We start from the raw sequence: 288,358 nt of genomic DNA, 5'->3' as shown, positions 1-288,358 counted from the left end.
CAGTGAGAGGGAAGGGCGTGCCTTCCTGGGCTCACTGATTTTCTGGCGTATAAGACGAAAAATCTTGAAAATCATCTCAAAAGTTGGGGGGTCATCTTATACGCCCAGTCGTCTTATACGCTGGAAAATACGGTAGTTGTAATTTTGGGAAATCAATAAAAAATATATAAAAAAAACCCAAGAGTGTGTTAATGGCAAATCAATTTTTACTTATTGCAGATACTGATTCTCTGATATGTACAGGATTAAACATCAGTGAAAAATGGGTCTCTTTGCTATGGATTTAAGATATTTCTCAAAAGATTCTCTACCAGACCAAAGAACCTCTCTTGGAACTAATATTGAAGCAACTTCAAAAACTTTGCAATATATTATATAATCAGCTCAACCGATACTTACCATTTATAATAACATTCTGAATATTCATAAAGAGGATACTTTTAAGAAAATAGCACTCTCTTTGAGTATGCTGCTACATATCCAGATTTCCCAGGTGGACATGGAGTCAATGGAATATCTTTCCAAGTGACAGGAATGCCGGTAGGATCTTTATATTTAACACTTGCCTAATTCTATCAGTGCTGATTAAGATGGGGAGCTACTTGGCTATCTTTCAGACAAGCTTCTGCTGCTGCCTTTTGAATCTGGGTCCTCTGCCAAGCATATCTTTAATGGTAAAGGTACGGATAAGAAACTGGCTTCCATCCCAGAAAGGCTGACCTTGGGAAGGCAAAGCCCCTGCTTCAAGCTTGGATGAATTAACTCCTCCATGCTCTCCTACCAGGGAGTTAGAAACAGGTCAGAAACTCTTTTGCTCTGCTACCTAGGAATGAACAAGACCGCGTTCTTCAGAAATGAAAGGGCTTGCAGGAAAGAACTTGCCAATCTACTCTCCAATGACTGAACAGCTACTGTGACAGCAGACTTGAATTTACCTTCAGGCAAACATACATTATAATGATAATTGCACTACTTTCAATAACCTATTAAACACAGCATACGTCCTCCATAGGGACGTGGTGGCTCAGTGGGTTAGGACACTGAGCTTGTCGATCAGAAGGTCTAAGTGCTATTGCTATTGCTCAATGGTCTTCAGTTATGTATTTATAAGTAGTCTTTTAGATTATTTTCTGGAGGGGGAGGAGCCAAGATGGTGGACAGATAGCAAAGGCTGTAAAGAGCTCCTCCAAAAGTAAAAGCTTTTTATTAGTAGTCTTTTAGTTTAGAAGCTATTCAATCAAAATTCTTAAAGATTTTATTCCCAATTTAACTTCCAATGCCCTAATATTAATAGAATTAAGCTACCTTTCCTTTGGGGTCTTATTATCACTTTATCATCTTAGACTGTGGCTGAAGCAAGTCTACTGGGAAGCTTAGTTCATCTCAACTTACTGGATAGGTTCTTTTCCAACTTAAAAATGCAAATTAATAACAAACTGGCATATTGAGGTCTTACCTTGTCAGCATTACCTGCTTTGTGACTTGATAAAACCTTGACTGAACCAAAGAAGAGGATTTGGTTTCTAGATAGCCACAATGACAGAGCCAAAATCTCCTATCCTACTTATGGCACAATTATTCTTCCTACATACTGTATTTTTAAGGGATGCGGTGGCTCAATGGGTTAAGACGCTGAGCTTGTCGATCAGAAGGTCAGCAGTTTGGCAGGTCGAATCCCGAGTGCCGCATAATAGAGTGAGCGCCTCTTACTCGTCCCAGCTTCTGCCAACCTAGCAGTTCGAAAGCACGTAAAAATGCAAGTAGAAAAATAAGGACCACTACGGTGGGAAGGTAACAGTGCTCCGTGCGCCTTTGGTGTCTAGTCATGCCGACCACATGACCACAGAGACATCCTCGGACAAGCGCTGGCTCTTCGGCTTTGAAACAGAGATGAGCACTGGCCCCTAGAGTTAGAAACGACTAGCACGGATGTGCGGGGGAACCTTTACCTTTTATTACTGTATTTTTATAACATCTTATATGGTATTAATTGGAGACTATATTGCCTTGATTTGGGGCACCACTTATTAATGCAATAGGTTTAGCAGATATATAAGCATCCAATATGAAAGCCAAAAAATTTTCTGTTCAAACTCAGAGGTAGAATCTATCTGCCTATTAAAATGTCCATTGTACACCCACCAGAGATTTAATTTAATGCCTCCAATTGTTGGTAACTCTGATTGCCATTACTCTTCTCCTGCATGACCACTTTTCAAAAACCTATAAGAAGGCTTCAAAGATCTTATCAGCTTCATAGAAGCCACCTCCTTCTTCCCTTTTGCAATAAATTGTTAGCTGCTAATTTGCAATTTTAGAATGTCTTTTTATAGTTGTTGTATGTTGGTCTTTTACATAAGTGTTGATTTGCTGATCACTCTATTTTGTGATTCACAGGAGCAAATTCAAAAGCACATAAGCCCCTTACACTACATATCACTTTTTTCCCCTACCATCCATTTTAAACTTTGCATTTTTTGCTGTTGATCAACCAAGCACTTATTATTGCCTGAAAGCTATTCCATTAGTTCTGCTTCTGCTTTATCAAACAAATCACTGAATGCTACACTCGGTTCTGGAAAAGGCCCAACTAAAATGAAAAGAAGTGTCAACAGAGTTCACAATTTTTCAAAGACTATATCTGAGGAGGAAAAAGCTGTTCGCATGGAAGAAGTAAAGTACAGCTAAAAGTTTTAACTCTGCAAAGCATTGGCTTGAGATCTGGGATGTGACTAGAATAAAAGAAGATCTGGCACTAATAGATCCAAATTCTTTATGTAGATTACAATTTGTGGATGGTAGCAAAGGCTGATTTGATATGCTAATACAACCATTTTCCTACTAAGAAAAGATTTTTTTTTCCTGCTAAATAATCTCCTATGGAATGCAGGGGATAGGTTCTCTTATATTTGCAATCAGCATAGAAGTTGTTGAAAAACAAAGAAAAGATTTGGAAGTGTGGGTGATTTTAGTCAGTGCTTTAGAAAATCTTTGAAGATTAGCTTTTCCTTGTAGTGTTAGCTAGTTGGGAAGTTGGTACAGAAGGGTGATCACTGGTCAATATTATAAATGGGTACTGGCAATTAATTCTAGTTATTAATTATTCATTCTGTCTTGTTATGCTCTTGGCCGTATCCTTTTTTAGAGGGTTTCTTCTGATCTAGAACTCAAAAAAAGTTTTTATGTCAGCTAGAGGTGACAATTCTAGATTAATAAGGTGAAGACAGTGGGCATTGCACAGGACTTTTGTTTATTGATTTTACACACACACACACACACACACACACACACACACACACACACACACACACACATACACACACTGGCTCTGGAGAGGTGGGGAAATACTTTAAATTCAGGATTATTTGGGATTATGTAAAATCTTAAGGCAGCCTTTCCAGAAAGGCCAAAATTAAATATTAAAATAATGGCATGATTCTGGAGGGATAATACTGAAACACAGTGAAGCAACAACACAGAATTATTTGCAGCGCTTTTATTTGCCAGTTATTAGTGCAGTTGAAAATTACTAGGCAGGAAATAGCAATATTTTCTACATGGAGCCCTAAACACATTGTAGAAGACACTCCATTCATCTATGGTAATAAGAAATCATGAATCTGGTAACATCTTTTCCAACCAACTTTTTAAAATGCTTAAGCTTCTATAATGTAGCTCACTTCCTCAGATGCATAGAGTGGCTAGTTGAGAGAGAGGGACCAGCCCAAGGTCACCCTGTTGACTTTGTGCCTAAAATAGGACTAGAACTCATGGTCCCCTAGTTTCTAGCCTGATGCCTTCAGCATTGCACTAAACAAATGGAAACACAGATGTAAAAAGAGGACTTGGAACAATTTAAAAATCACGAAAAATATTATTTAAATGAAATAGTGCAACAAGAAGTAAGGACAACCCTCTGTAGGAATCTATAGACCACAGATATGAAAATCTTCAAGAAAAGGAGCACCTAGAGGTGGTCCAGATGTAGCAAGAGGAGGAAAGAGATGCATTAAAACTTGTATTGACCATGGCAGATCTCTATTAATTAGCTACTTGAACCATGAAAGTGTGACAGCATATTATTATGCTGTATTTTAAAACAAGATAGTTCCAACTTATGGAATTTAACCATTCTTATCTCCCAAATCAGTATTTAGATGAGTGGTCACTAGGGATGTGGACATTGGACATTTCCAAAATAAAACAAATGAAGCATGCTACCAAACAGCCACTCAACCTTCTTTAAGGAACCCATTAATGTTGAAATGGCCTAGAGAAAGCCAAGTTCTCTCCTGAAGACAAAGAGAAGGCAATGTGTTTGGTGAGGCATAAAAGGCTCACGGCAGGCATTAAAATAGTACAGAGAATGTAACTCTTCAATAATATGCAACACAAAGAAATGCAAGGGACTGCTTGCCTCAGGAGGAATGGCTGCAGAGACCTCGCTGTGCACTTGGTGACATGGAAACAGTTGTATTGCCCCAGGCTGTTGGGTCCATCATAGTTTGTAATTATTTTGTGCTATTCTTCCTCTACACTTTGGTGGTAATTCTGGTGTCGATTGCAAATAATGTCCTAGTAAGTTTTGTCCCTTTTCACCTTCCAGACACGCATGTCCCACCTCTGACATGGACATATTTTGAATAGTTGCCACAAGTGAAAGTCACAATATAGGCACTCCCTGACTTACAGCCACAATTAAGCCCAGAACAACAGTTCTAAGTCATTGTGGTCACAGGTCGAGGCACTCAGATGAAGTAGCTTTCTGGTATTTTTTGTGCTGGTCATTTAGTGAACGCCAAATGCCATGGTTGTTAAATAAGTGCTGAAGTCATTAAGTGAACCCATTCATTTGAAAGGAAGTTCAAATGAATGTGAGTTGTGGTCACATCACTGTGGAATGCCAAAAACCCAACCTGTTGACAAGTAGTGACATGATATTGAGAGGGCATAGTATGACATTTTTTATGGCTGAGGGTGCTATTTGGGGTTAGGATTAAAGCACCTGTTCCTTGGCTGTTGTAACTTTGAACATTTGTAAAATGACCAGTTGTTGTGTGAAGACTACCTGTAAACCTGGAAAATCTTGACTCAAATCCTCTATTATTCCTGAAGCTCACTGGGTGATCTTAAGCAAGGTGCCTTTTCTCATTCTAGCCTACCTTGATTAGTTGTTGAGAGAAAAGATGAGGCTATTTGTGCAGCCTTGACTTCTATACATACTATGCCTATCTCCATAGTGTCCATTTATAGACTTTAATGACATATATGCCATCACAGGCTGAATGGATAGGGACTGATATGAATATACATATTTTTTCATTGCTGAATCATTTTTGCAGATCTCTTACATCAAGATTCATGGCACAGATGTATGCATTCTTTCCAATAAGCTGTTACATGGCAATAAGGTAATTTAAGGGCACCAAGAGGAGAGAATCTGAAGATAACATTAGGGTGGAAACATACATATGCAAGAAAAAAACTCCTTGGAAGTGGGTTTGTAAACAGAGTGAATGTTATTTGGAGTTGATGTCACTTAGACATTAAGAAATCTTATTGGCTAGTCCTAATAATTAACTTGGCAGTTCTAATTTAAAATAATAAGATTCCATACCTTCTTCAGAGTTAACCCCAGGAACAAAATAGTATAGTACCCAACTGGGGATTACTGGAGAATGTGTAAATGGTACCTTATCTCTGTCTAGACAAGGTTGTTGAATTGAGATGAGGAGGGCAATTCTACTTCTAATGACAATGATAAATTAATGGGCTGCCATAAAGAAGAGGGGGTCAACTTGTTTTCCAAAGCACCAGAAGGTAAGACAAGAAGCAATGGATGGAAATTAACTAAGGAGAGAAGTAACATTGGAGTAAGGAGAAATTTTCTGACAGTGAGACAATCAATCAGTGGAATATCTTGCTTTCAGAAGTTGTGGGTACTTCATTGCTGAAGGCTTTTAAGAAAAGACTGGACATCCATATGTCTGAAAAGGTACAGGATCTCCTGCTAAAGCAGAGGGTTGGACTAGAAGACCCTTCCAACTCTGAGGATGTTCTGTGTTCTAAATCAAAGAAGAATAGGTAAATGTAAAGGTTCCCCTGCATATGCGTGCTAGTCGTTTCCAACTCTAGGGGCCGGTGCTCATCTCTGTTTCAAAGCCGAAGAGCCAGTGCTTGTCCGAGGACGTCTCCATGGTCATGTGGCTGGCATGACTAGACACCAAAGGCACACGGAGTGCTGTTACCTTCCCACCGTAGTGGTCCCTATTTTTCTACTTGCATTTTTACGTGCTTTCGAACTGCTAGGTTAGCAGAAGCTGGGATGAGTAACAGGTACTCACTCTGTTACGCGGCACTCGGGATTCAACCCGCCAAACTGCCGACCATCTGATCGACAAGCTCAGCGTCCTAACACACTGAGCCACCGTGTCCCTTCAAAGAAGAATACCAAACAATATATGCTAAAAGACTCTGTAAAGAGTTGGATTCAAAAGGAAAGATTATTTGAAATGAGTAAGGGTTCACACATGAACCCTGCTCCCATTTTCAGATTATTAGCTGCTTTCCCAACTAAGAAAACTAAGAAGAGCAGACCCAGAGGGCGTGTTGTTACTAGTCTTAGGTTAATGAATGTAATGATTAATGACTGATAATTCCCTAGTTATTACTGCATTCATAGAATCTTGAACCATACTTGTATGGCTATGGCAGGAGTTTTTCCAGGACTAGCATTTTGTAATTGAATGTGTGAATGGAGAAAGAGGGGAAGAAATGCCTAGCAAACAATCAGAGAAGACAGGCAGAGCCCCCAACAGCTTAACAGTCAAAGAAAGAAAGTTAGGAAAGTCCCACCCTAATGCATCAAGCAGTTAAAAGTGGCAGTGGGCAATTTGTGTCTTCAGATTTGCAAGATTCTGCTAATATAGCCTTACAATAAAGAAGAAGTAGTTCATCTAGACCTGTTTCCTGTCTAGTTTTACCTATGGGGGCTGACACATTCTGGGAGTCTTTAGTTCCAGATTTGAGGCTCTATCCAACAGCCTCAGTTAAAGAAATGACCAAGAAACAAGATCAAACATACTATACCAGAACCTTTAACTAGTCTATCTTGACATCCAACACTCAATACAATTATTTAATGTTGACAATCTTATAACCTAGAAAAGGAGATGAAATTTCTGGACATCAAAGCAATTCTCCACTGTCACCAGTAATGCAAATTTTATATATTTGTTTACTCATTTATTTATATAATTTAAATGCTGGCCATTTCACCATCAAAAGCAATTCTGATGGATTAAATTATACATATGAGCTTTAATTTGGGCCAATCTGGTATGTAACAGCAAATGAAAAGGCCCGCACAACACATTGAGAGATTGTCCAATGTGGAGAAGCAATAAAAACAAGATTTTACATTATTGCAACATTAGGCAATTTCTCCTTAAATGTTATATGATATCTACACAGAAGTAATAATAACAATAAGAGCTTTTCATACATTCCACAAAACCTCTAACTAGTTCATTGTAGTAGTATGGTAGAGGAATCTTGAGTTCTGCACTACATGAGTATCTGATTAGTAAGAGCTCTACCTTAAGTTACCCTTCTCACTCAAACAGCAGAGGAAAAACACATGAATGGTGCTTGTGAGTGACTCATTTGTACAGTGTTGCCCTTCCTTTGCCCTTCTTCTCTGGACAGTGGAAAAGACCCTTTCTTGGCCCAACTCCCTCCTGTTCAATGAGGAGCCAATTCTGAGCATAGCCACCTCGCTGATTATGATCTCTCATTCCAATTTCCCTCTTCTCTCCACTTGCTCCTTCTTGCCGGAGGGTCTGCAGGCCCCTTCTGGGAATGAGCTCCTACCTTGCCAGTCTCCTTACACTTTCTGCTAATGAGCTTGATATGGACAGAGATCTGATGAAGAAAGTGATAATGTTTCACTCTTTAATGGCTCTGTGCTTCAGTGCACCAGACGGCTGTATTATGGGATATGCTCAGGCATTTGCTCATTCAACCTGGGAAGGAGAGCATGAACTTGACTCCTACATCCACCCTCCCCGATTTGATCAAAGCATGAAACCCTCCAAAATGGTCCTGGAATCTGGAGTGGAAGTTCTGAAAATAAGTTCACTCTGTGGTGCCATGGGGCAAGATGTTAACATGGGCTTCAAAACCAACTCTGATCTAAAGCAAGAAAAACCCCACTAAAGACACTAATAAATATTAACTATTACATAAAATCAAGCTTTTTTAAAAAAAATGAGCTATCCTATCAGTGAAACAGCTCTAAACCCAGTCTTCTCACACCTATCCACCTGAGGTCTACAATACATATAATCAGTGCGTTTTTTGTAAAAGAAAAAGGTGCCGGAACTCACACATGTCATACAACCCGCCTTGCCTACCCTACAAGGTTCCATCCAAAAAAGGTGCCGGAACTCCGTTCTGGGCATTCTATGAGAAAAAAAGCCCTGCATAGAATCCTCTATTGAATGATGGCAAGCAAAACATCATTTTCCTCCCAAGTGCTGGGTCACTGTCCCCTAACTTTTCCCAATATTGCTACCAGATGAATCCATCAGATGCTGGCAAATTATACATATAACTGTGCAACAGTTGTAGTCTTCCTGCTGTCATAGTAATAAAACACCAGCAGAAAGAGTAAAATATAACAGTGAAAGCATAAACAAATTGAGCACAAGTTTATGCATTATGGAATATGTTGTGACCATGCATAAAGGCACAATGACATGTCATAACTGTACCTGTTCCATCTCTTCTCTTTTGGAGATGTGAACGTTGGTTTATGCTCATGTTTTATAAGTTTTACATGTTCATATTCAAATACTTAATAAAAGTACAATCATAAGCCTACATCTGAAATTAGGAATATATCTGCTTTTTCCTGGATATGTTCAACTTTTCACCTTGCAGTTATCGGTTGTTATGGGGGCAGTATTTTTTTTTGCGACACAGAGGATGAGTCTCTCTGCACAGTCAGAAAGATGGGGGTCTAATTTGTCTTCCTAGCAGGGAACATACAACAGAAGTGAGGGGAATGTTGCGTCTCTGTTACAGGACTTAGAACTGGGTTCCAAGTAGGCGTGCCAAGTTGCTGTATCTCCAATTTACAGAGATATATGAAGAGATCATTGGGGCCAAAAAGAAAAGCTTGGGAAGCTGTGATTTCCACGATGATGGCAAAGGTGAATGAGAACTTCCAACTTTCTTTCTTTTCTTTTTTTTACCACCAGAGGAAGAAATAATCAGAAAAATACTGGAATGCGCAGAGATGGACAGATTAACTATGAGATTGAAAGACAAAGAAGAAACAGAATATTATCAAACTTGGGATCTATTTTATCAATGGTTAGAGGAAAGAATGGATTAAGGAATTGAATTTGTATTAGCACTGTTATACTCAGACAGCATGTTGGTTGAAAAATTAATATATGTATATAAGAGAAAATTAATAAAATCTTTATATAAAAAGAGAACTTCCAACTTCCAACTCTTTTACTCTATGTTCTATGTTCTGATTAGCCAATAATAGCAGGAGAAATCCTGGAAGGCTCAAATTTAGCAGAGAAGGGAGCAAAAATATTTCCAGTGATTGCTTCCTAGTTCTACATATATAATAAAGAATTAATGCACTTTTCCCACAAGACCATTGTTTGGGTACCAATTAATTCACCCTCACTATTTTGATAATAATAATAATAATGATAATAATAATAATAATAATAATAATAATAATAATAATAGTAATAATAATAATAATAATAATAATAATAATAATAATAACAACAACAACAATAATAATAATAATAATAATAATAATAATAATAATAATAATAATAATAATAATAAGTAGTTGGAAGGGACCTTGGAGGTCATCTAGTCCAACCCCCTGCTAAGGCAGGAAACCCTATACCATTTCAGACAAATGGCTGTCCAGTCTCTTCTTAAAAACTTCCAGTGTTGGAGCATTCACCACTTCTGGAGGCAAGTTGTTCCACTGGTTAATTGTTCTAACTGTCAGGAAGTTTCTCCTTAGTTCAAGGTTGCTTCTCTCCTTGACTAGTTTCCATCCGTTGCTTCTTGTCCTCTCTTCAGGTGCTTTGGAGAATAGCTTGACTCCCTCTTCTTTGTGGTAGCCCCTGAGATATTGGAACACTGCTATCATGTCACCCCTCTGTTCCAGGGAGCCAGCAATTTTCAGTCTTTCTGGGATTTGAGAGACAAAATGTATGCTATTTAAGATGGAAAAAGGAGCCCATTATTATAAGAAACAACTTTCTCCAGAATGTCGTCTTTTCAGAAAGATCATATAGAGTAACACTTTCTGAGCTTCAAAAGATAATTAAATGAAAACAAATATGCCTGGTATTATTGTTAGATAATAGTTTAAAATTTAAATATACTTTCCCTAGTGAAATTATTGCAATGTTAAAAGCTTTCATACAAATTCTACCCTTGAAAACAACTGCATTTATTAAATTTGATATATTAAAAGCCAAACAATTTTCAGGGCCAAACAAGTACAAAGAACTTTGCCAGGACTATAGAATATGCATGTGCAGAAGTGTCTTTTAAAAGGAGGGGGTAGAACCCCAAAATCAGTATGGAATGCTGATCCCTTTTATTTATTGCTGACAGAAGAGCCAGTGGGATGGAAAGGGACATAGTCATATTCCACCCTGTTACCTATTTAGATAGAACATAGAATAACAGAGTTGGAAGGGGCCTTGGAGGTCTAGTCTCTTCTTAAAAGTCTCCAGTGATGAAGCACCCACAACTTCTGAAGGCAAGCCGTTCCACTGATTGATTGTTTTCATTGTCAGGAAATTTCTCCTTAGCTTTAGGTTGTTTCTCTCCTTGATTAGTTTCCATCTGTTGTTTCTTGTCTTGCTTTTGGGTGCTTTGGAAAATAGTTTGACGTCCTCTTCTTTGTGGCAGCTCCTCAAATATTGGAACATTGCTATCTGCATTGTATCACTGTATGAACTGTCTTCCTTGGCTTTTTCAGTTAAATAAATAGTTAGGAATATTTTCAGGATGACATTGAACTGGTTTATTAGTTTCATCTTGTTTATTACTTATAACTTTGCTCAAATATCCTTCCAGTCAAGCCTTGTCCATGGCCAATACTTGGTTGAATGTGCCTTAGATCCACACTGAACCTCTTGGGATTGTGATTCTTAGATAATCCCTCAACTGATAGCCAAATGCTGTCACTTTGAATTCTTTATCTCCCCTCTAGCCCTGTAAATTTGAAAACTTGCCTGGCTGTTCCTCAGCTAATAATAACATGCACAAATATAGGATATTAATTTCATTAACATTTTAGAAATTATTATCCTTCAGAGTGAGCATTATACATACTGTATATTTTGGTGCATCAGAACAGCAGCATACAATTAAGTAAATCTTAAGTAACCCTAATTTTCTGTTCAATTGTCCTTGAACCTGTCAGTTAATTAGCTACACTGGATTTCCTCTTAGTCTTCAGGTTTCAAAATCTTCTTTATCAATGCTGAAGAAAAAGCAGTGAAGGGTGGCTAAATGCTCTCTGGAGGGATAGTGTATTCTCAGTGCTTTTTTTGTAAAAGAAAAAGGTGCTGGAACTCACACATGTCACACATACCCTACAAGGTTCCATCCAAAAAAGGTGCCGGAACTCTGTTCTGAGTGTTCTATGAGAAAAAAAGCCCTGTGTATTCTTATGGACCATAACTCCCATAGCTTTGATCCTTGGGCATGCCAACTGGGGCTTATGGAAATTGTAATTCAGACGATATGGAAATTAGTTGCCTAACTCAATGTGCAACTTCTGTTATCTATTTTTTTAAATAATATTTTATTAGTTTTCTAATTTTACAATTAAACATTTAAAAAGCAGAGTGGTGACTGGGTAATCAATATTTGAATAACATACATAAATCTTTAGCACAAATCTCAAGTTACAACATCAGATATTTTCTCCCTTTTCCCCAACTTCTGTTATCTATTGATCAAGTCTAGAATCAGGTTGCTCATAAGATGCCATCATACAAGCAAGGATGTGCAAAGCCATGTTGGTAAATATTGCTGATCTCATTGAAATGGGTTTCCCTTTGGGGGGAAAATGTTACCTCAATTATTGCTTTGGGGGATAATTTTCAGCGGCATATTCAATCTCTCTGGGAAATGTTGCTGGACTTGCTTTTTTTCGTACTGGAAACACCTCATATGTTTTGCTCTCAGTATATGAACCCATCAAATTTGGGGCTAATGACTGGAAGTAATATGAAATTTCAAGAAGGAATGGTGTCCATTCCACTCATTGGGCTCCACATTTGTGAAAATGTGGCTTAGACATTTTTTCGTCAGAAGAAAGCTGAGCCCCACCAATGGTATCTGCACCATTGATGTCCAATCATTCCAACCAAAATGGTGTTCAGAAGAAATTAGTTTCCTTTGATGTCTTAGGTAATATTCTCATGTGCAGTTCAATTCAGAATAGAGCTGGAAGGGACCTTGGAGGTCATCTAGTCCAACCATCTGCTCAGGCAGAAAACCCTATACTATTTCAGATAGATGGTGATCCAATCTCTCCTTAAAAACTTCTGGGGTTGGAGCATTCATAATTTCTAGAGGCAGGTTGTTCCACCAATTAATTGTTCTAACTGTCAGGAAATTTCTCCTTAATTCTAGGTTGCTTCTCTCCTTGATTAGTTTCCATCTATTGTTTCTTGTCTTGCCCTCTGGTGTGTGTGTGTGTGAGAGAGAGAGGTGGGGGAGGGGAAGTTCCACAAATCTAAGGAACACTGCTTTCAACAAAATTGAGTGGTCTACAATGGTAGGTTTGTAATTGGTCATACTGGGGGTGGAGGAAGGTGGGTTGAGTAAAGTAGCTAGTGATGTACCTCAAGATAAAACCAGTGACATTAAAAGGGTTAGCATGGAAAATGCCTTTGGGTCAACCAAGGATGCTCAGGTGGAAAAAAAAAACAAACCACCCACTTTTATTACTGAGGCGAACATTGTTCGAGGTATAGAGTGTGTTTTGACCTTATCCACCTTTTTGTTTATAATGCTATCGGGAGAATATTTTTTTTCTGATTTACAGGTTATGGAACATAGCCAAAAGTATGCAAAGTGAGGCGAATGGCTGACACAGTACATATTTCTGGTTCCTATTCTGAACTAGCTGAACTTAAAAAACAAACTTTCCATCCATCCATGTACAAAATAATAGACATCCACACTGAGAAATCTCCCTTGACTCTGCAGTGCTGCTTGCTTTGTATTGAACATCTACTGTAGCTGCATGAAAGCCTAATCAACATAACTTTTTCTTCCCTTTAACAATGGCACAGAAGAAATAGCAATAGCACTTAGACTTATATACCAGTCCATGGTGCTTTACAGCCCTCTCTGGGCAATTTATTTATTTATTTATTTATTTTATTTATTTGTTTTTATATACCGCCCTTCTCCTGAGGGACTCGGGGCGGTGTACAGAGTAAGGTAGGTATACAGTTAAACAATAGTAAGAAACAATAGTAAAAAAACAAATGAAACCCCAAGAGCTATCAGGCCAGGCCGGACTGCTGGAACAGGTAATGTTAGCATATTCCCCCCAACAATCTGGTTCCTCATTTTACCAGCCTTGGATGGAAGGCTGAGTCAACCTTGAGCCGGTCAGAATCGAACTCCAGACTATGGGCAGAGTTAGCCTTCAATACTGTGTTCTTACCACTTGTCCCACCAGAAGTCCTTTTTTGCTTTAATAAGGGCTTTAATAAGGACTTTAATACATGCTATAGTAAGGGTCAGAGATATTTTTGGCATCCTGTACTTCTCTGTGAAGATTGTTATGTAGCATACTGAAGCATGCACTTAAGGAATAATCAATTAATTATAACAATACACAATTCAGCAAATTGTTCAAAAACAATTCATGTTCCTCTCAAAAGTGTGCTGTACTTGTATCACAGTATTTGTGTGAGAGAGGAAGAAGTTGATGATGTTGAGTATAAATCCATGAAATATCACTTTGTATGTATATGTGTATCATTTGCTTAATGGCATTCTGCTAATGGCTATGTACATTGCAATCTCTATTAGTTTTTAAACTAATTTCAAAGTTTACATAAGCTCAGAGAAATGAAAGAGAGGGGGATCAATCTATACTGTATTTTTGAATAATGTTTTGGATAAAATAGTTTCTGGCAAGAGAAGCCAATTTTCTAACAAATAATATTAAATTAATATTTAATTGTCTTGTCATACGTTTTGTAATAATTTTTGAATCTATTTGATATTAAAACATAAAACTGTATGCGTCTTTTTTATTCATAACTAGTCCCTATCTGATTTGTATGTATATATGTAATAAACATATAAAAATATGCAATAAATATTAAAAAGAGATAACTAAATTCATAATAACAATTTCTTATTTATGGATTAGTTATATCTTGTTCCTACCTGATTTTAATGTGTTGATGTATTATTAGACAAAAGGTAAAGGTAAAGTTTTCTCCTATCCAGTTGTGTCCAACTCGAGGGGACATGATTTGTTTCTTGGCCGAGGGAGCCAGCAATGTCCAAAAACATTTTCGTGGTCATGTGGCTACCATTGACATGTGGCCACAGCGTTGACTATACGTAAGGCTTGGTACCTATTTATCTACTTGCATTTGCATGCTTTCAAGTTGCTAGGTAGGTAGGAGCTAGGGCAAGGAATGGGAGCTCACCCAAAGAAATATAATCATGTGGCTTTTCTAAATCAATGTGTGGCTTACAAGGATCCTTATATGTGGTTTAGTGGTCCTTTTTTAATACCAGTGAACTAGAAAATCCTTGTGATTCTTTTCAACTCTATAATCTGGAGATTTTTCCCATTATTAGTCATAAGTATCAATAATGGCTTAATGGTTTATATAAAAACATAAACCATAGCTGTGGTACAAATGCATAATTTAATTCATATAGCTTAATTGGATATAGAAAATTGTTAATGCCCATTTTTCCCAACTGTATCTCTGCTTGTAATGGCTACCTAATACATAGAAACTGGCAAGTAAAGCTTCCCCTCCCCCCCACCTATTACTGCCAAGGAAGAACATAGGTCCAGTGCCAGAAAAAGAAAATGATAAAACAGGAATGATGGAGGGATATATATTTTTTCTTCCCTTCCTACTTCTGGTACCTATTACACAGCTATTTAGTATACAAAGTGAATCTAATGTTTCTCGACCTCAGCAACTTTAAGATGTATGGACATCAATGCTGGCTGGGGAATTCTGGGAATTGACATCCACGTATCTTAAAGATGCTGAGATAGAGAAACAGTGATCTAGATAATGTACATTTCCTAAGATCTATTGATAATTACTGCAATGTTTGGGAAAACGACATATCCCATTCTTTCTCTGTCAAGCCAGTCAAGGCCAACTAATTATTTGGAAAATGATTAAAAACAAAGCAGCAAAATTCCTTTGATGATTCCACTATGGCAAAAGTAGATAGATAGATAGATGGATAGATGATAGATAGATAGATAGATAGATACACAGATAGATATAGATGAATGAATAGCCCAGTTTATGTGTTTGATCACAGAAAACTACAGACAAAACTCAAATAATGGGTTCTCATTCTCTAACAATCCTTCTGCCCTCTCCCCCTCAAACACCCTGTTCGCATCCCACCCAGGCTCAAGGTTGACTCAGCCTTCCATCCTTCCAAGGTAGGTAAAATGAGGACCCAGATTGTTGGGGGCAATTAAGCTGGCTTTGTAATAATGCCGCTTGGGGTGTGTGTGAAAGCCCTAATAAGCAGGCATATACATAGAATGAAGGCTACTGCTAAGCTTGTAAGCCGCCCTGAGTCTTCGGAGAAGGACGGGATATAAATGGGATTTAAAAAAAAATATTCTCATGAGTTTTTGATGATTTTTCAGTAAAAAAAGCACACAACAACATGGAGTCCTTGATGCTCTCTGAGCTTGGTTGTTTGCTTGCACACATTTTGTTATCTGACTACGTAGTGCATCTTCTAGCAACTTTAATGCTAGAAGGAAGTGGAGTGTGTTCTCTCTTAGCTTGCCCGTCAGTGTTGGTCAGGGTGTTGTTTGCTTCTTGATTAGGTTGTCGTTTACTGCTTGATTGTTTGTCTGATGTTAATTCTGGTGCTAATCCCTGCTTCTCTGGGTGTTGAATTTGCTGGTTAGGAGGTAGTGCATATTACACTAGAGGGCAGCAGTACTTAGCAAGATGCATTGAAATAGTAGATGGCTAGGCATAATAGAACAGTGGTACATGATATTATTGCATTTTCCAGTCACTCCCTAAGGCTGTGATTTGCTCCCATAACAAAGCAGGGTCAAGTAGGGACACTTCTGTTAGAGGCAACTAGCAAAACTTTACATGCACGGGAGAAAACTGTAACAAGAAAGCAGCCATAAAATAGCAGCATCACCTCGATAGCCTTGATGAACTCAAAAAGATAAACAGAGTCGGAGCTACTTGTGAGTTGGAGAGGAAATCAAGACATTCCTATAAACTAGGCAGGGCAGCTGAAAAAGAAGCTCACAAGATAGGCTTCCATATGGCCAAGAAAACAACATTACATCTTCATGTACTTAGTTAGAATCAAACCTGATGCCAGTAGCTTGAGGAGAATGCAGAGACGAAAGTCTACAATATTTCCCCCACGTTTGATATGTGGAGCTCATAGCTGATATGTAGGTTAGAATTACAGGCATTAATTAGAAGTAGCAGATACTGTGAATAGATAGAGACAGACAGGCAGACAGACAGACAAACTCAGTTCCCAGAAAAATACATAGAAATTAGCAAGTAAAGTTCCCCGCTCCCACCACCTATTACTGCCAAGGAAGAACATAAGTCCAGTGCCAGAAAAAAACCTGATAAAACAGGAATGATGGTAAGATAAGATTTTTTTTCTTCTCTTCCCACTTCTGGTACTTGTTCCACAACTGTTTAGTATACTAAATGAATCTAGTGTTTCTCGACCTCACAACTTTAAGATGTATGGACATCAATGCTGGCTGGGGAATTCTGGGAATTGACTCCAAGTTAATATGGCTTCCAAGAAACCCTCTGCCATTTTCAGTCATTCAGCACAAAAGAGTAACACTTTTTTCTTCACAGAATTACAGGTACTCCTCAACTTACAACCACAACTGAGCCCCAAATTTCTGTTGCTAAGTGAAATAGCTGTTAAGTGAGTTTTCTGAGCCTTTCCTGCCACAGTTGTTAAGTGAATCACTGCAGTTGTTAAGTTAGTAACAGGGTTGTTAAGTGAATGTACTTCCTCATTGTCTTTGCTTGTCAGTCGGTCACAAAAGGGGATCACATGACCCCCGGGACACTTCCACCATCATAAATATATGCCAGTTGTTGAGCATCCCAGTTTTGATCACGTGACCATGGAGATGCTGCAATGGTCATAAGTGTGAAAAATGGTCAAAATTCATTTTATTCCGTGATGCTGTAACTTTGAATGGTAACTAAATGAATTGTTGTGAGTCAAGGACTACCTGCATGATATTTCTGTGCTTATTAATTAAAATCAAGGAAGACAAAGATCCTAAGAAAGAACTAATGAAGAATTTCAGAGAAGAAACAGAGAAGAACAAGAGGCAGTATTATGAGACTGAAAATGAAAATAGCAATGGGGAAAAAAAGAAAGGTTTCAAAAAAAAATCTGGGAAGAAGATTTTTAACTTTGAATCGATGTGCTATTTAATTAGCACTCGTCATTATTACATGGTGCAGGAATTAATGGAGTATCTATAGAAACATGGCTAGCAAAAGAAGAATCAGTGAGACTTTAATCAAAGTATGCCAGAAAGTGTGGGAAACGAAACAGTGGCTGTCAAAATACAATATATCAACCAAAGAAAGAAGACTTAAGAGCATTCAAATTATTGCACAATGGCCTTAATATTACATGCTGGCAAAATATTGATTAGAATCATCCAATGGAGGTTAGAATCCACAAAGAAAGTGGGGATGTGAGATATTTAAGGTATTTTTTTTTTAAAAAGCAGAGGAACAAGATATATTAGTGCTGATGGACACTAGATAATTGAGAAACCAAAGAAGTCATTACGTGCTTCATTGACTGCAGAAAGGGCTTTGAATGTGCTTAGGAAAATGGAACCTCCCGAACATCTCATTGATCACTTGTGAAGCCGATACACAAGACAGGATACCACAGGCTGGGTGGAACATGGCCATGGAGTGAGACAAGGTTGTCTGCTCTCTCATTCATTCAACTGTATGTTGAATTATTCTTATATTGAAGGAAACTGATTGGAAGAAGATAGATGTATTTTAAAATGGAGGAAGAAGCATAAAAACCCATGCTATGCCGTTGACATTGTTTTGATATCTGTAAACAATTTGCAAAGTCTAGTAATCAAAGTCAATGAACAACTACAAGTAAATATAAAGGACCAAACTAATGACAGTGAATCTAATAACCAGCCTTTGAATTGACAATAAGGTAGTGGATAACTTTTGCTTTTATGATTATCAGTACTAACTGAGAGCCAGTTTGGCATCAAGGCTAGAAACTGGGAGACCTGTGGTTTCTAGTCCTGTCTTAGACACGAAGCCAACTGGGTGATCTTGGGCCAGACCCTCTCTCTCACCCCTAGGAAGGAGGGAATGGCAAATAAGTTCTGAAAAACCTTGCACAGAAAGCTGCAGGTTCTTATCTGTTGCTCTGAGAATCATACAGGATTGAACGGAGGAAAAGAAAAGGGCTAGGAACTGGCAGTTAAGAAATACACTGCAGACTAGCATCTGAAAGAGTAGTAATAAAAGCCTTTGGAAAATACATTCATAGGTGATTATATGTCTATACCTGCAAAATCAGAATTATATAGGTAATTATTTTCCTGACATACTGTGGATGCAGAAGCTGAACTTTGAAAAAGCAGGATAGGAAGAATATTAGTATCTTCAAACTATAGTGTTGGAGAAGATTCTTCTGTATATTATGTATAGCTATCAAAACAAGTAAATGGATCAAAAAACAAAATAATCTAGTGCTCTTACTTGAGGCATGCATGACTAAGCCCAAAGTATCATATTTTGGAGACATGTTATGTGAAGACCCAGCTTTCTTGAGGCCAGTAATGCTGAGAAAGGTGGAAAGAAAGAGAAGAAGAGGATCCACGATGTGATAAATGGACTTGGTTACAGTGTTCATGAGAAGAACTAAATGGCCAGGTTGATGTCAGATCATCTTACAGAAAGTCTATCTATGTGGCTGGAATCAACATATCCCTCCCTCCCTCCATCCTATTATTGTATAATCAAGGTCTGAGTCAACATAGCCCAATCTGTTCGCTTCATCCCTTACTAGTGTGAGATGATTGTTCCAGTGTGGATTGGAGATCATAAAAAATGTAGTCAGCATCAAACTATGGGAGTTTATTGTATAATGCCCAAATTGAAACTGTAAGTTTTTATTTATTTATTTTAGAAAATTTATATAGCCATCTACTCATTCACAGCAACTCTAGGCAGCTTACAAACAGTAAAAATAGAAAATAAATAAAAATAAAAAAATAAAAAACAATCCCCCCCCATTTTTAAAAAGAGATTGGGCAGCCATTTGTCCAGAATAGTATAGGGTCTTCCTGCTTGTGCAGGGGGTTGTATTAGACTCCCAGTATTCTTGCTCTGAAGTTTAGTGAACAAATTATACTCTGGTAGTTGTGTGTTGTTGTTTTTCAAAAGCATGAAGAAATTCACTTATAAATCAGCCTCCTTCAAGCTGGTGTCCTTCAGCTATTGGGAGGTGCCCTCCAGATGTCCCAATTTGATAGCCATCTGGTGAGGAACATAGTTCTAACATTTTTGGAAGGCAACAAAAAACTACTTCCTTCGCAAACTCATTTTAAATTTAAACAGCTGACACAATGTGTTCCTTGATTCCATCTCCTCTTTCAGAGGTAGTTGAGTTTTTGCTGGTGGACAAATAACCCCAGTGGACCCATCTAGTGCACCAATTGGTCTTTTCAAGATAACACATTTTTGAAGGGAAGACAGATAATAGCATGTTGTGTGACATTCCTGGGATGTCAGTTCAGTATATTTGGATGCCCCAGGCTCTGGCTTCAATTTTGCATGCTCCATTTCTATAACTATTATGGTCTTTGCAGGAAATTACTTCTTTGGTGCTTTATAACCTAAACCTCATGCTGTTATTTTTGCATTTTGAAATGGACAAATCAATTACTTTAAATTATCTACTGCTGGAATAATGTTGTTGTTTATAGGAATTTTAGGAAAATGTAGGATAGGTATTTGTACATTGCTAAAAAAATAGGATGAGGATATAATGCAATTAAATGTGTACAAATATAATCAGCAGAAAGATGAACTGGAAATAGAGTATCTCAACATTGTAATTATGTCAGTCTGTCTTTTAGAAGTAATTCTAAAGAATGTCAGACATTTGCTGAAATAAATTTTTGGACAATGGAAATATAGATTATTCCTTACCTGTAAATATCTAGAGATAGTTTTCATTTGCTATCAAAAACCAGACCATGAGCTATTTAAGAAAGTGATGCATAAGAATACTCATATATTTCACTAATCTCCTACTGTATATCTATTTCATACAAAATGCCATAAGAAATTTACTCATTCATGTATCTTCCATTCAACAGCTTAAAAACCTGTTACTTTAAATTTCTCATTAATGTTTTGCTTTGCTCTTTGGAAAGTAATTTTGAATTCTCCCTGCATGCATTTGTTCCTATATGAGCTCAGTGAAATTATTAGACTCAGGAGAACAAAGAAAGACTGGAAGGAGTCAATGTTAAGCCTTGGTATCATATCTGAGCATAATATCAAAACATTTAAGAGAAAAGGACCTTGTTCGTTGGCTTTACATTCCTAATTTTCTCAGTTTAAATTATCAGATTATACTTTTGTTTTCTTAAATGACATAGAATCCTGTACATGACCAGGAACACTGATGGACTGAATGTAATAATATGTAGTAAAAAAGCTGTACCGTATATAGCTTACTTACCCTGTCAACATTCAGTCTTGCTTTGCTGACTTAATGGATGGTTCTTGGTGTTATCATTTTCTTTTATAATCTCTTGATTCTAGAGATCTCTTAATAAATGAACAATGGGTAGTAGGGTCTACTTGCCTTTGTGGAAAGTTCATAAGGTAAAGGTAAAGGTAAAGGTTCCCCCGCACATGCGTGCTAGTCGTTTCCGACTCTAGGGGCCGGTGCTCATCTCCGTTTCATAGCCGAAGAGCCAGCGTTTGTCCAAGGACGTCTCCGTGGTCATGTGGCCGGCATGACTAGACGCCAAAGGCACACGGAACGCTGTTACCTTCCCACCGTAGTGGTCCCTATTTTTCTACTTGCATTTTTACGTGCTTTCGAACTGCTAGGTGGGCAGAAGCTGGGACGAGTAACAGGCGCTCACTCTGTTACACGGCACTCGGGATTCGACCCGCCAAACTGCCGACCTTCTGATCGACAAGCTCAGTGTCCTAACCCACTGAGCCACCGCGTCCCTTCCGGAAAGTTCATAAATGGTCCTAAATGGGTGTTAGAGGGCAAGGTTTGGCTGCAGGAAGCCCTAGTTTGAATTTCTAGCATCTCTAATACAATTATGTGCTCTCTTAATTGTAGATTTGCTGCCAATATATATTGACTTGGCATACTGTTGTTAGATGGACTTATCCAAGTATTTTCTAGGCAAGGGAAGAACTGAATATAAAGTTTGTTTAAAGCACGAATCTAAGAGACACATGGTTTGTTAGCTTATCCATGTTTTGTTAGCTGATCCATCCCCTGCCTTATACCATCCCAGACAAATGATTGTCTAAGCTTGAAAACCTCCAACAATTGAGCAACCACAACTCTGGAAGTTTCCACTGATTAATTATTCTTACTGTCAGGAAATTCCTCCTTAGTTCCTCTAACAAGCTTCCACCCATTGCTTCTTGTCCTCTTCCCTCTGATTGCCCTTCAAGTACTGGAAGACTGTTACCATGTCTCCTCTGAGCCTTCTCAGCTAAACATACCTATTCCAGCCTAATAAAGAGAAGGCTCAGGGGAGACACGATAGCAGTCTTCCAGTACTTCTTGTGATTTGCCTTCATAGCTATACTGCACAAATACAGACAGTCCTTGACTTACGGCCATAATTGAGCCCAAAAATTCAGTTACTATGTTAGACAGTTAAGTGAGTTTTGCCCCATTCTTGCCACAGGTGTTAAGTGAATCACTGCAGTTAACTTAGTAACACAGTTATTAAGTGAATCTGGCTTCCCCATTGACTTTGCTTGTCAGAAGGTTGCAAAAGGTGATCACATGAACTCAGAACGCTGCAACTGTCATAAATTCGACCCATTTGCCAAGCATCTAAATTTAGATCACATGACCATGGGCATGCTGCAATGGTCATAAGTGTGAAATATAGTCGTAAGTCACTTTTTCAGTGCCATTGTAACTTCAAATGGTCACGAAATGAACTGTTGTAATTCGAGGACTGCCTGTCTCACCTTAGAATACATAGCATCAGAGATTTTTGATAGAAAAATGTAATAGCCCTGCAAATTTTAGACTTGAATGCATCTGTTTTTGCTTTGCAATAATACTGAGATTATTTAATGCATTATTTAATTTTAAATAAGTTTTGTTAAATACAGCTTAACCCTCAGGTTTTGAGATTCACTGTTTTTCAACTATTTTTCCTTACTGAACTGTTTATAAATAGTGCAAGAATTGATAGATGCAATCATTTTAATTTCAAGGTTAAATATTGTAATCATTTCTAAAAGAATATTTTTGGTACAAGCACATCATCAAAGGAGACAGAGGAGATGGAAAATGCACCACCTGTTCTGTACCAGCTTGCTACCGGCCCTGCAGCAAAAGCAGGGACAACCCCTTTACAAATGGCAAGAGGCTGGAATAAAGCCTGCCAAATTTATTCACATAAAACAGAGCAAGACAAGACACCAACCATGAAACAGGAGCTAAGAAACAGGAACTATCCAAGCGGTTGCCTTCAGCAAACCAGCCCTCCTACACATTTCCCTTAAATACAGTTCAGGGCGTGGCCTCTCTCTGCCTCCTTCCGAGGTGCCCCATTGCCTTCCTCTGTTTACTCCTGAATGACTGCCTCCTGCGTCGGGCGTCCTTGAACAGGGCCAGCTGTGGGTCATCTTCATCCACGCTGTCAGGCTCACACAGCTGGGTCTGTGTCGTGACCAGATGAGAGGGGCCTGGCTGGGGGCTCTCATCAAGCTGTCCAATCCCCTCAGCAAGCTCTTCAACACCCCCCTCCTCCTCCTCCTCTGAGTCGTCCGACCCAACTCCCGAACCCACAGGCTGACCCTGAATCACAACACCACCGTCTCTTGACAGCCTTTGTAATAAAGGACTATCCTTTGTTATGTAACGTATCTGGCCACGTAAAAATTTATCTCATCTGTCTTCATTCTTCTGGAATGATAAAGTAGTCATCTTTTTTAAAAAGGGGCCCATTCTTAGTTATAGAATATGTCTTTTACTGTTTGAGATTTTAAATCCTAACTCTAAAAATTGCTGGGAAAGATGCAAGGAAGGATAGGTAGATGACCCAGAACAAAGTGGATAGGCTCAATTGTAGTGGTGATGGGTGCATTGGAAGGACCCTTGAAAATTGGGAAGGATCCTTCTGGAGAAAATGTATCCAGGTGGTCACTACAAATAAACGCTATCTTGATGTCACATAAGGAGCCCTGGTGGTGCAGTGGTTAGAATCAGTATTACAGGCAAATTTTGCCCATAACCTGGAGTTCAATCCTGCCGGGGCTCAAGGTTGACTCAGCCTTATATCTTTCTGAAATTGGCAAAATAAGGACCCAAATTGTTGGAAGCAATAAGCAAATAATGCTGATCTTATAAACCATCCAGAGAGTGCTGTACTAAGGGACAGATATGAGTCTAAATGCTATTGCTATAATTTATCAACCCTATAAAAAGTTTTCATCTAAACTCAATTACAAGGATTGATGGAAGGATCAAAGATAAAAATATTTAGCAGCACTGATTCTCCTCTGTAGTTTCTTACCACAAAATGCTTATGGAATACAGTATTTGTCTTCATTTTGAATAAATACGAAATCGTCCCTAAGGCCAATTTTGGACCAAAAGTGTGATCTAATAAGTCTTTTCTTCCTATCTGCCCTTCTCAGACAAATGACTTAACAGAATTGCAGAATACCAAAGATCAGGTAAACAGGAGAAATGTCAGAACAAATAATAATTAAAGAATATGACAAATGGATTGTCAATTTTGATCATTGAAATGGCTAATGCAGTTTCTCATAATATTTCCCCAAAATAAAACAAAACCAAAACATATTTCAGAAACACAGCAAAAACTTCGTTAAACTGAATTCATAGTTTATAAAGGGCATAGTATTTATTAATCCATCCAAAATAGGAAACACGAAAGACTTCTGTGAAACATATACTTATGGCTCTTGCTATCCATTAGAGCAGGGGTGTCAAACTGCCAGCCCGCCAGCCAGATGCGTCATGCCAAAACCATGCCCACCTCATTGCTGGCAATGGAGAAAAAGTTGCAATACATCGCAACACATCACGAGATGTTGCGAGTTTGACACCCCTGCATCAGAGGAATTCATGATGTTTGAAGTACAAATGACAAAAGAATTCTAAAATCTACCTTAGGACTGACATGCTCAAAGCTTAATCCGCACAGCCCAGGGTCACTACATTGCTACATTTTCTGTTTTTGTTTTAATCTTGCAACATAATATGCATTTCACAGCAAATGATCATGTTTGTAAAGTGGTGGGCAGTGAAGCCTCATTGATTATGTGGATGGTCTTTGTAAGGAGCTTAAGGAAAGACTGAGCTCAAGAACCAAACACTGCTTTAGGCCCAATTGCAAATGTCTTGTTTTATTGCAGCTATACATTTCTAACTTGACAGAGTGTGTGCTATGGATGAAGACAGGATGAGACAGTATAAACAAAGTTTATACAAAGTTTAAACAAAGTCTCATAATAATGCAGAGTCGCATACTGGCAATGATTAAATTACACATAACATATAATAATGTTAATAGCTGCATATTAGGAATGGCTGAACCATCTCTGCTGTACTATTATAGCAAGAAAGTGCAATAGAGCAAGGCTTACCCATAATCTATAAGTCCTCAGGCAAAGAATTTTCAGCATAATATTGTACTTCAAATGTACATGACCTATCATTATATAGGAATTTTCCTTCAGTCTCCCCTAAATGAAACACATGTACTCTAAGCATACGCTTATAGTTCAATTTTTGCTGAGTGGGTTTTTAACAGAATAACAGAGTTGAAAGGGACCTGGGAGGCTTTCTAGTCCAACCCCCTACTTGATTCTGATTGTCTTATCATCTCCTTGCAATTTAAAACTATTAAAAGAAGGCCTGCAAGGCATCTTACATTCTCTTATTTATTTCAAAAAAAGTGTAATCTCAAATTTAACCAATCTACAATAAAAAGAAGAAAAAAATTAGGGAAAATCACAAAATACAAAACATGCAAATAGAAATAGAACAACTGTGACAAAAGAAAGCAAATATAGTGCCAAATATAGCAACAGGTGCCTTGGGTGCAATCACTTGAACACCACTGGCATTGAGAAAATCATCATCAGTCAATTGCAAAAGGCAACAGTGCTTGGAACAGTTTACACCCTGCGACAAGACCTTTAACACTATCAAATAACATGTGCCTATCCTAGGTCCTTGGAAAGGACTTGATAGGTGGATAAAAATGCCAAATCCAGTCTAAACATCTGGCTGACTGTGCAACAAATCATAATAATAGTAAGCATTACATGATCAATTTCTACAAAAGATCCAGGGGAAAATGGAAATTATAGATCTTATACTCAGTTTATGCAAGAAGATTGCACAAACTGATTATAAACAACAGTATAACATATTGACCAAAATGATTCACTGGAACATCCATAAAAACGATGTGTCAGTAGTAAAAAATCGGTAGGAACATACAGTATAGTTGAAAAAGTATTTGAGAATAAGCATGTTAAAATATTGTGGGATTTCTAAATACAAACTGCTAAAATCTTGGCTTGTAATACATCAAATTTAACCATGGTTGAAAAGAAGAAAGTGTGTATAATTGATGTGGCAAGAGATAGTAGACTAGAGATGACACAGAATTGGTGAAGATCACAAAGCATCAAGATCTGAACACTGAAGCTATAAGGTTATGGCATGAACCAGCTGTAGGTGGTTCCATCAGCACACTGGATGCCATACCAAAAAATGTCACTTAGAAAATCTGTGCACTGACAAACTTTATATCTGTCAGTTACAAAAGGCCACCGGGCTAGGATCTGCACATATACTGTGCCGATATATTATGGCATCCTAGGTTCTTGGGAATAACACAATGGAGATGAAGCCAATGTCAGTTAAAGAACTGGTGTTTTCACATCATTGTGTATATAATAATAATTTTGTAAATAGGCAAAGATTTTCTGCACTTTGACTACCCAGAATTTCCAGTTTTAGGTGAAACCACTCTAATTGGCTGTAAAATAAGGTTCAGTCAATAATTATTTGATCCTCCAGCCACATAATACTAACGATTCTTATTCTTATACAGAAGTACAGTAAGGTACTCTTGTACATTTTTGTCCTCTGTTCCAACAAAAGCAGCAGAAAAGAAAAGGCTGAAGATGAGACAGGGAAATGGAATGTTGACTGGAAAAGAAAAAAATAAAGGGAAAAAATGAGGCACGAGCAGACCTAAGTAGAAAGCAAAGAAAAGGGGAGAGAGAGAGAGAGAGAGAGAGAGAGAGAGAGAGAGAGAGAGAGAGAGAGAGAGAGAGAGAGAGAGAGAGAGAGAGAGAGAGAGAGAGAGAGAGAGAGAGAGAGAATACTTAGGTCCTTCAAAACGGGTTAAATTCACTTGGCAAGTTGACCATTATTAGCAACAACTTAGCTCAGGGGTCTTCAAACTCGGCCCTTTTATGACTCATGGACTTCAACTCCCAGAATTCCTCAGCCAGCATGCCTGGCTGAGAAATTCTGGGAGTTGAAGTCCATGAGTCATAAAAGGGCCGAGTTTGAAGACCCATGATTTAGCTTCTAATTTTCCAAGAGACCCAAACTTTGCAGCTGCCAAACCAAGAACTATTTCTATCTCTTGCTCATTCTTTATTTATCAACAGCATCTTCTGCTCTTATCAGGGAATATAAAATGATCCTCTTGATTCATAGGAAATTACCGGTATGTGAGAAAAACAAAATCTGTTCTCCGGTAAATGCAATAAACACTGTTCTGCTTTGGCCTGTTCCCTCAAGTTGCTTAACTGAGTACTTGAGTGGAGGATATGAAAATACTGGTTTATATCAATGGAAGGCAATTGATCCAGTGAATTAATCTCCAGAGGGCTGAGTAGAATCCCAAAGTAATCCCATCACGTACTTGATTAAACTAACCCCACCAACAGCAACATTATTGTAGAGTAGAGCAAATTCACTCTAGTGGTTAAGGCACCAGGCTAGAAAGTTGGAGATTGTGAATTCAAGTCCCAACCTAACCATGAAAGCCAGTTGGGATACGTTTACCATCTTGGGTTATTTCTAAAAATAGTAAAGGTGGAATATAAATAAATAGAAAAACAATGAATACCTGCAGTAGAAGATTGGGTTAAAAAATTAACTGAACATGCAGAAATCCAGTCTAGTCAGGGAGAGAGGAAGAGGTTGGCAATGCCAAGAACCTTTGTCAATGGACTTCTGTATAAAAGGTTATGAGATATGAAGCATTTCCTAAAGAAAGAGGGTGGGGAATCTGTGTTCAAAATGAGACTATTTTCTGAAATGCCTGAATCTCATAGTTAGTACAATCTTAGTGGAAATTCCCTTTCTACATGGCATCTCTTTCTTCCATATTCCTCAAAATATTTTGACCAGCATTCATTGTTTTAAATCAATTAATGGTCAATAAAGGTCTCTCACCCTATAGTTTCACTATTTAAATTGTAGGTGTAGCATTTACACATTGGATAACTTGTGATTGTTCAGATCAAAGATCTGACAATGCCCCCCAAAGACAGCAAGAATATACAGCTTATGTTCTTGGAGCCAGAAAGCCCAACTGGGAGGGTGAGGACTGCAAGCTTACAGTGCAGGAATTTATCTACTCACCTATCTGCCTCAGGTATTTATAAGGCAGATTTAACAATGAATGTTTCATGAACTTATCTACCTTTAAACCAGTGTTGTCTTAAGACTCTTTCTCTCCTCTATGATCAATAGGTACAGGGATTTATTTTTGTCAGAATCAGCACCCACATTCTTCTTTGCTGGCCCTACAGCACAGCTATATCAATGATGTTTAATGCTGTGCTTGGAATCAAAAAGTTAAAAAGACCACTAACATTAACATATAATGTCTGTCTGTCTGTCTGTCTGTCTGTCTGTATGCATATATGTATTTAATATCCAGCCTTTATTATTTTTACAAATAACTCAAGCCAGTGAACATATCCAACACACCCTCTTTCATGGCTAAGATGGGATTTGAACTTATGTTTTCCCACTTTCTAGTCTGAACCAGTAGACCAAACTAGACCAAACTGGCTCTTTTAATTTATATTTATATTTCATTTGGTATTTTGCTCTAGTGATTCTTCTGAAACCAAAATCTTTTCATAGCCTATCTCTCCATCTTGTAGAAAGACCACCACCCTGTCACTTTTTGTGTCCACTTATTGACAGGTAAACATAACGCGCCCTGGCAATTTATATTTCTGTTTTAATCCTATTTTTATGACATCTTTGAAGTTAGACTGTTGTTAAATTTCTGGTTTGATAGCTGAGCGAGATCTTTAGTGTTCGTTTTCCCACTGCATGCTGCATGACACAAAGATTTTCTGCACCGATTTCTGTAAGTGACATGCTTCACATCCATAGATCACAGCTGGAATGACCATGGTGTTCTCTGCAGAAATTCAGGTCAAAACATCCCAACACACAACTGTCTAATGTTTGCTTCTACATATCCAATAAATGGAGCCTCTCTAAGTCTTGTGGTAATCACACTTTCTCTTACTTTGAGGATGTTTGATCATAATATTCATTCAGAATTTGGCTTCATATAACTTTATTATTTTGTGTTCTGCCATCTGAGAAAGAAGTCTTTTCCATCTGTGTGAATTCTTCTAAGTATGTAACATCCAGTCTTCTCATCTCAAGACCAAATGTATTCAGATCCTTCAATATACTTTGTCTCCTTGAAGTCCCCTTCATGGCTTCTCCCAGACAAAATAGAATAGAATAGAATAGAATAGAATAGAATAGAATAGAATAGAATAGAATAGAATAGAATAGAATAGAATAGAATAGAATAGAATAGAATAGAATAGAAAACTTTATTGTCTCTTTGAATGTACACTAATTGGCATACATTAAAATGAAATTTTGTTGCATTCAACTCTCAAAGGGTCATCACCTCCGATATATACTACATAAATATGAGAAAAACAAACAAACAAATACAGAATACTGTATATGTTGCCTGAATACAGCTAAAGTGGGGTGCCTAAAACTGGAAGTGATATTGGGTGCAAAAATTGGTTGATGCAACCCAAAACTAAATTTGCCTTTTTTTTTGTAGTGGTCTCATATAGGGAACTCACATTTAGTTTATAATGAACTATAATTCCAAGGTCTGTCTCACAAGAACTGTTGTTAAGTCAGATATTCCTCAGTTTACACCAGCACGTTGGCATTTCCTATGTGAAAAACTCAGCCTTTTTATACATTCATTGTATTACTTTCAGCCCTTTTGTAATATAGAAATCTATTTCCAACCTACCTAAAATCAGTTTGGGAATGAATAGAGGTGCCTTTCAAAGCAATCGTTCCAAGAATGATAACCTACAATTCCCAGTATTGCCAGTTTCTGGCTGATTGGATGAAGGGGATGATAGTTTAACTTTTTAGAATATACCAGGCAAATGAGAGTTCCTCTCAGTTTTGTACAAATGCCTTTAGAATGTTTTTCCATATATCCATAGCCTTGTCTTATAGCATAGGAATAACTTTCAAAAGCCATCACTTGTGGAGGTGGTATAGGTTAAGAATGAGTGCATGAACGAATGAATGAAATCCCCATTCCTGTGATCAAAGATGTTTTGTGTTCTGCCAACAGTTTAATCCAGCACCTTAAATATCTTTTCCATCTGTGTGAATTCTTCTAAGTCTTTTCCATCTGTGTGAATTCTTCTAAGTATGTAACATCCAGTCTTCTCATCTCAAGACCAAATGTATTCAGATCCTTCAATATACTTTGTCTCCTTGAATATACTTCAATATACTTTGTCTCACTTGTGGAGGTGGTATAGGTTAAGAATGAGTGCATGAACGAATGAATGAAATCCCCATTCCTGTGATCAAAGATGTTTTGTGTTCTGCCAACAGTTTAATCCAGCACCTTAAATATCTTTTCCATCTGTGTGAATTCTTCTAAGTCTTTTCCATCTGTGTGAATTCTTCTAAGTATGTAACATCCAGTCTTCTCATCTCAAGACCAAATGTATTCAGATCCTTCAATATACTTTGTCTCCTTGAAGTCCCCTTCATGGCTTCTCCCAGACAAAATAGAATAGAATAGAATAGAATAGAATAGAATAGAATAGAATAGAATAGAATAGAATAGAATAGAATAGAATAGAATAGAATAGAATAGAATAGAATAGAATAGAAAACTTTATTGTCTCTTTGAATGTACACTAATTGGCATACATTAAAATGAAATTTTGTTGCATTCAACTCTCAAAGGGTCATCACCTCCGATATATACTACATAAATATGAGAAAAACAAACAAACAAATACAGAATACTGTATATGTTGCCTGAATACAGCTAAAGTGGGGTGCCTAAAACTGGAAGTGATATTGGGTGCAAAAATTGGTTGATGCAACCCAAAACTAAATTTGCCTTTTTTTTTGTAGTGGTCTCATATAGGGAACTCACATTTAGTTTATAATGAACTATAATTCCAAGGTCTGTCTCACAAGAACTGTTGTTAAGTCAGATATTCCTCAGTTTACACCAGCACGTTGGCATTTCCTATGTGAAAAACTCAGCCTTTTTATACATTCATTGTATTACTTTCAGCCCTTTTGTAATATAGAAATCTATTTCCAACCTACCTAAAATCAGTTTGGGAATGAATAGAGGTGCCTTTCAAAGCAATCGTTCCAAGAATGATAACCTACAATTCCCAGTATTGCCAGTTTCTGGCTGATTGGATGAAGGGGATGATAGTTTAACTTTTTAGAATATACCAGGCAAATGAGAGTTCCTCTCAGTTTTGTACAAATGCCTTTAGAATGTTTTTCCATATATCCATAGCCTTGTCTTATAGCATAGGAATAACTTTCAAAAGCCATCACTTGTGGAGGTGGTATAGGTTAAGAATGAGTGCATGAACGAATGAATGAAATCCCCATTCCTGTGATCAAAGATGTTTTGTGTTCTGCCAACAGTTTAATCCAGCACCTTAAATATCCTACCTCTGAATAGGTATACATGTGAATTGAGCTGTAAGATAATGAATGTGTTTAGACAGATCATAAGAGGATTTACAAAACAGAGTAGGTCCCAACTATGAGGATAAAAGGTAAAGGTAAAGGTTCCCCCGCACACGCGTGCTAGTCGTTTCCAACTCTAGGGGCCGGTGCTCATCTCCGTTTCAAAGCCGAAGAGCCAGCGCTTGTCCGAAGACGTCTCCGTGGTCATGTGGCCGGCATGACTAGATGCCAAAGGCGCATGGCACGCTGTTATCTTCACACCGTAGTGGTCCCTATTTTTCTACTTGCATTTTTTACGTGCTTTCAAACTGCTAGGTTGGCAGAAGCTGGGACGAGTAACAGGCGCTCAACTCTGTTACGTGGCACTCGGGATTCGACCCGCCAAACTGCCGACCTTCTGATCGACAAGCTCAGTGTCCTAACCCACTGAGCCACCACGTCCCTTTACTATGAGGATATTCCACTCTAAATTTCAGGAGCAAAACTGAGCGATTGGAGAAAATACAGGTGTAATAGCCTCAGAAAAAGCTGTTCTGCATACCTGGGCTGGGTTGCAAGAGTAGATGAGATGACAGACAATCAGGCAAATTCATAGCATAGTTTAGGCATATTTATTCAGAAGCAAATTCAATAGTCCCAGTGTCATTTTAATTCCATTGAACCATGGCTGTAGCATCCATATAATAAAGCTGCCTATTATAAAGAATTGTTCTATCAGGCTGGAAGGAGATCAGGAGTCCAGCCACACATGCAGTTCTAAGAAATGGCAGGTCTTAGAAGTGTTAGACAAGCCTAGGCTGTATGACTTCAAACTTTGCAGTTGGGAAATAGCAATCTTGAATTCTTTTCAACATGTAAAATAAAACAAAAACAAACTATTTCTAAAAGCAAAACCCCTAACAAATCAGAGAAAAAAATGTTGCAGCCTAACCCACTAATTTCTGCATTTCTTTTTCTAAGAGATTTTCAATATAGGGTAGCATTCAACATGCGGATAGTGCTGTATGATGCCAAAAGTCTTCATTCCAAGAATTTTTGCAGGCAAGGACTTACTACATCAGAAATAAATAATATTTCCTATGATTCAGGTGTTGTTTAATATGATTTTAGATAGAATGTGAAAACAAGTACGAACCAAAGAAAATGATTCAGCCTTGGAGTAAAGTAAGTAATAAAAAGTTATACTAAACATCTGTGTGTGCATGTGTGCATGTATCCATCATGCTATTCCCCTTTTGGCATATTGTATGAACATTGTGCAAAACAGAGAAAAGAAATAAGAAAGACTAAAGTTGTTTATGTGTGTGCCTATGAGAGAGAGAGAGAGAGAGAGAGAGAGAGAGAGGGGGGGGGGGAGGGAGGGAGGGAGGGGGAGATACAGACCTAGTTTATATCAGCCATATTCACCAAATTGATACTCAACACAGTATCTGCCCATAATACCTGGAGTATTATTGTAACACTGATAAAATGACTCTCACCTGTAAAAATATGAGCCATTAAATTTTACACTATCTGAACTTCCTGAATAGTTTTCAGGAACAGCCCAAAGAACTGTGCCTCGAATAGTTCAGTTTTAAAGGCCCTTCCATTATGGAATGTCTCTCCTGTAAATCAAATTTGCCCCAACCTTGTTAGCATTCCAGATTAAGATAAAATTTTCTTGGGGGCTTAACGTTGAAAAATCCCATTATTGTTTTGTATTAACTTCTTTTAAATGTTTTGCTGAATTTTAATTGATTATATTGATTACTGATTATTCTTTCATTATATTGCCAACAATCATATGATGGTAGTGATGCAAAAATTTAATTTAAAAAATCCAGTTTATGCATTCAGACCAGTTTTCTTCCATTCTATTACATTCTTCCCTTTCCTCTTCAACCTATCTCTTTTTCCTTTTTTCCCCTCTTCAGTTTAATTTAATTTGTGCTTGTCATCATTTATGCTTCTTATACTTCAGGTCACAGTCTTCACTATACTATGGTCATCATCAGATAGACCCATATACCAACTTCTGCTACTCATTGTGGCTTTGATCATCAAATCTTGCACGTTTTCTAAAGTGACAGGGACAGTGTAGCCTATATTACCACCCTTGATAATACAGGTCAAATCCTGACTATTACGCCACAAACTCAAAGTTCTTGTTTATCCCAAGCAGTATTCTATGCAAGCTAAGATTACCAATCTAGAGCTCGCCTTTCAAGCCATCATAAATTGCACACAACTTACCAACTAAGAGTGTACACAGGAGATGGGCATAGCCTGAAGACACACAAGCATGTACAATGTACTTTATTTATTTACAAGTTTCTAAATTTCTAACCATAGACATTATAAATTAAAATTTCTAAGGAAGCCTAGAGCCAGGTTCAACAAGTTAACTGCAAGAAAGCAAACAGTTTATTACTATTCATAGATTACAGAGATAGGAAACTGTGTTATGATGGAGGCTCAGAGCTGTTCTTTGTTGCTTCAGCTACCTGGAGAAAATAAGATTGTACAATGCAAACTTGAAAAAGAGGAATAGTTAGTGAAGAAGCAATTAATTAGGCAAAAGCGGGAAAACTACAAAGAACAGCCAGTGTTGTCTCCGACTCCTTCACCTTTGAGAAGGGATTGAAGGATGTTATGTAATTCAGGAGGGCAGAAACAGTATTAATTGTGTTAACTGCTGCAAAGAAGATTGGAACTTGCTTCTTTAAGTATTTCTTTTTCTGAATCTATGTTGTTCATTTGTGCTTTCCTATTTTATTTTTTGCTGAAACTTCCAACTTTGTAAAAACGTGTAAATTCAGTCCATACAGCGGATGATATTTTTTTGGGGGGGTCTAATGGTCTGGAGAAGGGTGTAAGCATATTATTGGTCCAAAGTAGTAGTTGCTCTTGGAAGGAGCCATGGGGATTGCTGTTGCATATGAAATTTGGCTCCCGTTTCTCAAGATAGATTCTTCCTGCAAGTTGTCTTTCTCTTTCCTGCAAGAAGTTGTCTTTCTCTCTTCCTTGCCACCCTTGTTCCCCTATTTCTCTTCCAGAAAGATTTGGACCCATGGAGGAGTCAGATGCCATAGCTGAAAATCACCCAAGCAGGTATCTATAGCTGGACTGTAAAAACCTCGATAGCCCAAAGATATGCAGACAACTTTGATAATCCTTGGGGTTTTAACAGCTCAGTTCAGCCTAATCTCTCCCCCCCCCCCCCCAACTCTGGAACCCAGCTGGAGAAAGTCAACCCCGCAGTCTGTGATAAGTGAGAAAGTTCTTCGTGGCTACGGTTACTAGATGTCCTCCAGGGCCTGCGAGGGGGCAGCCGGGTCACCTCTGCCATCTGCGATCCCCGGGAGCCAACGGACCAGGGCCACTCTGGGGAAGGAGGGGGAGGGGAACTGGGCGTCACGATTTGCCCCGCCTTCTCCGGCACCTGTCCCTATATTTCCCTCGGCCAGGATCGCTGCTAGGAGCGTGGCTCGGGCCAAGAGGGAAAAAGGAGCGAAGGGCTGGCGAGGGGACCCGGCGCACGGGATAAAACCGCTCTTTTGCGCGCAAGCCGCTCCTTTCTTTTCTCCCCGGGGAAGTCGCCCTCGCAGCTCGGGACAGCGCCATTCGTCTGAGCGAGTGGGCAAGGCAAGACGCTTTGGCGCCAGCTGTCTGTCTGGGGGGCGGCTGCTGCTGCTGCTGCTGCTGCTGCAGGCGCGCTGCCAACCGGGAGGTCGTGAGGAGAGCCATGGGGGTGCCCGTGCCAGGTGCGAACGGCCGCTTGGGCGCGGTGTGGAAGAGGCTGAGCCGCAGCTTACGACCCCTTGTTCCAACCAAGGGCGGGCGGCAGTGCTGGGACGAGATACACCTGCTGCATCTGAAAAGGTAAACGCGGGTTTCGGATTGGGCTGTTGCTGGTGGCCTTTGCGTCTCGGCAATCAGTCCTTTGCCGGCAAATGAACAGCTGGGCGGGATAGTTTACTTCAGGCTGCGGGATCCGATGCCTGCAGGCGCGCACGCGCCTCTTCTACTACTGATGAAGATTCAATCGCGCTATCGTCCTGCAGATGGAAAGCTAGCTTAGGGCAGGAGATAAGCGGTAAAACAAAAACAAACAAACAAAAAACCCTCCTTTCCCCCCCCTTGTAGGCTGGTTTGTTTCTTTGTTGCTCCAGAGTTTAGACAACCAAAGGGGAGCGCTCAGAAACCGCATCCCCTCTCTTTGCAAACTGTACGAGCCAGGATTCTGATTCTGATTCTGTTCTTCGATCTGGATAAGTCCTTCTCAGGCCCCGGTTGCTCTAGCACAAGAGGGCATAGTCGCATCCTTGAAGCTAGGTCATTTTTGCACCAAGGAAAATGATGAAGAGTCTTGTTGAATTGTTTGCAACAGCATGGATTTCTGCCACCTGGAAGAAGTTTTCTCCAAGTCTTGATTTTGCAGGATGTCTTCCTTCTCCTTGTGATGTGCTGGGGCTTCATCAGAAATCTTTTCATGGTACAAATACTTTAGGAGCAGTCTGATACACATCTATCTGGGAATAAGCCCCATTGAACTTAATAATGCTTATTTTGGGGTTGCCTTGGATTACAGTCACAGTATCAAAGAATCTGAACTGAATAACTGCTTAATGTTACCCCGGATCAGTTGCCTTAGATGACTTTCTTACTGTTGCTTATAAAAAATGAGCTCTGGACTGGTTTATCAACATTTTTATAAAACAAGTTTGTAATCACCAGAGTGACCCCTTTCTTCATGGTCAAAGCTTTATAGTGATGCCAGTGGTTGTCCATACAGAATTGGTAGACGTTCTGGATTTCAAAGTATTTATTGCATGTAATGTTTTTAAGGGTATCATAGGCACTTCATGAATGTTATTTACACTTTAAAAAGCAGCCCTAACCCAGGTACAGATCTCTTGTAGGGCTTGTCTTGCATAGTTCACAAACTTCAGTAAACTAATTTATGCAAAAGAATTTTGCGTGATTATGGTTTTTCACTTCCTTCTCAACTGATTACTGCGAATGCAAGGCAAGACCAGAGGATGGAGGAAATCCTATTTTGAATTAAATATGAATGAAATTGTTTGTACTTGATGGAATCGCCTCAGAAAGTAGATAAAATGCAGGTTTAAACTTCTTGTGAAAGTATCTTTAGAGTCACATCAGAAATTTCAATATGAATAAAACCAATTAAAAATCTACCTCAGCCATTCCAAACTTAGTGGTCCTTCATGGCCAACATCAGTTGAGAATTAGAAAAGAATGTTCTCACACAATTCAAAAACACAGTTTGGGGAATGCTGCTTCAAGCGCTTAGAAAAGCAATATATGACACAATATATCTGTTTAGAGATATGGTGGCCATTGCACCAGAGTGGTCATCTATGAGTACATAGGCTGCTGGGCTTTTTCATACAAAGTATTACTGAAGTGTTAGTATTTTACAGAAAGCATCCAAAGTAGGGATGCTCAGGCTTGGCCACTTTAAGACTTGTGGACTTCAACTCCTAGAATTCTGAGAGTTGAGGTCCACAAATCTTAAAGTGGCCAAGCTTGAAGACCCCTGATCTAAAGCATTTATTTCACTGAAAATTTCCATTTATCCTGTAGCTGGAATAGAATGATGTTGATTAGATTGTAAATATTGCCATGCTGAAAAAACTGTCATAAATTCAATATATAGGCAAGGGGACAACTGGTGGGAAAGTCAGGGAAGCTTACAACTATTTGAAATACTAGAGTTAGCACAGTGTAATGTTTTAGCTACAGTTTGGCTTTTGAAATAATTCCCATGGATTATAAAATCATTATTTTGGAATTGACTATTTTGTAATTAGTGAAAATTTAAATTTGCATTTCTTTTCAGGTGTAAAAATGTCTAGGCATAATAATCAGTTACGTAATAAATAAGGAGTTCATTACTTCATAGGAACTGCAAAGTTTATATTCCTGGCTTCAATGCAGTTAGGATTAACTGGCTGCCTAAGGCAGATTCAGAATTTAATTACTGAATTAGGGAAGTGCAAGCAAGGATATTCTTAATACCCTGATTCATAAGTTGCAGTATCAAGGGCCATGAATCCAATGCTGAAGGTCTTCTTTGCTTACAGGTTAATCTCTCTGAAATACTATATCATATTCAAAGACATATTGCATGTATTGTGTGTGTGTCTCAGTGTGTTTCTGCCAAATCCTATTCATATTACTGCTGGCCATTATTTTTGGTTGCTGTTCTACACAAGTATACTTCAAAACAATTTCATGTTTAGAATCTGGATATCATTGTATAATAAAATTCTTGGAGTTCTTTAAAACTGGTCTACTGCATACAAAGTAGAATGGATTTGCAAAATGCTAGACTTTAGACAACTATTAATTTGGCACTTCCACTCCTGCACTCCAAATTGTATTTCTTTATATAGAGTATAATAATAATAATAATAATAATAATAATAATAATAATAATAATAATAATAATAATAATAATAATAATAATAATAATAATAAAGTTGGAAGGGACCTTGGAGGTCATCTAGTCCAACCCCCTGCTCAGGCAGGAAACCTTATACCATTTCAGGCAAATGGCTGTCCAGTCTCTTCTTAAAAACCTCCAGTGTTGGAGCATTCACCACCTCTGGAGGCAGGTTGTTCCACTGGTTAATTGTTCTAACTGTCAGGAAGTTTCTCCTTAGTTCTAGGTTACTTCTCTCCTTGACTAGTTTTCATCCGTTGCTTCTTGTCCTGCTTTCAGGTGCTTTGGAGAATAGCTTGGCTCCCTCTTCTTTGTGGTAGCCCCTGAGATATTGGAACACTGCTATCATGTCACCCCCCCACCCTTCTCTTCATTAAACTACACATACCCAATTCCAGCAACTGTTCCCTATATGTTTTAGCCTCCAGCCCCCTAATCATCTTTGTTGCTCTTCTCTGTACCCTTTCTAGAGTCTCGACATCTTTTTTACATTGTGGTGACCAAAACTGGATGCAGTATACCATGTGTGGCCTTACCAAAGCATTGTAAAGTGGTATTAGTACTTCACTTGATCTTGATTCTATCCCTCTGTTAATGCAGCCTAGCCCTGTGTTGGCTTTTTTGGCAGCTGCAGCACACTGCTGGCTCATATTGAAGTGATTGTCTACTAAGACTCCGAGATCCCTCTCACAGTTACTACTATTGAGCAAGGTACCATCTATACTATACCTATGCATTTGATTTTTCCTGCCTAAATGTAGAACCTTACTTTTTCACCATTGAATTTCATTTTGTTAGATAGTGCCCAATGTTCGAGTCTGTCCAGATCCTTCTGTATCTTAAGCCTATCTTCTGGAGTATTGGCTATTCCTGCCAGCTTGGTGTCGTCTGCAAATTTGATGAGTTCCCCATCTATCCCCTCATCCAAATCATTGATGAAGATATTGAAGAGCACTGGGCCCAGAACAGAGCCCTGGGGCACCCCACTACACACTTCCTTCCATGTAGATGTGGTTCCATTGAGGACCACACACTGAGTACGGCCTGTCAGCCAGCTACAAATCCATCTGGTGGTAATGCTATCTAACCCACATTTTTCTATCTTATCAAATAGTAGGTTGTGATCTACTTTATCAAATGCCTTACTGAAGTCCAAGTAAATTATATCTACAGCATTCCTCTGGTCCACTAGTTTTGTCACTTGGTCAAAGAATGTAATAAGATTTGTCTGGCATGATCTGTTTTTGACAAACCCATGTTGACTTTTAGTGATGACTTTGTTTGCATCAAGGTGTTCGCTGATTTGTTGTTTGATTATCTTTTCCAGAATCTTCCCAGGTATTGAGGTCAGGCTGATAGGTCTGTAGTTTCCTGGATCTGTTTTTCCCCCTTTTTTGAAGATGGGAACTACATCAGCTCTCTTCCAGTCCTCTGGTAGTTCCCCAGTGCTCCAGGATCTTTGAAAAATATAGTTCAGTGGTTCTGAGATCACGTCTGCCAGTTCCTTGAGAACCTTGGGGTGTAATCCATCTGGTCCTGGTGATTTGAACTTGTCTAGGCTGGACAGGTGCTCACTTACGATTTTCTTGCCTATCTTAACTTGCGTTTCTATTCTGTTTTTTATGGCACTGGTTTTGGTAGGTTGGACTGTTTTTTCCCTTTGTGTAAAGACAGATGCAAAAAATGAATTAAATAGTTCTGCTTTCTCCCTATTGCTTGTCACCTTCTTGCCACTTTCACCCACTAATGGACCAATCATTTCCTTAACTTTTTTCTTATTTTTTATATGTTGAAAGAAGCATTTTTTGTTATTTTTGACTTTGGTCGCAAGCCTTATTTCATTTTGAGCCTTAGCTTTCCTCACTTCATCTTTGCAGGCACGGGCGATTTGCTGATATTCTGACTTAGTTATGTGCCCCTCTTTCCAATTCTTATACTTGTCCTTTTTATCTTTCAATTTATCAGAGAGTTCTTTATGCAGCCATGCTGGTTTCTTTTGAGAGCTGTTATTTTTCTTCTTTGTTGGTATTGTACTAGACTGGGCCTTTATTATCTCACTTTTCAAAATTTCCCAAGCTTCTTGAGTAGTTTTCCACTTTAGGATTCTCATCCATGGAATTCTTCCCATGGTCTCTCTAAGTTTATTGAAATTAGCTCTTTTAAATGAACTAATGCACTTCACCTGACCAAAGATATACAACTTGAATCAGTGTTCAGTATATACAGTACAGCTATATATACTGTAGTGTGCTGTGTGAATTGCATTATTTGAGTTTGGGATTAGCTGACTAATACAAGCCAAAGCCAAGAGTTATGCAGTTAACTGCACACTTGGGGCAATAAAATCATTACTTTCCTATAGAGGTAGACTACCTGGCCATACCCTGTATTTGAATTAGTTTACAGGATTTTGATATAGGAGGGTCCTTCATTTTAGATTTGACTGTGCCTTTTGTTTCCATTTGAATTGTTTACAAGGTTAATTGCAAGCATAGTCAACTGCTTTAATCTTTAAAGCTAGATTAGGCTGGAATTTGCCTAGAGAAAAAGAGAGGCTTTTATTTGTAATTCAGTAAATTCAGTCTGGCCTCCAGTGATAATTATTACAAGGAAGATAAAAACTGATGGCGCTTGAGGGAATAAGATTTAAACTTGTGAGTCTTAGTATATATTTACATTGTGTTTATATGGTAAAGCTGTTGAAAGTAATTATATTGCCCAATAGAAAACATTGTAGATTTGGAAATGATTATAATCCCATGTCTCTTTGAACTACCGTACTAATTCTCCTTTCCTTCTGAAAGATGTGGTGAGATCTGTGTAAAGCATATGGCTGCTGAAGTGCTACTTATGCTGTTATAATTATCATGAACATTTAGCCTAATTGATAAGACAAAGGCACGGGTTGGGATATTCCAAACAGGTGTCAAATATAAAAAGACTATAAGGTAGTACTCTTAGGACATCCCAATTAAATAATTCAATTTGTGGAGTCCTTGGTGAGGATTCTATAGTTCAAGCCTGAGCTACAGATATTCTGTTCTAATATAATGTGTGTTTCTCCCTAGTAAGATTTTGCAAACCTTCCGAACAAGGATATCTGGTAGGCGTCTTTGATCTAGGTCTTCTCAGCTTTTTTATTAGGAATAATTTCAGTCAAAAATATTATTAAATATTAACTATTCTATTTGTGATGAGATTCCAAAATTAGATTATTTTTACTCGAAATCTCATTTAAGGTGCAAATTCAGGCTTAACACCAGTTAGCCATGTCCTGATAATTAAATTAAAGGAGCCTTGGTGGAGCAGTGGGCTAATGCCTTCTTAAGTAACACCAGCTGCCTGCAATTAGTGCAGGTTCGCATCCCACCAGGCTCAAGGTTGACTCAGCCTTCCATCCTTCCGAGGTAGGTAAAGTGAGGACCCAGATTGTTGGGGGCAATAAGCTGACTTTGTAATAATGCTGCTTGGGGGGGGGGGGCAAAAGCCCTAATAAGCAGGCATATACATAGAATGAAGGCTATTGCTAAGCACATTGATTTGTGCTTTAGATTGTAAGCCGCCCTGAGTCTTCGGAGAAGGGCGGGATATAAATGGGATTAAAAATAAAAAAATAAAAAAATAAAATAAATGACCTGAGTACATCCTATGCCTTGTAGGATCAGATCAAAGTCCATTTAAACTAATGTTATGTGCAAGCAGTATATCAAAATAGCAAAAACTACATGACCTATACACTGTGCTGAGCTATATCTAAAACCAGGTTACATATACTGTATATCCCATTTACTCCTCATTCTGTGTATACCATTTTATGTTTTTTTCCCCTCTTTTGATTTGAAGAGTGTGAGCAATTATACTTGCTTAGACCTTACTAAGCTGTTGCCTTGTTTAGCAATCATTTCCAATCCTTGCATTTATGACCTTCTCAGGTCTGTAAAGCAAAGGAAAGCTGAAGTAAGATTGTAAGCACAGTTGCAGTTTCATTTAGCAACTGCTTCATTTAACAACCAAGTTGCCGATCCCAACTGTGATTGCTAAGCAAGCACTACCTATACAGAATAATTCTCTCAAATGTGACACTTCCAAATGTGTAGAGATAATAAACATTGGGAAATGCATCTCCAAATCATGAAAGGTGCCAGGTCAGGGAATTCAGATATAAAGTTCTAAAAAGTTCTTCTCGTGAATATGTCTGTGTCCAGAATGGAAGCAACTATAAGTTACTCAATTTCATATGCTGACATCCAAAATTATTTCTTTTCCTTTTCCCATCAACTAAGGCTATAAAAAAGAACATATATAATGATGTCATATTACTTAGGAGATGCTGCTACTGCAAGTTCATAGGAATTAACAGTGTTCTGTATAGGCCAGGGGTGTCAAACTGCCGGCCCGCAGGCCAGATGCATCACGCCAAAACCGTGCAAACCCCATTACCAGCAATGGGAAAAAAGTCATGATATGTTGCGACATGTCATGTGACATCATGAGTTTGACACCCGTGGTATAGGCATTTCAGTACAAGCCATATCACCACTAATGAATGCATAGTTTCAAATACTTGCATTTATATGATGTTGATATGATGATATTGGGTTTCAGTTATCCCATTTTTAAACAGATGTTTGTTACTTTAATACACAAAAATAGAAAAAAATCAAACTGGTATAAAAATAAAAAAACAAGCCGAAAACAACAAATACATGATATAATACATATAAAACAGCTCAAATTTTAAACATAGCAATAAACCACATAGAATAATGTTGATCAGTCTTTCCATTATGTCAGTACAGAGATCATTTATAATTGAAGAGCAATCGCATATCAGTCCAAAAGAATAAATCTGGAACTGCACTACCTATCCATAATAACAAAACAAACCCCCAATTTTCAGATTATAATTTAATAATACCTTGACCTCTTTCCAAAATAAATTAAGTTTAAACTTGTATTTCAAACCTTTTTTCCACTAAGGATTGAAGAAAATTCATGAGGTGTTTTTAGACTTGTCGATTGAAAGGCTCATAATAGCTAAAAAACAGTTAACACCCAATTTCCGAAAGTGATTAGAAAAGGAAGTATGTGAACCCAGTGTCCTTTCAAAGGCACTAACCATAGTTTGAGCAAGATGGCTATTCTTTTGACTCCTGGAGTTCTAGACCCTGTGGACAGAGGGCAACAGTCTCTTCACAAGGGGCAACTCTCTGGAGCACTTGTGGGTGATCTCAAGTCCTCTCCTTACCCAGAGAGGAATTACAAAGAGCTGGTTTACTTGCTGGTTGTTCATTCTACCTTTGTTGTCAAGTCCACTCTATGTGGAAGTATCTTCAGTTCACTATTTCTTTCCTGGAAGTCTACCTTTCTAAGCTTTCTCTGATGTACTCTGTAAACATGGAGGCAGGGGGGGAGGGGATTTATTTTTTTTGCTAAATTAATTCTATTTTGAGAGCTTAAAACATACTTAAGATTCTTTTAGATTCTTAGCCTTTGAATATGAGTATACACTATTCCAATTATTTATTTGAAAGATCTTGCAAATGACCAATCTTATTTTTCCCCCAGACAAGGTAATTAAAGTAGTAGAAGAGTTTCAGATGCAATCATTCTTCACATGTCTGGTTATGGATTGTCTCTGGGGAAGGGAAGAAGAATTCCAGCATCAAACAAGAACTATCCATAGTTTCTGTAATTAGTAACTCATCAGTGCAATTACTTTTATTTATTTGAGGTTTTATGGCTATTCTAAGTAGCTACCAATTCACTTTCACAGATGCTATTGAAATACTACAAGATAAGAATCTGTGGGGCCACCTTAGATATTTAGGGTTATTTCTAAGTGGCAAATTATGGCTAATAGGAATCTTGATAGTTTAATTTAAGAAGTCCTGTGACCTACCAAATTGCTAGCAGGAGTAGACAATGTGATACAAGGAGCTTGATGTTCCTTCCTGGCTTGCAATTTACATGTACTGAAAAGACATAATTGTTGACGAGTTCCTTAATTTTAGAACTATACAGCATAGTTTAGTATAGAATTCCAAATTGTACTATTTTTACATTCTGATCATCTCTGCATATGTTGTTAGAAAGACAGTTCTCAGAACTCCCAACTAGCATAATGACCTTGACAACTAGGGAATCATGGTTGTTGTATCTAGGCAACGTGTCTGGAAAGTACCTAGTTGGAAACATTTCAAAATTGGGTTTTGTTTTTTTTTAATGATAGGTTGGCAAAGAAATATTCAAATATCCTCTTAAGTTGTACAATCTAGGAATAGCTGCTCCCAGAATATAATATTCCCAATTGTGTAGTTCTGCTCTTAATAATATCTGGGAAGAAGACTTGTGGTGTACTATGACCATGTGGGGACCATGGCGAATAATGCACTCCACTTGACTGGCATCACTGGAACAGAGATGCTGTTCAGCAGGGTGCATACAAAATTTCCCTTCAAGTTACTGCTGAAAGCATGGTCTGCAAATCAAGGAATGTAGACGCCTTTCCCAGTGCGGTGTTGGTAATATTAACCAGGTACTAGAAGTAGCTTCTTTTTTTTCATAATGACAAAATTTTGATGACTGTACTGCAGTAACATCTTTACTGGCTTCAAAAAGCTGGTCTCTAACATTTTCCCCTGTTCTAAGAGCTACGTACGTTCCCTCAAAGGGGGTAGGAAATTTATATGTAGGGCAATTTGGTCCATTGTAACTAGGTGTGCAATGGAAAAAATAAAGTTTGGCAAGGTGTGATTTTTAAAGGCCTTCTAGTCTTTTAATTGCCCCACCAATGCAAACAGTGATGATAACAAAACAAGTAGTTGATATGTTTTAAGATCAAGTCCTTTTTTTCCACCTTCTCAATTCAGTTACCTCCTTCCCAGAGCTGAGAAGTCAACTAGCTGGCCTCTTGCCTAAGGCAGAACTAAAACACAGCTCCCAGTTTCTAGCCAGTGTCTTAACCTCTAAATTAAAATGATTGTACTTGCATACTACTGTTTTATAAATCCATTTCTGATCTGTAAGCTTTTGAAAGTTTCCCTCAAATTTTACAAGGTATTACTTGTTAAGAGTTTGAATATGTTATTGTTTCCATTTTTAATGAAAAAGAACAGAAAAACGAAGGGAAAAGGGAATCTCACTGTCTTTCTCTGTTACCTCTTTATATACATATAAAGCTACACTGGTTGTTCATAAATCTTTTGTAACATTCATTCTTCATTAATTGGGACTACGGTATCAATTTATCTTTTCAGTGTTAGAGTCAAGTCTCTTAGTGACAGGTAGAGGAAGGTGAAAGTTTTTATTTCTACTATTTTATTCAATTCAGACTTCTCCACTTTTCATAACTATTCCAGCAACCTAGAGATTATTATTGCCTTGAATACAAATTGTAAACTTTGATAGGATGTCTAGAAATGAACACCAGAGTGGGATCTATAGCCAAATCTGCCACAAAGGATAACGGGTCTAATATCTCTTTCAGTCCTCAAAAAGTTGATTGTTTGTCAGAGAGCCTCTATCCTATTCTAATACTTAAATTACTTTTCCCCAACATATTCTCTATCCATCAATATTTTAGGAAATGAGATTTTACAGAGGAAAAAGTTTATGGAGTCCTATATAAAGCATTCCTCTGAATGCATCTTTAGTGGGTCAATGACTGTCAATTCTTGTGAGTGCACTTGATGTTTCTTTTGTTTTCTTAAACTTGTTCACTTGACTTCTGACATGTGGAAATGTGTTTTTAATTGCTCCAGGAAGAACGTCACATTATATACTAAACACCTGATTTATATGTGATGCTATACAGTTTGTCTGGCCATATGCCAGAAAGTTAAACAGGAGAAGGCTCTTACTTGGGAGTGTGCAGAATAAATCTTTCTCTAAGAACATACTAAGGTGGAATATTCCAGCAATTAATGCCAAGTATATTGTAGATACTCTTTACTCTTCTTTTAATTTGCCCAGCTCTAGATAGCAATTCTAGTTTATTGTGGCTGAACTCAAAAAGCTAAACAAGTTTGGATTTTGACAGATGGGAAAGCAGGAAATGCCACTTCTGTAGGCCAGTTTGTACTAGATGGTTGTAGTGTTTAAGATGTTGGACCAGATTCAGTTCTATTCTGAACATCTCTAAACAATTTTATGTCAATCACTCTCTTGTATTCTAACCTACCTCAAAACGTGCAGTTGTAGGAATAAAATGAAAGGATATTCTTTATAAACTGCCTCCTGGGGAAAGGGTAGGATATGAATGTAGCAAATAAATGCATAAATTAAAAAGAAAGCATTCCAGTGGCAAAATACTTCTGCACTGGTTGTATTCAAGAAATCACCAGGAGTAAAAAAAGAAGTTACATGTTTTGATTCAGAGCCCCAGTTTCAAAAATGCTACTGTTGAAAGAAAAATCTTTATCAGGGTCCAGTCCAAGCCGGGAATAAACAAAATGGAGACTGCTTTAGAAAGAAGGTTATAGTTTATTGAAGAGCAGAGCCAGACAGAAATATGGCTCTGGGAAAGCTGACCACATGTTGCTGGGAGTGTTGGTTTTTTAATATCTTCTTGGGCTTTTGTGTTTGGAGTTGTTCTTCCTGTTCCTGTGGCATGAACTTTGACCTGAGGTTCAGTGTGCCTTTCTGGTATTCTAATGGTGGTGGGTTAATCCTGTTATGTCCCAAAGGTCATATCTTGCTTCTGTGGGGCTGTGGCTGATGACTATGTCCTGTGTTGGATTTTTTGGGTGAGCGGTTGTTGGTTCTAGGGATCTTTTGTCTTTCTATTCCTATCATTTCTAAGCTTCCTGGCTCCAATCTTTCTGAAAGGATTATCACATCTGCATTTCTACAGACCTGGCCTCTGCTTGGGGCAGAGAGACTTGGGGTGGTGGTGGTTTCTGCCTAAGATTTTCCATTATTCCTTTGGAGAAATATATTATGCCTTTTTAATATTCCCCAAAATATTTCTTTCTCGGGGGGGGGGAGGAGACTGACTTCCCACACTAACTTTCCTAAACAGTCTTTTAAACTTTTAAATGCAAGTATAAACTGCTTTTCAAATAAACAAATCCATTATTTAAATAATGTTCATCTCTTACCATTAAAATACAGTAGCAAACATGTTTCATTGTACCTCTGCAGTATTCATTCCTTTGAGGGTCTTAGCATAATGTTCAGGATGCAAATGGTCCTTGACCATTGCCAAGGTAAAGTAGGAGGTTTGTTTATTTGTTTATTTACTTTCCTTCTTAACCAGCCATTCTTAGAGGCTCTATGTGGCTAACTAAACAATTTAATAACACACCCTTCCAAATGCATGCAAAAGCAATCTATATAAATAAGTCATGAATGATGCATACTGTAAAGCAGCTTTCTACGGGGCCAACTAAAAGAGAATTTTTTTTACAATTTTCTGGAAAAACAGGAGAAATGAAATAGGCCAGAGTTCAGCAATGGATAAAGCTTGCCTCTGAGGCCCCGTCAGCTGATAATCTTGCCCAAATGGTACTTGTATTTGACTCTGTAAGATCTAGTTGGATTGGAGAGGAATGCCAGAAGAAGCAATTTCTCAAATAACCAGGACTGAAGCCATGATGACCAGCACCCTGAATCTCACTGGGAAGTCCATTGGTAACCAGTGGAGCTCCAAAAATATTGGAATCATCTAATTATATTGGTGCATACCCATCACTGTCTGGGCCACCACATTTTCTACCAGCTGCATACAGGAGAGAAATAAAAATGGAAGGAGCATAGGTAGCAAGCAAGAAGAAAGACAAAAAGGAGACCACTGAATAGACAATGAGACAGAGAAGAGAGATGGTCAATATGTATTGGGTATTGAGGCTGTGGCAGGTCTAACCCAAGCCCTGGCCCAGAAAATACTAGATGCAAAACCTGGAGAAGGTTCAGATCATTTAATATTGCCCCCTTTGGTTACTTATGGCTAAATGTAGGAGGTAGTCCCAAGGATACATGTGAATGAAATAATAACATTGCTCTGCCCAAGTGCCATTTCCCTTATGAGATCAGTGCCTTGTCACTGATTTTCTTGGCAGTCTGTTCCCCATTTAACTTTGTTCTAAATAAAACATTTCCTATTTTTGTGCTTACTTAATGTCATGGTTCCGACAGATGAAACTCTTCAAAGAACTTTGAGGCTTTGTTTACCTTAAAAAATCTTTTATTTGAGTAGCACAGCATCGGCACTAATATAGTCGAAGCCAAAAACTGAGTTCTTCTCCCTTGAGCACATAGTTTCAAAGCCCAATTCCCTCCTCCAATTAACAGTTATAAATCACATTCCCCAATTAGTTTGAAATGCAGGCTTCCCCTCCAGTTCTCCAGCCCACCAATTCTTATCATCTCTTATTTCAATAACCTTGGTTCTCACACTAGGTACAGTATTGTTACGTCTAGCTAAACTCTCATGCACATTCCTCCCCCCCCAGCATCATCTAACTCTGAGTCTAACTGTAAGAGTAAAACATAAGAAGAAAATGGTTGCATCTCTATCTGTTGACAATGCAAAAACATCCAATGTTAGCAGTGTTGACATTAAATACATAGGCATCACTCATAATCTATGCACAGAGGAGAGATTTCAGGAATGCGAAGCTGGATAATTCTCCAGAGAAGGAAGCCCTTACTGATAACAACCACCAGTAGCGAGTTGGCCTCTATAAACATAACCACAAGTGAAGCTGGTTTCAAGGACAGAATTAATATTTTGTCTTACTCTTGCCCAACCTGCTGTCATGTAGGAAATGTGTGAATGTTTTTAGTAGGCTTGGGTGAGGCAGTTTAAGTCTATCTTAACAAAGAACCTCATGTGGTGAATGCCACTCTTTATCAAGGCAAAGGGTTATAAGGCCTCATTTTGATTTTTCCCAAAGCTATTCTTGAGATGCTGTCTATCCATTTAAGAATCCATGATACAGATGTTTGATATAAGTGTTTCATTATTTATTTGTATCCAAAAAGTTAACCATGAACTTGTAGGGCTTTGCATATCCTTTCAAAATCACATCCAAGGAATGGAAGCCTATTTCATTTGTCAGGCTTTGTTTTCAATTATACTATGTAAAAACTGAATGTGTATATATATATATATATATATATATATATATATATATATATATATATGTATATGTATATGTATATGTATATGTATATGTATATGTATATGTATATGTATATGTATATGTATATGTATGTATGTGTTTTCGTAGATTCTCGCGGGTGTCTGTATGTGTAGGTCTAGAGTCTCGGGTTTCTTCCCGCGTTCCTTTCATCTTCAGAAAGTTGTGGCGACGTTTCGACAAAATCCCATCCGTCATCATCAGGCCGGAGTATTCCTCCTGCTGCTTTCAGATAAAAATGTGAAATTGGGTAAACACAGAAATCTGACAGAATTTTGATAGTTTGATTATTAATTTTGCTTTTTTTTGTCAGATTCCTCAAACATACAATACTTCCTGGTCATGCCTTTCCTATCTTTTCATTAAACTTCTGTTTGCTGTTGACACAGATTATTTTGATCCACAAGAGTAATTTTCTCATTGGACTTTTTTTTCTGCAGAATCTGGGAATCTCCTCTTCTCTTGGCTGCCAAGGACAACAACGTTCAGGGTCTCAGAAAATTAATCCAAGATGGTTCTTGTGACATTTATCAAAGAGGTAATTAAACCTATTCTGAAGAGAGAATTTTCTTGGACCATCAAGTGCTGCATTACTATTATATGCATTAATCTCTCCATTCTTTGATCCTCTGCAGTACATATGTGCAGATGTGTATACAGATGTGACTCTTCTTTCACATGTTGTTGTTACATGCTGGCTGGGGAATTCTGGGAGTTGAAGACTACAGGTCCTAAAGTTGCTTAGATTGAGAAACACTGCACTGGGGGTGCCCAAAACAGCCATCAAGAAATGTTCTGGTACAACATTTTTTGAAGCAGAACATTTCCAGATTACTTGAAACAGTCCATTCCAGGGTCGGAATGTTCTGTGACTTAACATTTTGCAATCCTTTAGTACACACCCAAGACTAGTGAACACCTAGGCACATGCCCTACTTCTGTTTTAGGCCTCTTTGCTAAGCTCTAAATTTTATATTAAAAGATATCCGTCAGTGAGGCAAGCCAAACTTTCTCTCCTTCCCTTTAATTTTAGAAAGGCAGACAATAGATAGATGTTTCTTAACTTACATATCTGTCAACCTGCAATGGGTCAAAATGATAGATTATAGTCCATAACACTCAATAAAGAAGCTTTTGTTCTGTAGCTGATCAATTCAGGTGTTGCAGTTGATAACAATATGTTTTTGTGTATCTTTCATGTGTATTGGACAGATATCTGAAACAACAAGCATGGCTTGTTTGTTAACTCATTCTTAAGTGATGATTGTGTTTTTATTATTCTGTGCAGGAGCGATTGGGGAGACGGCTCTCCATGTGGCCACCCTCTATGATTGCACAGAAGCTGCTGACTTTCTTCTGGAAGTGGCTCCAGAACTCATCAATGAGAAAATGACATCAGCACTTTATGAAGGTTATCATTATTAAGGAGTTGAGCTAGGATTTTTTTTTTTAAAAAAAACATACAAAATATATAAATTTATATCAATAGCAAATACTTATAGTTATTGAGATCTTATAGTTATTGAGATCTAAGCACGATGCCCAAATGACATATGATGCAATAGCACTTAGATTTATATACCGCTTCATAGTGTGGTATATAACGGGTTTTTATGTTGTGGATTGTTAATATTGTAAACCACCTGGAATCAGCTATGTGTCAGTTAGATGTGAGTTTATTAAACAAATTTTAAAAATTGTTTAATAAACACATAAATAAAGATTGTAATACATGTAACACTTGATTTAACCCTTGCTGTTGTTGTAAATATTCATGATCTCAACTCAGAAAACAGAATGAATGATAATAGGAACAAAATGTTTGAATAGCTATTATGTATAGTAAGAATGGGAATTTTTATCTTTTTTTCCTGAACTATTTACTGCCTGAGAAGCTAAAGCATCAAAGCTAAAATTTGCTGCTAAATCTTATGTTTTGTAGCAAAGCGTGACTGTATTAGGAAGTGGATTTTCTGTGGGAAGATGGTAAAGAAGGGAATGCTTAAAAAACCCTTAATTCTATCTGCAATCTCAGATGCAGTGAATTTAAAAGGGAGGGAATCCTAATAATAGGATTCACAGATGTCATTAATGACATATCTAGTTTAACTGGAGCTTTGGCTTTCATTTCAATCTGAATATTTGTTTGAACTCTGTCAGTTAGGAAAGTTTTGCAGAATATGAAAGATGTTCTTTTTAAATTCCCTGTTGAAAAACAAATCTAAAATAGTGGGTGGGTGGTTGCTTAACATTCCATAATTGAAAACAAGCCAATATTGAGTACAAAGAATGTCCTAATTTGGTTTTTTTTAAAAAAAAAAAATAATTGCAGGACAAACAGCACTCCACATTGCAGCAGTTAATCAAAATGTACATTTAGTGAAATGTCTGCTGAAGAAGAGGGCTCACATTTCTACGCCCCGAGCTACAGGACACTTCTTCAGGCGTAACTCCTCACATCGTTCTTATTTTGGTATGATTCCGTCTGTTGCTCCACAGGACAGAGATAGATTGATTAGTAGAAGAAAGTTAGTGCTCCACAGAGTTAACTCTACTCTTCAAAAGTTTTTTTCTATCCCTCCTGTTACTGCTGGGTCTGTCAGTTTAGTAAAGAAATCTTAGTAGACTGGTTTTACCTGTCTACAACTCCTCAAAGTTATGACAGCCTTGGAAGAAAAAAAACCTGACCCCCCTTAGTCACGTGGTTGTATTTCAGGCATTTGGCAACCAGGTTTCATTTATGATGAGTTGTAATATCGTGCAGTCACACAATCACTTTCTGTGACTTTTCCATTATCTAATGTCCATTGGATAAGCTAAATTTGGATTTACAACCACATGATTTTAATGACCATAGTGATTTGCTTTACGACCATCATAAACATGGTTGTAAAATTGAGCCTGGTCACATGGTGACTTGACGTACAACCAGAATATCTTACAACCAAAATTCCAACTCAAATTTGATAATTAGTTGAGGACAGCCTGTAATTAAAGAAGAGTCCTTGAAATAATATCTTAAATCCCATTACCATGCACACTAAAGTTAGTCTGGATCCAACCCATTATTTTATTTTTTAAGAAATAACAGTATATGTTGGTTTTGGATCATGTATGCAGTATATGTTGGTTTTGGATCATGTTTTAAGGAATGGCTTTCCTTAAAACACAGCTGCTGTCATAAGAAAAGTAAAGGATGAAAACTATTTAATGGAAACTGATTAATCAAGAGCAACTTATTCATTGATCCTCCAATATAAATGAAATCAGCTAAATAGGTAAAGGTAAAGGTTCCCCCACACATGCGTGCTAGTCGTTTCTAACTCTACAGGCCGGTGCTCATCTCCATTTCAAAGCCGAAGAGCCAGCGCTTGTCCGAGGACATCTCCGTGGTCATGTGGCCGGCATGACTAGACGCCAAAGGCGCACGGAACGCTGTTACCTTCCCACCGTAGTGGTCCCTATTTTTCTACTTGCATTTTTACGTGCTTTCGAACTGCTAGGTTGGCAGAAGCTGGGATGAGTAACAGGCGCTCACTCTGTTACGCGGCACTCAGGATTCAACCCGACAAACTGCCGACCTTCTGATCAACAAGCTCAGCATCCTAACCCACTGAACCCCAATTATGAGTCTCAGAAAAGTTTTTTTATTTATTTGTTTATTACTGAAGCTTTGTTTGAATTTTGTTTTCCCTCTCAAATTCTTCCATAGGGGAGCATGTTTTATCTTTTGCTGCCTGTGTGGGCAATGAGGAAATTGTTCGTCTATTAATTGAAAATGGAGCTGATATCAGGGCACAAGATTGTCTAGGTAAGATGGCCACAGTCAACTTCTAAAAACATGGATTGTTTTTGGTAGAAACAATAAGGAATTATACCTGGTTTGAATTTGGTAGACTACTGATTAATCAAACATTTACACTTATGTACAAGTATATGATACCGTAGCATTTAATTCATTTTTAATAGTTATCTTTTAAATTCTTAGGATTTTTTTAGTGTTTTATTTTTTCTTTCTGTAATACACCTCATTCAAACTGCTATATAACAAAGTATGTCTCAGTTCTCAGCCTCGCCAATAAATTATCTCACTGATTCAAAATGAATATATAAAGATGAAGAGCTAATAACATTTGAATAAGTCCTTCGGGAGAAGGGCGGTATATAAATAAAATTATTATTATTATTATAATGCTTGTGAAACATTACTAAGTTGGATTAATTCAGTATTAACCAACTGTGCAATTGTTTACAGTAAATGTAGTTCTCACATTGTTTCATCTCCAGGAAACACGGTTCTTCACATTCTAGTTCTTCAGCCGAACAAAACATTTGCATGTCAGATGTACAATCTCATCCTATCCTATGATAAAAAAGAAGGGAACTTGGAACCACTTGACTTGATTCCCAACAATGAAGGTCTTACTCCATTCAAACTGGCTGGAGTTGAGGGTAACACTGTGGTGAGCACATGGCCCAGTTGATCTCTATGGGAATATTTTGGGGGGAAAAGAATTTTAAGAATATAATTTGTTTATATATCTTGTTTTGTTCTCAGAAAAGTCCTAGACATTTACATTAGGCTCACTGACAATTTCCCATTCAATTAGACCAATTAGACCAAAAGCCAAATTCAGAAGTTAAGTCTTGGATTATTATAGATTATTGTTTTGTGCTGTAGCAGGCTCATGCCTTAGATCCTCCTTTTCTTCATATACAAAGCAACAACATTTAAAGTTCCATTTATGTTCTTCATGTTTTACCTAGGAATGGAAAAAGAATATACAAACCCAAGTCTCATATATATAATATCACAGTTGGTACTTGTTTAATAATAGTATTAGCAAATCCTATTCCTTCAGATCATTTTCTGGTGTAATTGTACTTCAAATTTATTTTTACTATGAACACCTCTTTCTTTTTATTAGAAATGTGATTTTTTTGGGGGGGCAGAGGTTCTTTGGGGTGTTTTGTTTCAAATCAGTCTTGACTCCTGGCAACAATGTGGACTAGGTCCATTCAGTTTTCTTGGCATAGTTTTTCAGAAATGATTTTGCTATTGCTTTGTTCTTGGGGATTAAAAAGAGACAGAATGACTGGCTCAAGGTTATACAATTGGCTTCATACCTAAAGCAATACTGAATTTTGTAGATCTAGAAATCAGACTCTTGGTTCTAGATCAGTGCCTTTAACTACTGGATAAAGTTTTGGATCCTAAAAGATAGTAGACTTTTAAACCATTCTGACTGTATTTCAGAATCTCTGCACTTTCATCCAATTCCAACATCCAGAGTTGAATTATTTTGAAACTCAATGCCATCTTTAATACATTCTAGTACTGAATCTTATCAGCAATCTGAGGTAAACAATCTTGTGCTCTTTTTCTTTTTCAGATGTTCCAGCATCTTATGCAAAAGCGTAAACATATAATGTGGTCTTTGGGGCCCATTACCTCCATTCTCTATGACCTTACAGAAATTGATTCCTGGGGTGAAAACCAATCTTTTCTAGAACTTGTTGTATCAACAAAGAAAAGAGAGGTACTATGGAGCTCAGATACTTTTAATCTTGGTAGAATGATGACTGTTTCTATTTATGGAAAAAGGAATTTGAATGTTCTGTTAGGATGTTCATATAAATTGCATTATCTATAAACCTTTTAGGGACACGGTGGCTCAGTGGGTTAAGACGCTGAGCTTGTCGATCAGAAGGTCGGCAGTTTGGCAGGTCGAATCCCGAGTGCCGCGTAACAGAGCGAGCGCCTGTTACTCGTCCCAGCTTCTGCCAACCTAGTAGTTTGAAAGCACGTAAAAATGCAAGTAGAAAAATAGGGACCACTACGGTGGGAAGGTAACAGCGTTCCGTGCATCTTTGGCGTCTAGTCATGCCGGCCACATGACCACGGAGACGTCCTTGGACAAGCGCTGGCTCTTCGGCTTTGAAACGGAGATGAGCACTGGCCCCTAGAGTCGGAAACGACTAGCACGCATGTGCGGGGGAACCTTTACCTTTACTTTTATGAACGTTTTATTCAGCTGATGAAGAAGCAAAGATTGCTGAGATTCTGGTAATAGAAATCACATCACAGACTTCAGGGATCAGATTAAGAGAACAGTCTTTCAATGCAAATTGTATACAACAGGTGGACAATTTGACTGAATAAGCTGAATCTCCTGTACTCCTGTTACATTTTTTCATTCAAATAAAGATTTAGAGTCTAGTCAAAATATTCATAGCATAAATCACCCATTTGAAAATTTGCTTCTTCTCTATTTACAGAATGTCATCTGATTTAACAATTTAGAAAATCCAACTATATCATTCTTTGATTTATAGAAAATAATTTGTTCCATGGGCTTCTATTTGTTTTCTATTTTTATTTTTCATTCATCTCTGAAAATGATTCCAGAAAGTTCAAAATTTCCTTCAAATTTGAATTGAATTTGAATTTATTAAATTTATATGCCGCCCTTCTCCCTAAGGACTCAGGGCGGCTCACAACAATAAAAGTTTTTTTTAAAAAAGCCATATAGTTAATTGTTTATACAGCAGCTTTCTTCCTGGAGCTGAAGGTGATATACACAGTGCTTCCTCTTCCAGTTTTTTTTTTCTTTCCAAAACAACCCTTTGACATAAGCTGAGCTGAAAAAGCCTCTTTCTAAATTTGGAAGCAGATTGCAGTAGTATTTAATGGATTTTGAGAAAGCTGTTTTCAAAGTCTCTGAAATGTTATTCCAAAAATAGAAAAATCTTCACAAGTCTTTATGGAAATTTAGATGGTGATGATATTTATATCCTGCCATTATTTTATAGTTTAGTTTGGTAATGTCTTTTGTTTGAATGTAAGGGCTGTCGCTCAGAGATAGATAATTTACTTTGAATTCAAAAGTTCCTGGTTTTAATTCCTGGTATGATGGAGATACCAATGAGAATCACTCCTGCCTCAAATCCGAGTAAGCCATTGTTGGCCAACTTTGTCACCTTGTAATTTTCATTCTACCTCTGGTTGTAAGTGATGAAAACAGATCAATTGTCCTGGAAAGATAAATTGTTTGCCTACTAAGACCTTGTTAACCTTATTGGATTTTGCATGTGCTATCTGGCTGTCATCATGTTAAATTTAATAACTTGTGTGCTTTATGGGAAGTTTTTTTTTACACAACTTACAGTCATCATTGACTTTATAACACCAATTTTCAACTTTACTTTTGTGAAAATTATATATGACATTTGACAGTTTTTGACTTCTTTGAATCATAAACATAATCAGAAAAAAGTGGCTGCATTTAGTTGAAATCATATTCACAGATGGCAGCACTCTAATGAGATAATGCACTTCAAATTATCTTCCTTTTTATATACTTTTTTATGCACTGAGGATCATTCCACATCTTAAAGAAATTTTAGTCTTTCTACTCTTCTGGCAATTTCAGTTTTAGGACTGATCATTGAGCGTCATTACAGGCCCCAGATACTATCCATTGATGAGTATAGCTCTACACTGGTTAGATTCATAGATTGCCATAAGCCTTGGTTTATTTCAACTACAGCTTACTGAAAAAAATCATTTCTTAGCTTATGTGTGAAGTTATCAACATATATTTTTAATATTTTGAAGAAAGCAGGCAAATTTATTAATTTGTGTGGTTAAAATAGAATCAGTTCACCCCTTCTTATATGAGGCAAATGATATACATTTTACAAGTGTAACTGAATTCAGTGAATGATATTTGTTTTATTGATCCATAGTTTAAAATGTAGTAAGTTAATCCTAACAAACTTTTATATATAATTTTTAAAGAAGTTTTTTGACAGAGTAAAAACAATGCACATTTAAAGTTCAACACGAGAGAAGTAAAAATAATCAAAAAGGAAAAAAGCAAAAAGAGATAGAAAAGAAGAAAAATAGAATAATAAAGAAGTGGATCCCAATCTTCTTAGCAGCAGTTAAAAGTACATTTGCTTTTTATCATCTCTCTCTAAAGATACATCAAAGTTAATTCTAAAATTCTAATTCAGAAAAAGGTGAATGATCCAATTAGTTTAATATTAGTATCAAACCAAATTCTCTACATGGGGCTTCCCTTGAAGACCACTCGGAGGCTCCAACTGGTACAGAATGCAGCCGCGAGAGTTGTCTTGGGAGTTTCCCGATACTCCCATGTTACACCTCTGCTCCGTGAGCTGCATTGGCTACCAGTTGTCTTCTGAGTGAGATTCAAGGTTTTGGTAATGGTTTTCAAGGCCCTACATGGCATGGGTCCGGAGTACCTCGGGGATCACCTGCTGCCAGCGTCAACTTCCCTCCGCCCTGTGCGTTCCCACAAAGAGGGCCTCCTCAGGGTGCCACCGGTCAGAGAATGTCAGCTGGTGGCCCCCAGGGGGAGGGCCTTCTCTGTGGGTGCCCCGGACTTATGGAATCAGTTGCCGGTTGAGCTCCGGACGGCGCCTGACCTTCGCTCCTTCCGACGCGATCTGAAGACCTATTTATTTGAACAAGCTGGCCTGGCCTGATGGGGGATGTGTTGGGGTTTTTATTGCGGGGTTTTTATACTATTATTTATTGTTTTAGCTTGGGCTCTGTTTAATTCTCTTTTAACTTTTGTATTTTGCATTTTATATGTGCCCTGTTCACCGCCCTGAGTCCTTCGGGAGAAGGGCGGTATACAAATATAAATAATAATAATAATAATAATAATAATAATAATAATAATAATAATAATAATAATAATAATAATAATAATAAATATGATTGACATATAATTCTAAGTCACAAGATGGCTTTCATTATCCATCCACTTAGCATTCTGATTATAATGGTGCATCGTACCTATAATTTGTGATTTCAAACTGTGATTAGAAAATATACCTTCAATTGGGCTTTCTGATTCTGTTTATTGGCCAGGAGCAAAACATGGCTTTGCAATTCAGGTTTCACTTCAAACTGTCATCAAATTTCATAGCCATGGTTAGGCATGATTCATAAAGTAAACAATTCCATATAAACAAATGATCTACCAGTTTTCCTTCCATGAATTCAGGAGATCTGGGTAATAAAAATAAGGGATCATAATAAGTAATCAATGATTGCAATATAGCAATGTCAGACTCTGGGCCCTACAATATTACCCATCTTGAATATCATATGAATTGAAATACAAATAGATAGACATTGCAAAACAAAAATAACAATAAATTCTGATTGGGAGGCAGGGACAGAGTGAGACTCGGTAAATAAATTATCTCCAAGCTTTTAAAATAAATGTGAGAGCTTGGAGGAATTTAACCATCTGGCCCCGGGCTGCCGAGATCACAATGTGGTATTTCAGCTACATAAAAAAAAGAGTTTTAAGTGTTGAGAATAACCAAATAAGGTAAATCCACCATCAATTAAATTCATGTCACACACACACACCTCCGCCACTCAAACCGTCCATGGTTAAAGGTCAGCAAACCGAGAAAGTCCAAGCACTGTAGATGCTTCACAGGCCATAAACCCATTAATTGGTATAAGCTTCCTACTGCCATCCATAATTCAATTTAGCTCTTGTATTCACACCTTTGGAAGCCAAGCATTTTAGAAAGATCTTATTTTGTTTAAAGCATGAAAAGAAGTTTTATTAGAAGTCTAATTTGTGCATTTGTCCATCATTCTATTTTAAAAGATGCTCATTGATTGCCAGTGGCTTGAGGACATGATTCAAAATATCTTTAAAACTTCATGACTTATTATGAACTTGCTGATCTCTTAAGATCTGCAGTATAGATGTGTAGTTTTCTCAGGAGCACATGAAAAGCTGTTTTCCCCACCCCACAACTGCTTTCCAATTAGGGAATACACTTTCTTTTGAAAGTTCAAATATCTTTATCCCATTTTTAATGTTATCTTCTTCTTTTTTCTTGTAATATTGCCTTGCAGTTCTTTGTGAAAGACAGTATATAAGCGCCCCCAATATATAAAATTAAGATAATTCATTAAGAATGTATTTTTAAGACATCACCAGTGGCAGATTTTTGAAACATGGGTCTTTAAGAGTTAATCCTCAGTTTTTCTTTCCGCTTCTTCCTTGCAGGCTCGTCGTATCCTAGACATTACTCCTGTGAAGGAACTAGTCAACCTGAAATGGAACACATATGGGCGTCCTTATTTCTGTTTCCTGGCTCTGTTTTATGTCCTCTATATGATTTGCTTCACCATGTGCTGTGTTTATAGACCACTGAAAAATCGCTCAGATAATCAAACGGACGAGCGGGATAACACCATCAGTGTGCAGAAAACACTGCAGGTATATTGGTGTATAACTACAGGTTTCTTTGTGAATCTAGGCAAATTGTATAACAACTGTCTTCAAAATGCAGCACAGAACAATCAACAAAGTTAAATAAATTTTTAAACTTTGCAAAAACACTTTCTGAAAATGCTCCAAGAGGCTGTGAAGAAAAAGGCTGCCACAATCCTGAGAACAGCTTAAAGATGAGGGGGAAAAAATTCACTGAATTTGCCAGCAAAGCTCTCGCTTTCACTAGCCTTTCTGGAACGAGTCATTCTCACCTGATTCAGAGACAAATAATTCAAATTTTTTAGATGGAAGATTGGAAAATAAAATATCTTTCTTGGTACTCAACTGTACCTCTTTAAGTCTGTAAATGGAAATTAGCATTTTATTTTATAACACTCTGCTAAAAACAGTAGCTAAGGAAAGATTCTACTCATGAATGAAGGCGAATATACATGTCCCAGGATAATATTGCAGGATCCAATCTGGATTGGTCACTGTGACCAGCTTCCAAGCTTTTGGACTGACCCAGATTGAATCCTGCAAAGGTTCTATTCTTGTTCTTTTACTGGAATACAGTATTTGGTTTCTATGTTCAGGAAAAAAAATGGGGGAGGGGAAATGCATGTTACTTGTGCAAGGCCATCTTTTGTTCATGTTTCCAATACAAAGATGATTGGGGGACTGGAGGCTAAAACATATAGGGAATGGTTGCTGGAATTGGGTATGTGTAGTTTAACGAAGAGAAGGGTGAGGGGTGACATGATAGCAGTGTTCCAATATCTCAGGGGCTGCCACAAAGAAGAGGGAGTCAAGCTATTCTCCAAAGCACCTGAAAGCAGGACAAGAAGCAATAGATGGAAACTAGTCAAGGAGAGAAGCAACCTAGAACTAAGGAGAAACTTCCTGACAGTTAGAACAATTAACCAGTGGAACAACCTGCCTCCAGAAGGGGGGAATGCTCCAACACTGGAAGATTTTAAGAGGAGACTGGACAGCCATTTGCCTGAAATGGTATAGGGTTTCCTGCCTGAGCAGGGGGTTAGACTAGATGACCTCCAAGGTCCCTTCCAACTTCTTCTTCTTCTTCTTCTTCTTCTTCTTCTTCTTCTTCTTCTTCTTCTTCTTCTTCTTCTTCTTCTTCTTCTTCTTCTTCTTCTTCTTCTTCTTCTTCTTATTATTATTATTATTATTATTATTATTATTATTATTATTATTATTACAGTTTCACTGTCAAGTCAATGCTGCCAAAAGCGAAATAATTACATTAAATTAAACTAAATAAATTAAACATCTTGATGACACCAGTTCTAGGTTTTTCAGATTTTTATCACTTCCTTAATTAGGATACTTTCCTGTTTTTAGGAATCATATCTGACATATGAGGATCAACTCAGGCTTGTGGGGGAGTTAATTACAGTGATAGGAGCCATGGCAATTTTACTCCTTGAGGTAAGGACAAAAGAAAAAAGTTCTAATAAACCGATCTTCATTAAAGTATACCAGTACAAGATATCTGCCATTTGAGAGACATTGTGTTTTGACAAAATCTACCTAAGCAATCATATGTTATCTGAAATAAATACAATTGTCTTGAAAAACATGATGCTACATATGCTATCTGTATTTCTGGCTTTCCTGTTGGGGGATCCAGAGTTAAATTTTGTTTTGGAAATAGTTAAAATAAGTAATTACAAATGAGCTGATTGTGGATGAATATAGCCAGTAATTGTTTGCAGGATCTGTATAAAAATAATTGATCAATATTATGTTTTGAATTCATTTCTTAAAATCACTGTCTTACTAAATTTTACAGGCTTAAGCCATCTTATATTTTAAATTGTACCCTTTTTGGAGCATTTTAACATCTTTTCAGCTTTTGCTTGTCTAATCACCAATATTGAAATATTTTTTGAATGTCTTTATTCTGCAAAATTACTGCTCTAGCACGAAGTGGTTTAGATCACTGACTTATCAAGGTGTTGCTGCCTAGTGAAAAGCAAGTGACATTTTTGCTTGCTGATAATGTATAGGTTTCCCCTTATAAAACCGTATCAGGTATTAACAGCATTGTTCTCATAATGGCTTGTTTCTCTCTATTTTTTCCTTCACTTGGGCACAAAATATGTTTGGAATTCTCTGTACTGTTGAGTCAATTTCTAGAGGTAGACTCAGCACATTGGTGATTTCAGTCCTCACTGAAGTGATTGTTGGTTACAAACTTTTGATATATATATCATTTTTATAGATTCCAGATATTCTAAGAGTTGGAGCCACAAAGTACTTTGGACAAACTATCCTGGGAGGACCTTTTCACATAATAATGTGAGACTCTACAGTTCCAAAACTCACAATACTCTTTTTTTCTTATATATACTTCGCCATTGTAACTTTCCTTTCACCATTTTTCTCTTCCATTTCTATCTACTTCAAATCTAGATTTCTTTCTTTGTAAATTTGTGTCTCTTAACATCTGTTTAAGTTCTGTCTGGAAAAGTTGTCTGCTGATTCTCAGGAGATTCTCCTGAGAAATTTGAAAACCCTCAGACGTTTCAACCTGAGAAATAAATATTGCATGCATTAAAATTGACAGCAAACAATTTTTTCGGGAGAAATGCCTTGTTCCAGCACAAGGGAATAAAGAGATTCTCCATTCTGTGAATGTGCACGAGCATGTATTTACATGTATTGTCTGCTCATGTATGTTTAGGGCTCACTTCTGTTTTCATTAATTTTAGGTTAATTAATTACTCATTCTCACTTAAATATATTTTTTCATTTCCAGCATTACATACGCCTGTATGATCCTGATAATCATGGTAATGCGCCTGACCAGCACAGAAGGAGAAGTGGTCCCCATGTCCTTTGCCCTGGTATTGGGCTGGTGCAACATCATGTACTTTGCACGAGGATTTCAAATGCTTGGGCCTTTCACCATCATGATACAAAAGGTAAGGAAAAAGCTAAAAACTGAAGTCAAACTGACAAAGAATTCCACAGGTATTCCTCAACTGAAAACCATAATTGGGCCTACAATTATGGTTGTAAGTTGATGCAGTCATAAATCAAGGCATTGCACGACTGAATCCAATTTTCCAATAGTTTGTGTGGTAGTTGTTAAGCAAATGTCACACTGATTAAACCAATTAGTTTTCCCCAGTGATTTTTTTTTTGGTCAGAAACTGGAAGTCAACAAACTGGCAAGAAATGTCACAAATTGCAGGCATGTAACTACGGAAGGCTGCAAGGCTGAGCTGGTTGCTAAGCACCCAAGTGCAATCACATGACTGCAAGGATGTGTGTGTGTGTGAGACTGTTGTAATTTCAAAAACGGTTTGTAAGTAGCTTTTGGGTGGGTCCAATTTTGAATAGTTCTTAAGTGACTGGTTGTGAGTTGAGAAGTACTTGAATTTCTCTCAGAAGTACATCTTTTCCAGTAACTGGAACTGAGAATTTAAAGGTCAGATAATAGTGGTTTGGGAAAAGTAGGAGTTGGGGAAAAGTTAGACATAATAATATTATTGTTTTATCTTTTCTACAGATGATATTTGGTGACCTTATACGTTTTTGTGGGCTAATGGCTGTTGTCATATTGGGCTTTGCCTCAGGTGAGCTCTAAAGCAAGATGTGAACTTCCAATATCATTCCAGTATTCTTTGACTATGCAGTCTGAGAATCTGTTTATAATGTCCTTATTATGGTATTCATCATTTCTCCAGTGGGGAAAAAATCTTTTTTCTCTATATTCCAAGGGTTTGCTTTTTTAAAAAAAAAATTGCACCCAATTGTAATAGCAATGGCTTTCATAAGAATCCTGGAATTTTATGGAATTTTAAAGCAAGAAATCAATATTAGCAAATAATGCAATCTAAAACATAAATTATTTGGTATTCATTGCTGAGTTTGTACTGCCATACAAATGGAGATGCTGGGCATATGTTCAGTGAATGTGATCAAGTACACTGGCTTAACAATAGTGAATAGTGTCTTCTTTGAACAAAATGCATTATAATTTGGAGGAAGGAGGCAATATGCTCCTAAATATTAGTGGAAGGAATGGAGGAATAAACAGCAGGAAAGATTGTTATCAGTCTTTTGGTAGCCATTGTTAAAAGGAAGTTCATCCAAAATGTATTATAATTTGGGGGCAATCTGCTCCTAAATATTAGTGGAAGCAATGGAGGAATAAATAGCAGAATAAATTGTTGTCAACTTTTAGAGGCCATTGTTAAAACTGAGAAGAACAGATCATTTGCTCTAATTTAGCATGATTCCTATGTTTGGGAATTCTATAGGAAATGTACTGAGGTTTCTTGTATAACAGAGTGTTCTGAAGATACAAAGTTTAAAAGCCATTTTAGATGATGGTTTACCCTGAGCCTTCTGTTATTCTGGCTTCTCCATATTTTTTTTAGAAAATATATTATTGTACATTGTTGCCTACTGAACACAGCTGATGATAGGTTTTGTTCCTTTTCATCCATATCTGTATTTGTATATCACATGTTTAAAATTGCCTGCTTTTGTGGAACTTCCGCAGCATTGAATATCAGTATCCAGTTATTCAGGTTATGGAAGAGAAGAAAAGAATTTACATGCCGGGCTAAGATTTTTCATGAGAATTAAGAGAGGCTATTAGTAAATAACTCATAGAGAGAATATCAGCAGAAAGTTAGATAAGGAATTAAGATTCTTGTGGCAAAGTGGTTGAAAGAAATAGTGTAAATTAAGGATGTCGTTATCTGGTTGTGTGTGTGTGTGTGTGTGTGTGTGTGTGTGTGTGTAAATGTATATGTAGCTGACTGTTCATTTTTGTTTCATGAACAGCTTTCTACATCATCTTTCAAACAGAAAATCCAAGCAATCTGGGAGAATTCTATAATTATCCCATGTCTCTCTACAGTACATTTGAGCTCTTCCTTACCATCATAGATGGACCGGCCAACTATGATGTGGATCTGCCCTTTGTGTTCTGTATGGTGTATGCTGCTTTTGCCATTATTGCTGCTTTGCTCATGCTCAACCTGCTCATTGCCATGATGGGTGACACTCACTGGCGAGTAGCCAGTGAACGGGATGAGCTTTGGAGAGCACAGGTGAGATTATAGTCATGTTCTTGCTGCTTTGGATGTGTCTGCGCTGGAAATCTAGACCACTTTACAACTGATTTCATTGCCATGGCTTCCAATGAAGTATTTCTGGGGTTTCATAATAATTAAGTAAACTAGTCTATGTTAAATAAAATTATAATACTGATATGCCCTTATGCTGTAAATTTTCTTCTGAATGCCACTACTATTAGCTGGGAGCTAATTTAATGTTAGGGACGCGGTGGCTCAGTGGGTTAGGACGCTGAGCTTGTTGATCAGAAGGTCAGCAGTTTGGCGGGTCGAATCCCGAGTGCCGCGTAGCAGAGTGAGCGCCTGCTACTCGTCCCAGCTTCTGCCAACCTAGCAGTTCGAAAGCACATAAAAATGCAAGTAGAAAAATAGGGACCACTATGGTGGGAAGGTAACAGCGTTCCGTGCGCCTTTGGCGTCTAGTCATGCCGGCCACATGACCACGGAGACATCCTCGGATGAGCGCTGGCTCTTCGGCTTTGAAACGGAGATGAGCACCGGCCCCTAGAGTTGGAAACGACTAGCACGCACGTGCGGGGGAACCTTTACCTTTACCTTTAATTTAATGTTAACTCTTCCTAAAGTAATTATATTCTCCACTATTGACAATAGACTCTACCATTATCACACTTAGTTAGAAGCAGCTGCTAAATTAATCTGTAATTCTAATTCATTCCAGTTCTTTTAATGAATTTTTTCAACATACAGACTTACAGATATGAATGAAAAATTTCAGGATTCAGATCTGCTGTGCATGGCCACACAAGAGGGAAGAAGAGACACTGTACTCATGTTTAAAGAACTGAGTCCAGAGACAATCTGAAGACCTCACAATTAGATTCTAGAATCAAGGCTGCATCCTATTTAAAACATTGAACTCATGACAAACATGGTAGAACTCATTTCTATGTAAACATGTTATATCACATTCAAATCCATTTCCCTTTTGCTTATATGTAATGTGCACTTTTAATAGATGAAAAGGCTTTTCAAATTGATCATAACAACACTATGTGAGATTATCTGTTGAATAGTTAAAGCTAAAACTAAGGTGCAACATTTTGAAAGATACTTAGAATAAGGAAACAACTGTGATTACTCCCCCATATCCTTTTTCTCATTCCAGCTGATGTAATAATGTTGTGTTCATTTTGTACTCTACAAACTGCAAATGCCACTTCATGAGGTAGCATGCTGTGTTAGCCAAATTCTTTTGTTACAGATTAATTAACTATCCAGAAAATAAGGTCTAATCTATCTCCACCCCATTAGTTTAAATATAGAGAATTATTTTACGTTAGAAAATCATTTGATTTCTTGGTCCGTGCATGAAAGGGGAGAAATTGTTTTGAGCTTGAGAAGATGAAACATTTTTTATAAGAATGTTCTATCTGTATGTTTGAGAGGGCTGTGTTCAAAAATCAGTAATCAGTTTGGGTGTTCCACCATAGGGAACCAAGGAACTCAAAGCAAGCTCTTCTACTCTGTATTTTTCATCCTTGGAACACATTTTAGATAGCATAGTAATTCATGCTGAATGTCTGTCATCAAGGCTACAGAAAAATTGGCCTCTTAATGCTAAAAAACAACACACCTCTCATAGCTCATAACAGAATCACCTGTTAAGCATGATTGTGCAGGCTGTGACCTTGCACAAACAGCCACAGAAATGATTTAAGAAAGGAAGCAAGAGCAATAGATTAATGTCAACACAGCCTATGAACAACATTAACAAAGGAAAAACATATTTCAGTGGGTAATGTACACACACATAGAGTACCTACCCAACGCACATGAGCAATGTATATATTTTGCCCTTGGTAACCCATTGTAACTCTCAACAATCAAGGCAACCTAATTTTTCAGTTTGGCAACCTGAAAACTCAATAGTACAGTAACACAGAGCACATGCTAAGACAAGCCAGTGCAATAACATTCTATTACCAACAATCACCCTTAGTTGCCCTATAGGATAACATGTACTGTAACTTAATCTCAGAACATTGCCTAACTAATTCTCCCTCACCCCTCCATTTTCCTCCTTAACCAATTCTAGGTAAAGACAACAGGGATACATCCTTTACTGCAGGGTCTTCAAACATGGCCCTTTTATGACTTGTGGACTTCTTTTTTTTATTAAAGAGTTTTACAGAAACAAGATTTTACAATATATCCCCAAATCCCCCCCACCCCAAACCACCCCACTTCCCCCTCCACTTCCCAGAGCTAAATACAGGATTATAGTTATAATAATCATATTCTAAATAAGAATTATCCATAATATACAATTAACCAAATTCATAATGTGCTTTAACTCCCCTTTAACATAGATACATACAAAGTACTAACACTAAGATAACAATATCCCTCTAAAATCTACTCATAAGTTAAATGGAACTTTTTAGTCCCATATTTATTCTGAATATAATCTATCCATCTCCTCCAAACTGAAATATATCTTTCCTGTGAATGATCTTTCAAATAAGCAGAAATCTTAGACATTTCTGTAAGATTCGCAACTTTAAACACCCATTCTTCTATAGTAGGCAAACTATCCTTCTTCATGACTTGTGGACTTCAACTCCCAGAATTCCTCAGCCAGCATGCCTGGCTGAGGAATTCTGGGAGTTGAAGTCCACAAGTCATAAAAGGGTCAGGTTTGAAGACCCCTGCTTTACTGTATTAGCTTACCAGACTTCTTGGTTTGGAGAATTTTTAAAAAGAAACTAACCAATCACAGAACACTCTGTCACTCGAGATGAAACTTCAATACACGCAGTATTTTGTTAGTTTGGAACACACAAAAGGATTAGGTTATGTTCAGGATGTTCTGTTGAGCTGAAATCTTCAGCTTGAAATCACATGCTTACAATCTGATTATGTCAGTGAGAATTCTTATACATGAAACTTTATTTTATTTACATTACTTGCTAGCTTGTGGTTTTAACTGAATACCATTATTTATTCAGTGCATGCAAAATTAAACAAATCTGAAGAACTGTTGATTTATATGAAATATATAAAGATAGAGCTACTGCAGTCTTTAAAACACAGCAAAAATAGAAAACTAATTCAAGCATAACCACATTTGCCACTGATTGTGAAGTGGAAGGAACCCCATTAGCCAAGTGCACCTGGCTCTACCTGCTGAGAAATGTATTGTGAGACAGAAGTAAGATTGTATTATGGGTATTTTCCCCTCAAAACTCAGCTTTCCTTTACAAAAGCTGAACTGTTTATATTCACATGAAGCCTCCACCACAGTTGAAAATTTGTTAATTTTTTAAAAAACAGTTTTATTCCCTATCAAATCAAAAGACTCTCAACACCATTAGCATTTAGTACAATTGAAGGATTAGTAAAATGCATTGTCTATTCATCTTAAAAATCCCATATGGGAGAGAGCTTTATAAACTTATGGGGATGTTATAACCATCTTCTTGTCCATGTCCCCTAACTCCAGCCCTCCCTAAAATATTCCCACAAGATAGGTGGATTTAATTCAGACAGAGCAGTGCCTGATAAGACAGAGCTACATAGACAAAGCTCTGTAGGTCATTATCAACATTTTGAACTGAGCACAGAGGCCACTTTAGGAGAGATGTTATTATGCAAGGATGGACTGCCTACCAAAAATCTTATTGCCACATTCTGGACCAGTTGTTGCCTCAGATTGACCCAGAGGTCAATCACCTAGCCAGGTGATGATCAAGACTCCCAAATAACACTTGAACCATCTTGAGTACTAGTTTATTTCTAACTGTGGCAGAACATTGCACTGTAAAATAGATAGTTGCTTTTGATTTTGTGTCTGGTCCCATTTGTATGATTTTTTTTTTTCATTTTAGTTCCATTTACAGAATTCTAATAAATTAAAACCTAATGTTATATTCGAACCATTTTCTATTTTTATTTTTGAATACAACAGTTTACCTGGTTTTGTGACAGGATTGAACAAATCTGTTTGCTTTCGTGCAGGTTGTTGCTACTACAGTCATGCTTGAACGGAAACTCCCGCGATGTCTTTGGCCTCGGTCTGGTATTTGTGGCCAGGAATATGGGTTAGGAGACAAGTGGTTTCTCAGGTGAACTACTTTTACCTAGTTGTATATTGCCTACCGGAATATTCTCCAGTATAGTTAATAAAATTAGTTAAAATCTGTCTAGTAGAGGACCATAAAAAGCTGTTTATACCAAGCAGATATAGAACACTAGCTTATTTAATTCAGGCTAGATTGATATCCAGCTTTTCAAACACAGGCTATTTGTGTTCTTATTTGAAAATATCAGTGACTGAATCTCAATCTGAAAATTATATTTTCTAACTAAGGACAGAATCTGAGGCTGGCACTCAAAAGTGAAATCAGAGAATAATAATACAAGCCAGGTCCAGTAATTCTATTATTGCTTTCTACTTTGCAGGATTCAAGTTGCCTAACTATTACAAAGCCCAGATTTACATGTCCTACAGCCAAGCGTACACCCATTCCCATGCTAGCAAAACTGGGTCCTAGGTTCAAACCAGCATTTTTGTGGCTCAAAACCTGAAGAGCTGTATAGTAAGAGAGCTAGTATTGATAGCATAGTATTGATAGCAGCAGAATCTGGAATCTGGCTCCAGAGTCTAATGCAGGAGTCTTCAAACTTGGACCTTTTATGACTTGTGGACTTCAACTCCCAGAAACTGTGGGAAGAAAGGTGGTAAAATGAAGCAAAACTCACTTAACAGACATTTTGGGCTCAATTATGGTTGTAAGCTGAGGACTACCTGTAGCAGGTCATAATGGGATGCGGTGGCTCAGTGGGTTAGGACTCTGAGCTTGTTGATCAGATGGTCGGCAGTTTGGCGGGTCGAATCCCGAGTGCCGCGTAATAGAGTGACCACCTGTTACTCGTCCCAGCTTCTGCCAACCTAGCAGTTCGAAAGCACATAAAAATGCAAGTAGAAAAATAGGGACCACTATGGTGGGAAGGTAACAGCGTTCCATGCGCCTTTGGCGTCTAGTCATGCCAGCCACATGACCACGGAGACATCCTCAGACAAGCACTGGCTCTTCGGCTTTGAAACAGAGATGAGCACTGGCCCCTAGAGTTGGAAACGACTAGCACGCATGTGCGGAGGCACCTTTACCTTTACCTTTTACCTTATGGTTGTAAGCTGAGGACTACCTGTAGCAGGTCATAATGGCATAATTTTCCCATATAGTATACTTTTGTCTGTGGTTGTTGTACTTCCAGTACATCTGCAGCCACAGCTCCTGAGTCCAATTGCCCACTTGTCAACATCTTGTCAATTCTGTTGTTGTTGTTGTTGTTAGTTGCGAAGTCGTGTCCGACCCATCGCAACCCTATGGACAATGTTCCTCCAGGCCTTCCTGTCCTTTACCATCTTCTGGAGTCCATCTAAGCTCACACCTACTGCTTCAATGATTCCATCCAGCCACCTCATTCTCCGTCGTCCCCTTCTTCTATTGCCCTCAATCTTTCCCAGCATTAGGCTCTTCTCCAGTGAGTCCTTCCTTCTCATTAGGTGGCCAAAGTATTTGAGTTTTAGCTTCAGAATCTGGCCTTCTAAAGAGCAGTCAGGGTTGATCTCCTCTAGGACTGACCGGTTTGATCGCCTTGCAGTCCAAGGAACTCGCAGGAGTCTTCTCCAGCACCATAGTTCAAAGGCTTCAATTCTTTGGCGCTCAGCCTTTCTTATGGTCCAGCTTTCACTGCCATACATTGCAACTGGGAAGACCATAGCCTTGACTATACGCACTTTTGTTGACAGGGTGATGTCTCTGCTTTTTAGTGTGCTGTCTAGATTTGTCATGGCTTTCCTCCCGAGGAGCAAGCGTCTTTTAATTTCTTGGCTACAGTCCCCATCTGCAGTGATCTTGGAGCCCAGGAAAATAAAATCTGTCACTACCTCCATTTCTTCCCCATCTATTTGCCAGGAATTGAGAGGGCCAGATGCCATGATCTTGGTTTTCTTAATGTTTAGTTTCAACCCAAGTTTTGCACTCTCCTTCTTCACCCGCAACAAGAGGCTCTTTAGTTCTTCTTCACTTTCTGCCATTAGAGTGGTATCATCTGCATATCTTAGGTTGTTGATGTTTCTTCCGGCAATCTTAATTCCAACTTTTGATTCATCTAGCCCTGCCTTTCTCATGATGCGCTCTGCATATAAGTTAAATAGGCAAGGCGACAGTATACAGCCTTGCCGGACTCCTTTCCCAATTTTGAACCAATCAGTGGTTCCGTGTCCAGTTCTCACTGTTGCTTCTTGGCCCGCATATAGATTTCTCAGGAGACAAATAAGATGGTCTGGTATGCCCATCTCTCTAAGGACTTGCCACAGTTTGTTATGATCCACACAATCAAAGGCTTTAGCATAGTCAATGAAGCAGAAGTAGATGTTTTTCTGGAACTCTCTAGCTTTCTCCATGATCCAGCGTATGTTAGCAATTTGATCTCTAGTTCCTCTGCCTCTTCGAAATCCTGCCTGTACTTCTGGTAGTTCTCGATCCACATACTGCTGGAGTCTAGCTTGTAGAATTTTAAGCATAACTTTACAAGCATGAGAAATGAGTGCAATGGTGCGATAGTTTGAACATTCTTTGGCACTGCCTTTCTTTGGAATTGGAATGTAAACTGATCTTTTCCAATCCTGTGGCCACTGTTGAGTTTTCCAAATTTGTTGGCAAATTGAGTGTAGCACTTTTACTGCATCGTCTTTTAAAATTTTGAATAGCTCAGCTGGAATACTGTCACCTCCACTAGCTTTGTTGTTGCTCAGCTTTTCTAAGGCCCACTTCACTTCACATTCTAGGATGTCTGGCTCGAGCTCAGTGACCACCTCATTGTGATTATCAGGGACATTAAGCTCATTCTTGTATAGTTCTTCTGTGTAATTTTGCCACCTCTTCTTAATCTCTTCTGCCTCTGTTAGGTCCCTGCCATTTTGGTCCTTTATCATGCCCATTTTTGCATGAAATGTTCCTTTCATCTCTCCAATTTTCTTGAAAAGATCTCTGGTCCTCCCTATTCTATTGTTTTCTTCTATTTCTTTGCATTGTTCATTTAAGAAGGCATTCTTATCTCTTCTAGCTATTCTTTGGAATTCTGCATTTAATTGGGCATATCTTTCTTTTTCTCCCCTTGTCAATTCTAACACTTGTCAATTCTAACATCTGATGCGGTCCTTGTTCGATAACAGAAAGCTAGGTTAGGTATTTCTTTAATGCAGGGGTCTTCAAACTTGGCCCTTTTATGACTTGTGGACTTTAACTCACAGAATTCCTCAGCCAGCTTGCCTGGCTGAGGAATTCTGGGAGTTGAAGTTCACAAATCATAAAAGGGCCAAGTTTGAAGACCCCTAGTCTAATGCTTGTTGGAGAGTTAGATTGATTAGTTCTGGCCTTGAATCTGTTGTTTTCATAACGAGGGATCTTGGCTAAACCTGACATGTTAGCTTTCTGATTTTTTTAGTAGTGGGTGGGAAGTGTGATGTTTGTCCTTTTAGGTTTTTCCCCCCATTACTTTCTGTTTTTATTTTATAACACAAGCCACCCAGAGTCATCTGGAATTGGATGGTCTCTAAAATGAATAAGTCTTTAAACTTATTTGCTCTCCTTTTCACAGGGTGGAAGAGCGTCTGGATGTCAGCAAGCACAAGATGTTACGCTATGCAGAGGCATTTAGAAACCAAGACAAGGAGGATTTTGATAAGTTTTCTGGGAAACGATACCAACCTCAGCATTTCCAATTCAAGAAAGAAACATCACCATCGGTCTCACGAAGCACCACTCTAAGTAGCTTCCACCGTGGTTGGCAAATCCTGCGGAACAACACCTTCAGCCACCTTCGTGGGGAAGTAAATCATGCTTTGGAAGAAGAGATTTATCACATCTGATAGGCCTCTTGAGTGACTGGTCACATTACTGGTGCTTTGTGCTGCTTCACAAATTCTTCCAGTAGCTGGTGGGATCTGGGGGCAGTGATGTCAGGATTCAGGATGACTTCAGTCTTTTTAAGTTCCTCTTTTCCCTTGTTCTCTGAAGGACAAAACTGCAGAAAATGTAGATTAGAACAAGAAAAAAGATAAACTCCACAAGTCAGCTAACTTCGAGCATTCCAGAAGCTCTTTAAGAGGTTGAGCCTCAGTTTATTGCTTTTCCGTTGTTCCACCAAAAGGAAGAAAGTTACTGTTTTTTGATACAGGACTCCAATGCATTTTAAGTGAAATAGGCGAGATGGAATTTTATCCCAGGTATAATTCTTGCAGTCGATATGATAGGATTTCTTTTCTTGGCTGAATTGAATTCTCCTCATGTTTCCCTTGGGGAGAGAGAGGAATAGGGAAAAGGTTTACAAACTTAATTGTATATAATATACAGCTGCCTCTGTTTATTCTTGATGGCTTGGAATCAAGCCTGTTACTTCTCTTGGACCTGTTTGACTGCTATTACACAGCACCAGAATTTTGCTTAGAGCAAATCTAAAGATAAAACCCTAATTAACTAAAACCTAACTTTAAGTCTAACTTAGTAGGTGAACTTCCCAAAAGTATTGAATTTCCCTAAGAATGCATCAAGATTTACTTAAAGTAAAATATGAAAGTAATACTGAAAGTTTTTGCTCAGCTAAAAAATAACTGCAGCTAAGTTGAGTGAAATGTTTCAGAGGGCTTTTCGCAGTCTACTTCCAAAGTGATGGTTCAGAGATGGCCTTCCCTACAGATCCCTCTTGAAAAGAAGATCTTTCCAGATATAAAGTGAAGCAAAGCAGGTGCTTCTTTAATTTATCTCTAGCTTTCTTAGCACTTCAAGCTTTACTCCAGAAGGAAAAAGCCAAGATTTCATCACTTAAAGCCAAGTAATAACTTACTGCCTTCCCAGCAGCTGAGTGGAAAGTTACTCCAATTCCTTTGTAGCAGGAGCAAGAGGGAAGGTTGTAGCTGCTCGTATTTGCCTTTGGATTGCCCTCCTATATTGACCTGAACCATGTAGCATTAAAGACTGATGCAGATAGTTTTGGGGCATTGGCAGACTGATTCCTTCTTGATCTATCATTACACAAATTTGGCTGTGGCCTTCAAGGATGAGTTGGCTTGATTCTCATTCCATAACAAAAATGCATTTTCTATGCACACAGTGGCTCAGTGGGTTAGGACGCTGAGCTTGTCGATCAGACGGTCGGCAGTTTGGCGGGTCGAATCCCAAGTGCCATGTAACAGAGTGAGCGCCTGTTACTCGTCCCAGCTTCTGCCAACCTAGCAGTTTGAAAGCATGTAAAAATGCAAGTAGAAAAATAGGGACCACTATGGTGGGAAGGTAACAGCGTTCCATGCATCTTTGGCATCTAGTCATGCCTGCCACATGACCATGGAGACATCCTCAGACAAGCGCTGAGTCCTCGGCTTTGAAACGGAGATGAGCACCGGCCCCTAGAGTTGTAAACAACTAGTATGCATGTGCAGGGGAACCTTTACCTTTACCTTATGCACAGATATATCTGGCAACTTGTGAGTTTCCAGCTGTATTTTTAAGATTTGTCAAAGTGATGATCTTGCCCTTGGTTGAGCATGAGAAAAGAAAGTTATGGGTGCGTTCTCAGATATTCCTTCGGGGCAATAAAGAGACCAATTAAATGTTGGGTTGGGCGGGTGCCACTTAAATTGTTTTCAAACCCAGAAGATGCCACTCTGCCCCTTCTGAACCCCTTTGAACTCTGAACTGACAGACTTGGGGTAAGAGAAGGATTTCTAAAAGAGAAAAGGGGAGGAACTTTTTTATCCAAGGATGAAGTTCAGAAGATACCTCTTCAAGTTGAAGTTGGAGATTTGTCAAATCACTGTGATGAACTGAACTAGTCTTTATTAGTTATGGTTATATGTATTTCCTTGATAGATTTTTGCACTATATGTCTGTGAAAATACAATTTGCACATGTATAAAACTGATCTATAATGCTTTATGGAGTTTAAAAAGTAATTTCATTTCATGTCTTAATATTCTGATTTCATATTCTGTCAAATGAAGTATTTATTGGTTAAAGAAATTCCTTAGGGGTTAGTAGATATTAATTTCTCTAGCTGGCATAGATCTTAAAGTTTCTCCAAATTTGGACAAGGACTTGAATTAGATTGGACATTGATTTGGACAAGAAAAAATTGGACAAGCACTGAAGATGTTATCAAGGGTGCTAATAAAACGACTATAAAACAATAAAATAAAGCAAACAAACAACCAAGCTCAGAGACCACCAACGACTGCATGATTGGACAAGGACCTGACCATGGCTCACTTCATCTATGATGTAATTAATGGGATACCAAGATATTTGGGGCAGTGGCATTGGTCTTTTTTCCTGGACTCTGCCAGGAAATTGTGTTTTAGAGTATTCATTCATTAAAATATAATCTTGCTGCCTAACAGGAATAGGATACGTAGTTTCAGCTTGGTCTTCTCTCTAACATGCAGTCTTTGGGGAATACAAGATTTTATCAGTGGTGATTTTTTTTTACTAAGGCAGCAATCAAGTCAAAAGTAACATAATCCAGAAAAAAACAGCACATTGAGCTGAGATCTTAATACAGAATCCTATTGATGTCCAATGTATTGCAAATTTGGGTCAGCTTTGAGTTAAATTTCCGGCTTCCATTTTTAATATGGAAATATGATTTATTAATGAAGCATGCAGAAAGATATGTATATTATATAAATCACATTCTAAATCTCTTGAAGCTTATCAAGATTTGCCTTAGAGGAACTGAATGTTGTTTCAACCAGCCCTAGCACTTAAGGGAGATGAAGCGGCTCCCAACCTTTTCTATACCCCACACCCTAGAACACTTCTGATATATTCTCGCACCCCTTGCAAAAGTTCAAAATAACGGCAACGAATTATGCACATACACTATAATTTTGAAAACCCAAATTTTTGCACCCCCCTGGAATCTCATCTCACACCCCTGGTGGGCAACTCCTAATCTAAAGGGATCCCATTGTTAATCCCTTTTGCTCACAGCGGTTTAATCATACATCTATAGAAAAGGTTGGGAACCACTGCTATAGAGACAATGACCACATATCCTTTGTTATAAAGGACAGCCATTTATTTTAGAAAGCTGTCCTTTAGATTTATTTATTTTTCAATAACTCACTTTTATCCTTTATTTTGGTCATTTAACTTATGTGGCACAAATGGTACCACTTAATGCAGTTTTTCATATTCATGTGAAAAATATGGACATTGAATTTACTTTTAAAAAATAAATTTGTATATATTGTTTCTTATTTAGGCATCTTTATTAAAATATGCATTTTTGTAAAGGTTTTACTCTTGAATTAAAGCAAAATTCTAAACCTAAAAAATTGTAATTTATGAATTTCTTTATTTGTCTCTTTTTCAAGTTTGTCCTTTATTTTTTCAAGAAAATATGGTCACTGTACATACAGAACATTAGATCGAACAGTTTTTCTCACTTTGGATTAACTAATTTATATAAATACTCTTTCTTCCTTCCTCGCTGTCTAAATAGGTTGTAAGAGCCTGCCATTTCTATTTTATCAGAAATATATCCCCTTTTTGCTTAAAGGTTTATTTTAAGAATAACATGCATTTATCCAAGACAGGGGGTCTTCAAACTCAGCCCTTTTATGACTTGTGGGTTTCAACTACCAGAATTTCTCAGCCAGGCATGCTGGGAGTCATAAAAGGGCCATGTTTTAAGACCCCTGATCCAAGACAACAAATATAGTAATACAGGAAATAGGTAGATATGTTCAAGAAGGTTCAATAGATTTATTCTGAATATTTGCATTTTGTGAAACATGGACAACAAACACCAAAGATAATTTGATTTTTTTAAAAAATCCTTTTAATCAAATATTGTTGTTTTCTGGATATTGTTTATGCACATACTTTAGGATTACCCCACTAAGATGGATTTGAAAACTTTCCAGTTAAGACTCCTGAGTACTACTGAATGAAATGACAATGTACCAAAGTTTTATTTTTATTTTTATTATTTTTTTTTTAAAAAATGTGTGTCCTCTATGCAGGTTACACATACTGTATGTAAATGCCGATTTTCTTAAAGTCTACTGTTAATAGCTTTTACACATTATAGATAGAATCATAGAGCTGGAAGGTTACTCAGAGGTCTTAAAGGCCAACCCCTTGCTCAGGGCGGGAGCTTTATACATTCCAATCAAATGGTTGTCCAGTCTATTTTTGAAAACCTCCAGTGGTGGAGCACCCACAACCCAGGAGGCATTGATTGATTGTTCTCGCTGTCAGAAGTTCTCCTTTAGGCTGGATTTCTCTTTAACCAGGTTCCACCGATTACTTCTGGTCTTGCCTTCAGGTGCCTTTGAGAATAAATCAATCCCCTCTTCTTTGTGACAGCCCTTCAAGACAATTACCATGCCCCCCCCCACCAATCCTTCTCTTTGATAGGCTAAGCATACCTAGGTTCCTCAACTGTTTGTCATACGATTTGGCTTCCAAACCCTTTATCAACTTTGTTGCTCTTTGCACACTTTCCAGAGGCCCAACATCTTTTTTGAATCATAGAAACCAGAACTGTATGCAGTATTCTAAGTGTGGTCTTACCACCACAGTGTAACACTTCTCATTGTCTTGACTCTGTCCTTCGGTTGATGCAGCCTAGGACTGCATTGGCTTTTTGAAGCTTGCAGCACACTGCTGGCTCACTAGGTGATCCACTAAGACACCTAGATCCCTCTAACAATTATGACTGTTGAGCTAGGTACTGCCAGTTCCATATATATGCATTTGTTTTTTCTGTCTAAGTGCAGGACCTTACTTTTCTCACCACTGAACTGCATCTTGTTGGATAGGGTCCAGTGTGCATGTTTATCAAGATCCTTCTGAATCTTGAGTCTATCTTCCAAGGTGTTAGCAATTTCCCCCACCCCCAGCTTCTGCAAATTTGATGAGTTCCCCTTCTATCACTTCATATAGATCATTTATGAAGATTTTGAAGAGTACTGAGCCCAAGACTGATCCTTGAGGTACCCCTCTGCATGCTTCCCTCCATTAGATGTAGCTCTATTGAGGACCACCCACTGAGTGCAGAAGATCAGCCAATTGTGAATCAGTCTGATGGTAGTATTCTCTACTCCACATTATTCTATCTTATCAAGAAGTAGGTTGTGGTCTATTTTGTCAAATGCCTTGCTGAAATCCAAGTATACTATGTCCACAGCATTTTGCTGATCCATTCATTTTGTCAAAAAATGGTAATAAGGCTTGGCTGGTATGATCTGTTTTTAACAAGCCATGGCTTCTAGTAATCACCTTGTTTGTTTCTAGGTTCTAACCAATCCTCCACTTGATTATCCTATCCAGGATTTTCCCAGGTATTGATGTCAAGGTGATTGGCCTATAATTTCCATGATCCATTTTCCAGCTTTTTGTAGATTGGAACCACAGCAACATTTTTCCAGTCCTTTGCTATTTCCCTTGTGCTATATGAGCTTTGACAGATTATGTTCAGTGGTTTCAAAATTGCACATATGTGTGTGTGTGTGTGTATGTAAATTTTTTTTGGATTGCTAACAAAGAGTTAAAGGGAGACTAATATGGCCATTTCAAACTCATTTGTTCTCATCAGTTAGCCATACCCTTCTGAGATTCAAACCTGGGCTGATTGCACATAATCTCAGAAGGGTATGGCTAACTGATCAGAACAAATGAGTTTGAAATGGCCATATTAGTCTCCCTTTAACTCTTTGTTAGCAATCCAAAAAAAAAATACACAAATATGAGCTGTCACTGTTGTGACTACAACCTGTGGATGGCCTTGGGTTAGGCTGAAACAGGAAATAAGATTTGCCCCGTGTTTGGGGCCTAGCAAGGCATATATATATTGCTCAAAAAAATAAAGGGAACACAAGATAAGACATCCTACTATTAAATAGGGTACATTGTGTTGTTTAAGTGTTCCATATATATATATATATATATATATATATATATATATATATATATATATATATATATATATATATATATATATATATATATATATATATTATTCAAATTGCTAATAAAGAATTTAGGGAGGCAATTTGAATAATTTACACAAATAATGAGTTGTCATAAGTTGTGACTATATCCTGTGGATAGCCTTGGGTTAGGCCAAAACAGGAAAGAAAGATTTAATTAGCAAGGTAATTTTTTGGATTGCTAACAAAGAATTAAAGGGAGACTGATATGGCCATTTCATATATACAGGTGAAACTCAAAAAATTAGAATATTGTGCAAAAGTTCATTTATTTCAGTAATGCAACTTAAAAGGGGAAACTAATATATGAGATAGACTCATTACATGCAAAGCAAGATAGTTCAAGCCGTGATTTGCCATAATTGTGATGATTATGGCGTACAGCTCATGAAAACCCCAAATCCACAATCTCAGAAAATTAGAATATTGTGAAAAGGTGCAATATTCTAGGCTCAAAGTGTCCCACTCTAATCAGCTAATTAAGCCATAACACCTGCAAAGGGTTCCTGAGCCTTTAAATGGTCTCTCAGTCTGGTTCAGTAGGAATCACTATCATGGGGAAGAGTGCTGACCTGACAGTTGTGCAGAAAACCATCATTGACACCCTCCATAAGGAGGGAAAGCCTCAAAAGATAATTGCAAAAGAAGTTGGATGTTCCCAAAGTGCTGTATCAAGGCAACTTTTGCATCTCATTTGGAAACCAAGGACCCAGAGTCTGGAGGAAGAATGGAGAGGCACACACTGCAAGATGCTTGACATCCAGTGTGAAGTTTCCACAGTCTGTGTTGATTTGGGGAGCCATGTCATCTGCTGGTGTTGGTCCACTGTGCTTCATTAAGTCCAGGGTCAACGCAGCCGTCTAGCAGGAGATTTTGGAGCACTTCATGCCTCCTTCCGCAGACGAGCTTTATGGGGATGCTGACTTCATTTTCCAGCAGGACTTGGCACCTGCCCACACTGCCAAAAGCACCAAAACCTGGTTCAATGACCGTGGGATTACTGTGCTTGATTGGCCAGCAAACTCGCCTGACCTGAACCCCATAGAGAATCTATGGGGCATTGCCAAGAGAAAGATGAGAGACATGAGACCGAACAATGCAGAAGAGCTGAAGGCCACTATTGAAGCATCCTGGTCTTCCATAACACCTCAGCAGTGCCACAGGCTGATAGCTTCCATGCCATGCTGCATTGAGGCAGTAATTGCTGCAAAAGGGGCCCAAACCAAGTACTGAGTACATATGCATGCTTATACTTTTCAGAGATCCAATATTGTTCTATGTACACTCCTTGTTTTATTGATTGCATGTAATATTCTAATTTTCTGAGATTGTGGATTTGGGGTTTTCATGAGCTGTACACCATAATCATCACAATTATGACAAATCACAGCTTGAACTATCCTGCTTTGCATGTAATGAGTCTATCTCATATATTAGTTTCCCCTTTTAAGTTGCATTACTGAAATAAATGAACTTTTGCACGATATTCTGATTTTTTGAGTTTCACCTGTATATATATATATATTCTGTAAAAGACTGACTGTTCATCGGTCTTCAGAAGAGTTATGTTTGGCTGTTAAAATTCTCCAGATGGCATGTGAGACTGTGAGAAAGCTGGTTCTTCAAGTCACACCATTAAAGTTATATATACTCAGCAGAAAAACAATTGCATCACAAAGAAAACATTGGATGAAGAGCTGAGATTTAACGTGAGGTTTGTATTAAAAATGTATGTATTGTTAAAAAAATATGATGTAACATATATACAAATAGATAGCTATTTCTAAAGAACTTAAATCCACTGGGAGTTTTCATTTGTTATTAGTGGCACTCAGAATACGCCCTAGCTTAGTTGTAAAGTTCAATTTATTGAAGATTTTGAAATGCCCTGTGGCAACATAGTCGCTAACTCATTAGGAATTATATTTTTGAAACTATATTACATGTGAAATTTTAACATGATTGTTGTAACTTTGTAATTTAGACAGCAACATTTTGTAGTATAAAATTGTAAATTTATTTTTATTGAATCTCAAATTTTATTAAATGCTTTTAGTAAAGTGTAAAAAATTCTACATTAATATGATACAAGAGCAAGAAAGTGCAACCTTAAACAAAATGAACTCATAAAAAACCATTGACAAATTAAAACAATTGTTTGTACGTTTATTAGCTTAATTCACCCTGTACCTCTAGAATGCTTCTGATATATTCTCGCACCCCTTACAAAAGTTCGAAATAACAGTGCAATGTCGCGTGGTTGAACGGAGAGACGGACACTTGAGCTGGGTAGTATTTCTTTATTGAGTCAGAAATGAAGCTGGAGCAAAGGGGTTACCTGGCGTCTCTTTATACCTGCCCAGGTGAATGGTGACCAATAGATTTAAACCTGGGCTTCCCGCCAGTGCAGGTGGCCAATGGATTTAAACCCTGGCTTCCCGCCAGAGCTGACCATGCCCTGGGGCTGTCAACGACTCACTCTATTCAGGCTTTCCCGCCAAAGCGGTTATAGCCTGGAGCTGTCCAGCCCCCTGCTGTGCTGACATTTCCGTGTATGCTTTAAAGGCATACACTACACCCCTTCCCCCATAGTGAGGAATTACCCTCTGTCATTCTGTCTCCATAACTATATACACTTATTTACACTATACACAAATTTTACATATACAAGAGTTTACAATGTTATCCCTCGGTTGCTACTCCACCCCCCTAAGAACGCACATAGTCCGCGAGGTAGCTTGGAGCCTTGTGTGGCCTGCTTGATCTTCTTGGGACTGGTTCACCTGTTGGCGTGGTGCTATGTCTAGGCTCTCTTCCTTGTTGTGAATGTTGTGGTGGATTGTGGTGTGTGTGTGTGTGTGTTGCGGTGCCCGGGTTTTGTGTTCTGCTGGGTTCTGGTGACTGCCTGGTTTCTCTGTCCGTCTCCTGCCTGGGGTGGGGTTGCCACTGTGCCCCTCTGGTAACCCTCCTGGGTGTTTGCGTTTGCGTTTGTGTTGGCTCTTCCTCCTCCACCCCCAGTGTGTCCTCTATAACCCTTTCGGGGCACTTTTCCTCAGCTGATCCAGGTGCCTTTTCCAAAGGAGTCCCCCCTCCACCCTTACTCTGTAGGAAAGGGGTCCTGTTTGCTCTAATATCTCCCCTGGTACCCATGGGTGACCTGTGCTATAGTTCCTAGCCCAGATGGGGTCTCCTGTGTTAAAGCTTGTTTTGATGTTGGGGGTCCCGGCGTCTGCTGCTACCCTGTCTGGGTGAAGCCTGTCTAATGTTGTTATGAGGCGTCTGCCCCATCTTAGTTCCGCTGGACTTTTGCCTGTGGCGGTGCAGGGTGTTGCATGTTGGTGTAGGAGAAATGTGGCTAGTCTTTGCTTCCAATTCCCCTGTACTATGCGCTTGAGAGCATCCTTTGTTGTCCGCACGAATCATTCTGCCAATCCGTTACTGGCAGGGTGGAAGGGAGCCGAGGTGGCGTGCCTAATCCCCAAGGTCCTCAGGAACACCTGGAAATCCGAGGAGGTAAATTGTGTTCCATTATCTGACATGATTACATCAGGCAACCCGTGTGTAGCAAACATCCCCCTCAATGCTTGAATGGTTCCTGCTGAGGTCATGTTGCCCACAGGCACCACCTCCAGCCATTTGGAATGGCTGTCTACTGCTACCAGAAATGTGTGACCTTGGAATGGGCCTGCATAGTCTATATGCACCCTGGACCATGGTGAGTATGTTTCCTCCCACTTGTGGACTGGTGCATGTGGTTGTTCTGGCCGTGTCCTCTGGCATGTGTAACACCCCGCTACTAGTTCTTCTATCTCCTTGTCCAACCCTGGCCACCACAGGTAGCTCCTTGCCAGGGCCTTCATTCTTACTATTCCTGGGTGGCCTTCGTGTAACGACTGGAGGACTCTTTCTCTGAGCCTCGTGGGAATGATGACTCTACTTCCCCACAAGAGGCATCCCTTGTGTGTGGACAGTTCATGCCTTCTGGAGAAGTAAGCAATGAACTCTTGCCCTGGTGATTTGTCCTGCCACCCACTGCCCACCCATGATTGTACCCTGCTCAGAACCTTGTCCTTGGGGGTCTCTGTGGCTATGTCCCTTGCGTTGAGGGGGCATTCTGGCAGTTCCTGTATTGCCAGTATTTGGACAGCCGGTGCTGGGTCCGGCTCAGTATCCCTTAGGGGAAGTCTGCTGAGGCCATCGGCGTGCCCCATCTCTTTGCCCGGCCTGTGTACCAGTTTGCATGAGTATGCAGACAGGAATATGGACCAGCGTAACATCCGGGGTGACAGGATCTGTGGTGTCTGCTTCTCTGTTGTAAATAACCCTAATAATGGCTTGTGGTCCGTATAAATTAGGAATTCCCTACCATAAAGGTAGTCATGAAATTTCTTTACTCCTGCAACCACTGCCAGTGCCTCCTTGTCTATCTGGGCATAATTTCACTCTGTAGCTGACAGGGTCCTGGAGTAGTAGGCGATGGGGGCCTGAGTTCCATCCTCCCTTAAATGGCTGAGAACTGCCCCAATCCCATAAGGGGATGCATCGCAAGCAAGGCAGATTGGTTGGTCCTCCCTGAAGTGGGTGACTGTGGCATTGCCTGCTAACAGGTTTTTCAGTGTTTTGAATGCGTTGGCATGTTTGTCAGTCCAGTCCCAGGATGATTGCTTGTCTAGCAACCTGTGTAGGGGTTCTGCAATTGTTGCCTTGTGTGGCAGGAATGCGTGATAAAAATTGAGGAGGCCCAGGAATGCCTGCAACTCAGATTTGTTTTTGGGGGTTGGGGCTTTGTTGATTGCCCTGACTTTGGATGCAGATGGGTGGATGCCTTGAGCATCAATCCTGAACCCCAGGAACTCTGTCTCAGTTACCCCAATCTTGCATTTCTCCCTTTTGAGTTTCAACCCTGAACCCCTGAACCTCTCAAGCACTGCCTTTAATCAGGCTGCCAGAATGTCCTCGGAGCTGGCTGCAATCAGGACGTCGTCGAAATAAGGGCAAACCCCTGGTATTCCCTTGAGGGTCCTTTCCATCACTTCCTGGAATATTCCAGGAGCCACGCTGACCCCGAACTGCAACCGGTCTACCCGGAACGCCCCTTTGTGTGTGATTATTGTTTGTGCTTTAGCAGCCTCTGGGTCTACCGGCAGCTGCTGATAAGCTTGGGCAAGATCCAGTTTAGCGAACACCGACCCGCCTTGCAGGGACGCAAGAATGCTGTTTACCGCAGGAACTGGGTATGAATGAGCGCTCAGAGCCTGGTTGATTGTCCCCTTATAGTCGGCGCAAATTCTAATTTCGCCGTTTGCCTTGAGCGGTGTTACGATGGGGGTTTCCCATTCCGCTCCATCGACTGGCGTTAGCACCCCCTGGTCTACCAGCTTATCCAATTCCCGCTCTATCTTATGTTTTAGCGCAAACGGAACCCTCCTAGCCTTCATTCTTATGGGTTGCACCTGGGGGTCTAACTTAAATGAGATTGGGGGACCTGTGTACCTTCCCAGCTGCCCGTCGAACACGTCCGCAAAATCCTTGCAGACAGCTTCAAGGGAAAGGCAGCTCCGCATCTGGTGAATCCCCGTGATTCCGATGCCCAGCGCGTTGAACCACCCTAACCCCACGAGGCTGGTCCGCTGGCCCTCGACAACCAGTACACTTAATTTGCCCTCGAACCCCTTGTACTGAACCCTCACCAACGCCTCCCCCCGGACGTTAATGGGTGAATTTTGAAAATCAGAGAGGGTCAGTCTGGATGGCCTCAAGGGAACCCGTTGGCCGCTCCACTTGCAAATCTCCTTAAACATCCTGGCGGAGATGATGGACACGGCTGACCCTGAGTCCAGCTCCATCGTGCAGGGGACCCCTTGCAGCTTCACCCTCAGTTTTATTTTTGGGGTTAGTGCCGCAGGGGCCCCTGTTAGAAAAACGTCCGGCCGTCCCGCCGTGTGGCTGACCGTCAGTCCTGGCAACCGCTCCCTGGTACCTGTAGCGAACTGGAACTCTGCCTCCACCTCGTGTAGGCTATCCCACTGCTTGCTCCTGCAGACCGCCGCGATGTGCCCGGTTTTCCCGCATGCCCAACACTTCGCCAACTTGAAATGGCAGGTAGACCGGGGATGCTGTCCTCCGCAGCTGGCGCAACGGGTAGCCTGGGAGCTGTTTGCGCCGCAGCCAGAACACTGGGTAGACCGGGGTTGTCTGCAGCCGCTGTGCTGGGTAGACCGGGGGCCGCAACCGCAATGCTGGGTAGACCGGGGCCAATTCGCGTTGTAGCTGTGGAGTTGGGTAGACCGGGGCCCGTTCACTCCGCACCTGCACTCCTGGCCTCTTGCGTCCGCCATGGCTGGTCTCGGCTCCCTCACGTTGTCTCGGTTGGAGGTGATGGGTCGCTGTTGTCGGTGGATGGTGTCCACTTCCAACTCTGCCCCGTCTGCATCGCTGCAACCGCTCAACTGGTGGATGGATCCGCCTTCCATCGCGTCGGACTCCTCGGCCGTGTCCCAGGCTAGGAATTCTTCTTGGACATCCCTCAGGGTCAGCTTCTGCTTTGCAAAAATTTTCTGGCGCAGCTTCCTGTCCCTCAACCCGCAGACGATCCAATCCCGCAGTCAGATCTCTAAATTCTCAAAATTACAGAGGCGAGCTGCCTGCCTCAGGGCTGCCATGTATTGTTTGGCGGACTCACCCGGCCGCTGGTCCCGCTTCTCGAAACGATACCGCCAGGCGATCTCAGACGTCTCGGGCTTGAAGTGCTCGGTCAGTTTTGCCAGCAACTCGTTGTACCCGACCGAGTGGATGTCATCGGGAGCGCAGAGACCGACCGCCAGCTGGTACGTTTCCGTGCTGCAGCTGCAGAGCAGCGCCGCCGCTCTCTGCCGGTCATCTTTCACCCCGTTTGCCCGTAGGTAGCACTCAAGCTGCCCCACGAAGGCTTCCCACTCCTCTGGGCGGTTGCTATGGAAAAGGGGATACTGACCCAGTTGTGCCATTCCGCCGTCTCGGTCGTCCTGCATCTTGGTCCGGGGCTGCTGATTGGATTCTGTCCGCGGCTAGCGTTGTCTGGTGCAGGATCCCATCCTCGTCGCCAGTGCAATGTCGCGTGGTTGAACGGAGAGACGGACACTTGAGCTGGGTAGTATTTCTTTATTGAGTCAGAAATGAAGCTGGAGCAAAGGGGTTACCTGGCGTCTCTTTATACCTGCCCAGGTGAATGGTGACCAATAGATTTAAACCTGGGCTTCCCGCCAGAGCTGACCATGTCCTGGGGCTGTCAACGACTCGCCCTATTCAGGCTTTCCCGCCAAAGCGGTTCTAGCCTGGAGCTGTCCAGCCCCCTGCTGTGCTGACATTTCCGTGTATGCTTTAAAGGCATACACTACAAACAGCAACAAATTATGCATAGACACTATAATTTTGTAAACCAAAGTTTTGGCACCCCCTGGAATATCATATCACATCCCAGGTTGGGAACCCCTGATCTATAGGCGTCATGCCAGAAAAAAATGAAGTGAGGTAGGAGCGTCTTATCCACAATTATTGAAAATGTAGATTCCAGCCAATCTGGGTCCTGGGAAGTTCTGCTGAAGTTCTTTTCTCTTCATTGTTCCGTATTTGTTACTTTGCATGAACATTAAGGAAGGCTTTAGTTTCGATGGTTCCTAGAATGGTAGCCAAAAAAAGAGCAATTCTTTAATTTGGCCCAAGAACTCCAATCCCACAGTATTCTAACCATCCTTAATTGCTAAATATTTTCCTTTGGGCTGAAAGACTGCTTTCCTTTCATTGCATACAATGAATGCAAATACGTTTGACAGTTCTAAATAAGCCACATTACATTGTATCTCGAGGCACGGAAGACAGTTACAGAGATATAGGCTCCAGCAGTCCCTCATTCCTGCCTAACTTCCTTGCAGCCATGCAGCCGTGCTATGATTTGTTTTTTTTTTTCCCCAGAGACTGGTGAAAAGATGGGAATGAAAATTAAATGTTGTATTTCTCCTTCCAATATTGGCCTCTCGAATTTGGGAGAAGATCTAGTCTTTCTGTAGAGCCATTAAGAGCCATTAATCTATTGCAACAAAGCTTTATGAAACTTTTAAAAATTAAAGTTTAAAAATTTAAAGTATTATTTCTTATACCTTATTATTTGTTATACCTTTCTTGGTCTTGCACAGCCCATGAAAACTGAAGTCATAATAAACTGATAATTTGTTAAGATGCCAGAAGATTCTCTCAATCAGTTTTACATTACAGTTTCTCAACATTTGTTTGAGGTGAAGAAGAAAATTATGTGAAAGAGGAGAAGGAAGTTTTCCCACTAGACTACCTGGGCTTGCATGTTTATTGCTGCAACAAAATCATAGCAGAATCATATTAAATCACACCTAATTGAGGTGGCAGCAACTTAACCTTCTCCTAGGATTTTCCCAGCTGACGTCTGTTCCATCTTTATTGTATGAGATGGATAGGTTGTTTACTTTTTATGTTAAGACATATTATCATCTTGTGAATGATAGCAATTACTGAATTAACTTGCCTTTGTGGGTAATTTAGAGCCATTTATGTTGTAGGTAATTTAGCATCACTGTCATCAACTCTGCTGCTCTCATACAAATATCTACAGGCTTTGGTTGATTCTACATTTTGTCATCATTTAGACCTGATGACTTTGGGATCCATTTCAGCTTCACAGAATCAGTCAGAATAATGCTCAGATTCTAATAGGTCAAGTCAAAATGCATGTGCATTTTGCAAATTCCTACCTCTTCACCCCTTGGGATCTGTTCACAGATTAATGCTTATTATTTGATGTCTACATGGACTATTATTCACATATTGGTTTATGAGTTGAATGTTGAGAATGTTGAGAATTTTATTTAGCTAGATATATTTTTACTTGCCTTCCTCATAAGAGCTCATGCAGCATTATGCTTTCCTCCATTGCATCTTTACTACTGTATATCCCATTGAGGTAAATTAGTTTGTCCAAGGTAAACTTTATGACTAAGAAAGAATTTGAATCTTGGTCTCACAGGAGTAGCAGCAAGGTCCAGGTAATAAAAGGAAGTTATTCTCTGTAGATTTATTTATGTAAAGTAGTTGTATAAATCCTTGGAAACAGGGAATAATAAATCTCAACAGCTTGCAAAGCAACATGGTGTTATATAATAGTAAATGCTATGTAGTGAATGTCATGGATAAATATGAATCAAATATGAAATCTGTTGCCCCACCATAACCATAAAGACAGTTTCCAGCTCTCCTTAGCACTCCTTTCTCACTGCTGCTGTGCCCTTGTGTGCTACTGGTTTTGACAATGCAGCCCAGCTTCTGGCACTTTCCTCCAGTCACATGAGATGGTATCCATCATCACACTATTGCTGGTTATTTTTTATTGCTGCCTTTCCCTAAAGCTACTGTGAGTTTGTTGAGCCATAACTGGTGGTGGGATTCAGCCGGTTCACACCACTTTGGCAAAACCAGTAGCTAATTTTTTATTGCCCAGAATGGACTTCTGGAAGCGGCATCCACACAGAGAACCGGTTCACATATTTGAATCCCATCACTGGCTATAACACTAAGTGGCTTGGCGGTCCCCTCTCCCTTTCTAGTTTCTACCAAGCCAGTCTGAAAGTAAGAGAGGCTTACTTTTCCCCATCTTGCTGTGGGAGTTCAGTCTTAATTAAATTCTTCCTTTATCAGTTTGTATCTTCATAAGGGTGATGGCCAAATCTGGCTCTAGGCTCGTGCCTTGGCATGCAGAATGCAATGAAACAGACTGAGACAGGAAGATCATTTTATTAAAATTTATTCAGAACATTCCGATAAAAAGCATAAAATAATAAAATAGCTAAGACATCAAAGAAAATTACAAAAGAAAAGTTGATTGGACAGGATAAAAACATCCCCCCCTTTGCAAAGGAAATCAGTTACACGAAGTTAAACATGTTACATATAATAACAAAATAACACAGATGAATAATTTATTCATTTATTTGTTTATAAAATGTATATAGCTGCCTACTTGCCCACAGTGACTCTAAGCAGCTTATAAACAATAAAAACCCAGTATAGAAAAAAAATTCTCCCTTCCCCGAAGGGTCCCTGCTCTAAATATTTCTCCTTCCATGCTGGAAGGTGAATCCAGCTTGCATGCTGGATTAACTGCTTTCAATAATGTACTCATTGCCATATATACTTCCCCCATCTACTCTCTCTTCTGGACATCTCCTGAGCATTCAGAAGCTTAACTTTGGGGCGCTGTTTCAGAGCCTCTCCTCTCCTCTCCTCTCCTCTCCTCTCCTCTCCTCTCCTCTCCTCTCCTCTCCTCTCCTCTCCTCTCCTCTCCTCTCCTCTCCTCTCCTCTCCTCTCCTCTCTCCCTGCTCTTTCCCCTTCTCTCCTCCTCTCCTCTCCTCTCCTCTCCTCTCCTCTCAGCTTTCTTCCAGCTCCTTTTCCTCAGTGGCCACCTCCATTGTACCATGTGTGGGCTTCTGAGGTCACAACCAACCTCTCCCCCCGAAAAAAATCCTAGCAATCCCATGTCCTTATTTGAAACTTACTGGCTTCACTTCTTAACTTCTAGAAAAGTAAATATACGTGTAACATAAATACACATTTATGAGAGAGATGGAAACAGATGGATTAAACAACCATTACTATCCTTTCAGGGAACGCAGTGGCTCAGTGGGTTAGGACGCTGAGCTTGTCGATCAGAAGGTCGGCAGTTTGGCAGGTCGAATCCCGAGTGCCGCGTAACAGAGTGAGCACCTGTTACTCATCCCAGCTTCTGCCAACCTAGCAGTTCGAAAGCACGTAAAAATGCAAGTAGAAAAATAGTGGGAAGGTAACAGCGTTCCATGCGCCTTTGGTGTCTAGTCATGCCGGCCACATGACCACGGAGATGTCCTCAGACAAGCGCTGGCTCTTCGGCTTTGAAACGGAGATGAGCACCAGCCCCTAGAGTCAGAAATGACTAGCATGCATGTGCAGGGGAACCTTTACCTTTACCTTTTGCTATCCTTTCACACCAACATTCTCATCATTCAGTTTCAAGAACTTCCCCAGAGTTCAGTCGGGAATGTTTTTAGCTGGCGCTGAAATGCAGATAACACAGCATTACAGCTGAAGTGTAAGCTCAAATTTCAGTAGAAAATAAAAATGTGAAGCCTTGACTTTTAACAACATGAAGCCCTTAGTTTCACTAGATCTTGCATAAGTATTGGGCTGATAGCCCTGCTTGCTCAACATGGCAAACCCTCCTCTGTGTTGCATTTCAATCTCCCTAACACCAATTTTCCTTCATGCATGCAAATAATAACAACAACAGCAACATTAGAACTTTTATTTATCCAGCTGACATTCAAAGGAAGGCCACTGTCCATGAAGAGGAAAAAGAAATGTGCTGGTCTCTTTTCAGAGTCTGCATTTGGGAATCCCCACAGAATTTGTGTGTCATTCAGAAATCTCCTGTTTTATGGGGAACTCATTTCCCAATAACGGAAGGAGTGCCATTTTGTTGTGACACTGTTTATTCTATGACTCTCCCCATGGAATCTGGGGAAACTAGACCAATTCTTATTGTTTATATTAAGGTCTGAAATGCCTAAAATGCAGTAAGGATTAAGTGGCTTTTTAACAAAAGTTCCTTGTTCAATGGTTTATAATTTACCAAGGAAAGAATGCAAAGGGAGAACAGAAATGCAAGGTAATTTAGGTAACAAAACACAAACTTTTGCTCACTTGCTTTTAGGATATACCAAGATTCAGAGTCCTTTGTATGATGGAAAAGGAGAACATGATAGAGAACTAGTAGAGTGTAATGATAAAAGAGCTCAATAATGTTTGGGAAGATTCATGTTCTAACTGGATGACTTTGAATGACTCCCTTTCTCTCAGTCTAACATTCCCCAAAGAATTAGCATGATTATACCATTGACAAGAAGTATTATGCCTGCATATAAAAAGGCAACCAGTCAACCAAGATCAATCAAACCAATCAACCAAAATCATTTGAAGTTCATCAAAGTGTGGAATCCTTTGCTCTAGGAGACATACTCTATCTTATATTTTACATCAGTGGCAGATTTAATATCACAGTTTTAAAATAGCTGTAGATACTAGCTATTTTTAATACATTCTATCCTGTATTGAGGGCATGCTAATCATTGTGCAGAAAACACAGATTATGTCCAGAAATGGAGCACCTAAATGATAAGACTGACCTGGTTATAGTATAATGGATGGAAAAATAAAGTCAGATCACATTTTAAGATGACAGTATGATTTATGATCTTTCCCAAAGAACTTAGAAGCAAACTGCATTTTTATTCTCTTCTTTCCTAATCTAAATGGTCTTGTTTTCCTTGACTTCTGAATCCTTTACAAGAGACTTGGCAAACATTGTAAATGCAAATAAATTAACAAAAAAGCCACCCAAGCCAGCTGAGTCTGTTATTAAATAGTCCTTTCTGTTTAAGGTAATGGAGTGCAAACCTATCTTCTAGGCATCCTGGATCCTTAAGGGCAACAGGGGTAAGGTGTAACTTACTTGCCTCTCCCCAACTGCAGGCGATCCACCCCCAATAAACCCTGGAAAGTTCCCATCTCTGCACCCAATGCCCTTTGGGCTGTTCTGTTTACAGTTCTGGCCTCAGGCATTCGGGACAACTGACCTCCCAAGATTCACGTTTTAAAGACTAGAACGGTTTCCATGTGTAACAGTACACTAAAATATTAATTTAATTTAATTTAATTTATTATCATTTCTATACCGCCCTTCTCCCGAAGGACTCAGGGCAAGAATAAAACACAGGGCAAGAATAAAACACAGAAATTTACAAAAATTAAAAGATAATTAAATGCATGCCCGATTAAAATACAATTGATACATAGTAAAAACCCCAATAAGAATGATAAAAAAACCCACCAATCCCCCCTCAGGCCAGGCCGGCTTGCTCGAACAAGTATGTTTTCAGATCGCGGCGAAAGGAGCGCAGATCGGGCGCCGTCCGGAGCTCAACCGGTAACTGGTTCCATAGCTCCGGGGTGCCCACAGAGAAGGATCTCTCTGTGGGCGCCGTCTGAAAGGAAAATTACAATAATTTTATGTCATTATATCCAACAAAAAGCTGCAAAATTGCAGCCCGGGGACTCCTGATTTCCAGTTAGCCAATATTCTGTTGATCTCAGTAGCAAACATTGTTTTGCCAGATGTTATTGGTTCTGAAATAACTAGTTATTAACCAAATACTTGGTTCTGAAATAGCAAATTATTTACCAAATAACCAATAAACAAATTCCATGTTATGGCAGGCTTTTCCTATAATCTACCAGGCCTATCCAGCAGTGTTCCCAGGCTCAACCTAGCAATTGAGTATTTCTGAATTCCTAACCTGGTAGGACTTATTGTAATAGTCAAACTCCAGGACTGCTAGATGGAGACACATACATGAATAGGGCTGAATTCTTCCTCACTTTATGACAACTGTTGCTGTTTTAGTTGGAGTTTCTTCTGGTCATAAAGCCAGAGAACAACTTGTATTCAATTTGAGGGTGGGGGAAATATGGTCCAGAAAAGATTTAAACATCTCCAAATCATGACAATATGTTGTTGTTTTCATTGTTGCTGTTGTTGTTGATGCTGCAGATTTAAAGCATTTGGGGTTTAGCAAGAGGGATTCAATACCAATTCAATTTATTCTGCATGAAGTATAGTTCCTTGACAAACAAACTCTACTGAAGAGGAAGAACCAAGTGGTTTATCTTTAACATTAATTAAAAGAGTATGAGTCCCACGTCATCTTGTATTTGTTCACTTTTAAACCACTTGCTTCAAGTTGCATAGAGTTTATTGAACAATAATCCCTGCAATGACAACCAGTTTGTTCACTGCACATCATGACCCTGTCTTCATAACTAGTAAAGTATTTACAGACTATTTCTGTCTCAGTGTGGCATGAATCCAATTTTGGTCAATGTGATTAGCTTGAATGAGAAAAGGTTAAGAACAATTCTTCTAAAAGCATACTCACTGTGGTTTTGATCTGATAGTAGTAGATCACACTGGCTGAGGAATTCTGGGAGTTGAAGTCCACAAGTCATAAAAGGGCAAAGTTTGAAGACCCCTGTAGTAGACACTGGGCTTTTAGATATGTGCAAATATACTTGCTAGTACGAATAACTGAAAAGTCAGTGATGTATATGTGAGTGACACTAACAGGGCTTTTTTTCTCATAGAATGCTCAGAACGGAGTTCTGGCACCTTTTTTGGATGGAACCTTGTAGGGTAGGCAGTTGGCCCGATCAATTTGAATTAAGTCTCAGGAAGTCATGGTGCTCTTGCACATTTGCATAATATTAGAGTTGGGCCTTTGTTTTACTAAAAAGTCAGATAGAGTAAGGAAGGCTAAAAGGACACAGCTTTTTTTTCCCAATCAAAATAACGAGTGGTATTTGCTTCTCAAATAAATTGTGTATTTTTTCTGGCACATTCATTTGGCAAGTTTGTATATGACACAAAAAATCCTTAAAATGAATTGATCATGCTCAGGAACACCTCAATGAAGTTATGTCATTAAATGGTTGTTACAGACTTATGCAGATAGTTTCCAGATACCAACTGGATTTTTTGTTCCTAAATGAGTGAGCATCCTTGAATTGTCCCTCTTTCCTTCAAACTGTACTGCTGGTCCTGAAAATGCAGGTAATTGGACCAGGGTCCATTGCCAGAGGCAATGCCCAATTAAGTCCACTGGACTCAAGAAACTCTTTGAGCAAATCTCCTTAATTGATGCACAACTTTTTTGTAGTTTTTCACAGGAAACAAACAAAGTGCTGCAATTGGTTACTTGTTAATGTGCAGGTGTACTTAACTAGCACGCACGTGCGGGGGAACCTTTACCTTTACCTTTACTTAATTAATGCCATCCCCAATGTCTGAGGTAATTTCCTTACCCTCCCAGTTCCCCGCCTTAAGCCATGGAAATACCTCACAAGGATGTGTATTTTAGGGTGCTAATGAGCTTTTTTGGGCAAGGGGGACTGACCTAGATCACAGGGGGATGGTCTTGAGGCTTTTCCCTGAATGTGGCAGAATGTGACACCTTGTGCTGCTTTTGATATTTTGAGCTTAACCCCTGCTGATGTTTCCCCATTTTGGGGACCACTCATGACACTGTGACAGAGTTGCCAGGACCTCATCTTCCTAGTTTATTTTCCTCCTTCAGTACTTTGAAGGAATCTCATTTCTAGTGAGAAACAAAAGCATACTGAAAATTTCTATGAAAATTTCAAAGTTGGGAAAGAGAGCAGTAGATTCAAAAACGCATTCCAAAAATAATTAATGGTCAGTACAGAATACAGTAACTAGAATTTTAACAAGAATGTTCTGTTCCAATCCTATCAACACAAGTCAGTCTACAAAAATGTTAGTCAGTGTCTTTTTGTTGCTGGGCTCAATTCAAAGTCCTTCTTTTGGCTTTCAGATTTCTAATTCTGGGACATATTTAATTCAAAAGCTTCTTTTTCTGCTGTATTATCTTAGCTGGTCTGCTAAGATCCTTCCTTATTGAGGTCTCCTTGTGAAGGGAAAGCTAATTTCTTGGTCTCAAGAAGAAACTACCAATTTATAAAAATGTATTTTCATGCATGCCTTAAGGTATTTTTAACTGCTGACTTGCTGCTTGTTTGCATTTTCATACATATAGTGTTTGTTTTGGAATCTATTTTGCCTCTGCAGGAAGGGATAAGAAGGTAGAAACTGTGCAGCTTACAATGTTTAAAATAGAAATTAAAACTGGACTAGTGCTTCAGTGTTGTTGCCAGCAGGCAAACATTTCTTCTTTCATGAAGGATTACTCCATTTACGTATTTACTTATTCATTCATTAATTCATTTGACTTATACAGCCACCTTTCTCACATGACACTACAATTATTTTGTTGGTGGTTTAGATCTTAAGAGATGTTCCTCCTAGAACTCTTTTGAGTGCTCTGATACAGAAAATCACAGTTGACACTCCCCTTTTAAAGATGTTTGAGTGTGAATGTGTGTATACGTGAAAAAGCCACAATTATCTCTTTTGGACTTAGATTAATTTCTCAGTTGAAAGTGACCAAGGTCCTTGTAAAGACTGGATTTTTCCAGAAATACTGAAAATAAATCCTGGTTGGTGGGCCTTCCTATTTACTGCCATTAATAACTCATTATTGCAATCAAAGAGTACCTTAATTCTATCACTTTCCCAATATACAAAAAAGTGATGGACCAAATTCAGCTATCACCCAGTTAATTGTGTGTTGATAATTAGCAAACTGCATGATAAATTTTTATATCATAAACATTTAGACTTGATGTTTCCAAAGTATACCTGAAAAAACAAGCAGGTTTTAGATCAGGATACTCCACCGTAGTTCAATGTGTAATTGAACATTTAGACAAAAAATGTTCTAGCCCTATCAAAGGGATCCTTTATGACATTTGTATTGATTTAAGGACAGTCTTCGACACAATTCTTTAGGAGAGACTATGGAGGAAATTAGCTGTATCCATTGATACAGCTTGGATTGAACAAAAATCATCAAAATGCAATAATGCAGATTAAAGGCAATTGAAGTGGTGATTTAACCACACACATCCCTATCCTTAGAGAAATTAAACATTCTAGTTTGAGCATTCTTGTTCCCTTGCTATTAAACTTTTGTATAAATAACATCACTATGGAGCTTTTTAAACAAGAATTCTATCCTCCATACTTGCCTGCCAGCCTATTTCAATCCTCTCGTGCACAATATCACCATATTATCTATAATCCAAGTGGCCTTATCCTGCTTCCTCAAAATTCAACTTTTCCTTCTACAGGCAAAGATATAAGCCTCCCATGCAGCAATTGTATATGTGTCTGTTCAGATGCAGAGATTAAGTCTGCAATCCAACTACTGTTACATTGCCCATTGGATCACACATAACAGCCAGCACTTATAAATCTGAATATCAGAAATTTTAGTTGTCCTAACCGTAATTACGAAATTACACTCTTCCTTCTGCAAAATCTAACATGGACAACTACTCTAAACATAGTCAAATTTCTAGCAATAGCTATGACGTACAGAAGTTGATTAATTTCCTTCTTATTTTAAATTTTGTACTTATGTTTTATTGTCTAAATCAGGGGTGTCAAACTGCTGGCCCACGGGACAGATGCGTCATGCGGAAGCCATGCCCACCCCATTGCAGGCAATGGCAAAACTGTCCCGATACGTTGCGTGACGTCATGTGACGTTGCAAGTTTGACATATCTGGTCTAAATAATTAGATGCAGTTTTGGAAGAAGCCAATATTCATTCCAACATTTGTTTAAGTGGGTTAAATGTGTCTAGTGAGCAGGATAGTCCCTTGTTCTCCTGCCCTGGATACACCATAGTACATTCACATATTCACAACTTGTTACACATTTGTAACAAGCTAAAACCAATGCACTTTGATTCCCTTTTCACACTTTTGCATCACAAATGAAAAACTTTGGAGAAAAGCTTTGGGCAATATTTACCTAATTTTAGCTCCAAGTCTAGAGAAAAACAGAGGAACAGAAATTTTAACAGCATCAGCTCCTCATTAGAAAATCTGCTAAACATACAGGAACCAATTCCGTTGGATACTTGGGAGGTAATCTGGGTCAGAAATGTTAAATTTACTCAGGCTCAAAATTGAAGAGAAAATTTTTTAAAAATGTTTTATAGATGGCATTTGGATCCCAAAAGGTTGTCTAATATGTATCCTAAACTACAGTCTAAATGCTGGAGATGTGGTAGTTTAGATGCTACTTATTTTCATATATGGTGGACTTGCAGAAATATAAAAGCTTTTTGGATTAAAATTTGGTGGAACATTCAAAAGATTTTTAAGAGAAAGATAAAGTTTTCTCCACAATTGTTTTTATTGGGTATTGTTGTAGATTGTGATACCAAAGAAATCAATTTGATGTTGAACTTGATAACAGCAGCACGGTTACTGGTGGGACAATATTGGAAGAAGGATAGTTTGCCTACTATAGAAGAATGGGTACTTAAGGTATCGAATCTTGCAGAAATATCTAAGATTTCTGCTTATTTGAAGGATTATTCGCAAGAAAGATATATTTCAGTTTGGAGGAGATGGATAGATTATATTCAGAATAAATATGGGACTAAAAAGTTCCATTTAGCTTATGAGTAGATTTTAGATTTTTATTAATTTTAGTATTAGTATTGATTATATTTTTGTTTAAGTTATTATTATTATGTTTTTATGTATCAATGTTAAAGGGGAGTTAAAGCACATTATGAATTTGGTTAATTTTATAATGCATAATTTTAGTTAGAATATGATTATTATATTTATGACCCTGTATTCAGCTCTGGGAAGTGGGGGGGAAGGGGGGGTGGTTTGGGGCGGGTGGGTTTTGGGGATGTTTTGTAAAAAAATTTTTTTGTAAAACTCTTTAATAAAAAAAAAAGAAAATCTGCTAATGTACAGTTTATGGTGCCCTTATAGGAGAGGTCCCCAACCTTTTGGGCACCAGGGACTGGTTCCGTGGAGAGAGGCTTTTCTGTGGACCAGAGGGGGCATGGTTTTGCATGCTGCCTGTATCCCATGGATGTGGCTTTGCTTGTTCATGCAAACCAGTTACTGGCATGGTGTGGCTCGATACTGGTCCATGGACCAGTGGGGACCCCTGCCTTATATGAATGTTTCTTTGCTTTCACTTGACTTTGCTTGGACCTTTCCAAATAGCCAAATGTTTTAAAGGCATAAAAAAGGAAGCAATGATGATGATGACAATGACAACAATGATTGGAAAAAGTGATGATCCTAAATATTGTGAATGTGTACTAATGAAGACCATACATTGCAACTTGGATCCTGAGATTAGGTGAGATAAGAATCTTACGTTTGGTTTTAAAAGCTAGAGGCAGGTTAAAGAGAGCAATGCTCAATTGTATGTTTCACCCATAACATCTCTTTAATGGTGTTATTCTCTAGAATAAACCTGGAAAAAGTTGCTGGCCAGTTAACAAGGTGATTCATATTATAAATCAATTCCATGAATGTTAAAGATTAAAGAGAGAAGTTAACTCTTCAGAAGCATTCTATTTGTGTTAAAGATCAAGATTATATTTTGTCTAACATTGTACTTTATTCTATGGGGAAAAAGGTGTCCTTGTTCTTTCCAAAAGTGAAAGAACAAGAATTCACTATAACAATAAAGAGAAGTGTAAACATATGTGATTTTCTTTAAAAAAAAGAAGAAGCAAGTAGCAAAAGTGGTACTACATTGATAATTTAGCTTATAAAAATATAGTACAGTATTGGTATTTCATGTACTACTTCAAAGCAAAAATAAATAAATGCAAATTAAAAGAATATTATTTGCTTTAAAGAGGAAAAAGAATTTGCTCCTGCTAGAGTTTTCCCAGTTCATTTTCAGAGAGTTTTTCAATCATTTAATTCTGCAGCTCTGTGGATGCTAAAACTTTGCATTGATTTCATGTGACAGTCTTGCCAGGATCTAAATGTGACCTACATATTAGGAACAAAGGCCACTGTACAGGGAACTTAAAAAATATATGATTCCTCCTGGCATCATTAATTTCTTTTGTCAGTTTCTTGGAAATGGGCAAGAAGGATGCACTATTGAGGTGGACTGGATTGTTTCAAAAATGTTTACTTGTGATTTGAAGACAGATTCTTAGCCCCTTCTAAGCAGACTTAATGGGCACTTTCAGGCAACCAGCTTTGCTGTTCATAAAATCCTATGAAATCTATTCAGAACTGTTCCTTTTGTTCTGCCTATTTCAGTTTCTTTTAGATATTGAGTTGCCCCAAGGTTTGGGCATATGCTGGGATCCATCAGCAAACCAGTGCTTGTCTTTTTTGGTGAACAGCCAAATGCATACAACTCTGGCTGTCTTGATTCACTTAATCGCTAAACTTTAAAATTAAAAGTGGAACCTATTTCTGGCTTCTGGGCTCACCAGCATGGCAGACTCCATTCTATACTTTGAATCCATCATTTGGGTAGCTAAACTTTCACTTCCAGTGTCCTGGTCATGCAAAAGAGAAATATTATCACCTCCACAGCAACAGCCATTTCGGCAAAACCGAGTTTCTACTTTCTGGAGGAAAAGTCAGGATTGTGTTCTGCTTTGTCACAATGGCATGGGAGCATGGTATCATCTGTAAGATGGTGCCATCTGTTTTGTCAGACATTCACACACATGCACACACACCCCATTCTGGAAGAGCCCAGTGAGATTCAAGCAAAATATAAGAAAAAAAATAGGTTCAGTTAATTGGAGAAGGAACAAATGCCTACATGTCATGGTTCCAACAGACAGAGATGAATAAAGTAGAACTCGGAGGCTTGCAAATTCCTCAAAGAATATGTTTATTAGTTACAATGTATCGGCACAGTTAAGAGTGAAACCAAGTCTGGATACACAAGTAACAATTTTTCAATACAAAGTTAAATGTCCCACCCATAAAATTATGCAAGCAACTACATTCCCCAATATGATTATTTGGTGGCCTTTTTATGAAACGCTCAGTCCCTAGTCTCGGGAGCAGCAGATGACCTTGGTTCCCATGGGACAAAAGATTATTTGACTAACAAAGCACCTGGGCAACCCCCCTCCCTCTGTTCTATGTGGCAACCTAGAATGAGAAGGAAAATGGCTGCAGCCATGCTCATTTGTAGAGTTGACATACGTACACTAACATTTACAATGTGTGATACTGCAAACATAATGGAATTTAGGAGTAAAACAAAGTACCTTATATCTTAATTCTAGGTAATTTTTATACAGTAATAAAACAACTGTTTTAAGAAATGCTTGCAGTTATATTATAATTGAGGAGGATACTTACCCATCTCTAACTGTTGTGCTGAATCACTTCCTAGCAGTCATTGCCTCTCCACAATCTGTATTATGTATGTGTTACTCTCTTCTCTTCTCTTCTCTTCTCTTCTCTTCTCTTCTCTTCTCTTCTCTTCTCTTCTCTTCTCTTCTCTTCTCTTCTCTTCTCTTCTCTTCTCTTCTCTTCTCTTCTCTTCTTCCAAACAGAGGATGCTTCCCCCAACAGGTACCCTTATCCCAGATCATCTCCATGCCTGTGGGATCACAATCTATTGGTAGCTAAGCTAATTGTATTTTGGCTTGACTTTACTGTACAAAAAAATTACTATAGTCCACTGGTAATGCTGGAGTTTCACAGATCTTTGGCACAAGCTATTTCCCCACTGGTAGGAAGTCCTATCACCTGGCTTTGGGGTTCACCTCAAGACCTTTGAAAGGATTTCCTGGCCAGTCTCATTTAATGGGGAACGATGTTCCATAGGGCAGGTTCCATGGCAGAAGAGGCCTGTTTCCTGAGAACCACTGAATGTAATTATTTGGCAGAAGGGAAGAAGTATCCAAAGCATATTTCTTCTGATAGAGCTTAATGGACAGGAAGAGGTAATCAGGAAGAGGCAATGCCTCAAATAATTCGGCTCCATGAAGAGGTTTAAATGTCATGACCAGCACCTTGAATTGTCACCAAAAGTAAACTGGTAACCAATTCAGCTACAGAGCAGAAATGTAACATGTGCTGCTCTAGGGGTACATATATTGCCCATGTCACTGCATTAAGTACCAGCTGGAGCTTCTGAATATTTTTCAAGAGCAGCCTCATGTAGAACACATTACAGTAGTCCTCCTGGGAGGTGACCAGGAGATGAATAACTGTGTGCAACAGAAAGCTGTGCAAAGGGCCTCATAGCCATGACTGCCACCTGCTCTTTGATCAGCAGTCATGAGTCTAGGAGGGCCCCCAAAGATCCTTGAGCAAAGAAGGATATTCCAATGGTATATAAATCTGAATTCTACATTTTCGTACCAAGTTAATAAAGGGGCTTCTGGTTCCGGACTTTCGGTGCTCCCAGACGTGTGAGGGAAACGCTCCTCATGTCGCCTGGATTTCTTCATCCGGGGGCCCCTGTAAAGGGGTCGAAAGTCACCCTGGAGGGGCGATGAGCAGGGGAGAGGTCTCTCCAGTCAGTGGTAGAAGGGTGGCAGCCCTCCCATTGGCTTGGAGCTACTCTCCGAACTGAAGAAGAAAGGATTGGCCACTCCCATGGCCCATCATTTAGCCGTTTCCTGCTGAAGCCAAAAGCACAACAAAGCACTTGAAAGCAGTTGAAAACTGGGTGAAAATTGCCTTCTTGTTTTCCTGATTGTCTACTTTCCCTGTCAAAAGCTTCTTGAATTTGCTTCCCCCTGCGAGGAGAGAGGGAAGGGATTTTTTCCCCCACCCTCCTTAAGAGTGGCCTTTGTCTACATTGGGAGAGAAAAGACATAGCCTTCTACTAACCGTATATACTTGAGTATAAGCCCACTCGAGTATAAGCCGAGACCCCCAATTTCACCCCCAAAAACTGGGAAAAGTTGTTGACTCGAGTATAAGCCGATCCGCCGTTCTGCAAGCCTCCGCCGCCGGCGGAGGCTGGATCCGCGCTCTGCAAGCCTCTGCCGCCAGCAGAGGCTTGATCCGCCATTTTGCAAGCCTGAATACACAGGAATACCCTGTGTGGCCGCGGCTCTCGGGGAAGCCCTGGCTGTCCGCTTCCTCGCTCCACGCTGCCATTCGGGGCCCGCGCGTTCCCCGGGCAAATCGCGGCGCCCAGCAGGCGAGGAAACACGCCCGCTCCAGTCGCCCCCCCTTCCCTCAGGAGACGCAAAGCAAGTGACCGCCCGGAGCTTACCGAGGACTTGCGCGCGGCCGAGGCTTCGGTGCTTCCAGGATCGCGCGCACCTCTCCCAAGCCGCCGCCGTCCGGAGACCTGCCGAAGTTTGGGGAGGTTTGGGGAGGTGCGCGCGCACCTCCCCAAACCTCCCCAAACGTCGGCAGGTCTCCGGACCTCCGCGCCCTGCCTGCCTGCTTCTTTCCGCTGCGGAAAGAAGCAGGCAGGCAGGGCGCGGAGGAACGGAGACCTGCCGACGTTTGGGGAGGTTTGGGCGCCTCCCCAAACCTCCCCAAACGTCGGCAGGTCTCCGTTCCTCCGCGCAGACCTGCCGACGTTTGGGGAGGTTTGGGCGCCTCCCCAAACCTCCCCAAACGTCGGCAGGTCTCCGTTCCTCCTGCCGACGTTTGGGGAGGTTTGGGCGCCTCCCCAAACCTCCCCAGGTCTCCGTTCCTCCGCACAGACCTGCCGACGTTTGGGGAGGCGCCCAAACCTCCCCAAATGGTACATTTGGCATATTTGATTTGATTTGATTTGACTTGATTAAATTTATATGCCGCCCTTCTCCCTGAGGACTCAGGGCGGCTCACAACAATGAAAATTAAAAAACATAGAGTAAAAAATTTAAAAGAGAATTAAACAATAAATGCAAAATATGAGACAATTTAACCCAGTAAAAAGCCTACCGTATATACTTGAGTATAAGCCGACTCGAGTATAAGCCGAGACCCCCAATTTCACCCCCCAAAACTGGGAAAAGTTGTTGACTCGAGTATAAGCCGATCCGCCGTTCTGCAAGCCTCCGCCGCCGGCGGAGGCTGGATCCACGCTCTGCAAGCCTCTGCCGCCAGCAGAGGCTCGATCCGCCATTTTGCAAGCCTGAATACACAGGAATACCCTGTGTGGCCGCGGCTCTCGGGGAAGCCCTGGCTGTCCGCTTCCTCGCTCCACGCTGCCATTCGGGGCCCGCGCGTTCCCCGGGCAAATCGCGGCGCCCAGCAGGCGAGGAAACACGCCCGCTCCAGTCGCCCCCCCTTCCCTCAGGAGACGCGAAGCAAGTGACCGCCCGGAGCTTATCGAGGACTTGCGCGCGGCCGAGGCTTCGGTGCTTCCAGGATCGCGCGCACCTCTCCCAAGCCGCCGCCATCCGGAGACCTGCCGAAGTTTGGGGAGGTTTGGGGAGGTGCGCGCGCACCTCCCCAAACCTCCCCAAACGTCGGCAGGTCTCCGTTCCTCCGCGCAGACCTGCCGACGTTTGGGGAAGTTTGGGCGCCTCCCCAAACCTCCCCAGGTCTCCGTTCCTCCGCGCAGACCTGCCGACGTTTGGGGAGGTTTGGGCGCCTCCCCAAACCTCCCCAGGTCTCCGTTCCTCCTGCCGACGTTTGGGGAGGTTTGGGCGCCTCCCCAAACCTCCCCAGGTCTCCGTTCCTCCGCGCAGACCTGCCGACGTTTGGGGAGGTTTGGGCGCCTCCCCAAACGTCGGCAGGTCTCCGTTCCTCCTGCCGACGTTTGGGGAGGTTTGGGCACCTCCCCAAACCTCCCCAGGTCTCCGTTCCTCCGCGCAGACCTGCCGACGTTCGGGGAGGTTTGGGCGCCTCCCCAAACCTCCCCAGGTCTCCGTTCCTCCTGCCGACGTTTGGGGAGGTTTGGGCGCCTCCCCAAACCTCCCCAGGTCTCCGTTCCTCCGCGCAGACCTGCCGACGTTTGGGGAGGTTTGGGAGCCTCCCCAAACCTCCCCAGGTCTCCGTTCCTCCTGCCGACGTTTGGGGAGGTTTGGGCGCCTCCCCAAACCTCCCCAGGTCTCCGTTCCTCCGCGCAGACCTGCCGACGTTTGGGGAGGTTTGGGCGCCTCCCCAAACCTCCCCAAACGTCGGCAGGTCTCCGTTCCTCCTGCCGACGTTTGGGGAGGTTTGGGCACCTCCCCAAACCTCCCCAGGTCTCCGTTCCTCCGCGCAGACCTGCCGACGTTTGGGGAGGTTTGGGCGCCTCCCCAAACCTCCCCAGGTCTACGTTCCTCCTGCCAACGTTTGGGGAGGTTTGGGCGCCTCCCCAAACCTCCCCAGGTCTCCGTTCCTCCGCGCAGACCTGCCGACGTTTGGGGAGGTTTGGGCGCCTCCCCAAACGTCGGCAGGTCTCCGTTCCTCCTGCCGACGTTTGGGGAGGTTTGGGCACCTCCCCAAACCTCCCCAGGTCTCCGTTCCTCCGCGCAGACCTGCCGACGTTCGGGGAGGTTTGGGCGCCTCCCCAAACCTCCCCAGGTCTCCGTTCCTCCTGCCGACGTTTGGGGAGGTTTGGGCGCCTCCCCAAACCTCCCCAGGTCTCCGTTCCTCCGCGCAGACCTGCCGACGTTTGGGGAGGTTTGGGCGCCTCCCCAAACCTCCCCAGGTCTCCGTTCCTCCTGCCGACGTTTGGGGAGGTTTGGGCGCCTCCCCAAACCTCCCCAGGTCTCCGTTCCTCCGCGCAGACCTGCCGACGTTTGGGGAGGTTTGGGCGCCTCCCCAAACCTCCCCAAACGTCGGCAGGTCTCCGTTCCTCCTGCCGACGTTTGGGGAGGTTTGGGCACCTCCCCAAACCTCCCCAGGTCTCTGTTCCTCCGCGCAGACCTGCCGACGTTTGGGGAGGTTTGGGCGCCTCCCCAAACCTCCCCAAACGTCGGCAGGTCTCCGTTCCTCCTGCCGACGTTTGGGGAGGTTTGGGCACCTCCCCAAACCTCCCCAGGTCTCTGTTCCTCTGCGCAGACCTGCCGACGTTTGGGGAGGTTTGGGCGCCTCCCCAAACCTCCCCAGGTCTCCGTTCCTCCGCGCAGACCTGCCGACGTTTGGGGAGGCGCCCAAACCTCCCCAAACGTCGGCAGGAGGAACGGAGACCTGCCGACGTTTGGGGAGGCGCCCAAACCTCCCCAAACGTCGGCAGGAGGAACGGAGACCTGCCGACGTTTGGGGAGGTTTGGGGAGGCGCCCAAACCTCCCCAAACGTCGGCAGGTCTGCGCGGAGGAACGGAGACCTGGGGAGGTTTGGGGAGGCGCCCAAACCTCCCCAAACGTCGGCAGGAGGAACGGAGACCTGCCGACGTTTGGGGAGGTTTGGGGAGGCGCCCAAACCTCCCCAAACGTCGGCAGGTCTGCGCGGAGGAACGGAGACATGGGGAGGTTTGGGGAGGCGCCCAAACCTCCCCAAACGTCGGCAGGAGGAACGGAGACCTGGGGAGGTTTGGGGAGGCGCCCAAACCTCCCCAAACGTCGGCAGGTCTGCGCGGAGGAACGGAGACCTGGGGAGGTTTGGGGAGGTGCCCAAACCTCCCCAAACGTCGGCAGGTCTGCGCGGAGGAACGGAGACCTGGGGAGGTTTGGGGAGGCGCCCAAACCTCCCCAAACGTCGGCAGGAGGAACGGAGACCTGGGGAGGTTTGGGGAGGCGCCCAAACCTCCCCAAACGTCGGCAGGTCTGCGCGGAGGAACGGAGACCTGGGGAGGTTTGGGGAGGCGCCCAAACCTCCCCAAACGTCGGCAGGTCTGCGCGGAGGAACGGAGACCTGGGGAGGCGCCCAAACCTCCCCAAACGTCGGCAAGAGGAACGGAGACCTGGGGAGGTTTGGGGAGGCGCCCAAACCTCCCCAAACGTCGGCAGGTCTGCGCGGAGGAACGGAGACCTGGGGAGGTTTGGGGAGGTGCCCAAACCTCCCCAAACGTCGGCAGGAGGAACGGAGACCTGCCGACGTTTGGGGAGGTTTGGGGAGGCGCCCAAACCTCCCCAAACGTCGGCAGGTCTGTGCGGAGGAACGGAGACCTGGGGAGGTTTGGGGAGGCGCCCAAACCTCCCCAAACGTCGGCAGGAGGAACGGAGACCTGCCGACGTTTGGGGAGGTTTGGGGAGGCGCCCAAACCTCCCCAAACGTCGGCAGGTCTGCGCGGAGGAACGGAGACCTGGGGAGGTTTGGGGAGGTGCCCAAACCTCCCCAAACGTCGGCAGGAGGAACGGAGACCTGCCGACATTTGGGGAGGTTTGGGGAGGCGCCCAAACCTCCCCAAACGTCGGCAGGTCTGCGCGGAGGAACGGAGACCTGGGGAGGTTTGGGGAGGCGCCCAAACCTCCCCAAACGTCGGCAGGAGGAACGGAGACCTGCCGACGTTTGGGGAGGTTTGGGGAGACGCCCAAACCTCCCCAAACGTCGGCAGGTCTGCGCGGAGGAACGGAGACCTGGGGAGGCGCCCAAACCTCCCCAAACGTCGGCAAGAGGAACGGAGACCTGGGGAGGTTTGGGGAGGCACCCAAACCTCCCCAAACGTCGGCAGGTCTGCGCGGAGGAACGGAGACCTGGGGAGGTTTGGGGAGGTGCCCAAACCTCCCCAAACGTCGGCAGGAGGAACGGAGACCTGCCGACGTTTGGGGAGGTTTGGGGAGGCGCCCAAACCTCCCCAAACGTCGGCAGGTCTGTGCGGAGGAACGGAGACCTGGGGAGGTTTGGGGAGGCGCCCAAACCTCCCCAAACGTCGGCAGGAGGAACGGAGACCTGCCGACGTTTGGGGAGGTTTGGGGAGGCGCCCAAACCTCCCCAAACGTCGGCAGGTCTGCGCGGAGGAACGGAGACCTGGGGAGGTTTGGGGAGGTGCCCAAACCTCCCCAAACGTCGGCAGGAGGAACGGAGACCTGCCGACGTTTGGGGAGGTTTGGGGAGGCGCCCAAACCTCCCCAAACGTCGGCAGGTCTGCGCGGAGGAACGGAGACCTGGGGAGGTTTGGGGAGGCGCCCAAACCTCCCCAAACGTCGGCAGGTCTGTGCGGAGGAACGGAGACCTGGGGAGGTTTGGGGAGGCGCCCAAACCTCCCCAAACGTCGGCAGGAGGAACGGAGACCTGCCGACGTTTGGGGAGGTTTGGGGAGACGCCCAAACCTCCCCAAACGTCGGCAGGTCTGCGCGGAGGAACGGAGACCTGGGTAGGCGCCCAAACCTCCCCAAACGTCGGCAAGAGGAACGGAGACCTGGGGAGGTTTGGGTAGGCGCCCAAACCTCCCCAAACATCGGCAGGTCTGCGCGGAGGAACGGAGACCTGGGGAGGTTTGGGGAGGTGCCCAAACCTCCCCAAACGTCGGCAGGAGGAACGGAGACCTGCCGACGTTTGGGGAGGTTTGGGGAGGCACCCAAACCTCCCCAAACGTCATCAGGAGGAATGGAGACCTGCCGACGTTTGGGGAGGTTTGGGGAGGCGCCCAAACCTCCCCAAACGTCGTCAGGAGGAACGGAGACCTGGCGACGTTTGGGGAGGTTTGGGGAGGCGCCCAAACCTCCCCAAACTTCGGCAGGTCTCTGTTCCTCCGCGCCCTGCCTGCCTGCTTCTTTCCGCTGCGGAAAGAAGCAGGCAGGCAGGGCGCGGAGGAACGGAGACCTGCCGACGTTTGGGGAGGTTTGGGGAGGTGCGCGTGCACCTCCCCAAACCTCCCCAAACTTCGGCAGGTCTCGGACGGCGGTGGCTTGGGAGAGGTGCGCGTGATCCCGGAAGCACCAAAGCCTCGGCCGCGCACAAGTCCTCGGTAAGTTTTTTTGTTGACTGGAGTATAAGCCGAAGCGGAATTTTTCAGCCCAAAAAGTGGGCTGAAAAATTCGGCTTATACTCAAGTATATACGGTAATTAAAAAACGTAGTCAGTCCAGGCCCGCTTGTTGGAACAACCAGGTCTTCAGGTCACGGCGGAAGGACCGAAGGTCATAGCTAGGCTATGACATAGCCTAGTTATGGGGGCACCAAAAAGCTGCTAGTATAGTTGGGGTGTGATGGGATAAGGGTCTTACAATTGAGAGACATTGTAAAGACATTTTACTGTGCTCATTTTTTTCCAGACATGGCATAAACTCAAGCACTTGTGTCATAAAACTAGTAAAGGACCCAGATTGTTGGGGGCAATAAGCTGACTTTGTAAAAAAAATGCTGCTTGGGGGGGGAAAGCCCTAATAAGCAGGCATATACATAGAATGAAGGCTATTGGTAAGCACATTGATTTGTGCTTCTTAGATTGTAAGCCGCCCTGAGTCTTCAGAGAAGGGCGGGATATAAATGGGATTAAAAAAAACAGAGAGAAAACATGCACACACACGCATGTGCGTGCATGCACACGCACACACACACACATGCACGCACACCTTTATAATCTAAACACAGTGGCATAAGAATCAATGGGTCAATTTATGTAATCAGTAGAGAAAGAGAAAGACATGATAGATGTTGTAATTCAGGGTCAGCCTGTGGGTTCGGCAGTTGGGTTGGACGACTCAGAGGAGGAGGGGGGTGTTGAAGAGCTTGCTGAGGGGGTTGGAGAGCTTGCTGATGAGAGCCCTCAGCCAGGCCCCTCCCACCTGGTCACGACGCAGACCCAGCTGTGTGAGTCTGATAGTGTGGATGAAGATGACCCACAGCTGGCCCTGTTCAAGGACGCCCAACGCAGGAGGCAGTCAATCAGGAGTAAACAGAGGAAGGCAATGGGGCACCTCAGAAGGAGGCATAGAGAAGCCACGCCCTGAACTGTTTATAAGGGAAATGCGTGGGAGGGCTGGTTTGCTGAAGGCAACCACTTGAATAGCTCCTGTTTCATGGTTCGTGTCTTGTTCTGTTTGCTTTTGTATCCATAAATTTGGCAGGCTTAGTTCCAGCCTCTTGCCTTCTTGTAAAAGGGGTTGTCCCTGCCTTTTCTGCAGGGCCGGTAGCAGGCTGGTACAGAACAATAGATTTATTTCATTTCTAAAACCATCCATGTCAGCAAATGACTCTGGGCAGATCACAATTCAGAAACGTATATTACAATTAAAGTCTTAAAACATTTTAAAGCAATAAAAACAGTAAAAAACATTAAACACTAAAAAATTTAAAATATCTAATTTGAGCATATGCCAAACAAAACAAAAAAGATGATAGATAGATAGATAGATAGATAGATAGATAGATAGATAGATAGATAATGAGTGATACCTTTTTTGGTAGAATTCACTTGAAGTCTTATGGAATGGGATGCAACCAACATGTTGAAATAAATTCACTCTAAATTGAAGAGTACAATAGTCAGAAGAATATTTATTTCTTAGTGCCCTCTGAACAAGAGATCTTGCATGATTCAGCCCTGCCTATTTGCCTCTGGAAATCTAGTCTGTCCCATTTGATTTGACTTAGCATTTGAACTGGCTTTCAATGTATTGAAGCATTCTAAAATTTCAAACAGCTTATCATTGGTGTAAATTGGTGTAAATGTAGATTATTTATAGCAGCACAGTATCTCTACTACACTCTTACAGTATATTATGCTTTTCCTAAAACCATTGAGTTCAACTCAATAGTTTATGATGCTCTGGTTCCTTCAAAAACCATTGTTTCTCTCTTCCTTGTATCACAGTTTTCCTCAAAACATACATCATCCATTGATTGACTGATTGATTGATTTCCTGCATGACTCCCTGCAGTTTTCTTGTCTACATTTTCAGAAATGGTTTACCATTTCCTTCTACCTAGGGCTGAGAGAGAAGGGCTGGCTTCATTCCTAGAGTAGAAGTAGAACTGTTGGTCTTCCAGTTTCTAACCTTGCATCTTTAATCACTTCTGTATACTGATATATATTTACAGTAGATAATTCAAGATTAAAAACACAACTGAATGTATATTTCTTATATATGAGAAGCCATCAACTGCTAAAATTTACTGCTTAATTTGTCATGCACTTTTATATAGTTTATTCCTCCTCAAACCTTTGGCCTTACTGACTCAGAATTCTGGGAAAGTAGACCTATTCATTTAAAGAATAGCAGATTGGAGAAATGCTGTCCTAGATCATTTGAGTAGTAGTTCATTAACCTTCTAGAAATGAACAGATATTCCTGAATACCTAGATGTCACCTATTTACTATGCTTTGAGCCCTTTTGAGCTGGATTAACAGTTTAGCAGTATACCAATAGTTGCTGGAATTCTCCCCTTATTTATTCAACACAGATATGGAATTATATATCGAGGTAATTTGGACTGGAAATAGAAATAGAAGAATGTGGCTTTAAAAGCTGGAGAGACATCAATATTTGCACAATGCTTACATCATGTTACTCTGATAGGTAAAAATTCAAATCTTCTGCAAACTTTAGATCAGTGTTTCTCAACCTTAGCAAATTTAAGATGTATGGACTTCAACTTCCAGAATTTCCCAGCCAGCCATACTGGCTAGGGAATCCTGGGAGTTGAAATCCACACATTTTAAACTTGAGAAACATTAGTCCAGAAAATGAAAGGGCACAGTAAAAAAACCTGTGGATCACACTTTGGCTTGATTGGGAAATAAAATGGTTCTGCAACATAGAATATAATTATTATTATTATAGTGGTACCTTGATACTCATTGTTAATTTTGTTCCGGGAGGTGCATTGAGTACCAAAAATGATAATTTAATGAGTCACAAGGCAGTGGACACACACACGTTCCAGCTTGTGTACTGAGTACCAAATAAACAATGAGTACTGGGACAAAATTTTCATGTCAAAATGCATTGAGTACCAAATTGGATGAGTTTCAAAGCATTTGAGTACCAAGGTACCACTGTATTCCTGTTCTTTCCCATCATGCTTGCCAATAACCATGCATAGAGGAAAAGACAAGAGCCTGAGGAGAACAATTTTCTCTGCCAAGCTCTTTCATCTGAACAGAAGAGGGTGAATAATTTAATGATACAATCTCCACTCTGTGTAGTGGAAAGATCATTCTTTGAGGAAGCCCTACATGGACCTTTGGCTGAGTTTATAATTATGCAGTAAAAAGGCAGTAGTAAAAATGAAATAACTGACATATAACTATCAAACCAACAGAGGGAGTTGAACATAAAGAATTTTACAGAAAAAAGTAATCACACTGACATTTCATTATGTTTTTACTTAAGATCATGACGTGAAGTGCTAGAACAGTTGCATGAGGTTCTAAGACAGAACAAGAATGCTGTGGAAAAAAATAATCAAAGAATCAGAGGAGTTTCTTTCCCACATATTAAGGACTCTGGCAGGTAATATTTTTGAGTATTAGAAGAGTCCTGTGTTTAGATGCTACTTTACGCGACTATGCAAGCTGAAGAGGCTCTTTTACTTAACATGAATTATCGGTTTTCAAAATCAATTCTTATTTTGTGATAAAGTGTTATTTTTAGAAACAAGTACTAGTCATAGAGTTTTGTACAAGATTTATCTGCATAGTGCTCTACATTTGAATTGATCTTAGTAAGCTACAGATAGACAGGAGCTAAGACAAAGGGATAAACAGAAGCATCTGTGTTCACTTCCTCTCTCCCAGGAAAGGGAAAACGAAAACCGTTTGTGGACATGGCCTCATTTTCACTCTTCAAAACTGAGCCAGCCTTGTAATGGCCCATGATTATGCTGGTGACAATTGTTTCAGGAAGTTCAGATAAGTCAAGCACAGCAGCATTCGATACAGCTGGCCAGAAAGGTCTGCCAAAATGTGTCTCCAGTCACATGGACTATGGTGGCTTAACAATTGTGGGGATCACAGAAAGCCAGCTAGGACTCTAGGAACAGGATTGGGAGAAGTTTCCACAATGGGAAAAAGCCCACTATCAAGCTTAACAAACCTCCAGAATTATGGTTTGAGTTGGACACAGGTAAGCCAGAAGAAAATTGTATCAGCTGTTCATTAATTAGCATCAGGGCTTTTTTTCTCATAGAATGCTCAGAACAGCGTTCCGGCACCTTTTTTTTTTTTGCAAAAAACAAAAAACAAAAACAAAAACAAAAAAACCCTCTGTCTGAAAGCCTATTGCAGGGCTAGGCAATCTTGGCCCTTTTTTATGACTCATGGACTTCAACTCCCAGAAATCTTGAGCCAGCCATGCTGAGGGGAAAGGGAGAGGTTTTCAAGCTGAGCCATGCTGGCTCAGGAATTCTGGGAGTTGAAGTCCTTGAGTCATAAAAGAGCCTGCCTTACAGGAGAACATTAAAGTTATTTACAGGGTTACTCCTTTGGGAACTAAACTTTTAGAATCTAAAACAGCTAATTAAGAAAAGCCAACAGTTCATATTTGATTGTCTTTATTCTGCAAATTTGAAATGCTGAGAACAAGGAGCAAAGCCCATGACTGCACCCAAATCCCTTCACCCTGCTTCAAGGGAGGGGATGGGAAGGGACAAGAATTTAGCAATCTGAAGAGAGTAAACTGATGTAAACATTCATTTTTACACCATTTCTCCTTTGAGCTATTGAAAGAGCATCATAAATCTGTCAAATTAATGATTTCTTACATTGCAGGAGGAGAGCCTTGTTAGTTTATGGTAACCAAAAAGCAGGAGTCTGGTAGCACCTTTTCCAACTAAACATTTTATTCAAAGGTGCATGTTTTCTTTCCAAATTATGAAAGTGATGAAGTGAGCTGCACCTTGATTGATTGATTTGATTTGATTTCCACCCACTCACTTCAAAATTTATGACTTTTAATAAAATGTTCTAGTAAGATAAAGTGCTTCTGGACTCTCCCTCACAGTAGTTGCAATACCGGAAGCAGAAAGAAAGGTAAGAATGAAGCAACTTTTTAAAAAAGACCTCAACCCTAGTTCTATAGGTTTGTAACTAAATTGTGGCTCAGCTAGGGAAAAAAAAATCAAACAACTCCACTCTCTAACACTGATGATTCAATAGAAACACGGAGGTCCAGAGCTGCTTTAGGCACAGAATATGGAAGTTCTCCATATGTGGAAAAAACAACAAATTGGGAAGTTTCAAAAAATCTCTGAGTCAGGATTCCTGAAAATGAAGGCCTCCAGATGTGTTGGATTTCATTTCCCATAATTTCACTTCCCATAATTCCTACCCAGTCCTCCATATAATGCTAGCTGGCATTATATGAGTTGAGGTCCAATACATCTGAAGGGCACCATGTTGAAGAAAGCAGGGACTATCTGTCTTTTGGAAGTAATGGTTAGGTGTAGTGGACTTCAGCTATTAGCTGCTGGTGTTTAAGCCTGGTGTTTTAGATAGTTTACTTCACTGTGGAGGAAAGACATTTAAAATGATCTCCACCTTTGCAGTTCTTAGGTCAATCTTTCATTTAACTGCCCTTGTTTTTGAGAGGGCTAAAGCCAAAGCAATCCAGCAGAAGTTAGATGCAGACCACTAGAAAGATGAATGTACCTTGTTCATAGGAAGGGACTAGTAGGAGAATACTTTTATTTAATTTACAGTGGCCCATGTACCACATCGAAGAGTTTTCTGCTTAGCTTGGCAGGTCTGGTAAGGATCTTAACTAATTCATGATTTGTCCATGTAGAGTTTAAGAAACAATAGTCTTGCTAAGTATTATGGGAAATGATCACAAATCACACCTCAATTACTATCACAAAGATTGCTAAATTCTTTTCTATTACCATCTGTGCTCTCAAATGGTGATTACATTTTTGTAGGTAATTTGTACAGGTAATCCTTGCCTTACGACCCTTCATCCAGGACTGTCCAAAGTTGCAGTGGTGCTGAAAAAATAAATTTTTACCAGTCCTCAAAGTTCTGGCTTTGATCATATCTCATGGGCACATGATTACAATCTAGGTCCTCGGGTGCCCTACTTGCAATTTCAACATCATAGCAGCCACCTTACATGATTGCCATTTGCAATCTTCCCTACTGTTTTCTCACAAGCAAGTCAATGGGAAAGCTGCCAAGGAAGGTCCCAAATTGCTCCAGTAAGTCATTCCTGCTACTTTTGCTACTGAGGAGCTACTGCAGAGTATGAACTCAGACTCCATAGCACCCCCATCTGCCTGTCCACAGTGGTGTGCACCTACCCAGAGAAGTTTCATCTCATGTCCCCTGCTGCCCTGTATGCTCTCTAGCATATACCCTCAGCGTCCTTTGCACTCCTTACATGGGACTCCTGCCTTTTCCAGTTTAATATCCTGCACATCCTAGGGCTATTGTCGTATCACTGGGGACTGCTTCGATTTCTGTTTATAAGTGATGTGGTCACATGACGTTGTAGCACATTACTTAGCAAGAGCAATCCTGGTCCTATTTGCCACCATAACCCAAGGACTACTGATTTGAATTACATGTTGATGTTAGGATAGTATTTTATTTTATTCTGTATTGTACTAAGCCTCAGGTTTATTTAAACATAGAGACACATTACATAACATGTGTAAGCCTTCAGCTATTTTCTTTCAAAAGATACTAGGTAAAATTATCAAGAAAAGCATAAACTCAGATTTGCAACATCAATCCAATTGCTCAGTAGAAGGCAATTCTGTTCCACATCTTGTAGTACTCTGACCACAAGAGCTTTGAGATGATTAATAGCACTTGAAACTATGAGTTATGGAATGACATTTATAAAAACCTACTTGTCTACTTTCATGTAGGTTTTTACCATTTCCCAGGTGCCATGTGCCCCTAGAGAGACTTTATACTGCCACTATTAAATGTCTGTGTTGTGATTCAGGGTCAGCCTGTGGGTTCGGCAGTTGGGTCGGACGACTCAGAGGAGGAGGGGGGTGTTGAAGAGCTTGCTGAGGGGATTGGAGAGCTTGCTTATGAGAGCCCTCAGCCAGGCCCCTCCCACCTGGTCACGACGGAGACCCAGCTGTGTGAGCCTGACAGCGTGGATGAAGATGACCCACAGCTGGCCCTGTTCAAGGACGCCCGACGCAGGAAGCAGTCAATCAGGAGTAAACAGAGGAAGGCAATGGGGCACCTCGGAAGGAGGCAGAGAGAAGCCACGCCCTGAACTGTATATAAGGGGAATGTGTGGAGGGCTGGTTTGCTGAAGGCAACCGCTTGAGTAATTCCTGTTTCATAGCTCCTGTTTCATGGTTGGTGTCTTGTTTTGCTCTGTTTTATGTTAATAAATTTGGCAGGCTTTATTCCAGCCTCTTGCCATTTGTAAAGGGGTTGTCCCTGCTTTTTCTGCAGGGCCGGTAGCAGGCTGGTACAGAACAGTCTGGCTCATCCTCCGTTTTATTTATTTATTCAATTTCTACATCCGCCCAGAACTCCAAGGCAAAAAGTTTCCTTAAATAATATATTTATTTGGCTACATAGTATTGGCATGATCAAAAGTGAACGAAGAATGAAGTTCCCCCCTAAGGTTACAATGTTACAAAGTTGAACTCTTCTCCTTTTCCCTAGGTTACTTTGGCATTAATTAATTTTTAAACTGCATCCATTATTATACATTTGTATCTTTCTCTTCAAATTTTTGCTCAAGACCCAAGTTTCTGGTCCTTCTGTGTAATTAAAAATGGACAAGTGCTGGCTCTTCGGCTTTGAAACGGAGATGAGCACCGGCCCCTAGAGTCAGAAACGACTAGCACACATGTGCGGGGGAACCTTTACCTTTTTACCTTTAGCCTACTATCATTTTTCTCTTTGGGTCTATACTTTCTGATCTATAAATCCTATGAGACAGGGATCTATATTATTCTTGTATCAATCATCATGAATTGAAATCCAGTGGGAAAGAAAGGTTAGAACTTAATTTAATGGCAGTCAATTGATCAATTGTCAGTTAATACGCAATAAATCCAGTATATCTAATACGTAAATAAAGAATGAAACCACAACTGAACAAGCAAGAAAGAGTGAGCATGCCAATTTAACCAGCTGTTGATATGCAAAATTAGCAACTGCATTGATAAACTATTAAAAAACAGGTAAAACTCATCAGGGCTAGATGAATCAAAAGTTGGAATTAAGATTGCCGGAAGAAATATCAACAACCTAAGATGCAGATGATACCACTCTAATGGCAGAAAGTGAAGAAGAACTAAAGAGCCTCGTGTTGCGGGTAAAGAAGGGGAGTGCAAAAGTTGGCTTGAAACTTAACATTAAGAAAACCAAGATCATGGCATCCGGCCCTCTCAATTCCTGGCAAATAGATGGGGAAGAAATGGAGGTAGTGACAGATTTTATTTTCCTGGGCTCCAAGATCACTGCAGATGGAGACTGCAGCCAAGAAATTAAAAGACGCTTGCTCCTGGGGAGGAAAGCCATGGCAAATCTAGACAGCACACTAAAAATCAGAGACATCACCCTGTCAACAAAAGTGTGTATAGTTAAGGCTATGGTCTTCCCAGTTGCAATGTATGGCAGTGAAAGTTGGACCATAAAAAAGGCTGAGCGCCAAAGAATTGAGGCCTTTGAACTCTGGTGCTGGAGAAGACTCCTGCGAGTCCCTTGGACTGCAAGACGATCAAACCGGTCAGTCCTAGAGGAGATCAACCCTGACTGCTCTTTAGAAGGCCAGATCCTGAAGCTAAAACTCAAATACTTTGGCCACCTGATGAGAAGGAAGGACTCAATGGAGAAGAGCCTAATGCTGGGAAAGATTGAGGGCAAGAGAAGAAGGGGACGACAGAGAATGAGGTGGCTGGATGGAGTCACTGAAGCAGTAGGCGTGAGCTTAAATGGACTCCAGCAGATGGTAGAGGACAGGAAGGCCTGGAGGAACGTTGTCCATAGGGTCGCGATGGGTCGGACACGACTTCGCAGCTAACAACAACAAAAACTCATCCAGCCTGCCTGGCATTTTTAATTAAAATAGACATAATACAAATATAATAGAGTGAAAGCACAGGTATGTGACCTACATCCCCTCTTCACTTAGTTTCTGAAGACAGAATGCTGCTGGAGAACCAAAGATAAGGCATTTCAGTCAGTGGTGGGATTCAAATATGTGAACAACTGGTTCTCTTATGGATGCCACTTCCAGACGTCCATTCTGGGCCTGGGCAACAAAAAATTAGCTACTGGTTCTGCCGAAGTGATGTGAACCAGCTGAATCCCACCACTGATTTCAGTACTCCTCAGTAAAAGGTCTTCAACTGTTCATAGATATGACATTTAAAAGCTAACAGGCAGGGCTGAGCCTTGTCTGGTCATCCGTAAATCTAAGCTCTGTGTTTCAGTCTTGGTGCTGGAAAACCAATCTCCTATTTTCAAAATCCAAGATTACTAAGGAAAGGATGGAGAGCACACCCATTAATCTGCAAGTTTCTTCCACACATCCTCTTCAGAGGGACTGGAAACAGCCAGATAGTATTAAAGATGCCATAATCTCAGGGAAGAATATTAAGCTTCAAGCGAAGTGGTTAGAGCCCAGCCCTGCCTGAGATGAAAGTGAAACCGTCCTGAAATGCAAAAACTGCATTCAGTATAGGGCACGGGACCACAAAAGGAATCACTAGGAAACTGATTGAACTGTTTCTAATGGATCATGCAATGTATCATGACTCCCCAGATGTGGGCTCCACTCACTTTTATTATGGATACCAAATGTTTCTTTCCAGTAAAACTGGCAACCACTTCTCTGGATTCTTTCAGTAGCACGTTTGGGGTAGACCATCTGTGTTTCAGATACATGGAAAAGAATCCTCAAGTATTTCAAGTATGGTCTGCTCTGCCTGTGATCCATTTGTGAACCATCTATGTTTTACCGGTCTCTTTGTGAAAATTGACTTTTATCTATTGCAATGAATGCACTTGGTTTACTCTTCACAATACTTGGCAAGGGTTTGCAATATCTCCTCAAATGAATCTGGATCACTGGGAGTATTACTGTGGTAATTTACATATCAAGGCATTATCAATTAATAAGTATGTGTGTGAACTGTTTACCACAGAGTGGTTATGCATGCTTGCCTATGTCTTATCTATCTTGGTTTAGAATCAAACTATTGACTGTGATAATTACATCTAATTCACACTGAAACATTACAGAACAATTACCTGAGAATATTTACTTGTTTTACAGTGTTTAAAGCTGTAGAGAAAGAACGGGAATGCTGTAGCTTTCCCAAAATTGCTGAATTACTACTCCAGCAGTCCCAACCACTTTGGACAATGTTGAGAGAAGATGGCAGCGATAGATGATCAACAGCTAGATCATCTGCAAAAATATAATTATCCCTTTTCATAACAACATAGTTCAACATCTTTTTCAACAATAATAATTTTATTTTGGCAGACTGCTATTTGTTACAGAGCTCATAATTTGATATGACATTACAATCTTTTGCAGGAAATAAGAGGAGCGGGATTCCCCTTCTCACTTAATGCAGAAAGAGTATATCTGAAGCCAATGTGAAATGAGGAAGCAGTTGGAAAATGATTATCTTTGTTGGGACACTCAGATCAAGAGAGGAGTTTCTCAACCCATGAGATAATTTTCTTCCGGGATTATGAGAAGGCAAATGTTCAAAGATGTGCAATTGTGGACAGGAAGATAATGATCAACGAACGTTTACAGTAAGGGGTGTTATACCAACTTGACTGTAGAGATTTCAAAGCACAGTCTTGTCCTGGGAAGCATTTTAACCTAATTATTTAAGTATGCAAACAAGATAGGCTAATTGAATTTCGCCATCAGGGAGATTAGAGCCAGGTGCCTGATCTGTACTGCACAAGGCCACACCTGTAATACTGCATCCAGTTTTGATCATCACATTACAGAAATGATGTTGAGACACTGGAAAAAGTGCAGAGAACAACTAAGATGTTCAAAGGCCTGGAGACAAAAACATATGAAGAATGGTTGCAGGAACTGGGTATATGGCTAGTCTAGAAAAAAAAGGACTGGGGGGGGGAACATGATAGCAGTGTTCCAGTATCTGAGGGTCTGACACAAAGAGGAAGAAGTCAACTTATTTTCCAAGACACCAGAAGGCAAGACAAGAAACAATGGATGGAAACTCATAAAGGAGAGAAGCAACCTGGAATTAAGGACAAACTTCCTAACAGTGAGAACAATTAATCAGTGGAAAGGCTTGCCTTCAGAAGTTGTAGGTGCTTCATCACTGCAAGTTTTTAAGAAGAGACTGGACAGCCACTTGTCTGAAATGACATAGAGTCTCCTGCTTGAGCAGGGGGTTGAATTAGAAGACCTCCAAGGTCCCTTCCAGCTCTATTCTGATTATATTAAAGAAAGGAAAGAGGAGGAAGGAGAACAGATTGGAGGCCTGCCACATTACCTTGTTTGCTCCCATTTCTCCCTCCCCCCCCAATTTTTTTTGGTCCATTTGCATCCATCTGGCCTTCAGTGAGGAGCAAGCAAAGCAACTGCCACAATCTGTGAAGAGCAAAATAACTATCAGATCAAAAGAAGGAGAATGCTTGACTAATTATGTGCCGTTGCAACAATGTCAACACTTGCCAAACACAAATTAGTATTTCTTCAGGAGAATCTCTCCTCAACTTGGTCCTTCAGATCTTCCAGCGGTGGACCCATTGCCACTTTAATTGTCCATCTACTTTGCTGCTGCTCAGCCTTTTCTTCTCTTTCCTTCCACTTTCCCCAACATTGTAGACTTGTCCAGTAGAGCTATGTCTTTGCATAATGTTTCCAAAATAGAATAATTTGAGTTCTCTTGAGTGACAATTTTGGGTTGATCCATTTGTTTGTTTTCTTGGCTGCCCAAGGTATTCTCAAGAATCTTCTCCAATAGCAAAATTCAATGGTTAAAAAAAATCCAACCCAAATTAACTATAGGTATCCCTTGATTTATAGCCATTTGTTTAGTCACCAGTTGAAGTTACAACACTGAAAAAAGTGTTTACAAGCAGTCCTTGCATCCCTGTGGTCATGTGATCAAAATTCAGATGCTTGGCATTTATTTACAATAGATGCAGCATCCTGGGTCATGTGATCACCATTTGTGACCTGATGCACAAGTTAATAGAGGAAGTTAACTTCAGAGGTCAGATTCACTTAAGGATCTTTGTGGGAAGAGATAGTGCTCTTTGGAATTTGACAATGGTTATATGATATAAGTAGTGTATCTTGCTGGTTTATAAAAGGTGGCTTGACTGATTAGAGAAAGTCTGGGTAGAGCAGATTGGTCCTGTTGGTCTTTGATGCTTTGTTTGAATGCACGGAGTGCAAACTCATTAAAATGCCTCCTTGGAAAAGTTGAGATGTTGTAGTATGTTATGAAATTTTCCAGGTCCATACTCATTTGTATTGTCCTCCTAAAGGAAAGAACTCAAACCAGTCAGAAAGAAACAGTAATTTCAGCCAATGGGCTATGACACAGGTTTGTGTACCTATTTTGACTTTAGCAAGATTCTGTGACTTTCTGAAATTTCAGGAGCAATAAGAGTTCATATGATGTCAACCAAGTAACTATAGGTAGAAATTAAGGATAGTGCATGCTAAAGCTAAGATTTGTACATGCTGTCAGATAACCTTCCATATGGTGAATATTATGCATCTTGGTAACCTGGGAAGAGCAAAGTAACTTGGGCGGGGTTGTGTGTGTTCCTATATCCTGATGTGCATTCTATCTCTATGTTTTGATTGTTTTAAAAAATGAAGTCACAATAAGATATATTTGTCAAAGGCACCTGTGAGCATATGAAAACAGAAATAGCTCTCCCTATGTTCAGATGGATTATCATCTAGGTCAAGATTTCTCAACCTTAGCCACTTTAAGATATGTGGACTTCCCCAAGCTGGCTGAGGAATTAAAGATGCTGAAGTTGAGAAATACTGATCTAGGTGAATGATTACAGGACTGTAGTTTAGGTCCTCACTTATGGAAGAATTTTAAAGAAATTTACCCATAAATTGGGGGTGGGGGTGGGATTATCACTATTGCTTGTGCAGGGAACGTACAAATAAAGTCACTATCACAAGTACTTTGAACTATCCCCATAAGCACTAGGGCAGCTGTTCTGGCAACAGAATCAAGTGATTCCTGTACCTACCTAGCCATTAATGTAATCTTATGCACATAGTAAAGGGCAGGATTCATGCTGTTCTTTTATCAGAGAGGGTTGGCCTAAGGCGATATGACTTGCTTTTCCATTGATCTTTTCAGTACTGTACATTTGGCTTGGGAAACATTTTTTTCATAGACGTAGTATGTAAGAATGTATGTGTGTGTGTATTTATATTCTGTGAATATACAGTATGCGTATATATATATATATATATATATATATATATATATATATATATATATATAGTATGTGTTTCCTTAGTTTTTCCATTAGTTAATAAAGTCAATGTAAAATAAAAAATAATGGTATCTTTGAGCTAAGCTTGTCTCTTTGTGAATATCCCTGTAGTTTTCTTGGGTTGCCATTGCTGCCTTCTCTCTGTGTGTGCCTTTTAATTGTTCAATCTCCCCCCCCCCCCCAGTTCTGGACTTCCCTGATATTCCCCTATCCACAGTGGATATAGAAAGTCTACACACCTCTATTAAAATACCAGGTTTTAGAGATGTAAAAAGAACTCAGACCAAGATAAATCAGTTCAGAATTTTTTCCCCTCTTTTAATATAACATATAAGCTGTACAATTCAAGTGAAAAACAAACTGAACTCATCTAGAGGGGAAAATAACAAAAAACTAGAATAAAGTGACTGTGTAAGTGTGCACATCCTTTTATAATTAGGGATGTGGCTGGGTTCAGAATTAACCAATCACATTCCCACATTTTACCAGGGATGCATAGACTTTTTGATATCCATTGTAGTTCAAGCAGGCCAGCTAGCTGCTACCACCTTTTGAGGCATGAAGTTTGTAAAATAAAAGTCTCTTTAGTGATCTTTCACTGCACATAATTCATCTCTCCCCTCAGTACAGGATGATGGTTTTCTGGAGGTTGGGGGAGGGATAGGAGCAGTGTTATTTCTCATGGTTAGCGCTGCTCATCCAGGCAGATGCCTAAATGGAAGCTCCAGATATCCTTATAGGTCACCATATTCCTCCTTGTTTTCTTGGGTAATGCTTCATTTTTCTGCTTTCTACATGGAGAGAACTGCCAGATTGCTTGTGGATTCTGTTCCAGGAGTCCTGGGTGTTTTGATGGTGGCATGCGGTGATTTGGTGCTGCAACCTCTAATCAGGCTGTAATTAGGGAGTGGTGGAACAAGGGCTGCTCTGGTGCTTCTCTCAGTGTTAGGAGAATGGCATGCAATCTCCATGACCTGTGGAACCACATTCATGCACCATACAGTCCCAGGTATATTACAACATCCTCCGAATCCGATTTTCCACTTATTAATTCTGCAAGCTCGCACGAGTAGTTTTGCTGCCTTTGAGGAACGTCATGAATAAGGACTTAGGCATTCATTTGTTTAGTTTTGCTATTTAAATTTGAATTTGAAGTTTGAGAGTAGCATAAACTGTGACTCTTTGACCACTTGCTTCTTCAGCTTCAGACCATGGGAACCTGTAATTTGGTTTTGTATTCCGAGAGATGGCAATCTGTAGTAGGCTGTGAGGATAAACTTGGAAGACAGGAGTAAGTGCCTCAGCAGGGATATTTCAGCCCACAGAATTATTTATTTATTTATTTATTTATTTAATTTGTATACCGCCCTTCTCCCTAGGGACTCAGGGCGGTGAACAGGGCAATACATAAAAACTAGATACAAAAATTAAAATTATTAAAACATGATTAAACAATGCCCATAAATTAATACAAATTTAAAATTAAAGTCATTTCCCACCCCGTCCCATCAGGCCAGGCCAGCTTGTTTAAAGAGATAAGTTTTAAGATCGCGCCGGAAGGAGCGGAGATCGGGCGCCATCCGGAGCTCAACCGGAAGATGGTTCCATAAATCCGGTGCACCCACACAGAACGCTCTCCCCCTGGGGGCCACCAGTCGGCATTCTTTGACCGGTGGCACCCTGAGGAGGCCCTCTCTGTGGGAGCGTACTGGGCGGAGGGAAGTTGACGCCGGCTGCAGGTGCTCCCCAAGGTATTCTGGACCCATGCCATGAAGGGCTTTGTAGGTCATTACCAACACCTTGAACCTCACCCGGAAGACAACCGGCAACCAATGCAGCTCGCGGAGTAAAGGTGTGACATGGGAGTATCGGGAGACTCCCAGTACAACTCTCGCGGCTGCATTCTGTACCAGTTGGAGCCTCCGAGTGGTCTTCAAGGGTAGCCCCATGTAGAGAGCGTTGCAGTAATCAAGATGAGAGGTCACGAGCGCATGAGTGACCGTACGCAAGGCATCCCGGTCTAGATAGGGCCGCAACTGGCGCACCAGGCGAACCTGGGCGAAGGCCCCCCTAGTCACAGCTACAATATGGTCTTCTAAGGAGAGTTGTGAATCTAGGAGGACTCCCAAGTTGCGAGCCCTATCTACAGGAGATAATGACTCACCCCCCATAATGAGGGGTGGGATATCCTGAATATCCCGAGATGCCGGTACGCACAGCCACCCAGTCTTGTCAGGGTTGAGTCGAAGCCTGTTCCTCCCCATCCAGACCCGGACCGCCTCCAGGCACCGGGACATCACGTCGAGGGCATCACTGGGGTGGTTTGGGGTCGAAATGAAAAGTTGGGTATCATCAGCATACTGATGATACCCAACTCCAAAACCACGAATGATCTCACCCAGCGGTTTCATGTAGATGTTGAACAGGAGAGGTGAGAGGACCGACCCCTGAGGGACTCCACAAGCGAGAGGCCTCGCGGTCGACCTCTGCCCCCCTGCCAACACTGACTGCGAGCGTCCCAGGAGATAGGAGGAGAACCACTGAAGAACCGTGCCTCCCACTCCCAATCCCCTGAGACGCCGCAGCAGGATACCATGGTCGATGGTATCGAAAGCCGCTGAGAGGTCTAATAGGACTAGAACAGAGGAATATCCCCTGTCCCGGGCCCTCCAGAGATCATTCACCAGTGCGACCAATGCCGTCTCCGTGCTGTACCCGGGCCTGAAGCCCGATTGGTACGGGTCTAGATAATCCGCTTCATCCAGGACCAGAGGGAGCTGATGCGCCACCACACTCTCAACAACCTTCGCAAGAAAGCGAAGGTTGGAGACCAGACGAAAGTTATTCAAAACAGCCGGGTCCAAGGCAGGCTTCTTGAGGAGAGGTCTCACCACCGCCTCTTTCAAGGCGGCGGGGAAACTACCCTCACTCAGAGAGGCAGATATAACCGCCTGGAACCAGCCTTGTGTCCCCTCCCGGGCTGCATAAACCAGCCAGGAAGGGCACGGGTCCAATAAACATGTGGTGGAGCTCAGCCTCCCCATGATCCTGTCCACTTCCTCCGGAGTCACAGGATCGAACTCCTCCCAGGTGACATTGACAAGACCGCTCGTGTCCTGATCGTCCGATACTGCCCAGTCGGCGTCCAAACCGGTCCGAATCCGAGCGATTTTGTCCAACAGATGTTGACTAAATTCCTCGGCACGCCCCTGCAAGGGTTCCCCACTCACCTCCTGATTAAGGAGGGAGCGGGTCACCCTAAACAGGGCGGCCGGGCGATTATCTGCGGACGCGATGAGGGCAGCGAAGTAGTTAGATCTCGCTACCCTCATCGCTGCGAGATAAGACCTAATATGGGTTCTTAGTCGCAATCGGTCGGATTCAGATCGGCTGGACCTCCAAACGCTCTCTAGGCCCCGTCTCCGACGCTTCATCTCCCGGAGCTCCGTGGAGAACCATGGAGCCCATTGGGATCTGCGCCGGGTCAGGGGCCGCAAGGGTGGAATGGGGGTGGAAAGCATCTGAGAAGGGACACTCCCTAGTTCTTGAAAAGTAAAGACAAGGGAGGGGAAAAGTACTTTCAAAACTCAGTCACTGCTACCTTATAATAAAGATAGTGTTAGTACTCAGTATTTTGGTTTTTGTCTGGAGTATCTTCATAAGGCTTATCAATTGGTTTTGTAAAGGGAAGAAGAAATAACCTTGCAGAACAGGAAGAAGAGTCAAAGACAATAATAAGATAAAAGAAATCTGAATCTGGGGAAGAAATGTAATTTGAGAAAGTAAACATGACCCTCCCTAGTTCTTAGGAAGACAAAGGGTGGTGGTGGGGATTGCATACATGCTTGCAAGATTCTGCTATTGTAATCCTATAATAAAAGTAGTATTAGTTTACATGTTTTTGATTTCCAGGTTTGGTCTACTTTGAAGGGCTGCCAGACGTGAGCAGCTACCCAAAGATTCCACCATCAGATAACTGTTAGTTACTACTCATCATATGTTTTCTGTTTAATAATCTAAAGACTGGATTACTGAAACCCAAGAGAGAACATTCTTTACCCCAAAGCTGAGCTTTCTACATCATCATCATTATTTTAGACTATCTACCAGACTGCTTTGTTCTTCTCCTTTTCCTTTCATTTAGATATATATACACTGTATTATTATGTTTGCAGTTGTCTAATTTTTTTGCTTCAAATGTATGAGGCTTTACAAATATTTTATTGAATGTTGTTGAAGTTGTCATCATTACTTTTTTAACTGATTTGACTTACTCTAACTAGTTTTTTTAAGGGAAGCCCAATCTAAGATTATTTCTAACAATGCAAATGCAGGTGAGTAATTGTGCCTTTGTGTTTGTGTGTGTGTGTGTGTGTGTGTGTGTGTGTTGTGTGTGTGTGTGTGTGAAAGAGAGAGACAGAGATAGAGAGACAGAGTATAAATAGCAAAACAGTTCTAGGGCATAGGTGTGATGTTCATTTTCATCTAGAATTCTGAAAAGTGATGACTGTCTAAACAGCTTGATCATAACAAAATAAATAAAAATTGAAAATTCAATAAAAAAATTGAATTCACTTATGCTTTGGACTTACATTTGCAGTGAGTTAATATCTGTTATTTTTAAGTGAGCTCATTCATACAGTTTCTGGATTTTCAGTAGTCAGTGTTGAACCATTCAGATTTCCTCATGAATTTCATGCAATTTTAAAATTCTCTCAGCTAGTGAGAGCCCAATAAGTGTCCTGTTAATCAAGGAATAATTCCACAATTTATGGAGCACTTTGGTTGATTTTCCAAGCATAGGAACATCCTTCTTGACAAAAAAAAAGAAGGTGATCTCTTTAACAAATGGAGGTAGAAATGAAATATGAAATTTGTTATATAATCATAGATGCAGCCCTGGAAGTTGGCTTGAGTATCTGCAGAATTTTCCCCAAATTAAATTAGTAGATAGTGCATTTTGTTCACAATAAAGAGAAAAAGTTCATCTCCAGCTTCTGCCAGGCATTTGCTTTTTACTACCATTATTGAAAAACTTAAACATGTTTTAAGGCTGAAGAAGCCAGAATGGTCAATATCTTTCTAATTGTCTATGGACATTCTCAGTCATCCAAGTCATGGTTGTCCCAAAGAGGCAACTAGACTTTCTTTGTTTTTGCTTGAAGAGATTTTGCTTCTCTTCCAAGAAGGTTCTTTAGTTCACTGAAGTTCAGTTTACTGAACTGAAAATGCTTCTTGGATGAGAAGTGAAACATCTTCAAGGAAAAAAACAAAGTCTACTTGCCTTTTGAAAAAGCACCTTTTTCAAAGGACTATCTTTCTGTTTATTCTGCTTCAGAAAATGCATGGCTATAAATTGTACACATTAGAACTTTTAGCACTATTGATGAGGGATGGAGAAGCTGGTAGGGAAGCTCCTGGTAGTAGAATCCATGGGCAAAGGATGAGAGCAGGGATTTGTGTGAGGGTTGGTGGGAAGTAATTGTGTCCAGCGAGTGTTGGGGAAAATTGTTTTAGAGTTGGCCGATGAAGAATGCTAACATATTTGATTGCCAACTGCTTTAAATTACTCCCATTTCAGTAGAAACATTAACTGGCTCTTAGTTTCTTACTTGGCTGAAAAAATGTGATTGATAAATTTTGTGGAGAATGGCAAGAGCTGATCCCTTTAATTTTATCTGTGAATGTATTGGAAACTACTCATATTCCATGAAGCTAATTCTGGCTCAAAACACTGTCCAGCATGTTGTCTAAACAAAGAAAAGACATCACTATAATAAACCTGCATTGAGTCCTAATAATCTCAAAACTATAACTGTGATTTTCCATATAGTACACATACAACATCATTCCAGAAAAAAAATAATGTTGGGTTCTTTTAAGGAATGAGATACATTACTAGGATTAGGAATTAGAGACATAGAAAGAGAGAAAGACAAAGAATGACTTCTTTTCCAAGTGTGTGTTAAATTGGTTCCAAAAAAGATTTGAATATATCTGTAGAAGTCAGAATTCAATTATTCAATGCTTGAATTTTGGTTGGGTGCCTTTTTGGCAGTTTCATACTATTATAATTTCCATAGTTTAATTCAGATAAACTTAGGAAGTTTTGTTTAGTGGTCATTAAATTGATGGTTGACAACCAGTTTCATGTTATGGTTAGGGTCCTGGACCAGAAACTGGGAAACCATGAAATCCAGGCATAAAAAATGGCTGAGTGACTTTGAGCCCCTCCTTCTTTCTCAGCCCAACTCACCTCATGGGTGAGTTGTTGTGAGACTCTTGTTGTGGAGGACAGAACAGGCAGAGGCATTATGTAATCCTCCTTGAGATGTATAAATAAGGTAAGACATTAATAAAAAAACCCCAAATATATCCTGCTCTGCATCCAGCAAGATTAATGTTCTTGTTCCAGAATATTTCCCAGTTTGAACTCTCTGTATTTGAATATGTAGTCTACTGATTTTTAAAGAACTCAGTTTGAAGGAAGTATATTGAATTAAACATAGGGATTTTTTTCCCCATGTTAAACAATTAGGTCTTCAGCATTCCTCAGGTTTACAGATTAATAAGAATCAGTTCTTTGACCCACATATCAAATATCACCAGACTTATGAAAAAGACTTCCTTTGCACCCTCTGTTTGAACATCTAGCCCAACAACCCAGGGATCTATTGAAACAATGTTGCAGCATGAGAAAATAAGCATGCTCAAAATGAGATGCAAACTACATTAAAATTAATTCAAGAATCAATACAAAAAAATCATGAAGAGACAAAAAGTAACTTTGATAAATTAAATGAGCAAATCTCAGACATAAAGACACAATTTGAAGTCCACCATCAAATGATTGTTAAAAATGAACAAAGAATTCAGAAAGTGGAAAATAAATCAGATGATATTGACAAAAAATGGAAATACTAATACAAGAAAATGAAAAATTAGAACAAGCAAATAAAAAACTAGAGGGAATGGTGGCAATCTTAGAAATGGAGAAAGTGGAACACTAATTAAGATTTTAAAATATTCCTGAAGACAGAGAAGAAAATATAGCAGTTGTGATTATTGATCTCCTGACAGAGGCTTTGAAAGCAGACAGAGCAGAGATGCAAATGGAGATATATGAAATATTTCAAATGAATTCAAGCTATGCAAGGAAATACAAACTACCCAGAGAAGTGCATGTAACATTTATAAAGAAAACAACAAGAGATGAAATACTGAGAAAAGTTAGAGATGAGCCATTACAATACAAAAATAAAGAAATTGTGGTCTTAAAGCAGCTACCCAAGAGAGTAAGAGATACTCGAAGACAGTATCATTTCTTAACTACAAAGCTGATTGCAAAAGGCATAAATTCCAGATAGTTAATGCCAGAAGGTATTTTAATCAACTGAAATACTGTAATACAAGATACCGATTGGATTCAGTTTGGAAACCAGAAGATTTTGATGAAATAAAAATCTTAGAAGAAGGAGTGCAACATCGACAAGAGGAGAGAAAAGACCAGAACCAAATAGAAGAAGCAACTGAAGAAGTAATTATGCAAACAGGAGAATAGAAAGCAAAATCTGATGAAGAGAGTGAAGGAACTGCCAGAGGACAGAGGACCATGAGATCAACTAGACCTAAATATAAATAATTGAAATGGAAAAAGAAACAGATTTTTTTCAGTGAATATAAATGGACTAAACTCCCCATAAAAAAGAAGCAAAATTTTTAGAAAACTACAGAAATTAAATATAGATCTAAGATGGCAGCACCTGGAATGGCTGTGGCTGCATTGGCTCTTGAAGGAGGCCGAGGAGGAGAGGTCCCAGGGCTTATGGAGTGAAGGAACTGGATGAGGCTCTCGGCAGGCCCAGAGGAAGAGAGAGAGGCTTTTGGAGGAGTTGGTGGTGGCGGCAGTGTATATCGGAGGTGGTGATCCTTTGAAAGCTGTATGCAACGAAATTTCATTTTGATGTATGCTGATTGGTGTACATTCAAAGTGACAATAAAATTGTTGTAAATATAATTTGTTTGCAAGAGACACATATAAAAAACAATATTATAAGCTGTTGGAATACCCCAAAATTGGGAAACTTTATCATGCATCAGCACAGCAGAAAAAAAGAGGTATTGCTGTATATATTACAGAGACAATAGATTCTAAATGATTTATTCAGATGAAGAAGGAAGAATTGTGAAATATAGAAATATACTTACATCAAAAACAAACATTGTTAGTAATAATTTAATAATAACCTGGAGGGATTCTATCAAAATCTCCATAGAAAAATAATAGAAATGGAGTACAAAAATATTTGTTTAGTAGGAGACTTTAATGAGATAGTGGATGGGACATTAGACTATAAAAGTAGAAAAAGTGGAAAAACTGGAAGAAGATTACCTAAGACATTTTTTTAATATGATAGGAGAAATTGGAGTACAAGACGTTTGGAGGGAAATTAATCCAGGAAAATTACAATATACATTTTATTCAGTCAAATATCCTGGTCCAGAATCGATATGATCTGGATGACATCTGAACTGAGGATAAATATGCAGGAAATCGAGATAGAACCAGGTATATGGGCAGATCACAACCCTTTAAAAGTGATGTGGAGAGGAATACAAAAAGGCACAAAGCAAGGATGTCCATTATCTCCATTGTTATTTATTTTCACTCTGGAAGTTTTAAATAGAACTATTAGACAAGATATAGAAATTAAAGGACTATAAATAAAAGGTGAAACATATTATTTTTTTATTATTTAGATTTATATACCGCCCTTTCCCGAAGGACTCAGGGCGGTTTACAGGATATTTAAAAGAAAATCAATACAAAAGTTAAAACAATTAAAAAAGATTAAATGAAACCCTGAGAGAAAATAAAAACCCCAGTTAAAATTAAAAATTAAAAATTCTTAGCCTGGACCAGAGAGCACGAAGAGCCAGGTCTTCAGGTCCCGGCGGAATGAACGGAGATCGGGGGCAGTCCTAAGCTCCGTGGGCAGCTGGTTCCAAAGGGCAGGCATGCCCACTGAGAAGGCCCTACCCCTGGGTGTTACCCACCGGCAATCTTTAACCAGCGGCACCCTGAGAAGACCCTCCCTGTGGGAGCGCACTGGACGAAGGGAGCTTGATGCTGGCAGCAGGTGTTCCCTCAGATATCCCGGACCCTCGCCATTTAGGGCTTTATAGGTCATCACCAGCACCTTGAATCTCGCCCGAAGGGTGACCTCTGCCCTCTCGTCAACACCGACTGCGAGCGGCCCAGGAGATAGGAGGAGAACCACCGCAAAACAGTGCCTCCCACTCCCAACCCCCTGAGACGCCGCAGTAGAATACCATGGTCGATGGTATCGAAAGCCGCTGAGAGATCTAGTAGGACTAGGACAGAGGAACAACCCCCGTCCCAAGCCCGCCAGAGATCATTCACCAGCGCGACCAATGCCGTCTCCGTGCTGTGCCCAGGCCTGAAACCCAATTGGTACAGGTCCAGATAATCAGTTTCATCCAGGAACAGAGGAAGCTGATGCACCACCACACTCTCAAGAACCTTCGCCAGAAAGCAAAGGTTGGAGACCGGACGATAGTTATTTAAAACAGCCGGGTCCAGGGCACGCTTCTTGAGAAGGGGTCTCACCACTGCCTCCTTCAGGGAGGCGGGGAAGACACCCTCCTTCAAGGAAGCAGTTATTACTGCCTGGAACCAGCCTCGTGTCTCCTCCCGAGCTGCATAAACCAGCCAGGAGGGGCACGGGTCCAACAAACAAGTGGTGGAGCTCAGCCTCCTCCTCATCCTGTCCACATCATCAGGGGAAACAGGATCGAACTCAGTCCAGATAACATGCTCAAGACCGTCCGATTCCTCCACGTCAGACTCCGTCCAGTCAGAGTCCAAACCGGCCCGGATCTGAGCGATTTTGTCCGTCAGATGATGACTCCTCGGCCTGCCCCTGCAAGGGATCCTCCCTCACCTCCTGGTTAAGAAGGGAGCGAGTCACCCTAAACAGGGTGGCTGGGCGATTATCTGAGGACACGATGAGGGCAGCGAAGTAATTAGCCTTTGTCGTCCTCATCGCCGCAAGATAAGATCTTATAAAGATTCTTAACTGCAATCGGTCAGATTCAGATCGGGTGGATCTCCAACAGCTCTCTAGACCCCATCTCCGACGCTTCATCTCCCGGAGCTCCACAGAAAACCATGGAGCCCAACGGGATCTGCGCCAGGTCATGGGTCGCAAGGGTACAACACAGTCGAGTGCCTCAGCGGCCGCCCTATCCCAGGCATCAACCAAGGCATCAACTGGGCTGTGAGTGAGGGCGATGGGTATAGACCCAAGCGCCCTCTGGAACTGTTCCGGGTCCATTAGGCACCTGGGGCAGAACCACCTGGTTGGTTCCGCAGCCCAGCAGTGGGGGGTAGCATAATGGAAGACCAGCAGCAGGAGATAATGGTTGGACCATGACAGGGGAACAATGACCGGTGAACCCCCTCCCAGGTCATCCAACCACTGTCCGGACAGGAACACCAGGTCGAGAGTATGACCCCCCACATGAGTCAGGCCCTGAATTACCTGGGTCAGGCCCATGGCTGTCATGGAAGCCATGAACTCCCGAGCCAACTCAGACGACCCTCCCAGTGAAGGCAGGTTGAAGTCACCCAGCACCATAAGCCTGGGGAACTCCATCGCCAACCCTGAGAGGGTGTCGAGCAGCTCGGGCAGGGCTGTTGCCACACAGCTGGGCGCCAGGTATGTAAGCAACAACCCCATCTGAACCCGAGGGCCACATCTCAGGAGGAGGGTCTCACTCCCGCCAGTCTGGACAATGGTGGTCTCCCGCGGACATAAAGTCTTTCTGATAACCACCGCCACCCCTCCACCCCTACCCTGAGCCTGCAGCCGGTTTAGCACACAGAAACCTGGAGGGCATAATTCAGTCAGAAGGATCCCTCCCTCCAAGCCCACCCAAGTTTCCGTAATGCACGCCAGATCCGTGCATTCCTCCTCGATCAAGTCACGAACGAGGGGAGCCTTGTTAACAACGGATCTGGCGTTAAAATAAACCAGCCTAAGCTCAGGGACCTGATCACCCTCACCCCCGGGCGAGAGGGTGCTAACCGGAGGGTCGGAGCGCGCCACCACTCGAAGACAGCGGGGCGCGATCCCAGATGTTGATATGGCCCTCCGTGCAACCACTTGCCGCCATTCCCTATCGTCGTGGGGATTTGAAGCCCCACCCCAGCACACACAGAACCAGCAGTCTCCACCCCCAACCCTATCTCGCCGGGACCCTTCATAGACCCAGACTGAGTACCAATTAAAAATTCCCTCCCCACCCTACTGTCCCTCCCTTTCCCTAACCCTTTAAAATACCTAGCTAAAAAATGCTGATGATTTGGTATTTATCTTAGAAGAACCTTTGGAGATAATTCCTAAACTATTGGGAAAGATAGAACAATATGGAGAAATGACAGGACTGAAAATAAACAGAGAAAAAACCAAAGTAATGGTTAATAACCTTACAGATAAACAACAACAAAAAAAACAAATGTCAGAAAAACAGAATTGCAGATAGTTAAAAAGAGAATGTATTTAACAGCAAGATGTTCAATGATAAAAGAAAATAATTATACAAAACTATTGAATCAAATAAGACTGGATCTGGAAAAATGGAAAAACTTGCAATTGTCAATATTAAAAAGAATTGCTACAGTGAAAATGAACATACTACTGAAAATCTTATTATTATTCCAAACAATACCTATAAAACTTGATAAACAATTCTTTGAAGACTTAAATTTACTAATCTTGAAATTTATTTGGCAAGCAAAGAAAGCTAGAATTAAAATGAAAATGTTACAAGATGCCAAGGAAAATGGAGGCCTTGGTCTACCAGAGTGGATTTTATATTATCAAGCATCTGTATTAACATGGGTAAAAGAATGGATAACACTTAGAAATAAAAGGCTGTTATATCTGGAGGGGCATGATTTACAATTGGGGTGGCATGCTTTTTTATGTGACAGGAAAAAATATGTTTATGGAAAAGTCCATAAATATTTCCAAGATCATTATATAAGAAATGCATTATTAACAACATGGGGAAAAATAAAATGTAAAATATACTTTAAAATTCCAGGGTCGTTGTCAACAATGGAAGCATTTGTACACCCAAATTTAGTGAACTTTGAAAAAATCTGGACATATAGAGATATTCTAAACTCTGAAGGAAATTTAAAATCTAAACAAGAAATGGAAAATCAGGGTATCAATTTATCATGGTGGGCACATTTGGAAATGCAAGCTAGATATGATGTTAAACTCTATGGATTTTATAAGGAACAAACTGTTTGATAAGACATTGTTAACTTCTGATGAGAAACTAATTAAGAAAATGTATAATTTTCTATTAACTTTGAAAATGGAAAGCGAGAAAGTTAAAGAAATAATGATAAGATGGGCAAAAAAAATTGGATATAATATAGAATTAGAAAAATGGCAAAATCTATGGGAAAGAAACTTCCTACAAAGAAAATTTATATAAAATGTTCTATAGATGGCACTTGCCACCAGCAAGACTAGCAAATGTTTAAAAACATGTCAGATAGATGTTGGAAATGTAAACATAAGTCAGGCATTTATTACTGTGTTTGGTGGACATGTGACAAAGTAAAGAGTTATTGGAAAAAGATACATACCTGGCTAGAAAAGATATTGAGAGAACATGTAGATTTTAAACCCGAACTTTTTTATTAGGTATAATGCCAGAAAAGATTTTTAAGGAACTTATTTTGAAGGAAGTATATTGAATTAAACTTAGGGATTTTTCCCCCATGTTAAACAATTAGGTCTTCAGCATTACTCAGGTTAAAGATTAATAAGAATCAATTCTTTGACCCACACATAGTTGCCCTTTGGGCCACTAGAGTTATAATAGAAGCCTTTAGTTTGCTAATCAGAGGCACCTTTCTTGCTATGCTTTATATACAGCTATGTATTTCAGACCAATCATTCCTATTGTTGTATTAGCCAAAAAAGTCCCCCTGACATCATGGAGAGAGATTGTTGATAGCGTGTAATCATCATTCCAGTAAGTCCTGAAACAGTGTCTATGTTGCCCCTGTGCCATTTTTGTTATGAAATGAAAAAGTCCACAGCCCTGAATCCTTCATGCTCTTTCATTGGCAGAGTCTGAATACAAGATCAAGTGAATGACAGGTGGGAAAGATTTGAAGGAATGTGCAACATGGGGACCATTTGTTCTCCCATAGTCCTCTGCCTCACTTCCCTGCATGTATACATGGAGGTAGAAGAGAGACTAAGAGTCATTTTGGGGTAGTGGTTCAAGGCATCCAGCTAGAAAAACTGGGAGACTGAATTCTAGTCTTCGGCATGAAGCCAGCTGAGTCACCTTTGGCCAGTCACCCTCTCCCAGCCTTAGGAAAGAGGCAAGAGCAAACCACTTCTGAAAAACCTTGTCAAGAAAAATGCAGGGAGTAATCCAGGCAATCTCAATGATTGGACATGGTTGAATGGAAGGGGAAAAAAAGAAAAGAAGTGAGACTAAAGAAATATTGTAAATCTCTGTTGGGTAGTCACATCCTAAGTGATTGTTTTAAGGCCATATAGTCAGCACTGGGGATGATGTGTTTCAAACTTAACACAACTTGAAAATGTGTAGACATCAACTCCAGAATTGAAGTTTCACACATTTTCAAGTTGCCAAGTTTGAAAAACACTGGAATAAGGCATCAGTCTTTTTCAAAAAGAACCCAGAAGACTTCCTACATGTCAACAGACATTTCAGAAGGAGAAAACTTCTTTCCTTCATTTTTATTGCTGCATTTATATCTAGCTTTTTCTTTCCATCAGATTCTCATCAATAGCCCTGTGACATGGGTCAAGCCATGTGAAAGTGACAGGCCGAATGGCACTCTGTGAGCTCCTTGGTTGAGAATGAGAATGATCCTCCTGGCTTGAGCTCAACAACTTAATCACTATTTGCACTGGTTCTTTAATTCTCTTTTGCACTACACTGTTGCATATACAACTAGATTGTGCACAATACCTAATGAATATTTGCATTATGCCCCAACCAAATGCAAATCCCACTTAGATGATTCAGCACAGAAAAGTTATTTCATTGATGTCTCGAAAAGTGGATATCAGCAAGTACTCAAAAATATCCAAAGGAACTGCCTAAATCATCTTTGACTGTATCAAAGTAGAGAATGAATTCAAACATATTACTTGAGTAAGCTTCCTAAGAATCTTTATATCACACACACAAATGCACACAACAACAACAATAACAACAACAACCAGAGGAATTAAAATACAGCCAGCAGTGTAGCACCCATCTCTAAATCTGTTAAAATTACTCTTGGGATCCAGTGACAGTTCCAATTTAAATCAAGTTATCGAAAAATGAGGCAGGGCATCAAACTCACATATTAGTAAAATGAGATTAAGATTAGTTATTTCTGGCTTTTATATAACATATCTGCACATAAATTGAAACTTAAATTCTGCTTCTCCTCCTGCCATGTCTTTCATATTTTCAGCATTCCTAATGGTTCAGTCAAGGGATTCTAAAGGAAATCAAATAAAGAGAAAATGCACAATTAGATATACTTGTGATTTAAGGAGCGAACAAAATACCTCAGTTCAAAATATGTAACATTTTGACTCACTTCAGAAACATTAAAAAACATAACTGCAAAAGATTTGTATAATCTGAAGAGAAACATTTTTTTTAATACTGAATATTTTATACTTTTTAGCTTTTAAAATTACTAATTGTTTGTACCCTACCCTTTTAATGCTGGTCTGTGACTGTAATGAAGATTTTTGATCTCATCATGTTAACTGTCTTCTCAACATCCAAAGAAACAATGCCTGCTAAATTCTGTTTTAAGTTAAGTCAATTACATTAGGCAACAATTTAATATTAAAACATAAATTATAAACCTACCTGATGTAGGAGATGAACAGGCAGAGCTTGAAGTTGGGATCAAATGTGTCATCAGTTTGGAATCTTTATGCAGCCATGAGAGACCTAAGTCTAGCCAGTCCCCCTTGTGAATTCTGTTAAATCTGATTTACTGCCAATTTGCCTTGACCATTAAGAGATCAGATTATTGTGTATAGGTGGCACGTAATATAATTTTAGCACTTTGAACTCAATTCCTGCTCCTGGTTACTTGCCCCAGACACCTCAGTGCACAACAGTTGAAAAGAATGGATGATATATGAGGAATACCAAATGTCTTATTGGGTTGGAAGGAGCTACAATATTGAGCACATTGAAACTTGGTGGTAGGACCCTATTTGAAAAAGCTTGAAAGTTTACATTTATTTAGATGATAGGTTTATAATTTAAAATGACAGGTCTATAATTAAAAAAACATGGTACAAAACTCACCATGGTTGCAAAGAACAATGAGATTAGCCTACTTGTTGTTGTTGTTAGTTGCGAAGTCGTGTCCGACCCATCGCGACCCTATGGACAACGTTCCTCCAGGCCTTCCTGTCCTCCACCATCCTCCGGAGTCCATTCAAGCTCACACCCACTGCTTCAGTGACTCCATCCAGCCACCTCATTCTCTGTCGTCCCCTTCTTCTATTGCCCTCAATCTTTCCCAGCATTAGGCTCTTCTCCAGTGAGTCCTTCCTTCTCATTAGGTGGCCAAAGTATTTGAGTTTTAGCTTCAGGATCTGGCCTTCTAAAGAGCAGTCAGGGTTGATCTCCTCTAGGACTGACCGGTTTGATCGCCTTGCAGTCCAAGGGACTCGCAGGAGTCTTCTCCAACACCAGAGTTCAAAGGCTTCAATTCTTTGGCGTTCAGCCTTTCTTATGGTCCAGCTTTCACTGCCATAGATTGCAACTGGGAAGACCATAGCCTTGACTATACGCACTTTTGTTGACAGGGTGATGTCTCTGCTTTTTAGTGTGCTGTCTAGATTTGCCATGGCTTTCCTCCCCAGGAGCAAGCGTCTTTTAATTTCTTGGCTACAGTCCCCATCTGCAGTGATCTTGGAGCCCAGGAAAATAAAATCTGTCACTACCTCCATTTCTTCCCCATCTATTTGCCAGGAATTGAGAGGGCCAGATGCCATGATCTTGGTTTTCTTAATGTTTAGTTTCAACCCAAGTTTTGCACTCTCCTTCTTCACTCGCAACAAGAGGCTCTTTAGTTAAAGAGCCTACTTAAAAGTAGGGTATAAATGTCTGATAGAGAAAAACTTAAATTGTATACTTCTGATTAAATAGGAGAAAGACTCCAATATACTTTTCCTACCAATCAACTGAAAAACCTCCGTGGTTTCAAACTTAACACAGAATTTCATAAATTTAATTTCTTGAAGAAGAAATATGGGGTTAAGTAACTGAGCCTGTGTTAATTGTGATAGATTCATGTTATTAAAAAAATAAAATTTGTTAGTTGTTGAGAAGAAAGTTGGAATAATGCACTTTGGAGTGTAATTTAAAAAATTTGTCCAATCCCAGTTTATTAGAAAGAATATCCACCAGGGACCTGAATAAATTTGTACACTGCACTATTAAATTCAAGGGGCCTTACACCTGCACAATAAAAATAACTTAATTTGGACATATTTCATTTTATAATTTCATTTCAAGTATCTCTGTTTACATTTCTATGGCTTTATATTTAGGAGCAAAATCAGAGATGCTGATACTTTGTTTATGACCAATTACTTATGATACTGAAGATCAATAAAAAATGGAACAGGTCATCTGTTAGAGGACACATACGTGTAACCACGGCTAAGTAGAGTCAATATTCATATAATGTGTTTATTAGAAACAACAATATTATTGTTAATTTAGATGTTCAAAATGTTATATAGATATGTCATCTCCAATATACAAATGACAAACCTATCTGCCTAAGGCACTGAAGGTCCCATTTCTTTTCATATTCTTAAATTTTAATTTTGTTTTTATATTTTTCATAATATTCTCTATTTCAAAGTGTCATTAAATATACTCAAAGCAACTTTACATCACTTATAAGACAGAGATATCAGTGCTCTTGACAGAGGGCCAATTTTTGTAAAGGTGTAAAAAACCTTAGGAAAAAAAAAAAGTTCTCCCACAGAGATATCTTTTTTGAATGCAGAGAAGCCTGTTTTGCCTTGTGCAAACACGAGTAGAAATCAAAGCAACCCCAAATATTATTAAACTGCTATGCCTAGAATCCATGGGAAATATGGTCAGTGGTGAGGAATGTTGAGAATTGTAGTAGCAATAGGGATGAACTGCTAGGTTCCTAGAACTCTCTGAATTTGGTTGTCTTCTTGTAGATGTTTAACATGATGATGCTTCCTAGCCTGGTAATGAAAAATCTGCAAATACCAAGAACCCAACCATATCTGGAGGGCTTCTGCCAGCCTACAGCCAAGTGCAACTAATCACTTCAGCAAAAACTACATACCAGTGTTTCTGAATGTCAGGTCTACTATATAAACTGGGAGCTGTAATCTAAGATGTTTAGAAGACCTGGCTTGGGAAAAGCTAGAATAGACTATATGTTTTGTATTATTAGTTCAGTCATGTCTTTTTCTGATTTCTGTTATTGCATCATCATGGGAGTGTCAGCTGAATACCTGCCAACATATTAGGATAAAAATAGAGATGTGCTTATGCAATGCAAGTACACAATGCAGCATGGAAAAGAGCTTTTAAACTCCTCTGTCTAACATATATTTTATTTCTCAAACTCTAGAGAGGCAATAAATGCAGTGCAATATTTGGCACCATGTGGGCAATCTTTCCAAGCCCAAGTTGAGATATATGTCTAAATAATGAATAGAATTGTCTCATAATTTGCTAATGGATGTACTGTATATAATGCAGGCACAGGCAAGACCATAAATTTTCCTACCATTTGTATAGCAGCTTCAGCACACCATTGTTCTTATCCACTTCTTATGATATCTACTCATAAATATGAGCTCTGAGCCATATGATATTTCAAACCGAGAGATGAATCAGAGATTTTTTTTCTATAATGAGTTTTGGATATCTGAAAAAAATTATTTTTACTGAAACTATCACTCACAGCAGATTGTTAAAATACTGTATAATTGGAAAAAAAAATATAATTTGTCATCTAATTATAAAATAATCTGAACTATCTTTTTTGTTTCTTATGAACTGGATCAAGAGCTCATTGGTCATTAGGAAGATTTTAAACTCTTGACTTTACACATCTCTCTGAGGCTTGTCAATATCTACACTATGCAATATCTCTATGTTATTAATCCAAACATAGGTAAAGGTAAAGGTTCCCCCGCACATGCGTGCTAGTCATTTCCGACTCTAGGGGCCAGTGCTCATCTCCGTTTCAAAGCCGAAGAGCCAGCACTTGTCCAAGGACATCTCCGTGGTCATGTGGCCGGCATGACTAGACACTGAAGGCGCACGGAACACTGTTACCTTCCTACCATAGTGGTCCCTATTTTTCTACTTGCATTTTTACGTGCTTTCGAACTGCTAGGTTGACAGAAGCTGGGACGAGTAACAGGTGCTCACTCTGTTACGCGGCACTTGGGATTTGACCCGCCAAACTGCCGACCTTCTGATCGACAAGCTCAGCGTCCTAACCCACTGAGCCACTGCGTCCAAACATGGGATAGTGCAAATTCGTAGGCAAATGTTTCATTAAAAGATTATTTTACTTTCCAGACAATTGAGCAAATCTCTCCCCTTCTGTACTTTATGAGGAACCAAGTTTCATTTCACAATGTTTTGCTCAAAATTCTCTTTTCCCAGATTATAGATTGACTATGTGCCATCATTACTGAAGTACGTTTGGAATGGTGGTTAAGGTATCTGGCTAGAAACAGGGAGATTGTGAGTTCCAATCCCATTTTACAGTGTGGGTGACCTTGGGCCGGTCATATCCTCTCAGCCCTAGGAAAGAGACAAGGGCAAAATCACTCCAGAATTCTTGCCACGAAAATTGCAGGGACTTCTCCAGGCAATCACCATGAGTCAACATTGACTCAAAGGCACAAACGAAGGTGCCGTCAAGTTGTTATTTCATTGATTCTTAGCAACCACACTGATAGATTTTCTCCATCACAATCTATTCCTACCCTGGTTTTTCAGGTCTTCCAATGGCACACCCATTAAGTGTTTGAAAATAATATTACTTGCATCCACTATCTGACTGGATGATGATTAAATAGATCTATTTAGTTTTTTAGATATATACATTATCTTCAAAATTATATTCAATTAAATGCTGTGCAAAACATTTTTGCACTTGCCTTATTTGAAGACCATTATCATATTCCAAAACCACTGAGAGCCTTACAGTAGAGATCTCAAAGCTGTCTGCAGCATATGCAGAAGCATCATAATTGCAAATGAACTGGCATTTTATTTATTTACTTATCAAATTTGTATGGCCACCTAGCTCACAAAAACTGACTCTGGACAGTGTACAACACTATTTAAAAAAAAATCAATAAATTTGTTGCGTAGTGAGTTCTTGAGAGCAGGAAGGATGCCAAGACGATGAGTACAGCATAGCAGCTCTTTATTAGGTGAAGGGACTGTACTGGGGGAATAGGAGTTACCTGCGCCCTTTATATACCTGGCCAGGTACACATCCAACCAATCAGGGTGAACCTCTGTTTCCCGCCAAAAGCTGATCCCGGCCACAACAGTTTTGGTTCAGTGCCACCTGGTGGTATCAGTTATGCCAGTGCTCAAGATGTTCCCTTAAGCCCAATACATAACACCCCTTCCCCCTTTAAGCTCAAACAATCCTCTTAAAGGAAAAGGTGGAAGAATCAGGATCAGAAAAAGGAAAGAAGGCGAGGTTGTCAGAATACAAGCTAACTTGAGGGCTAATCCACATGAAGCCCCATTTCCATCTGTCCTGTTTGCCATCGTTCACTCCCTAGAGACTAAAATGGACAATGTGAAATTTGAGCGGGCCCTGAACAAGGAGTATATATCGGAGGTGGTGACCCTTTGAGAGCTGTATGCAACGAAATTTCATTTTGATGTATGCCGATTGGTGTACATTCAAAGTGACAATAAAGTTATCATCATCATCATGTAAAGATTGTAGGACTCTATCCCTCAGTGTGTCTGGTATGATGACCCTACTACGCCACAACAGGCATCCTTTATGGGCAGACAATTCATGTCTCCTTACGAAGTATGCCTGGAATTCCAAGCCTGGACTCCTATCTTGCCACCATGTGAATACCCAAGACTGGACCCTGCTCAGGATTTTATCTGATGCTGTCTCAGTCGCTATGTCACTTGCATGGAGAGGGCATTCCGGTAGCTCTTGGATTACTAGTATCTGTGCAGCAGGTGCTGGATCTGGTTCAGTGGTTGCTAGGGATAGTCTACTTAACCCATCCGCATGGCCCATTTCTTTCCCTGGTTTGTGAACCAGCTTAAAGTTGTATGCTGATAAGAATATGGACCACCTAAGCATCCTAGGGGAGAGAATTTGGGGGGCTTGTTTGTCCGTGGTGAATAACCCTAATAGCGGTTTATGGTCTGTGAATATTGTGAATTCCCTACCATACAGGTAGTCATGGAACTTTTTGACCCCAGCCACTATTGCCAGGGCTTCCTTGTCTATCTGGGCGTAGTTCCTCTCTGCCCCTGACAAGGTTCTGGAGTAGTATGCGATGGGCACCTGTTCCCCGTTTCCCTCTAGATGGCTTAGTACTGCACCCACTCCATAGGGTGAAGCATCGCAAGCAATGCTGATGGGCTTTGTTTCAATGAAGTGGGTGACTGTAGACTTGTTTGAAAGTAGGGCCTTTAAGGTTTTGAAACTTTTTCCATGGACATTGGTCCAGCTCCATACAGTTTTCTTATCTAGGAGCCTGTGCAAAGGCTCAGCTGTTGCTGCTTTGTGGGGTAGGAAGGAATGGTAAAAGTTTAGCAGCCCAAGGAAGGCTTGCAGTTCAGCCTTGTTCTTGGGAGTGGGGGCCATCTTAATTGCCCTCACTTTGGATTCTGCAGGGTGGATCCCACTGGCATCTATTTTAAACCCCAAAAATTCTGTAAATGCAACCCCAATGCTGCATTTGTCCCTTTTTAATTTGAGACCTGCAGAATGAAACCTACTTAAAACTGCCCTCAGACTGTCTGCCAGCACTTCTTCTGTGTCCCCTGCAATGAGGACATCATCAAAATAAGGGCATACCCCTTGGATGCCCTTAAGAGTCCGCTCCATTACCTCCTGGAAGATTCCTGGTGCTACACTGACACCAAATTGCAGACAGTTAACCCTGAAGTCTCCCTTGTGCGTTACTATTGTTTGTGCTTCTGCTGTCTCCCTGGTAACCGGCAGCTGCTGGTATGCCTGCGCAAGATCTAGCTTAGCAAAGATGGCGCCGCCTTGGAGGGAATCAAGAACGTGGCTGACCGTTGGGACCGGGTAAGTGTGCTGGTTAAGGGCCTGATTTAATGTACACTTATAGTCAGTGCAGATCCTGACCTCCCCGTGAGTTTTGAGGGGGGTGACTATAGGGGTCTCCCACTCTCCCCCTTCTACCGGCTGCAGGACCCCTTGTTTGACTAGTTTGTCTAGCTCTCTCTCTATCTTGTGTTTGAGAGCAAAGGGAACTCTCCAGGGTTTAATCCTAATGGGCAGGATGCTGGGATTTAATTTAAAGGAGATGGGGGCCCCGGTGTACCTGCCTATATTGTTATCAAATATGTCTGCAAACTCTTTGCAGACGGATTCTATGCTATTCCCCTGGGTCCTGTGGATGCCTGATATTACTATGCCTAGTGCCTCAAACCAATCTAGCCCGACTAGACTAGTTCTCTGGCCCTCAACTACAATAATATCCAAGTGCCCTTGAAACCTCTTAAACTGCACTGAAAGGGTGGCCTTCCCCTTGATTTTTACTGGGGCGTTTTGGAAATTGGTGAGGAAAATGTTGGAGGGCCTCAATTTGACCCACTGCTTGCTCCGGCCACAAATAAGTTTAAAAGCCTCATACAAGATGACTGAGACTACAGAGCCGGAGTCAAGCTCCATTTTACAAGGAATGCCCTGTAAATGGACATCCAATTTAAATTTGGGTTTAAGTGGCTGGCGGGCCCTGGTTCAGCAGATGGCCCTCCAGCTTTCGAAAAACCCTATGCTGGTCGGTTTCTGGGCCCCGGTACCTTTCCGCGACGCATCTTCCAGCTGTAGCTCATGGAGGCCCTCTCGGAAATGGCTACGGCAGACCACTGTGATGTGGCCTGGTTTTCTTCAGGCTCGACATATGGCCAACCGGAACATGCAGTTTGTCCGTGCGTGGTCTCCGCCGCAGCCTGCGCATTTTGGGAAGGGAACTGCTTTCTGCTGGTTCTCCCAGCTTCCTCATTGACGCTCTCATTGTTCCATCCTCCTCCGAACCTGGTCAATGCCGGTCTCCTCTGCTTCTCCGCTTCCGCCATATGCAGCATCTTCAAGGTGGATGGATCCTCCTGGGCTGGGTCGGGGGGTCTGGACCACTTGTCCCGCACCACTGGCCACCTCATTGGCCAAGATCTCGTCCTGAGCATCTTGGAGGGTTAAGTTGGGCCTTGTGAACAGCCTCTGTTACAGGCGCTTGTCGCGTAGGCCGCACACGAGCCGGTCGCGCAGCCTCTCATCCAGATTGGAGAACTTGCAGAGGTGGGCAGCCTGCCGCAAGGCCACAATGAACTCTGATGCCGATTTGCCTGGCAGTTGGACCCTCTGGTCGAACTGGAACCGCCAGGCCAGCTCGGACATTCGTGGCTTGAAATGCCCATTCAGCTTCTCGGTGAGGTCTCAGAATGAGATGGTCTCGATCAGCATTGGTGAGCACAGGCTTACGGCCAAGTCGTAAATGGCAGGCCCACTTATGCAAAGCAGAGTTGCTGCTTTCAGGCCATCTTTGGTGATCTGGTTCGCCCGGAGGAAATTTTTGACCTGTCCCAGGTGAGAGTCCCACCATTCAGGGTGATGGATGTCGAATTCTCGGGGCTATCCGATCCATGCCATCTCTGCGTCCGGTTCCCATGAATCCTGCTCCACCGATGTGGCCGCTAGCGTGGTGACTAGCCGGTCGTCGGGGGGGGGGAAAGATGCCTCTTTCCTCCAGCAAGCGATGCCGTCCCCTAGTGACTTTCAGCTCTTAAGGTGAAGCAGAATCCCACCTTCGTCGCCACTGTTGCGTAGTGGGTTTTTGAGAGCATGAAGGATGCCGAGACGATGAGTACAGCATAGCAGCTCTTTATTAGGTGAAGGGACTGTACTGGGGGGAATAGGGGTTACCTACGCCCTTTATATACCTGGCCAGGTACACATCCAACCAATCAGGGTGAACCTCTGTTTCCCGCCGAAAGCTGATCCTGGCCACAACAGTTTCGGTTCAGCGCCACCTGGTGGTATCAGTTATGCCAGTTCTCAAGGTGTTCCCTTAAGCCCAATACATAACAAAATATGTAAAACATAGTGAAAACTATTAAAACATTTGCTAATTGTAGTTCTCCCTGTAGTTACAGTTAATTATAGTTCTCCTCCACACTGGTATGTAGTGAAATTAAAACTTGGGATATTTGGAACTTCTTTGATGCTGGAAAGTGATATCAAATAAGATCACATGTGAATTGTGATGATTTGGTGGGTTTCTTGGCCTGGTTAGTCCTCGAAAGAAAGACCAAAAGAAATTTTTGAGGGATGTAGAAGAAAAACATATTGGAGGAAAGTAATGGCAAACTGTTTTTTTTTCCTCTAAAAGATTCTGAACTTGAACATTCCTTTATAGCCATCAGGAGCTGAGCTTTAATCTAGACAGTCTTCATCATTTTTTAAATTGTTAACTTGAAAAATGGAGTCTATAAACATTTAATACATAGCAACAAACATGTGCCTTCACCTATTGCTCATATTACTCACCTGTTAAGTTCTGGGAGTTGGCCTGTAAATTATTCGAGTAAACTGAAATTGCAAAACTATTTTGGCATGGAATTTTTGCTTAAAAAAATTACTGTGTGTCCTGCACATCAGTTGAAGACGTTCTGCTTCTTTCTTACCAATAGAATAGAATAGAATAGAATAGAATAGAATAGAATAGAATAGAATAGAATAGAATAGAATAGAATAGAATAGAATAGAATAGAATAGAATAGAATAGAATAGAATAGGAAGGGATCTTGGAGGTCATCTAGTCCAGCCCGCTGCACAAGTAGGAGAACCTATACCATCTCAGACAAATGACTGCCTAGCCTCTTCTTAAAAATCTCCAGAGATGGAGTACCCATGATTTCTGGAGGCAAGCTCTTCCACTGGTTATTTATGCTCACTGTCAGGAAGTTTCTCCTTAATTCCAGGTTGCTTCTCTCTTTGTTCAGTTTCCAACCATTGTTTGTTGTTCTGCCTTCTGGTGCTTTGGAGAATAATTTGACCCCCCTCTTCTTTGTGGCAGCCCCTCAAATACTGGAACACTGCTATCATGTCTCCCCTATTTTTTCTTTCCTTTAGACTAGCCAAACCCAAGTCCTGCAGCCGTTCTTCATATGCTTTAGTCTCCAGGCCTTTGATCATCTTAGTTCCTCTTCTCTGAATTTTTTCCAAACTCTCAACATCTTTTTTGTGATATGGTGACCAAAATTGGCTGCAGTATTCCAGGTGTGGTCTTACTAGAGTTTTATAAAGCAGTACCAATACCTCATGTGATCTTGATTCTATGCCTCTATTTATACAACCCAGGATTGTATTAGCTTTTTTGACTGCTGCTGCACACTGCTGGCTCATAGTCAAGTGATCATCCACTAGGACTCCAAGGTCTATTGAAATTTTGCTAGGCTATTTGAGATGACTCTCAATTGAATACATTTTTTCTCTGCTTCAAAAGCTGATGGAGTTGGAATTGCAAGGTTGTGAGAGGAACTTGCTGACTGCTGGCAGGGAGATTGCAGAGTGATGGCACCAATTTTATGTAGGTTTTGAATCTTCTGGAATATGCTGGTAATTGCTTGGCAACTTAAAAGCAACAGCACTGATAAAAGAGAACTTCTCTAGTCCAGCATTCAGCATCCCAATAGTTGCTATCATGCCTCTGGAAAATTCACAAAGAAACCAGGATGAAGATTCCTGTTCTCAGCAGAGTACCAAACAAGTGGGGATAGAATGCTTCAGACAATGGAAGTTCTTAATCAAGAAAGCCATTACTCACAAGTTGTCAAATAAAGTTATATGCTAATTGCATCACCTCCTTGGGTTGTTAATTTAAGAGGTAAATTCTGAAGAGAAGGAATCCAATCTAAGCCTACTGACCATTAATTTTAGCTACAGCACCCTGTGGTTTACTCTCACAAAATGTTCCTCCAGAAAGGGTTTGAGTTTCATATCCCAATCCTATCTATATTCAGAAGAAATTTTCTTCTGATTGCAGCTGACAACATATTATGAACTGGGATTATGGGATTTATTGGATTTTTTTTCTAAAAAATATTTTATATGAATTGAGTAAAGGCAGAAATGTTTAGGGAGGGAGAGAAAGGATAGTAATTTGCTTGAAATACCTCTGTCAATCAAGATACAGTATTCTGTTTCAATCAAGAAACATTTCAGGGCCAAGAAAGATTTGCTTTATAATCCAAAATATGAAATATGACATAATTGTATTCCAAAGTATTTCTCCATTCATTTTTCAGTGATGCAACTGTGCCAGATGTATTTTTGAGATGCACCATGCTGACACGTAGAGGTGGGATATCCTGAGCAAAGTTAAACATTTGATTTTAATTGAATTGACATCCTCTGGCTAGAGACAGAATGTAATGGTCTGATCGTTTTTCTGCCAACGACTATTTAAGAGAGCCTGTCTTCAACTTTAGCATCTTTGTTCTTTGAGCTCAAACTAATATTTGATAGACAGTCTTAGGACATAATTCCAGATTTTGTAGTTAAACAATAGCTTAATCTGCAAACCTGCCAAGAGGGCCGAGACCCCAAATCAGTTATCACAAATTTTGAAGAGATGGCAACTGGTGTTCATTCAGCTCAAACTGTATGATTCATTTTGTATATCAGTTACTGTCTCTATTATCATCTGTCTGTCTGTCTGTCTGTCTGTCTGTCTGTCTGTCTGTCTGTCTGTCTGTCTGTCTATCTATCTATCCATCTATCTATCTATCTATCTATCTATCTATCTATCTATCTATCTATCTATCTATCTATCTATCATCTATCTCCAGTGATGGGATTCAAATATGTGAACAACCGATTCTCTGTGTGGATGGCGCTTCCGGAAGTCCATTCTTCTCTATTTCAAGGGTACAACTCCAAAAAATGCTCTGGTTGGTTTATAATACTTTAAAGAATGCAGAGTTTAAAGAAGCATGACTGTCTGCATAAGTAACATTTTTTAAAAAATGACAGGGACTCCATAGACATTCTAACTCCAGGCCAAGGAAGAATAGGGCTGTGTGTTTCTCTGCTGGTATGCTGTTCAAGTGGGAGGGGCCACAACATTTTAAAAGGGAATTAAAGGTATAAAGCACACACGAAATCTGCCTAGAATGTTATCCAAATCATCTTGTGTTTACCAGTGAGATGAAGAATGCTTATCTTGATCCATTAATGTCATTTGGTTTCATGACTGATTAAGATTTCACCCTAAGTTATCAAAATGAAAATTAATTATGTACAAAGCTCTGAACCTGTTTTAGAACTTGGAAGTGAGGGGCAGATTGGTTTTTTTTTTAATATGTTCCATTTTTGTTCCATTTTTAAAATGGAATTAGCAATATTTAGTTGAACTTAAGTTGCAACTGAGTTTGGTTTTGATTTTAATGCAAACTAAATTCAGCAACCTGGAGTCGGTTTGTGATTAAAGTGGTATACAAACTATCAGATAAATAAGCCAAGTTATTCTGGATTCAATTTTTTTGAAATGTTGTAATGTGATCTCTATGGGAAGAATGTTCCCACTCAAACTAAAGACTGACTACAAGTAATCTTAGTTTAGCAACCACAGTTGGGACCATCAACTCAGTAAAGAAAAGCAGGTGCTAAATGAAACCTTGACTGTGCTTATGATTTTACATATCTTTGCCTCCCTATTCAACCTATACCCATTCACCCTATCATATCCAGAGATATGGGTGGCACTAATCTCCTCCATATATGTAAAGGGAAATTGTCTTCTACTCATAACCTCACTTACATATTTGTGTAAGTCATTTCTTATGGTTTTATTGCTCTGGGAGAAGAGAAAATGAAAAGAAAAAAAACACACCACACCCACAATTGTCACTTTTAGATCTCCTGCTTTCTTTGGTTAACAACTGGGTTAACAACAAATTGCTTCTGGGTAAAGAAGGCAAAAAGCTGTTTCTGTCTGTTGAACTATATAATTTATTATGTTTGTAAATTGTCCATAGCAGTTGAAAGGGTTTATTGTGAGGATAGAAGAGCTGTGGAGTGGCCTGGCTGGTGAACATCTCTGCCTTTGGTTTTCTATGGCACTCCTGCTGCAACCTGGTTGGCACTGAGCAAGGAGGATCCAGTGCAAGAAGAAGTAAACAGTTGCTGTACATTACTCCCTCCCTATGGGGACTCAATGACCTTTATATTTTAGGTTTTATTGGATCAGGTGATTTTCTGGTTATTTCTAAATTGCTTTCACACAAAAGGCATAAAGAACACAAGGGTGGATGCCCTCTCCCTGATCCGGAAAAACAGCCTGTTGGGAAGGCAGAGCAAGCAATAGAAGCTGAGGAATTGATTTCCCAAATTAATTTGTTTGATTTGCATCAGCTGAACAAAAGCCAACGGGGGTAGGATGGAGGTACATTTCATTGCCCCTTTTATTCATTTATTTCTTCCTGCCTGCACAGTATCCAGGCTAGAAAGCAGGATACTGTGAGTTCTACTCCTGCTTTAAGAAGAAAGTCAGCTGGCTGAACATGGGCAAGCTACTTCTGAAAACTTACCAAGACAACTGCAGGGACTTGTCCAGGCAGATGTCAGGAGTCCACACTGACCTGAAGGCACACACAAACATTGCTAGGGTCAGTGGGCTTTCCTTCAATTCTACTAGGGGAATGCAAGAGATAGTGGAAACCTTGGGAAACCATGGATTCAAGATTCTCCCAACACGTCAACAGGACACCTCTTTTCCGTGTTCTTCAGTATTAGTAAAGCACTAGTGACAATGGACATTTCTTCAGTCTTTTGGAAAATATTTAAAGGACTGGTCCCCCTTTACAATCCTAGCTAGGTAACAAAATGAAACCAATTGTGATCCCATCTGGTTAGCACCTGGTTGGGAATCCACCAAGAAGTATCTAGGCTACAAACTAGGTTGCAAATTGAAAAGAACAACAGAGCAGGCAAATCACTTTCATAGTATTGCCAGGAACACTAGATGGACATGTCCATCAGGCTCAGGAACTGAGCTCCAGTATTTATCACATGAAGGCAAGTCCTTCCCTCGATCTGAAAAATCTATGGACCTGATATATAAAATTATAACTATAGCTTTTTATAAGGAGGGGATTTTGATCTTCAGCAATGTGAAGCCTGACAAAAGATAAGAGATAATCCTCACAATATGGAATCTAAGCTATTTTCAATATATATTATGTGCCATATTTGTTTGCCAGCAATAAAACTTCAGACTGCAGCATCAGTTAAGCAAACACATAAATTTTATGAAAGATTTAAAAGAAATTGCAATGGTTTTTTATGGTGGTTTCTCAACATCCCTTTAATGACAACAGAGATATTTATAATTTAAGAAATAATATTAATGTAGCTCAAAACATAATCTTTTTCTCTTTTTTCCTAACCCATAGGTAACTATTTATATATATATATAAAGAAGAACCTTTAACAACCTTGAAATTCTGTTGGCCAACAGACTATAGGAAGTCAAAGATGTTATGGCTAAACATGAGCCACCGATCTATCCAAAGATGTACTTGAGCTTCCAATGTTTTACAATGTTTTTCTTTCAATTTGGAGCCTGACTCATCCTCCCAATTTTTCCAAGAGAAAACATTGTGTTGAGGATAAAATATTATTGGAAGTCCTGATTGCCAACTACAGAACATTGGCATGTGTTGTAAAAATATATTTAATTTTATATTTGACAACAGACTGTTTGAAATGCATCTGACAGCATTTGATATATTTCTGTGCATTTTGACAACTATATTTGACGCATGCTAAAACCATTTGTGAAGGTGTGTCAAAATAAGCACTTGAGTGTAGGAACAATTTTAACATTTTGCTATATATATTTAATTTCAATGGCATCAGTTTACAATCAAAAAATAAACTTAAGATTTGGGGTGAATAATCAGTATTTTCAAGGCTAGAATTTAAAGGTTTGGACTTGTTGCTGCTGTTGTCAGCCTCAAAAAGCAGCTGCTACTTTGGTGTTGCGTTGCCTATTCAGGAAGTTTTCTCTCCAATCTGAATCACACTTATTTGGTCACAGAATGTCAGCTGTACCCAAATCCAGTTCCAGGAAGCACTGTCCCCATTATTACCTAACCTTATTTATTGGTTTGTTTACTTAGAGTTTATATCCCACCTTTCCATTGAAAAATTGGTGTCAATCAAACTTAGTTCTGTTATGTTGCTATTTGATATCTTCTTTCTTATGCAATTTCTGGCTGATTGAGGTGAACCATTTGGTTTATCCTCATGAAAGAAGGAAACAAGCATGGGAATTTGAAGAAAAACAAACACAGGCACAGTTGGTAGGGAAGAAAACATAGTTCAATATATTAAAGGTTTTTTTTGAGAACTATATATTTTAACACTCTGGCACAGCATTGTTTTGATCTGGATAACTGAAACAGACAAACTGAGTGTAGTTTTAATTTTAGCATAATTAATTATTAATTATAAAAATATGTACCGGTACTTGTACCAAAGAAAGTTGGGAGTCATTCTTTTTCTATTTACCTTACTTTTTTTCTTCTCTGTACTTTTTCTCTTTCCTCTTTTTTTTAAACCCATCTTTCCCTGTTTGTCTATCTCTTAACTTTGTACTTTTAAAAAAAATCAATAAAATTATAAGCCAAATAAATCTCAGCTCATAATATCGACTGTTTTCTTTTTAGATTGGCGGAGCAGTGATTTAAACAGCTGGTTGCTTGCTTGAGGTTAGGCTTTGCCATCTGCTGGAATTAGAATCATATATTTTGCATACTTTTTCAGGATGAAACATTCATTTTGAGTGAGAGACGTTTGGCAAGAGTGATCCCCCCCCCCTCTCTCTCTCCAGGTTTTCTAGAAGGATTTTTCCTGATGTAGTACTTGCTGCCTGCTAAGAATGTTCCCTCTAAGTGATGCTCTTACGTGTTTCCTTTCCATGCACTTTACAGGAAAATTGAGGATTTTTGTAGGTTTTATAGCTTCTGTACATCACTGGAAATATTTTTCTCCTCCCCACCCCCGAAATGGCCTTATCCAGTATTAAGTCCATCCTATGATCTTTTTATTTCTGAAGTCTGTATTAAATCATCAATTTAAAACCTAACACAGTTAAATGCATACATTTAATTTAAAGACATGTTGCATTGTGGAGATCATAATCCTAAAATTTTTAGCGCTGTTCATTTTCCGCTAAAATTTTTAGCGCTGTTCATTTTCATTCATTTTTCCATTCATTTTTGCTCCCACCGCCATTTTTCTCTTGTTTGTTTTTCTTCTTTCCTTTAAAACCTGTGACTATGCAAAAGTTATTTATTTAGAGATGGTCTGCATGAGTATGTGTTTCTATACTGCCCAGCTCCCAAGAATCATTAAACTATCCCAAAGAAAATCCCAGCATGACTCAGTAAAAATCAGGATGTCTAGCTGCTTCAGAATAAGAAATTAGAAAGAGAATAAAAAATGGCAGCCCAACTTTGTCATAAAATCCAAAGGGACAAAATATAAAACTGAAATAATCCAATGGAGCCACTTTCCAAAAGCCTATTCGAACAAAATCATATTGAGAATCTTTTAGAAAACCAGAGAAGATGCCAGGCATATGCCTGGAGGCAGCGTATTCCACCACATTGAAGCTGTCACTGCTAAGAATTATTTTTGTACAAGTATTCAAGATACCGTATAAATTCAGTGCCTTCTGATTTGTGAACTTTAAAGAAAGGCAGGAAAGGCATGGCACTTGCTCCCCTGAAGGGTAGAAAAAACAATCTGAAAGATCTGAAGTCCCCCTATGGCAAAAAAAGGGAAATATCTATGAATACTGTATATTCTATGCATAGCAGAGCATTTTTCAAACAGTTTCTTTAATAATACTGATCGTCTTCAGCCTCTTCAAACTCTTAGTTCAGGGACATACAGGAAGTCCTCAACTTATGACCACAATTGAGCCCAAAATTTCTGTTATTAAGTGAGACATTTGTTAAGTGAATTTTGCCCCATTTTATGACTTTTCTTGCCACAATTGTTAAGTGAATCACTGCAGTTGTTAAATTAGTAACATGGCTGTTAAGTGAATCTGGCTTCTCCATTTGCTTACCAGAAGGTCGCAAAAGGTGAGCACAGACCCCAGGATACTGGAAATGACATAAATACGAGTTGGTTGCCCAGAGTCTGCAGTTTGATCACATGACCATGGGGAATGCTGCAACAGTTGTAAGTACGAAAACCGGTCATAAGTCACTTTTTCCAGTGTCCTTGTATCTTCAAACGGTCACTAACGGTTGTAAGTTGAGGACTACCTGTATGGGTGTTAGTCAGAAATCAAGGAATACATGTGTGTTTCACGTTACAAGTTAATCATAACCATATTCACCTTTTAAGTGGGAAAACCTGTTTCTGAAGGAATCATTTCAAAGATGGAATTTTATTTTTTAGAAGCAGTGTCTGCACATGAGAGCCAGTGTGCCATAGTAAGTTAAAATGTTGGACTAAAATCCAGGAGATCATGAGTTCTAATCCTCCCTTAAGGAATAAAGCCTGTTGAATGACTTTGGCACGAAATCTCTTTCTCTCCATGTCTGTCTCTGTCTTTGTCTCTCTCTCTCTTTCTCTCTCCTTCTCTCTCTCTCTCTCTGTCTCTCTCTCCCTAACCCACCTCACAGGGTTGCTGTTGTGGGAGAAATGTGTGTGTGGGGGAGAAGCATTATGTACGCCACTTTGAGTTGCAGAAAATAAAGATAGGGTGTAAATGTAACAATAAATATGGAAAATAAATGTGCACATTGAATTCTCAATAATTACTGATTGATAGATTTCATTTAGGCAACACCCAACTCCAGAATGGCTCTGGGTGGCTCACAATGCACCAAACAAGCTTAAAAAATAACAAGCTAGATTAAAAAAACACAAGATGATGAATCCAGTTAACAACAGAAAATCATACACAAACACACAAAACAAGGAACGCCAGCAACTCTAACCCCAAACTTGAGAGAACAGCCAGGTTTTATTTTAAGACCAACACAAATACATATTTTTATGGCTTAACAAAGACTTTCAATGGAGGGAAAAGGTCACTATATCCCTGCTGTTTTTCTGTTTCAGAAGGCTTTTGAGGGCCAAGTAGTAGCCATCCTCATATGTAACAATATGACTCGGCCTTGAGCTGGAAATGGGTTAACAGATTCTGTCAGGATTGTGGGCTGCTGAAGGTGGTTCAAGAAATCTTACATAATGAAGGATCCTGACACAAAAGCTTCTTAGGTTGTCTTTCAACTTATCATGGAACAGCCAAATGCTCAAGAGTCTGTGAAGAAAAAAGCGGCCATGTTTATGGAGATTAGCTACATTCCCAGGTACAAATACTTCAAGGAGAAGGCAAACTTTCCTTCCCTTATTCTCTGCATGAGTCACCTGAAATGCCACCATTGAAAAATCACCTTGGTTAAAAAAAAAAAGTCCCATAAAAATCATGAACCTCTCAAGAAAACAAGCTGCCTTGTTTTTTATTCCTGCCAAGTAAAAACAACTATGTGTCAGCTAGAAATTCAGCAGGTTTAGTGTTTCTTATAAATGTTTTATGCTAAGCAGGTGAGCTGCTCACCAGAATATCCTTGTTGTTCTTCGTTTGTAGCCTTTTCTCTCCAGTACCAATATTGTTATGAGTTGTATAATAGTTTTCACACTCATCTTAAATCAAAACACAAGGCGAGTCTTTATTGACCACAGCAATTCTGAAAGTCCCAATGGCTGAAGTCAGCTGATGCCATGAGCAAATGAAGTCCCACCTCAATTTATGTTGGCTTTTCCTATAAAAATGGTGCCATTAATGCCTGCAGTGTCAATTCATTTCCAAGTGGCAACATTTACCTGGCTGGCTTTGAACTTTCAATCCAAAATCGGAAGGGATACATACATCACTCCTCTTTCTGTGATGACAGGATTAGTGGGATTCCTCTGGACTTGGAGAATAAGAAGGGTTGGTCAGAGCTTGGATGGGACTTTCAGGGCTGAAAACCAGATGTACAATACCGACACCAGGAGTAGAATTTGTGGCTTGTGAGAGATTGCACTTTGACCACAATTCTTATAATCCTTTTTTGGGGGGAGGGGGTGCCCTCACGTCATTGTTGACTCCTGGTAGTTTATTGAGAAATAGTTTGCCCTTGTCTTTTTCCTTGGGCTGAGAGGAAGTGGCTGGCCCAAGCCCACCCAGCTGGCTTTGTGCCTAAGGCAGGACTAAAACTCACAGTTTTGCAGTTTCTAGCCTGATGTCTTAATCACTACTTATCCAAATGGCTGTTTTAAATGTTGCAGGATCCAATCTGGGTCAGTCACTGGGACCAGAGGTTTAGTCTTCTAAACTTTTCGGACCCATCACACATCAGAAGGTGTGATGAGCAAGAAGTACCCTGAGGATGGGCTCCTGCATAAGTCCAAAAGCTCGGAAGGCTAAACCCTCCAGTCCCTGTGATTGACCCAGATTGGATCCGGCAACATTATCCTGCTATGGGTATATTTGCTTTTTCTTAATGATCTTTACAACATAGAAAACGTGGCTTCGTGGAGATACCTCCCTTACTTGAATACAAGTAATTTAAAAAGTGGTATTCTAGCCTACCTGAGAGGGCTACTCACTATATAATGAAAAATAATTCTGCTGACCACATGGTTTCTGAAAGGAAGGGGATACCTTCTAGCTAGGCCTGGGCATAAGGGTGGGTTTATCAACTCGAACGGGTCTACTTGCCAGGCAGGAGTCCATGTAACAAAACACAATTGAAAGGGATAATCAAGGAGACCTGGAAAAAGAAATCCCACAGCTCAAAAAACACTTTCGTCCCAAACCACTTTCCGAGTCTCTTTTAAAAGCCAACAAAAAAAAACCTTCTGCCGTGCCGGGGCGGGTCTGCCTGCCTTTCTCCTCCTCCTCTCCGTTCCTCCCCGACAGGTTGTCCCTCCGATCCTGTTCCTGGGACTCCGCCAGCTACCGGCCTCGCTCAGCAGCCAGATGTTGCAACCGCCACCCCCTCCACCCCACCGCTTCGGACTCTGTCGGCGGCCGACTCATCCGTCTCCGGACCAGACTGGAGCTGGCCTCCAGCAGCCGGGCAGAGGGGAGGAGGACGACGAAGACGAAGGAGAGAAAGAGGAGGAGGAAGACGCCGACGACTAGAACCGTCCCTTCGGGGATGCGCTGCTGAGACTGAGCCAGCCCGGCGATGGGGATGCTGCTGCCCGGAGAGCGCGGCTTTTTCCCGGGACTCTGGGCTGCGCTCCTTCGCAGAATACGCGGGGAGAAATCCTGGGCCAGAAAACTTGACGAAACCAACCTGTTGCAACAGAAGAGGTGGGTCCAACCTAGGACATTTCAGATCCCGAAGGGAGGTCGGGGAGGGAGACGCACCGCGAGTTACCCAGCTTAATAGGAAAAGAGAGTTCCTAGGTGCGTCTGCAGAGAGAAGGTCGGGAAACTCATCCAGCAAGGGTGTCTGTGTGTGTGTGTGTGTGTGTGTGTGTGTGTGTGTGTGTGTGTGTGTGTGTGTGCGTACGCGCGCACAATTTGTAGTAGCTTCTTCTTTGGTTTTAGGAGAAAGGACCAGCTACGTATCCGAGTTATACCTGGAAGGGGGGGAAAACCCACTTTTAAATCCTTTCCCCCCCCCCATTGGGAGCAGGGTAAATACTTGGGCAGAGGAGAAGCTGTAACCAGATCCCAGCAAGTCCAGCTTGAGTGCACCTGCTGCCTGAAAGGCAGACAAGGCTGTATTCTGTGCCACAGGCACCCAAGCACACAGTTGGAGCCTCTTTTCTGAACTCTGTGGTGGGACACAGAGAGAAGAGGGCAGTCACAAGAGTGTGGAAAAGAAAAAAGTCTTTCTTTCTATGTTTTGTGCGTTGTTCACAGTCTCGGCTTATCAGGACAGAATATGTTGATGACCCAATTTAATCACAGCTTCTTAAGGGTTTTTCTTCTCTTCGAAGCTGCCATGTGGGAATTAATTACCGTGTGGCAATGCTGCTAAGCCTGTGTGGCGTACATTTGTCATGCTTCTGAGCAAAAAAGAGTTAGAAGCATTGATACATCTCAGATTTGGGAGAGGACATGGCTTAACCAGTGGTTGAAGGCAGGCCCTTTGGAGAAATTCTCTAAGAAAAGGACCATCTTTTCCAGATTTGTTTGTTTGCTTGCATTTGTGGCTCACGTTGGAGGAACAAGTGGTACCTGTGATTGGGAAGGCTTTTGCCAACTTAATCTTGCATGCCAGTTGTGTTCTTGTGTGGACTGAGAGGCCTTAGTCAACTCCCAAATAGATTACTGCAATGTGCTACATGGGACTGCCCTTGGAGAACATCCAGAAAGTCCAAAACATGGTGGCTGGGTAACTTATGGATGCACCCTGGTATACTCCACTATTCACGTGCTGCACCTGCTCCTAGTGTGCTTCCAGATGGAATTCAAGGTGCTGGTTGTCACCTATAAAGCCCCTCATACCACTGAGCTATTCCTGGGACAGTCAGTTTCCCCAGAATTTCTACCTAAAGAATGATCAGATAAGAAAGGCATAGCCCACAGCTGTATAATGGGAAGAGAAAGAAACTCAGAAAAGGACCTCCCTAACTTATCAGGCTGTAAAAGAGGCAGTGAGAGATTTGTACTGTTAGACTTGCAAGACTATATTATTGCAAGATAAAATACTGTAGAATTAGCTCATCTGGTCATTTTCCTGTCTGTTCTACCTGGAAAGGCCAACACTGACTTTGTAAAGCAGGATTGAGCCTGATGAATATTTGGATTGGAACCCACTGGAGAATTCCATGACTGTGGGTAAGACTGGAAAATAAGGATATTCTGGAAGAGGGCAATGATAAAGGTTGAAGGTTGTAAAGGTTAAAAAAGGTAAAGATTTCCCTATCAGATGCGTCTGACTGTAAGGCACAGTGCTCATCTTCATTTCTTGGTCGAGGACCCAGTGTTGTCCAAAGAGAATTTCTGTGGTCATGTGGCCAGCATGGCTATATGTGAAAGGCACTGTTGTGATTCAGGGTCAGCCTGTGGGTTTGGCAGTTGAGTCGGACGACTCAGAGGAGGAGGAGGAGGGGGGTGTTGAAGAGCTTGCTGAGGGGGTTGGACAGCTTGATGAGAGCCCTCAGCCAGGCCCCTCTCACCTGGTCACGACGCAGACCCAGCTGTGTGAGCCTGACAGCGTGGATGAAGATGACCCACAGCTGGCCCTGTTCAAGGACACCCAATGCAGGAGGCAGTCAATCAGGAGTAAACAGAGGAAGGCAATGGGGCTCCTCGGAAGGAGGCAGAGAGAAGCCACGCCCTGAACTGTATAAAGGGGAATGCGTGGGAGGGCTGGTTTGCTGAAGGCAACCGCTTGAAAAGCTCCTGTTTCTTGGTTTGTGTCTTGTTCTATTTGTTTTTCTATCAATAAATTTGGCAGGCGTAATTCCAGCCTCTTGCCTTCTTGTAAAAGGGGTTGTCCCTGCTTTTTCTGCAGGGCCGGTAGCAGGCTGGTACAGAAGAGGCACATGGAACTCTGTTACCTTCCCAACTAAGTGGTACCTATTAATCTACTCGCATCTACATGCTTTCAAACGGCTTGGTGGGCAAACTACCTCCATAGAATTCCATGAAATCTGCATGGATGAGTTTTTCTTTGCCTTTCCTTTAAATGGACCCTCAGGAGGATGCATAATGAAATACAGGATTGAACATCTTTCTTGATTGGCTTCATAGTCATTAATGAAGATGCAGAATGTGGCTTTGAGATATTACACCACTGCACTTTATTTGGGATATGGTAGCAAATGAGGAGGAAGAATGGATTAAGGGGCATTTTTCTACAAACCTGTTGGTGTAAATCAAAATACATATTGTGGGCTTTTTGATGTTTAAATGTGTCTAGCTTTGCAGAACACTACTAGAATCTGCCAGTGGTCTCAAATGGAACCATATTGTTTATCCTATCTGAACTGGTACTTATATTTGGTCCAGACTAGGACTGTCAAAGTGATGCAGACTGATGAGATCATCAATTTGGGGGTGATATAAGTATGAAGAGCTTTTAGTCTCTCAGAGTGAATTCAGAGTCAAGTGAGACGCAGGGAGTATCATAAACAATGATTGCTGAACATTTACTTTGATTGCCTACTCAAAGAATGTGACAGACACATTTAGTGAAGCATGCAAACCTGCATTTTGCATTTCCTGAGTTGGATGAGGAGAGCACATCTTTCTCCTTCTGTCCTGGCCACTTTTTAATCGAGAGCATTTTAACAAACTGCATCACTGTTTGGTTTGGTGGTAGCAGTGCTTCAGATACCATACAGACAGTGGTAAGGACAGCTGAGAAGATTATAAGAAGTGCACTTCCCATTATTCAGGATACTGCTTATAAGCACTATGTGCTTAGCATTGTTAGAGACCCCACAGACCCACTTCACATTCTGTTTCTGTTGTTCCCTCTGGGTGGAGGTTTTAAAGTATTTATAGCAGAACTACTAGATTCTGTAACAGCTTTGTTCCTAATGCCATACATCTTGTAAATTCTCAGGATTCTTTTCCCCCCACCATGTATACGTATAGATTAAAATTAGACTGTGATCTTTTTCTGTGTCATATATGTGAGTATATACATAATGGTATTTTTTTGAGAGCTGAATGCAATGAAATTTCATTTTAATGTATGCTGATTAGTCTACATTTAAAGTGACAATAAAGTATTTTATTATTCTATTCTGTTCTGTTCTGTTCTGTTCTGTTCTATACATCATAATATATTTTGGGGCAGCACTTTGTTTTGTACAATGTTTGGAATACACCCTCTTAAAAATAATACAAGGAGTCTTGAGAATTGATACTAGGTTGTTTTCCATCATTTACCATTGAGAATTCCCTTCTTTTTTATTTTTAATGCCATCATATTATGATGTAAGCTGTCTTTCTTTAACCTCCTTTCATTTCTCTGTTGCTTGCAATGGATGCCAGGATCCAAATTAATACTGCCATGGATTCTGTTCCGTAGGGACAGATGGGGAAAGCAGATTGGTTACTTTATTGCAATTTATGATTTTCTATTTGTACCATGATTAATAAGGAACAGAGCAAGAGCTTTCTTGATGTTTTTGTTTTGCATGAACCATAAGATATCAGTGCTTTAACGGTGAAAACAAGTTAGATGTTTCTAATCACCTATTTCCATTTCTTATATTATAGTCTGCCAAGGAACCACATCTTCTCATTTCCTCCAAAATACTGAATGAAATATTTCCTGCCCCACTAAGCTACATGTTCTTGCCTCTGGAAACAAAACACCTTTCATTAAATAGTCATGGGAACATCCCTCAATTATTTATCATTGCTCTATGATAGCCTGTGGTGCATCCATTCATTCCAAGCATGGTTTCAGGTAGGCGGAGAAGCAGTTGCACACACTTCAGTGAGAGTAACTGAAGTGATGAGGCGTGGAGAGACAGCACGGAAGAAAGACTGAAACAGAATCTCTGTAAGGAGAGTTGCGTTTCTGATATCTTGTGGGGCACTGCAAGGATGTGAAGAAATGAATAATAGACTGCACAGGGAAGGGACACAGCCTGGTTGCACAACCATTTTGATCTGTCAGATGATCCATCACATGAGGAGTGGGCCTATTGCTCACTCTTGGAGTACTTTTCCTCCACTTGAGAACATGAAGTATCCTAAGGCCTACTTAAACATTTTTATTCGGTCCATGCTTTCTACTTATAACTTTTGTGTTTCTTCCTTCCTAAGAGAAAGTTACATTGGCTTGGGGATTCTTCCATTCATTGGCTTGCCAAACTGTTTAAGCTGAAAAGCCATGGATGCTCCAAAATCACTCTTTGACTTTTACTTTGAACCCAGATGATTCTCGTCCTGTTCCCACTGCCATGTAGGCTGGCATATAGATTCAGTATTTTATCCTTAGGTAAAGGTAAAGGTTCCCCCGCACACGCGTGCTAGTCATTTCCAACTCTAGGGGCCGGTGCTCATCTCCGTTTCAAAGCCGAAGAGCCAGCGCTTGTCTGAGGACGTCTCCGTGGTCATGTGGCCGGCATGACTAGACGCCAAAGGCGCACGGAACGCTGTTACCTTCCCACCGTAGTGGTCCCTATTTTTCTACTTGCATTTTTACGTGCTTTCGAACTGCTAGGTTGGCAGAAGCTGGGACGAGTAACAGACGCTCACTCTGTTACGCAGCACTCGGGATTCGACCTGCCAAACTGCCGACCTTCTGATCGACAAGCTCAGCGTCCTAACCCACTGAGCCACCGCGTCCCTTTTATTTTATCCTTAGCATCCTTTTAAAGTCAAGATTTGGGTGCAGTTGCTCTGCTTCATTGCTAAAGCCCTCTAACACAGGGCTCCCAAACTTGGCAACTTTAAGACTTGTGGACTTCAACGCACAGAATTCCTCAGCTAGCACAGTTGGCTTTCTGGAAGTTAAAGTCAACAAATCTTAAAGCTGCCAAGTATGGAGACCCCTGCTCTAGCATAGTCTGATGCCCTCAAACTGTGTGGGATTTTAGTTCCCACACTTTCAGCCCAGTTTAGCTGGATTATCATTTTAATTAATCATGCTGACTATAAACTATGGAAGTTAGAGTCCAAATATCTCTAAAAGGAATCATGCTGAAGAAGCCCGCTCTGGGAGAAACTTGTTCCATTAGGTTATATGAGGCTAAAAATGTGGACAATGATACAAGCATACATTTAGAATGGAAGGTGTTACCTTTTGTTTTTAATCATTAATGAGCTCATAAATAAGATGATGGCTTGGAATGAGAATATCTTTCGAATATTGTATTGTGACATTACAATAATAATACTCCTACTCAAAGTTATGGAAGAGTTTAGTTTCACTAACACCCAGAAATATGTTATTATCTGTTATTATCAACCCATGATGGATTAAAGTATCAGAAAGGAAATATGGCAAGGCAAGACCAGGTCTTGCTAAATAATTTTCAACTGCTGCCAATATTCTTTACTGGTAATTTTTGCCTCTACAGGAATATAAATCAAATGTTTCTCAAGTAAACAATAGATGATGTGTGCCTTAGCCTGAATTCCTATTATATAAGGCTTCTAAAGATAGTCATTTAACAACTGCCTCATACAAAAACAGTTCAAAGTTGCAACAGTAATGAAAAAGTAACTTTTTGACCAAGTTGTGCACTTTTTACCTTCACATGTCTGTAAAGCAAAGGAAAGCTAGAATAAGATACTAAGCACAGGCATGGTTTCAGTCAGTGATTGTTTCGGTTAATGACTAAGTTGCTGGTCCCAATTTTGGTTGCTAAGCAAGGACTGTATGTAGTTTCAGGTCTCATGTGGCAATTATTTATTATTGCTATTAGTATATTTATTTAAGTATTTATAGACTTACCACATCTTTGTGGCTCTAGGTAGGATACAGAAAAGTCAAATCAAAATATCAATTAAATATAAATTTATTGTATATTGTGAATACTCAATAAAACCATTAAATTAATAGCATCAGTAGGATATCACATATATTTCCAGCATAAGCCTGTTTTCTTTCATCTGTTTTTGAAATGGTGATGAATGGAGATATATGTTGGTGATGTTAATGTAAAGCATCAATAAACAATTTATAAATATTATCAGAGGCACCCATACAGTAAATAAAGCAAGAGCCAAGTGCTTGCTGACATGAAAATGCTTTTGCCTGTTTTAAAAATGCTGGCAGGAGCCATGCATATCTCTGGGGGAGGGACTGGAAGATATTCTATTAAGGGGGAACCAATCTAGAAAAGGATCGCATCCTGCACTTCTGGTTTTGCGCAGTAGTGACTGGTCATGGGCTTGCAGATTCTCCGCACCCCCGCAGCTAATTTTGCCCTGCCAGGGGATCCTAAATGGGTCTAAGTCGCCCCAGAGAGGCAACAAAGAAAGAAGGGGGCTCCAGTGATTCTGGAACGGTGGCGGCCTTCTAACCCTAGAGAAGAAAGGCTGGCCGTATTGCATCGACCAGCCCAAGCTACTTGCAACCGAAGTCCAAAAGCCCTAACCAGCACAGCTGTGAACAGCGTGCTTGAAACTGGGTGAGGAATTTGATCTTCTCTTTTCTATTCTACATTTAATTTCCTGGCAAAGATCACCAAGAAGCAAAATACCTCCGAAAGAGGATATTTTGGGGAAAGAGGAAATCAACTGAAACTATTATGTGGATTATGGATTATAGAAATCAATTGTTAGTGATTGTTTTACAAATGTAACCCAGACAACACACTGTTCACCAATTATTAAGTGATTTATGTTTTTTTAAAAATCAATAACATATATTTAAAAAAAATAGAAAAGGACCACATCCTGTACATTTTAAAGGGATAGAGAACCAGCAACAAGGCCTCTCTCATTGACCAAGCTGGATGGACAGATTCAACCCTAGCAAGGAATTGACTGATGTAACCCAATCCTAGATCATAAAAGGTTGGTGATAGACAATCCCTCAAATTGGATCTGGAAGCTCTCTGCTATCGAAGCAATGACTTATATCATTTTATTCTTGCCTGTAGTCTATTCCATCAAGCATGTTGTCTTTGCACTTTGTACAAGTTGCAGCTTCTGGGTTATTGCAAAAGGTATCTCAATTCAGAGCACATTATGGCAGTCAAACTAAATGATGCTAGCCTCCGATGTGAGGTATTTTAACTATGAAATACAAGCTCACCAGTCCAAGAATGGGTATGTATCACATGCAACAACTGCTTAGTTAATTACCTATTTCCTTAATTTCACTTCCTATAGTTTTATATTTTACTTCCCTTGGATCTCTCCTTTTACTATTCCCTTTACCCCATTAACAGCAGCCACATAGATAAAACTCAAACATTTTATTTTGTTCGAGGTGCCACCAGATTAGTTTATTATTTTTGCTGAAGGCTTCCCTGTTGGGAACTAAGGAACTCATTGTTCCTTAGAGGGTAGCCTTTAAGTATTTGTGAATCTTTAGAGGTACCTCAGTAGTGGTTCCTTTTATGGTGGGTTTAATGTGTAGTGCAGTGTAGTGTAGTGTAGTGTAGAGACATCTCCCTGTCAACAAAAGTGCGTATAGTCAAGGCTATGGTCTTCCCAGTTGCAATGTATGGCTGTGACTGGACTGCAAGGCGATCAAACCGGTCAGTCTTAGAGGAGATCAACCCTGACTGCTCTTTAGAAGGCCAGATCCTGAAGCTAAAACTCAAATACTTTGGCCACCTAATGAGAAGGAAGGACTCACTGGAGAGGAGCCTAATGCTGGGAAAGGTTGAGGGCAAGAGAAGAAGGGGACGACAGAGAATGAGGTGGCTGGATGGAGACACTGAAGCAGTAGGCGTGAGCCTAGATGGACTCCAGAAGATGGTAGAGAACAGGAAGGCCTGGAGGAATGTTGTCCATAGGGTCGCGATGGGTCGGACACGACTTCGCAGCTAACAACAACAAATGTGTAGTGCAAGATTCTGGTTGGGTGTGAGTAGAATTTTCCTTTTTGTGCATAAGGTAATGTGCATGTTCCTTCACACTTCCACACTTCTTACACTCAAGAGCACTTGGGAATAAGATTTTTGAATCACACGCTTTGAGAGTTGTCTCATTTTCCTAACAGGTGTTCCTTTCTTACATATACCAATGGTACAAATGGGGCAAATTTTATGTGCTCCACTTTTGAAGCCCCACAAAATTCTGAGAAAAAGGCAGGATGTTTCCATAATCAAAACTTCCGAGACTCAAAATAATTAAAAGGAAATCATGTCATATTCGCCTACCATTTATCTTGAACTCGGTATAAGTCGATCTCTGGTTATCCCATAATGATTTGTATCTACGTGCAGAGATCTAGACAGCCAGTAGGCTGGAATTGGAATCACAAAGTGGCTTTCTTGGGTGGGGGGAGGATTTGTATAGTAGGTGTCGGGGCTTTTGCTGTAACAAAGGGTGTGATCGGCTCTTCCGGACCTGCAGGAATTTAGTTCAGCAGCTTTGGGATGTTCCACTCTTCTGCTTTGAACAGGAGCCAGGAAGCAAAGCCTCTGGGCTCCTCTTAAATCTTCCAATGGACAAAAGGGTGAGTCACACCAGCCAGGAGAAGCTGTGGCCACGTCCCTGATGGAAAACTGGATCTAGCTAATATTTAAGCGAAGGGACGTGGTGGCTCAGTGGGTTAGGACGCTGAGCTTGCAGATCAGAAGGTCGGCAGTTTGGCGGGTTGAATCCCGAGTGCCGCGTAACAGAGTGAGCGCCTGTTACTCGTCCCAGCTTCTGCCAACCTAGCAGTTCGAAAGCACGTAAAAATGCAAGTAGAAAAATAGGGACCACTACAGTGGGAAGGTAACAGTGTTCCGTGCGCCTTTGGCATCTAGTCATGCCGGCCACATGACCATGGAGACGTCCTCGGACAAGCGCTGGCTCTTCGGCTTTGAAACGGAGATGAGCACCGGCCCCTAGAGTCGGAAACGACTAGCACGCATGTGCAGGGGAACCTTTACCTTTACCTAATATTTAAGCTATTCCTAGGTAAGTCTAAGTCCACCATCTAGGATGTGATGCTTACAGCTGACAGTATTTAAGTATTTGAGGGACTGTCACAAAGATGAAGGGAGCAAACTATTTACCAAAGCACATGAAGGCAAGACGAGAAGCAATGGATGGAATCTAAATAAAGAGAGAAGCAACCTTGAGGATTAAGGAGAAACTTCCTAACTGAGAACAATTAACTAGTGGAATAGCTTGCCTTCAGAAGTTGTGGGTGCTTCATCACTGGAGGTTTTTAAGAAACAACTGGACAGCCACTTATTTGAAACGGTATAGGGTCTCCTGCATGAGCAAGGGGTTGGACTAGAAGACCTCCAAGGTCCCTTCCAACTTTATTCTAGTTGATTGAAACTTTGCAGTCAGTTATGAACTTTCCCCTTCCCCCCTCCAAAAAAGAGAGCCATTGTGTGAAACCTGCTGTTATGTGTTTTAATATTGTTGTTGTTGTTGTTAGTTGCGAAGTCGTGTCCGACCCATCGCGACCCTATGGACAATGTTCCTCCTGGCCTTTCTGTCCTCTACCATCTTCTGGAGTCCATTTAAGCTCACGCCTACTGCTTCAGTGACTCCATCCAGCCACCTCATTCTCTGTCGTCCCATTCTTCTCTTGCCCTCAATCTTTCCCAGCATTAGGCTCTTCTCCAATGAGTCCTTCCTTCTCATTAGGTGGCCAAAGTATTTCAGTTTCAACTTCAGGATCTGGCCTTCTAAAGAGCAGTTAAGGTTGATCTCCTCTAGGACTGACCAGTTTAATCGCCTTGCAGTCCAAGGGACTCGCAGGAGTCTTCTCCAGCACTATAGTTCAAAGGCCTCAATTCTTTGGCGCTCAGCCTTTCTTATGGTCCAACTTTCACTGCCATACATTGCAACTAGGAAGACCATAGCCTTGACTATACACACTTTTGTTGGCAGGGTTATGTCTCTGATTTTTAGTGTGCTGTCTAGATTTGCCATGGCTGTCCCCCCCAGGAGCAAGCATCTTTTAATTTCTTGGCTGCAGTCCCTGTCTGCAGTGATCTTGGAGCCCAGGAAAATAAAATCTGTCACTACTTACATTTCTTCCCCATCTATTTGCCAGGAATTGAGAGGGCCAGATGCCATGGTCTTGGTTTTCTTAATGTAAAGTTTCAACCCAACTTTTGCACTCTCCTTCTTCACCCGCATCAAGAGGCTCTTTAGTTCCTCTTCACTTTCTGCCATTAGAGTGGTATCATCTGCATATCTTAGGTTGTTGATATTTCTCCCTGCAATCTTAATTCCAACTTTTGATTCATCTAGCCCTGCCTTTCTCATGATGTGCTCTGCATATAAGTTAAATAGGCAGGGTGACAGTATACAGCCTTGCCAGACTCCTTTCCCAATTTTGAACCAATCAGTGGTTCTGTGTCCAGTTCTCACTGTTGCTTCTTGACCCACATGTAGGTTTCTCAAGAGACAAATAAGATGGTCTGGTACTCCCATATCTCTAAGAACTTGCCACAGTTTGTTGTGATCCACACAATCAAATGCTTTAGCATAGTCAATGAAGCAGAAGTAGATGTTTTTCTGAAACTCTCTAGCTTTCTCCATGATCCAGCATATGTTGGCAATTTGATCTCTAGTTCCTCTGCCTCTTTGAAATCCTGCCTGTACTTCTGGTAGTTCTCGATCTACATACTGTTGAAATCTAGCTTGTAGGATTTTAAGCATAACTTTACTAGCATGTGAAATGAGTGCAATGGTGCGATAGTTTGAACTTTCTTTGGCACTGCCTTTCTTTGAAATTGGAATGTAAACTGATCTTTTCCAATCCTGTGGCTACTGTTGTGTTTTCCAAATTTGCTGGCAAATTGAGTATAGCACTTTTACTGCATTGGTGTTTTAATATTGGTTTTGGCCGATTGTGTAATCTGGCTCAGGAAGTGAATCAATCCTGTTTTCTCCAGTATGACAGGCTCTGGCTTCTTTCTGCTGAGATGATATTATGCAAAATGGAATATTACTACATGATGGACTGACATCATTTGTTCAGATATCTCAGCCAAACCTGTGTTTTCCTCTTCTCTTGCTTTCCTTCAGATGATACTTTGTGGTGATAGGTAAATTAATTATTACAGGCTATTGTTTACTTTCCTGCCAAACTGGAACACCATTGGCCATCTGGTCCTTAATGGTGATTATTCTCCAAGTGGGGCTATAAATGAGACAAGAGGCAGGCATCAGGAGGTTTAGAGAGATGTGAAGTTTGCAAAAGTAGTATTTAAAAGCATCACAGACCTCCTTCTCTTCCCGCAAGCAAACAAGTGAGAACTATCATTTGTAACCCCTTCATGGATTACTGCTTTGTCGTGGTGAAGGGGCTTGCATAATTCAATGAAGCTATGAGCTATGCCGTGCAGGGCCACCCAAGACGGAAAGGTCATAGCAGAGTTCTGACAAAACGTGATCCACTGGAGAAGGAAATGGCAACCCACTCCAGTATCTTTGCCATGAAAACCCTATGGACAGTACCAAAAGGCAAAACGATATGATGCTGGAAGATGAGCCCCTCAGGTCGGAAGGCGTCCAATATACTACTGGGGAAGAGCAGAGGGCTAGTACTAGTAGTGCCAGAAAGAATGAAGCGACTAGGCCAAAGCCGAAAGGACGCTCAGCTGTGGATGTGTCTGTTGGTGAAAGGAAAGTCCGATGCTGTAAAGATTTTTTCTCCATAGGAACCTGGAATGTAAGATCCATGAATCAAGGAAAGCTGGACGTGGTCAAACAAGAGATGACAAGACTAAACATTGACATCTTAGGTATCAGCGAACTAAAATGGACAGGAATGGGTGAATTTAATTCAGATGACCATCAGGTATAATACTGTGGGCAATAATCCCTCAGAAGAAATGGAGTAGCCTTCATAGTCAATAAAAGAGTAGGAAAAGCAATACTGGGATACAACCCTCAAAATGACAGATTGATCTCAGTTCGAATCCAAGGCAAACCATTCAATATGACAGTAGTCCAAGTCTATGCCCCAACCACTGGTGCTGAAGAGGATGAAATTGACCGGTTCTATGAAGCCCTACAGCACCTTATAGAACTAACATCAAAAAATGATGTACTTATCATCATGGGGGATTGGAATGCTAAAGTAGGAAGCCAAAAGATAAGGGTTAGAGGAATCAAAAGTTGGAATTAAGATTGCTGGAAGAAATATCAACAACCTAAGATATGCAGTTGATACCATTCTAATGGCAGAAAGTGAAGAAGAACTAAAGAGCCTCTTGTTGCGGGTGAAGAAGGAGAGTGCAAAACTTGGGTTGAAACTTAACATTGAGAAAACCAAGATCATGGCATCTGGCCCTCTCAATTCCTGGCAAATAGATGGGGAAGAAATGGAGGTAGTGACAGATTTTATTTTCCTGGGCTCCAAGATCACTGCAGATGGGGACTGTAGCCAAGAAATTAAAAGACGCTTGCTCCTCGGGAGGAAAGCCATAGCAAATCTAGACAGCACACTAAAAAGCAGAGACATCACCCTGTCAACAAAAGTGTGTATAGTTAAGGCTATGGTCTTCCCAGTTGCAATGTATGACAGTGAAAGTTGGACCATAAGAAAGGCTGAGCGCCAAAGAATTGAGGCCTTTGAACTGTGGTGCTGGAGAAGACTCCTGCGAGTCCCTTGGACTGCAAGGCGATCAAACCGGTCAGTCCTAGAGGAGATCAACCCTGACTGCTCTTTAGAAGGCCAGATCATGAAGCTAAAACTCAAATACTTTGGCCACCTAATGAGAAGGAAGGACTCACTGGAGAAGAGCCTAATGCTGGGAAAGATTGAGGGCAATAGAAGAAGGGGACGACAGAGAATGAGGTGGATGGATGGAGTCACTGAAGCAGTAGGCGTGAGCTTAAATGGACTCCAGAAGATGGTAGAGGACAGGAAGGCCAGGAGGAATGTTGTCCATAGGGTCGCGATGGGTCGGACACGACTTCGCAACTAACAACAACAAAATCATTTGTAATGGGCAGGGAGTGAGCTGGCTATTGAGAGAAGTGTAACTCTAACGGCAGAGTAGAACTTAATGGCATATCAAGGAAAAGGAGGTAGCTGAATCCTGATAGGAAAACTCTACTTCTGCAACATTTTGTTGAGTTATCCTTATTACTGTTAGGTGGAAAGTTATGCTATGGTTGCTTGGAAACCTTGCAGTGGATCTATAAAGCTCACAAGGAATGCTTGTGAGCTTTATAGATCCTCCAAGAGGTTTTCAAGCAACCATAATATAACTTTCCACCTAACAGTAATAAGGATAACCTGGAATGGTTGTGAGCTTTATAGAATGCTTCCATGTATTCTTTGATTTATAGATGAGGCTATATCAGTGGTGGGATTCAGCCAATTTGCACCACTTTGGCAGAACCGGTAGCTAATTTTTTGTTGCCCAGAATGGACTTCCGGAAGCGGCATCCACAGAGAGAACAGGTTGTTCACATATTGGAATCCCACTGTTGTGTAGCCAGTTCTTTGCAGGCAATAGACGAGATGGAAGGTTGCAAACAGGAACGTGCTTTATTGAGGCAAACGGGAACAGAACTGAAACAATGGCTGCTGCACAGCTACTTATATGTTTGGCCACTAGGTGGTGGCCACTAGGTTTAAAGGAACCCATTCCCACCCCAAATCAACCAATGATCTTCTTGGAGACAGCAAGTCTGGCTTAGTCATTGACCGTTACACAGACACACCATTGAGCAACCTTTAAGCAGCATTCAAACAGACACGTGAAACAGTACAAGTAAAAATCCCAATACATTACGCCCACCACTGGGCTATATTCATGGTCTCCTCAATTTGTGGAGAATGGTCAGATGTCTCTTCTGTATCTTCACTGCCAGTCTACTGTGTGGGGAGCAAAAGACAAGTTTTTATAAAGCAATAAACAGAAGTACTGGAAAGAGAATCAGTGGCCCTACCACTTTTCCACCATTAATTTTAATCATAGCCCCCTCCAGCATCAGGGACCCAAGACATTGATTTTGCAGGAATACAATTCTTGAGAATAAAACATATTGTCCTTTTCTGACCCCATGTTTTGTATTTTACATCTGACTCTAAGCCAGAATTGTAAATGATTCTGATTGATTCATGCCACATTCTTGCTTAACACTGCTTAGCAGCAGAAATGACTGAATTGTCTTCTCCATCTTGCACACACTTCCCTTCCCCCAGGACATCTACAGGTCAACAGAGTAGGGACAGGTAGGCTAAATGAACCAGAAATGAACCAGAAAACAAAAGCAGTATGCTGAAAGTGGAACTCTAGATTGGTCATTATGAAATATGCCAGGAATGGACAGCAGTAACAAAACCTGACCTCAGACTTCAATTTTGTAAAGAAATGGCAAGCTAGGAGAACCACTGGCAGGAGGAAATGTATGTACGCACAAGACCTGAGAAAACATAGCTTGTTTTTTCCTTTGCCAAGTGACCCATAGCTGAGATCCTTCCAAGTAATGTGGAGTGAAACACTTTGATTCAAACCTGCACAACATTTCTTATGTCCTTAATAAAATCTACACTACAGTCTACACTCAAGAACATATCGAAGTGCCATCCAACCCACCACCAGAGGGTGCAGCCTGACAGACCAGCCTCCAAATACTTAAAATGCATAAAAGTGAAGCAGCTCAAGGATTAGCCCAAAACTCTGGCCCCACTTGACAGGTTAAGTAAAAAAAACTCAAGGGCCAGCAAAACCTCCCAGTAAATATTTCTGTACATCAGTGTGGATGTTATGCCACCATGAGGCAAGGAGATGTGAGAATGAGCAGTCATCCAGTAGTAGCCTGGAGGGATTCTGGAAGGAGCAACTTCCACCTTGCATGCCTCACTTGTCAAGGGCAAATACTTGGTCCAGGCATCATTGCTGAAAGTGTTTGCCGAAGGCAAAGCAGGACTTCCCTTTCTTTTCAGTCAATAGGCTATAAAAGCAATGAGAATTTGTATATACCTAAATATTCTGGGAAGATTTATAGAAAAGGGGCAGCTTGTAACAAATTTATATATATATAAATATATATATAAAGAACGAAGCTGAAGCCACCAGCCTGAGGATGACGGATGAGATTTCGTCGAAACGTTGCTCTTATACCTTCAATTCTACGTGGGGAAAAAACCTGAATGACCAAAGATCTACATATATATATATATATATATATATATATATATATATATATATATATATATATATTTAAGTATTTGTCAAGGCTTTTTGAATGGACCTTTTGAATGGACAAATACTTAAACATACATTTGCCTTGCCTTCCAGCTAATAAAAGAGAGAAAGAACCCGTGGCTCAGGAAGTTAAAACACTGCCTGATATATAATCAGCCCAGGTTTGAATCTCAGATAAAGGGTATGACTAACTGATGAGAACATAAAGAGTTCAAATGATCATCTTAGCCTCCCAAATTCTTTATTAGCAATTTGAATAATTTGCATATATATATATATATATATATATATATATATATATATATATATATATATATATATATATATATATATATATAAGTTTGGGGAGAGGATCAAACCAACTGTAATTTCTTGGCTTTGTACAGTTCCTTAATGAACACCACTTAGAAGAAGTGTTTCCTGTTTGTCCCAAGATAAGTTAGGACAGACTGCACTATGTCTAAAACTTTCCAGCATGTTCATGATAGGTGGGGGGCATTTTGAACCATGGTAATGGCCATTATGAGGCAAGAGAAAGCAGACTTATTGCAAAGCAGACTCTTGGTTCACCTAGTTACCAATTGTCTATTTGAAATGGTGTTTTCTCATTTTGCAGGAAGATGCTGAAAATCAAACCTAGAGCTTTCCTAGGCAAAAAAGTGACTTCTGGTGATTTGCCGTAAAGGGCTGGTTGGGGAAATAGTGTAAAGCAATCAAATCAAGAGGTCCAAAGGCACTAGGGCAGAACGTTATGTGTTTTATCCTGAGTTATGTATGGCATTTAATGGCTTTGTAAACATGATGGACCATTCAGGTTACCAAGGCTTAATTGGGATTTTAAACCCAAATTGTACCACAGGGTATGCTTGCCAAATCTATACCCTTTTTTGTTTGCTGTTGCTAGCTTTGGCTTGTGGACTTAAACCTAAAGGCTGCCTAAATGTGAATTCTACAAACCTGAAAAGCAGGGAGGCCAGTCATGTTTTTAAAACCAAATTTCATGTGCAACTAGCTGTTACACTTGCTTTTTTTTTCTTCCTTTGCAAAGAAAACAAGGCAGAAGGGCTGGCTAAGGAATGTGGTGTTCTCCATGTCATTTCTCAATAGCATTTACAGACTGTTGACACAACAGCCGTTCAACTATGAATTGTTCAGAAGGAGTTGTGTTTTTATCTCTTGCTGTCATCTTTTAGCTTTGATAAAAATCTAAAGTTTAATTATAGTGCTCAAACAGCCCAAAGCCAAAGTATTTTACAGATCAAACATTGCCCCTGGGGAAAGTACTCAAACTTAATGACCTGACACAGCTTGAATATTGAATGCAGACTTAGAATAAAGGTGTGGAGGGAAAGAAGCTATATTTATATACTGTGTATACCACTATGTGTAACACTGCTGTTTATTGGTGAGGTTAAGGTGATAGTGCATTCCTGTCCCTGCATGAGATGTTTGGTCTCTTGAAATAGTTTCTGTGTTCAAGAAAACCTCCCATTCCATACATGTGGATGTTCATGCTTGCATAGAACAGATTGGATATTTAGATTAGATTATATTAGATGTTTCATCCTGTCTTTATTATACTTATAGATAATTCAAGCCTGCAACCATACCTAATACTTTCCCTATTTTCCCCGCAACAACAACCCTGTGAGGTGAGTTGGGTTGAGAGAGAGTGACTGGACCAAAGTCACCCAGCTGGCTTTCATGCCTAAGGCAGGACTAGAATTTATAGTCTCCTGGTTTCTAGTCTGGTGACTTAACAACTAGACCAAACTGGTTGTCTTTGCAAGTCTCCTCCTGGAAATGTAGCCAGTGCTTATTGAGATGTAAAGAAACAAAACTCACTTCAAGTCTAACAAACTTATTATCATGTAAGCTTTTCAGAGCCAATGCATAGATTATGAGGTAAATGAAGCATCAACAGGCATAATGAAGCATCAACAGGCATCTTAACATCTGCAGCACCTATAAATGGCACTATTCATCTTATGGCACTATTTATATTATCTTCCAAAATACAAGAAGGCAAAAAAAAAGCAAGCCACCCCATGTTCTTATGGAACATTTATAAATTTGCCCATTTCAGATATTTTCCATCTATGCAAGGGCATAGTGGTGTAACATTTTTGAAAACTTTTAAACTATAGAAGCAAAATGTTGCTTTAGTTTTTTGCTGGGGTAGAAGGTTCTGGGCAGGATAAGAAAATGGAAAGATACTCATTTATCATATAAAGCTTAATAAAACTTTACTAAATGTCACGTATAACTTAATAGAGATTTTTTTCAAAATGGGTGCCCCCTGTATCCCCCATGACTTGCTCTGACTCTAACAAAGCACGGCACATAGAGGGAAAAGGGAATGGCCTTGAAGGACAGAAGAGGGAAGACCAAGGCTATGGTCAGGTAAAAGGGGCTTGAGGTTGGACCAAGGAAGGAACATGAGTAAACATCTCAGATAAGATCCTCCCCTTTCACTTCACACAAATATAAACAGTGGGAGGGGAAGAGACATGTAGACTTGTAAGATTCTGTTAAAGCTGCTACAGTATATGTACTTATGATTTAAATGGCAGAGTGTTCTTAGCGTGTTCTACCTTACAGGGGCTGATACAGTATTAGTAACTATCACTTGGATGGGCATCTCGTAAGAGAAGGACAATTGACAGGCTGTTGTGGCAATAATGTGAATTTACATCAGTTGCTTAGTAGGAATGGCAGAAATGACATAATTCACGTCAGCGGTGTGATGCTATTGAAACTTGTGATATTACTGCGGCTTGTAAATGGGTGCTGTGATCAGTCGATTACTGTCTTTAATGGGCTTTGACAAATCTGGAGCCCACCAAATGCTAATATCTTACCCACTGGAACCTTCATGAACCATTGCAGAACCTTACTATCTTTACATTGAACACCTATGTATCTTCTTTTTTAAAAGTTTAGTGGAGTAATATGGGGACAAACTATATATGATCTGAAATCTTGACAACTTCTGAACTTCAAGTTTTCTTTTCCTTTTGCTATAAGCAGCCAAAACAGACCTGATACAAATTAGTGCCACATCTTGATGCTATGTTTATTCCATGCACAAGTTCAAATGCCCATTCCATTGCTACACTAACTTCTAAATATCCAAGGAATGAAATCTGGAAAAGCATTCATTCCTATGCAAAATGTTATTAAGGATTGCAAAGGAAGTTGATACCAAGCAGGTATCAATTCAGTTGCTTCTGAATTAAACCTATACAGTAGAAGAAAGTCAGAATATAGGAATGTTTATAATATGGTATTTTTTGACATATTTTCCTGGGCCCCAAGATCACTGCAGATGGGGACTGTAGCCAAGAAATTAAAAGACGCTTGCTCCTCAGGAGGAAAGCAATGACAAATCTACACAGCACACTAAAAATCAGAGACATCACCCTGTCAACAAAAGTGCGTATAGTCAAGGCTATGGTCTTCCCAGTTGCAATGTATGGCAGTGAAAGTTGGACCATAAGAAAGGCTGAGTGCCAAAGAATTGAGGCCTTTGAACTCTGGTGCTGGATAAGACTCCTGCGAGTCCCCTGGACTGCGAGGCGATCAAACCGGTCAGTCTTAGAGGAGATCACCCCCGACTGCTCTTTAGAAGGCCAGATCATGAAGTTGAAGCTCAAATACTTTGGCCACCTAATGAGAAGGAAGGACTCACTGGAGAAGAGCCTAATGCTGGGAAAGATTGAGGGCAATAGAAGAAGGGGACGACAGAGAATGAGGTGACTGGATGGAGTCACTGAAGCTGTAGGCATGAGCTTAAATGGACTCCAGAAGATGGTAGAGGACAGGAAGGCCTGGAGGAACATTGTCTATGGGGTCATTATGGGTTGGACACGACTTCGCAGCAACAACAACAACAATTTTTTTGACAAACAGAGCTATACTTTAATGGGTATTCCTTTCTTTTCAAGCTGCCATTAATATTTTTAGGCAATCTTTATGATTGGAACAGATAAAGTAGGATAGGAAAAGTTGTATATTTATGGAAACATTGCCTCATTCTCATATTTATGACAGTGAACTTATTTTTACTCTTTTTTCTTTATAACTTCTCATGGAATTACTGTCAGATCAGAAAAATGAATAAAGAAGAAGTGGCAGAACATCCCAGAGAAGAAATTATTTATTTGGAGGTTCAACTGTTATGAGGGACGCGGTGGCTCAGTGGGTTAGGACGCTGAGCTTGTCGATCAGAATGTCGGCAGTTTGGCAGGTCGAATCCCGAGTGCCGCGTAGCAGAGTGAGCGCCTGTTACTCGTCCCAACTTCTGCCAACCTAGCAGTTCGAAAGCACATAAAAATGCAAGTAGAAAAATAGGGACCACTACGGTGGGAAGGTAACAGCGTGTTGTGACTCAGGGCCAGCCGGTGGGTCCGACAGCCGGGTCCGATGTATCGGAGGACTCAGATGTGGGGGAGGAGGGAAACGAACCGGCTGATGATGATTTGGAGGCTTTGCAGAGTCCTCAGCCGGGGACCTCTTCTCAGCTGTGTGAGCCCGAGAGTGCGGAGGATGATGACCCACAGCTGGCCCTGTTCAAGGACGCCCAACGTAGGAGGCAGACGAGCAGGGACAAACAAAGAAAGACTATGGGACTCCTCGGGAGGAGGCACAGGGAGACCACGCCCTGAGCTCTCTATAAAAGAAGTGTTTGGGGAGGGGCTAGTTGCTGAAAGCAACTTTTTCGTTTGAGAAGTCAAGCTCTTGTGTTTTGTTATCTGCGTCATTAAACCTTGGCAGAAGCCTTTTAGCCTTGGACGCTTTCCAGACTCGTCTCTTAATTAGGGGTTGGGAGAAGAGGGCTGGTTCAGAACAGTTTGCTTTCAGCCACTCACCCCTTAATACTACGATGGAGCAGCTTCTTGCCGAGAATGCCCAGCTCAACCAGCAACTCACCTTGCTGGCCACTCAGGTGGCACAACTGCAGGCTCAGGTACATGCTGCCCCCCCACCCAGGAGGAAATGTCAGTTAGCTATGCCGGATAAGTTTGCTGGTAAACCAGAACTGTTTCCTGCCTTCCTGGGACAATGCCAGCTTTATATCAGCGTGAGAGCAGCTGATTTCCCCACTGACCGTGATAAGGTGGGATTCGTGTTGAGCCTTCTGTCGGGAGATGCAGCTCGTTGGGGCACGCCTCTGTTGGCACAGCCTAGCCCTTTGTTGGATAACTTTGGGGGGTTTTGTGACCATATGCGCCTCATGTACGAGGACCCGATTAAGGCGCAGACCGCCACCCGACGTCTGAAAGCTTTGAGGCAGGGTCAGCGCCCCCTACAGGCCTATATCAGCGATTTCCGGCTGCTTAGCCAGGATTCCGCCTGGAATGAGGCTGCGCTCGTGGATGCCTTTCAGGATGGCTTGTCAGAGGAGATGTTGGATGAGCTGGCCCGCGTGGACATTCCCTCAGATCTGAATGGGCTGATCCATCTTTGTCTGCGGATCGATGCCCGGCTGCAGCAGCGTAAGAGTCGCCGTGCCACCCCACAGACCCCTGCCGCCCCTGTTGTGCGTGAGCCCCCAGTCCAGAGGGAGGAGCCAATGGAGCTGGGTGCCGCCAGGTCCCGTCTATCGGTGACGGAAATGGACAGACGACGATCGGAGGGGTTGTGTTTTTACTGTGGGGACCCTGGACATTTGGCTGCTTCTTGCCCAAAGAAGCGTCAGCGGGCGTCAGTGACCAAGCCAGCTCCGAGAAAGTCCCCTGCTTTGCTATCGGGAAACGGTCCGAGCCCGATCTAGACGGTGTGAAAGATCGGGCGACCCACAACGATCACGCCGAGCGACGCCGTTCCGACGGTGCCTGTGAATCTCCACGGCATTTGATTTTGGAGGCACGACTGATCCTTCCTGGCATGCCAGAGGGGATTCCGGTCCATGCCTTAATTGACTCTGGGGCTACCACTAACTTTATGGATTCGGCCTTTGTGGCCAAATGGGCTGTTCCCCAGTGTCCGGTGGATCCGCCCATGCTTGTGGAGACCATCGATGGTCGAGTGCTCCTGTCCGGGCCTATCACGGCCGCCACGCAACCCGTGTGTATGGCCATCAGTACCCATGTGGAGGCCATTCAGTTTTACGTCACTTCGGATCTGCACTTCCCCGTGGTCTTGGGACTGGCGTGGCTCCGGGCGCATGATCCACAGATCTATTGGTCTCAGAACTTGGTCACCTTCCCAAGTTTGCAGTGCGTGGACCACACCCGCCATATCTGTGCCGGCCAGGTGGAGGGTTCCTCAGGGGTTTCCTTGCCTCCCGTACTGTCCGACTTTGCTGACGTGTTCAGCGAGTCAGAGGCGGACCAATTACCCCCGCACAGGCCCTACGACTGCTCCATTGACCTAGTCCCTGATGCGCCTCTCCCAGTGGGGCGTTTGTACTCCATGTCGGAGCCCGAGTTGGCCGCATTGCGGGACTTCCTGACAAAGAACTTGGCTCGTGGATTCATCCGGCCCTCGTCCTCGCCAGTGTCTGCGCCCGTGCTCTTCGTCAAAAAGAAGTCGGGCGAGTTACGGCTTTGCTGTGACTACCGGAAACTCAACGCTATCACGGTGCGTAACCGCTACCCGCTGCCCCTCATCCCCGAGCTCTTGGACCGACTCCGGGAGGCTAAGATCTTCACGAAACTGGACCTGCGTGGAGCTTACAACCTCGTCAGGGTTCGGCCGGGTGATGAGTGGAAGACAGCGTTTGGTACTCGCTATGGACATTTCGAGTACACGGTGATGCCGTTTGGCCTGACCAACGCCCCCGCTGTGTTTCAGCATTTTATGAACGACATCTTTCGGGATCTGTTGGACCAGTTTGTTGTGATTTACCTGGACGACATCCTGATTTACTCCCCGTCGCGTGAAGCGCATCATCAGCATCTCCGTCAGGTCCTGCAGCGCCTCCGGAAACATCGGCTGTTTGCCAAGTTGGAGAAGTGCCAGTTCTACCAGGTGACCATTGATTTCTTGGGCCACCGCATTTCTCCCGAGGGCATCGCCATGGATCCAAGTAAAGTTGAGTCGTTGCAGAGTTGGCAACCCCCGCGTCGCGTGAAGGATGTTCAGCGACTTCTTGGATTTGCCAACTACTATCGGACATTCATCCCTGGCTTTGCTGCCTTGACAGCCCCCCTCACCCGGCTCCTGCAGAAGAAGACTCGGTTCCAGTGGAACGCCCCCGAACAACAGGCGTTCCAAGCTTTGAAGGACGCCTTCATGAAGGAGCCCATCTTGAAGCATCCTGACCCGCAACGGCCGTTTGTCGTGGAGGCGGACGCCTCCGACATTGCCATTGGGGCCGTGTTACTCCAGGCAGCGACGCCCAACGGTACCCTTTTCCCTTGCGCGTATCACTCTCGGAAATTGAATCCCTCGGAGCGCAACTATACCATCTGGGAGAAGGAGCTGCTGGCCATCAAGGCGGCGTTCGAGGCTTGGAGGCATCATCTGGAGGGGGCGCGGCATCAAATCGAGGTCCGGACGGACCACAAGAATCTGGAAAGTCTGCAGACCGTTCGGAATTTGAACCAACGCCAGATCCGGTGGTCCCTCTTCTTTGCGAGGTTTGACTTTCGGGTGCGGTACATACCAAGCGGGCACAACCAGAGAGCGGATGCTCTGTCCAGGAAGCCCGAGTACACCCGAGTGGAAGACAAGCTTCCGCCCAGGACAGTGATCCCCGTCGAGTCTTTCGCTGCGGTGCGGGAGCCGGTGGATATACGGGCTCGGATCCGGGAGGCGCAGCAGCAGGAGGCGTGGGTGGCTCAGCGGAAGGAAGAGGTGGGGCCAGATTCGCCTTGGTCGGTCACGGATGGACTCCTGTATTATCGTGACCGGCTCTATGTTCCAGGAGGGCCACTCAGGGGACTCGTCCTCAGCCAATGTCATGATAACCCGGCTGCGGGGCATTTTGGCCTGTTCAAGACTCTGAACCTGGTCTCCCGTACTTTCTGGTGGCCCCGAGTCCGACACGATGTCCAGTCTTATGTCACCTCCTGCGTCCCATGCAGGCAGGCCAAGTCAGCGACAGGGGCCCCGCCTGGTTTACTGCAGCCTTTGCCAACGCCCAAGAGACCCTGGGGGGCTGTGTCCATGGACTTTCTGACGGATCTACCCCCATCCTCTGGCTTCACGACAGTGTTTGTGGTGGTGGACATGTTGACCAAGATGGCGCACTTCATCCCCTGTCGCGGCTTACCGTCAGCTCGCGCCACTAGTCGCATGTTCATCCAACAGGTGTTCCGGCTGCACGGCCTTCCCGACAGGGTCGTCTCCGATAGGGGGGCCCAGTTTACAGCCCGCTTCTGGCAGGAGTTGATGCGGGCGTTGGACATTAAGGTTTGCCTCTCGTCCGCGCATCATCCTCAGACCGACGGGGGTACCGAGAAGGTCATCGGCATCTTAGAGCAGTATCTGCGCTGCTATGTTAACCTGCAGCAGGACAACTGGGTGGACTATTTGGCCATAGCCGAGTTTGCCTTTAATAACTCGCAACACACCTCCACGCAGATGACACCGTTCTTGGCCAACGTGGGTTATCACCCCAGGTTCTTCCCTCTTTCTCCCGTGGACTCACCGGAGCCGGCAGCGAACGAATTCATGGCGGAGTTACAGGCGATCCATCGGTTGGTGCGACGGCAGCTGGAGAAGGCCAAGGCCGACTACAAGAGGTTCGCCGATCGGTCGAGAAGGGATACGCCTCCACTATCGGTGGGGGATCGGGTCTGGCTGTCCACCAGGAACCTACCATCCACTCGGCCGGCGAGGAAGCTGGACCACCGTTACCTTGGACCGTTCCCAGTCGAGGCCGTCATCAACCCGGTCGCCTATCGTTTAACTCTGCCACGTTCCCTGCGCGTGCACCCCGTCTTCCATCGGTCCTTGTTGGTCCCCGAACAACCGGCCTGTCCACTTCGCCAAGCGGAACCTCCCCCATCAGGAACTCGTGATGGAGGCAGCACCCCCGAGTACGAGGTCGCCAGCATCAGGGATTCCCGCTGGCTGAAAGGTCGCTTCCAGTACCTGATCGAGTGGAAAGGGTACGGGCCGGAGGACTTCACATGGGAAGACGCGACCGCCGTTCATGCCCCTGCGTTGGTGACTGCTTTTCACGAACAGTTCCCATCCCGACCGCATCCGGATCGGCAGACCCGAGGGAAGGGCCCTGCGGTGCGGGATAGTGTTGTGACTCAGGGCCAGCCGGTGGGTCCGACAGCCGGGTCCGATGTATCGGAGGACTCAGATGTGGGGGAGGAGGGAAACGAACCGGCTGATGATGATTTGGAGGCTTTGCAGAGTCCTCAGCCGGGGACCTCTTCTCAGCTGTGTGAGCCCGAGAGTGCGGAGGATGATGACCCACAGCTGGCCCTGTTCAAGGACGCCCGACGTAGGAGGCAGACGAGCAGGGACAAACAAAGAAAGACTATGGGACTCCTCGGGAGGAGGCACAGGGAGACCACGCCCTGAGCTCTCTATAAAAGAAGTGTTTGGGGAGGGGCTAGTTGCTGAAAGCAACTTTTTCGTTTGAGAAGTCAAGCTCTTGTGTTTTGTTATCTGCGTCATTAAACCTTGGCAGAAGCCTTTTAGCCTTGGACGCTTTCCAGACTCGTCTCTTAATTAGGGGTTGGGAGAAGAGGGCTGGTTCAGAACACAGCGTTCCGTGAGCCTTTGACATCTAGTCATGCCGGCCACATGACCACGGAGACGTCCTCGGACAAGCGCTGACTCTTCGGCTTTGAAACAGAGATGAGCACTGGCCCCTAGAGTTGGAAACGACTAGCACGTATGTGCGGGGGAACCTTTACCTTTTTTCAACTGTTACAAATCAAACCAGAGAGGAGAAAGACAAGAATAGCTTCAGATCAAAACTCATTGTCTGAATATCTGAAAAATGACCAATGTAATCATCAGTTTGGCGGGTCGAATCCCGAGTGTCGCGTAACAGAGTGAGCGCCTGTTACTTTGTCCCAGCTTCTGCCAACCTAGCAGTTCGAAAGCAGGTAAAAGTGCAAGTAGAAAAATAGGGACCACTCTGGTGGGAAGGTAACAGCGTTCCGTGCGCCTTTGGCGTCTAGTCATGCCGACCACATGACCACGGAGACGTCCTCGGACAAGCGCTGGCTCTTCGGCTTTGAAACGGAGATGAGCACCGGCCCCTAGAGTCGGAAATGACTAGCACGCATGTGCGGGGGAACCTTTACCTTTTACCTTAATCATCTTTAGCTGTGTAACCATCAGGGTGGTTTATATATGACAACTACCAGACATCCAGCAGTTATATTGGGCAATATATGAGGAGCTGGTCCCCATAAAGAAAATCCATGCCCTCTTGAGATGATAAATAATGAATTAAAATGGATTTCCATCTTAATTCATTATTTATTCTCTACAGGGGGCATGGATTTCTTTCTTTGAACACCCCCTCATCTTAATTCCCCACTTAAATTCCATTTAAAGGAATTTAAGTGGGGAATTAAGATGGATTTCCATCTTAATTCCCCATTTAAATTCCTTTAAATGAAATTTAAGTGGGGAATTAGGATGAGGGGGTGTTCAAAGAAAGAAATCAAAATAATGCCTCACCTAAACCAGCCACATGATGTAGCTGCCCCAACTTGCATTGCAGGAAAAAAAAGTTGAAGTTCAGAAGAAGTTGTCAATTTACTCCTTTCAGTGGTATTCAACCCTTTTAGGACCCAATGGCCACCACTCATTTATGTAAAGGAACCGCCCAGCAATTTGGATATCCATTTTTATCCAAACAGAGATGTAACCAACAAAGATGATTGGAGGGCTGGAGGCTAAAATGTATGTATAAAGAACTGTTACAGGAATTAGATTTGTCTGGTCTAATGAAAAGTAGGATCATTAGAGTGTTAGCAGTCTTCCAATATCTGAGGGGCTGCCACAAAGAAGAGGAGGCCACACTATTTTCCAAAGCATCAGAAGGCAAGACAGGAAACAATGGAAACTAATCAAGGAGAGAACTAAGGACAAATTTCTTGACAGTGAGAACAATCAACCAGTGAAACAGCTTGCCTTCAGAAGTTGTGGGTGCTCCATTACCGGAGACTTTTAAAAAGAGACTGGACAGCCATTTGCCTGAAATGGTATAGGGTCTCTTGCTTGAGCAGTGGATTGGACTAGAAGACCCTTTCAAATCTGTTATTCTGTTTTTCTGTTAACCATGCTTCATTTTGCTCTGAGTATAAAGACAGGGATCTGCCATTGGATTAAATTCACTCTTCCTATGAGAAGTCAACTATTGTGTAGTGGGTTCAGGACCGCATGGAATATACCAGGCAGATGAGTACAGCAAACAGCTCTTTGTTGTGGGAAGGACTGTACTGAACAAAGGGGGTTACCTGTACCCCTTATATACCTTGCCAGGTATGGTCTCGGCCAATCCATTCATCTAAATCTCCCGCCAAAGCTAACTAGCCAATCCGGTTATGGTACAGCACCACCTGGTGGTATTTACTGAGCTGCTGCTTAGACCCCATACATAACATCAACTATTCCCTTCTCTTTACCTAGCAAAGAAGAGAGCAAGATAATATAAGCAAAGAAGGTAATAAGCAAAATAAGAATGGAAAAAAGGAGGTGCTGAGTTGTATTTTGTGTGATTACTTACTAAACTGTTGTTGTTTCAGATGTATAAAGAAGGGGTTTTTCCCCCTCTGGTAAGATCTGGCATTTCTACAGCAGTTTTAAATTATCAAATCATTGCACAGAAGTCCCAGAAGTCTTAAAATTGAGAAGGTTGGACATCCCTGCTATATGGCTTGTTTCTGAAGTGGAAACAGAGTAAAGAGAGTAAAGAAAACTGAAACGTATGGCTACCGTTTGGCCTGAGGACTATCTAGTAAGTTCAAAGCTGAGGTGAGGGTTGTTGAATCCAAACGTTTATCTTAGCTCTGAGTGTACTATGTTCCTCACACAGGTTAATGAAATAATTTGGATATATATGGAAATTGTAGCCATTCTGTAATTCCAGGATATCTGAGGATACCAGGCTAAGACTTTATGCAGTACTAAATCATTGCCACATATACAAAGTGCAATGTCGCGTGGTTGAACGGAGAGACAGACACTTGAGCTGGGTATTGATTCTTTATTGAGGCAGAAAATGAAGCTGGGGCAAAGGCCTGGCGTCTCTTTATACCTGCCTAGGTTAATGGTGACCAATAGATTTAAACCTGGGCTTCCCGCCAGTGCAGGTGGCCAATGGATTTAAACCCTGGCTTCCCGCCAGAGCTGACCATGCCCTGGGGCTGTCAACGACTCGCTCTATTCAGGCTTTCCCGCCAAAAGCGGTTATAGCCTGGAGCTGTCCAGCCCCCTGCTGTGCTGACATTTCTGTGTATGCTTTAAGGGCATACACAACACCCCTTCCCCCATAGTGAGGAATTACCCCCTGTCATTCTGTCTCCATAACTATATACACTTAGTTACACTATACACAAAATTTACATATACAAGATTTTACAATTGTTATTCCTTGGTTGCTTTTCCACCCCTCTAAGAATGCACATAGTCCGCGAGGTAGCTTGGAGCCTTGTGTGGCCTGCTTGATCTTCTTGGGACTGGTTCCCCTGGTGGTGTGGCGCTATGTCTGGGCTCTCTTCCTTGTTGTGAATGTTGTGGTGGATTGTGGTGTGTGTGTGTGTGTTGCGGTGCCTGGGTTTTGTGTTCTGCTGGGTTCTGGTGACTGCCTGGTTTCTCTGTCAGTCTCCTGCCTGGGGTGGGGTTGCCACTGTGCCCCTCTGGTAGCCCTCCTGGGTGTCTGTGTCTGTGTTTGTGTTGGCTCTTCCTCCTCCGCCCCCAGTGTGTCCTCTATCACCCTTTCAGGAGCCCTTTTCCTCAGCTGATCCAGGTGCCTTTTCCAAAGGAGTCCCCCCTCCACCCTTACTCTGTAGGAAAGGGGTCCTGTTTGTTCTAATACCTCCTCTGGCACCCATGGGTGACCTGTGCTATAGTTCCTAGCCCAGATGGGGTCTCCTGTGTTGAAGCTTCTTTTGAAGTTGGGGGTCCCGGCGTCTGCTGCTACCATGTCTGAGTGAAGCCTGTCCAATGTTGTTATGAGGCGTCTGCCCCATCTGAGTTCCGCTGGACTTTTGCCTGTGGCGGTGCAGGGTGTTGCATGTTGGTGTAGGAGGAATGTGGCTAGTCTTTGTTTCCAATTTCCCTGTACCATGCGCTTGAGGGCATCCTTTGTTGTCCGCATGAATCGTTCTGCCAATCCGTTACTGGCAGGGTGGAAGGGAGCCGAGGTGGTGTGCCTAATCCCCAAGGTCCTCAGGAACACCTGGAAATCTGAGGAGGTAAATTGTGTTCCATTATCTGACACGATTACATCAGGCAGACCATGTGTAGCAAACATCCCCCTCAATGCTTGAATGGTTCCTGCTGAGGTCATGTTGCCCACAGGCACCAACTCCAGCCATTTGGAATGACTGTCTACTGCAACCAGAAATTTGTGGCCCTGGAATGGGCCTGCATAGTCTATATGCACTCTGGACCATGGTGAGTGTGTCTCCTCCCACTTGTGGACTGGTGCGTGTGGTTGTTCTGGCCATGTCCTCTGGCATGTGTAACAACCTGCTACTAGTCCTTCTATTTCCTTGTCTAATCCTGGCCACCACAGGTAGCTCCTTGCCAGGGCCTTCATCCTTACTATCCCTGGGTGGCCTTTGTGTAATGACTGGAGAACTCTTTCTCTGAGCCTCATGGGGATGATGACTCTACTTCCCCACAATAGGCATCCCTTGTGTGTGGACAGTTCATGCCTTCTGGAGAAGTAAGCAGTGAACTCTTGCCCTGGTGATTTGTCCTGCCACCCACTGCTCACCCATGATTGAACCCTGCTCAGAACCTTGTCCTTGGGGGTCTCTGTGGCTATGTCCCTTGCGTTGAGGGGGCATTCTGGCAGTTCCTGTATTGCCAGTATTTGGACAGCCGGTGCTGGGTCTGGCTCAGTGTCCCTTAGGGGAAGCCTGCTGAGGCCATCGGTGTGCCCCATCTCTTTGCCCGGCCTGTGTACCAATTTGCATGAGTAAGCGGACAGGAATATGGACCAGCGTAACATCCGGGGTGACAGGATCTGTGGTGTCTGCTTCTCTGTTGTAAATAACCCTAACAATGGCTTATGGTCTGTATAGATCAGGAATTCCCTACCATAAAGGTAGTCATGAAATTTCTTTACCCCAGCAACCACTGCCAGTGCCTCCTTGTCTATCCGGGCATAGTTCCGCTCTGCAGCTGACAGGGTCCTGGAGTAATAGGCGATGGGGGCCTGAGTTCCATCCTCTCTTAAATGGCTGAGAACTGCCCCGATCCCAGAAGGGGATGCATCGCAAGCAAGGCAGACTGGCTGATCCTCCCTGAAGTGGGTGACTGTGGCATTGCCTGCTAACAGGTTCTTCAATGTTTTGAATGTGTTAGCGTGTGTATCAGTCCAGTTCCAGGATGCTTGCTTGTCCAGCAACCTGTGTAGGGGTTCTGCAATTGTGGCCTTGTGTGGCAGGAATGCATGGTAAAAGTTGAGGAGGCCCAGGAATGCCTGCAACTCAGACTTGTTTTGGGGAGTGGGGGCTTCCTTGATGGCCCTGACTTTGGATGCCGATGGGTGGATGCCTTGAGCATCAATCCTGAACCCCAGGAACTCTGTCTCAGTTACCCCAATTTTGCACTTCTCCCTTTTGAGTTTTAACCCTGCACCCCTGAACCTCTCAAGTACTGCCTTCAATCGGGCTGCCAGGACGTCCTCGGAGCTGGCTGCGATCAGGACGTCATCAAAATAGGGGCAAACCCCTGGTATTCCCTTGAGGGTCCTTTCCATCACCTCCTGGAATATTCCAGGAGCCACGCTGACCCCAAACTGCAACCGGTCTACCCGGAACACCCCTTTGTGTGTAATGATTGTTTGTGCTCTAGCAGCCCCTGGGTCTACCGGCAGCTGCTGATAAGCTTGGGCGAGATCCAGTTTAGCGAACACCAACCCACCTTGCAGGGACGCCAAGATGCTGCTTACCGCGGGGACCGGGTAGCAATGGGCACTCAAAGCTCGGTTAATGGTCCCCTTATAGTTGGCGCAAATTCTAATTTCGCCGTTTGCCTTGAGCGGTGTTACAATGGTGGTTTCCCATTCCACTCCATCGACTGGCGTTAGCACCCCCTGGTCTACCAGCTTATCCAATTCCCGCTCTATCTTGTGTTTTAGCACGAACGGAACCCTCCTGGCTTTCATTCTAATGGGCTGCACCTGGGGGTCTAACTTAAATGAAATTGGGGGACCCGTGTACCTTCCCAGCTGCCCGTCGAACACGTCCGCAAAATCCTTGCAGACTGCTTCAAGGGAAAGGCAGCTCCGCGTCTGGTGAATCCCTGTGATTCTGATGCCCAGCGCGTTGAACCACCCTAACCCTACGAGGCTGGTCCGCTGGCCTTCGATGACCAGCACACTCAATTTGCCCTCAAACCCTTTGTACTGAACCCTCACCAACACCTCCCCCCGGACGTTAATGGGCGAATTTTGAAAGTCAGAGAGGGTCAGTCTGGATGGCCTCAAGGGAACCCATTGGCCGCTCTGTTTGCAAATCTCCTTAAACGTTCTGGCAGAGATGATGGACACGGCTGACCCTGAGTCCAGTTCTATTGTGCAGGGGACCCCTTGCAGCTTCACCCTCAATTTTATTTTCGGGGTTAGCGCCGCTGGGGCCCCTGTTAAATGAACGTTCGGCCGTCCCGCCGTGTGGCTGACCATCTGTCCCGGCAACCGCTCCCCGGTACCTGTAGTGAACTGGAACTCTGCCTCCACCTCATGCAGGCTATCCCGCTGCCTGCTCCTGCAGACCACTGCGATGTGTCCGGTTTTTCCGCAAGCCCGACACTTGGCCGACTTAAAACAGCAGGTAGACCGGGGATGCTGTCCTCCGCAGCTGGCGCAATGGGTAGACCGGGAGCTGTTCGTGCTGCAGCCAGAACACTGGGTAGACCGGGGTTGTCCGCAGCCACTGTGCTGGGTAGACCGGGGGCCGCAACCGCAATGTTGGGTAGACCGGGGCCGATTCGCACTGTAGCCGTGGAGTTGGGTAGACCGGGGGCCGTTCGCTCCGCACCTGCACTCTTGGCATCTTGCGTCCGCCGCGGCTGGTCTTGGCTCCCTCACGTTGTCTCGGTTGGAGGTGACTGGTCGCTGCTGTCGGTTGATGGCGTCCACTTCCAATTCTGCCCTGTCCACATCGCCGCAACCGCTCAACAGGTGGATGGACTCACCTTCCCTCGCGTCGGACTCCTCAGCCGCATCCCAGGCTAGGAATTCCTCCTGGATGTCCCTCAGGGTCAGTTTCTGTTTAGCAAAAAATTTTCTGGTGCAGCGTCCTGTCCCTCAGCCCGCAGACGATCCGGTCCCACTGCCGGATCTCTAAATTCTCAAAATTGCAGAGGCGAGCTGCCTGCCTCAGGGCAGCCATGTATTGCTTGGCAGACTCACCTGGCCACTGGTCCCGCTTCTCGAAACGATATCACCAGGCGATCTCGGACGTCTTGGGCTTGAAATGCTCAGTCAGTTTTCCAGCAACTCGTTGTAACCGACGGAGTGGATGTCATCGGGTGCGCAGAGACCGACCACCAGCTGGTAGGTTTCCGTGCCGCAGCTGCAGAGTAGCGCCGCCGCTCTCTGCCGGTCATCCTTCACCCCGTTCGCCCGTAGGTAGCACTCGAGCTGCCCCACGAACGCTTCCCACTCCTCCGGGCGGTTGCTATGGAAAAGGGGATACTGACCCAGTTGTGCCATTCTGCCATCTCGGTCGTCCTGTATCTGGATCCGGGGCTACCGATTGGATTCCGTCCGCGGCTAGCGTTGTCCGGTGCAGGATCCCACCTTCGTCGCCAGTGCAATATCGCGTGGTTGAATGGAGAGACGGACACTTGAGCTGGGTATTGATTCTTTATTTAGGCAGAAAATGAAGCTGGGGCAAAGGCCTGGCGTCTCTTTGTACCTGCCCAGGTTAATGGTGACCAATAGATTTAAACCTGGGCTTCCCGCCAGTGCAGGTGGCCAATGGATTTAAACCCTGGCTTCCCGCCAGAGCTGACCATGCCCTGGGGCTGTCAACGACTCACTCTATTCAGGCTTTCCCGCCAAAAGCGGTTATAGCCTGGAGCTGTCCAGCCCCCTGCTGTGCTGACATTTCTGTGTATGCTTTAAGGGCATACACTACACAAAGGATTTTAAATACTCAGGTGTTTTATTTGGGCTCCAGCTCATCTGGATCCTTAAAGATGTTATATTGTCATTTACTTCCAGTTCTCCTGAGGAAAAGATATCATTGCTTTAGGATGCTTTAGGACACTTTTGATCAAAGTGATTTCAAGGCATTCTTGCAGTATCTAGATCACAGGGCATAGTCTAACAGGAAGATAAGTGTACATTCAAAATACACTGTGAGAATGTAGGAGACCAGGAAAGCAAATAGGGAATTAAGTGCTAAGTAATGTCATGATAAGGGATGCGGTGGCTCAGTGGGTTAGGACGCTGAGCTTGTCGATCAGAAGGTCGGCAGTTTGGCAGGTCGAATCCCGAGTGCCGCGTAACAGAGTGAGCACCTGTTACTCGTCCCAGCTTCTGCCAATCTAGCAGTTCGAAAGCACGTAAAAAATGCAAGTAGAAAAATAGGGACCACTACGGTGGGAAGGTAACAGCGTTCCGTGCGCCTTTGGCGTCTAGTCACGCTGGCCACATGACCACGGAGACGTCCTCCGACAAGCATTGGATCTTCGGCTTTGAAACGGAGATGAGCACCAGCCCCTAGAGTTGGAAACTTTACCTTTACCTTTAATGTCATGATACATAGATCTTGAATGATTGCTTGGTGTTGAATGATAAAACACAAACATGGATGCTGACATTTTTAAAGAGACTGTTCTCTTCCTCCTCCAAAATCTTTTGAATAACAGAATACAGAATAACAAAATAACAATAGAATAATAGAATGGGAAGAGACCTTGGAGATCTAGCCCAACCCCCTCCTCAAGCAGGAAACCCTATACTATGGGTGGGCAATTATGGCAACTTTAGGACTTGTGGACTTCAACTCCCAGAATTCTTGAGCCAGCATGGAATTCTGGGTATTGAAGTTAATAGGTCATAAAGTTGTCATAGTTGCCCATCCCTTCCCTATGTCACTCCAGACAAATGGCTGTCCGATCTCTTGCCCCAGAACATGGATTTCAAGAGGATACCTCAACAAAACTTAAAACACCAGCACAATGAACAAACAACTCCAATGATTATCACAGGAGGAAAGCAGTGAAGTCTCCAGATTCCTGTATCATGCAGTAAATCTACAATGTGTGTTTTAGAGTGAGCTGTCTGACATTCAATTCATTTTTGTTAGAGAACAATAAAAAAAAAACAATGATAAAGCTGTCATGGCAATAAAGGTTAAGTTCAACTTTCAAATAAATCTTTAAAGCATGTCTATGGGACTTTCTCAGCTGGCCTCATGTGATTCTATTTATTATTTATTGGAATACTTAATTACTTTAGGTATTTATCAGAAAACATAATTATTGGTTATGCTTTGAGCTAAAGTACTGACGTGTCCTTTATTAACAATATATACCAGTAGGTGGCAGCATGTAGCTGACCCTGGTGGATCTCATAAAAGTTACCAGAGTCAGGCCTGTTTAATAATTGTAATGGAGAACTCTAGGGGATATCAGGATTGGAGGCTAAAAAGGGGAAAAAAATCTTGGAAAAATTCAGTGGGAGACTGTTTCTGCGCTGCTATCATGTGTCCTTGAAGGCACCAGGAGTCAAGTTCAGAATGAAAGGGATGTTATTTTTGATGTATCTGAGAACTTCACAAGGGAATGGTTTGAAGTGCCTAAATAAGTAATTAATCTATCTATCTATCTATCATCTATCTATCTGTGTGTGTGTGTGTGTGTGTGTGTGTGTGTGTGTCAAATGTTAACTATTTAGATTACCTTGCTAGGCCCCAAACATGGGGCAAATCTTTATTTCCTGTTTTCAGCCTATCTTGAAGGCCATCAAACAGGCTGTAGTCACACCAGACAGTTCATATATTTGTGTAAATTACTAACAAAGAATTAAGAGAGACTGAAATGCATTTCTAACTCATTAGTTTTCATCAGTCAGCCATACCCTTCTGAGATTCGAACCTGGGCTGTTTGCACATTAGGCAGTGTATTTACCTCTTGAGCCACAGGATCTCTCATATATATATATATATATATATATATATATATAGGCTATGAGGAGTAGGTTGCACGGTTTAATACAGGGCTAGTTTTGCTGTTTAATTGCGGTGCTTTTGGAGGTGAGGGTAAAGCCTCAAATGGTGAGCTGCCATGTTTCCCAACACTTACTCTGTTTAAACAGTGCTGTCAATGGGAGCCAACATCTTTCATGTCTGCAAATCGTCCCTGCCTGGGTTTAAAATAGAAGCTAGGGGAAATGTTGAAAAACAAGTCCTTCAGCTTTAAAACCAATACCACTGGGGAAGAGCTATGATATTGCAGAAATTGGCAGAAATATAACTCAGTTGTGCATGGTAACTAAAATCATAGACACGTGCACATGTGCAAACACACACATGCACATGCACATGCACAAATCCCAACAGAAACGTGTTAAGGAGAGAAATGGAGGAAGAGTTAGAGTCATGTAAATAAACTGGATGTTGCAATGGAACAAGATGCTAGACTGTTATTCAATAGACGGTTGAATAACTGAAACTGGCATAATACAATGAAAGCAACGTCTTACATTCTGGGTCACACTTTTGCTTGCTAGTAATAATAAGAGCCCCCAAAAGAAAGGAAACAAGCTGCACAATTTGAAGGCTGCTGTGATTTGAGATTCTGTATACTTTAAGTCTGTTCAGTCCTGGTTTGTTCTTTTGAGCTTTTAGTTTTTAGGTAGTTCTTCACTTGAGACCGTAATTGAGGCTGGAATTATGGTTGTACATTGTTGTATTGTTTAAGTGGTTCATCATGTGACCAGACCCAATTTTACGACATTTTTTGCAGCAGTTATTAAGCGAATACCACAGTCATTAATGAAATCCATTTTACCTGATGGGCAGTTTTTGCTGGAACCTGGAACTAAGTGCCAGAAACTGTCAAAAAAATATTGAAAATCATGGTTACATGACTGCAGGACACTGCAAATGACCATAAAGGTGAACTGGTTAAGTGCCCAAAATGTGATTGTGTTACTGCAGTGTGTTTGTGTGTGGAGGTGGCTGTCATAGCTTTGAAATAAAGTTGTAAGTAGCTTTTTGGGGATCCATCATAATTTTGAATGATCACTAAGTAAATGGTCGTAAGTCGAGAACTACATGTACTGTTGTCTAAAATCACCTTTCATTAAATTTGCCAACAACAACAACAATAACAACATACGGCTATCATAATAAGAGAAACTTGTACCTTCTTTGTCATAATGCCATGTATTGTATTGATAGTTTTGAAGAGATTCATAGCCGGATCAGATGAGTAACAGAAATAGCACTTACATAAATAACTTGCTAATTAAAGTATAGAAGGTTCAGGAAACTGTGCCCTCCATTTGGCCAAATTCCTTGGCAAAAAAATGAGTAAGTTCTAGCATCAGCACAACTTAGCCATACACACGTCTATACAACTTGTTGTTGTTCATGCACAGACATCCAGTTGTATCTAGAGATTTTGGCTTTGTGCTATTGAATCAAAGTTTAGGGAGGACCCTAATTAACACAAGACTGAGATCTTAGTATGCTTCCTATATGAACCTTTGCTATTACAGCAATATCAAAGATTGAAATCTGGCTGCTTTGATTCAAAAAAAAATACAGTGTCACTCTTTCCTGCATTATTTTTTATGTGTGTGTAAAGTCAACTGTTATACTGTAGTTGCATTTTTTTTCTTTTTTGGTCCTTTAAGTGTTGCTATTTTAAAGACTGCACTATGGTTTTATATTTTGTGTAGAATAACCACATACATTTAGGGAAAACAGACAATAAATAGAAAAATAAATCCTTCTCTGAGGGCTCCATAACACTGAAGTCATGGAGGTCAAAAATAGTATGCATTGCATCACTTTGTTTGCAAGAGACATACTTCTGACTTAAATATCATTAGGACAAACAGTGCCTTTACACTTCTGGACAGGCAAGAACAGCAACAAACACAATGGCACAAATACCTTAGATTTTGGGGTTTGCAGTCATCATTGATATTTACAACTTCCAGCCATCTTTTGGCAATTTTGTAGGATACCTTGCAGCAGTTCATGCATCTACCTTCAAACTTTTATCCTATGACTTATATCCTTGTTCAGTCATGATTCAAGTAAAAATGCTCCGTACAAATGCACTGTAATGGTAGAAATGATTGGTGGAGAGTGGTAGAAATGATTGGTGGAGAGTGGTAGAAATGATTGGTGGAGAGTAGCTCATAAGGGTGCCCACAAAGAGAAGATGAGAAAAGTAAAGATGGACACACCCATATGATCAGATCCTGACCTTTTGCGTAAAATGAACAGAGCTTTAATCACAGGGGTGCAACCACTATCTTAACATTTTTGGCTCACTGCTACAAACACTTCTGGTGGCTGTGTTTGAGACGTGGTTGAAATGTTATTGAATTGCTTCCTGTACTTAGTCGGAGTTGCAGTCAGAAGGTCCCCAAAGGGAGGAACTAAGTGCCTGTAATTTGATGTTTTCAAGAAGTATCAGATAGCTGGTAGATACATTAATACTATTGAGATTTGCTTTTCTTTGTAAGAGAAGGATTGGCATAAAGTTAGACATAGATGCTTTTCCCTCTTTATTATACTTCAAGCTACTACCGTTTTTGGAAACCAGCTAATGGGAATTTGGTTTTCAAAAGTTTTGCTTGGCAAGTATTGATGCCAAATGCTTAATGGGACAGAGTGTAAGTCAATTTTAAATGTAAGTTATCCACACTTGATGATTCTTGATGCATGCCTTTGTAGCTTGATTACAGCATTTGATACTCGGTATGCATTGATACTGAATGTTTGAAAGAAAGCATGGGATAACATTTAGTGTTTGACAACTGCAGTTTAAGGATTTTTATATTTAGTGCCTGCCAAAACAAACACAGCAGCAGAGCTAAAGTATTCAATATTTATAGTTTTCAGAGAAAACTTGGCAAATGTTGGATATGTGACTATTTAGAGATGTATGTTCAATTCAGCCCATCTGCTTTCTTCAATGTAAACTTCTTCATTTGGATATTCTGAAATAATTATACTCCCCTGAGCTGTTTTGAAAAGAAAAATGGTGAAATACAGCAAAATAAAATAAAATAATAAAATAAAATAAATAATAAAATAAAATAAAATAAAATAAAATAATAAAATAAAATAAAATAAATAGAATAAAATAAAATAAAATGAAGGAAACTGATTTAGGTGCCATACGTAGCATCACTAACTCCTTCTGTTGTTGTTGTTGTTGTTGTTGTTGTTGTTGTTGTAACTCCTTCCCCAAATGGCATTTTAGAAATTGATAGTGGGTTTTTTGCCACTGTGATAATTTTAAGACCTTTAACAGCACAGAGAGCATATCAAACTGCTGGAGGCTCAGGCAGTAGATGCAAAACTGGAAGAGCTCAGTTTGTGGATTCCCCCCCACCCAAAAAAAGAAAAAAAACAGACACCAGATTTCTTTGCAGTGGCCATTGTTTGGTGAGCCAAATCTCTACACAAGATAGAGGGAACTTGAATAACTAAGTTTGCAGTCTTCATTGGTAAACTGAGTTTGAGGATTTATTAGTAGGTTAGTTTTGGACGTCATATTGCATAATAAGGGAATTTTTAACTAGAGTGTTAGTCCCAATAAGCATAAAAAATAGGACAGGAGAAAACTAGAGGCATAACTTGTAAGGTTAATAATGAATTATTTGGGGTGGGGAGGTGGGGTTCATTGATTATAGGGTTGTACTGATGCAGTCCTGAACTTCAACTCTGATCATTATTACATCATGAAAGCAGCACACAGAATTGATTACTGGTTCAGTCTTGAGGCTTCTTAAAAAGCCATCAGAACCTCTATAAACAGGGGTCTTCAAATTTGGCCCTTTTATGACTTGTGGACTTCAGCTCCCAGAACTCCTCAGCTAGCATGCTCTACAAGAAGATGTCTCACAAAGGCATTTCTAACCTTGGTTAATTTTTGATGGCTATCTTTAATGTTTTTACTGAGAACAGAGTGCGGTGGTAAGATCTAAAATGAACTTTTAGTCTATGGCTGTTGGAGCTGCATTTATATATTGTTACCTATTTATTGCTTTTAAGATTATCACCAAGTATCAGGTTCATATGGAAGGCTCCTCTTATGTCAAAACTGCAGCAAAGCACTAATCAATAAAGGGCGGAATGCCTAGTAACAGGGCACAGAGATGTTTATGCAGATAAACAGGAGGAGAGATTAGCAAGGGGGAAAAAAGCTGCAGCAAGAACTGAGTCATGCTTGCAAAGCAATTATTAGATTATTCAACCTCTAACGACACTTGGGCATAACACACAAACACATTGGGGAGGAGCAGCTGGGCTCCGAGCTGTCATGAAAGCTCTCTGTTCTGTCTGAGAACTGACCCAGAGACTTGTTTATTATTTAGAGCACTTACAGCACACTTTCAAATATTTAATACCTTGGTTCTCAGCCTGAAAAATCTTGGCTTGTGAATTTAAAGGTAGCAGTCTAAAGTGGGAAAACAGAAAAGGAGAAAGGAATGGAGACTAGACAAAGAAAACAAGGAAATGTAGGCATCTGAATACCCTATTGTCACCCTGCTCCATAGTAGGAAGTGGCATTTTGGCAGGTGGAACACCTCCAGCCCGTTAGTGATATTCCATTGGATGGAGTGTTCTTCTAAAGCAGCATACTCTAATTTTTTCCCAGTCTTGCCACAAAACATTTTGTTAATTATCTTTTGTGCATAAGTACAGATAGTCCTCGACTTACAACAGTTCATTTAGTGTGTTCAAAGTTATAACAGCACTGAAAAAAGTGACATGATCATTTTTCACACTTACGACCATTGCAACATCCCCATGGTCGTGTGATTTACATTCAGCAGATTTACATTCAGCTGCTTGACAGCTGGATCACCTTTACGACGGTTGCAGTGTCCCAGGGGTCACGTGGTCACCTTTTGCAATCTTCTGGCAAGCAAAGCCAATGGGGAAGCCAGATTCACTTAACAACCCTGTTACTAATTTGACAACTGTAGTGATTCACTTAGCAACTGTGGCAAGAAAAGTCATAAAATGGGGCCAAACTCACTTAACAAATTTCTCCCTTAGCTACATACATTTGTGTTAACAAATCGAGGACTACCTGTACTGAATATTATAAATTGCTGTCCCCTCTGCAAAGTTATTTCTCTCTCTTTCTCTTTCTCACATCAATAATTAATAAAAATCTATGTTGCTATGATGCAAGCCCATATTGTTATTTTCAGTTCCAGGTTACAGTGTTATTTTCTTTAGATTTAAACTTGGCTAGTTGGGTTTGTTTTGAATAGTGACCTCATTTTATTGCAAAAGTAGTTTTTTTTTCCCCAGTGCTATGTGAATCCTGTCAATTGCCACAGGGTGAAGAATAGTACATGATGTTTTAGATAACTAAGTAAACTTCATAAACTTTATTTGGCGTGTTGTACAAAATTTTAAAGGTCTGGGTAATAAAATGCCAAGTGCTCCAACTTGAACAATTAGTGAGAAAATTATTTATTTATTGGTTCTACGATGACATAATGGGTAATTCAGGCCAAAGCAGGAGAAAGAAAGGAGCTTTGTACTAGTAAAGAAAGACTTGAAAGGGCCGAGAAAATTTCTTCTTTTATGAATTGATACCCATTTATTGTCAGTTGAATTATATGTTAAAAAGTTAATTATCTCAATATTTTTTTACTGGTCTGATTGAATTTAAATCTGCCCATTTCTCAAAATATATAGATAAGGCAACATGTGATTCAGAAGTGAAGCCACATTATTCTTAGGGTTATTTGTAAATGAAGCCACCTTGCTATTTATTATTCTAATGGAGAGTAAGAAAATTGGAGCTCCACTCTTATGCATATTGACTTTTGAGAAGTCTTACTCAATTCATTGGAATGTACCTTTGGATAGAGCTGGATTGTGGTTAAAATTAGTTCTACACTTTCCTGGGTTTCCTGGATTTCAAGAAAGCTTTTCAAGTGATGTTTGTGAGGTCACTGAGTTCTCTCTCTCTTTCTCCTTTACTTCTTACTGCATACCTTTCACATTATGAGTGGCTTTCTAGAGATATCTGGAATGTCCTTGAGAATTATAAAAGGCTCCACATTCAGTGTAAGCTCTTTGTGTTAGAGTTTTATCAAAAGGGACAGGGTGTTCACATAAAGTGCTGCATACAGCTCAAAGCACTTGACAAGTTCTTGTAAGTGGCCTTATTCATGCCTGCCTGTGAGAAATCAGCATAAGAATTTTCTCCATTATTTCTTCTTCAAGCATAAATTATTACCTTGAAGTGCATGTTGAATGTGCAAGAGTCTTCTCACAAACCAAAGCAGTGATGCTAGTTGCAGGTGATCCCAACAACTTGAAACCCCTTGAGATTTGTATTGCTCTTCATAGCATTGATAGAATTGGAAGGGGACAGCTGGACTCTATGAAATAAGAATAATTTTGCCCAAAGTCATTCTTTTTTTGAAGAAAAAGAGATATTTGAGTACTGGAAAATAATATTCCAAGAAAATTTTGAGGAAAGCAAAGAAAATATTCAGGTGACTTGATAAAAAAAGGTCACTATACACAGCAAAGGAGTGCCTTGGTGGGCACTGCACCAAGACCAGATATGATCTTTCTTTATTATTTCTTTGTTATTTGTTATGGTCTAGGGTCTCCTACTTGAGTAAGAGGTTGGACTACAAGGCCTCCAATGTCCCTTCCAACTCTGTTATTCTGTTATTTTGGCCAGGATAGGTGATACTAAGCTGATACGATCCAGTGGAGGGAAATAATTAAAAAAAATCTTCCTGCCATCTTTGAGTTACAATGGTCAATTTTGTTGGATTTCTGATCACCAAGAGAAACTATAGCCATGTCTGATGATCTAAAATGCTAGGACACATTTTCAGAACATGCAGTTCTACTGGTATTCTTCAACCTTCCTTGATCTGATTACTTCTGAATGTTGCTTAGAAAGTTTGGGAGTTATGGTCCAACCATATCTAGAGGAGCACAGATTGAGACAAACTGTTCCCCTGTTCTGAGACCAAATCAAAGAAATGCTTGGTTGTTGTTTTCTTTTAAAAGAGATAAATCAGTCTTTCCCAACCTCTCCTTTGTCTGTGGCTTTTTATAAGGTGCAAAACGTTTTGCACTTCACCGTCCACACAGATAGTCATTAACTCATGACCTTAATGGAGCCTGCCCATCACAGTTGTAAGTCATGACAGTCATAAAACGGGGATCATCTGCCACCTCACACTTGCACTTCACAACCATTCAGCATCAGCTGCCATGAACGTAAGGGGGGGGGGTCTGGATGGAAGGGGGGATGCTTCTAGAGAATCAAAACTTCACTATATCTCTCTGAGAAGAGCTTCAAGGACAATCGGCTGGGAACAGAAAGCAGCTGCATACCAAACCTATGCCTGAAGTGACCATTCTAAAATTCTTATTTGAATTTTAATTTGGTTGGAAGCAACTAAGGGAGGAAGAAGTTAGACTTGGGGATTTTAGCGTGCGATTTTCAGTTCTGGCTATGCATTACTGTAATTCACTTGACTTCAAGTAAACTATACCTTTCTCAATAAATGGAGTTAAGGATCATTCTTACGAAGAGGTTCAAGCTGAGGCAGGCCTGACGAGTTGGTCACATGACTGAACTGATTGTATAACTTTTGCTGTGGCAGTTGTTAAGTGTGCATAGCAATCACTGTGGTCATTAAACTAACTCCTCAGTCATTAAGTGAGCCAGTGGTTCACAATGGGCACAGTTTTGCTGAAAACAAGAAATAAATGTTAGCTTTTGACAAAAGCATCATAAAATGCACTGATATGACTGCAGGATGCTGCAAATGGCCATAAATGTGGCCCAATTGTCAACTGCCTGAAATTTGGTCAAATGACAATGTGTGTGTGTGTGTGTGTGTGTGTGTGTGTGTGTCTGTGTCTGTGTCTGTGTCTGTGTCTGTGTATGAGACCATCAGAACTTTGAACTCATGTCATAAGTAGTCCCCAGGTAGATCCGTTGTAACTTCAAACAGTCGTAAGTCAAGGACTATCTGTATTATGGCTAGCCCCATGGGTATTGTAAACTACTTAAAATACAAATAGAAAGAAAATAAAAAAATAAAAAATAAAAATGCCTAGAAAAAATAAAATAAAAAAACAAATTAAAATATTGAAAAAAATAACAAGTAAACAACAGAACTAAAAATATTACATACACGCTCACATGCATAGGCACATATGAAAGATAAAACGAATGTTAGGCTATTCCAATACCAAAATTATATATTTGACAATGAATTAAATTTAGGCATATGTAATTACATTTTCTTTTTGCCTACAGGGGTAGGCAACCTTGGCTCTTTTATGACTCGTGGACTTCAACTCCCAGAATTCCTGAGCCAGCCATGCTGGCTCAGGAATTCTGGGAGTTGAAGTCCACGAGTCATAAAAGAGCCAAGGTTGCCTACCCAGTACATTGTGCAAAATTTGCCAGTTGAGACGTAATCAAGAAACCATAGTTACATTCATACTTAGCATGTTGTGGCTATCCGATCACACAACAGTTGAGATGTTAAGATGCTCATCCAGGTGGATCAGAACTGGCTTATAGCAGTTGTGAATCTTTCTATAATTTTACAAGTGCATTTGTAAACTTCAGATCCCTGTATTTCCCAATATGTTGACATTTTCTGAAAACTGAGCAGATGATACAATGTCATGGCTTACTTGTCACTGAAGAGAAGTAGCATTTCACTGCCATCTGCTCATTGTGAAGTTCCAGATTAACTGAATTCCTGGGGACTAGTTTGCTGAATTAAGTATTTGAATGTTGTTGAAGGACTGTTCATGAAATGCAAAAATTTCTCTAGGAAACCTCTGTAGAGATAGCGGGATGTAGAAAACCTAGTCTACCAGGGCCTGCTTATCTGTTTATAGGTAAGGCATAAGAAAATCCTGGTCTCCTAACTAGATCCACCTTTCTACTTTTAAGCTAGCAGTTGCCCTGGAACAAGCAGCTGTAGCATATGTCGATGGCAGAGAGAGCCATCTGACTGTTTAAAAGACAATCAACAACAGTACAGCAAGGAAGACTGATGGCATTCCGTCAACAAGTGAGGAAGGAGGAAAAAAAAAGACTTCTCTTAAAATGTGAAGTCCTATATACATGTGCATGATCAACAATTAAATGCGATGAAAGTAGTTATGGTCCCTGTAGATTTTGTTCACTTGCTATGTAATTCATGGCATATGGATGGCTTGAGAGGTTCAGCTCATTTTCTTGGAAAGAAAATTCTCTGAACAGAAGCTTTCCTCCTTTGGGACTGGGCCACGTAGCAGAACAGACTTGCCAAGTTCTCCAAAAGATGGCTTAGAACACAAGGAAGTCACATTTTGCAAATCTTAGTTTCATTTTGCTGAACTTGATGAGGCTTGTGCTTCCTTGCACTGAATCCTATGTTTCAGGAGCAATACATCTTCTTCATTTGCTGACCTTGAGTTCATCCAATACATGTGGACTAGGTAGAGCATCACCGCTACTAAACTATTAAAATTTTGTTTTAAGGTCTTGCCATGAGTGTTTGCAGATTGCATTTGGCATGGCAGCTGGACAAAAGTTGTCCAGATCCAACCAATGCTTTGAAGTATGTGCATTTCTTTTTCTAACAGGGTCAGGGTTGAGCTTTTGGAAAGCCAATACTAAGCAAATGTCAGAACTGAGGTCAGTATGATGAAGTATGAGCATATTAGAGAGTGTGGTGGCGCATCAGCTCCCTCTGTTCCTGGAGGAAACTGATTATCTGGACCCATACCAATCGGGTTTCAGGCCCGGACACAGCACGGAGACGGCATTGGTCGCGCTGGTGAATGATCTCTGGAGGGCAAGGGACAGGGGTTGCTCCTCTGTCCTGGTCCTATTAGATCTCTCAGCGGCTTTCGATACCATCGACCATGGTATCCTGCTGCGGCGTCTCAGGGGGTTGGGAGTGGGAGGCACCGTTTTACGGTGGTTCTCCTCCTACCTCCAGGGCCGCTCGCAGTCGGTGTTGACGGGAGGGCAGAGATCCGCCCCGAGGCCTCTCATTTGTGGAGTCCCTCAGGGGTCGGTTCTCTCGCCTCTCCTGTTCAACATCTATATGAAGCCGCTGGGCGAGATCATTCGTGGCTTCGGGGTGGGGTATCACCAGTACGCTGATGATACCCAACTTTTTCTTTCCACCCCGAACCAACCCAGCGATGCCCTCTCCGTGATGTCCCGGTGCCTGGAGGCGGTTCAGGTCTGGATGGGGAGAAACAGGCTTCGTCTCAATCCCGCCAAGACTGAGTGGCTGTTCATATCGGCATCTCGGGTTAACCAAGTTATTCCACCTCTAACGATGGGGGGTGAGGTGTTACCCCCTGTTGATAGGGCTCGCAACTTGGGCGTCCTCCTGGACTCACGGCTCAATTTTGAAGATCACATAGGAGCCGTGACCAGGGAGGCTTTTGCACAGGTTCGCCTGGTGCGCCAGTTGCGTCCCTATCTGGACCGAGACGCCCTACGCACAGTTACTCATGCGCTTGTGACCTCCCGTTTGGACTACTGTAACGCTCTCTACATGGGGCTGCCCTTGAAGACCACTCGGAGGCTTCAACTGGTGCAGAATGCGGCCGCGCGAGTTGTAATGGGGGTCTCCCGATACTCCCATGTAACACCTCTACTCCGCGAGCTGCATTGGCTTCCGGTTGCCCTCCGGGTGAAATTCAAGGTGCTGGTTATCACCTATAAAGCCCTACATGGCCTGGGTCCGGGGTATTTGAGGGAACACCTGCTGCCGGCATCAAACGCCCTTCGCCCAGTGCGCTCCCACAGGGAGGGTCTGCTCAGGGTCCCGCCGGTAAGAGATTGCCGGCCGGTGACACCCAGGGATAGGGCCTTCTCAGTGGGGGCGCCTGCCCTCTGGAACCAGCTGCCGGTGGAGCTGAGGACTGCTCCCGACCTCCAATCATTCCGCCGGGGCCTGAAGACCTGGCTCTTTGAGCTCTCGGGCCCAGGCTGAGGAGATATTCATTTTAATTGGGGTTTTTTAATAGTACAGGGTTGATTTAATATTTTTTAAATTGGGTTTTAACTTTTGTATGGTTGTTTTTTAACTCCCTGTAAACCGCCCTGAGTCCTCAGGGAAAGGGCGGTATATAAATGCAATAAATAAATAAATAAATAAATATTACAAAAGCAGATGTAGCACCACCTTCGTAGGGACTGCTTATGTCTGGGCCCTCCCGACCTCCCCTCCAAGTGGCCACCAGCCCAAAGAGGTCTCTCACATTGGCGCCTCTACCTAACAGGGCACATAACACGGTGGTATTCAGTCACGATCGGCAGCCACACACATGGGGTGGTGATGGTCACTCTCTCTCAATGGTGACTCACTTGGGATGATGGTGGTTGATCTCAGGCAATAAGAATTTACAGGGAAGATGGTAGTCAATCTCTAATGACAACAACTTGCCCAGAACAATGTTAATCAGCCTCTAGTGATGGCAACTTGGCTAGAATGATGGCGGTCAGTCTCTGGTGACAGCAACTTGCCTAAAACAATGACAGCTAGTCTCTGGTGGCAACAACTTGCCCAGGACAATGTTAATCCATCTTCAATGACAACAACTTGCCTACAATGATGGCAACCAATCTCTGGTGCTGGCAGAGGCCTCCCTTGCCCGCTCTCCTCACCCCTCTCTGACCTCACTCCATGTAATCCCTTTTTATCTCCCCCAGCTGACCCAATAAAGAAAAAGCCCCTTACCTCCCACTGAAAGACATATGTCAAACTCTTCCCTAATTCTCCCTCTGCCTAACTTATTCCAACAAGGGAAATGAATTAAAACTCCCCAAACTATCCTCTCTCCCTCTCTTCGTCTGCCCTGCTGGCAATGAAAGAGAAAGAAACAGTAACACTTCACCTTTTCCCACCCCTCACACTCTCTCTCTGCCTGGCCTGCTTCAAGCAAACAACTCCAATCAACAACTCTCACCCTCGTTCTCTGCCTGGCCTGCCTCAGGCAAACAGCTCCAGTAACTACTCTCACCCTATATCCCTCCCTGCCTGGCCTGCTTCAAGCAAACAGCTCTAGCAACTACTCTCACTCTCTCTGTCCCTCCGCCTTTTGTCCGGCTTGCCTGTAACAAAGCAAAAAAAAAAAAGCAAACGTGAAAACCCCAGCTTCTTACTGTCTCTTCGATCAGCTGGCTCAGAACGGCAAGCTCCACCAAGCCTTCTCTCTTCCTCCTTTCTATCAGCTTCCTCCTCCTTTTTCTTCCCTCCTCTGAGCCATGTCCCGCCGCCAAACCCATGGCAGCTGCCAGAGCTCCTCATCTTCCTGCCTAATCAGCAGGGCTCCTGCAAAGCCTCTCAGCTGGCCCCATTTTCACCCCAACTCTGCTACACACTCCCCCCACCCAAAAATTCTTTGGTCCCCCAAAGAATAAGAAAGATAATTGCTGAGAATCTGAGGTGTCAGAATTTCATCTGGCAATATCACTTCTTCTGAGCTCTGGCCTAGGGCATTGTATGTCAATCTTTTAACTGGGTGCATCACCCATCTTGGTCTCTGTACTTTGGGCTCAGCAATAATATGAGGATCATCCTCCCATGACTTTCCACTCCAAGGGTCTCTGGGGCTAGGGGCTCATGATCTAACTCTGGCAGTTGTGTAGCATGTGGAATAACTGGGCCTATCTCTGTAGACTCCTCTAGCCCTGGGGTCTCTGGAGCTAATATCACTTCCTCCTGTCCTGACAGCTCCCCAGACTGCTCATCTGCCTCAGATTCTCTAAGGGCTTCCCCCCATTCCCAAGCTTTAAATATTGTCTCAGATGCATCTGGTCTCAGCTGTTCAAGCCCCACCTCAACATCTAATGCAGGGGGTGGTGGCTCCAATATTTTCCAATGACTACAACCAGCCCATACAACCCTTTTCTTCTTCAGAATCCTCCTCTTGTCCTTCCCCTAACTTGGATGGGATTACAATACAATTTAGGGATACCTGCAGTAGTGGCCCCTAAGGCTTCCTCCCCAATTGCTCCTTGAGCTTGGTGCTCAACCCCCTGATAAATCAGAGGTCAATCGGACTCATTCTTCAACATGTGCCCCTAGATCATCAGGTCTCCTTGACAGGGCATCTGCATCCCTGTTCCTCACCCCCAGGTGGTACCTCAGGCCAAACCTAAATCTGGAAAGGGCAGCTAGCCACTGATGCCCCATGTCATTGAGTTTTGTGAGCAGATACATAAGTGGGTTGTTGTTTGTCTTAACCTCGAACTCTGCCCCATATAGATAGTCCTTTAATTTATCTACCACTGCCCACTTAAGTGCTAACAATTCCAGCTTATGGGTGGGGTAGTTCTTTTCAGCTAACGTTGGTCTTCAGATGTCTATCATGCTCCTGATACAGCACCACCACCCCAAGACCATCCTGAGTAGCATCAACATGCAGTTCATATGGCCAGCTAGGATCTGCATAAGCCAAGACGGGGGCATTTGTAAGTCTCCATTTCAGCTGGTCAAAGGCTTGTTCACACTGCTCAGTCCACTCTGCCTGAATAGATTCTCAAGACTTCCTGGGTCCCTTATTTTGATGGGTCTGATTCAGACAACCCGGGGCATCGTCTACCTCTTCATTCTTTAACAAATCATTAAGAGGACAAGCTATCTTTGCGAAGCCTTCAACAAACCTCTGATAGTATGAGCAGAACCCCAAAAACCATTGCAGTTCTGCCACATTTTGGGGTCTAGGCCAGGAAACAATGGCCTCAGGCTTAGTGGGGTCAGTTGATACCCCTTCTGCAGAAACAACATGACCCAAATATGTAAGAGATGGTTGATAGAATTGGCATTTTTCCAATGACAGCTTCAACCCTTCCTCATGGAGCCTTGTCAATACCTTCTCCAAACACTCCTCATGCTGCTCAAGAGTCTCACCAAGGACAATAATATTGTCTAAGTAGACTAGCACCTCTATCAAGTTCATGTCCCCACCGTCCACTCTATAAGCCTCTGAAAGGTTGCCAGAGCCCCTGTGCAATGTCGTGTGGTCACACAGAGAGATGGACACTGGAGCTGGGTAGTAACTTCTTTATTGGATCAGGAATGAAGCTGGGGCAAAGGGGTTACCTGGCATCTATTTATACCTGCCCAGGTGAATCGCAACCAATAGATTCAAACCTGGGCTTCCCACCAGTGCAGGTGGCCAATGGATTTAAACCCTGGCTTCCCGCCAGAGCTGACCATGCCCTGGGCTGTCAACGACTTGCTCTATTCAGGCTTTCCCGCCAAAAGCGGTTGTAGCCTGGAGCTGTCCAGCCCCCTGCTGTGCTGACATCCTGTGTATGCTTAAGAGCATACACTACACCCCTTCCCCCATAGTGAGGGATTCACCTCTGTCATTCTGTCTCCCATAACTATATACACTTATTTACATCTATACACAGAATTTACATTTGTTTACTTCCCAGTTACACCTTCCCCTAAGAGCGCACATAGTCAGCGAGGTAGCTTGGAGCCTTGTGAGGTCTGCTTGATCTCCTTGGAACTGGTTCCCCCGGTGGTGTGGTGCTGTTTCTTGTCTCTCTTCCTTGCTGTTGTTGTGGTGGTGGCTTGTGGTGTGTATGTGTGTGTGTCGGGGTGCCTTGGCTTTGTGTTATGCTGGGTTCTGGTGACTGCCTGGTTTCCCTGTCAGTCTCCTGTCTGAGGTGAGGTTGCCTCTGTGCCCCTCTGGTGACCCTCCTGGGTGTTTGTGTTAGTGTTGGCTCCTCCTCCTCAGCCCCCAGTGTGTCCTCAACAACCCTTTCAGGAGCCCTTTTCCTCAACTGGTCCAGGTGCCTCTTCCAACGGAGTCCCCCCTGTTTGCTCTAGTATTTCCCCTGGCACCCAAGGGTGACCTGAGCTATAGTTCCTTGCCCAGATGGGGTCCCCTGTGTTAAAAATTGTTTTGATGTTTGGGGTCCCGGCGTCTACTGCTACTCTGTCTGGGTGAAGCCTGTCCAGCGCTGTTATTAGGCGTCTGCCCCATCTGAGTTCCGCTGGGCTTTTGCCTGTGGCAGTGCAGGGTGTTGCATGTTGGTGTAGGAGGAAGGTGGCCAGTCTTTGCTTCCAATTTCCCTGCACTATGCGCTTGAGGGCGTCCTTTGTTGTCCTCACGAATCGCTCTGCCAACCCATTACTGGCCAGGTGAAAGGGAGCCGAGGTGGCGTGTCTAATCCCCAAGGTCCTCAGGAACACCTGAAAGTCCGATGAGGTAAATTGTGTTCCATTATCTGACACGATCACGTCTGGCAGACCATGAGTTGCAAACATTCCCCTTAATGCTTGAATGGTTCCTGCTGAGGTCATGTTGCCCACAGGCACCAACTCCAGCCATTTGGAATGACTGTCTACTGCTACCAGAAATGTGTGTCCTTGGAATGGGCCCGCATAGTCTATGTGTACCCTGGATGTGTACCCTGGGTGTGTGTCTCCTCCCACTTGTGAACTGGTGCATGTGGCTGTTCTGGCCGTGACCTCTGGCATGTATAGCACCCAGCTACTAACCCTTCTATCTCCTTGTCCAACCCTGGCCACCACAGGTAGCTCCTTGCCAGGGCCTTCATTCTTACCACTCCTGGGTGGCCCTCGTGCAGTGACTGGAGGACTCTTTCTCTAAGCCTTGTGGGAATGATGACTCTACTTCCCCACAGCAGGCACCCCTTGTGTGTTGATAGTTCATGTCTTCTGGAAAAGTATGCAGTGAACTCTTGCCCTGGTGATTTGTCCTGCCACCCACTGCTCACCCATGATTGTATCCTGCTTAGAACCTTGTCCTTGGGGGTCTCTGAGGCTATGTCCTTTGCGTTAAGGGGGCATTCTGGCAGCTCCTGTATTTCCAATATTTGGGTAGCAGGTGCGGAGTCCGGCTCAGTATCCCTTAAGAGGGAGTCTGCTGAGGCCATCTGCGTGCCCCATCTCTTTGCCTGGTCTGTGTACCAGCTTGCAGGAATATGCTGACAGGAAGATGGACCAGCATAACATCCGGGGTGACAGGATCTGTGGTGTCTGCTTATCTGTTGTAAATAACCCTAACAATGGCTTATGGTCTGTATAAATTAGAAATTCCCTACCATAAAGGTAGTCATGAAATTTCTTTACCCCTGCAACCACTGCCAGTGCCTCCTTGTCTATCTGGGCATAGTTCCGCTCTGCAGCTGAACAGGGTCCTGGAGTAGTAGGCGATGGGGGTCTGAGTTCCATCTTCCCTTAAATGGCTGAGAACTGCCCCAATCCCATAAGGGGATGCATCGCATGCAAGGCAGATTGGCTGGTCCTCCCTGAAGTGCGTGACTGTAGCATTGCCTGCTAACAGATAGGGAGAGATAGTTGTGCACAGTAAAATACCCTCACCTCAATGTTAGACTTCTGATAGCTTCTGCAGCAGGGCCCTTTAGGCTTTCTCTGATTCTTTGCTTTTTAGTGCATCTGTGTCGGGCCTCGGGAGCCCGACACTCGAGGGGGGGTCCCTCTACCTCCCCAGCACTCCCCGCCTGCTGCCCGCTGGACCTGCCTGCCTCCCCGGCGGGCTGCGAGGCTCCCGAGACCGTGCCGGACGGGACCGGCTCTGTAGCGGCCCGGGAGACTCCGGGGGCCGCGCCGCCGCTCCAATCGTCCTCCTCCACCGCCGCGCAACAGCTGACTTTGCCTGGCGGCGCGTCGGCGGCCCGGAAGGCTCGGGAGGCCGCGCCGCCGCCCCGGACATCTTCTTCCCCCGCCGCACAACAGTTGACTTTGCCGGGCGGCGCGTCGGCGGCTCGGGAGGCCGCGCCGTCGCTTCGGTCGTCCTCCTCCCCCGCCGCACAACAGCTGACTTTGCCTGGCGGCGCGTCGGCGGCCCGGAAGGCTCGGGAGGCCGCGCCGCCGCCCCGGACGTCTTCTTCCGCACAGCTGACCGGCGGAGGCTCGGGCCCACTCACGGCGGCCTGGGAGGGTTCAGGGCTTACGGCTGATAGCAGGACCGCCGTTTCGGGAGCTATGAATGACCACGGGTGGTTTCGGAGTTGGGCACGGCAGGGAGGTGGTGAGGGGGTGGAGCACGGTGGCGGCCACGCACGGGAGGAGGCTTACCTGGTTGGGCGATGGGCAAAGGGGCTTGTGGGGGAGGGGTGGGGAAGTTATAGAGAATGGGAGGGCGTGGGCGTGTTTGGGTGGAGTATGGGTGGGGGTTTTGGGTGTGTATATAATAGTGTTGGCTGCAGATAGCGGCCAACGCTGGCTTTGTTTCTTGTTGCGGCTGTTGCCTTGAAGAATAAAGTGCTTGCAGATCGCAGCGGAAGTCTCTCGTTCCTGTGTTCGGCACTCTGCCCTGCTTGCTGCAGGACGAGTTTTGACAGAAAGCCAGCGTTGACGTGTATATGAGGATGTCATCAAGGTAGACCAGGACCCCCCGGTACAAATGTTCATGCAGGACTTGGTTAATCAATTGCATGAAGACCGCGGGGGCTCCCTGCAGACCAAACGGCATTACCCTGAACTGAAAGCTCCCCAACGGGCAATTGAAAGCCGTCTTCCATTCGTCGCCAGCCTTGATCCGGACACGGTAGTACGCCTCCCTGAGGTCTAATTTGGTAAACACCCGGCCCGTAGCCAAATGGGCCAGGAGGTCCTTCACCAGGGGGAGGGGGTACAAGTGCTCCACACATACCGCGTTAACCCCCCGGTAATCCACGCACAGTCTAAGGGTCCCGTCCTTCTTCTCCCTGAATAGGACAGGGGCCGCCATCTTGGACCGGGCAGGCTGGATGAACCCCCTCCGCAGGTTCTTATCTATGTATTGTCGAAGCTCCTGCATCTCCCAGGGTGCCATTGCGTACATTCGGGGTTTCGGCAGTTTCGCCCCTGGCTCCAGTTCTATGGCACAGTCCGTGGGGCGGTGGGGCGGCAGAGCATCACACTCTTTCTCGTCGAAGACGTCTGCTAGATCGCCGTACCCCCGTGGCACCTGTATCTCATGCCCAGCTCCCACCCCCGCGGCCCTCTCAGGCCCACCGGCCCCCTCCGGACCCATGAAGGTATGCTTTGCAGGGGGCTGGGGGCCCGTCCCTAAACGAAGATGTCGGCACCCCCCCTCCCACCAGACCGTGGGACCCCATCTGTCCAACCATGTGAGTCCCAGGATGACCGCCTCCGTCATGGACGGCACCACGACAAATCGTAGGGTCTCCCAGTGTGTACCTAACTCCATCCTCACCGGTGCCGTCACATGCGTGATGGGAGCCCCGCCCAGAAGGGACCCGTCCACCTGCTGGAACCGGAGGGGTTTGGGGAGCCGCTGAAGGGGGATGCCGGCCTCCCTTGCCGTTTCCAGGCTGATAAGGCAGCGCGTGCTACCTGTATCGATCAATGCTTTACATTCCCTCCTTTCGCCTGTTTGTGGACTTATCAACGTCACAGGCAACGCAAAGGGGCACACTGGAGCACTTACCATCGGGTCCTCCTCGTACTCATGGTCTTCAGACCCGTCGGATGTATCGGTCCGCCCACCCGCCGGCCCCTCTGGGCGCAGCGGGGTTGACGTTCGGGGTGTCTTGTCGGTCACCTGGTACACCGTTCTGGAACGCTCTGCGGTTCTCCTGGGAGTTGGGACCCGCGCCACCGGAGGGTTGGGCCCCGGCCGGGGCGGTGGTAACGGGCAGTCCACTGCCCGGTGGCCCGGTTGGTCACACCGGAAGCAGCGAAACGTTGGACGCGGCGCCGGTAGGGGGGCGGGTTGTGACACCACTGGCCCGGGCTTCCGGCCCTCGGTTTTCGGCTCTCCCACGGCCCTCCATGCTCCAAGGCCCGCTTCAGGCCTGCCCCGGGTTTCCTGCAAACCAATATCTAGCTCCACCGCCACCCTGAACCAGTCCTGAAGCCGTGCCGGGACCCCCCGCACCACACATGCCCGCCGGAGAGCTCCATCAAGGCCAGCCCGAAAGTGATGTACCAGCAAGCGCTCGGGCCACGAGCGCAGCCTGCCCGCAACCCTGCGGAACTCGTGCACGTACTCCTCCGCTGGCCGTCCTCGCTGCCTGATGGTTAGGACCTCGGCTTCCGCACGGTGCATACGGGAAACATCTTCGAACCGGATGCGTAGGGCATCCAGGAACAGCCCAACGTCGCCGAGTTCACGGGCGTGGTCACTGTAAAGATCCGCTGCCCAGGTCGCGGCTTCTCCCTGAAGGCATGCGGTGACCGCCACCACCATCGCCCACTGTGATGTGTAGGCCTGGGCATACCCGTCCAGACGGTTAAACACCTGACCCAGGAACATAGCCAGGCGGTCGGGGTGGCCATCGTAGGTTGCGGTGAGCGGTGGGGGCCCCCATACCACTCCCGGGCCCCAATGCCCAACAGACGAAGGGGCTTGGGCCTGGGACACCCCCGCCGGTCTGGGTGCCGGACGACCAGAGGCCCGGACAGGTGTCGGCCACACTTCTCGCCCCCCTTGTGCCTGTGTGGGTGAGGGCCGAACACCACCCTCCCCGGGCACCTTGAATTTCGGGCTAGCCAGTCAGAAACGAGACGTTGCTGGCTGACTGGGTGCCCCCCCAAGAGACCACTGGCCTGTATCTCCTTCAGGGCCCATGGCCGCCCAGGTACTGCTGTCACGTGCCCCGACCTCTCCGAACCCATCCCGTAGCACGTCCATAGTCTGGCTACCCGGGGCGGTTGAGTAGCTCCATTCCTCGCCGTCGTCATCGGTCAGCCGGCGCTCCCTCCAACCCAGTGGAGCCCCACTGGGCCGGCCCGTTCGCCCTTGCTCGTGTCCTGTGCGGCCCAGGACCGAGCTCAGCCACCACTCTCCTCCCAGGGTCTGGCTGCTAGCACCCTGGGAACCCACCGCGGGGTCTGCTGGTGGTGCTCCCCGCACCTTAGGCCGCACAGCCGGCTGGGCGTCCTCCACTTCCCCCTCCTTGGGTGGTAGTGCCTCCGCCCCAGCCACGCCGGCCTCCTCCAAACCAGTCTCCAAACCAGTCTCCAAGGCGGCTCCTTGCAAGCCCTCTGCCATGGCACTCAAAGCGGAACACAGCAGAAAGGCAGAAAGGCCCCAATGCTATGGGAGACGCTGAGGGACGCCCGATTATATGTGAAACTCTCTAAATGTGAGTTTCACAAGTCCCGGCTGGACTATTTGGGATATCGGGTGTCTTCAAACGGGGTGGAGATGGACCCAGGGAAGGTGGAAGCCATCCGACAATGGCAGGCCCCACGAACCCGGAAACAGTTGCAGGGTTTCCTGGGTTTCGCTAATTTTTACCGCCAGTTTGTCCCAAACTTTGCTTCCATCGCCTTGCCACTCACAGATCTGCTGCGGACAAAGCACTCAGCAACACCGCCGCGGCCAGGGCAAAAACTGGCATGGACTACTACGCTTTAACAGACAACTTCCTGCAGGCCTGCGAGGGGGCACTGGCAACTGATGAGTGGATGCAGGCGCACCCCGATATTCTCACAGTGCGGGATGGCGTAGCCTGGCACGGGACCAGACTGTATGTGCCTGCGGCGGTACGGGATCGAGCGCTCTATCAGTGCCATGACGCTAGGCAGGCAGGCCATTACGGATTCATTACGGAGCTATGTGCGGAGATGCCGCGTTTGCGCAACCACCAAGCCCCCCACCAACAAACCGGCAGGCCTTCTGCAACAGGTGGTGGACCCCATACGGCCTTGGCAGGACATTGCCATGGACTTTGTGGTCGAACTACCGGAAAGCAAGGGGTACAACGTTTTGTGGACGGTGGTAGACTTATTTTCGAAACAGGCCCATTTTATCCCCTGCAAGGGGTTGCCTTCGGCCCGCCGGTTGGCCTGGCTGTTTGTCCAACACATTTACCGTCTCCACGGGGTGCCACGACGTATTATCTCGGACCGAGGGGTGCAGTTCACGGCCCGGTTCTGGAAGGACTTTGTACGTTACATCGGAGCGACACAGGGCCTGAGCTCGGCGTACCACCCAAGCACAAATGGGGCTGCGGAACGTGCAAATGCGGCGGTGGAGCGGTACCTGCGTTGCTACGTTTCATATCAGCAGTCTGAGTGGGTGGATCTGCTAACCTTTGCGGAAGTAGCCTACAACAACGCGGTGCATAGCAGCACTGGGTTCTCCCCCTTTAAAGTAGTCTCAGGATACGAATTCGTCCCCATCGCAGGTTGTGAACAGGGTGCCCCAGCATCCTGCACACCTGGGGAGTGGATGCACCAGTTGGAGGAAGTGTGGGGGATGGCAAAGAAGGCGTTAGAGCAGGCTACAGAGACATACAAAGAGCAGGCAGACAGAAAGAGACGACCATTCACACTCCCTAAAGTAGGTGATCTTGTATACCTCTCCACGAAGTACCTACGGCTGCAGGTGCCCTGTAAGAAGTTAGGGCCCAAGTATCTCGGGCCGTTCCGGGTTATACAGGTGGTAAACCCTGTCACCATCAGACTGCGGCTACCTCCCCTCCTAGGGAAGATACACCCCGTCTTCCACAGTAGCCTGCTGAAGCCTGCTACAGCTGCCTCTGTGGCAGTGGGGGAGGGCGGCCCGGGGCCTGTACACGGCGACCACTATGAGGTACAGGAGATCCTGGACTCCCGAAAACGGAGGGGACGAGTGCAATACTTGGTGCTCTGGAAGGGATACCCCATGGAGGAGGCCACCTGGGTGCGGGATGGGGATGTGTGCGCACCACGCCTTCTCCGCGCATTCCATCGAAAACATCCAGGGAAGCCGAGAGGGACCCAGGGGGAGACTGCAGGTCACATAACGGAGCACTCACCTCTCTCTTCTTGCATTCCAGGTGGGCCCCTGGTAGAGGGGGCAGCATGTCGGGCCTCGGGAGCCCGACACTCGAGGGGGGGTCCCTCTACCTCCCCAGCACTCCCCGCCTGCTGCCCGCTGGACCTGCCTGCCTCCCCGGCGGGCTGCGAGGCTCCCGAGACCGTGCCAGACGGGACCGGCTCTGTAGCGGCCCGGGAGACTCCGGGGGCCGCACCGCCGCTCCAATCGTCCTCCTCCACCGCCGCGCAACAGCTGACTTTGCCTGGCGGCGCGTCGGCGGCCCGGAAGGCTCGGGAGGCCGCGCCGCCGCCCCGGACGTCTTCTTCCCCCGCCGCACAACAGTTGACTTTGCCGGGCGGCGCGTCGGCGGCTCGGAAGGCTCGGGAGGCCGCGCCGTCGCTTCGGTCGTCCTCCTCCCCCGCCGCACAACAGCTGACTTTGCCTGGCGGCGCGTCGGCGGCCCGGAAGGCTCGGGAGGCCGCGCCACCGCCCCGGACGTCTTCTTCCGCACAGCTGACCGGCAGAGGCTCGGGCCCACTCACGGCGGCCTGGGAGGGTTCAGGGCTTACGGCTGATAGCAGGACCGCCGTTTCGGGAGCTATGAATGACCACGGGCGGTTTCGGAGTTGGGCACGGCAGGGAGGTGGTGAGGGGGTGGAGCACGGTGGCGGCCACGCACGGGAGGAGGCTTACCTGGTTGGACGATGGGCAAAGGGGCTTGTGGGGGAGGGGTGGGGAAGTTATAGAGAATGGGAGGGCGTGGGCGTGTTTGGGTGGAGTATGGGTGGGGGTTTTGGGTGTGTATATAATAGCGTTGGCTGCAGATAGCGGCCAACGCTGGCTTTGTTTCTTGTTGCGGCTGTTGCCTTGAAGAATAAAGTGCTTGCAGATCGCAGCGGAAGTCTCTCGTTCCTGTGTTCGGCACTCTGCCCTGCTTGCTGCAGGACGAGTTTTGACAATCTGGTTATACTGCTTATACTGCCTGCTCCATCCAGGTTTCATATTCTTCCTCCTCCTCTAGTATTGGTTACATCCCTGAGAAATTACATAGTTTCTTATATCCATCCCCCATGCAATAACTGCCAGTCAAGTTTTGTATGTAAGTCAGACTTTCCCTACCCTGTACAAAATCTGCCTCTGGTGCCCCTACAGTAAACGAAGCATGTGTCTCCCTTTTCTGGCCCAATGGTTTAGCCAAGAACGTGGCCCAAACAGCTGGGAATATCACCCCTGCCCTAATATCCTCAGTCCATTGAGGGCTCTCAACTTTAAAGCACTCCGGAACAGAACATAAAAGTGGGCAGTGTCCTGGTTCACTCTTATGTCCACCACATATACCATCTGGTCTGGGACAAGAGTCCTCAATATCTGTACAATTCGCTCTTCTGGCCAAACATCACCAGGGACATCAATTATTACACTCGACTTTACCTCACTATTCTGGTCCTCACATCATTTAGTAATGGTGGTGGAGTCTATTTTGCTCACATGGCTCATATCCCTACATGAGACCACCTGCCCCCCTCCTCCAAAGGGGAAGGTCAGACAGAACATCCTGGGCAAGCCCCCATGTGTGGCGCCACCCACGTAGGGACCGCTTAACTCCGGGCCCTCCTGAACTCCCCTCCAAGTGGCCACCAAAGAGGTATCTCACATTGGCGCCTCTGCCTAAGAGGGCACATAACACAGTGGTATTCAGTCAGGATCAGCAGTCACGCACAAGGGGCAGTGATGGTTGCTCTCTCTCGATGGTGACTCACTTGGGATGATAGTGGTTGATCTCAGGAGATAAGAACTTACAGGGAAGATGGTACGTAGTTAATCTCTAATGACAACTACTTGCCCAGAATGATGTTAATCAGCCTCTGGTGATGGCAACTTGCCTCCCCCTTTCATCCAGCTTGCCTGTAACGAAGCAAAAAAAAAAAGGAAATGTGAAAACGCTTCTTACTCTCTCTTTGATCAGCTGGCTCAGAATGGCAAGCTCCACCAAGCCTTCTCTCTTCCTCTTTTCGATCAGCTTCCTCCTCCTTTTTCTTCCCTCCTCTGAGCCACGCCCCACCAGCAAAGCCATGGTAGCATCAGCAGAGCTCCTGCAAAGCCTGTCAGGTGGCCCCATTCTCACCCTAACTCCGCTACACAGAGAATGATGATTATTCATTTCTGTCAATATATTTAAGATGGGCCATTGCATGAATAAGCTTGGAAACTGAAGACCTATGCAATGGAAGTATTTGGAACAAAGTGGGTGATGCAGCATCTGTTGCCTTCTCTTGATTTGCTGGAGAAAGAGAATGGGTTGGTATGAATTTCAATCAAATATTCTTGGAAACTGGCACAGAGAAGTAAAACAGATGATCCCTACTAGCTAAATTGGCTAGAGGGATCCCTGATTATTCAGGAGAATTCAGCCAGGCTAGTCAGCTGTGGAAAGTGGAGCATGTGTGGGAACTATCTGAATTACCAAATACCACTTTATTTTTGAAGGATACATTGAAAAGAAAGCTCCATGACTTCACATAGAGCAGGGGTACCCCAATTATTTAGCTCGTCAACTCATTCAGATTGTTAATTGATCCTCAAATAGTTATTCTATGAAAATAATTTAAGAACAGCTAGTTCCGTGCGCCTTTGGTGTCCAGTCATGCCGGCCACATGACCACAGAGACATCCTTGGACAAGCTCTGGCTCTTCGGCTTTGAAACAGAGATGAGCACCAGCCCATAGAGTCAGAAACGACTAGCACGCATGTGCGCGGGAACCTTTACCTTTACCTTTAGTTTAATCAAATTGCACATAATAATGACACCCATATTAATGCCTATATAATAATGCCTATATTCTCAGATGCTACCTTAATAATTTCTAGGTCCTTGGTTAGGATATGAACTATTTAGTTTCCACATTCTTAGACTGTGTAGATTGCCCACAGATGATGATGATGATGATGATGACGATAATTCAAAGTGGCTCTCATTTTCAGATTTACATGGAAGATTGAAAGTATGGTTGATTTTTAAAAAATGATTGGGGGGGGGGGTTCTACACATCCAAATCATTTCTAATCTTCAGTTTTCAGATTGTGCTCTAAGAAGTAGAAACACAAAGCTAATTTCTCTGAGAGACAGTTTGCCTAGCAGAGAAATTTGTGTTGAAATATAATTGTATTGTTATGACATTTTCTTGCTGTGTACAGTGTGCAGCAGAGAAGGATCTTCTTGTACAGCAAATGGCTGTTGAAACTGAGTTCCAATTTTATTCTTTGAGCGGCACATCATTGGGGACTAAGAAATATAAGAAAAGTTTGCCGTCTTCTATTGCAAGATGTATGCTATGATGGAGAGTGGTGTTCCAATTCTCAAGAGGCTTTTGCCGGCATACAGTAGTATCTCTGAAAGAAGATAAACATGAAAAATGAATATTTGACTATCTCATGCAGCCAGTATGCCAGTCCTGCTCTGTGTAGCAAAAACATTGACATTGCTTATTCGGGACTTAAAGAAGTTGGAGATGTTTCAGATGAAATGAGATTGCGGGACTGATAACATAACATGCAGGCAATAGCCAGCTGTTAAGAAGAAGATCCATGAATCACTCCTTTGCTGGTTTTGGCATGTCTGAAGAATGGATGTGCCACACCTACTTATGCATCTGCTGGAAAGTCGATGTCTACCTGGCTGGAAATAACAAATTTCCCCTGTCTTCCCAAGACTTACATCAGCCACATAGCAACTGATGCTTAGTGATTATGTTGTAATATCACAAATTGCAGCATCTGCTGAGGACCCAAAATACTGGAAGGCTATCTGCAGAGATTTCTATTAACCATGGCCATCACAATTTAGCAGCAATATCCTATGATTTGTCTAAAATGATATAGGGACGCCTGCTTGAGCTGGACTAGAAGACCTCCAAGGTGTCTTCCAACTCTATTCTGATTGATTGATTGAGCCAATCTGCTGGTGCTAGAATGAATGAATGAATGAATGAATGAATGAATGAATGAATGAATGAATGAATGAATGAATGAATGACTTTAGGAACTAGAAATGAAATTAAATATTTGAAATGTTCTAAACAAAGCAACAGGATTCTGAATAGTTTTCACAGGTCTGCAAAAATGTAAAAATCTTAATTTGTTGGGCAATAATGCTAATTACAGAGAAAAGGGAAGGCTGTGCATTCATCAGTCCTTCTCAGCAGCAGCTCTGCCAGTGGAGCAGCAGCTGGACAGCATTTTGAACGAATCCTGTGTGGTGAAATGCAAACTAATCATTATAAAAAAAATAAGCATTGTCAGAATTTGTCTCAAACATGCAAACTCTTATTCTGGTAAACTGAAATCTCTATGGAAATATGAGAAACGTTTGCCAAATGTCTGCCTGAAAGATCTCACAAAGACATTTTAATGCTGAATCTTAGCACATATTAGAAAGAAAATTGAGGCCAGAAGATGAATAAGGCATTGTTTTTCTCTCTCACACAAGAGCGCTAATGGGAGTGTGCCCAGTAAGTTGTAGTTATTTGGGCTGGTCTCTTCAGCTTATGCCCATTGAACAAAGGCATCTTTTATTATCATAGGTTTGCATAACGGTAGGATTTAGAGTAAATTGACAAGCAATAGTGAAAATTAGTTTATGGCCATTAAAAAGTAAATAACCATTGATTCAGATGAAACATTTTAAACCCTGTGGCATGGTTCCAGCGGCTTATAGCTAAATGTTTAAAAACCAGCCCTGCTGGCTCCATTGCCATACCATGCTGCTAACTGCGCAACAGCTGACGGGCATGCTAGGCATTGAGGGTCACCGTTGCTGTCATTAGCTCTGTACAATTCTAGAAAATCTAACAATCAGCTCTTGTGAGTCAGTGCAAGCTGGCTGTAGCACACTACAGACTGGTTCTCACAATGGATGTATGCTGGCAAGAAGAAACCTAGCTAACGTAGTGGAGCACAAGAGATGATATGTTAAGTATGTTGGCGTTAGACAGAAAAGACCAGGGACACACATTAAGTTCCAATTAAACTGATTTATTGCTCATGCTTATACGTAGTAATCTACTCAACTAATAGGTTAGCACCATTTTGGTGGTAGATTATTTGGGTTAACAGAATTCAAGAAGGATTGGACTTAGTTCGACTGTGGCAATGCAGAGACTCTAAGCTGATTCCTCTTTTGATTCTGTCCCCAGGCTCTGTCAATCCTTTTCCTAGAGTTGGGCTACTTGCATCCCTCTGTTTCATAGAAAAGATTAACTCAGCCCTGCCATACATCAGCCCAACAAATGCTTACATCCTGTCTATGTGCCTGTCTTATTTAGCCTCTAGATATTTGAAGTATCATGTTCAGGCACTGTTTTTTTTATAATCCTTGAAACTTCAGAGGCCAGAGACATGTTGTATCTGTTTAAGACCCCGCCAGAAATACTTATCCAAATAAATGGAGGGTTATTGTTGTAGTGAATAAGACGTTCCATGGTAATGGAGGTCCAGTTTCAATAATGGAGAATAAACATAGCTCAGTACCAAATTTTTTAGATTCTTAATATTCTCTAAGCTTGATTTTCGTCTTGAAGATGCTTCATTATCTTCCTCAGTACCATCATCACGAATAGTGTACTGATGATATTATAGAGAAAGGTAATAAAGTATCAACAAAAACCTGTAGTATCCAATTCCAGTTTAGTATTACGGTGCCAGGCTTAGGCACTTTGGAACAGACAGATTTGTGTTCATCATTTGCATTTCATATGATTCCTATGAGAAAAATAGATCACATCCACTGATGGTTGTTAAGTGCATAACTAGAAGGCTTCAAAGAAATCCTTTCACTCTGGAGATTACTTTGGTGATTTTTGTGCAGATCTCTGCTGCCACCTTTCGGCTTTAAAATGTGACCATGTTAAAAAAGGAATTCATGTGGTTGCCATCAAAGTTATTCTGAATATAAGTGCTCATTTCAGTTTCTGTAAGTGGAATTCAAGCAGAACAGCTTTTTAAGAGAGTAAATTAGGTGCATTATCACAGTAGCTACGTATGGTTAGAATTGCAAATTAATGAAAGAAAAATTTAAATAAAGATCACATTTAAATCTCAGAGTGAATTGTAAAATGTGGAGCTCATTTCATTGTATAATTGTGACCACATTGACCTTAGTAAGACTCAATTCTAGATACTGAAACCTTAATCTAAGACTAATAATATTAGAATGTATGTAGTGCAAGCAACTGGTGGGTGTGCCATTCGAAATTCACCAAGACAAAACCCACCTATGCCTCTCTGTTTATTCTGCAATTCTGAAAGAGCTTTGCCTGTTCCACTTAACAGGAAAAAAATATTTATGATACATAGTAAATTGGAGTCTGAAGCTTAAAATCCTTAAAACAGCTTCCTTTTCTGAGAGTTTTTCACGCATGTACCCAATCAGAAAAGGCATAAGATATGCTTCTAAAATTTGCGTATTCCATGCTTCAAACGGAATTTTGTACATGCAAGGTCTTTTTGAGTGTTTTGACTTTGTAAATCTGAAATGCTTTGAAATCAGATTTGCCCTCACATATATTCAGAATTCAGGACACGTCAGCAAGATTATTTCTACTTTACTCCTCTACAAAAAAATAGAAATAAAGGACAAGCATATTTTTTTTAAAAAAAGTCATGTTTCAAATATTGGGGGTGGAGTGGGGTGGGGTGGCATTGAACAATTAGATTCCAAATTCCGGAATGTTCTGTTTGTTCTTGAAAAAACATATTTAGTAGAGTAATTCACAAAACAAGAAGGTTAAAAGGCAAGAGTTTTGTTTCTACTGTCAGCTATTCTAACAAGAAAAAAAGACAATAAATTACTCTTGTCATGTTGGGGACATCATCCTTTTAGCTGCGGAAGAAGGCAATAGCCAAAATAGTAATACTTTCAAATAGTTTGTGTCGTTTTTTTACTTCATGTAAGTGAACAATTTTAAGCAAGAAGGATCAATCTTGCTTCTTAAAGAAGCTGCTTAATGAGAGAGAGAGATAGATAGATAGATAGATAGATAGATAGATAGATAGATAGATAGATAGATAGATAGATAGATAGATAGATAGGCTACTTAAGGCAATGAACATACCTAATACTCCTGCCTCCTATTTTCCCTACAACAGCCCTGTGAGGTAGACTGGGCTGAGGCAGTGCAACTTGCTCAAAGTCACCCAGTTGGCTTTCATACTAAAAGGAGGCCTAGAACCCACTGTCTCCTGATTTCTAGACCAGCACCTTCACTACTGGACCAAACTGTTTAGGAACTGCATATTCTCTGCATTGCTACAATGGCTTTGGGCAGCCTGCAATGCTCAATAAAAAATCCATTTTTTAAAAGAAGAAGAAGAAGCAAAAGTTAAAATAAAAAAATCCTGGGAAAATGCATATGCTTTCTACTGGTTCTAAACAGTATGATAGAGGGGGTATTGCTTTAAGAAACAGCTTTCCAGAGAATGTTGAATTGATGAGTGTTGCAGTCAGTGGAGGACATTATAAAAAGTGATCTATTCAATAAAGGACTGCATGGGAATAATTTCTTGAGCAAAGATATCACTACTGCCTCCGTTAGGGTGGTAAGAAATTCTACCTGTCAGTGAAATATATTAATGATCTGAGTGGCTATTGACAGAAGACACTCTGAGAAGTTTTAATGGGCCAGTAATGGCACAACCAGATCCTAGAACTTTATCCGCTTCTCCAGGCAAAAAGCAACAAAATAGATTCTGATAAATGGTATGATAGGCACTCTAGGTAAAATATTATTCAAACTGACAATAAACCTGCCACAAATTATATAATCCTATCCATAAAGAATGACCCAAACTTCTGCCAGTGGAGCTTAGGTGATATCAGGGCAATGGCTAGAATTACTGGAAAATTATTGTTATGTACACACAGCTGATGTGAAATCTTCAAACTCTCCTAAGAGTGACACCAATGGAAACTCCCCCTTTGTGCCAAACTCCCTATAGGAATTGATAACATCAAGAGCCCATTCTGTTTCATTTCCGAATCTGGTGGAAGTAATTGTCTTGCAGAATTGCTAGGAAACACCAAGCTGAGAGTGTGGGAAAGCTGGTGGGATTGCTTCAAACCATTCTCCAAGTGTGAACTGGTGGGTCGAAGAAGACAGCTGAGGTGAGGGAGAGCCACAGTTACAGACAGTGAATTTGTCTGAGAATGTGTGCATAACAGATAAACCTTTTGGAATAAAGTGGAAAGGTTGGTTTTAATCTCTTATTTGCTTGCATTAAGGGAGCCTGAACAGAGGCTTTTCTCTCACCCTTCCTTTCTTACTTGTTTTGTTATAGTTTTGCATATTCTCTTTGTCATTTTGGGTTTTTTTTAGTGTGTTTGATTAAACATTATCATACTCTTTTTATGGGGTGTGTAGGCATTTGTCATCTAAAAATGTGCTTGACACCTTTCATCAGTGTCACTGATGCTCCTATTCAAGAAATGACAGTGGCAGATTTACCTCCCTCTGTTCTAACTATCAAAAACATTGTAAAATTATCCCTGTTGTGGGTCCAAGTTGATGACTCTCACATTAGTATTGTTATAATGAGTCAAGCATTAACTTGGGTTGCATTATGGAAACCTAGAAAGATGCGGTGGGCATCTCATCGGAACCATCATCATCATACAAAGTCTTATGCGGTGACATTTAGAGAGAAGTCACTCTTTGGGCAATTTGTTGTTGATGGGTCCCATCTTCTTAGCAGGATCCTGACATTGTCACACAACTCTGGAAACCACCACAGGTAAAATTGGGGTTACCTTATAGGAGATTCAAAGATACAATACTCAGGAAAAAAAAGACAAATACAGCAATAGCACTTAGACTTATATACCACTCCATGGTGTTTTACAGCACTCTCTGAGCGGTTTACAAATGTCAACAGATTGCCCCAGACAATCTGGGTCCTCATTCATACAATATCATACAAATATTGTATGTTTTAACAAACCCATCTTTTAACAAACCTTAAGTTAATTATTGCTGTATTCGGTTAAGATACTGATTCTGAGGTAACTCTGATGCCTGTTAGATTTCTTACCTGCCTTTTTACATACAAATTAAATATGTGAAGATGGTGTGCAGCAAAGCAAGGTTTGCCATATAATCAGCTACGTTTCAAATAATTCTTCTCTGCCTGAAATGGGTACCTCACGTTTTCTGAGAAAGTAAATGATGGATGGCACTTAATGCCCAATGGCTTGTGTTTGGAGTGTGCCACATGACCTAGATAAGTCAAGGTAGATGGGAACATCTGGTAGATTTATGACTATTCTGTCCTACATGGTAGTTATTTTGTAAACCATTTATCACTACTCCACCCCTTCAGCAATTTTGGCAAGCTTGTCTCAGATTTTCAAATGTCCCAAAGGTTGGGAAACAATGTTTTATTCATTTACAACATAAATTCAAGGATATGCATGAGATCCTCAATTAATAATGGTAACTGAGCCCAGAATTACAGACATAGGTCATGCTAATCATTAAAAGGGTTACCGTGTGATTGAGCCTGTTTTTACAACTTTTTCTGAGGTACGAATTAAATGAATGTTGTGTTCACCATGTAAATGCCGCAGTCATTAAGTGACACCATTTTAGCCAATGGGCGTTTTTTATGGAAAACAAAAATAAACACCAGTTTCTGGCAAAAAAACCACCAAAGGTCATAGTCACATGACCGCAGGATGCTGCAAACATCCATAAATGCAGGATGGTTGCCAAGCACCCAAAACACAATCATGTGATCATGGGGAAGTGGCAGCTGTCAGAACTTCAAAACCAGCTCATGAGTAGTTCAACAAGGAAATAGGTTGTAACTTTGAATGGTCGATAAGCAACTGGCTTTAGTTAAGGACTACTTGTATAACATTTTCCATCAGCAAATGATAAATTTGGATAATGTGACCATCATAGATTCTCTAGACCCATTTAATGAAATACAGTAATGTAAACAAACAAAAAAACAAATACACCCATGCACATGAACCCTGACTGCTTCCTTTTGGTAAAAGGAATTTCTAAATAAAAGCTGAAGAAATATATAGTGGCCTTGTCTGTTCTACACCTTCAGAGATATACAGTAATGGTTTTGCCAACTAGTTTGCTGTAAGATTGGGCAATGTGCGCTCAGGATATGTTTCATGCAATGACTGGGTGCTGTGATGCATTTCAGATTGTACTCGCCATCATCCATAAAGCTGGAAGAGGCAATGGAATTGCCTCCCCCTTTCTCCCCCTCCTGCAAATACTTATCTTCTCCTTGAGCAGCAAATTGTTCTCCCTATGAAGGGGAGTGAAAATAATCAGTCTCTGAAGGAGTGATACCTGGAGCGTTGAAAAAGAGAGGAGAAAGGCAGCCAGCATAACTTGAGGAGGGTCCTGTGGCTAATTACAGGAACTGGCTGAATGAAAACTGGAGCTGAGTCACTAGTTTTCATTGGTATTTTGGTTTATCTTCTTTGAAGGCTGAGATATTGGGAAACAGATGTGGTATGTGTGCTTTGGACAGGAATCTACATTTCAAAGTGGAACTTCATTCAACCTTAACCTCCACCCTCAAGATGTTTAAAAAATTTTTGGAGCTTTCATCCTTGAGCAATGAGAAGGTAGGAATAGAATAGAATAGAATAGAATAGAATAGAATAGAATAGAATAGAATAGAATAGAATAGAATAGAATAGAATAGAATAGAATAGAATAGAATAGAATAGAATAGAATAGAATGGGACCTTGGAGGTCTTCTAGTCCAGCCCCTTGCTCAAGCAGGAGAAGATACACTATCTCAGACAAGTGATTGTCTAGCCTCTTCTTAAAAATCTCCAATGATGGAGCACCCATGATTTCTGAAGGCAAGCTTTTCCACTGGTTAATTGTCCTCACTCTCAGGAAGTTTCTCCTTAATTCCAGGTTGCTTCTCTCTTTGGTCAGTTTCCAACCATTGTTTCTTGTCCTGCCTGCTGGTGCTTTGGAGAATAATTTGACCCCCTTTTCTTTGTGGTAGCCCCTCAAATACTGGAATACTGCTATCATGTCACCCCTATTTCTTCTTTTCTTTAGACTAGCCAAATCCAAGTCCTGCAGCCGTTCTTCATATGTTTTAGTCTCCCGGCCTTTGGTCATCTTAGTTGCTCTTCTCTGAATTTTTTTCCAAACTCTCAACATCTTTTTTGTAGTATAGTGACCAAAATTGGTTGCAGTATTCCAGGTGTGGTCTCACTAGGGTTTTAGAAAGCGGTACTAATATGTTGCGTGATCTTGATTCTATGCCTCTGTTTATACAACCCAGGATTCTATTAGCTTTTTTGGCTGCTGCTCCAAACTGCTAGCTCATAGTTAAGTGATCATTCACTAGGACTCCAAGGTGCCTCTCACAGTTGCTGTTTTTGAGCCAGGTCTCACCTAATCTGTACTTATACCATTGATTTTCCCTGCCTAAATGTAGAACTTTGCTTTTCTCCACATTAACACTCATTTTGTTGGATAGGGCCCATTGTTCAAGTTTATCAAGATCTTTTTGGATCCTTAGCTTGCCTTATGGGGTGTTGGCTACTCCTGCCAGTTTAGTGTCATCTAAAAATTTGATGAGTTCCCCTTCTATTCCCTCATCTAAGTCATTAATGAAAACATGGAAGAGTACTGGGCCTAAGAAGGAGCCTTGTGGTACCCCACTGCTTACTTCTCTCCATGTGGATGTAGTAACCATTGAGGACTACTTGTTGAGTATGGTTTGTCAGCCAGCTACAGATCCATTTGGTAGTGATGTTTTCTTTTCCACCTTTTTCTATCTTACCAAGCAGTAGATTATGGTCTACTTTGTCAAATGCCTTACTGAAATCTAAAATACTTTCTCCACAGCTTTTCAATGGTCTACTAATTTAGTCACTTTATCAAAGAATGAGATAAGATTGATTTGGCATGATCTGTTTTTAACAAACCTGTGCTGGCTATCAGTTATAACTTTGTTTGCTTCTAGTTGTTTGCAGATCTGTTTTTTTGATTATCTTTTCCAGGATGTTCCCAGGTATTGATGTTAGACTGATTGGTCTGTAGTTTCTTGGATCTGTTTTTTTTTCTTTCTTGTAGATGGGAATCACATCAGCCCTTTTCCAATCCTCAGGTGCTCCAGGATTTTTGAAAGATATGATGCAATGGTTCTGAGATAACATCTGCCAGTTCCTTCAGAACTCTGGGATGTAATCTGTTGGGTCCTGGTGATTTATATTTGTCAAGGTTGGATAGGTGTTCTCTTACCATTTTCTTGCTTATTTTAATTTTTGTTTCTAGTTTGTCTTTTGCGGTAGTTTTTTTGGTATGTTGGGCTATAATTTCTTTTTGTGTGAAGACTGATGCAAAGAATGAGTTAAGCAGCTCTGCTATCAGAACCATGTTCTTCTATGGGCATGGGATTTCTTGTTCTTTTCGAGTTCTGTCATTCTCCCGGGGGGGGGGGGCGGGGGGAAGCTTGGGGTTGCTGATGTGTATTTCCTTTTGCTCTGTTCCTTGCTCCATCCTCTTTTATGTTTCTCCATTGGGGTGAGAATGGAATGTGCCTCCAGCCATCTGCCTTATCTCTGAGTGCGAAAGAAGCAGTGCAGAGAGACCTAACAGCCTTGGAAATGGCGCCTTATCACCCTGTTCCCACAGCATTTCACACCTGCAGATTGGCCTGTTTGAACTGTTTGGATGGACAGTTGGGATGAGGTTACTATTGATTCTTTTGATCTATTGATTCCTGCAGGAAACCCTCAGATCCTGCCTTCTATTCCTGCTGTCAACATCTCCCAATAAAAGTTCCTTTTTGAAATGATGTCTGTTTCAAGAGTTCTGCTTTCCTGGGAGGACTGATTGAGGCAGGTCCTTACATCTGCTTTCTCCCTATTGCATGTTACTTCCTTTCCATCTTCTCTCTTTAGTGGACCTACAGTTTCCTTAACTTTTTTCTTCTTAATATGTTGAAAGAAACGTTTTTTTTATTATCCTTGATTTTTGTTGCTAGTCTTTGTTCATTCTGACTTTGCTTTCCTGACTTCATCTTTGCATATTCTGGCTGTCTGCTGATAATTGGCCTTAGTTATTTGTCCCTCTTTCCATTTTTTGTACTTGTCCTTTTTGTCTTTCAGTTTGTCAGAGAGATCTTTGTGCAGCCATGCTGGTTTCTTCTTGAATTTCTTGTTTTTCTTTTTCAGTGGTATTGTGCTGGACTGGGCTTTTATGATTTTCATTCATGGAATCTTTCCTAGGTTCTCTCTGAGTTTGTTAAAATCAGCTCTTTTGAAGTTTAAGACACTGATTGCTTTTATTGTTTTTCTATTGCTTGTGTTATATTGAATTCCAGTATGATGTGGTCACTTTCATCCAAGGTTCCGGCAACTTCAACTGCCTCTATCACTTCTTCTCTATTAGTAAGAATTCAGTCCAGTATAGCTTTACTTCTAGTTCGCTCTGCTAACTTTTGGATGACAAAGTTGTTAGCTAGGTTGGTTAGGAATCTGTTTGATCTCCTGCTCACTGCTGAGTTTGTCTCCCAGCTGATATCTGGGTAGTTGAAGTCTCCCATTACTGCTGTGGTATGCTTTCTACATACTTTTGTTAACTGGTTGGCAAAGAGTTCATTTATTTTTTCTGATTGGTTGGGTGGCCTGTAATATACACCTATGGCAATGTCACTTTTTCCCCCTTTTATATTGACTCATATACATTCTGGAGGGATTTTATATTTGATCATGTGCATTTCTGTAGATATGCAGTGTTCTCTTACATATAGTGCAACTCCCCCTCCTCTTTTTGTAGATCTGTTTCTTTTGAACAATGTACATCCATCCATCAATACATTCCAGTCATGGGTTTCATCCCACCAGGTTTCTGTAATGCCAACTATGTCATACCTGCTCTCATGTACTATTGTTTCTAGTTCACCCTGTTGTTCCCCAAGCTTTAAGCATTTGTATATAAACATTTAAGACTTTTATGCCTGTTTCCTGGATCTCCTTGTTATTTGAGTTTTTCTTTTTTCTCATCACTCCCTACCTCATTGTTTGATTTGTTTTCTTGGGATTTATAATTGGTTTTGTGTTCTAGAGATTCTAAAGATTGGTTACCATTCCCCCTCAATTTTACTTTAAAGCCCTTTTAATGAGTTGGGCCATGATAAATCTTACTTTGCATGTTTATGACAAAATTGTCTGCTTCCCATTGACCTCTGCATCCATTTATAAGCTGACAAGAATATTGTGATATCTAAAGTGGCACGATTTCAAATTTGGTAAAATGTTTGTTAAATGCAGTTGAATGTCTGGTATGAAAATTGGTACTTTTTGCTTCATGATTTAATGCTCTACTATGTTTTACTTTCCTAGAAGTTTGGCCATAGAATTTTTGCTATTCTATTGCTGTTAACAATATGGCAGCATAAGAAGTCCTGAGACCCATAAATCTATTTTATGATAGCCGTTGAACCAACCTAGCCCTCCTCAATTGATTCATCTCTGCTAACTAGCTCAACTTTTTACTCTTCTTTTGCTCACTCATCAGTCAATGGGAAGAATCCATCTTGGGGCTCAGTAGGAACAATGATTGTATTGGTGTGCCAGTGATGTGACACACCATTGTATGTCATCATCCAAGTATCAAAGAGAAACAAGCATAGCCTACAGTACTAAGAATATGCATCACTAGATGTACATCGTTCTGAATATATAAGAAGAAGATGGACATCTGGGCTAAGAGGGATGTGTTAAATCTTCTTCAAGGGGACAGATTACAGAAGGAGGATTTCCTTACCATGATGCTTCTATTGACATCTATTGGCCTTCTATTTGTCTAATATACTGAACACCTAATGCACATGATTGACTCAGCTATTTGGGCACACTTTCTGGAGGAATCTATCCTGTAATACCTCTGAATACATACTTATCTTGAGTTTCTCTCAATGAAGAAAGTACTGTGCTTTCTGGGAAGCAAAGTATGCCTTCACTAAAGTAGTTGTTCAGGCCCTATTACTATTAAGTTTATTCTGAAAGACTGAAAGGAAAGAGTTTGCAAACAGTTTATAATTCTGAAGTTAATTCAGTCTGTTGTTTATGCAATTGGCATTCATCGTCAACTGTTTCCCAGAATCTGTCTTCAAACAAATGTACAAAGATATTTTAGAGATACATCTAGGTGTGGAATGTAGATTTTTTTAAAAAAATATATAACTTACATACTATTTCTTGAAAACCATTTGGGTGTAGTAGTTAAGGCGCCAGGTTAGAAATTGGGAGATTGTGTGTTCTAGTTCTGTCCTAGGCACAAAGCTGGCTGGGTGACCTTGGGCCATTCACCTTCTCTCAGCCCTAGGAAGGAAGAAAGGGCCCACCACTTCTGAAAATCCTTGCCAAGGAAACTGCAGGGATTTATAAAGGCAGTTGGCAGGAGTTAAAATTGACTCAAAGAGATTACACAGACTCTCTCTCACATGCACAAATACACACAATATTTTTTATAACTAAAATGTATAGTGCACTTCTGGAGTAAAAATGAATTTCTGGTTTGCTTGTGTAATGCATACATTTTTACAGAAGTATTTATCTTCTGAATAAATACATATTCATTTGTTGTAAAAAGCTGCTTAGCTTTCGCTTTTTTCCTTTATGGAGTTTGAGCAAACATAAAATAGCTTAAACTCGTATTAAATCAGCAGATATTTTAAACATTGGATATTGTTTTGTGGCATGAAGCCATTCTAGTTTTTTGTGGTTGGTAAGATAGAAAAATAGAGTTCAACAAAAGGGAAATTCTATTCTCAGACGAAAGAACTTTGGTTGACTATTTCAAAATGGCTGCTACAGCGTATTCATCACTGTCACCTTGCTGATCCCACCTTCTATCCAATGTATTTGAATTTAGTGCAAGATAGAATTTACTTTCAAATTTGCACTTATGGCAGCATTTTAGGTTCAAAATGAGGCTGAACGTGTGTGAAAGCAGTTGCCTCAAGAGGTTTTAATGGAGGAAGAAAATCTTAATAGCTTAGGAAGCAAAGCCCCTAATGTCAGCAAACTAGTGGTTTTGCCAAAAGAACTGACATAAATATATGTTCCAAAAAGTTAGGGTAAGAAAAGCAATTGTGTCAGTTCTCAGTATATTTATACCTGCAGTACTGACACATTTTTTATCAGTTTGATTTGAAATTTGGAGGAAATTATAGAATTCATGAAGTAGATAATGGAAAACAAGTTTCAAATTATCAGCTCTGCTACTTTTTCTTATGTACTATGAAATTTTAAGGACTATTAATGTTGAAGTTGTCCTTTGGCGGAGGCAACTCTGTCACTAACAGCCCACTATAAATGATAAGTAGGTAAGGAAAGCAGTAAAGAAGCTGATCTCATTAATAAAGCAAGTAATAATAAAGGTCTGTGTTAGCAGGGGACCTGGGAAAAATTGCACATTAGGTAGTTCTGTGGCCTTTCAGAGGATTTCAGCTGCAAAACTCTTGTCTTTCTCCCCATGCAAATGGCAAGACCTAGTCAAAGTTGGCTAACGGCCAAAGGCTAAGCTTTTGGGGGTTTGGTTAGTATTTGGATGAGGCTGTGGAGTTGAAAAAGAAAGCAATGGCGACCCACTATTGATTTGCTGCCAAGAAAATTGCATAGAATGATCCATGTAGTCATCCCAGGTTGAGCTTGTTCAAGCATGTCTTTACTTTTTTTTAATCTTGGCTTTGGTTGGGCAAAATCAATTCCCAGAACACTGTTGGAGACATGAACTTCTGCCAAAAGCTTTGACAATCTTCTTTGGTGCCTTTTGCTACTCAGGACAGTAATAAGGTTGGCATTTTCACATTTATTTTAATCTTTTCTAATCTGATTCTGCAAGTAGGCAGTAGCAAACCATTTTTGATATTGTTAACTCCAAGCTACATAAAATATGTCCATGAAATCATCCAATTTCTCAATGAGGAAATCTTTTTAAACTCTTTTTTTAGATTGATATGTGGTATTTCTCTATAACAGAATCCATTAATTAGACTACTTCTAGTTGCAGATAATTAAGAAGAAAAGAAAAACCAGACATTAGCAGCTAAAACTAATTAAAAGTCAAAACATTAGTTCCAATCTAATACAAAAATGAATTATTGATAACATAGTGGGAGAGATTATACCACTTTGTGCTTCTGATGAGGTAAGATGGAACTCATGAAAGCAAATGATGGTTAATAAAAAATTAAGTCCAAAAAGATGTCACTGGACTCTTTCAGATTTTAAGTTACTTGGGTGAAAAGCTACTGAATATAATAAGATTGTCTTTCTTTACTGAATATCCAGCTGAAAAATCTATTCAGACATCTTTTGGACTGTTTAAATAAGGACATATTTGAGCTACAGATAAATACATTTGTTTTTGATTAGCATTCTACATATAAAAGGTAAAGGTTCCCCCGCACATGCGTGCTAGTCGTTTCCGACTCTAGGGGCCGGTGCTCATCTCCGTTTCATAGCCGAAGAGCCAGCGCTTGTCCGAGGACGTCTCCGTGGTCATGTGGCCGGCATGACTAGACGCCAAAGGCGCACGGAACGCTGTTACCTTCCCACCGGAGTGGTCCCTATTTTTCTACTTGCATTTTTACGTGCTTTCGAACTGCTAGGTGGGCAGAAGCTGGGACGAGTAACAGGCGCTCACTCTGCTACGCGGCACTCGGGATTCGACCCGCCAAACTGCCGACCTTCCGATCGACAAGTTCAGCGTCCTAACCCACTGAGCCACCGCGTCCCATTCTACATATACATATATGTTTATAAGTAAAACATAATCAAATGCATCAATGAACATTTTCCAACTTGGCATTATGTCTAAAAATTGAAGGGAAAGAGAGGAGAAGAATCTCTGCCAGAAGGTAAAAGAATAATAATTCAGTATATCAATTATTATTATTACTCCTGTAGTTTACATCATTATCTTTCTGCATTGGCAAGTAATTCATTTTTATAATATCTGAAACTAAACATTGTCATTCCTATGGCAAGTCTCCCCATAAAACCCCATAATTAAAAGCAGACAGGGAACATTTTCTCTTCTTTATATTAAATGTTAATTAAAACAGTATGATATATAGTTTTAATGAGCTTGCTTTGTTGTTGTTGCCTTTTTTTAATCCTCAGACATTCAGCAGATTCTGAAAGATCAGGTGGGTGATAATTTCTTTTAAAAAACAAAAGAGCTTGTGGGAGATGCTCCCAATAGAGCTAGGGAGAATATTAAAGAGTTAGAAGTAAAGTCTGGTAGAACTTAGATGGAACTAAGAGGAGATAAACAGAGCAGGGATGATGTCTATAAGATGCTTTGGATGGATCAGAACCAGGACCACTAAGGTGGATTGTGATGGGACATGAACTTGATAGAATGTATTTTGTTTTTATACTGGTTACCTTAGTTAAAAACAGTTCTGGATTTCCAAGATCTGTAGCTACTATGAAAAAGACCAATCTAGCCTGAGCTTGAAACTAATAGACATCATTATCTCCTGTTCCCTTAAATTGAATGGAACCACTGAGTTAAGAAGAAAAATTCTACATAAAACTCTCTTCGCTGCTCATATTTTGCCCTGGTCAGTGTGAACTGAAGTTGGTTATAATGCCATAGAGTTGTATTGCTCCCTCACCCAACCCAACCCCAAATGAACATACTGTATATTCTGGTATTTTTCCATTTGCATAAAGGAAAATGCCTTACAGAGGAAGGACCCTGGTATGTGTGCTAGCACAATGTTTCTCAACCTCAGCCACTTTAAGGTAAGCAAACTCCAATTCTCAAAATTCAACTTACAGTGACTGAAGTTGGGAAATACTGTGGTGGAGCACTGCAGCTCAGGAAACCTGAGAAACTGTGGTTCTTGGGCAGTGAGTTCTTAACATTCTGCTCAAATACACTAGTTTGTGTTTGGGACTCTGTAGTTTACTTCCATTCTTTCTTCTACACAGCGTAACAGTAACTTGGAGATAGTTATTACTACGTTATTGTATCTGAGGGACTAACTAGCTCCTACTGTTTCTACCCATCTGTTGCAATCAGATAGAGTGGGTGTGCTCTGAGTCCCATTAGGTAACTCGTTCACAGAGGTTACCTAATGGAACCCAGGAAACACAACTTCTTTGCCACTACTTGACCCTCTGAATTAGCATCCCCACCCCAGATCAGTATGGCCCCCACCCTGGCTTTTTTTTAAAGGTCTCTGAAAACTTTCCTTAGTTAGATTGGTTGGCTCCCTTGTAGGATTTTATGAGTTGGTGTGTTGCTGAATGCTTTCTGCTCGGATGCCAACTGTTCTTTCACCTTTTTTAAAAAATTGCTTTTTGTGTTGTATGCCAACCAAAGTCATCTTCTAAATTTGATCTATATCTATATCTATATCTATATCTATATCTATATCTATATCTATATCTATATCTATATCTATATCTATATCTATATCTATATCTATATCTATATCTATATCTATATCTATATCTATATCTATTTATATCATCTATATCTATATCTATCTATATCGGTCTCCCTTTATTCTTTGTTAGCAAGCCAAAAAATGTACACAAATATGAGCTGCCACTGCTGTGGCTACTGCCTGTAGATGGCCTTGGGCTAGGCTGAAACAGGAAATAAGATTTGTCCCATGTCTGGGACCAACCAAGTGTATTCTGAATGCTTAACAAACATTTAATATCTATATCTATATCTATATCTATATCTATATCTATATCTATATCTATATCTATATCTATATCTATATCTATATCTATATCTATATCTATATCTATCTATATCTATATCTATATCTATATCTATATCTATATCTATATCTATATCTATATCTATATCTATATCTATATCTATATCTATATCTATATCTATATCTATCGGTCTCCCTTTATTCTTTGTTAGCAAGCCAAAAAATTTACACAAATATGAGCTGCCACTGCTGTGGCTACTGCCTGTAGATGGCCTTGGGCTAGGCTGAAACAGGAAATAAGATTTGTCCCGTGTCTGGGACCAACCAAGTGTATTCTGAATGCTTAACAAACATTTAACATCTATATCTATATCTATATCTATATCTATATATCTATATCTATATATCTATACTGTACAGTATATGTACATATATTTCATTATTATACATTATGAGAATGCATAAAAACACATTATCTTTTTTATCTGCCCAGTAATAGCATTCAGCATTCAGTGGTGCCTGAAAAAAGGAGTGTGCAAACAATACAAAGAACTATTCTGAAAAAAAAAACAATTAATTCAAGTCACTTTTGTCCATTTATCCGGTTTCCATTAAAAGTGACATTGCCAAGCAAATTTAGTAATGAGGTCAATTGATTTTAGGCATTAGTGACCATCGGAAACATTGACCACAGCCTGACTCTCTCTTTTTGTAGTATATGAGGAAGTGCAGCTCCATGCTACTGCTAAATTCATTTAAAGGGGTATCTTCTCCCTTGCGTTTAACTACATTGCTAAGGGAAAAGATACCCCTTTAAATCCATCCTCTTCTTTTATAATATAAATTATAATTTCTATCTGTGAGGAGACCAGATAGAAAAAGATTACAGAGGAAATAATTTTTAAGGGGGAGTCAGGCACAGCCTCCCTTTTTGCCTGTTTTGCAAAACAGTAACCATTATTTTTCACTGAGATTCGGGGGGGGGGGGATGTTGAAATTTCATGACTGGTGCTTAGTTTTTTGGATATACTTCCAGACTATTTTCCCTGCTGCTATTAGGAAATTCTTGTAGTATTGGTTCCTTTACCCAGGAACACACCCACAATTCCACATTTTTTTGCTCCCTCTGCTCCCTCTGTTTGTTTGCTGCTTTCTAACAATCTGGGAGAGGCAAATAAAGGGGCAGGTGAGAAGGAAGAGGGGTCCGTGTGTGCATCTAAAATGTTAAATCCTGTAATACTTGTACATTTCTTCCTGGAACCATTTATTATGTGACTTCTATTTATAAAGGCCAACCTAAAAAAAGGGGGGAGGGAGCACGTTTCCCATCATGCCTGCTTCCCATTCTTGCCTTCCCTTGCCTTTCAGGGAATTCATGAGGCTAGCCCTCATGAGGCACTATCAGTAAAGGAACCCTGACACCAGCCTTTCCCACAAATGGAAGGAGGGTTAAAGAAACCTCATCGCTGCACTCTGATAGTTCTAAAACAGGAGGGAATAGGATGCCAGGAATCAGTGTCAGGCTCTCTTCAGTTCAGCCTGAGCTCCTGCTTGGAGCCAGTGCTGATTGCATCTCCTCATTTCAGGGCATTTGCTTGGCACAGAGCTCAGGGAGCTTAATGAATCAGGGCTGAGGTGTGGCACTTGGCCCAGTAGATCCCCTGCCTTTCTGACAGGTTCTGTTTTCCTTCACTGAAGTCAACCTTGGCCTGGCATGCATGATCCCTCCTGGGGTTGGGACTTGACATTCTTCAGCTATTCCCACACACCCATTGACTGTAGGTTGGTATTCTGTCATTAGACAATTCAAGTGGGAAACAGCCAAGAACAGCATTAGAGACGAGAATGAAATTAAGTAAGCTTTCCCATGTAATTCTTTCTGAAATGATGTGTTGGCATTTCAATGATATTTACCTGATGGCCCTTGGTGTATGGACTGCTTACTAATGTCCCTTTATTCCAAAACCTTACAGATCTATAAACCATAGGGAGTCTTTCAGTTGTAGGACCTTAGCAGAAAATACATAAAACTAAATATGCTTTCTGTGTATTCATTTAATAATCATTAATTTAATCATTTAGTTCAGAGGTCTTCAACCTTTTGGGCACAAGGGGACCGGTTATGTGGAGAAAATTTTTCTGCGGACTGGAGGGCGAGTGGTTTTGTGTGCTGCCTGCATCCCACGGATGGGGCTTGGCTTGTTTGTGAGGACCAGTTGCTGGCATGCTGTGGCCCGGTACAGGTCCATGGACTGGGGGTTGGGGGTTGGGGACCCCAGTTTTAGATCTTCTTTTTTTTCAAACTTGGCAACTGTTTATGAGGTGTGGACTTCAACTCCCAGAATTTCTTAGCCAGCTCTGATTGAAACTGAGAAGCAGGCCAGAGGCTGGAGAAAAATATTCTGTATTCTTTCCTTTGAATAAAATGCAGCATTTTATTTTTCATAGATTTTGAATAAACGAAGAGAGAGATACAGTTGGCAACCAAGTTATAGAACTCAGCTTATTTCGCTTCTACTTTTTATTTATGGCAGTTTATGGGGAATAATTATAGGAATAATGTTTGGGTCATTCAGTGTTTCAGAGCCTAACTTCACAATTGGCATAGGCACAAGGTCTTGTTATGCAATGTTTTATTATCTGCAGTTGAATATTGGAACACAATATGTCTTTCCCCCCAATCTCTCCTGAAAATAGGTCCTCCTACAGTTTTGTAAGGAAACTGGACAAGTTGAGCACATCCAAAATAAATCAGACTCTAATACTCCGTATATTATTGCACTGAGAGACCTGGGTATATTGTATTTTTCTTCCTGAATCTTGAAAAAATTATATTTAACAATCCTGGAATGGATTTAGGCTGGTTCTTTCCTTCCCACAAATATCCAGAGTCTGAGAGAGTGGAGCAACCTCTTCCCTGTAAGAGAATTGGAAGGGATCTTGGAGGTCTTCTAGTCCAACCCCCTGCTCAAGCAGAAAACCCTATCCTATTTCAGACAAATGGGTGTCCAGTCTCTTCTTAAAAACCTCCAGTGTTGGAGCACCCATAACCTCTGGAGGCAAGTTCACTCATTAATTTTTTTAACTGCCAGGAAATTTCTTCTTAGTTCCAGGTTGGTTCTCTCCTTGATTAGTTTCCATCTGTTGCTTCTTGTCTTGCCTTCAGGTGCTTTGGAGAATAGCTTGACTCCCTCTTCTTTGTGGAAGTCTTTTAGGTATTGGAACACGGCTATCATATAAATAAATATAGTTATTTAACCTTAAGGGGATGGTTGTATTGGTTCAGAAATATTATGATTGATCCTTCTGGGCTGTCACAGATGCAAGGGAGTAGCTTACAAAATGTTGTTGTTGTTAGTTGCGAAGTTGTGTTCGACCCATCACGACCCCATGGACAACATTCCTCCAGTTTACAAATAAATAGGTTTAAATATTCTGATACAATTGTTTCTTTGGAGCTTGTTTTGACAGAGAGCCCATTATGCCAAAAACGATCTGATAGTGAGCTCATCTGATCATGTCATCCTCTACTTTTTCATAGAGTTTTAGATTATCTAAGAGAGGAAGAAAAAAACTGTAATGATGCCTATTGCAATTCCAAGAGGTTGGCTATTTACATTGGCTATATAAATAATGTGATAATAATCATGTCCTAGCTAATATGGTATCTCCAAATCTGTTTTCTCAGTGGGATTCCTAGTTTTACTAATGGTGATGATGATTCTACATAGACTTTAGTTTTAAGAAAATGAAAGTTGTTCTGGGGGATAGTAACAAAGTCCTGTAAATAGAGCTTGAAGGACTTGGACTTTTTCATCTTGAGAAGATTGAGGGAATGTAAGACTACTTCAGAGCCTTGGTGGAGCAGAGGGCTAATGCCTCCTTAAGTAACACCAGCTGCCTGCAATTAGTGCAGGTTCGAGTCCCACCAGGCTCAAGGTTGACTCAGCCTTCCATCCTTCCGAGGTAGGTAAAATGAGGACCCAGATTGTTGGGGACAATAAGCTGACTTTGTAATAATGCCGCTTGGTGGGGGGGGGGGCTGAAAGCCCTAATAAGCAGGCATATACATAGAATGAAGGCTATTGCTAAGCACATTGATTTGTGCTTGAGATTGTAAGCCGCCCTGAGTCTTCGGAGAAAGGCGGGATATAAATGGGATTATTAAAAAAAATACCTCAACATATGTCATATGGAAACTTAAGATCTGTGTTCTTTCTAATTCCAGCATTGAGGACATGGAGTAAACATATTAAGCCACAAGAAACCACTTTCTATTGGAATTTTTTTTCAAAAAGTCTTAATTGTAAGAGGAATTTACAGCAGAACCAATTACCAGAGAGATATGTTCACGTTTAGTCCAGACAATCATCTCTCAAATGAAAGTACTTTGGATTCCACAGTGAACAGGGGTTGGAAACAATGGACTAATTGTTATAGTCCATAGTTTATAATTTTCTTTTCATTTAAAACAGTAGTGCTAAAATATAGTTTTAAAGGTAGATGGGAGTGAGTCCTGTTATGAGTTTTCTTCAGAATCTGTGAGTTCTTCAGAATAATGTTATCAACTTAATTAATGAAAGAATTTAATCTGAATGCCACCCCAAAATACTTCCCCTTATGCGTTCTGATGCTAAAATAGTGAAGAGTTTTAGCTCTTTTGACCAGATTTAATGTTATGCTATCAGCAATTTTAGTTGGTAGATAACTAGAAAATTGCATATAAGCAGCACCTTTGCCCTTGTAAAAAGAGGAACACTGACTCAGTAGAACATGTATTGCTTCTTTTACACAGAAACTTGATCTATTTATGCTGCATCTGTTATTAGGAAAATGCTAAATTGATCTCCTGGTGGTCAGCTAGCTGAAACTTATAGATTCAATAAGTCCATCCTTGGAGGTGCATTCATCAGCTAAGAAATGTGTTTAACTTTTAGCAGTGTAAGATCTGTTATGGTTAGTAGGACAGAATTAAGACAAGCTTAATAGAACTGAGAGATTTCAGGTTTTAAATATTTACTGCTGGCTTAGAATAGAAGGGAGGACTCAAGCACACTTCTGCTTGCAATATTTTACATATTTATGAAATGCTATTTCTATAGTTTGTAATGGAGTGACTATAATGAAATGGATAATGCTAACCTCCAATTTCCTAAGTAAAAAAAAAGTGAATAACAACCGTAATATAGATGACATTTCTGTACAATAAGACAAGCAAAAATTCTCATGGATTTCCACATTTTAGGTTTCACCAGATTTTTTTTACCACAAATTAAGTTTTAAAAATTGAGAGTATTTTGTTCAGCAGTTGAGAATGCCTCAGCCATCTACACTTATTTTTTTAAAATTAATGATGGCTTAAATAGGTTCCATGTCATTTTTTAAAGTTTAAATTTAAAGTGTGCACATAAATATATATTCAGAGTTTGTACTAAATCTGAACTTTAGTACTCAATGCAATATTCATTTCTTTAGCTCAATATCTACTGTAGATATGAACAAAAATGTAAAAGCTGGTGTCTTCTTTTCCTAGGATCCACATCTTATTAAAGTTTTCTCTATTACTGAGCTATATAAAATCTACTCATGTGCAACTCTTTATCATTCTTCTGACTCAGACTAACTAAACACAAGATTTTTTAGTGAACTTGCCTTCTGGTTTGCCAATGCAGCCGCCAGGAACGTCTGGAAGGTGAGCTCTGTCTTCCGAGTCCAGTTTCGCTTCACTGAGGGGACCCTGGAAAGGGTTGAAAGTCACCCTGTAGGGGCGACCAGCAAGGAGGGGATCCCCACTAGAGTGCCCTTCCGCTCTATCTGGGCCAGCCCTCCAAACCGGCAGATGAAAGACTGGTCATAGCAATATGGCTCGTCACTAGGATGCAGACACCTGAAGTCACACTTACCACCAGGCAATTATAAAGCAGCAGAAATTACCAGAAAATAAGAACATTATATTGTAATACTAATTAGTTGATGTAAGATGCTGAGAATTCAAATAGATAAGACATCCTGAACATTAGATCTTGTGATGAATTGTGATAAAGGGAATTGTGGTTATTTAAAACTTGGAACCCCTTCATGGATTACTGCCTTGTCGTGGCGAAGGGGCTTGCGTAATTCAATGAAGCTATGAGCTATGCCGTGCAGGGCCACCCAAGACGGACAGGTCATAGCCGAGAGTTCTGACAAAACGTGATCCACTGGAGAAGGAAATGGCAACCCACTCCAGTATCTTTGCCATGAAAACCCTATGGACAGTACCAAAAGGCAAAACGATATGACGCTGGAAGATGAGCCCCTCAGGTCGGAAGGCGTCCAATATGCTACTGGGGAAGAGCAGAGGGCTAGTACTAGTAGCGCCAGAAAGAATGAAGCGACTGGGCCAAAGCCGAAAGGACGCTCAGCTGTGGATGTGTCTGGTGGTGAAAGGAAAGTCCGATGCTGTAAAGATTTTTTCTCCATAGGAACCTGGAATGTAAGATCCATGAATCAAGGAAAGCTGGACGTGGTCAAACAAGAGATGACAAGACTGACATCTTAGGTATCAGCGAACTAAAATGGACAGGAATGGGTGAATTTAATTCAGATGACCATCAGGTATACTACTGCGGGCAAGAATCCCTCAGAAGAAATGGAGTAGCCTTCATAGTCAATAAAAGAGTAGGAAAAGCAATACTGGGATACAATCCTCAAAATGACAGAATGATCTCAGTTCGAATCCAAGGCAAACCATTCAATATCACAGTAGTCCAAGTCTATGCCCCAACCACCAGTGCTGAAGAGGATGAAATTGACCGGTTCTATGAAGCCCTACAGCACCTTATAGAACTAACACCAAAAAATGATGTCCTTATCATCATGGGGGATTGGAATGCTAAAGTAGGAAGCCAAAAGATAACCGGAATAACAGGCAAGTTTGGCCTTGGAGTACAAAATGAAGCAGGGCACAGGCTGATAGAATTTTGTCAAGAGAATACGATGGTCATAGCAAACACTCTTTTCCAACAACCCAAGAGACGGCTCTACACATGGACACCACCAGACGGTCATCACAGAAATCAGATTGACTATATGCTCTGCAGCCAAAGATGGAGAAGCTCTATACAGTCAGTAAAAACAAGACCAGGAGCTGACTGTGGCTCAGACCATGAGCTTCTCCTTGCAAAGTTTAAGCTTAAACTGAAGAAAGTAGGGAAAAGCACTAGGCCACTCAGGTATGAATTAAATCATATCCCTGTTGAATATACAGTAGAGGTGACAAATAGATTTAAGGAATTAGATCTGATAGACAGAGTGCCTGAAGAACTATGGACAGAGGTTCGCGACATTGTACAACAGGTAGCAACCAAAACCATCCCAAAGAAAAAGAAATGCAAGAAAGCAAAATGGCTGTCTGAGGAAGCTTTGCAAATAGCTAAGGAAAGGAGGGAAGCGAAAGGCAAGGGAGAAAAACATAGATATGCCCAATTGAATGCAGAATTCCAGAGAATAGCTAGAAGAGATAAGAATGCCTTCTTAAATGAACAGTGCAAAGAAATAGAAGAAAACAATAGAATAGGGAGGACCAGAGATCTTTTCAAGAAAATTGGAGAGATGAAGGGAACGTTTAATGCAAAAATGGGCATGATAAAGGACCAAAATGGCAGGGACCTAACAGAGGCAGAAGAGATTAAGAAGAGGTGGCAAAATTACACAGAAGAACTATACAAGAATGAGCTTAATGTCCCTGATAATCACAATGAGGTGGTCACTGACCTCGAGCCAGACATCCTAGAATGTGAAGTGAAGTGGGCCTTAGAAAAGCTGAGCAACAACAAAGCTAGTGGAGGTGACAGTATTCCAGCTGAGCTATTCAAAATCTTAAAAGACAGTGCAGTAAAAGTGCTACACTCAATTTGCCAGCAAATTTGGAAAAGTCAGCAGTGGCCACAGGATTGGAAAAGATCAGTTTACATTCCAATTCCAAAGAAAGGCAGTGCCAAAGAATGTTCAAACTATCGCACCATTGCACTCATTTCTCATGCTAGTAAAGTCATGCTTAAAATCCTACAAGCTAGACTTCAGCAGTATGTGGATCGAGAACTACCAGAAGTACAGGCAGGATTTCGAAGAGGCAGAGGAACTAGAGATCAAATTGCCAACATACGCTGGATCATGGAGAAAGCTAGGGAGTTCCAGAAAAACATCTACTTCTGCTTCATTGACTATGCTAAAGCCTTTGATTGTGTGGATCATAACAAACTGTGGCAAGTTCTTAAAGAGATGGGAGTACCAGACCATCTTATTTGTCTCTTGAGAAACCTATATGCGGGTCAAGAAGCAACAGTGAGAACTGGACATGGAACCACTGATTGGTTCAAAATTGGGAAAGGAGTCCGGCAAGGCTGTATACTGTCGCCCTGCCTATTTAACTTATATGTAGAGCACATCATGAGAAAGGCAGGGCTAGATGAATCAAAAGTTGGAATTAAGATTGCCGGAAGAAATATCAACAACCTAAGATACGCAGATGATACCACTCTAATGGCAGAAAGTGAAGAAGAACTAAAGAGCCTCTTGTTGCGGGTGAAGAAGGAGAGTGCAAAACTTGGGTTGAAACTTAACATTAAGAAAACCAAGATCATGGCATCTGGCCCTCTCAATTCCTGGCAAATAGATGGGGAAGAAATGGAGGTAGTGACAGATTTTATTTTCCTGGGCTCCAAGATCACTGCAGATGGGGACTGTAGCCAAGAAATTAAAAGACGCTTGCTCCTGGGGAGGAAAGCCATGACAAATCTAGACAGCACACTAAAAAGCAGAGACATCACCCTGTCAACAAAAGTGCGTATAGTCAAGGCTATGGTCTTCCCAGTTGCAATGTATGGCAGTGAAAGTTGGACCATAAGAAAGGCTGAGCGCCAAAGAATTGAGGCCTTTGAACTATGGTGCTGGAGAAGACTCCTGCGAGTCCCTTGGACTGCAAGGCGATCAAACCGGTCAGTCCTAGAGGAGATCAATCCTGACTGCTCTTTAGAAGGCCAGATCCTGAAGCTAAAACTCAAATACTTTGGCCACCTAATGAGAAGGAAGGACTCACTGGAGAAAAGCCTAATGCTGGGAAAGATCGAGGGCAATAGAAGAAGGGGACGACAGAGAATGAGGTGGCTGGATGGAGTCACTGAAGCAGTAGGCGTGAGCTTAAATGGACTCCAGAAGATGGTAGAGGACAGAAAGGCCTGGAGGAATGTTGTCCATAGGGTCGCGATGGGTCGGACACGACTTCGCAGCTAACAACAACAACAACAAAACTTGGAAATTATAAATATTAAACGTTAAATATAAATATTAACGGGAAACTAAAAATTGGGAAAAATTAATGAGGACATTGATTGTCTAAAAAATTCAATGTTAAAACAACTAGGATATGTATAAACTAAAAATTATTGATAAATGTAAGAAAGTTATTTTTTATTTAATTGATATAATAAGAATTGTATTAATTTAAATATGAGACAGTAAATACCAAGGGGAAAAGAGAAGAAACATTTAATGATATTTGTATGTTATTGAATTATTGATCAACTCAGCTGCCACGTTGCTTTTCAAATATTTAAGTGTAAAACTAGAAAACCAATAAAATTTTCTTTTAATAAAAAGACTTTTAATGAACCTTCTGAGAAAACAAAAGAAAGTAGAATACAATTGTGGTTGTAGTGTAAAGTGAAGCATCAAAGAAGTTTCAGAGAATATGTCTATTGGCATGGGTTTAATATGATTTTGTCTTATTTATCTGTATTGCCCCAACATTCATTAACTCTGCATTGATTTACATTGACATTTTGCATTTGCTATTTTGTGGCTGATTTGTTGCTTTTGAAAAAATCCCTGTGGACCTCTATGTAAGAAAAATAAAAACAATTAATTATCATGTTTTTTTAAAAAAATCCATTCCTGAGGACTTTCCAAGGTGTTGTTACCCAAGTAATAACTAAGTCTTTGTACTTCAATATTCTGTAAAAAGAGAAAGAATGATATAAAAATGAAGAACTAATGAACTTCAGAAATAACCATTCTAAAATTAAATTTAGAAAATCTAAATTAGAAAGCAGGCAACATGGCACCCAAGGCTGAGGCAACATAGGGAATATCACACAATGGAATGGAGATAACTGATTATCTCTTCTTTAATTTTCCAGATTGGTAGCCTATATTGACAAACCTTTACCATTTATAGTATTTTTGCATATGCCCTTTAATTTTTGAGTGACTCTTGCATTTATTTGTATCTTTTTGTAGATACTAAATGAAAAGTCTAGCTGAATTCTCATGTTAAATCCTCTATGTAATATTCAGGCAAATAACACAGTCCCCTTTAAAACATAATAAAAATGGCAGGCCTTTGATTGAAGATAACCTGTTATAGATGATAGCTAGTTTTATATATCTGTATTTCTCAGGATTTCTTTTAGTTGCCTTATGATTAAAAATAATATTTTTCCTAGTTTAGAAAGACAACAACAGATATGACGAAAAGATATTTCTATGTGAATTGTAATCTATAGTATTCTGCATTGATTACCTTTTCTTCCTGCTTGCTTCAGGATCTGGGAATCTCCCCTCCTCCTGGCTGCAAAAGAAAATGATCTCTCAGCCATCCAGAAGCTGATAGCGAGTCATACCTGTGACCTTCATGAACGAGGTAGTGGTCCAAGCTACTTATCATGACCTAATTACCTATTAAGAAAAAGCAAATTTTGAGGAGCAAAAAAGAGATGGAAGGATGGTGGTAGAAATGTGTGGCTGGTTGGTTGGCATATGCAAGGAGAGCATCAGATCCTGGAAGGAGCAGGATGGCTAAATGCCCTAAACTTACTTCTGGAAAACAAAAATTGCTCCTCATGAATCCATAAGGCATATTGCATGGGCACTCTTCTTTATCATCTGTTAGGAGAGAGGCCCCAATACTAGAGATCCCAGAAATAGATGTGCCCAAGCATTCTACCTGTAAACATAATTGTCATATGCAAACTAGTTGTGGCTATCTCTAGAGGGACCATCCCAAGATCACTGCAATGTCATGGCATCTTCTCTTTCTTTGACACTCTTTGTAGGTGCTGTTGGGGAGACAGCTCTTCATGTAGCTGCCTTATACAATAACTTAGAAGCTGCTCAGCTCTTGATCAATGCTGTTCCAGAACTTGTTAATGAACCTGTGACCTCTGAGCTGTATGCTGGTAATTATTGTGATTATTGGATTTATGTCTCATTCTTTGAATAAAATATCAATGAAGAAACTGTTAGTTATCATAAACATAATTAGTCACCTTCTAGCTCACAATCAAAGGGGAAAAAATCTCGGAATATATATATGGAAACTCTATTGAAATGGGTCTTTTCATGATACCCAGCTATGGAAAATAAGATAATGGGATTACTCATGGCAAGATGTTCTGTTATTTTTCTCCAATTACCATTCAGGCCCACTTCCAGATCTTCAGATGTTTATGGGGCATGGTGGACCTTTTCAGTGGGTTAGTGTATGGAGGTTGATTTTTCTGATGTGAAAAATGCACTTTTTTATTGAGCATAAGAACATACTTAAAAAGAGTGACTATAAATGAATCCAGAACATCATTTATTCTACAATAGACTGTGATAATATAACCATTTAAGTCCAATTTTTCTCTACAGTGCCCAGAAACAGTGACATATTAGATATGTTATAGGATATTTGTTTTAGACATATAAGACATGTTTGTAGCTAATTTGGCTAATAACTTGCCATATAAACTGTGTGTGCAACTGAGACTATAATTTGCCCTGTTTAAAATAAGAGTATACTGTATTTGCGAACCTGATCTATATTGTAGACCAATATTTTATTTGCTCCATAAACTATTTGAAATATGACATGAACAATGAAGTACTCAAATGTTCAAATGACACCAAATACTAGGAACAAAAAGAAATGGAAAGAACTAAATTATGTGAATGGACAACAAAATGGCTCATTGTAAGTGAATGCAATCTAACTTCATAGGTGGACTGACAGAATTTGCAGTTCTGGTGGAAATGTTTGTGATTCTGGTGGAAAGACATTTTTTTGTGATTCTGATGAAAATGCTAAGAATCCCCAGTGTTAAAAAACAAACAGAAAAAAGACTAATTCCACTTGAGAGATTATTATGAAAGGAATAAAAAGTATAATTGCTGATATCTTAATGTAAATGGACATAAGAGTGCAACTTAAAGCACTACGTATTCAAAATGGATTAGTAGGAAGCTTGTGGTGAGATCTGAATCAAGGACCTCACAGTTCAGTCATTTTGCCACTGCCTCATACATACTAGGCCCCTGAGAAATATCTTCTTAGAAATTCAAGATGGAATATGAAGCAGCGCATTAAACATTAACACTCTTGAATGAGAACCTGGGTATTCATTTTTAACGGCAATTAACTTTGCAATTGCATTAATAATTAAATCCAGCCTCCAAACTAACACTGAATCAAATTCAATTCCCTTCTGCATTTAACCCTGATGAACTTCTTTGAAAATGCATGAGGCTGATATAAACTATAAGTGATTTAAAATATGTATTTATGTTGTTCATGAGATACTATTCTAAAAACTGCATTGATCCTATAATGAGTTCTCAAGAAGGCTGATCATGGTTTCCAGAGGAATAACCAGTTTCTGTTGTAGAGGAAATAACAGATAACTTAAAATTTAACAGCATTATGATAACTTTGTGCTCCATGGAGTAAAGGTTTCCTCATTTGTGTTGTGGTCCTAACAGGAGCTACTAAGAAGTAAACAGAGCAATCTGAATTAAAAGAGAATTTAGTCTGCGGAGATATAATAGACCACAGACTAAACTCTCCGTGGTCCAGAACCCAATCTTTTAGCTAGAGTGCAGGAAATTATTTCAGCCCTACTCTTTTCTTTGAACATCCAGCCAATATTTGCCTTGTTATAAGTCTACTACTTCTTGTTGCAGAGCTTTTTCCGTAGATGCCAGCCTCTTTTAGGGGTGTGTATTTGGGCGGGGGGGGGCATAGATTTAATAAGACAAGAAAAGTTCCTCAGGGACTCCATTTTTATAAAAAAAAACCTGAGTTTTATAAAGTAAGATCAGTAGCTAATAGCTCTTCTTCTTGATCCAACATGGCATTAACTGATGATAACGTTTCATGATTTTCTGGAGTCACCAGAGGCCATGATAATCTGATGAAATAGATTATAGTTCATGTAAATGCATGACTACACTTGCTTATATACACATATAAACATACACATTCATGCACACACAGACACATGTAGATTTTCAAGATGCTACAAGGTTTTTTTTGTTGTTGTTAATTTTGTGTATTACAGGGGAGACAGCTCTTCACATAGCTGTGGTAAACAAAAACCTGGGCCTGGTGAAAGCTTTGCTTGAGAAGGGAGCTGACGTAAATGGACCTCGTGCTACTGGATATGTTTTCAGGAGAAGAAATGATGGTCTTTTCTATTTTGGTATGTCGACGGTCAAACACCTTCTATTTGAATAATCTGCAATTTGCATTGTACTTTGCATAAGTAGAGGAAACTCTGTGGTAAGAAGGAGCGTTTTGTCCCTTGAGTCCTTCTGATACACAAGGTGTTCTCCTCCAAAACACTGTAGTCTTCTCAGCTATCATTCCTCTGTCACTAAAGGTCCACATACTTAACCTGCAACTGGTGGATCAGGAGGATAACTTTGAGGGGCAAGGTTATAGGGAAAAATCTTTCAATGGTATAACAATAATAGGAATTCATTCTATGGCACTTGATCTGGGATGGGCAGCTTTTATCTGCCCATTTACACAACTCAATCCTCAGTTGAGGAACATGAAGTCATCAACCAACCCAAAGTGACCAGATGTAAAAGAGGACAAGAGTTTTGTGTAGCCTTTCCAAAACAGTTTTGTAGAAAAGAGAATCTAAGAGTGTTTTCTCATTCCTACTTAACCAAATGGATCAGCTGCCCATTTGCATCTAGCTGCCCAGACCAACACTAAGGATTGTCTAAGCATTTAAAACAATAGTAACAATGAGATTCAGTGTGTTTTTAGGGATATAAGTGACTAAAAAGTATACTCTTGTTTTATTTTTTTGTTCTTGTTGTTTTTGCTCCTATGGGGGAGGGTATTTTTATTGTTATCATCCTTATGGTTGTTTCAATTGGTTTTAACCTCAGCATGGATATTTCAATTTTTATTTATATAACCTATAGATTGCCAAGGATTTAATTGCGGCAGAGTAGAAGTAAATTTTAAAAAATAAATTAATAAAAAAACAATGATAACATTGCCCCACAAGGCAAAATGAATTAATTTGTGTTAAATATCTTTAGTCAACAGAGCTTTCTCATTTAAGAGAAAAGAAGCCCATACAAAAGAGGGAAACACCACCAAGTAGAAGAGAAGTATCTTCTCAGAGTAGTCTATAATTTTACTATCCCTGCCTGTTTTTGAAAATAAACTATTCTGAAACAGCTGGAGAGCTGCATTATTTCAATAGCTTTTGCAATGCTTGTATCAGTAGGCTGATAGTGTTCCCACTGAAGAGGCTAAAAGAAAGATCTCATAATGAATTTGTGATTGAGGTGAGAGTTAGTCAGGACTAGGGAAGCATCTGCACTCCTTTCTGAAATGGCTAGTGTTGGCTTGTTCCCAAGGAACTATTGCTAAAAAGAGTGAAGTGTGCTGAAGATCTCTTAATGGAGAACTCATAGTTCTGTCACCAACTCCTAGCTTATTTAGATAAGACACATTGGTTTAAATCTGGTATGAACAAGAGAGGAGCTAATTTGATCTGCTATGTTAACAAGAACAGCAACTTTCATGCTTCCTGAACCTTCTCTTTTCAAAAGAAGCATCAAGATGTTGTTTATTTTGAGAGAAAATATGGTTTTAAAGGTCTATTGGAGTAATAATTTCGTGCATTTAAAAAAACAAAAAAATAGTTACGGTAAGTCCATAAAATAAGAACTACAAGTGTAGCAGATGTAGGGTGACCCATCCCTAGCAATAAGTTGTGTGTCCATGTACTATTACCTCTTACTTTCCCTAAGGACATCATGTTCTTCAGTTGAATTCCACTACAATTCAGATAAATGGATTTATTTTAGCTATTAGCAAGCTGTTCCACCTCTGGTTTCCTCTGGTATTTTGATTCGGAGACTCTTTTTTTTTTTAACAGCAGCTAAATACCCAGCCAACAGTAATCCAGATTTCCCAGTTGGCTGCAGTGGAGCTGAAGATTGGCCATGCTATGCTTAGAGAGCCCCCTCATTACCTGTTTCAGGCCATAATTAAGCTATGCTTAATAGATCAATTTTCAAGCATTTTGGTAATGACTCCTCATTAATCTTGGCTGTGAGTAAATTGTAACACTCCAGAGTGAGATTGCGAATAAAAGGTGGATATATCTAGATACTGCCATCCTATTCCTCTTCTGGCTGCTTATATTCCAACTAATTTCCAATTCTGTTGGGAAATGTACACTCTCAGAGGTTATTTGGATTAGTTTAATGACAGTGGAGACTGGAGTAAAGGGCATCTTTCTTAACTGATGGTATAATAATGAAAAGATCTTTAATACTGGTATGGTGGTAAGGAAATATAGATATGTTATCACAATGTATATGTGCATGTAGGGGGGTATGCATGTATGCATAGGGTGTATGTGTGCATGTTACGTACTATTTTCGTCTTGGATATGTTGTTCTATGATATTTTAAAGCTTAAATAATGAACAAAAATAATCCTCCTTTTCTTTTTCTTTCTTCTTTCTTCTTTCCTTTCTCAGGGGAACACATCCTGTCTTTTGCAGCATGTGCTGGGAGTGAAGCCATTGTGCAGTTGCTGATTGAACATGGCGCTAACATTCGAGTGCAGGATTCCCTGGGTATGCCTTCCTCAAAGGTTCTGCAATTTGTTAAAGGGCATGCATGCGGGAAGAGAAGGTGCTTTGTGCAACTCTTCCCTTGAGTAAGGGAAACTCCTTCTCTTATCTACCGCCAATAATATCACCCCACAGAGGTAGACAGATACAATACTTCTGAGTCAATTGCATATAGCTCTATACTGTCTTGCAGAGATAGTGGTCCTTCTTGCTAGAGATTACCAAAACCCCTTTCTGATCCCTATAGAGCAGGGGTGTCAAACTCAATTTCATTGAGGGCCGCATCAGCACTGCGGCTGCCCTCAAGGGGCCGGGTGAGTATGGCCAGGGTGGGCGTGGCTTACTGGGTGGGTGTGGCTAGAGTGCGTATGACCTACTGGGTGGGCATGGCCAGCTCTACATCGTTCGCATCAAGGGTGCCTATGGGGGCCTGGGCAGGAGTGGGACAGATCTGAGGGTCTCTGGCAGAAGGAGGGTCTCTGGGCCAGGGCCAAGGTAGTGGCGGCCGTTCCCTCACTGTTTCCAGGATGGCTTTGTGGGCCACATGAAACCACTTCGCGGGCCGAATCCGGCCCCCGGGCCTTGTGTTTGACATGTCTGCTATAGAGGGATCAGATTTGTGGGAGATTGGGAGAGCGGGTTGGGCTTCAGGCTGCATTTCTTTGTCCTCTCTCCAAAAAATATTCACTTAACCTTGCCGGTCATGGAAAACCATCATCTCAGTTGCAGTGGGTGGAGCCATAAGATTGTTATATGTGTACGCTGAAAAAAATGCAGGCAATCTAAACTAGCTGTAAGAGCCAAGCTACGTGATCAGAAGAATCACCTTGTTCCACAATTATCACTTCAGAATGCGTGCAAGGATTTAAATACATAATGTGTTAGAAGAACCTTTTCAGTGTTGTATTGGCTTTTTATGAAGAGAATTGCTGTACACTAAATATTTCATACTAGAATGATACATTCTCCACTGGTTACCCAGAATGATGCAAACTGGCTATTGCTGTTTTGATTGACTCTGTTGTTTAAGTAAGTTGGCCTGGAATCTCTTAATTTTAAAAAATTAAAAAGTCTGTTCCAAATCATACAGCAGGCCGAAACTTTCTTGGCACAAATATTCAGTGCAGGAAACTCCATTCTTCAGTATTTAATCGTTGGACTCCTTTTCCTGATAAGCCAAAATAGAAGACTGAAGAGTCTGAACAGGCATCAATTATTTATCAATTTCTCCTTAAGATACAAGGATGAACTTAATTTCTGTTTCTTTTTAATTTCTGATAGGTAATTCAGTCTTCCACATCTTAACCCTCCAGCCTAACAAGGCATCTGCATGTCAAATATATGATCTTCTCCATTGCTATGACAAGAAAGAGAAGGGTCTGGGGGACCTGGATGCGATCCTCAACTATGAGGGACTCACCCCTTTTAAATTGGCTGGGGTAGAGGGCAACACTGTGGTGAGTAAAGTGTTTCTTTACAATTTGTTTTTATTATTTCTGGTTGGAAGTATATGCCCCCTTTTCAGGAAGGATTTAAAGGTGTTCAAACAAGGCCTACAATAAAATTGTAAGACTCTTAAAAAAAAGCTATGAGTGATTTATATTCCATGAACATCATGATGGTTCAGATTGTTGTCTTTAAGTCCAGTGGCACAGTAGGAGTTTTGTTATCTTGTTCCACTTCTGGAGCCATTTTCCAGAATGTTGCAGATTTCAAAGCTCCCCTAGATGAAGGTGGGAAATATCCCTGAACTGACAAAGTGGTCTCTTTGAGAGAAATCCTGCTATATTTCCATTGAAAGCCCTCAGCCCAGCTTACATAATGGGGATGCCAAGTCCTATTACTTACCAACACCAATACCTCTCTTCTTGAAAGTGTATGTATAAAATCTTCTAGGAAAGACTATCAATTAACTCCTTCCTTGTAAAAATGGAGGCGGATATGTTGTGAGCTTGGCAAGGTCTCCACAAAGGAGAAAAACAATGTATTGCTGTATCTCAACCTTCATTAGCCCCTTCATGGCTCCCTTCTGGCAGGCAGTAAATAGATACTTCCCCTTCCCCCATACCTCAGGGGTTTGGTTTAAAAGGGAGATTGCTGAAAGCCCCTCTGTTTTGGAACTCTTCAATCACAAATTAGATCTTAATTTTTAGTGCATCACTGAGAGAGTTGAAACGCAACCTATATGCATTTTAAAGAACCTGTTTTCATGAGCATTTTATTTATTCATTTATTTGATTGATATAATCCTTTTTCAAGAGCACGGGGTGGCAATACATAGAGTTTTCTGTTCTATATTTTCCTCATAATAAAGGTCCAGTGGAAAAGTCAAGCTGAGAGACAGTGGTGGATCAAATCTAATGATTTGAGATTAGACTCAAACTCAGAATCTCCTTGGCACCTTATCCAGCTGGAAAAAGTTCAGAGAAGAGCAACTAAAGTGATGAAAGGCCTGGAGACTAAAACATACGAAGAAAGGCTGCAGGACTTGGGTTTGGCTAGTCTAAAGAAAAGAAGAAATAGGGGAGACATGATAGCAGTGTTCCAGTATTTGAGGGGCTCCACAAAGAAGAGGGCATCAAACTATTCTCCAAAGCACCAGCAGGCAGGACAAGAAACAATGACCAAAGAGAGAACCAACCAGGAATTAAGGAAAAACTTCCTAACAGTGAGGACAATTAACTAGTGGAACAGCTTGCCTTCAGAAATTGTGGGCGCTTCATCACTGGAGGTCTTTAAGAAGAAACTAGAGAGTCACTTGTATGAAATGGTATAGGTTCTCCTGTTTGAGCAGGGGGCTGGACTAGAAGACCTCCAAGGTCCCTTCCAGCTCTGCTCTATTCCATTCCATTCCATTCCATTCCATTCCATTCCATTCCATTCCATTCTATTCTATTCTATTCTATTCTATTCTATTCTATTCTATTCTATTCTATTCTATTCTATTCTATTCTATTCTATTCTATTCTATTCTATTCTCACAATTACATCAGCCTTTCTGACTTGTTGTACTATAAAAGATTAAATGATTTGATTTAACAGAAGTCCCAAACACCTGACCAAAAAGGAGCATCAGGGCAAATATTTATTTGTGTAAAAGAACTAAAGGCTAGAGACCTTAACTTACTAGTTTGTGATGTTACATTAAAGCCACAAAAAATATTCAGTTATAAGTATTAGCATAGCATATTTGACATGCATGCTCTGGACAGGAATCTACATTTCAGAGTGGAAGTTTATCAAATTTCCAGGCCACCCAACTCTGGGTTGTTTCACAATTTTTTTTTAAAAGGAAACAATATTTTATATAAAAATATAACACTCATTTGAGAGAAAAACATAATTTTCTCCCATATCACCCTCACCAGTTTAAAGAAGGGTAGAATGCGCAGAACAGGCAAACTACAGGAGACAGACAATCCTTCAAATAGGCTAGTTACATGTAAGGAAACTTCTGTGACTCCACTGTGTAAGCCAAGTTATTGATGGTATTATTATATTCTCTAACTTTTCTATTAGATTGCATTTTGGTCAATGAAAAGAGAGAAGCATTATGAGAGTTATTGGTTGTGGGAGCAAACACACCTTCAACAGCAAGCATCCGGGCTGACTGAAAATTTTCTTTCCCCCCCAAATTAGATGTTCAACCACCTCATGCAAAGAAGAAAACACGTCCTATGGACTTTTGGGTCTTTGATGTCTACCTTGTATGACCTTACGGAAATTGATTCATGGGGTGATGATCAGTCTCTTCTGGAACTTATTGTCACCACAAAAAAGAGAGAGGTATTGTGTTGAAAGGCTTTCTAGTAGAGATCCAGGTTTATTTGGTCAGGGCATTACCGACAGTGAAAGAGGGAGTAGCTTTCTTAATGTCACCCTGTGATCAAAAATGTGTAAAGGGTTTCAGTAAATATTAGGCAATTATCTGGTGAAGCATTGCTTAGAATGCAGTATTGCAGGCTGACTCTGCTCACTACCAGGTGTTCGATCCTGACCGGCTGAAAGTTGACTCAGCCTTCCACCTCTTAGGGAGTGTTGTCAAGCACTATGAAGCAGTATGTAAATCTAAATGTTATTGCTATTGCTGTCATTGTCTTACACAGACTGAGAGCTAAGGACCCATTTGTGTTATCCTATGCCACTCTTATGGTCATATCAATCAATCAATTTATTACAGCCAAAGGCCAACATTTATGGTCATACTGATTGCTCATTAGAATATGCAATGTTTAAAAGAATTTAAAGAAATAATGCCACCACCCAGTATATGAACTGGGTTTGGATGGTGGATTTTTGGGGGGATTTCAGCCATGAATGGTCATCTGCCTTGCTCAAAGATCTCACACATCTTCAAACTATGTTCTGCTTTTGCATCTTCATCCTTATCAATTTCATAATTAGCATTATTCACTTTCATTTTTACATACTGAAGACTTCTAGCCAGGACTCCAGTGCTCCTTCCCCAAGTAATGAGAAACACTGAATATTTCAATACATTCCCTTTTAAAAATCATCCAATTACCCACTTCATTTTCAGGGCTTTTGCTGTCTTTGAGAATTATTTATTTCTAAGAAAAAGGCTGAACACAGGCTGCTTTACATCCCTCAGGCCCGAAGAATCCTCGACCTTACTCCTGTGAATGAGCTGGTAAGCCTGAAGTGGAATAAGTACGGACGGCCATATTTTTGTATCCTGGCCTTATTCTACGTCCTGTACATGATTTGCTTCACAATGTGTTGTGTCTACCGGCCGCTGAAAGAGCGAAGCTGCAATAAAACAAATGAAAGAGACAACACAATCTATGTTCAGAAACTTTTGCAGGTAGGTTCTTTAACACGAGTCTATTAAAAATGTAAAAATCACTTAACAATTTTCAATTCCAAGAGACCAACTCCTCTGAAGATTGTGCACAACCAGACATAATAACCAAGGGCTGAAGAACAATTGGCCTGGCAGGCAAAAAGTAGTGGCATTATCCATTTAATATAATTGTGTGCTTGTGTGTGGGGGAACCAGTGGTGGGATTCAAATATGTGAACAACTGGTTCTCGGTGTGGATGCCATTTCTGGAAGTCCATTCTGGGCCTAGGCAACAAAAAAATTAGCTACTGGGTCTGCTGAACTGGTGCGAACTGGCTGAATCCCACCAACTGGGGGAACCCCTACTATAACAAGATGTTGCTCTATACAGCAATTCTGTGCACATTCATTCAGACGTTCTCAGTACCCTGTGGAGCTTATTCCCTCTGCAGTGAAACCAGAAGTCTTGAGCTTGGCATCAGCTCAAACAACAACAACAACAACTTTAATGATTAGCCCTTGGGCCATATCAAAGTGCAAAGTTCCAGCCACAAACTGTCACCAAAATTTGATAAAAGCAATCCAAAATGGAATTTGATAAAATACAATTTAAAATGGAATTAAATAAAATACAATTTAAGATGAAATTGTAATAAAATGCAAATTTAAGATATAGATAAAATATAACATTATATTTTGGAGTCGCCCTTACAATCTACCCCAATCAGTCCCACATATGCAGATCTTAACTGGATCATTTTGTTTAAATACTGTGCTACGTTAAATGTTATTTTCAAGTTCTAGCTCAAACAATAACAGGCAAATTGGTAGTTAGAGGGAAAAGTGTGGACACTATTAGTTCGGTTCATGGATTTTCCAGACAAATGCTAACAATTCAGAAGACTCCCTGAAAATTGCTCTTTAGCGAGTGCGGAAGTTAATGACCCGACTATGAGAGAACGCATTTTAGGCAAAATGGAAATATGTACAGAAATATGGTGGGAGGTTTTCCATTACCAATGTGCTGCTGTTATTTATTTTATTTATTTATTTATTAGTTTTTATAAACCGCCCTTCTCCCGAGGGACTCGGGGCGGTGTACAGAGGAAGGAAGGTATACAGATCGAACAATAAAAATAATAAGAAACACTAATGAACACAAACTGGGACCCCAATTAACGCTATCATGCCAGGCCAGCCTGCTGAAACAGGAAAGTTTTTAAGTCGCGACGGAAGGTACGGAGGTCAGGGGCCATCCGGATTTCTGTTGGTAAGGTGTTCCAGAGGGCTGGCGCACCCACTGAGAATGCCCTCCCCCTGGGGGCCACCAGCCGACATTCCTTGAGCGGTGGCACCCTGAGGAGGCCCTCTCTGTGGGAGCGCACAGGACGGTGGGGTGCTGACATCGGCAGAAGGTGCTCCCGAAGGTAGTCCGGACCCATGCCATGTAGGGCTTTGTAAGTCATCGTTAGCACCTTGAACTTCACACGGAAGGCAGCCGGAAGCCAGTGCAGCGCACGGAGGAGAGGTGTGATATGGGAGTATCGGGAGGCTCCCAAGAGTGTCCGTGCCGCCGCACTTTGCACCAGTTGAAGCTTCCGAGTGGATCTCAAGGGCAGCCCCATGTAGAGAGCGTTACAATAGTCTAGGCGAGATGTCACAAGGGCATGGGTGACTGTACGTAAGGAATCCAGGTCCAGATAAGGCCGTAGTTGGCGAATTAGTCGAACCCGGGAGAAGGCCCCCTTGGTCACAGCTCCAATGTGGTCTTCCAGGGAGAGCTGCGAGTCTAGGAGGACACCCAGGTTGCGGGCCCTATCAACAGGGGGAAGTAACTTGTCCCCAATGTTAAGCAGTGGGACGTTCTGAATCTCCTGGTTTCCCGGTACGTACAGCCATTCAGTCTTGTCCGGGTTCAGTTGAAGCCTGTTTCTCCCCATCCATTCCCGGACCGCTTTCAGGCAGCGGGACATCACGTCTAGGGCATCACTGATATTGTTTGGAGTTGAGATAAAAAGCTGGGTGTCATCAGCATACTGATGGTACCCTACTCCAAAACTGCGAATGATCTCACCCAGCGGTTTCATGTAGATGTTGAACAGGAGAGGCGAGAGGACCGACCCCTGAGGGACTCCGCAAGCGAGAGGCCTCGGGGTCGACCTCTGTCCCCCTGTCAGCACCGACTGCGAGCGACCCTGGAGAAAGGAGGAGAACCAACGCAGAACCGTGCCTCCCACTCCCAGTCCCCTGAGGCGTCGCAGCAAGATACCATGGTCGATGGTATCGAAAGCCGCCGAGAGGTCTAATAAGACTAGGACAGAGGAATGGCCCCTGTCCCGGGCTCTCCAGAGATCATTCATCAGAGCGACCAATGCCGTCTCCGTGCTGTAGCCCGGCCTGAAACCCGATTGGTACGGGTCTAGATAAACCGCTTCATCCAGGATCTGAGGAAGTTGGTGCGCCACCACGCTCTCAACAACCTTCGCAAGGAAGCGAAGATTGGAGACTGGACGAAAGTTATTCAAAGAGGATGGGTCCAAGGTGGGCTTCTTGAGGAGAGGTCTCACCACCGCCTCCTTCAAGGCGGTGGGGAAGTGACCCTCACTCAGAGAAGCAGAGATGACCGCTAGGAACCAGCCTCGTGTCGCCTCTCGAGCTGCATAGGCCAGCCAGGAAGGGCACGGGTCCAGTAAGCATGTGGAGGAGCTTAACCTTCTCATAATCCTGTCCACTTCCTTAGGAGTTACAGGATCAAATTCTTCCCAGATGACGTCGACAAGACTGTCCATGTCTTGTTCTTCCATCTCAGCCCAGTTGGAGTCCAGACCAGTTCGAATCCGAGCGATTTTATCCAGCAGATATTGACCAAATTCCTCGGCTCGACCCTGCAAGGGTTCCTCCCTCACCTCTTGGTTTAATAGGGAGCGAGTCACCCTGAACAAGGCAGCTGGGCGATTATCTGCGGACGCGATGAGGGTGGAAAAGTAGTTGGATTTTGCCACCCTTATCGCAGCGAGATAAGACCTGGTGAGGATTCTTAGTCGCAATCGGTCGGATTCGGATCGACTGGACCTCCAACGGCTCTCTAGGCCCCGTCTCCGACGCTTCATCTCCCGGAGCTCCTCGGTGAACCATGGGGCTCGCTGGGATCTGCGCCGGGTCAGAGGCCGCAAGGGTACAACTCGGTCCAGAGCCTCCGTGGCTGCCTTTTCCCAGGCTTCCACTAAGGCTTCCGCCGAGCTGTGAGCAGGGGGTGCATGCGAGTCCCTAAGCGCTGCCTGGAACTTATCAGGGTCCATTAGGCGCCTAGGGCGGTACCATCTGACTGGCACCGTGCACCCACGGTGGGGGGTGGCAAGGGGGAAGTCTAGCCGCAGGAGGTGGTGATCGGTCCATGACAGGGGCGTAACAGTTGTGGCACCCCCACCGACATCATCACGCCACCGTCCAGACAAGAACACCAAGTCTGGGTTGTGGCCTCTCTCATGAGTCGGCCCAGAAATTATTTGCAACAGGTCCATGGCCGTCATGGAAGCCATGAACTCCCGAGCCAGTTCGGACGATCCTCCCAGGGACGGTAGATTAAAGTCGCCCAAGACCATGAGTCTTGGGAATTCAACCACCAACTCTGAGAGGACATCGAGTAGCTCGGGTAGGGCCGCCGCTGCACGATTAGGTGGTAGGTACGCCAGCAGCAGACCCAGCTGCGCCCCTGGGCCGAATCTCAGTAGGAGAGACTCACACCCGACCATCTGAGGGACGGTGGTCTCTCGCGGGCTAAGGGATTCCCTGATGATAACTGCCACTCCCCCGCCCCTCCCATGAGCCCGGGGCTGGTGCAGTACCTGGAAACCTGGCGGGCAGAGGTCAACCAGAGGAATACCCCCCTCTGGGCCCAGCCAGGTTTCCGTGATGCAGGCCAGGTCCGCATGCTCACTCTCCAATAGGTCACGAATGAGGTGAGCTTTGTTGGCTGCGGACCTTGCATTCAGGTAGACCAGCCTCAGCATGGGAGGGTGCGCACCTTTGCTCCCGGGTCCTCCGGGGGAGAACAGAGGGTCGGAGCGTCTCACCGCCTTTACAGAGCGGAGATGACACTCCCGGTGACGATACGGCCCTCTGTCTGTGCACCTTCTGCCATTCCCCACCATCCTAGGGATGGGACGTTCGTCAGTACGCCACTGGGTGTTATCGGCGACTGGCCCTCGTTGTACGCCGTCGCGAACGGCCGTGGGCCTGGCATGCGTTATGGTGGCTGGAAGGTGTGCCTTTCCCGCGCAACCATAGTCTCCTCCCTCCCCCCTCCCTAACCCCACAAAAAACTTAGCTAAGAACTTAATCAGGGGCCTCTTGATGGGAATGTGCTGGAGGCCCCTGACCCTGCCCGGCCATCTCTCAGAGGCCCAGTGGTTGGGCCCGTCATCAAGATTGGATGTGATGAAGGCGGGTCGCACCCAGGAGAGTGGGGAACCCCTGAGGGCGTGCAGTGCTATGCTAGAGTATTGAACGGGCATAGTCACAGGTGGTTCCGGGAAGGCTGTCCCCTGGATGGTGAATTTGCAGGAGGGTCGAGCCGGGTAGGTGCGTATCTGGATCGTCGCCCTGCCACTGCCACTTGGCCGGGCGAACCCCCAGAAGCAGGCCACTCCTCATCCTCTCACGATGGGTTGTGTCTCTGCTTCCGGAGGTGGTCCAGAACGTACTCTGGGTGAGGCATACCCCATAGAGCTCTCACCACTATGGGGTAGCAGGTGTATGGCCCAGCCACTCTGCCACCGTGGCTAGCACCCAGGCCCGTTATGTCCTGTGGGGAGAGAATGGGCAAAGATGGGTGAGAATGGGCAGAAGGCAGGATGGAGGGATCCATTAATTGGCGTCAGCTCCGGTGGTTCAGCCGCCCCAAACAGTTCCCTCCCTGATCCTCTGGGCGTTGTTCCCGGCCGCAGTTCCATGGCCCCTATTGGTTGGGGACCGTCCAGAGCGTGGCATCTCAGAGGTACGGGAGTCCCTGGTGTCATGCCCCTGGTGTTGTCGTCTCCGATCAAGATGTTTCGAGGAGGTGGGTCGGGCCGTCGCCTCCATTGTCCAGCGTCTCCTTTGGTGCGCATCTTTCGGAGGCACCGCCGTCCAGGGGCAGCCCACGGTGGTCGAGACGCCGCACCGCTGCTCTTACCGCCGAAGATGCCGCCGCCACCCGGGAGCCGGTCAGGGGCAGAGCAGAGCCTTCGGCCCCTCCTGTATGGCTGCGAGGGCTGCCGTGGTCCAGGGTTGTTGTGGTCCAGGGGCGGGTCTCTCACCTCCGGCACCGCCGATGCCTCCGCCTCCGCCACCCGGCTGGTCCAGCTGGTCCGCGGCGTCTCCGCTGATAACCTGGAGACGCCGCCGTCGCCCGGGAGCCGGTGGGGGGGGGCCGGGGCAGAGCAGAGCCTCCGGCCCCTCCTGGATGGCTGCGACGGCTGCCGTGGTCCAGGGGCGGGTCTCTCACCTCCGGCGCCGCCGATGCCTTCGCCTCCGCCACCCAGCTGGTTATGCTCCTGTGAGGAAGAAGAAGGGCAAAGCTGTTGCGCTTGAGAGCTTCTTTGACCATAAACTGTGCTTGTAGTAATATGTGTACAGCCTTTATTTTCTGTGTTGATCAAATAATAGGGGATTCTCTGCACGAACCTTATTGTGGATGTGCAATGACCATAAGCAAGGCTTCAATTCGTTTAGCGCTAAATTTTGACAGTAAATGTGGCTTGGAAGATATGGGTATATTCGTTTATGCTGATTTCTCCCGTAGCAGCCTTCCTAGTCTTAAATAGCTCTATAAGCAAATTCAGTCAAATTTGTAAACGCTTTCCTTGCAAATCTTCACATTAAATTCATGAGGCTCTTTTTTTCAATAAACAAAGGATCCCTAAAGTTGAAAAGTTTAATGTTCTTAATAAGCAACCGACTCATCGGTATATAGAGGGATTCTTTCCCTTGAATTTGGCCTCTCTCTTTCTCTAAAATATCACTGTCACCTAATACAGTAATTTCTGTTGTCATCTGTCACAATTTTACTTCTGGAAGGTTTAGTTTCCATTGTCATAACAGGAAACATTAGCATTTAATCTCCCAAGTATGAGGAAGTTGAAGACTTTTTCTTTTCTTTTTTTTTAAAGAAAGAAAGGCAGATGGACACAGCAGAGACGAAGTTAAACTTTCTTAAGTTATCAGAATGTCAGGCAGTTGGCTCACTTTGCTTGAAACTGTATTAATTCTGAAAGTTGACTACCAGTGGGATTCCCAGCCGAAAAGCACATTAGCTCAAGTTATTAAGTAATCCTGCTGTATTCAAGTTTCTAAGTTTCCTGCTCTTTTTTTTTCTTTTCTTCAAAATTTTAGAGTAATTGGCCGGTCCATCAAAGTAATTGTGTAGTTTTCATTAACTTCTAGAACCATAGCGTGCATTCCACAGTGCCAGTCTTGTGCTCATCCACTATCCTTTGGGGAAATGTACAGATTGCAACAGCTCTCCAAGGAAAAGGCAAATAGACGAGTAGTCACTAATATTGTTTCTCTGATTTGAAAATGGAATGCAGTCCTGGATATATTCTGAACTCACCACTTTTATTGATCCTCACTGTCATCTTGTTCTAAGTCCATAAAACAAGGAAGTTGGATAATTGAAATATTAATTCTTGAAAATGTCATGTTCCTACCAATATGGGTTTACTTTCCCTTTCAGGAGTCTTACATTACTTCTGAAGATAATCACAGACTTGTTGGTGAGTTGATCACTGTTGTTGGAGCCATCGTGATATTGATCTTGGAGGTAAGAGGAATGTCTTTCCTTCTCCAATTTTTGTGTGGAAAAAAAATTGAGTAGAAAGTAACTGAGCACCAGAAGTAGCATTCTACAATAGGATTAGCAATATTGTTTAACATAAGATCTTTCTAGATCCTCTGACCTCTATATGAAGGCTGCTACAGTGTATACAGTAGATCCTAACCTAGTTCAGTGCTAATCTAATGTGATACTGTAGTGCTTAACTAAGTAATCTTAAAGCTTTCCCTATAGCAGAGGTCACAGGCGTTTTGAACCAGTCGTTTTTGCATCAGGGAGTGACTTCTCCAAAATGAAAGAAAAGGCCTCAGCATGTGATTGCAGTTCAGATAATTCATTCAGATTCTAGTATTAGGGGTGGGGGGGGAGAGTTCTGTCTCTGAATACCTTTGAGTTTGGGGGTTTCTTTTCTTTGTTTGTTGGTGAGAAAATGAGCCAATTGTTTTTAAGCAGAGCACACCATTGATCAATGGCTTTATTCCAGATTCCAGATATCTTCAGATTTGGAATAACCAAGTACTTTGGGCAAACTATCCTCGGAGGACCTTTCCACGCCATCATGTAAGGTTCTTTCCTAGTAGTTGGTTTGCTGTTGAATGTTACTGGGGGGGAGGGACTGTACAAATTCTGTTCTTCATTGCTGTTTCTATCTCTGCAGCATTGTGCATGCCTGCATGATTCTGCTGACCATGGTGATGCGTCTCACTAGCACCAATGGAGAAGTTGTACCCATGTCTCTGGCTCTGGTGCTTGGCTGGTGCAATATTATGTACTTTGCACGAGGATTTCAGATGCTTGGGCCCTTTACCATCATGATACAAAAAGTAAGGGATTGTCCGCAAAAGAAGACGGTGATAAGTACATAGATGAAGGATATGCTGATGCAGTTTCTGGCAACATTTTTTCATCGTAAATGGAAGGTGATAGAATCATAGAATTATAAGGAAGGAAGGGACTTTAGAAGTTTTCTAGTCCAACCGACTACCCAAGGCAGCAGTCCTTATAACATCCTCTACTGTATAAGGATAGTAAAGATCTTTATCTATCTATCTATCTATCTATCTATCTATCTATCTATCTATCTATCTATCTATCTATCTATCACTTTCTGATCTAAGTTTTAGTCTTCATTTAGCAAGTAAGAAAGATGTGGATATCATTTATCTTGGAATTTTCTCCTGGCTTTCATCTGTAGATTGCTTTTAGGTTTATCCCAGCTCTCCCCAGCTTAATCTACTGTCACCACCCATTGAATAATAAAGAAAAATAGGACTCTTCTGTCCATATCTTTGCAGCTATCCTTCAGATCTAGCATGTTGAGTGAGATGTACTGATATTTCTCAGATATTAAAATATTTCTGAATTCCTAACTAGAGGAATTATATGAAAGGGAAATCACATCTAATGATTATCTAATGTCATTAACTGTACAGCCTCTCTTTAAAAAGATTTCCCACCCATAACTTTCCCTTTAAGTAAGCTTTCCCTCACTCAGTATTCAGTGTAGCATCTGCTGTCAATCATTCCTTTATTTCTCTTCTGTTACAAAGGAGGATTCCCCTATGGGCATTTCCATTTTCAAGGATGCTCTCCACTTCTTGGAACCTTGACTGTTCTGCAATTTTTTTCTCTCCTTTTGGGATGGGAGTAGAAAGAGATAGCAGAGGTAAAGGGACTTAATAATTCTGAATATTCTAGGGCCTTTTTGAAACCTTGTGTATGACTCTGTTGAATATTTAAAGGGCACAGTTCATTTTCATTGTGAGTTTAGATTGCCTGGCTGTTTTCTTTCTATCCTGATTGGTAATAAATTCAAGACAGACAGAAGCAACTGTTACAGTAATGGCCACCAGCTTAAATGGCACTGAAAACTAATTTGATAAACACGTTGACAATGTAAGGGAGAGAAAGGCTGTTCAAATCTGCTACCCATAATGGCTTTATAAAACATTAATACAAATAAAAGAAGCAAATGTGTGAACTGTTTCCATCTTCATATGCTTTCCTGTAGCAACTTGAAACAGGAGCAATCAATAAAATGGGAATATACCAGTTCTGCAAACAAAAAAGATAGAACTGAGGCAGTCAAAACTCAGCAGATAAAGATTGATTAGCCCATCTCAAAACCTCTGTTGAAGAATAGCTGGAATTTGGTTGACAGAAAGCATCAAAAATCTCTAGAACAAATAATTTAAATGCTACAGGCAAGATAATCCTGTTTCCTCACTCCTCCGCTGAGTTTTCACATATCGGGGCTATTCTATCTACAAGGCTTCAGTTTAACTACTAAATATGTTCATGTTGAAGTGGCTGTTTCCAAAACTCTGATTTCTGACCTAAGGCTTGGGGTCAGGATGACCTTTTCCTCGGATCCTTCAGGTAGGTTAGACTTCAGCAGCCACAGTTCCTAGCTAGCAAAGCCTTTAGAAGCAAATAGATAAGGATCCCTTGAAGTTGGAATGGGGCTGGAATGACAATCTAATCCAGAGCATCTTTGTCTTGATCTAGAATGCTGTTCCTTGGATGTACTTTTGTGAGAAAGAAGAGCTGCTTGGTCACTGTATGTTTTTCTTTCTAGATGATATTTGGAGACCTCCTCCGTTTCTGCTGGCTCATGGCGGTGGTCATCCTTGGGTTTGCATCTGGTGTGTTACATATGCTTAGATTACATCCTTGTGAGCTTGGCTCTGAGAATGGGAATATTACCAAATTCCTTCCTCTTAGTTATAGGATATCTTCTGTTGTAGCCATATCTTTGACTTTTCCTTTTGTTTGTATGTTACCAACTAATAATAACTGACAACTAACAACTAATAAAGGGAAATGTACATATAAATAGTATAATACAAACTTGAAATTAATAGTTATGATAATAATAAAAAAGGAGGGAGCCTCCCACCATTTTTATTGGATTGCAATGGGTTTATCTGATTGGGTTCTATATTCAGTAAAATTTTCCTGAGGCTGGAACTGGTTACTTGATATGCTGTGTAAATATTTCCTTCTTGCAGTCTCTATCTTCCTTTTCTCTATGTTGTCAGATAATATGCTATTTAATTTATTGCTTAAGGTGATAGCTTCATGAGTCTGATAAAATAAGATGATTAATGGTAGTGAATGGCAGAGTAATTGATTAGACTTCATCCTACAAGATTCATAGTTTTTACTACAGCAGATTACCATTGCCTATCTTAAGCTGGCTGTGATATTTAACCTTTCTTGTACCTCTTATCCTAATGTATCAAATCATAAAATGGAATCTGAAGTATTTTTGAAGTTTTGCCAAGATCCTCTACCAACTATCACTAATTCAGTGTCATAAAGATGCATGGCATTTCATAGAACTGCATATATAATACTACAAAATCCTCAATGTTATTTTAATATTTTTTTAAAAAAATAATTTTATTAAAAAATTTAAGAATATAAAAATTTACAAATTTCAATAAGTTTATACATTTTAATAATTACATGTTGATCATTTATACACAATTCTGTCTCAATCTTAGAATGTTTAAAACCATACAGTCTTTTAAAATGTTTTATTTTTCAATATTTCTAGTAATTGCAAATAAGAGGATCATTGACAATTATATGCCTTTGCGACCAGTTTGTATCTATTCTTAATTATAGCATGTCTAGCATAATGATTTTTAAAATCCAAACTGAACTTGACTTTGTCATGCCACAAATACTCATGAGGTCCAAATCTCAAGTCATGTTCTCCTAACTCTAAAAGCCTTCCATTTCTCAACAGAACCATCTATTCTTTCACCCAAATCAAATAGTGTCCAGGAAGACTCCAAGTTCAAACACAATTGAACAGAGGAAACAATACAAATAAAAGCTTTATTTGCATACCAAACCATTGTTAAATCAATCAATTTTCTAGCTACCCCAGAGACTTCCCACATATTACAACCTAACCATATAAGCACTCTCTGCATTAAAATTTCTAAAGGCTTCCTCTCCATCAGATTGAGAAAAACAGGGCTTATAAAAATAATTTGCAGAGTGAACAAATGGCGTCTCTCCCTTTCCTTAGCAGCATTTCCAAGTGTTACTCCTTCCTCCTGTTATTCTCAAGAAATTAGTTGCTATAGAAAGAAATGAGTGAGAATTATATTTGGTTCAGTCTGGGAAAGATTATCTGAGTGTTTCTCTAATATCTATCTATATCTATCACAGTTATATCATACATTCTTGGCAAAATCTAATCTAATCTAATCTAATCTAATCTAATCTAATCTAATCTAATCTAATCTAATCTAATCTAATCTAATCCAATCCAATCCAATCCAATCTAAACCAATTGGCAATAGTAAGGAAAACTAGGCCAAAAACTTTACAAAAAAGGTGTGTTTGTAGAGAAATCTGATTGGAAACAGGGTTTCTTTTGCAAAAGAGATGCAACAGGAGAATAACAATGAAGGCTGACTGAACAATTCAGCTACACAGTGATACTGAGAGCAGACAACACTTTACACATGGCAAATGTCCAACAAGAGATCATCTTCTAATTAGAATCTGAACTCATGTTCTTTTGTTTTCTTTGCCAGCATTTTACATCATCTTCCAAACAGAAGACCCCAATGAACTGGGCCATTTTTATAGCTATCCCATGGCACTCTACAGCACATTTCAGCTGTTTCTCACCATCATTGATGGACCTGCCAACTACGAGGTGGACTTGCCTTTTATGTATGGCATCACTTACTCTGCTTTTGCTATTATTGCGGCCCTTCTTATGCTCAACCTCCTTATTGCCATGATGGGGGACACCCACTGGCGTGTGGCTCATGAGCGGGATGAACTTTGGAGAGCACAGGTGAGGGATGAAGTTTCTTTGGCCTATTAATTGATTGTACATGATGGAGGGGAGGCAACTGGGGCGTGGACCTGAGCAGATAATTCTCTTTAGGTTAATTTCTATCTAATGAAAGCAAATAGAAAATAAGTTCAGAAAACAGTGTCTGTGTCTATTTAATAAAAATCTGCACCAAAGGGGAATCATGATAAAATTGAAATGAAAATATGTTCAGTATCCTTTCTGAATTAGACTTCGAATTATGTTGTGACTCCAGAATCCCAAACAAATCAGTGACTCTTTTCAACTGCGAAAACAAGATTTCAATAATCATACCTGTTTTAGGTATATATAACTGAATGCAGGGGAGTAAAACTTGGCTTTTTGAAAGACAATTATGGGGTTTCCTAATTTGTTCACTCATGCATAATGCATGACTGCAGGTAAGAATCGTATCTGCATAAATCCAGATGTATGGAAGCTAGAATGGCTTTAAAAATTAGCATAGAAATATTAGGATTAGAGAAAAATTGAGGAGGAAAAAAAAAAGTCCTGTCAACTTTTAAGGGAAAAGTTGGAAAAAAGTTGGAAAAAAAATTGCCAAAGAAAGGAGGAAGAAGGAATAAAAATTCTCAGCCTGCTTGACCCCACCAGAGCAGACGATACTTGGATCACTTCCTAAATTTGTAGCTATGGGATATGCTGCAATTCATGAAGGTACATTGCATATTGGCACTAAGAGAAACTCCAAAACCTGCTTTACGTATATTACCTAAGGTTACATGGACATGTTGGTGTTTTTGTAGAAGTTAAGGGCAACAAAGTACCCCCCCTAAACTTCTGAAGAAGAAGTAAACCATGAAAAGCTACATGAAATCCTTTCCATGTGGAGTTCTGGAAGCATCAGGACTGGACGAACAATTTCTTCAAATATTGTTTAATGTGGCCATACTCCTCCAGGGAATTTACAAATGTAAATCTTGTTATTCTTTAGTCTGTGTTGCCTTCTTCAACTATCGCAAAAGAGGAAGGTTCCAGCTACGACACTAGTGGAATCCCCTGATTTAATTAAAACATTTTGATTACCCAGTTTTTAAAATTATGTGTTTCAGGTTGTTTCCACTACCATTATGCTAGAGCGCAAACTCCCACAGTGGCTCTGGCCTCGCTTAGGCATCTGTGGAAAGGAATATGGGCTAGGTAACCAGAGATACCTGAGGTAAGTTTTATAATCAGTAGAGCAATTTGTGTATATTTTCTATGATAAAGAGGATATTATATGTGTGGACTAGTTACTATCTGAACCAAATAGCACTCAAATCTATTTACTTAATAAAACCATAGCATCAATACATTGATATTTAGGATATTCTCATGGATATAAAAAAAGGTAAAGTTTCCCCCACACATGCGTGCTAGTCGTTTCCGACTCTAGGGGCCGGTGCTCGTCTCCGTTTCATAGCCGAAGAGCCAGCGTTTGTCCGAGGACGTCTCCGTGGTCATGTGGCCAGCATGACTAGACGCCAAAGGCGCACGGAACGCTGTTACCTTCCCACCGTAGTGGTCCCTATTTTTCTATTTGCATTTTTACGTGCTTTTGAACTGCTAGGTTGGCAGAAGCTGGGACAAGTAACAGGCACTCACTCTGTTACGCGGCACTCAGGATTCAACCCGCCAAACTGCCAACCTTCTGATCGACAAGCTCAGCGTCCTAACCCACTGAGCCACCGCTAGGGCAAGACAAACGGCAGTCCTCAAAGCAAAGGTGAAAAGCAGTCCTCCAAGCATGGCAAAAAGGCATGAGTCAAAGCCAGGGGAGTGTAATCCAAAACCAGCAATTGTTCCTAGCAAAGACTAACTCACCATGGTTTCTCCGTCAGTCAGTCCACTCCAGGTGTTCCTTGTGAGGAGGGCTAGGGCGGCCTTCTCCCAACTAACCTTGCAGCCCTTCTCTACTTTCTGCTCTCCATGTCCTTGGATTGAGTGGAGGAGGCAGCTGTTCCTCATCAGAGGGGATCTGCTGCCTATCAACACCACTGCCTGTCAGCAGCCGATCCTCCCCCGTGTCTGTGAAGGCAGGCAGCTCTCCATTTGGTCAACCACCTTCCCCAATGCCTGAGGGGCCTGGGACAGCATCGTCCTCAGCCCTTGGCCTCTCCAACATGCCAAGGAAGACATGTCATCCCTGTCGGATGGTCCCACTTGCAACTCCTCCTCCTCCTCTGAACCAGGCTCCGATGGGGCCATGACAGATAGATAGATGATGAATGAGAGAGACAGAGATAGGTAGGTAGGTAGGTAGGTAGATGTGATCATGATCGTGACATTGAAGTACTTATTCCCCCTTCCTCTACTCCCCACTGTAATGATTGCAAAGATATATTTATGGAAAAAGGTTTCTGTTTGGAGGACAAGAGCTAAACTGGAGCTCATTTTTTCCTGAGGTGCTGTTATGCTGCTATATATACACAGTATATTCAAATGCAAAAGTTGCTCAATGGGCATACAGCCATAAACATGGCATAAAGGTTGCCAGGTTTATAAAGCAATCAGCACACAGCATCTGAGCACATGTCACAGTGAGACACTTGATAGGATAGGTGATGAATGCATCTCTGCTATTCCATATCGTTTTAGCTCAAATCGATCAAAAATAGGCTTCAAATCCCAGAGCCAAACAGCAGCTGAAGCATATATCAAACATACTCTATTAAGAACTATTTTAAATACATTGCAACATTTATATTAATCACAACAAATCTCTTGGCATACTGAAATTACCACTTTTCAGCATTTTTACATTAGGTGTCTCCTTTTCTTGTATTTCTTTCTTGGACATAAACATTTATAGCATTCATTTCAATTACATTCTTCAACGTATCACTATTAATTCCATTGAAACCTCTAAACCAGAGTTCTCCAACCTTTCCAGCTTGGCGGCCCAGAAGGAAAGGGAGGAGCAGGGAAATGTGTGTGCGTGCAGTGCACACGCAGGCACAAACAGGCACGCCCACAGCGTTGGTGCTAGTGCCCGTGTGCATGCGCATGTGGGCCACTGGCACCTGTGCACATGCACAAACGGGGCCACTAGTTCAGTCCTTTTCTCTCAGTTCTGAAATAATTTTCTATTCCCATTATCTTTCTCATTTTTTAAATGCCTTGAAATTTTAGCCATTCCCTGCTCTCTTTGACTGGATTCTTTTCAACTCTCTTTTTCTCTATGAGTACATTATACAGTATAGGCCAGGGGTAGGCAACCTCGGCTCTTTTATGACTCATGGACTTCAACTCCCAGAATTCCTGAGTCAGCTATGCTAATTAATCCAGATAATTTCCAGCTATGCTGACTCAGGAATTCTGGGAGTTGAAGTCCATGAGTCATAAAAGAGCCGAGGTTGCCTACCCCTGGTATAGGCAATATCATCTCATTCTTTGGCAGCAATCCCTGTCTTACATGCATTTGTTTTATCCATAACCTCTTTCATTTCATCATTATGCTAAGCATCCTCTATTCCACATATTTCATTAGTATTTTGTAGCATAATTCTCTTCATTCTGTGTCAATCAAATTCCACATTGTCTTTATTGGGGGGGTGGGGAAACGCCTTTGAGTCATATTGACTCTTGGAAATTATCTGGATTAGTCCCTGCAGTTTTCTTGGCAACATTTTTGGGAGTGGTTTGCTCTTGCTAATTCCTAGGGCTGAGAGTGAGTGACCAGCCCAAGGTCACCCAGTTGGCTTTCTGCTTAAGATAGAATTAAACTCATAGTTCCTGGTTTCTAGCCCAGTGCCTCAAGCTGGTCTCCATATGGTAGTTCCATATTTGGATTTAGCAGCAAAATTGTGCCTTGTTGAGATATGGCACTAAGAAATGCTTAGCTAGCTTTTTATTTTTTATGAATGACATGGTGCTTTCAGCTAAATCATAACACTGACTGAATCCCCAACAACACCCAAATGTATTTCATTTACAGTTACAGAGTATTACCATCTGATAACTGTGATTTTTGTTTCTCTGAATGTGTGTTTTGTTTTCCTTATTATAAAATTCCACATACGGTAATTTGACCACATCAGTGTTACATTTGTTAAGTTTTAACATAGCTTTTACTTGTTGTTTTACAATTACTTTTCTTTTTTGTTTCTGAATTGATCAATGACTATAATCAATTCTAGTTCTATTAAATTGAACATCTAGTTTATCGGTGAAATTGTGTCTCTTATAAAAAGAAATTGCGGTTTTTATGTTTAAACCAAAATATAAAATATGTGTTAAAAACTACATATGGGACATTTCTTTCTTCAAATCCACATTATCCTTGCCAATTCCTAATAAAAATAAGGATCATGCTCAAGAGATTCTCTAACACCTAGCAATTTTTGTAATGTTGAATACAGATTGAATTTTTTATCAAAAAAGCAAAGCAAAGGGCAAGACTAATCTTTTCACTCCAAGTTTGCTCATGTCTTTTCCACTGTTTTCCATTAATACTACTTATTCTCTAGCAATTTCTCTCTCCATTTCATTCCTCCTGTCCCCCCTGCATGGTAAGATTATGTATTAAATGTGACTATGCTGTAATGTTTGGGTAATAATTTATGTATTGTATTTATACTGTTCAACCTTCCAAGCTGGGCCCCCTTCAGAGCTCACAAAATTCCCCAGAAAGAATTGCTATTTTTGAAAATTCTGGAAATTGGTACACCCACCTAGATTTTTGTGCACCCGATACATTCTTTTTTTTATTTAAAAAGTTTTACAATACATTTTGACTTTAATCCCCCCTCCCCATCCCTATCTAACCCTCCCTAACCCTCTCCCCCATTCCCTCCTCCCCCCCGACTTCCCAGAGCTAAATACAGGGTATAAAATCAAAAAACAAACATAAGCACCCCTATGTTATCAACAATAAACTATTAATTCTATCTCCCTCTAGTTCATATAAAATGAATACAAACAATATTAATATTACAAAGTAAAAAAGAAAAAGAGGAAAACAGAAAAAGAGCTTTACTCAGAATAGATTTTCTTAATCCCAGTCCTTATTCATATTAATTTCAAAAAAAAAGAAAAAAAAACTTTCACCTACTATTTACATTCTCCAACCTTTCTCTAATTTCTAAACAAATTCTCAGTTACGCGCCAAAAGCGCCTATCTCTATTAACCTTAATAATCTCCAACCAAACTAAACTATGATCAAAAATAGTTCTTGCACGTATCACGCCAAATGTCTCGCAGTTCCAAATCATCCTTAAGTTCAAATAAAAAGAGTAAAATAAAAGGTTTAAGCAATCTGTAAGACAACTTTTTGTTAATTAGGAGCTTGCATACCCATTCTTAGTTCAACACATACTTTTAGTCCATAACCCTAATATACTTTTCTAACAAGCAAATAACATCAATCTTAAATTGTGTTAAATATTAAAAAAAAACTTTCTTTCTCCTCTATGATAAATTTAATCCATTGACATTCTAATTTAAAAATTTAATCACCAATCTTGACGCTCCAAAGCTTTTGGAGCACGTCTGTCATGACCCCCAAAACTTCTTTGGACCGCGCCCCTCCCACAGCTTCACTGTAAGTACACTTTGGAGATTCCATAACTTTCTGCTGGTCTTGCTCTTGCTCTCGTCTCGCTCTTCTTAGGGCGGCACGCGTCATCCTCTGGCCTCCTGCAACAACCGATGAGACTGTATCTTGATCCCCACCAACACCATTGTCCTCTGTCTGTCTATCTGCAACATCTTGAAGCTTTCCCTCGCCGTATCCCTTTACAGCTTCCAAAAATGATAGGGGGGTTGCTTTTAACACATTGCTATAAAAATCACGTGCCTGGGCCACAGTAACCAGACGATATCTTTTACCTTCGTGCGTCACCACCAGTCCAACTGGAATCTCCCATCTAAACTTAATATCACATTTCTTAAGTTCCTGTACTAGAAATGCAAAATCTTTCCTTCTCCTTAAAATCTTCGGAGGAATCTCTTTTAAAACCAAGACTTCTTGCTCAGCCACTACCAGTTTAGTATCATAAGCAGCTTGAATAACTTCATCTCTAATTACTCTCTTTGTAAAATAGACCACCACATCTCTGGGTAACTTCCTCTGTCTTGCAATCCATGAATTTACACGAAAAATTTTGTCCATATTTCCCTCAATTTCAGATGCTGGCTGGCCCAATAGCCCTTCCAGAGCCTCAGAAATCAGCTGCTTTAAATCTTCTTTACAATTCTCCTTTAAACCCCTGATTCTAATAGCATACTGCATCTGATGATACTGAACAAGGCTCAATTCTCCGTCCATTTTATCCCTTATATTTTCATTTTCTAATACCTTTGCTTCTAATATAGAGTTCTTTTGACTGAGATCCTTCACTTTTACATCCAGCTGTTGCACACATTCAGCTACAGATTCAATCATAGACAACATGTCCACCCTCATTGCTCTAAACTTCTCTTCCATCTTCTTCTCCAATTTCTCCATTTTCTCCTCCATTTTCTCCTCCAGCTTTTTCAACTTTTCATCCATCATGTCAGACATCAATTGTGAATGCTTTCCAAGAGCATCTTGTAAATCCTTAAGCGTCAATGCCGGAGGAGGTGCAGGAGGAAGCAAAGCTTGCAATGAGGTCTGTTGCACCAGGGAAGACCCCGCACTCCGAAGAGCTTTAGAAGTTTTAGCCGCCATCTTCCCCCACTTTCACTTATTGCGCACTTTCACTTTAAAGCTATAAAATCCATTGAGCTAGAGAGTAAAGATAAGAGTCCACATCACCTTGACCTCCTGTACCGCTCTGCCTGCATCTTGATAATCAAAAGTATTTCCTTTTGGCAGGGGTGGTTGCTAACGCCTGGCTCTGCTCCATAAATCCCGGAGCAGGGGCGCTGCGCAGCTCGGAGCAACCCAGGCTTCGGGGGGGCTCAATCCTTCAGCTGCCCAAACTCTCAGCTCAGGCGGCCCCGGAGAGCTCAACCCCTACCTGGGGCCTCACCCCCTCCTCTTCTCCCGAGGAGGGGGCTTCAAATCCATCTAAACAGCTGATCGGCGCTGTTTACGATGGAAAAACACAGCTGCGGAGCGGACAGCCCGGAGGCGGCTGTCTTCGGCGCCGCGTCGCCACCGGAAGTCCACCCGATACATTCTTAAACATACGTGTGTGTATGATTAAAAGTAATAATTTTCCAACATGTTCAGAGGCTGCCCATGCTTCTGTTAAATTTTAGTTGCAATAATCCCTGCAGCTTTTTCCAAAGAAACATCATGATAATGGTTTTCTGCTGAGAAAAATGGAAAAGGTGGCGCTTTTTATCCTTTACTTTCATCTTACACAATAATTTCACTTATTTTGTTTAAATTTTTCAAAACATTAAAATTCTCCTTTACCAGTTTAGAAAATTCCTCGAGCATTGGAGCTTAATAATTTAGGAGAATTAAGATTTCATGCAACCATTAAATTATGATGTCTGGGTTTTACCATCCTGAATTATAACATTACTACAATCTACATCTGTTACATTTCAAGCAATATTAAAATATTTTTCTTAAAACATAGCTCAGGAGAAATAGAGATTTCCATAAAGTTTTTTTAAACCTTGTTTTATAAGCTGTTGGGCTTGGTAATTACCTGCTACCTTTTTGCCATAATCTATTTCATATATTGCCTAGCAAGAAATCTGACATTTTAGAAGGGCCTGCACTCAGTAACTAACCCCAACTTCCTACCATGTGTATTCGTGTGAAAATTTGAAAATATGTTTGTTGCCTTCACACTTTACATTTTTAAAGATGTCCAAAACACAACGTGATTTTCATACTAACAATCTTCTTCTATCGTAATAGATGAGTAATTCTCATGTGGGAAATCCAAAGGTTCCTTTTAAAGAGGCAACTGGACTTTCTTTATCTTTCCTCGGAGACATTTCACTTCTCACCCAAGAAGCATCTTCAGTTCTGAACCAGCACTGAGAACTGAAGAAGCTTCTTGAATGAAAAGTAAAATGTCTTCAAGGAAAGATAAAGCAAGTCTAGTCACCTCTTTAAAAAACATCTTTGGGAGAACCATGACCTGGATGACTGAGAATCTCCATAGACACTCATGTGGGAAATTCCTAGGTAAGTAGCAGATCATGTTAGATCTAGGTCAGATTCTTGCCTGAAGATATGTCATGGTATTTGGGAATAACTTTGGGAGATGGGAGGAAGAGATGCTGCCTAAGAACGATCAGATAAAAGGCAGGACCCACAGCTGCACAATGGGCATACACACAGAGACACAGACACACAGAGACACACACAAAACCAAGAAAGAATCCTCCCTAATTTATCAGATGCAAAAAGAGATGCAGGAGATTTGCACTTTCAGACCTGGAAGCTTGTGGTCAGCCTTGCCAGGTAGACCAACAAAAAGCACAAGATGAGCTTATTCTATTTTATCATAACACTACATTAAAAAAATCTTTTTTCACAGCCTGATAAGTCAGAGTTCCCTTCTGCACTTTTATTTTCTCGTTCCCTTGATAGCATCTCTTCTTCCAGTCTCCCAGGGTCATTCCAACACACCATTACTAAATCTATTAAAGCCCACCACATTTTGTTATCCCCAATGCCTGGAAAAAATGTCTAGCATCTTTGAAAGAAAAGATCTCAAGTAATAAGGCTTTTCCAATCAATTATTGAGCTAGATTAAGAATAGCCAGTTGTTTTTGGCTAGTTAGGCTTGCTAGATTTCTGAGAAAATATCTTAAAGGAAATGCTGTGGAGCTGACCTGGTCTCTGGATCCCTACCCTTATTACTTCCTAAGATGCCTCAAGATCCACTTTGCAGTTAGATGCATTCTGGGGATAAAGATGGTGGGGGATGACAGATGATCTTTTTACACACAATCCTCCAAATCTTTCAGATTAAGAAATCAAATTCAGTAATACCAGATACCAAAGAAAATCTGGACCAGCAGCATTGTTGATTCCCAGATTAGAGGAATCAGTGTGGTCTCTCTAGATGTAAGGCATCAAAGCTTCTGTTGTTGTTCTAATAACCTATCAACACATTCCATGCTAAACTGGCTAAACTAGGCTCACATCTTGTAATGGAATATGGGTGGGAATTTATGCCACCAAAAATAGAATAGAAGTGGTAAAGAGCACATTTCCACACTTTGAGCAGGACTGCCTATCCTTTAGAAAACTTTTAGTGTTGGCAGTTTCTACCCTCCAGTGGCTGCTTGGCTATTCTTGCCTCCCTGCCTTTCCCCCCAAACACATTTTAGGAAACCGGGTATTAAATAGAAGGATTTTGTGTGATCTTTTCCAGCCAGAAAAAACAAACAAACATATGGACTGAAATTTCTCTCAAACTATCACTTGGGCTTCTTCTGTTATGTTGGAATTCATTAGTCCCTGTATCCCTTCTTCCACCCTTTGGGGATGGAAAGCAGGGCAAGGTAAAATGTCAAAAGAATTCAGCTGAGGTTTCCTGTCTTTGTTCTGCTTGCTACTAATTCAAGCGAGGCAGGGAGGAGGGGGGGAAACTGTCTTGGTCAGCTGCTTTTGCAACATGAGCCTTTTTTTTGTCTGCAGTGATTTGGGATCTCACTATGAATGTTGATTACATGTGAAATATTGGCAGTGGGAGGGCCCAGTTTTTTCATAAAGGAAAGAAAGGAGGAATAAAGAGAAGAAGGGAATTCTGCTCCAAAGCATCATTCTGGTTACCATTTTTAAGTAGCTTCTGTTTAAAAATGTGCTGCAAAGTGGGAAGTATAGCTGCAGTGACTGGTTTGTCAGTTGTCTTCATTTTCATCTCCCTTGCATATATAGAGACAATATCTTTCAGCACAACAGCCACATCTGCTGTGAACATGAGTTAGTGAAGGATTCCTCCACCCTAACTGCCTATAGTTGTTTGAGGCATCAACCTGCCAACAACTGGTGAAAGCAAGAAGCCATTACTGTAGTACAGTATTTCTCAATCTTGCCACTTGAAAATGTGTGGACTTCAGCTCCCAGAATTCGCCAGCCAGCATACTGGCTGGGGAATTCTGGGAGCTGAAGTCCATGCATCTAGTACAGACATGTCAAACACAAGGCCCGGGGGCCGGATCCGGCCCACGAAGTGGTTTCATGTGGCCCGCAAAGCCATCCTGGAAACAGTGAGGGAACAGCCCCCACTGCCTTAGCCCTGGCCCAGAGACCCTCCTCCTGCCAGAGACCCTCAGATCTGTCCCACTCCTGCCCAGGCCCCCATAGGCACCCTTGATGCGAACGATGTAGAGCTGGCCACGCCCACCCAGTAGGCCATACGCACTCTAGCCATGCCCACCCAGTAGGCCACGCCCACCCTGGCCACACCCTTGAGGGCAACCACAATGCTGATGCGGCCCTCCATGAAATTGAGTCTGACACCCCTGATCTAGTAGAACCAACTAATTCAGTTTGCTTCTCTGCATCACTGCTGACCATCATCATAAATATGATATAGCCAGGATAATTTTTTCTTGATTTCCTTGTCCTGGAAATGCTTCGGTTATATTTTTCCTCCTGCACTTTTCCACAGCTAGAATGGTGTTATGGTGAAGATGCTGCATTAGCACTGCAGAACCAGATTTAACCCCAGCCTCAGCCATCCACCCTCAGAGTGGCAAAATACCTCCCCTCAACACAACCTGCTTTACAGAGTTGTGGATTTAAAACAAAGAGACATTCCCATATATACCATGCTCAGCTCCTGGGAAGAAACACAATATATAAACCTAATTAACTAACAGCAGGGTATAAAGGAGAGGCATATGAAGGTGTAGTATGAAAAAGACATTTTGACAGTTAAATCTGCATTGAAACAAACACCTTTGCTACGAAAGGATTATATGTGTCTCTTCTGCATGTTGAATTATGCTGTAAAGTGGGGAGGTTTAGGAAACAATGAAAAAGACTGTATTCATCTCTCTAGGCATGAGTGCCATGCCTGTCTCTGGTGCAGTGTGTTTTGCAGAGCTTGTTATAAAATAAGGGAATTTCTTTTCTTCTACAGCCAGCTCAGGGTCTTCTAAATATCTGCAAAAGTGAGGTAAAAATTAAAACAGGCACCAACAAAACACACCCCATAACCAGAAGGTGGACTTTGGGAACAACAAAAGCAAGAACTAGGAAATACTGTACATGCTAAATGAATTTTGCGGAAACATTTTTAATTGACTATATCTCACTTTGCTTATGCTGATCTTTGACCATAGCAGAGATTGAATTGATTGTAGAAATATAGCTGCAGTATCCTGATTGCTAAAAACATTTTCTTCCTACCCCTCCCCTGCTGATGTGTGTGAATTCCCACAGACCTCCAGTCTGGATCTCCATCAAGCAACTTATAGTTTGAGGAGCTTCTTCCCAACTTCAGATTTCTGGGGAACTCAGATATATCTATCTAAAAAATTGTTTTGTCACTCCTATTAACACATTTTAAATATTTTGGGATAAAGGATGAGCCTCTAATGTTATGGGACAGATGTATAAATAATATGTGTTACTTTGGACTAGGTAGGCACCAAGCCTTCTAGCCCCATGAAAGTTGCTGTAGAATAGCCTGTGAGACCCAGGCAGTTTTAAAAACGAAGAGAGCCATTTTGGTATAGTGGTTAAGGCATCAAATTGAAATGGGAGACCATGAGTTCTATTCCTGCCTTAGGCACAAAGCCTGCTGGGTAACTTTGGGCCAGTCCCTCTCTCTTAGCCCTAGGCAGAAGGCAATGGCAAACCACTTCTGAAATGGTGACAAGAAAACCACAGGGACTCATCCAGATAGTTTCCAGGAGTCATTGACTCAAAGGCACAAAAGTAAACTATTAAAAAATAAACCAAGTTGCAGAATTATGCAACCTTGCATTATGTAGTGCCTATAGTTTTCAAACACCAAAGTACATTGCAAATATCCTGGAAGGAGAAGAAATTGGATTATCACGTGTTGTTTATTTCAGTACAGTATTTTCTAGAAAAAAGAAGAAACAATACCAAATATTCACTTGCAAATTCACTTTGCCAAAATATTTACTGTGCATCTTCTGAGTTCAGTGCCTTGTGTTCTCACTTCGCTTGCTCCAATTAGATCTCTAGATATTTGGGCTCATACATACATACATTACAACTGCCTGTTGTAATCCCCTGGGATTTGATTGTCAAGTGTCCAAAAACCCCTCACATGAAAATAATATTGAGAACACAGTAATGGAGGAGTGAATATTATGTGATTTATTTTGTTGGTTGTTAGTATATTATTGTGTTTAACTGCTTCACTCTGTTTTTGTTCTTTTAAATTTTGCTGGTCATTGATTGAATAAATTTGATTGATTGATTGGTTGGGAAGTCATCTACCACATCTGTGACTTGCCATAGCTAACAAGGTGAAGCAGCCCCAATGTGCAAAGGACCAGAAAAAATGCAAATTCACAGATCAGTGACGGAGCACTGAAATAACATGAGTGTTTTAAAAAAGGTCCAAAAATGTCAGGCACTTCTTGACATTTATAAAAAGAACCCGTTTTTAAACTAAAGGTAGTTTTAGGGCATCTGAGAATGTCAAGTATATCACGATGTCTTTCATTGTGCAGTTGGATTCAGGGAATGTGTCTTTAGGATCTTGGTGGTATGTTGCACATCACATTTGTTCCAGAGCTACTGTTCTTATTGATAGCCAGTTTCTTGCAGTCTCCACCTTGTCACAGTCTTCCACAAATGTCTGCCTGCCAAGTGGGCTGGTAGATGCTTGCGGGGAAATGAGCGGTACAGAATGGTACAATCGTACCCTTATTCTGTTCTTGCTAATCTGCAATGAAGTTTAGTGGTCATGTTCACATGCCTATTTAATACCTGCCTGGTTAGCATGCATGAATATGGTATGAATGAATCCTACAGGTTCATATTATGGGGTTAGACAATGTTCCAATTCATAGGAAGACATAGGGGTTTGGGGTAGGGTGTTCTGTTCCAGCCTACTACTGGCCCTGCAGAAAAGGCAGGGACAACCCCTTTACAAAAGGCAAAAGGCTGGAAGTAAGCCCGCCAAATTTATTTACACAAAACAGATCCAAAACAGAGCAAACTGAGCAAAACAAAACACGAACCACTAAAACAGGAGCTATTCAAACGGTTGCCTTCAGCAAACCAGCCCTCCCACACATTCCCCTTTTAAACAGTTCAAGGCATGGCTTCTCTTTGCCTCCTTCCGAGGTGCCCCATTGCCTTCCTCTGTTTACTCCTGATTGACTGCCTCCTGCGTTGGGCGTCCTTGAACAGGGCCAGCTGTGGGTCATCTTCATCCATGCTGTCAGGCTCACACAGCTGGGTCTGCATAGTAACCAGATGGGAGGGGCCTGGCTGAGAGCTCTGCGAAGCCTCAGAACTGTCCTCTGCAGGCTCTCCAAACCCCTCCTCCTCCTCTTCCTCTGAATCGTCTGACCCAACTGCCGAACCCACAGGCTGACCCTGAATCACAACATAGGGAAAGCTGCTATTTTCTTGCTCATGGCTTAAATTTGGCCCATTATCCAGAATAGAAACAGCTATTACACTGATGCCTTAATTGGGATGCATGTCCTTCATAAGCTCTGTGTTCTGTTCTCTGATTCAGTCCAATTTGGGCCAAAATCACATCCTATATATAATCTTATCAAAAGTAATGAGTAGGGTTTAATGGAAAAGAGAGAGCACTGCAGTTCTTCCTTCCCCTGCAATCGGAACGCTTAGTTTGGATTTTAGTGCATGTTCAGCTCTCGTTCAAAAAAAAAATAAGTTTGACCTTTCTAATGTTTTTTTTTCCCTTATGGAAATGTAAAGAAAATTCTGAAGGCAGGGGAGGTTTTTTTTTGTGTTTTTTTTAATCCATTTGCTTAACAAGAAATAAGATTTCTTCTCTTGTATCTATTGTTCTACTGGCTTAAGACCACTATGCAGGCACATACAGTTTATTTAATGACCATTCAAAGTTACAACAGCACTGAAAAAAGTGACTTATGATCATTTTACAGACTTATGACCATTGCAGCATCCCCATGGTCACAACTGACTTGACAACTGACTCACTTTTATGATAGTTGCAATGTCCTGAAGTCATGTTTTGTTTTGTTTTTTGCAGTCTTTGCAATCTTCTGCCAAGCAAAGTCAATGGGGAACAACCGTGTTACCAATTTAAGAACTGCATTGATTCACTTAGCCAATGTGACGAGAAAAGTCATAAAATGGGGCAAAACTCATTGTTAAGGAATTTGTTGTGCAGAGGTCTCCTTGTGCTACCTAAGAGTTGCACAGACAAGGAAGGGTACTGAGAGCAGTAAGAGTCACACAGTAGCCACAAGAGTACACTGAGTTGTAAAAGCAAAAAGTAGTTTACTTTGAGGTGGTGTAAAAACAAAAATGCACAGTCAAAAAATAAATAGTCCAAGTAGCAATCCAAAATACAAAGTCTTCTTACCGGTCCAGAGGTCAATACACAGTTCAGGTTTATCACAGTAACAGAGCAAAAACAGTAATAGTAGAGAGCAGTGAATTCAGAGAGAGAAAGAAGCTACGTTCCTAGCTTCCTCTTATGGCCATGAGAACACTTACACACCCATTGGCCAATTAACATCTTAAAGACATAACATCATGGTTAATATATTTTCAACCCAACATTGTAGGTTATCACCATATGCCTAACACTCATGTAGCAAATTTCTCACTTAGCAACATAAATTTTGGGCTCAATTGTGGATGTAAGCCGAGGACTATGTGTAGATATAGAGATGACTGTCATGTACTTTTCATTAAACTTAAAGATGCTGGAATAAACATTTTTGCATATCGGAGTTTTGAAAAGAAGATACAAACTAACAGAGACCAATGTAAAGGAGAAAAGGAAAGGAAAAAGGAAAAAAGACAAAAACACTGCAAAAAGAAACAATAAAAAGAAATACCTTCCAATGTTCTTTGTGGCAAATAGTATAATTACAGAATTAGCTTTTACTCTATAGGTGGAAAAAGAAAAAACACCTTTTTTCTATTGTCTATTATCTATCTAATCAACAAAGCCATAAATCACAAATTCATTTTTTTCTGTTTCTTGCAAAAAGTCTCTAAGGGGTTTCCAGTCAGCAATAAACATAGATACTGTCTTTCCTCTAATCAATGAAGTCAATTTAGCCAACTCTGCAAGTTCCATCATCTTCACAAGCCTTTCCTTCATTAAGAGTAATATTGAATCTTTTGAACATGTAATAATCTCACTGCAGTTATCAGATATAAAAAACTAAGTTCCATGACTTTTTTTCAGCTGTCAGTCCATTTTTACCATTTTTAAATGGTACCATTTTACCATTTTTAAAGAGCCTTGGTGGAGCAGTGGGCTGATGCCTCCTTAAGTAACACCAGCTGCCTGCAATTAGTGCAGGTTCGCATCCCACCAGGCTCAAGGTTGACTCAGCCTTCCATCCTTCCGAGGTAGGTAAAATGAGGACCCAGATTGTTGGGGGCAATTAAGCTGACTTGGTAATAATGCCGCTTGGGGGGGGGTGTGTGAAAGCCCTAACAAGCAGGCATATACATAGAATGAAGGCTACTGCTAAGCTTGTAAGCCGCCCTGAGTCTTCGGAGAAGGGCAGGATATAAATGTAATAAAAATAAAAAATAAATGATACAAATGAAATTACCTTTAGATAAAAATAAGTAAAATGAAGACATAGAAGAAGCAAGTTGGGATAAGACATTTTGACTATAAATACAGTGGACAGCCAGTTACTTACAAACTATATGTCTCAATAAAAGATAGTCAGGCATTCTCACTTCATTTTCTCTCTATAAACTGATTACTTTGAGAGTTCAAATAAGGTTATAAAAACCAACAACTTGAAAAGTACATCATTTTTAATACCAGAGGATACCTGGTCCAGGATAAATTCTACCTAGGGAAATATAATTGAACAGATTATAATGATCCAAAGCCTGGAGACTAAAACATATGAAGAACAACTGCAGGACTTGGGTTTGGCTAGTCTAAAGAAAAGAAGAAATAGGGGTGACATGATAGCAGTATTCCAGTATTTGAGGGGCTGCCACAAAGAAAAGGGGATCATGTTATTCACCAAAGCACCAGAGGGCAGGACAAGAAACAATGGTTGGAAACTGATCAAAGAGAGGAGCAACCTGGAATTAAGGAGAAACTTTCTGACAGTAAGGACAATTAATCAGTGGAACACCTTGCCCCCAGAAATTATGGGCACTCCATCACTGGTGATTATTAAAAAGAGGCTAGACAGTCACTTGTCTGAGATGCCATAGGCTCTCCTGCTTGAGCAGGGGGCTGGACTAGAAGACCTCCAGGGTCCCTTCCAGCTCTGTCCTGTTCTGTTCTGTTCTGTTCTGTTCTGTTCTATTCAAAAGATTGAGGTTTACAGATCTAAATTAATGGATATCAAGATGGAACTACAAATATTTTTCCTAGAAACTAGACAGTTTCTTCTTGTAAGAAGAAGAGACAAATATAGACAATCTTCTAGGATTTGGCAGGCCTGGAGTCACATCCCTCAGAAGTTTTTGGATAAGCAGAAAGTCCAGAAAAGGATGTGGGAAGCAGTTTAAGCTAGATAAATTTCTAATTAATTATGCTTGGTAAATTGGATTCTTCTTTCAATTTGCCCTGCTGATATACAAAGTGATACCCAAGGTATAACAAAACTATGATTCTCAAGGGTATTGGATAAGGGAAAAGAGATGGTGGAATAGTTCCCATTGATTTTCCTTTGGCAGGTGACTTTATTAACAGGTTAATTAAATATGCGAGAAATGTATTACATTTTCCTTAAGGCAAAGATCATGGAATTTTAGTAGGCAGTCAAAACCTCCTAGAAGTAGCTCATTTTTAAAGCATATTTAAAGACATATTTAAAGACATTTCCTAGCATTAATAAAGGGAATAATGACAGTATATGCATATTAAAGGGTTTGTATTTAGGATCTTTTCATTTTGTACTAATAAATCATTGTCTTCTTTCCCACTGTATTTTTAGCAGCCTCTGATCTTCAACCATTTCTGGCTCCTGGCCTGATAGGAATTATGCTAATACTGTATAAATGCAATATTATGCCAAGCTTTCTTCCAAAGACCTTGATTAACATCCTTTGGAGAGGCTGGGTATGCATGAACCAGTTGTACCCTGTTCTTCACTACTCTTGTTAACATTTTGCATGCAGGGTTGAAGATCGTTGTGAAATAAGGCAGATGTCTGTAAAAACAAATGGGCCTTACCGAAGAGACGCCTTTGAGAAGTACCTGCAGAGGAAACCGACACAAGATGTAGCAGCTGAGGGAAAAGATGGTCGGCCAATTTTGTCAAAAGAGCAGAAGTACATTGGTGCTCCTTCAAATACAGCAAACGCTAATAGTCACTGGAATGTCTTACGTCAGAGTACGCTTGTCCACAAGCAGGGATATACCAATCATGCCATGGAAGAGGAGGAGGTCTATCATGTGTGAATGCATAGGCCCAGGTGCCTCTATGGAAAGTAAGATAAACTGGGTTAAAGAAACCAACATTTAATAAAGCAATGTTTCAGTTCAAAGACAACAAAGGCAGTCTCAGCATTCTTGTAACACTGCACACAGTGCTTGTGAGATAGATGTATGGAGTATATCTTCATGCTTCTCAGAACAATTGGTCAAAAAGAATGACGGTATATAATTGTTCCCACCAGCTGAAACTCACTCATACTTAGAAGCAGGACAGCATAAAGAGGTAGATTAGGACCAGGAAGTCCCACAATCAAGATCAGTCTCAGCAACTTTAGGCTAATCCCTCTGCTCTCTCTCAATCTACCTCATAGGGTTGCCATTGTGGGGATAAAATCAAGGGAGATCCTCACACAGGCTAACTTGAGTTCTTGGAAGAAAGGTGAGCTAAACCTAGCACATAATATTATATATGGAAGTCAGACACTAATAAAGATGAATGCCAATGTGGATGTTCAGTGTTAAATGTTTGCATTCCAAGGAACAATGCCTAGCTGTGAATTTGAAACTGGGAAATTGGTCTGAGAGGCCAGATTTTAACTTATACTAGACAACCCATTGGGCCATTGTTTCAGAGATATTTCTTTACCTAAACAGAATGATCAAGGGCAAAATACATTAGGAGTAGGAGTGCCTTTCAATTTTTTCTCCTAGCTTGTTTGTGGCTGACTGCTCTGTGGCCGTTGATGCTGGGAGTGTTCTATTAAGCCCTTGGGGGGCTAGATGGTACTGATCTACCTGATCTCCAAGGGCCAAAGGCGAGGCCCGTGTACACAGCCTCCAGAGGGTTAGGGCAGGACCAGTCTACTAAACCTCTGGGCAGCACAGAAATGACCATTAATTTGCCAAATTTCAGGCCCACAGGAGTCATGGGTCCTGGACTTTGGACACATTCTACAAGTTAGCCCTTTTGAGGTAACTGTTCAAAAATGGTTGTTCTATAAGGCACTGTTTTGCCCAATTAAGGGACAGAGACATAAAGAGTTTTGATAGTATATAGATTCATATGGGAAATTATGAATAGAATTTTAGTAGACAATTCAAGAAGACTGCTGGATCAAGACGTATTTAGTGTGTGTTTTGAATTATGTATTATGTGTAGAAAAGCTTGTTTTAAGTCAACAAATGGGGCAGCCAGTGTCTGTTATTCACAAGAGTACACTAACTATGCCAGTGCAGGGAGTCATCAACTTATGACCATAAATGAGGGTAGAATTACAGTTGTAAGCCATGCCACTTGTTAGGCATGGCATATGACCTTACCTGATTTTACAACTTTTTTTAAAAAAAGGTCATTAACATAAACACAGTCATTAAGTGAATGCAGTGGTCGTTAAGCAAATCTCTCTTGTCCCCAGTGGGTGGTACGTTTTTTTGCTGGAAATGGGAAGTAAACACTGGTTTCCAGCAAAAAAATAATAATAATCATAAATCTTGGTCACATAACCAAGGACAGGGCAAATGGTCGTAAATGCAAGCTGGTTGTTGAGTGCCCAAAATATGATCACATGACCACAGCGGGTGCAGGACATCAGAATTTTGAAACCAGGTTGTAAGTTGGTCTGTTGTAATTTTGAATAGTCACGAAGTAACTGGTCACAAGTCAAGAACCTCCTCTGTATTATCACAACAATTTACTTAATTTGCATTATGAAGTCGTGAAACACATGATATACATCGATGCAATTGATGTCATTTGTGTAATTTGTGTGACAGATGTGTGACAAATTTGTAGGACAACAAATGATGTAAATTGCCACAGAGATTTGGTTTGTTACAATGCAAGTTTAATATACTGAGATCTGTTAAATTGAAGTTCTGTGTCAACGCTGCTAACATCGAATGTTATTGCTTGACATGAGATGAAGAAGTAGCTATTTCATATGTTAAACTTGTGTATTGCTTTAAGACTTGTGTATTGCTTTAGTTTAAAGTTAGGAGGAGGGAAGAGTAGGAATGCACTTTCAAGGCCATTTCTCTCTAAAGAAGATAAGGCTTTGGCGGTTCTTCTAACGCAGGGGTGTCAAACTCAATTTCATTGAGGGCCGCATCAGCATTGCGGTTGCCCTCAGGGGGCCGGGTGGGTATGGCCAGGGTGGGCGTGGCCTACTGGGTGGGTGTGGCTAGAGTGCGTATGGCCTACTGGGTGGGCGTGGCCAGCTCTACCTCGTTCGCATCAAGGGTGCCTATGGGGGCCTGGGCAGGAGTGGGACAGATCTGAGGGTCTCTGGCAGAAGGAGGGTCTCTGGGCCAGGGCCAAGGCAGTGGGGGCCATTCCCTCACTGTTTCCAGGATGGCTTCACGGGCCACATGAAACCACTTTGCGGGCCGGATCTGGCCCCCGGGCCTTGTGTTTGACATGTCTGTTCTAACGGAAGGGAAACTGATTCTTTAAATTAATTGGAGAATATGATTAATGACAAAATTAGAAAGGTGGAGAATTGTGTTTTAATATATTGTGCAAGGGGTGGGGATTCCAGCTTGATGTCAAGTTTCCGACGTATGGTCTTTTCAAGTGACTCTGAGGCATTGTTTACCTTAAAAGTCCTTTATTAGCCTAATACACCGGCAAATGCTTGCTCGAAGGAAGCTGGAATCTGAAATCCCCACCCCTTGCACAATATATTAAAACACAATTCTCCACCTTTCTAATTTTGTCATTAATCATATTCTCCAATTAATTTAAAGAATCAGTTTCCCTTCCGTTAGAAGAACCACCAAAGCCTTATCTTCTTTAGAGAGACGAATGGCCTTGAAAGTGCATTCCTACTCTTCCCTCCTCCTAACTTTAAACTAAAGCAATACACAAGTCTTAAAGCAATACACAAGTTTAACATATGAAATAGCTACTTCTTCATCTCATGTCAAGCAATAACATTTGATGTTAGCAGCGTTGACATCCTGTTCTACTGAATTTTAGTGTTCATTACATTACTTTGCATTTTCTTTATCCCAGCTTTCTTTCCTTTTTTATTATCATTACTATCAAAACATGTTTCCCCAATTTGAGCCTCTCTGACTCAAATTCTCTAGCGTTAATGTTTGTCAATTGATTGTTGATCACTTCGAGCTCTCCAAATTTTGAGTAGAAAGTCCAAAAATTCTCCAGGCATAGTCATGAATCTGGATCAGTGTTAAACTCTTGCCATGGCTCTATAGGACACAAGATATAAAAAGAACTCTTGGATTCCTCCAAGAACAAAGACCCTTTTTCAGGACCTCCCAGAAATCCTTGCAAATCTTAGGGACTGGATGGTTACATAAAGAAGATTGGTCAGTGCTTGGGGATGGCAGTGAGGAATATAGGTTCTCCTTTACCATTTAAAATCCTGACTGGTCTGGCAAAGTACAATGTTTCACATACTGTACACCAAATCAGAACAAGAAAGGATTTGGAAAAATAGTTGAGTTGTGTTATACAACAAGAATACATTTCATGATACTGATGCCAATAGTGATAGACGCTAATCAAAAGGGGAATGGCAGTTAGCAAAATCAAGATGGGAGATATTCATGCCCTGTATTTCTCTCTTTGTGAGTGTATGCAGAAGAACACAGGCTGTAACCTCTTGTCATCCTGTGCTTTTTTACATTCCCATATGTAACCATTCTTGCACTGTCAAGCTCCACTTATGAAGGGCAGCCTCCTCGAAAACAGCAGCCATCAAGTGGAGCAAGGCAGGGAGGTTGTGACTCAGTGATACCACATCACACGTGAGTTTTCTTCAGCTTACTGGAGGCAAGAAGTGCTGTGGCACCGCCCAACCTCTCCCCCCCCTTATGAAAATAACTTTCAACTTGTGGGAAGAAGAAAATGGACCATTGCTGCTTTGCACAAGCTAATTTGGTATTCTAAAAGTAATTTTTACCTGCCTTTGAGGCTGATGTTTATGAGAAGGTCAAGGAATTATGTGAAGCAATCAAGCCCTATCTACCAAGCTGCATCACTACCAAACCTCATTTTTCTCTTTTGTTGAATACAAGGCGATGGACTTTGGCTTTATCTTCCTAAGTCTTGGTTGAATATAGCTTCACTTTTCACCCAATCCCTTCATTGTTCTTACTGCAAACTAATGTTAGACATTGCAGTCCATTTCTACTACATATGCAAAACATTCCAATATGCTGATCAAAGACTGTAATAAAGGTTTACTGACCTACCTATCAAATAATGTAATAAATTATGTTTATTTGTCCTGGAAGCAATGGTTGTTTTGTGGTTGTTTAATTCTTTACCCTTGAATAAAGTACAAAGTCTAAAACATTAGGTTGCAGATGTGCAGCCTTTAGGCTGCGTGTGGATGCATACTGTAGGCTGGTCACTTAAGGAATGACAGTACCTTACTAATAGTAACTCAACAGCTCACCTTGGGTAATCTGATAGGTCTCCTAGAACCTGGATAATGGACCATACAGTCATAGCCCAAAATCTTTTATTCCACTAACTTTCATAATGCCTTGGTAAGACCACACTTGGAATATTGCATCCAATTTTAACTGTCAAAAGGATGTTGAAGTGCTAGAAAGACTACAGAGAAGAGCAACAAAGATTATTAGAGGACTGGAAGGTAAAACATATGAAGAATGGTTGCAGGAATTGGATAAGTATAGCTCAATGAAAAAAAGGATTAGGAGTAACATGGAAGCAATGTTGCAATATGTAAGATGAATGGGTCAATCTATTCTCCAAAGCACCTGAAGGCAGAATAAGAAGCAATGGATGGAAACTAAGCAAGGAGAGAAACAACCTAGAACTAAGGAGAGATTTTCTGACAGTTAAAACAATAAAACTTGCTTCCAGAAGTTGTAGATGCTCCAACACTGTTTTAAAGAAGAGATTTGGACAGCCATTTGACTGAAATGGTATGGTCTCCTGTTTGAACAGGGGGTAGGACTAGAAGACCTCCAAGGTCCCTTCCAATTCTGTTATTCTGTTATTGCATTTACTCTCATTGGGTGCTATTTCTGAAGCAGTATTGGGCTATATGGATACAGGCAAGGGAAGATGACATTGGCAATATTTTCTGTGGTGGCCTGCACCCAGCCTTCTTACCAAGCTTTCAATGTCCTTGGCTGGCATCCTATCCTCACCAGCATCTCATACAACTAGGCAGGGCTCTTGAAAACCCTTCAGTTTCTGGAACGGACAGTGTGAATCAAAGGGAACAAAAAGATCTCCTGAAACAAAGTAGCATGTGGAGGTAGGTTTTATGATTTCACAGGTGACCGCACCAAGTACTGCAGTTACTGGTAACTAATCAATTCTTCGGTCATACAGGCACCTGGGAACTGTATCCTTGGCTTAATACAGAGGCAAAATGTGATATGAAACTCTTTTATTAGTAAGGTAGAAAAAACTATTTCCAATGAAAAAATAAAGGAGAAGGTGACCTCAAGTGATGTTTACCTCAGAGAAAACCTAGATTTGTACTTTCATATGCAAGAGAAAATTAAGATTGCATGACGTTAAATTGCTGTTTCCAGAAAAAAGTCCTAGAAAAAAAGATTTCTATTAGTTACTGAGGAAACCCTTATAAAAGTCTTATAAGAATTCAACATAAGATCTTGTGGGACCTTGTGGAAATAATTTCTCCAGACAGAAAGGCATAGGGAATCACATTCTGAGTAGAGGACTTGTCTCTGGGCAAGACAGTGGTTCATTCCAAGAAAAAAAAAAGATTGGGAATATCCCAGGATGGTTGTGATGGGCCATAACCCACAAAAACAGTTCCCATTTGTAGGTGACTTTTCTGTATGGCTGAGTTGCTCGACAAGGAAGTTAACTGGTTGTTGAATTGAACTGCCAGAATGAAGATGGAGTGATGGATGCTCCAGATCCAAAAGGTAAAGTATGAAAGAATGATGGGCGTGTTGTCACTTTCTGTGTTTATAACCTAGACTACGCTGATATAACCTGGACAGGTTATAATCATGATGACAAATCTCAGAAGGTCCATGTGGCTTGCAAGTTGAAAGATGTTCCCTGGCATATGTGAAATGGAACCCAAGGGACTATACAGCTAAGGACCTGATATCTGCTGCATGACAAAATGCCCTGATAAAGTTTTGGAGATTATTTAAAACAACAAGAAAAAGGAAAAAGAAAAAGTGAAGTATTTTTACTTCAAAAGGACAAAGAGTTTAGGAATGAGCATATGAGTAATTCAAGGACTTTAGTGGATGCCATGTTCCATGTCTAGCCACAGTGTACACTGCTCTAGAGGCTTCCAAATGGGGCTTCTAGAGGGCACCTAATTCCATGTCTGTGCATTGCAAAAACTACAATGAATTTTTTTTTAGCTATACATGCATTTATGAAGCATATACAGCTAAACTTGTAGTTCACCTTTCTCATACTTAGGTCTTCAAGAAAGTTTTTAAACTTGCTGTAAAACTTTATTCTTTGTTGATGCTGGGAAACACAGATGGTCTTCTGTCTGGAGATGCCATACCATTGTGAATGCAGCCATTTGATAAGATGATTGTTTGTATTGTTCTGCCATTTGTTCCATAAACAAGCCCAATCAGAGAAATAGAAATAGAATAGCAAAAGGGGGGGGAGAGGTATTCTATGGTGACTCAGTGCTTGATTGGGTTTTCATGAAATGGGACATTATTACCGGGTCAAACACTGGCCACATGAAAGACACTGTTTTGCGTGACTGTCTCTGAATCAAGAATTATGTCCTTGGAGAAGAAAAGAAAGTGAATGTCTCCCAGATATTTTCCGGTAAACAGTAAAAGAGTCGCTGCTCATATTCGAAAAAGGTTGCTGCTACAGTACAATAAGCCACAGATGTCAAATTCCCACATGCAGATCTCAGCTCCATATTTAGAACCAGAAAGTCATGTTCTGGAGTTAAATAATCGTGTATCAAAACAATGTTCCCAGGAGTGTCCTGATTCCCACTGCTACGGCTGTCATGTGGGAAATGATCAGCATGAATTGAACGAATGCCCTCTCACAAGTATTATATATACATTCCCACTGCAATCTGGATTCTCTAGCTAGCACAAAGTACTCTGCAATTAGGAATAAATGTAACCTGCCAATAAAGGAGAATATT

The 288,358-nt window shown here is 41.7% G+C and overlaps 2 protein-coding genes across 2 annotated transcripts; both read left to right on the top strand.

Annotated features, from left to right (window-relative positions):
• The first annotated feature begins 35,147 nt into the window (after positions 1 to 35,147).
• On the top strand, positions 35,148 to 76,003 carry LOC308662437 (transient receptor potential cation channel subfamily V member 6-like). Its single transcript, XM_081318245.1, has 15 exons — positions 35,148 to 35,523; positions 49,698 to 49,795; positions 50,546 to 50,668; positions 51,590 to 51,730; positions 52,970 to 53,068; positions 53,545 to 53,720; positions 54,651 to 54,797; positions 59,331 to 59,543; positions 60,900 to 60,986; positions 61,783 to 61,859; positions 62,320 to 62,485; positions 63,076 to 63,142; positions 64,362 to 64,630; positions 68,633 to 68,739; positions 72,284 to 76,003. The coding sequence occupies exons 1-15, from the start codon at positions 35,387 to 35,389 to the stop codon at positions 72,552 to 72,554; spliced, it is 2,178 nt and encodes a 725-aa protein (XP_081174371.1). The 5' UTR covers positions 35,148 to 35,386; the 3' UTR covers positions 72,555 to 76,003.
• A 79,033-nt stretch (positions 76,004 to 155,036) lies between these two features.
• Positions 155,037 to 281,302, top strand: LOC308664271 (transient receptor potential cation channel subfamily V member 6-like; the record flags this gene model as incomplete). The annotated part of the gene is made up of 15 exons (XM_081321346.1): positions 155,037 to 155,164; positions 242,010 to 242,107; positions 242,520 to 242,642; positions 244,785 to 244,925; positions 247,242 to 247,340; positions 248,619 to 248,794; positions 250,977 to 251,123; positions 251,950 to 252,162; positions 258,857 to 258,943; positions 259,440 to 259,516; positions 259,614 to 259,779; positions 261,534 to 261,600; positions 263,515 to 263,783; positions 264,875 to 264,981; positions 280,976 to 281,302. 15 exons carry the CDS (start codon positions 155,037 to 155,039, stop codon positions 281,256 to 281,258), a joined length of 2,181 nt encoding a protein of 726 aa, XP_081177472.1. The 3' UTR covers positions 281,259 to 281,302.
• Positions 281,303 to 288,358: the final 7,056 nt, after the last annotated feature.

The sequence above is a fragment of the Vipera berus genome, assembly GCF_964194415.1.
Source record: "Vipera berus genome assembly, chromosome: 2".
Lineage (NCBI taxonomy): Eukaryota > Metazoa > Chordata > Lepidosauria > Squamata > Viperidae > Vipera > Vipera berus.
Note: the sequence above shows the minus strand (reverse complement) of the source record. Positions and strands in the feature narration are given on the sequence as shown.

Bases quoted from the DNA above. Each gene is read 5' to 3' on its own strand.
- LOC308662437 (XM_081318245.1), top strand. From the start codon at position 35,387: ATGGGGGTGCCCGTGCCAGGTGCGAACGGCCGCTTGGGCGCGGTGTGG. The intron at 53,069-53,544 runs GTAAGATGGCCA...TTTCATCTCCAG, and splicing joins CAGGGCACAAGATTGTCTAG to GAAACACGGTTCTTCACATT. The intron at 61,860-62,319 runs GTGAGACTCTAC...TTTCATTTCCAG, and splicing joins GGACCTTTTCACATAATAAT to CATTACATACGCCTGTATGA.